The 288,358-nt window shown below is 42.6% G+C and overlaps 2 protein-coding genes and 1 pseudogene across 2 annotated transcripts; 1 reads left to right on the top strand and 2 right to left on the bottom strand.

Annotated features, from left to right (window-relative positions):
- The first annotated feature begins 24,397 nt into the window (after positions 1-24,397).
- On the top strand, positions 24,398-88,915 carry LOC124613870 (UDP-glycosyltransferase UGT5-like). The gene is made up of 6 exons (XM_047142599.1): positions 24,398-24,498; positions 50,237-50,383; positions 50,461-51,303; positions 71,145-71,364; positions 87,064-87,283; positions 87,745-88,915. The coding sequence occupies exons 3-6, from the start codon at positions 50,461-50,463 to the stop codon at positions 88,013-88,015; spliced, it is 1,554 nt and encodes a 517-aa protein (XP_046998555.1). The 5' UTR covers positions 24,398-24,498; positions 50,237-50,383; the 3' UTR covers positions 88,016-88,915.
- LOC124614162 lies at positions 61,627-61,744 on the bottom strand (annotated as a pseudogene).
- A 63,863-nt stretch (positions 88,916-152,778) lies between the features above and the next one.
- LOC124612424 (UDP-glycosyltransferase UGT5-like) lies at positions 152,779-287,941 on the bottom strand. The gene is made up of 5 exons (XM_047140629.1): positions 287,799-287,941; positions 205,194-206,006; positions 187,188-187,410; positions 158,024-158,243; positions 152,779-156,406 (listed from the first exon to the last, which is right to left on the bottom strand). The coding sequence occupies exons 2-5, from the start codon at positions 206,004-206,006 to the stop codon at positions 156,106-156,108; spliced, it is 1,557 nt and encodes a 518-aa protein (XP_046996585.1). The 5' UTR covers positions 287,799-287,941; the 3' UTR covers positions 152,779-156,105.
- Positions 287,942-288,358: the final 417 nt, after the last annotated feature.

Genomic DNA, 288,358 nt, shown 5'->3' with positions numbered 1-288,358 from the left:
CCCTTGTTAATAAGGAAACATAAAAACGTAAATCCTCTTGAAACTTAAACTCTCAAAGATGAAGATCATCTTAAAATTATAATCCTCTTGACATACAACCTCTTAATAAATTAAAGTTCTGTTAGGAGAAACCTGAGATTGCTCTTAACCACGCCAAACTTCTAGCCGGCTAAGTCCCTTCCGGAGACTAAAATGCTCTAAAAATCCTATAATACTTCTTGAAAATAAAACTCACTGTAACAGAAAATATTTTTGGGGGGGAAGCTCTTCTGTTGAAATATATATTAGGCTTCCTAAGTTAAAAACTGGCGTCTTCCAAGCTGGGAATCAGTTACCAGGTGATCTCGAGCTGTATTTATCTCCAAGCCTGTTAACTATGTCCCAATATTGTAACGTGACGTAATAGCACTAGTCTTCTAACGGATTTCGTTTTGTTTAGATGTAATAACACGCCGGCCGAAGTGGCCGTGCGGTTAAAGGCGCTGCAGTCTGGATCCGCAAGACCGCTACGGTCGCAGGTTCGAATCCTGCCTCGGGCATGGATGTTTGTGATGTCCTTAGGTTAGTTAGGTTTAACTAGTTCTAAGTTCTAGGGGACTAATGACCTCAGCAGTTGAGTCCCATAGTGCTCAGAGCCATTTGAACCACTTTGTAATAACACGTACTCAGTGAACCATAACTGTCGTTACTGGCCCTCCTGCCCAATATAAGCACATTAACCGAGGCTATCGCATTGGCTGTTGTTCTATTAAATCCACTGTCTTCAGGACACGAATGGCCTACCGGGACCATCCGACCGCCGAGTCATCCTCCGTGGAGGATGCGGATAGGAGGGGCGTGGGGTCAGCACACAGTTCTCCCGGTCGTTATGATGGTATTCTTGACCGAAGCCGCTACTATTCGGTCGAGTAGATCTTCAATTGGCACCACGCGGCTGAGTGCACCCCGAAAAATGGCAACAGCGCATGGCAGCCTGGATGGTCACCCATCCAAGTGACGACCACGCCCGACAGCGCTTAACTTCGGTATCTCACGGGAACCGGTGTAACCACTGCGACAAGGCCATTGCCTGTTGTTCTATTAACGGGTGCCAATTTCTTCTTGGCGTGGAGACGCACTCTGTCTTAAAAACTTGCAATATTACGAATACTATCAATCAATGATAAGATCAGTTACACTTGTAAAATTTTTTATTTCCTAAAAGGAAAGGACAACCCGGTTTCGGGACCTATGTTCCATCTTCAGGTGCATCTGCAAGTTTATAAATAAATAATGATGTATATCCAAATAGTTAGCATTAAGAAAGCTAAGCAGAACTCATAATAAAATTCTTAAGAAAAAACCCAATGTACGTACATCAAATGTGAGTCCATAAAAGTCGAATAACAGAGGTTAAATTAGGTTAAAATAGTGCCTCCCGGGTACATGGCATAAACTGGAGAAACCCTCAATTCCTAGGCCTAACAGAAAACCTCTCACAGAGTAGCAGCCGGCCGGTGTGGCCGTGCGGTTCTAGGCGCTTCAGTCTGGAACCGCGTGACCGCTACGGTCTCAGGTTCGAATCCTGCCTCGGGCATGGATATGTGTGATGTCCTTAGGTTAGGTCACCCATCCAAGTACTAGCCCAGCCCGACAGTGCTTAACTTAGGTGATCTGATGGGAACCGGTGTTACCACTGCAGCAAGGCCATTGGCCCTCCAGTATTACTTCAGACATTAGTCTATACCACGTCATCCTGTGGCAATTCTACGTGCTACATGATATTAGGCAGGTGTACCATTTTCTTTGATTCTTCAGTCTACTTTGAATTATATTTACTAGATGTTGGGATACACCATTCTTTTCTAAAACTTCCCATAATTTCAATCCATTAACTCTGTCAAACGCTTTCTCATAGTCAATAAAGTTTTTATACTTGGGGTGATTGTATTTGCAATGTTTTTCAGTAATTTGGCTGACTGGGAAAACACTGCCTAAACACTTCCCATACAATACCTGTTCTGTTCTTCAGTAAGACACGTTGCTGAAAATACCTTCAGTCCTTTTGTTATTTGTTTTGCATATATCTTGTAACCAGAGTTCAGAAAACGAATACCTGGACCATAATCACGTTTTCTGCGATTCCCATTTTTAAATACTTGCATAACAAATGCTGTTTGTCAATCTTATGGTATGTTGCTGTATTTCCAACAAGTATTTACGAAACCCATTAGTCTTGTGAGTAATGATTCCGAAGTATATTTAAATAATTCCACATCGATCTTGTCTTCCGCTACGAATTTTCTGTTTTTAGATGTTTAGATATTTTTAATATCAGCTTTAGCTCTTCCACGGATATAAGATCAACATGCTCGTCACTAATTGCAGTTTTCACTTCTCCTCATCACCCGTCCATAGATTTATTTTGGAAATAATCCAAACACTCATTTTCTGAAGTGGGGTTAATTTGAATTATCTCTTTCATCTTTTCATCATCCAATAGGTTTTAGTTTCTTTCCCACGTACATCATGCCCCATTTCTCTGATTGCCAGAAAATATCCATAGCTTTGTCATTTTAGTTTTCTTGTCTCTCTTTTGACCACTGCTGTGTGTCGCTGGTATTCAAATAGCCTTCTTGTAAATATTTCCGGTAGGCCTGACATCGGCTAGTTCCTTTCTTGGTTCCAGATTGGGAGTCTCTTTTTGTTTTTTATATTTTATCCTTTTCCCTAAAGCTTCACCAGCAGGTACGTATATTATTCTTAGTATTTCTTTCGCTCTTCATTAATATTCGGTTTTTCTGGTACATGTTTTAGTTCCTCGTCTAAACGTTTTCTGTGTAACCAATTAATGCTTGAATTCTGTAGAAAATGTATCATATAGACTTCTTCTGGTGTTTTTTGTTTTTTGAGTGTGCTTTTATTTTTATACAGTGAGATTCTTAGCTAGGAAATGGCAATATTAACGTCCTATCATCTGTAGACTCCGGTGTCTTCTATTAACAGGATGGGTTTGTCATTTGCAATAACCTAGAGTATTATAGATCTAGTACCCCTACCACTGCATGTAAATTTATGAATATCTTTATGGGGAGGAAAACCTATTTTTTATGTTTAAATGATTTAAGGCAGAAAAAACTATTAACTGATCTCCATTACAGTTTTTAGTATGTTCCCCATATGGCGTTCCTTTTCTATGTCCACAACTGACCGCAAATTTTCTTTCAGAAGAAAGATAGCTATCAGGGGCGCTTGGGGCTTCTTTGTGTAGTAAAATGGATTCTTTCGTCTTCTAAACCTTTTCCTGTACTAATACATACAAGTATCCATCGAAGAGTAGCAGTACATAAAGGTATATCAGAGAACCTAAACCGAAAATAATATTTCTTCACCTCTTCCCATTTCAAACCCAGAGAAGGTATTTTGCATTTTATGTAGAAGTTGACACCATCTTCCGCAACTATCAATACATTTTAATAACGACGACATATGGAAGTTTGGGTCTGGTCGTGGATCGTGCACGGATAGCCAAAGCTTTTAAGGCGACCGCTCGCCTAAAACGGGAAATCCAGGTTCGAGACCCGGTCTGGCACAAACTTTTACTATCGTCACTCCCTTAACACAGCTAATGGTTGTTCGTATTCGCAACTGCGAATAAATTTCATGTGTAGGTTCATTTGTACATTATCTAAAGAAACACTCGGCCATTCACTCTCTCAGCTTAGGATTTGGCTCAATTATCCAAAGATATTTTAAAGTTATTGAAATGTACATCTAATGTATGAAGACCTATATCAATAGTCTCATATGACGAGCAAAGAGACTTCTTCATGTACAGCGAATATTTGCTTATTCACACATTCAGAGAAGGCATTCAGTTTAGTGAATGAAATTCCACTCATTTTATGTGTGGTGCAAAAAAATAAGCATTGCGAAATAGCATGCATTAACAATTTTACTTCTAACGTCAGATGGCAGTTACATTAGGAAGATGTCAACGCCCATTTTCTAGGGACAACTTTTCATGAAAACTGCAGCACCATGAAGATGGCACGAAACAAACTTCTAATTAACATGAAGTGTACCACATGTCTGAACATACATTCTGTGTACAGTGCGAACCAGAACTCCACTAACAAACTTTCAGAAGTGGTATCATGCACGAAAACAAGAAAAAAAAGTCCAATAAAAATGGGCTCTATAATGCATACATTAACAGCTATGAGCACTTGTTCATCTTCGATACTGTGAAACACACCTCTTCTACTGCAAGCACTTCACTTCCCATATCTTGGGACGAGGTAGTATGGCCCAAAAAAAGAAAAAAAAAGTCTGGTAAACGTGGGCTCCAGAGTGCATACCTTAAAAGCTATGAGCACTTTTTCGCTATAAAAGCTTCACAAGTGCTCATACGTTTTAGAGCGCATCTTGACTAGACTTCCTTTTTTGGTTTTGGTCATACTAGCACCTCTAAAAGTTTTTCGGAGGTGCTCTGGTTCACCCCACAGAGAGAAAGATTACACTGCTGGTTTCTCATTCAGAAATCAGTCAAATATTGCTTGTTTCTGAGAAGGTCGTGTTATACCTCATGTAGGGAGAGGAGACGTCTACCAGCGTGTGTTGGTATTAAACAGTGGCGGATCGATGCCTTTCAAGACTACAATTTATCATACCGTGGTATTTCTGCTTGCGTTTGTCAGGTTCCGTCGATTTTTACGAGAATAGGGAACAAATGGCTTCAGGACGGCCATACTCAACTTTGTGCAGGATCTCAACGGCCGCACGTGACTAGCTCCTCAGAAGACAGACTTACATTGAGGTGACAAAAGTCATGGGATAGCGATATGCACATATAAAGATGGAAGTAGTATGGCGTGCACATGGAATAACAGGGCAGTGCATTGGCAGAGCTGTCGTTTGCACTCGAGTGATTCAAGTGAAAAGGTTTCCGACGTGATTATGGTCACGCAACGGGAACTGAGGGACTTTGAATGCGGAAAGGTAATCGGAGCTAGGCGCGAGGGATCTTCCATTTTGGAAATAGTTAGGGAATTTAATAGTCCGAGATCCACTTTGTCGAGAGTGTGCCGAGAATACCAAAGTTCATACATTACCTCTCACCGCGCACATGCACAATGCTGTGGCCGCAGGCCTTCACTTAACGAGCGAGAGCAACGACGTTTGCGTAGAGTTATCAGTGCTAACAGACAAGCAACACTGCTTGAAATAACCACAGAAAAAAACGTGAGACATACAACGAACGTAAAAGTTGGGACAGTGCGGCGAAATTTGACGTTAATAGAATATGGCAGTAGATGACCGACGCTAGTGCCTTTGCTAACAGTACGACATCGCCTGCACCGCCAATCCTGGGCTCGTGACCATAACGGCTGGACCCTAAACGGCTGGAAACCCCTGGTCTGGTCAAATGAGCCCCGATTTCATTTGGTAAGAGCTTATGGTAGGGTTCGAGTGTGGCGCAGACCCTACTAAGCTATGGGCCCAGGTTGTTAACAAGGCACAGTGCAAACTGGCAGTGGCAAAATAATGGTGTGGGTTGTGTTTACATGGAATGGACTCGTTCCTCTGGTCCAGGTGAACCGATCATTGACTCGAAATGGTTATATTCGGCTACTTAGAGACCATTTGCAGCATTCATGGACTACACATTCCCAAACAACGATCGAATTTTTATGGATGACAATGTGTCTTATCACCGGGCCTCAATTGTTCACGACTGATTTGAAGCACATTGTGCGACGTGAATCCCATCGAACATTTATGGGACATAATCGAGAGGTCAGTTCGTGCACAAAATCCTGCACTGGTAATACTGTCGCAATTATGGACGGCTATAGAGGCAGCATGACTCATTATTTCTGCAAGGGACTTCCAACAACTTGAGTCCACGTCATGCCGTGTTGCTGCACTACGCCGGTCAAAAGGAGATGCTACACGATTTCACGAGGTATCTCACGACCTGCGCCACGTGCCTCGATTCATAAAATGCTCTTCATTGTATCAACAGAGGTGTCCACATGGACAATGTGGTGACATCTGGAAACCATGGATTATAAACTCGGCGACGATTGTTGCGGCTTCCCTGACGCAGCATCAGAGAGCGGTACGAGCAATGACAGCACTTGACTCAGGGAGTGGCACCACCGTCGTCTTTCCAAACGAGTCTCGTTCCTGCGTACAGCTTCGCAATGGATATATCTGGGTCTAGAGGGAAATGAACGTTGTCAGATTGCGACTCAGCTCCTGGTGTGATAGCATGGTATACCACTGGAGACACAACACCATCACCTCTAGTTCACATGTCTAATAATTTGGACAGCTGCCGTTACATTTATGAGGTGTTAAGACCGGTGGTTTCTCTGACATTATCTTTCAACAAGATAGGGCACGACTGCGCGTTGCTCATGTTAGACGTAGCTCAATACAGAGGCTGTTCGACTGTTGCCCTGTCCCTTATGCTCCCCAGGCTATAGGTCTCTGGGTTGCCCAGAGACTAGCAAACCACAACGAGCTACCCACTGGGACTGGTGAGCTACGGCAGAGAGTTGAAGCATCATCTCTCATCGAAGCTCAGTTCGTCTCGGTGTCCAGCCGGGTTGTTGCTTTAGAGGCAGCATCTCTGTATACTAAATGTTACACCCTATATATACCCAAATCACCTACAAACTTAATCATGTATCCTTCCCTTTATACTGCATAAATATAGAAGTAGAACTACTGGTATTGCAATTGCAGTGGTCAGCTGCAAACGTATGGCCACTGTACAGATTTGTCATTTCGGGTGTGCCGTCTGTCGACGTTTATGACAAATTATTGGACAGCCAGGCATAGCATTACAATGAGAGCAATTGAGCAGTGTGTGGTGCTTATTCCAGTGCGACGTGAAAACTAAAGGATTTATACGTGTTACATAAAGAAGATAAAATGGATACTCAGTCTACGAGCGCCGCAATGTTGAGCACGGCATCGCAGCTGAGGTGTTCGGACTCTACCGCTGCCTTAGCTAAAATGAATGAGGACTGATGGCATGGGCGGCCGGGGTGGTCGAGCGGTTCTAGGCGCTACAGTCTGGAATCGCGCGACCGCTACGGTCGCAGGTTCGAATCCTGCCTCGGGCATGGATGTGTGTGATGCCCTCAGGTTAGTTAGGTTTAAGTAGTTCTAACTTCTAGGGGACTGATGACCTCAGAAGTTAAGTCCCATAGTGCTCAGAGCCATTTGAACCATTTGAGCCATTGATGGCATGGAGAAACGGTAAACTACTCTCGCGACAACCTGGTTGATATCCTGGGCCAGTGTGTGTCCATGAGTGTCGATCTAAATGTAAGGCATGTGCGTAGTTGGTGAACTCGAGTACATGTTTCGTTTCAAGATGGCGACTATATCTTTGACAACAACACATCTAGCTGACTCGCATGTGCCCTGTAGGAATGCCTTGAAGGACTTGTTCAGTCTTGAGTAGTACCCAAAACTCATCAGATTAGTCACCTACTGAGATCTTGTTATACAGAACTACATGTCCAGCAACTACACATATGCCATACCATCAAATCGACTCTGATGGACGCATTGCCTGACGTGCTTGATCTTAGCAGAAGATAGCTACCGAACTGTGAACAACTTATACAACTTCGTCAAGTTGATTTGCCGGTGAAAATAATGCATAAGAATACCTACACGGTTTTAGATAGCTGGTCGTACACGGTCCAGTCACAGTAAGGTGGCCAATTGTCAAAAGCCAGAGTAGCCACCTTTTGCAACGGAGACGTGCAGAAAAAGGGTCACTGAGATTCTAGAAGTTGAAAATGGCTCTGAGCACTATGGGACTTAACTTCTGAGGTCATCAGTCCCCTAGGACTTAGAATTACTTAAACCTAACTAACCTAAGGTCATCACACACACCCATGCCCGAGGCAGGATTCGAACCTGCGACCGTAGCGGTCGCGCGGTTCCAGACTGTAGCGCTTAGAACGGCTCGGCCACTCTGGCCGGCTCTACAAGTTACCAACAGCGATGTGGAGTCATGCCGACTCCAATGCCGTGGCCGGGGGGCTAGGTTTCATACTTGATGATCCACGGCGCGAACAGATTCCCGCATTTCTCGATTGGATTTAAATTCGGGGGGTGGAAAGGGTTGGTAGCAGGGGAGTATGGTAAACTCATCGTGGTGCTCTTTGAACCACTCACGTACTCTGCGAGCTATGTGGCACGTCGCATTGTCCTGCTGGTAGATGCCACTACATGTCGGGATGGACATGAATGGTTGTGATTCAGTGTGGCTTCCAGAATGACGATATTAACCAGGGAATGCCATGAAAACATCCCCCAGAGCATAACGCTCCCTCCTCCTGCCTGAACCTTCTGACGACTGTGGCAAGGCGATACACACCAAAGGCCATCTGTCTGATGAAGCATAAAACGTGATTCATCTGAAACGGTCACCATTCGCCACTCAGCGTACCACCAGTTGCTGCACTGGTGTGCAAATTCCATCCTTCGTCACCGATGAACAGCAGTCACCATGGGTGCTTGAACCCTTAGCCGAAAATCAATGATCATGCCCTTTTGGAACTCAGATAAATCACTCCATTTCCGCGTTACAACGACTGCACTGTTAACGGCGTACCCCGATAAGCTTTGCACACTCTTCAGTGATACTGCTGCCACCTGCCGCCTGTGATTGGTTGTTGCACGCTGACATCGAACATAGACGGTGCTCACATTAATGTGACTGGACCGTGTAATCCCACGATCGGACAGTGTACCTACTTCTTATGACAATTTCGGCAGCGAAATTATCAGCAAGCAGGTAATGAAGATCATAGTTTCGAGGAAACTAGTGCTTAAAGAAACAACTGTGCCTAGAAGAATGTACAGTAAGTAGAAAATTGAAGCTCTTACAATACAAACGTATTCTGATCGGAAGGAAACTTTTACAGATTATAATAGTGTTGAAGCTCGCATGATCGCATTGGACACAAATCCGAAGTAAGGCGATGTTCACGTTTTTAAATCGTTCCATAATAGAAGAAAATAAACAAAAGCCGTAGACGTGAAACGCTACCGACTGGAGACATACACGCTTCTCCCGTTCTTTGATCTTGATTAGATTAGATTAGATTAATACTAGTTCCATGGATCATGAATACGATATTTCGTAATGATGTGGAACGAGTCAAATTTTCCAATACATGACATAATTAAGTTAATTTAACAACATAATTAATATAACAACTTCTTTATTTTTTTGTTTTTTTAATTTTTTTACAATTTTTTTTCTTTTTTTTCTTAATTTATATTAAAAAATTCCTCTATGGAGTAGAAGGAGTTGTCATTCAGAAATTCTTTTAATTTCTTCTTAAATACTTGTTGGTTATCTGTCAGACTTTTGATACTATTTGGTAAGTGACCAAAGACTTTAGTGGCAGTATAATTCACCCCTTTCTGTGCCAAAGTTAGATTTAATCTTGAATAGTGAAGATCATCCTTTCTCCTGGTATTGTAGTTATGCACACTGCTATTACTTTTGAATTGGGTTTGGCTGTTAATAACACATTTCATAAGAGAGTACATGTACTGAGAAGCTACTGTGAATATCCCTAGATCCTTAAATAAATGTCTGTTGTTGTGGGAATTACTTGCCGGCGTTCCTCACAGGCATCTCAGAGTGAGTCAGCAGTTCAGAAACCAGTCTCTGATCGCCGCCAGCAGTGTTGCTGGTTAATACATCTCTAAGCCACTCAACCACCTTAACAAACAGAACGATAACACATGCTGATATAAAAAGAAGTGTGTTTGTAGCTAATCAGGTTTCGTTATATCTTGCACAATCTTTTGCCTTCATTCTATTCGATAACGTCCTCGCCTCCCACGATATTTAGACTTTTCTACTTTTATCCGGGACGCAAAATACTAACTTTTCTCGAAGTCACCACATAGATTTTGGAGGAAAAGTGAATACCGTTAGGCTACTTTGGCGTTTATGCTCGTACCCGTCATCAGGTCTGACGGCGATAAGTAAACCTTAAAAACAGAAATGTGTCACATAGTTACATAAGCTTACGACAAATTTTGCACAAAAGAGTGTTGTTAATACCAAAGTTGGCTTGTTAGGGTCATGTTCGAAATTTATGCTTTCGTAATATTACACCAAGTTCCACGTGGCAGAAAATACAAGGCTACTATAACTGATTCACTTGACAAGACAAGAAATTTTATTACTTTGTTTCCAGTGTAGATCATTAAATATGGTATAATTGTTATGGAAAAATAAGTATTCTGTCCGTCTATTACTGTAGCATTCCCTGGTGTCCCCATTCTGTTTATCTTCCTTTTATTAGTGTGGGAAGTACAGCTCAAAGATTGAACTTTGGCAGGTACTTCTTGGCACATTTATGTCCAATGTTGACTTTACTGTCAGAGAAAGAGCATGGTGCTCTCGTAGCTAGTTTGAATACTTGCAAAGTCTTCAAGATACATGTCCATAGACTTAATATCTTTATCCTACAGTTCACGAGTAGAGTACGGGAAGAAATTCCTTGCAACATGTGTCCGCCATGTCATACCCTAGTTTCATTTTGCTGCAGATCCCAAACTAAGAAGATACGTTTATGAAACTCATACTTATCACTCAAATTTTGTTTTCTGAAAACATTTACAGCGCTTAAACGAAGGCTGGTTTGGTTGCACTTTGCTACACGAAAGATTCCAGGTCAGAATTATTCCCCATAAATTCCGTTTAAAACTTCCTATTGATGTACATGAATAACAAATCCTTACAGGCTCACTTCGACTGCAAGCAATGCCGAGAATAAGAAAACTATTAGTTGTTAACCTAATAGAACACACATCTAACACGTGAATAACTCCGCAAAATTTGTATAATTTGTGTGAATGGGATAAGACCATAATCTATAGAAGATTCATGAGAGGATAACTACATGGTGATCGCGCAGCGACTGCCTAAATTTGCTAGAAGAATGAAAGAACTGTCCATGCACACAATATAAAGAGCCTCCAACTAGTTGCAAAAATACTGAGTTCTGAAATGAGGCTATCATAACACTGCACCTACAGACGCTCATTGATTCTTGTGCCCTGCTCGCCTAAGTTGCAATCTCTCGCCACGTTCAACCCTCAGATGTGTGAAGCATAGTGGATGCCACGATCGGTCGCAAACTGCCACATGTTAGCTCTGCCTCCGATCTCCAGATGCCATACCTAACTCAAGTGTTTTGTTCCGTGCCTCGACTTGAAGTTTCCACCAAGTTCCAAGCTGAAGTCTGTTCTACCACTCCTCCAACCAAAGTGTACTCTACTGTGCCTCGAACAGAATTGTCCTCCACTGTTCCTCGAACTGGAGTGCCCCTGCCGAGAAGTGAGTTCGTTCTCCACTCTGCAAATCTCTGCAATTCTCATGCGCCAATGAGATTTTTTTTTTTTTTTTTTTGCCGATAATGAGATAATCATGGCAAGTTTTCAGTTAGAGGCCACACTTCCTGTGGATGCACATTATGCGTCTTTAATGGAATGGTTTCCATCGCCTTCTCAGCAGGACTAACTAGATTTACTTACGATGGCACCCTAGGCCTGACACTTTTTGGTGTCCCCTTATTTTATTTCCCATTTCAACGTTTTCAATTTTCATACATTTTTATTACCCTACGAAGTTAAGATTCCATATTACAAAAATTATGATCAATAATGGAATTAATTAAAAGAAACATGCCATGATAGATTCTGAATTTATAGCCACCAAATGTTTAAGTTTCTCCGGTATCTTACATTTTTCGTTCAGTAGTTCGTTTCCAGTTTTGTACACCACTTAGCTCCTTCACGTCCTTCATTGTGTTAGATCAGACTACTTTTTAAAAAGAATAAGACCTAACTCGTGCAATGATGCTGATACGTGGCAGACTATTGCCAGACTGACGCATCTCATTTACCAATCACAATTTGATTTATAATCATTGCTATTTTACCATAATTCCTATCACTTCGTAAAATATTTAACGTTTTTAATGTCAGTGATTATATGAATGTGTGGTGTCCAAAAGAACAGACACCACGCGGAATCTGCAGCTACGATACGTATTATGTAACTGAAGGTGGAGGGAGGAGGAAGGAAAGGAAAGGACAGGGAAGAAACTAATGATATCAGCTACTGCGTCGATGATTTCAGCCGTAAATAGATATATTAAAAAAGGTAGGAAGATTATTCTGTTTAGCAAAAGTGACAAAAAGCAGATTTCAGAGTACTTGATGGCTCAACACGAAAGTTTTATCTCAAGTACAGATAGTGTTGAGGATCAGTGGACAAAGTTCAACACCATCGTACAATATGCGTTAGATGAGTATGTGCCATGCAAGATCGTAAGAGATGGAAAAGAGCCACCGTCGTACAACAACCGAGTTAGAAAACTGCTGCGGGAGCAAAGGGAACTTCACAGTAAACATAAGCATAGCCAAAGCCTTGCACACAAACAAAAATTACGCGAAGTGAAATGTAGTGTGAGGAGGGCTATGCGAGAGGCGTTCAATGAATTCGAAAGGTAAGTTCTGTGTACTGACTTGGCAGGAAATCCTAAGAAATTTCGGTCTTATGTCAAAGCGGTAGGTGGATCAAAACAAAATGTCCAGACACTCTGTGACCAAAATGGTACTGAAACAGAGGATGACAGACTCAAGACCGAAATACTAAATGTCTTTTTCCAAAGCTGTTTCACAGAGGAAGACTGCACTGTAATTCCTTCTCTGGATTGTCGCACAGATGACAAAATGGTAGATATCGAAATAGACGACAGAGGGATTGAGCAACAATTAAAATCGCTCAAAAGTGGAAAGGCCGCTGGACCTGATGGGATACCATTTCGATTTTACACAGAGTACGCGAAGGAACTTGCCCCCCTTCTTGCAGCGGTGTACCGTAGGTCTCTAGAAGAGCGTAGCGTTCCAAATGATTGGAAAAGGGCACCGGTCATCCCCGTTTTCAAGAAGGGACGTCGAACAGATGTGCAGAACTATAGACCTATATCTCTAACGTCGATCAGTTGTAGAATTTTGGAACACGTATTACGTTCGAGAATAATGACTTTTCTGAGACTAGAAATCTACTCTGTAGGAATCAGCATAGGTTTCGAAAAAGACGATCGTGTGAAACCCAGCTCGCGCTATTCGCCCACGAGACTCAGAGGGCCATAGACACGGGTTCCCAGGTAGATGCCGTGTTTCTTGACTTCCGCAAGAAGTTCGATACAGTTCTCCACAGTCGTTTAATGAACAAAGTAAGAGCATATGGACTATCAGACGAATTGTGTGATTGGATTGAAGAGTTCCTAGATAACAGAACGCAGTATGTCATTCTCAATGGAGAGTAGTCTTCCGAAGTAAGAGTGATTTCAGGTGTGCCGCAGGGGAGTGTCGTAGGACCGTTGCTATTCAGAATATACATAAATGACCTTGTGGATGACATCGGAAGTTCACTGAGGCTTTTTGCGGATGATGCTGTGGTATATCGAGAGGTTGTAACAATGGAAAATTGTACTGAAATGCAGGAGGATCTGCAGCGAATTGACGCATGGTGCAGGGAATGGCAATTGAATCTCAATGTAGACAAGTGTAATGTGCTGCGAATACATAGAAAGAAAGATCCCTCATCATTTAGCTACAATATAGCAGGTCAGCAACTGGAAGCAGTTAATTCCATAAATTATCTGGGAGTACGCATTAGGAGTGATTTAAAATGGAATGATCATATAAAGTTGATCGTCGGTAACGCAGATGCCAGACTGAGATTCATTGGAAGAATCCTAAGGAAATGCAATCCGAAAACAAAGGAAGTAGGTTACAGTACGCTTGTTCGCCCACTGCTTGAATACTGCTCAGCAGTGTGGGATCCGTACCAGATAGGGTTGATAGAAGAGATAGAGAAGATCCGACGGAGAGCAGCGCGCTTCGTTACAGGATCATTTAGCAATCGCGAAAGCGTTACGGAGATGATAGATAAACTCCAGTGGAAGACTACCGGAGAGACGCTCAGTAGCTCGGTACGGGCTTTTGTTGAAGTTTCGAGAACATACCTTCACCGAGGAGTCAAGCAGTATATTGCTACCTACAACGTATATCTCGCGAAGAGACCATGAGGATAAAATCAGAGAGATTAGAGCCCACACAGAGGAATACCGACAATCCTTCTTTCCACGAACAACGAGACTGGAATAGAAGGGAGAACCGATAGAGGTACTCAAGGTACCCTCCGCCGCTACACACCGTCAGGTGGCTTGCGGATTATGGATGTAGATGTAGATGTAGATGTACTTCGGGACTTTATGGGGAATCCTAGCCTAGTAAGCAAGACATCCTGGATTCGAGTCCCAGTCTGGCACACATTTTCACTCATCGTCACTGATTCCGCATAAAGTTCCGCTTCAGCTGATACCATTTAATTCCTTCCCTTTCATTTCCTTTCTGGCCCCTCCACATTCTATTACATATTATGTACCACAGCTGAAGATTCCTCGTCGTGTCCGTTCTGTTGTGGTTAAGTGGCACTGTAATTCGTTCCTCGTAAGGATGAACCTGATGTAAACAAACACAAACGCGCTGATTGGTCAGAAGCCGAAGCACGCGTACACCGCTGTTGGTACGCTCTTGGAAGTAGGTCCTACTTATGTACTAGATATCTTACTAGTAAGTTACGTAAAATGAAACTTTAAGATACTCAAATGTATTAATAGTCATCAACTTTTTACTTAATCGCGATTTAGCTACGTAGTTTTTATTTCAAAAATCGTGGACAGTCACAGCTTCTGCAGCGTTGTGCTCTGATTGCAATATGAAGTATGAAAATGGCCCCTCCACCTTCTATTACATATTATGTACCACAGCTGGAGATTCCTCGTCGTGTCCGTTCTGTTGTGGCTAAGTGGCACTGTAATTCGTTCCTCGTAAGGATGAACCTGATGTAAACAAACACAAACGCGCTGATTGGTCAGAAGCCGAAGCACGCGTACACCGCTGTTGTTACGCTCTTGGAAGTAGGTCCTACTTATGTACTAGATATCTTATTAGTAAGTTACGTAAAATGAAACTTTAAGATACTCAAATGTATTAATAGTCATCAACTTTTTACTTAATCGCGATTTAGCTACGTAGTTTTTATTTCAAAAATCGTGGACAGTCACAGCCTCTGCAGCGTTGTGCTCTGATTGCAATATGTAGTATGAAAATGGCTGAGGCTGCTTTCTATTCAGTTAGTGAAACACACGCGTGGAGCACGGTTATAAAGTGCAGAGAAATAGACTGTTCCTAATGTTTTTCATAAATTTACGGAGATAATCGACTTTGAAGTTTCCCAACGTTGTATATACTGCAGTTGATAAATGTATCCACATTGAACGTGTAGCGCAGCCGGTAATGTAACTGAATAAGAACGAAATGCGGATATTCGTGCACTAATTCAAATCTCCCTAGTATATTTTTTTTCTCGTTCAATTTGAAATACCTACATCTCGTAATTATAAAACTCATCATATTTTCTGAATAATACACGCCTTCTTGTTTCTCATTATATACTGGACACGAAATGCCCGTTTCCATTTCAAATACAAATTCTTAATTATCGGTGTTTTATGAAAGACTGTTCATAAAAGTTGTTTAAATTAAGAAAATGAAAAGCCAAATCCTCTTTATTTGGACTATGTCCATTGTTTTATATCACGAAGGTAAATAAGTATCGTAGAAACATGAAAAACAATCTTTTTCACAGCATCGAGCACATCATACAAATGCTGCATTTTTACATTTACTATTACAATATGAACCCAACAGAACGGATCTGGAGCCAAGCTGAGGGATTTGGCCCGAGAAGTAACAAGACTATTAAGCTGCCAGACGTACTGGAACTAATGCACACAGCTTTTTTACAAGTCACTGTCCAACGCTGGCAGGTTGTAGAACGGTTCGTCATAAAAGATGAAGAGAAAGTCCTGCGCCTGTGATTGGCTTCGGGGATTCTGTTGTTGACAGGCTCGTTATCAACGTAGCGGGTGACACTTCCAGAACTGAAATGTATTTCTCGGATTCGGATAAGGAAGGAGCTAAGAGATTACCAGACGTCTGACTGTAAGTAATACCGTCAGTGGCTTCAATATTTAACTATACGATGAAATCCTTCAATACTCTCTTACGTTACACACAGCTTATGCAAAACAATTACCCTGTGGTTAGGTCAGGAATTTTCATAATTTTTGTTTTTAATTACAACAGTACGTTAGCTAAAAACGATAACGTGTTGCGGTTTTCGTGTAGTCGTCTAAGAAGCGGATTGTGGGAGATTTGCAGTGTATTATTTCATTCTGGTTAAAAAATAAAAAACATTCGAAGCTGTATTGCTCCTCTTTTTACGTGTAAATTGCAGCTGGCCGCGTCACTACAGGCTAGCTGTTCAAGTTACATGCGCCGGTAATGCTGTTGTCCCAAGTCGGTGTCCGCGTAACGCACGGCACAAAACGTACACTTATTATCATACTTGGCAGTACTCGAGACAGCTTGGCTGCAGTCCCACGTGAGAATGAAATCCAACGAGGTTCCAGCAAACGCGGAAGAATATGTTGTGTCTAGACAAGACAGCCCAGACACAATGAGAGGAAGCCGAAAGGCACGCGCTAAGTTAAAGCAGGATGGCGTGAGGTCTGAAACAGGACACGTAATGAATGCTACAAAGAAAAGTACGTAGCTTCTGGAATACCTAACTTCAATCCATCCTTTTGGTACATCTGGAGATTGTGGCGATACAAGTGAGACTCTTTAGATACATGCAATGTTACTAATGGCGCCTTGCTAGGTCGCAGCCATTGACTTAGCTGAAGGCCATTCTAACTATCTGCTCTGCTAATGAGCGAGGCTTCGTCAGTGTGCATCGCTAGCTACGTCGTCCGTACAACTGGGGCGAGTGCTAGTCCGTATCTCGAGACCTGCCTTGTGGTGGCGCTCGGTCTGCGATCACACAGTGGCGACACGCGGGTCCGACATGTACTAATGGACCGCGGCCGATTTAAAACTACCACCTAGCAAGTGTGGTGTCTGGCAGTGACACCACAGAATACATAGTGCAATGTTTACATCACGTATATTCTTAAGATGAACGGATTATAGGTGGGAGCGTATTTAGGTGGTCCGCGCATTTGTTGTAAACACTTTGCCCACGTGACACAGTGGTCAACGCAACTGCTTAGTGAGCAGGAGATCCCAGGTTCAAGTCCCCGGTCTGGCACACATTTTCACTCGTCGCTGCTGATTCCGCATGAAGTCCTGATGCAAGTGATATCATTAGTACCTTTCCTTTCCTTTCTGCCCCCTCCATCTTCTATTACAGAATAAGTATCACAGCTGCACATTCCAGGTGGTATCTGTCCTTTGGGACACCAGGTATTCATGTAATCACTGACACATCAAATGTGACCTCTAACTAAATAAGTGTCATAATTATATTTTCACTGGCAAAAAATCTGGGCTACCCCCTTGTTCAGATCTCTGGGGAAGGACTGCACAGAGGGTGGTAACTATGAGAAACTGATCGAAACACCTATGAGAAGGTAATATTCTAAGAATCAGAGCGTGGAATATCAGAAGTCTGAGTGTGGTATAGGCAACTAGAGAATCTGAAAAGGGAAATGCAAAAGTTCAGTCTAGTAGAAGGTGGCCAGTGAAGTGAACTGTAAAGCAGATAATAATCTGCTCAGAAGAATGCTGGATAACATCAACAAAGGCATAAAATAGTACAGCAGCAGTACAATTCGTTATGAACAGGAAGACAGAGCAAAAAGTGAGTTACTGCGAACAGGTCAGTAGTAGAATTATTCTCATCAGAGGAGAGTAAAACGCAAACAGAGTAGTACAGGTATACATATGAGCGTCACAAGCAGAGATGAAAATATAAGTGTGTACGAGGTATTGAACGAGTATCTCAGTACCGGTATATAAACGGAGAAAAAATCTAATAATCATGAGTCTTGGAACGCTACAATAGGAGAAGAAATAGAAGACAGATTTGAGGAAAAATACGGGATAGATAACGGTAATGAAAGAGAAGAAACTATCCTTGAAACCCCCTATAAATTTCATCTAGTAATAACAAATGTATTTTTCAAAAATAACAAGAAATGAGGTGCATAATGGAAAACCTGGAAAGGCGGAAAGATACCATCTAGGTTACATCGTGGTCTTACAAAACTTCGAAATCAGATACCGGATTGTAATTTTCACCCGGAACAGATTAAGATTCAAGCAAAAGTTATTACTGATGTATAAGTAAGGTGAATTTTAAGAGAATCGCATGAAAAACTTTGGGTACTGAAGTATTGAGGAACGCTGAAGTATTGATTAATGCTGTGCGTTTGAAATTCTCTGAAGCTGTAGATAATCTGGTAATGAACACTGAAGGACCAAAGAAACTTGTGTAAGCATGCGTATTGCCGCGAGGGTTGCCGCAGGGTCTTGGGCGCCTTACCACGGTTCGCGCGGCTCCCCCCGGTCGGAGGTTCGTGTCCTCCCTCGAACATGGGTCTGTGTGTTGTCTTTAGCGTAAATTAGTTTAAGTTAGATTAAGTAGTGTGTAAGCCTAGGGACCGATAACCTCAACAGTATGGTCCAATAGGAACTTACCACAAATTTCCATATTTTTCCAAGCGTGCTTATTCAAATACAGAGATACGTAAACAGGCAGAATACGGCGCTACGGTCGGCAACGCCTATATAAGGCAACAAAGTGTCGGGCACAGTTGTTATAGCGGTTACGGCTGCTACAATGGCAGATTTAAGTGAGTTTGAACGTGGTGTTACAGTCGGCGCACGAGCGATGGAACACAGCATCTCCGAGGTAGCGATGAAGTGGGGATTTTCCTATACGACCATTTCACGAGTGTGCCATGGATACCAGGAATCCGGTAAAACATCAAATCCCAGGCATCGCTGCGGCCAGAAAAAGATCCTGCAAGAACGGGACCAACGACGACTGAAGAGAATCGTTCAGTGTGACGGAAGTGCAACACCTCCGCAAATTTCTGAAGATTTCAATGCTGAGCCATCAACAAGAGTCAGCATGCGAACCATTCAACGAAACATCATCGATATGGGCTTTCGGAGCCGAACGCCCACTCGTGTGCCCTTGATGACTGCACAACACAAAGCTTTACGCCTCGCCTGAGCCCAGCAACAACGACATTGGACTGTTGATGATTGGAAACATTTTGCCTGGCCGGACGAGTCTCGTTTCAATTGTATCGAGCGGATAGACTAGTACGGTTATGGAGACAACCTCATAAATCCATGGACCCTGCATGTCAGTAGGGGCTGTTCAAGCTGGTGGAGGCTCTGTAATGGTATGGGGCGTGTGCAGTTGGAGTGATATGGGACCACTGATGTGTCTAGATGCGACTCTGACAGGTGACACGTACGTAAGCATCCTGTCTGATCACCTGAATCCATTCATGTCCATTGTACATTCCGACAGACTTGGGCAATTCCAGCAGGACAATGCGACACCCCATAAGTCCAGAATTGCACAGAGTGGCTCCAAGAATACTCTTCTGAGTTTAAAACACTTACGCTGCCACTAAACTCCCCAGGCATGAACATTATTGAGCATATCTTGGATGTCTTGCAACGTGCTGTTCAGAAGAGATCTCCATCCTCTCGTAGTGTAACGGATTTATGGGCAGTCCTGCAGGATTCATGGTGTCAGTTCCCTCCAGCACTACTTCAGACATTACTAGAGTCCATGCCACGTTGTGTTGCGGCACTTCTGCGTGCTCGGAAAGGCGCTACACGATATTAGGCAGATGTACCAATTTCTTTGACTATTCAGTGTATATCACAGTAGGCAATTTATTTGAAGAGGAATGAATGTCCCTAAAAAGCACAGTTATAGAAATTCGGCAGACAAATATTGATATAAGGAAGGCAACTGCAAAGAAATCTTGAATTACGGAAGAAATCTGCATCTAGATACTGTAGACGGTATGTCCCATTGTACCAGTTACTAGGGTTTCTTCTCGTTCCATTCACGTATGTAACGCGGGAAGAATGAATGTTTGAATGCCTCTGCGAATGCAGTAATTTTTCTAACCTTATCTTCACGATCCCTATGTGAGCGATATAGAGGGGGTTGTAATATATTCCTAGAGTAATCATCTAAAACCTGTTCTTGAACTTTTTAATAGACTTTCTCGGGATAGTTTACGTCTGTCTTCAAGCGTCTTCCAGTTTAGTGCCTTCGGTATCACTGTGACATTCTCCCATCTTAAACAAACCGTTGACCATTCATACTGCCCTTCCCTGTATACGTTCAATACTTCCTGTTAGTCCTACCTCTTATGGGTTCCACACACTTGAGCGATATTTCAGAACCGGTCGCATGAGTGATTTGTAAGCAATCTCCTTTGTAGATTGATTGCACTTTCCTTGTATTCTACCAATAATTCTACCACCTGCTTTACCCGCGACTGAACCTATGTGATCATTCCATTTCATATCTCTAAAAAGTGTTACACCCAGACATTTGTATGAGTTGACGGATTCCAACAGTGACTCATTCGTGTTATAGTCATTCTTCATTTTGTTAAGTCCAGAATTTTACATTTCTGAACATTTAAAGCAGGTTGCTAATCCTTGCACCACCACCATCAGACTGAATACTTATGCAGCTTCTTTCAGAGAGGACTTCATTACAAATAACTTCATCATCTGCAAAAAGCCTGATTTTACTATTAATATTGTCTGCAAGGTCATTAATATACAACATGAACAGCAAGGGTCATAACACACTTCCCTAGGGCATACCTGAAGTTATTTCTACATCTACATGGATACTCTGCAAAGCACATTTAAGTGACCGGCAGAGGGTTCATCCAGCCACCTTCACAATTCTCTATTATTCCAATCTCGTATGAACACCTATATCTTTCCTTACGAGCTCTGATTTCCCTTATTTTATCGTGGTGATCGTTCCGCGCTATGTAGATCGGTGTCAACAAAATATTTTCGCATTCGGAGGAGAAAGTTGGTGATTGGAATTTCGTGAGAAGATTCCGTCGCAACGAAAAACGCCTTTCTTTTAAGGATTTCCAGCCCAAATCCCGTATCATTTCTGTGACACTCTCTCCCATATTTCGCGATAATACAAAACGTGCTGCCTTTCTTTGAACTTTTTCGATGTAATCCGTCAGTCCTACCTGGTAAGGATCCCACACCGCGCAGCAGCATTCTAAAAGAAGACGGACCAGCGTAGTGTAGGCAGTCTCCTTAGTAGGTCTGTTACATTTTCTAAGCGTCCTGCCAATAAAACGCAACCTTTGGTTAGCCTTCCTCACAACATTTTCTGTGTGTTCTTTCCGATTTAAGTTGTTCGTGATGATCACTCTCCATCCAAGATAACATACTGCGTCTTCCCTACGAGAAAGTCCTCAGCCCAGTCACAAATTTCACTTGATATCGCGTATGATCATACTTTTTGACAGTAAGCATAGGTATGGTACTGAGTCAAATGCTTTTGGAAATCAAGAAATGCGGCACCTATCCGATTGCCTTGATCGAAAGCTTTCACTATGTCATGTCAGAAAAGTGCGAGTTGTGCTTCACATGATCGATGTTTTCGAAATCAATGCTGGTTAGCATTGAGGAGGTCATTTTGTTCGAGACGCCTCATTATGTTTGAGCTCAGATTATGTTCTAAGAATCTACAACAAAACGATGTCAAGGATATTGAACGGTAGTTTTGTGGATCACTTGTATTGCCATTCTTGTAGACGGGTGTTACCTGTGCCTTTGGGCACGGTTTATTGTTCGAGGGATCTACGACAGATTGTAGTTTGAAGAGGGACTGACTCAGCTCCAAATTCAGTATAGAATCCGGCAGGCAGAGATTCCATCCGCCCCTGGAGCTTTGTTCAATTTTAACGATTTCAGCTGTTTCTTAACGCCACTGACACTAACACTTATTTCATTCATCCTTTGAGTGATACGAAGATTAAATTGTGGCAATTCTATTGGGAAACAGTTGATTTAGGAAATGACCCCTTTACAAGGCATTTATTCTGAATGTAAATTTATTGTATAAAATGCGCCACAAAGTTACGGCATCTTTTTCGGTTAATTTGAGTCGTTTCTTACGCAGATAATAAGTGTCCCTATTTCGCATATTGTAATCGCATATCTCTAATTAACAGTACGGTAGTGTTTGCTTTCGAATGCGAAACTTTTGCAAATGTATACAGCGAAGGACAGTCTGGAAGTCGTAATATTTAGTCCTCTGAATTTATTTCTGCGTGATTATGTTGGGGTCAAATTTGCAATCCTTTCTTCTAAAGACTCACTACTGCATTTGTGTAGCCTATAACGCAGCAGGACAAGTGGGGTCACACTAGGCCATTTGTTAATAGAGTGATTGTGTTTATTGTCCTAGATATCTTTCTCATTAATAATATGATAGTGCTTATTTTTGAGCAAACTTTGCTGACATGGTCCCCTTATGTCAACTGTCTATCAACGATGAGACCCAAGGATTTGTAATTCTCTCCTTTTTGAGAACTGAATTACCTAGTCCAAGGCAGATATTGTTAGTCTTTGTAGTTTGTTTGTAATTGTCTGTGTATTGTCTTATTTGCGTTTGTAAACAAGCTGTTTTCACAGAAATATTTATAAGCCTCCCTCTTTTTTGTAGTGGCACTTTATTCCAGTTCTTCTGCTGAGTCATTTTTAGCTATGAGTGTAATGTCATCCCAAAAATGATTATGTCATATCATTTACATACAAAATGAAAAGATGGGGCTCCAGCTCACTGTGTGTGGGATTGGAATGTGGGAAGTATTGAGGAGATTATTATATGGAAAAAACTGTAGGCAATCAGTGCGTGGAGGGATTGATAGGTGCGATGTGAGCCTAAGGAGATGAACAGTATGACAGCGGAGCAAAGAAAAGACTGGTTGCAGACTTCATTTGCGATTGATGAGTTGGATAAGGTAGCCTGTATTTGGGTCGGTTTCAGCGATGAGTTCATGGCCTGCAAGAGAAAGGCCACTTAAATTAGGTTGGCATTTAGGCAGTACGAAACGCAGTGGTCTAATAACTTTTGTGCTGTTAAATAGAGGGTTGCATCAGCGTTGGACTATGGTCGGTCAGAAACGTAAACGACGAAAATCCATCGATTACATCCATACTTTGTTGTAAAATCCATACTATTAGGGGATGGAGCGCGGGAAGAATGGCGATTTCACACACTGTATACCTGGTCGAGCAATAGTTACCGTAATTTTACCTTTATGATTTGTACGTGACGAAGAAGGAAATCTGTTGCGTGCTATTCAGAAAAATCGTCCTAGTATTCACATTATCCATTTAAGGAAAATATGCAAAGCCTAAATCCATGACGATCGGACGGGGATTTGAAGCCCTCTCACTGAGTCCGGTGTTTGTAATTGTATAAAAATGGTTCAAATGGCTCTGAGCACTATGGGACTTAAAATCTGAGGTCATCAGTCCCCTAGAACTTAGAACTACTTAAACCTAACTAACCTAAGGACATCACACACATCCATGCCCGAGGCAGGATTCGAACCTGCGACCTTAGCAGTCGCGCGATTCCGGACTGACGCGCCTAGAACCTCTCGGCCTGTAATCGTCTGTATATTGTCTTTTTTGCGTTTGCAAACAAGTTGTTTTCACAGAAATATTTATAAGCCTAAGTCTTTTTTGTAGCGGCTATTTATTCCAGTTCTTCCGCTGAGTCATTTTTAGCTGTGTAATCTCATCTCAAAACTGCGATGCATCGCTTGATTTACTTAAAAAGTATGTTTGAAAAGTTGTAAGCAGATTGTCTAGAGAGAAATGCGTTAACGAGTAACCTGTCACTCAGATTATCCGTTTCCACGATACAGTCGCAATACCAGTTACCTTAAACAATTCATCTCAGCATACTCCCGGTATTTGGTTTGGCCGGTAACAACTTCGAAGTAGATCACTCAGCTTCGACGTTTTCAGTGCCCTATATCTATACAAATAAGTAGTTTTATATGCCATTTGTTTCACATACGAAGCATACCGTAGTTTATCGTATCCCTTATCGAACTGAACATTGTCTCTTTGTTTAGACATGCGTTAGTGGTTTCTCAAATGAAATTTTCTGACACGCCATATAATTGCCGCCATTACATTCCACCGTAGATGTTACGATTAGACGGTCGCTTCAGAGAAAGGGCTATTCGCAGCATCACCGTTACTCAGCACATTTGCAATTTGCTTGTGCTGCACTCTCCAGCTGAGGAGACGCTGCTTTGGCCAGCTGTTGCGGTGACCTTGACCGGAGTCCGGACCCACCAAACGTCTCTTCCCCCACCACTGGCAGCCAACGCTGTGGGACGCTCGCCACAGCCGCCAGTAGTGAGTAGCAATTGTTTTCCTGGTGTATGCCGGGCGGACGCGGGATGCTCGATTTTGTAACAAGTGGTTTGTAAACAGAATTACTGTTTTATTTACTTTCGTGTCTTTGCTCACACATCACTGATGTTTTAAGACTTCCGTGGGAAACATCGAATCTTTCTTGTAGGAGATACGTGTGAAGTGATGTTCAAAATAGCACTTTGCTTCATGTTTGCTTTCGAAACGCTGGAAAGTTATCACGGACGAATCTAGACAGCAGAAAAACCATCAAGTTTCCGCCAGTTGTCAGTAACATTTTCTTACTTATTGATTTACTTTGCACGAGTTGGCCTCACATACTTGCATTTCGGCGTTTCTGCTTTCCTGTTAAGGGACTGAAAGGCGCTGCGTTGTCTATGGGACAATGAAGTGATATTTTTAGATGACAAAAAGTGCTCTATAAATCGCATGTAACGATCAGCAGCATGCAGTGGGTGAGTTGCTAAAGTAGGCGTAAAATTGTGTAGTTCGTTGGCTCCAGAGCAGCCTCAAAATTGGGCTGTCATTCAGTCAACAACTGAGTTACCGGCACTTTTAAACATTTCTTTGCAATCAGAACACCAGGAATTGTTGATAGCGACATAATATTCGTCCTAGGTGATGCAGTCAACTTTAATGATACAGAATGCATACGCTGTACGATACTGGACAACTTTGAAAATGAACTGTTGTAATTTTTAAGTGCACGATTTTGTTAAGATGTGCATGAGGATAGGTGGTTGGATTACAACAAACACATCTTCACTGTTGATAAATGTATTCCAGAGAAACAGACTCGTACACTGTACAGAATGACACTACCGCCACAAGTATTTACACACTACACAAAGATGCTTTGGAGCGAACTACACAGCTGCCCCAAAGGGCACACGCAGAAAGGAGAAACATAAGCCAGACGCCTCATTAGTTTTTGAGACAGTGGAAATGGCGCTGAATTCAAATGACAGCCACCGCATTAACTACACAGAACCACAACATGAACGGGCTCTAATGTGTGTTTATTGATTTATTTATTTCTTACACCATGGATCCAACTGTGAGAATTTCACATGGAAGTAGTGTGTGTCAATTTTTACATTGTTAATGACAAGTACTTATACACTGTTTACAAGTAAAGATTAGAAAGTTACGTAACTACTACAATGATCCGTAACACTACATGATGAAATGAGAAACCTTAGGCCTACAGATTACAAAGCATAAAACATAGTAAATTAAATATGAAAAGGTCATATAACCCAGAGGGTTAAATATAAGCAGTTAATACTAAAAGTGTTACATATGTGACAAGAATGTACAGCTTAATTTTCAATTTAAATGATAACACATATTATTTTGTTTTAAGGCAGTTTCTCACTGTGTTTCATAAACTCTTCCAAACTGTAAAATGGCATGGCTAAAAGAAATTGCTTCAGAAGCTCTTTAAATGTAGATTTGTTGGCTATTTCACATTCGATTTCTGAAGGAAGAGCATTAAATATCTTTATACCGGAGTACTGTACACGCTTCTTCACAACCTTCAAATCTTTACCTTCAGTGTGGAAATCGAGTTCCTCTTTGTGTTGTACTGATGGCATTCACTGTTGTTACCTTTGTATAAATCAGTGTTTTTACTTATGAAACACGTAAGTGAATACACCTGTTGAGAAGTAGTTGTAAGAATTCCCAGATTCCGGAATAGGCTTCTACAACTGCAGCTAGGGTCTACACCACATCACTCTTACAATACGCTTCTCAGCAATGAATATTTTCTTTCCACGAGGCTGATTTCCCCAGAAAATAATTCCATATGCCATCAAAGAATGGAAGTAACCATAGTACGATGCTTTTTTAATGCTTAAGTTTGCACTGTCAGAGATGATTCCCATTGCAAAAATCAAAGAGATGAGTCTCTTGTAAAGATCTAAAATGTGATGGGACCAGTTCACTCTACAGTCAATCTTCACACCTAGAAACTTTGTTACTTCCACTCTTTCTATGACTTGTGTGGCATATTTAACAGTCATTTCTTCCTCAGTTTTGGTAGTTGGGGTGAACTGAATATAATTAGTCTTACTAAAGGTTAGTGAAAGACCATTTGCAGTAAACCATTTCATTAAATCTATAATAATAATATTAATTTTCTCATTTATCACCATTAACCATTATGTTCGAGTCATGTGCAAAGATGGTAAAATTACACTGTATCATGGTAGAGTAAGGTAAATCATTTATAAATAACAGGACCAGTAAAGGACCAAGAATAGAGACCTATGGCACTTACAATTTATGTTTGTCCATTCTGATGAAATCATTCCACCACACAAAAATTATCTAAGACTACTTTCTCTTTCTTATCTGTCGGGTATGACTGAAACCAGTTGTTTGCTACACCACTTATTCCTAGATGGTCTGCATTCAGTAATAGTATTTGGTGGTTCACACTGTCAAAGGCTTTAGATAAATCACAAAATAACCATGTTGTCACCATTTTCTCATTTAGAGATTCCAAAACCGTATCTATAAGGCATATATTGCTTGTTCAGTTGACAGACCTTTCCAAACTGATGTTTGCTAAGAATATTGAATTTATGTAGGTGTTCTAAAATACTGGAATACATAAGTTTTTCTAGTACCTTTGTAAAAACACAGCCAGGAGAGATATTGGTCTGAAATTTGTAACATCAATTTTCTACCCTTTCTTAAAGAGAGGCTTCACAATAGCATACTACTTTAGTCTATCAGGAACAATTCCTTGTTGCAAAGAGGCATTGAAAATGTGGCACAGTATACTGCTTACAGAAGCACAACACTGTTTTAACAATTTTCTAGAAATATTGTCTACCCCACAGGAGTTCTTGGTTTTCATGGTGACAATTGTTCTATCAGTTTGTGATTCACAGAACCTTTGCAGCCTATTTGCTCAGACACTCATTGGAAGTGTTTACTAAAGATTTCAGCTATGATCTCAGAATTTTGCACAAGCTTCCCTTCGTGTTTGATTTTGAAGTTTTCTGTGGGCCTTCTTTTATTGTTCCCTGTCTCCTTGCTAACTATTTGACAGGCAGTCTTCATTTTATTATTGGAGCTATCAATTTCTTTTACATAATACAGTGCTTCTGATGTCTGAATAACTTTCTTTAGGATTTTACAATACATTTTATAATGTCTGATTAATTCTCTGTCCCTGGACCCTCTGGTTGCTCTATAAAGTTCCCTCTTACATTTACATGACACTCTAATACCCTTTGTGATCCATGGCTTCTTTAAGGATGTGGAAATATTGTTCCTAGCAAACTTTTTAGAAAAAGCCTCTTCAAAGTGGGATAGGAATTCATTTATGAATTTGTTAAACTTTATATCAACATCATCTACTCTATGCACTGAATTCCAGTCTTGATGCTGCAGCGTATGGCTAAAAATTTCCTGGGACTCTTTGTTCATAAGTCTGATTGCCTTCCAGGATGGGACTGTTTTCTTGAGAGGTCTGTAGTCAGGTAGAGTGAGGAGCTCTCTATCATGGCCTGATATGCCATTTAAGATCGGGGTGACAGTGAAGCTCTGGTATAAATTTACATCCAAAAATATACTGTTGCACTGACATCTTTCATAGCGTTGTGGTGGTCTTCAGTCCGTAGATGCAGCGCTCCACATTAGTTCATCCTGTGCATGCCTCTTCATTTTAGGTGTAACTGCAGTCAACACCAATTTGGACTTGCATACTTTATACAAGCCTTGGTCTTCTTCCACAATTTACATCTGTCACACTTACTTCCACAGTCAAACTGATAATTCCTTGATACCTTAGGATGTCTCTTATCAACTAATCCCTTGATTTAATTAAATTGTACAATAATTTTCTTTTTTCCCAGTTGGCTTCAGTACCTTCTTATTAATTATCCAACCTACCCATGTAATTTTCACCTGGCTTCTTCTGCACATGTTCACAGGAACACGCCTCTCCCAGAATCAGTACCTATATTTTATTTTCACCTGCTGTGTTTTGTACTTAACTGCAAGTGTTGAGTGTTAATTTGTGTATATTTGAGTCTGATGAAGATACCTCACTGATATCTACAACAAATCCTATAAGTACAAAAGTAAAAGTATTTAATAAATAGAATTAGTGTCTACTTACAGATGGAAGTGTGGTTTGTGGTAAGCCTACTCATGTGTAATGCAGTCTGAGGTCTAGGTTAGCTTGGAAGATGATAATTAGATTGTGAGTTGGTGGAGAGAACATGTGTAAATGCAGAAAACCTGCTTGTGGTAACAAATTGACAGCTGGTGATGCATAATGTTTACATCTACACTGCACTGAAAAATTTAAGGGGAGGGGGGGTCCAGTACGTCACTTTTACCAAACACTGGCCCTACTAGTTCTGTGAATACTTTAATTGCAAACAGACGGTGAAAAACTTGATTTTAGAAATGATTCAGCTCCAAAGTAACAACTTGGGGACCAGTCTCCCATGAGAAATAAAAGAAATTGTATTTTTTTAAAAAGAAAGGTATGTTATTCTCAATTAACAAAAGTGTTACAATGAATTGTAACAGTTCAAATTACATGTTTCTGCCAACTTTTTTTTATGGAATGGTGTGAACAAAAGATAAAAGGTAGGTATTCAATTATCCACATTCAAGTCTTGAGACACCAGATGAGGGGGGAGGATATGACCAGAAATGTTAATAATAGGGAGGACGGCATTGTGTGGTGTTCATATAGAAGAAACATTAATCGCAGTCTCAGTTTGCCCATATTCCTTTGCCATTTATTCCTACTCTCTCTTACTGTGTCCCCCCCCACCCACCCACCCCCCACTCCATCATTTTGCCTGCGTTTATGAAATTCATTTAATATTTCCAGAATAAAAATCCCTCTCCCCCATAAACAAACAATTTTTAGTTTATTTTTATGTGTATTTGTTCTAAATTTACTGTGCAACTGCGACATGAACCATGTAAGTCAGAAATTACATAAGAAGAAACCAGTAACTAGTAATCTCGTGAACCATACCAATATCTGAATCCCCGTTGTAACCATTTTGTGCTGGTGTGGGAGAGTGACAATAAGTTATTGCTATTATGCTGCTGTACATCAAAATGTCTTCCCTTCCTTTGAGCATTTGGAAGTTTTTAAGCCATCAAAAATAGGGCTTGTTTCAAAATAGGAAATGTGTTGTATTTAAGCATTACAGATCTGTGGTTTAATATCATTAGAGCAGGAGTTGATCTTGGAAACAAGCCCCATTCATTCATGTTCTGTAAATCCCATCATAAAGGAGAGTCTTCAAGGATATGGAACAAATCAAGTTATATATGTTTATGGGCTGAAGCAATCACCACAGCCTAATTCTGTAAAATATCGTAATGTAGGGGTTGGTTGTACAATGACTACTTCTGGGTGGTGCTTGTCAGGCGGTGCTCGACCCCCATCTGGGACATTTTGGGTTCATTTGATGGCGAGGGAGACACAGACATTGTAGGAGGCTGCAAAAAAAAAAAAAAAAAAATTGATGAACAAAACAATTCTTTATTGTTCAGTGTGCTGTGGACAGTTATATGGGAGCACCTTTGTCTCAGGCATTCTCTAATAAAATCAAGCAATGGAAACTCCAGGTAGAAATATCAACAATGTAGAAAAAGATAAATTGCTACTTACTGAAAAGATAGTACATTAAGTTGCGGACAGGTATAGTTAAAAGACACTTACACAAAGCTTTCAGCTACAGACTTAATCATCAAAAGAGAAACACACACAATTCATACGCACAAGCAAGCTCACATTATGCATACATAACTGCCAACTCTGACAGCTCACACCAGAATGCCAAGCTAGTAACCTCCCCCCCCCCCCCCCCCAATGTGATAGGCATAGCAAACAGCTTGGGACATACCCATTTTGCCTGGGAGGTGACATGCTGAACTGAGCATTGCTGAGAAGCTGGGGTGTTGAGAGTGTGGAGGCAGTCACAGCCCTCAGCTAGAAGCAGGCGGCCAGTGACAAGACAGCGAAGGTATCTTAACACTGTAGCTGGTGGTGTCCTAGTGGTGTGACAGCAGGTAGTGCTTTACAAGAAGATGAACCCTAGATTGTAGGCTGCAGTACTACATCATGCAGCGGCAGTTCCTCAGAAGCACAAAGCTGGGTGGTAGTCTGTTCGCATCTCAGACCAAGGGTTGGTGGCAGATAAGTCTTGTGAAGAAGGCGGCAGAGTATTGGCTGCCAAGGACATCATAGTTACTGTTATTCATACCTGGTTATTCATGAAAATTTTAAGTTTAGGAATACATGTTAGTACCAGTGTTAACAAGTACGCATGACACACTATCGCGCATGCCCTCTTGAGGCTTTAGCCAGTTCCAGTACAACATCCATTGCAGCCGTACTGAAGTCACGAAGTGGGGCCGAGGCTGTTTCCCAAATAAGTTATTGAAATATGACATGTATTACTGTATTATAGTTTTTAGTTTTTGACGCTGACCATTATGGACAAATTGTAGTTACTTTTATTGTGAAGAAGGTTGGGTTATCCCAAATCTAGGTAAACATTGCAACTGAGGCTGTTGTTAATTTAAAATTTACAGTGTAGACTCTAAGGATGTGTCCGACATGGACTGGGCACCAAAACATTCTTCACTTGGCCAGGAGCTGGTTTGGGTCATAACGAAATTCAATGGAGGCACATTTAAAAATAGAAACCAGCAGTTAATGTGACACTGCAAGAAAGTTGGCTGATAACATCTGTTGCTTTTTGTTTGTTGGTCATCCACTTAATACATCCAGCAGCCACAAGCAGTAAGCTATCTCTTATGATTTTGTTGTAGAACCTCTGATTGCCCTGTCCCTACCCTCAGGAGCCTAGCCAGTAGACACTATGTATGGGTCTTGTGATCCCAGTGTTCATTAGCAGAGAACTGGTTAACATCAACAATTCTCTGTAACTATAAGATCTATGCATGCTTCGATGCAATAGCGGACCATGGTACGTCACATGGAATGAAGACCTTGACTCCACTGCCGTGATTGTGAAGACGGTTCAAATGGGGGGGGGGGGGGGGGGGGGGAGTAGAAAAAGAAGCTCAGTCACCTTCAGGGTGTGTTAAGTGCTTGTGGGGTGGATGGTTTTTGAGGCAAGATACTCATTAGTGGCTAACCTCTGCAGAACCCACTCCACCTCAGTCATACACATCCTCAGCCCGTACACATCCTCCATGAAGTCCCAATCTCTCCCTATGTGATTTCCATATTTTTGGAGCCCTGAAGAAAGACTTTAATGTTGTAGATTTGCTTTGGATGAAGAGGTGCATGCCTGGATACAATCATGGCTCCGTAGGCAACTGCAAACATTTTTCAATGAATGCGTTGACCACCTTGTCTCACAGTGGGATAAAACAGTTGTGGTAATTACTTTTGAAATAATACACAACTTTCTTAATTTATTTTTCCATCTATCTTATTTTCATTTGACTGCTCCCTTATACTCTGTATGCAGGACAAGTACTCTGCTGTGTGGGAAAGTGCTACCTTTGTGCAGTGGACCCCTGACCTATCAAGGGAAGTCCTACATTTCTCAATGCCATAACACAGGTCCAAAAATATGCAGGTAGGACTGTGACAGAATCAATGGAGCCTTTGATTGAGATGTTCACTCAGCTCAAAAGCAAAGGATCCGATCAGTTCTGGAAACAATGCTGCAAATTTTTAGCTCTGCTTACATCACGTGCACAATGTCAGGAGGCTTCACCACTTCCGCCAGCCGCCTGTACGAACCCAAGCAACAGACATCAGTGTGCTGACATGAGCCACAACTTGCAGATGGCACCTTGAATGCTCGATAGCTACAGGCACAGTCTCCTCCAAACATCTCGGATGAGCCCTCCCCACCCCCCCTCCCTGGCTGCCAAACCGAGTGTACATTGGATATCTTTCGGGGCCGGATATTGTTCCCTAAGGGGATCATAATCCCTCCTTGTGCCTTCTCAGACCCTGCCCTACTACAGAAGGTTAATGGAGGTAGGCAAAGATAGGAGCATACGGTATAGGTTCCCAGATATGTGAATGGCTTCAAGGCTTCTTGAGTAGCAGAACCTAGCACATTATCTCAACGGTAAGTGTTCATCAGAGACAATGGTACCGTCAGCAGTACCCCAAGGAAGTGGGATAGGACCACTGCTATTTTCTCTATACATAAATGATCTGGCAGACAGGGTGAGCGAGTGAGTGCAAGATGATAGACTAAATTTCCAGTTGGTGTGATGAATGGCAGCTCGCTCTAAATGTAGAAAAATGTAAGTTGCTACAGATGAGTAGGAAAAACAAACCTGTAATATTCAAATATAGCATAAGTGGTGTGCTGCTTGACACAGTCACATTGATTAAATATATAAGCATAAGTTTCAAAGCGAAATGAAATGGAATAAGCATGTAGGCTAAGGATCGTATTAGGGAAGGCGGAAAGGTTGGCTTTGATTTGTTGGGAGAATTTTAGGAAAGTTTGGTTCATTGGTGCAACCCATTCTTGAGTACTGTTAGAGTGTTTGGGATCTTCGCCAGCTCAGATGAAAGGAAGAAACTGAAGCAATTTATCTGTGAGCTGCTATATCTTTTACTGGTAGATTTGAACAACATGCAAGTATTATGGAGATGCTTCGGGAACTCAACTGGGAATCCCTGGAGGGAAGAAGGCATTCTTTCACAGACAGCTCATTTGTGAGAAAATTTAGAGAAGTGGCATTTGAAGCTGTCTGCAGAACAGTTCTATGTTGGGACCATGTAAACAAGATAAAGGAAACTGGGGCTTGTATAGAAAGTAGTTTTTCCCTTACTCTATTTGTGGATGGAACAGGACAGGAAATGACTAGTAATGGTACAGGCTACTGTCCACCATGCACCCTACAGTGGCATGTAGAGTGTGTGTAAATGTAGATGTAGAATGCATTACCACCCACCACTTATCGTGTGGTGCCGTAGCATCCATCTCGTTGTGTATACTGGGAGGTGCCTTGTTAACAGAGCCCGTGAGCAAAACAAGAGACACTGAGGTGTCCAATGTGACATGTCAACTCTTTCTTACTGCTACAGCCAGAAGCAGGAGTCTGAAGACGGCTGTCTGTGGCAGAAAGCATCTTCAGGTGTTCACAAACTGTGACCAGTTCCTTCAAAAATGGTTCAAATGTCTCTGAGCACTATGCGACTTAACTTCTGAGGTCATCAGTCGCCTAGAACTTAGAACTAATTAAACCAAACTAACCTAAGGACATCACACACATCCATGCCCGAGGCAGGATTCGAACCTGCGACCATAGCGGTCGCTCGGCTCCAGACTGTAGCGCCTAGAACCGCACGGCCACTCTGGCCGGCACCAGTTCCTTCTGCATTACAGATAGCATGCATATGCCCTGTCCATCCTAGTACTACTAACTTAAGAATTAGTTATAAAAGCACACATAAAAAAACATGCACAGAATTTAAGAATTAACCTAAGAATACATAAAAATCACATAAAAAATTAAATATGTAAGGTGCTGTTCTGCTGGCATGTCACAGGTGGTAGCTGGAAATCATGATCAGCTATTAATTGCACAGGTGAACATCTTACGTGGAGTTATGAAATTTCAATGAAGAGCAGAAAATTCAAACAATTACGAAAAAAATATATTACTACTCACCAAAAAGATGGTAACATTGAGTTGCAGACAAGCACAATGAAAAGACAGTTACACAGCGAGCTTCTGGCCAAAGCCTTGTTCAGAAAAGAAAGGAAAATGCATACATTCACACAAGCATCACACTTCATGCACACATGAACACTATCTCCAGTATTTTCACTGTTCCTGCCTGCAACTCAATGTGTCATATTTATGGTGAGTAAAAATCTATCCTTTCCATAATAGTTTATATTCCAACCTGGACATTTTGTTTTTAAACAATTAAAATAATTGTGTTCCATATGTCAGATTGAAGAAGATCTATAAGGGATGCACACCTAGCTTTTGTGTGCCATTTGCATGTACGCTCATTAGATCAGCTGTGAGGGCAAGTTCATTAAGAGATATCTAGTTCTGGCACGAACAGCTGTATGTGTAATGTCCAGATTTTAAAAAAATATATGGAAAGCTCTGAATTGACTCAGAGAACTAAAGAGACCCATCAACCTCTGAATGTAGGTATTATCCCTGCAGCTGTAGCTCTGAATGGAAATGTTCTCAGAATTCGAATCCCCCCCTTTTTTTAGTGCCATTCATTTCTTAATTTTTTTTCCATTACTCTTGTTGTAAACCACTTCATAATTTTTCAGTGATTTTCAGGGGGGGGGGGGGGGGGGGGGGGGGGGGGGGGAGTGCAAGTGTCCCATTCTTGAATTTTAGAAAAAAGTAAAATTAAATTAATATACAAAATTTTGTATGGGCAGTTCCTACATGTTTTCATAAACGACACGTCAGAAAGGATGCTTAGGAAAAAAATTGTCAACCTACTTGTTTCCACATAAAAACTGCAGCCAATTCTCAAATTTTCACAGTTTGCTGTACGTTGCATAACATGTTTTGCAATTACCTATTGCCAATAGCATGTATACAAAGCAAAAAAAATTGCAAGAATTTATAAAATCAAGTTTAATTGCAGTACACAATATCTCAGTTCTCAGCTAGATAGTGGGTTTCAAGGCCTGGATGATTTGACATGGAATGCCCCATTAACCAAATCGGCTATTTATGCACACTCCCCAGAACAACCTAAACTTTCACGTCGTACTGTGTGTTCATTCCATTTCATATCGCTTTGCAGCGTTATACCTAGAGATTTAATTATCATAACTGTGTCTAGCAGCACACCGCCAATACTGTATATCAGCATTACAGGGTCGTTTTTCCCATAACCTACTTTTGGAGCAAGCTCTCATTTGTCACACAAAATAGAAACCCTGTCTAAATCATATAGTCTTTCATTTTTATTCGACTGCCCCTTGCAAATAACTTTGCTGTCTCTTGGCACTCTGTGGTTTAGACATTATGACTGGCAGTACTCTACAGACACTTTTACTTATCTGCTCCTACTTCTGTAAATAGCAACTGCTATTTTGGAAATGTAGTCATTGTAGAACTTAATAACTCTGCTTGTAGAAGAGATGGAACTGTTGTAGCATTGGAGTGTGCTACATAGCATAATTGTAGGAACTGTGGCAGCATGTCGACTTTTATCCCTGTTGGGCATAGGATCCCCATTTGCACCTGTATTTCACAAAATCAAAGTAATCCATGATTGACAGCTCTCTCTGTGGCGACTGGAAACACCTTTATTGAATGGATATGACACACTGTGGAAGCAGAAGATAGTCCCAGTTGCCGAGTGCCATTCGGAGGCTGCTGTTCAGAACTGAGGAGGCACATTATGGCAAATGATGTGCCTGAGTGATGGAGGCCTCTTGTGGTAAAGCTATATACTGAGGATTGAGTGTGTACACAGTAATTTTCATAGATCAAATCATATTTCAACTTACCAAATGTCCACTAAAACTATACTATTTTAAATTTTAAAAACTTTTGTCTCTTACCAAAGGATATGCTGCAATGGTTAAGTCACTGAACTCATGTTCTCTGAGAGTAGGATTCAAATCCTGTTCAGAGAGATATAGGTTTCCCATAGTTTCACTTCAGATGAAAGCTGGAATTGTCCTTTTAAAAAGACAATGTCGAAGCTGTGCTTCTGTTGAATTTCTAATGAATTCTTCATCAAAAAACTGTAAAACCCTCGCCTTTGTTCCTTTTTGAAATCTATCATCCTCCTTCTGTTTATTCTCAACTTGAATATGATTATACAATGTATGAATCTGCAGGCATGTGTAACTCAAAGTAGTTAGATACTGTTCATCTGAAGAGGAACAGCCATGTGACCTCTAGTTACCCAAGAAGAATGAGACAGCATATCTTGGTAGTGACACCTGTTTTAAGGATCTAGCCACTGCTGTAACTACTGACATAAAATAATTTCACCAGTAAATCTTATGAGTAGTAGTCTTACACAGTTTGACATTGTAGATGTTAAAAGTCTGAATCATAACAGGAGCAGTTCACTGACCTGGCTGATTATAAGACGCAAACTAATTTTAGAAACAAGAAAATACAAGAACCATTGCACCACCTAATAATGTAGTTAAATCAGCTATTAAGTAATTTTTTTATCATCATCATGATTTGGTATATACTCCTCGATATAAGCAAATCAATATCCTTGGATGCTAATTTGTTTTTACGGGCATGATTTCATAAAGCAGTTAAGTAGATGATGAGATGATGTCACTTCAGCCAGAAATTTTTCATTGGCTCAGATTTGGTCAAACAGTGTACTAACAGAGACAATGATGGGGGAACACTTTTGATACCGTACCAATATTCAAAACCAAGGAAAGGTTTGCTTATTTTGGGTACCAGGACATGTGAGAAATGGGGGAAATAATATTTCAGACACAGTAGCCAAAGATTTCTGCAGAGATACTTATACTATATCCCTACATTCTCTGATCTCATTACTGAGAAGGAAGCATTTATGAATCTGTGGGAGGAAGAGTGATTGCAGGTAATATACAACAAGCTGTAAAGTCACTCATTCGTCCATGGTACTTGTCTTGACTCAGGACATTACTTGGAATCTCACACCTACCTTTGCAGATGACAGGACTCAGTAGATTGTGGTACCTTATGTCCCTCCTCCATGGAACTCAACTTTGATTGCTGAGCAAAGATAATCAGTATTATTATTAATATGTACTATGTTTTTGGATGTGGTCCGCTCTTAGCAAAACACAATTTTGTTTTTTACCCCAAACTTGTTTCACTGCAGTTGCAGCATCATCAGTGGGCTTTTATTTTATGGCTGTATGGCTGTTAAACATAAAGAATGTTCTTTACTGTTCGTAAACATGTAAATATTGGTTTTTAAATTGTAATTACAGATTCTTGAAGAACTCATAAAATTATCTGTTCATACCTTTTAATCGCATAGTGTGGTTTTCCTGCTGTATTATGTTTTTACAGTGTCTGTTTTCTTTTACAGTTTGCCATCTGCAACCAAATACAACTTAATGTGTACAAAATATCTAAGCAAAAATTATGATGTGGAAACTATTGTGGCTGTGTCTGAAATTGATTAAATTTATGTGGAAGGTTGTATGTGTACATGTGTGTGTGTGTGTGTGTGTGTGTGTGTGTGTGTGTGTGTGTGTGTGAAGATGAGGAAAAAAGAAAATGTAAGTGAAACATAATGAAAATACACACACACACACACACACACACACACACACACACACACACACATAAACACAGGTGCGCGTGCACGCACGCAGGGGGCTCACCGTTCTTTCGTGAGTTCATGTGTGGCGCACATGGGGCCCCAAGCTATTGCAGAAAATTCTTCTTTCCCTGGCAGCATTTCCTTCACCCTGACTTCCCTCCCTATCTTTGCTCCTTTCCTGTTGTCACCACCTTCCCCTCTGTTGGTGTTCTGATTTATGTTGACCTGGCTATCCACCTGGTTTCCTGTATTGGTAGCAATTTTGTTCCTTTTGCCTATTCTTTCATCCTTTAGGTCCCCGCTTGAGGTTTGACCTCCACTTCAAAATTTCCTGTTTTTAGTGTGAGCCATATGGGAAAGAACTCCGTCTCTAGCATCTATGATGTGGATTCCTTTCCCCCCCTTCCTTCCCCTCTCCTTTCCCCACTGTAGCCCCATTCCACCCGCTAGGTCACCAGCATGTATAGCCAGTCCATGTGGTGGGGCTGTTATGTACCCATATGTCTGAGTGCCCTGACAACATGGGGATCACACTACTGATATCTGAGCTGTACACTCCCCCTGTATGCCAAGGAGTGGTTGCTTAACTTCTTGGGGCATCGGAACTCCTGGCAATGGCCGTCGTGCCAGACGACCACTGCTGGGGCTAGGTGACGCCCATGGGGAGAGCCCCTGGTCGGAATGGATGGTATCCAGGCAGATGCTTGGCACATGAAGCATATCAAACTGCAAAAATCTGGCTGTTCTCAAACAGCTGTCTCTTCAAATGGTGAAGGATCATTGAATGCTGCTTTGTATGACCTGGCAACCTTCCCTTCCCTGGCTACACCATGGGAGGAGGGCCAAGCTCGCCATCTTGTGATGAAACCCTTTCCCCCTTACCTTGTTTGTACTAGGACAGATGGGGGTACATTCCCACTGTTTTTTATTGAAAATATCAAGGATAAGTTTAGTGAAGTGGAGTCTCTTAGTAAGATGCGGTCGGGCTCCCTCTTGGTCAAAAATGCTTCTGCCACCCAATCCTCAGCTCTTTGTGCCTGTGATCATCTTGGCAACGTCCCGGCGTCTGTCACTCCCCACTGATCTATGAATATGGTCCAGGGAGCTACTTTTCATAGGGTCCTCATCCTGCAAACTGATGACGAACTCCGGCCTAATCTTGTGCAGCGTGGCATTCATTTTGTTCAACATGTGCAGAAGGGTTGCAAAGACAACCACACCAATACTGGTGCCTTTATTCTGGCTTCCCAGAGAAGGGCAAGGTTATGTGCTACAGGATACAAGTCCTTGGATCACCTATCTTATGCTGAGGCTCGTCAAAAGTATGAGAGACTCCATCCAGTGTCACTATCTTCAACTTTTGCCTCTGTTACTTCATTTCCTCCTCTTCCCTTGTCCTTATCCCAGCCCCGTCCCTCTTTCTCTCCCCCTCCCATGCAGTTCCCATGACCTCCCATCAGGGAGCCACTCCCCCGCGTCAGCCAAAGAAGTGCCCCCCTTCTTCGGCATCTGCTGGTGATCAGGTTCCCTCCCGGTACCCCTCTCCCCAGTGTCTCTCAGGCCAGAAGACTCTTCCCACCATTCATCCACGAGGCACACCATCTGTGCACCCCAAGGTCACCCCCTCTCTTTCAGTTCCAGATCTTGCAGAAGCCTGTACTCTCTCTGTGCCCTGCCCACCCCCACCTCAGAAAGAGAAGAAGAAGAAACATAAATCCCAAGACAAGGCACCCCCAGTGCTCCCGGAGGTGCCATCTCCCCCCTCATGACCTGAGTCTGATACTGGCTAGTTTCTAGCTGAAATCCAGATCTGCCAATAAAATTTAAAAGTACGACTGATAGCTGATAGCTGAAATCTATTATTTACAAGTCGCTGAGTGTAACAGCCTTCTGAATGGAAGTTAACCTGATGAGTCTCATATCTTATTTATGGATGTAACCCCACCTTTGTCGGTGATGACTACTGACTGAGTGACCTGACCTCCCCCCCTCAGCTTCTTCATGTCTACCTTGGACTCTCACCACAAATCATCCAGTTGACTTGCAACAGATGCTATCATCACCTACCCCAAATGCAACATCTTGTCCCTTCCTGTTCTGTGTTCTGTCTTGTTCTTCAAGAAACACAAAAATGGTTCAAATGGCTCTGAGCACTATGGGATGGTCATCAGTCCCCTAGAACTTAGAACTACTTAAACCTAACTAACCTAAGGACATCACACAACACCCAGTCATCACGAGGCAGAGAAACAAGAAACACATTTCTGTGATGAACACTCTCCAATATTTTGTGATTATCAGGCATTCTGTCAGAACTGTGGTGGCCCCGGGTAGCATCTGGTGGGGTCTGCACGTTGGTTTGCTCCAATGTCATTAGTAACTGGATCTCCCTATGTACCAACTTGGAAGCGATAACAGTTCGAGTGCACACAACTCCGGCAATCACCATTTCCAGTGTCCACCTCCCTCCAGGTAGGCCACTTCCTTACATTACACTGTCTACCTTAATCCTTCAACTCCTGCCCCCATTTCTCCTCCTTGGGGACTCAATGCCCACCATCCACTGTGGGGGAGTGTCACTTCAACGGGTAGGGGTATCCTAATTGACCAACATATCACGGATCTCGATTTGCCTCTCCTTAATGATGGTTCCACTACGCACTTCAGTGCTGGTCATGGCACCTTCTCTGCTATCGATTTCATGATCTCCTCCCCTACCCACGTGACTTCCCTACACTGGTCATCCCATGATGATCTTTGTGACAGTGACCACTCTCCAGTGATTCTATCATTCCCCTGCTGCCGCCAGGCAGACAGGCCCCCACATTCCACAGGGCCAATTGGCCTTTATATTCATTTGCTGTGAACTTTGACACACACAGGTTTCCTGTGAACTTTGACACCTCCCTCTTGAATTCCATTGATGTAGTTGTGAAAGGCATCTCTACCATTGTTTTTCATGCTGCTGGTACTGCTGTCCCCCTATCCACAGGACCCTCTCACCGCCAACTGATTTTATTTTTTATTTATTTACATATCAAGTTCCTTAAGACCAAATTGGGGAGCAAATCTTCAAGCTCATGGAACATGTCAGTACATGAAATTACAGCATAAAAGTAATAACAGATAAAAAGAAAAAGTTTATGAACCCAAAAGAAGTCAGTCCATAAGTTTAAGTAAAAGCAATCAACAGTACAAGGACCAGCTTACTTTTTTCAAGAAACTCAATGACAGAATAGAAAGAGTGACCCATGAGGAAACTCATCAGTTTCAATTTGAAAGTGCGTAGATTACTGCTAAGATTTTTGAATTCGAGTCATAGCTTATTGAAAATGGATGCAGCAGTATACTGCAGATCTAAATGCAGGTTTGATTTCTGCCAAGAATTAACTGAGTGAAAGCTGCTTATTCTTGGAAATAAGTTAATATTGTTAGCAAGAAATGACAGTAATATATATATTGAGAAGCCAATGTCAAAATATCCAGACTCGTGAACAGGGGTTGACAAGAGGTTCGTGGACTTACACCACTTACTGCGCGAATCACCGATTTCTGAGCCAAAAATATCCTTTTAGAATGGGAAGTGTTACCCCAGAATATAATACCATATGGCATAAGCAAATGAAAATAAGCAAAGTAGATTAATTTTTGTGTCAAACGATCACTCAGTTCAGATACCATTCGAATACTAAAAATAGCAGCATTAATTAAGTCTTTGAACACGATCCTCAACGTGGGCTTTCCATGATGGTTTACTATCTATCTGAACACCTATAAATTTTAACTGTTCAGTTTCACTAATCGTATGCCCATTCTGTGAAATTAAAATGTCAGGTTTTGTTGAATTGTTTGTTAGAAACTGTAGAAACGCAGTCTTACTGTGATTTAGCGTTAGTTTATTTTCTACAAACCATGAACATAGGTCATTAACTGCTCTATTTGAAATGCAGCCAATGTTGCATGCAACATCCTTTACTACCAAACTAGTGTTATCACCAAACAGAAAGATTTTAGAGTTACCCGTAATACTAGAGGGCGTACCATTTATACAGGGTGTTACAAAAAGGTATGGCCAAACTTTCAGGAAACATTCCTCACACACAAAGAAAATAATATGTTATGTGGACATGTGTCCGGAAACGCTTACTTTCCATGTTAGAGCTCACTTTATTACTTCTCTTCAAATCACATTAATCATGGAATGGAAACACCCAGCAACAGAATGTACCAGCATGACTTCAAACACTTCGTTACAGGAAATGTTCAAAATGTCCTCCGTTAGCGAGGATACATGCATCCACCCTCTGTCGCATGGAATCCCTGATGCGCTGGAGAATGGCGTATTGTATCACAGCCGTCCACAATACGAGCATGAAGAGTCTGCATTTGGTACCGGGGTTGTGTAGACAAGAGCTTTCAAATGCCCCCATAAATGAAAGTCAAGAGGTTTGAGGTCAGGAGAGCATGGAGGCCATGGAATTGGTCCGCCTCTACCAATCCATCGGTCGCCGAATCTGTTGTTGAGAAGCGTACGAACACTTCAACTGAAATGTGCAGGAGCTCCATCGTGCATGAACCACATGTTGTGTCGTACGTATAAAGGCACATGTTCTAGCAGCACAGGTAGATTATCCTGTGTGAAATCGTGATAACATGCTCCATTGAGTGTAGGTGGAAGAAACTAAAATGAGCTCTGACATGGAAATTAAGTGTTTCCGGACACATGTCCACATAACATCTTTTCTTTATTTGTGTCTGAGGAATGTTTCCTGAAACTTTGGCTGTACCTTTTTGTAACACCCTGTATAAATAAGGAACAGGAGTGGCCCCAACAATGATCCCTGAGGCACTCCCCACCTTGACCGTACCCCACTCAGAGACCCCACATCATAGCCATTCTCAACATTGTGAATAATGACCTTTTGCTGTCTGTTTCCACAGTAAGAGATGAACCAATTGTGAGCTACTCCCCGTATTCCATAATTGTCCAATTTTTGGAGCAATATTTTGTGATCAACACAATCAAACGCCTTAGTTAAATAAAAAAATATGCCTATAATTTGAAACCTTTTGCTTAACTCATCGAGTACCTAGCATTTTCAGTTGTTAAGCGACTTCTAAAGCCGAACAATACATTTGATAGCAAATCATGTGATATAAAATGATCGATTATCCTTACATACACAGCGTTTTCAATAACTTTAGCAAACACTGATGGCATAGAAATAGGTCTAAAATTGTCTACATCATCCCTTTCTCCCTTTTTATAAAGCAGCTTTACTACTGAGTACTTTAATCATTCAGGAAACTGACCATTATAAAGGAAAAATTATAAATATGGCTAAATACAGGGCTAACATGTGCAGCACACTACTTTAATATTCTGCTAGGCACTCCATCATAACCATGAGAGTCCTTATTCTTTGGTGATTTAATTATTAACTCAATCTCTCCCTTGTCTGTATCACAGAGGAGCATTTCAGACATCAGTCTCGGAAAGGCATTTGCCAAGAGTGTTATATTATTCCCTGTAGAAGCTAAATTTTTATTTAATTCACCAGCAATGCTCAGAAAATGATTGTTAAATACTGTACATATGTCTGATTGATCAGTAACAGAAATATTTTTACTGCAAACTGACTTTACATTGGAGACGTTGTGTTGCTGACCAGACTCTTCCTTCACAACTGACCATATGGCTTTAATTTTATCCTGTAAATTAGCTATTCTATTTGCATACCACATACTCTTTGCCTTCCTAATAACATTTTAAGCATCTTACAGTACTGTCTGTAATAGGCTACTGCAACTTGTAACTACTTCTAACATTTTAGTATAATTCCCACTTTTGTTCTATCCCACTATTCAGCCACCTGGTCTGCCCATTACTGCTAGTACCCTGTTTAGAATGTTCTAATGGAAAGCAACTCTCAAAGAGCATGAAAAATGTGTTAAGGAAAGCATTATGTTTATCATCTGTGTTATCAGCACTATAAACATCCTGCCACTCTTGTTCCTTGACAAGTTTTTAAAATACTCTCTATTTCTGCTGGATTAACTATCCTACATAGTTTGTAATTACATGTGACATTTGTTTGAGTACAAAACCCTTTTAGTGTTAAAATTTGTGCATCATGGTCTGAAAGGCCATTCATGCATCTAGTAATGAAGAGTGAATAAAAATATTGTCTATGGCTGTGCTACTGTTCCCCTGCACCCTAGTTGGAAAAACACAGTCTGCATCAGATCATATGAATTTAGGAGATCTACGAACATCCTTTTTCTTGCACCATCATACACAAAATTTATACTGAAGTCACCACATATAACTAATTTCTGGTACTTCCTACAAAGTGAATCGAGAGCCCTCTCTAGCTTGAGCAGAAATGCTCTGAAGTCAGAGTTAGGTTACCTATAAACAACAACAATTAGAAGTTTAGTTTCACTCAATTCAACTGCCCCTCCACAACATTCAAATATCTGTTCAGTGCAGTGCCATGATAGGTCTATGGACTCAAATGGAATACTGTTTTTTATGTACATAGCCACCCTCCACCCCACAAGGAAATCCTTGAAAAACAGCCAGATAAGCTGTATCCTGATGAAGGAAGCCTCTGAATTGTCAAATTATTTAAGTGGTGCTCCTTGGTGGACCAAGGATGTTGCAGTCACTGTCCAGGACTGCCGACAGATGCTGTAGCGATTTAAGCAATATCCTTCACAGACCAACCTCCTCGGTTTTAAGCGTCTCCATGTTAAGGCTCATTATCTTATTAAGTGGAGTCAAAAGGAATGCTATGAGCGCTATGCTTCCTCCCTGGGGATGCATGCCTCTTCATTGCACGTTTGGTCCAAGCTCTGTAACCGTCTACGCCGCCAGCAACAGTCAACTGTCCAGGGTCTGAACCTCCGAGGTGCTCTGTGCACTGATCCATTGCGAAGGACCTAATTGAGTTCAGAAAGGGTGGGCTAAGTACAGTTAACGGTGTCATGTTTGATGCTGTTAGAACTAGTTTATGTTGTAGCAACTGAAGTAGATAGTTCCTGTGAGTTAATATGGATAGAGGTCATTAGTCATGACAACTGGAATAAAATAATAATTCAATCCTTTTACTGACTTCCCAAATCAAATAATACAATTGTTGAAAAGTTCAATGAAAACCTAAGTCTAATTTCAAACATGTACCTGACTCATACAATTATAGTTGGTGCCGACTTCAATTTACCCTATGTTGGCAAAAATACATGTTAAAATCCGGAAGTTCGCATAAAATATCATCCGAAATTGTGCTAAATGCGTTCTCTGAAGATTATTTCGAGCAACTACTTCATGAGACCACTTGAACAGTAGACAGCTGTGAAAACACTATCCATCTCTTAACAATAAATAATTCTGAGCTAACAATGAGCATGTAAATGGATACTTGGTTTAGGGAATGCAGGCTTGTCTTAGCAAGACTGAATGCTGTAACTCCCAAATCCATCAAAAATAAACATATTCAAAAAAGCAGATAAAAATTTGCATGACACCTTCATCAGAGACAGTCTCCATTCCTTCCAAATTGTCCGCAGCTCATGGTCTAGTGGCTAGCATTGCTGCCTCGAGATCACGGGGTCCCGGGTTCGATTCTCAGCTGGGTTGGGGATTTTCTCCGCCCGGAGACTGGGTATTTGTGTTATCCCCATCATTTCATCATCATCATCATCATCATCATCATCATTATTCATGACTGTGGCTAGATTGGACTGTGTAAAAATTGGGACTTCGTATGGGCTCTGATGACCACACAGTTGGGTGCCCCACAAACCAAACATCAACTCCTTCCAAATTAACAGTGTAGGTATACACCAGATGTTGCTTGAATTCAAAGAAATAGCATCAACAGCAAATGAGAGATTTGTACCAAATAAATTAACAACTGACAGGGCTAATCATCCATGGTACACAAAACAGGAGCAGAATATTGTCACAGAAACAACAGAAAAAGCATGTCAAATTCAAATGAAACAAAACCTCCAAGATTGGCAATCTTATATGGAAGCTTTAAATTTAGTGTGAACTTCAGTATGAGATGCTTATAATAGTTTGCGCAACAAAACTTTGTCTCGAAACTTGGCAGAAAATCCAAAGAGATTCTGGTTGTGTGTTAAGTATCCTAGTGGCAAAACACAATCAGTGCCTTCTCTGCATGATAGTAATGGAAATACTATCAATGACAGTGCTGCTAAAGCAGAGTTACTAAATGTAACCTTCTGAAATTCCTTTACCAAAGAAGACAAAGTAAATATTCCAGGAGTCAAGAACAGCTGCCAACATGAGTAACTTAGATGTAGATATACTCGGAGTAGTGAAGCAACTTAAATCACTTAGAAGAGCGAAGTCTTCTGGTCCTGATTGTGTACCAGCTATTTCCTTTTATAGTATGCTGGCACAATCATATTAAAATCACTCACTTGACAAGAGATCCGTACCCAAAGACTGGAAAGTTGCACAGGTCACACAAATATTCGAGAAAGACAGTAGGAGTAATCCACTGAATTACATGCCCATATCATTAACATTGATGTGCTGCAGGATTTTGGAATATATATTGTGTTTGGAAACTACAAATTACCTCAAAAGCAACAATCTACTGACACATAGTCAACAAGGATTTGAAAACATCATTCTTGTGAAACACGAAGTGTTGGGTGCTATCGACAAAGGATTTCAAATTGATTCCTTATTTCCAAATTTCCAGAAGGCATTTGACACCATACCTCAAAAGCATTGTAATCAGATTGTTTGCTTATGGAATATCATATCAGTTATGCACCTGGATTTGTGATTTCCTGTCAGAGAGGTCACAGTAACTGATGAAAAGTTATAGAGTAAAACAGAAGTGATTTCTGGCATTTCCCAAGGTAGTGTTGTAGGGCCCCTGTTCCTTATCTGTATAAACGATTTAGGAGAAATCTGAGCAGCTGTCTTAGGTTGTTTGCAGATGATACTGTTGTTTATCATCTAGTAAAGTCATCAGAAGATCAAAACCAGTTGCAAAATGATTTAGATAAAATATCTGTGTGATGTGAAAATTGGCAACTGACCCTGAATAATGAAAAGTATGAGGTCATCCACATGAGTGCTAAAAGGAATTCATTAAACTTTGGTTATACAATAAATCAATCAAATTTAAAGGCCATAATTCAACTAAATACATAGGAAATACAATTACAAACAACTTAAATTGGAAAGAACACACAGGAAATATTGTGGAGAAGGCGAAGACTTCATTTTATTGGCAGAACACTTAGAAGGTGCAACATCTCTACTAAAGAGATTGCCTACAGTACACTTGTCTGTCCTCTTTTGCAGTACTGCTGTGCAGTATTGGATCCTTACCAGGTAAGATTAACAGAGTACATCAAGAAAGTTCAACAGGCAACATGTTTTGTATTATCAAGAAATAGGGGAGAGAGTCTCATCGACATGATACAGGATTTAGGGTGGACATAATTAAAACAAGGACGTTTCTTGTTGCAGCGGGATCTCCTCATGAAATTTCAATCACCAACTTTCCCCTCTGAATGCGAAAATATTTTGTTGCTGCCAACATACATAGGAAGAAATGATGGTTATAATAAAATAAGGGAAATCAGAGCCTACACGGAAAGATATAGGTGTTAGTTTTTTCCGCACTATGCTTGAGAGTGGAATAACAGAGAATTATTGTGAAGCTGGTTCAACGAACTTCAGAGTAGCCATGTAAATGTAAATGTAGATGAGTGGTTTAATTTCCTTGCATCACAGTTTTCCATTCTGTACAGAGTATCTCTATGGTATTTTAAAACTTCAGTGTATTACAGCACTTGAACAACATTTTTTTACTGTTTCAATAAATACTTCTTTAGTCACAAACATCATCTAATTAATTTGCCTTCTGACTCCGTCCACAACATCCCTTCCATAACATCCCTTTGTTGACTGTGGCAAAAGTATAAGTGATTCAAGACTTCAAATTGTAGATGTTGTCAAAGGCCCCACGAAAACTCGATGTGTGGCAAAAGTCCAAGATTATATCACTGGAAAATCACCCGAGTGTGTTCTACCTCAATTCCACCCATCCTTGATCAACTAGGGACACGCTTGAGATCCTCACTTTTTGTTTTATCAGGTGTGTGAAGAAAATAATCAGACTTATTTTTTATCTACCAAAGTATTTGTTTTTTTCAGACGATAATATTGGGTCCTTCGGCAGCTGTAAACCACCAGAGTCATCGTTCTCGTGTTGGCAGTAGCACTGAAAGACTTCAACTGGAAGGGCCTTTAACATGTCAGTCCCATTCTTTTGAATGATCTCCAGAGCCCCAGAATGACATATTGTAAGACACTGTTCAATTTTGGGAAAAGATAAAAGGACTCAGACCAGATGAATAGGGGTGCTGTGGAACAACAGGAATGCCTTTTGAAACCAAAACTTCTGTGATGGAAGTGGCTGTGTGGTGTAGGATATTTTCAAGATGCAGCATCCTCTTAACTGTAGTGTCTCATCTCATTCAATTAACCATTTTCCTGAGCTTTTCGATGATGATGATGATGAGGATGAGGATGTTTGGTTTTGTTGGGCACTCAACTGTGTGCTCATCAGTGCCCATACAAAGTCCCAATTTTTCGCACAGTCCAATTTCTTTACTGAGTCCAATTTAACCACTGTCACAAATGATGGTGATGGTGGTGATAATGATGTGATGAAGAGGACACCACAAATACCCAGACCCTGGATATAGAAAATCCCCAACCCAACTGGGAAACAAACCCAGGACCCCGTGATCCAGAGGCAGCAACGCAAGCCACTAGACCATGAGCTGCGGACTGAGCCTTTCAAGGACATCATTATAAAACACTTGGTTGACAGTGTCTCCTGTAGGGAAAAAGTCTTCATGCATGATACCCCTACTGTCAAAAAAGCAAGTCAGTGCTGTTTTGATGTTCAATTTGCTCATTCAAGCTTTTTTTGGTTGAAGAGATATCTCTATGTGCCATTCCTCACTTTGCCACTTTGTCTCAGGATCATACTTGAAAAATCCAGGATTCATCACCTGCGATCACACAACTGAACTAATCATAGTCATTGGAATCCTCTCAAGAAGATCAACACACACGTCTACTCGATTGTCCTTCTGCTCAGCTGTGAGGTTTTTCGGCACAGTTTTGGCCCAAGTGTTTCACATGTACAAAACTTTGGTCAAAATTCGATGAACAGTGAAAGTGTTATTAGTAAACATTGGTCTGATCTCACATAAGCATGCACATATTTGATGTTTTTGTCAGTTTCTGAAGTTGAAAATCTCCCTGAGTGAGATTCAAAATGGCTCTGAGCAGTATGGGACTTAACTTCTAAGGTCATCAGTCCCCTAGAACTTAGAACTACTTAAACCTAACTAACCTAAGGACATCACACACATCCATGCCCGAGGCAGGATTCGAACCTGCGACCGTAGCGGTCACGCTGTTCCAGACTGTGAACCGCACGGCCACTCTGGCCGGCTGAGTGAGATTCATCTTCAACCTGTTCTCAGCCTTCTAGAAATGATTTTGGCAGCAGAAAACTTGTGATCTTTATAAGGAATGTTACCCACAGGCCTGTTTCAACTCTTCAAAAGTCACACTCACAGTGTCCCCAAATTTAAAACAAAACTTGATGGCATAATGTTGCTCTAAATTCTGCTGCTCCATATTTGTACTCATAACAAAAACACAACTTCACTGATGATGGCGCTCTCAAAAATCATGTGATGGCAGTGCAGAGCTGGAACTTGGACTAAGCACCTGGAAGGGATGAACACACCAGACTACACAAGCAGAGCAACACGGTTTTGCCAGATTGCTCACAGTGTTGTCAGTCTCATTGCTTTTCTCATATAACGATGGCCATGGAGTTACTTCCCATACTGTGTTCGGTAATTAGTTTGAAACTGAGTGTAATGTTTGATCTGAATAAATCATGTAAAACATAACTCCTTTCCTTTAATGTTATGGCTGGGCTTGTGAGTCAATACCCATTGTTGCCTACACATTTAGGTTTTTCATTATTTCCATAAAGTACTTATCGTGGATGTGGGGATGGATTCAAAGGGCACAGCCGATTCCCTTCCCGATATTTTCAATATTTGAACTTGTGCTCCATCTCTAATGACATCATCAATAGTGAGGCATTTAACCATAAACATTTCTTTCTGTCCTTAAACAGCTATTACTGTTCTGTAGTCTTCATATCATCTGTAACATACACAAACAAAAACTTTTAATTTGTGAATTTCATACCCAAAAAACTATTTAAATTTGTTAGTTAGTCTGATTTCTGTGACAACATAAAATCATAAAATTCTTTTTGAGAGGTACTTTCAGCATAATGTTGATTAAATTTACTGGTTTACTCTCATATTTATTGCATATACTGTAACGGAGAGCATGTACCTGTTCTTTTAAGTAATTTAAAATGGTGTTTCTTTCAGGACTAATCATTTTATGTTATTACATTGACCTCAAGCTTAAGCTGGCACGTTTCCAATGCTGCAAGAAAAAGTAATGATTGATTAGGCACTTCAGTTTGAAAAAAAATTGAGCTCTGTGGAAGAGAAAAGGATACAATCACTGAGAAAGTAAGCAATTGATTTTAAATACAACTACCAGGTAAAATATTGTTTCATGTTTACAGTTTTTTCTTTATCTATTTCAGATGTGTGATAGATGGTCATCTCACCTTCTTGTGTTTCTTCTACTGGTAATATGGTCACCAGAGGAAGTAAAAACTGGCAGAGTACTTGTTCTACTGCCACACATTGGTAAAAGTCATTTCATGGCATTTGAACCTTACTTGCGTTACCTCACTGCAGTAGGACATGATGTTGTCGTATACAGCCACTTCCCACTGAAAGATCCACCCCCTAATTTCACAGATGTAAGTTTGCTTGGCTCTAGGCATCAGGATTATTCCACAAATGCTATTCCACCATTTTTGTCACTGTTGCCTCTGAAGGCTTATATCACTGCATTTTTCTTTGGATTGGGAGGTGTTGTCCAGTGTGCAGAAGTTCTTGGCTCTAAACCAATGCAAGAACTTATGAAATCCGATGAGAAGTTTGATCTCATTGTTACTGAGCTTTTCAACTCTGACTGTGTGCTGCCCTTTGTACACAAGTTTGGTGCTCCCCATATAGCATTAAGCTCCTGTGTCCCTATTCCAACGTCTCTTGATCGATTTGGAAATCCTGACAGTCCAGCATATATTGCAAATATGTTTCTGCCGCTTACAAATAATATGAACTTTTTTGAGAGAGTTTCAAACACTCTAATGTATTTATGGACAAAGGCAGTATTTTACATTATGTATGACATACCTTCAGAATTAGTGGCTTGGTACCATTTTGGTTTCTCCATTCCAAGGCTTAGTAGCATAGCATACAACACCAGTCTGCTGCTCATCAATACACATCCTGTTATCAATTCTCCAAGACCATATGTGCCAAGTATAATTGAAGTTGGTGGAATACACTTGCCAAAAGTCAAGAAACTTCCACAGGTGGGTATTATTGTATTTTTTAATTAATGAGAAATTTTGAATATTTCTGTGTAATAGTGTAGCAATACTTGCTAAAGTATGTATTAATCAAAGTGTGAAAATAATGGAGTTACACCAATAACAAATTTTGGAGGACTAACAGAAGTACTCATAATCAACCACCTGATGATATTTGGAAACTATAAATTTATTTCTGAACAAAAATTCAAAATGGAAATTGTTGGTGAGAATGTTGCAAGGGAAAGGAGAAATCTTATTGAAAATGGGAGGGGGGGAAGAATGGGAATATTACTAACCCAGGAGTAGCAAGCAGTGTTGTTTTATTCCTCCTTAGTACCTGCACTGTCTGTCTATGACCCTCTTTCGGGTGATGTTACAATTACGTGTACCTAATTCGTAAGAGTTATTGTCTACCAAAAACCTCAGCCTCACAAATGTTGGTCCTATACGTAGGGCTGAAATTCAATAAAGCAGAACTGGTCAAAGACCTACTCACCTTCTCCCAATCCCTATAGTGGAAACACTTTCTGACACTAACATCTCTGACCAAAACTAACCAAAATCCAATATGGAACCTTGTGTCTCCCAGTTCATTCCAATGTCCAACTGTGACTGTTCCCTATTTCTTACCTTCAATCTGACCTTATCCTTTTTTCTCAAACCCCTCCCAAAAACATATGTCTCTTTGTGAAGGAAAGAAATCACCCAGAACATTAAGGCACACCTAATTTGATCACTCTACCTGCAGGCAAGAGCTCCACCACTGTGATGACGAACCACAGTGATTACCTGACAGGAGTTGTATGCCAACTGTCTCCCTTCCAGCTTCAAATCCTTTTGCAGTAATCCCATCCCAGAAGTCCAGCGTAAGCTTCAGCACCTACTCAGATCATTAGAATTACCTCCAACCCATTACCCACAGCCTAACTTTCCGTATCAGAGACACAAACCACTTTCTCCTTTGGCCCTCTACCACGTCACCTCATTACCACTTGGGTCCATGTTTTTCACCATTGACACCACATTTCCCTTTACATCATCACCACCTATGAACCACTACCTTTACAATGTCCTATCAACTCCAAACCCACCATCTCATTCCTTACACACCTAACAAACTACACTCTTACCAATAATTGCTTCTCCTATAAGTGAGCAATATACAAACAAAACTGTACCATGGCCATGGACACCCACGTAATCATTGAAGGGCAACCTGTTTATGTGTCATCTCTCTTCCTAGCTACCCAAAATCACAACTCCATTATCTAGTGCATTTTCAATGATATGGACCCAGCTCCACAGTCTTAACATGTTATCGGCTATCCTCTTCATTTGCTCCTCCATAGTGCAACGAGTCATCTTTCTGAAAGTTGATCTCTGTTCATATCAAGTCTGCTAGTCATCAATATTACCGCCATTTTGATAGCTGCTGTCCCTTCTGGAAAAAAAATCTCTCTTCCATACATTTGGCCACTTGTGGATGGTGCATCTGCAATGATGAGCACTTAACTTGCCCAGTATGCTGAAGGTCAAGAGCTAGGTGCAATACCTATTCTACACAACCACCCATCACATTCTAATCTACATTAGTCTACATTTACATCTCTTCTACCTCTGCTAGTCATTCCTTTCCCTGTTCCACTTGCAAAAATAACTGTCTATATGCTGTAATTCCTCTACATAGCCTAATTCCTCTTATCCGTTTTTTGTGGTCCACCTCACCTGCAAGATGTACTTTGACGGTGGTAGAATAATTCTGCAGTCAGCCACAAATGCTGTTTCTCTAAACATTATCAATAGTGTTTCATAAAAAGAACATTGTCTTCCCTCCAGGATTTCCTACCTGAGTTCGGGGAGCATCTTCGTAATACTCATGTGCAGATTGAAACTACAATAGCAAATCTAGCGGCATGCCTCTAAGTTGCTTCAATGTTTTCCTTTATTCTGACATGATGGGGATCCCAAACACTCAAGCAGTACTCGGAGATGGGACTCAGAATTCTGTATGTGGTCTCCTTTATACAGGGTATTACAAAAAGGTACCGCCAAACTTTCAGGAAACATTCCTCACACACAAAGAAAGAAAATATGTTATGTGGACATGTGTCCAGAAATGCTTACTTTCCATGTTAGAGCTCATTTTATTACTTCTCTTCAAATCACATTAATCGTGGAATGGAAACACACAGCAACAGAACGTGCCAGCATGACTTCAAACACTTTGTTACAGGAAATGTTCAAAATTTCCTCCGTTAGCAAAGATACATGCATCCACCCTCTGTCGCATGGAATCCCTGATGCGCTGATGCAGCCCTGGAGAATGGCGTATTGTATCACAGCCGTCCACAATGCGAGCACGAAGAGTCTCTGCATTTGGTATCGGGGTTGCGTAGACAAGAGCTTTCAAATGCCCCCATAAATGAAAGTCAAGAGGGTTGAGGTCAGGAGAGCGTGGAGGCCATGGAATTGGTCCGCCTCTACCAATCCATCGGTCACCGAATCTGTTGTTGAGAAGCGTACGAACACTTCGACTGAAATGTGCAGGAGCTCCATCTTGCATGAACCACATGTTGTGTCGTACTTGTAAAGGCACATGTTCTAGCAGCACAGGTAGAGTATCCTGTATGAAATCATGATAACGTGCTCCATTGAGCGTAGGTGGAAGAACATGGGGGCCAATCAATAAATTACCAACAATGCCTGCCCAAACGTTCACAGAAAATCTGTGTTGATGACGTGATTGCACAATTGCGTGCTGATTCTCATCAGCCCACACATGTTGATTGTGAAAATTTGCAATTTGATCACGTTGGAATGAAGCCTCATCCATAAAGAGAACATTTGCACTGAAATGAGGATTGACACGTTGTTGGATGAACCATTCACAGATGTGTACCCGTGGAGGCCAATCAGCTGCTGATAGTGCCTGCACATGCTGTACATGGTACGGAAACAACTGGTTCTCCCATAGCACTCTCCATACAGTGACGTGGTCAACGTTACCTTGTACAGCAGCAACTTCTCTGACGCTGACATTAGGGTTATCGTCAACTGCACGAAGAATTGCCTCATCCATTGCAGGTTTCCTCGTCGTTCTAGGTCTTCCCCAGTCGCGAGTCATAGGCTGGAATGTTCCGTGCTCCCTAAGATGCCGATCAATTGCTTCAAACGTCTTCCTGTCAGGACACCTTCATTCTGGAAATCTGTCTCGATACAAACGTACCACGCCACGGCTATTGCCCCGTGCTAATCCATACATCAAATGGGCATCTGCCAACTCTGCATTTGTAAAAATTGCACTGACTGCAAAACCACGTTCGTGATGAACACTAACCTGTTGATGCTACGTACTGATGTGCTTGATGCTAGTACTGTAGAGCAATGAGTCGCATGTCAACACAAGCACTGAAGTCAACATTACCTTCCTTCAATTGGGCCAACTGGCGGTGAATCGAGGAAGTACAGTACATACTGATGAAACTAAAATTAGCTCTAACATGGAAATTAAGCGTTTCCGGACACATGTCCACATAACATATTTTCTTTATTTGTGTATGAGGAATGTTTCCTGAAAGTTTGGCTGTACCTTTTTGTAACACCCTGTAGATGAGCTACACTTTCCAAAAATTCTCCCCATTAACCAAAGTTGACCATTTACCTTCCCAACTATAGGCACAGTATTTAATCAACATGACTGTGTCAAGCAGTACACATCTAATACTGTTTTCAAACATTACAGGATTGTTTTTCCTTCTCACCTGCATTAACTTACATTTTTATTCATATAGAGTAAGCTGGCATTCATCACACCAAACAGAAATTCCATGTAATTCATTCTGTATCCTCCTACAGTCACTTAAAGACAACACTTTCCCGTACACTACAACATCATCAGCAAAAAGTCACAAGCTGCTGCTCACCATATTCTTCAGATCATTTATGTATATAACAAACACGAACAGTCTTATCACATTTCCCTGGTGCATCCTGCTGATACCTGTGTCTCAGATGGAAACTCGCCATCCTGTTGCAGTCATATTGTGTCCCATCAGGTGCCAGGCCACATGTGAAAGCAGTCCTATCAAAATCCAATTCTGCTGTAACTTTTCCACAGCCTTTTATGTGGGCATGACCGTCAGCCAACTGTGTACCAAAATGAACAGTTACTGCCTAATTGTGGCCAAGAGCAAAGTTAAAATAGTGGCAGGCTCAGAAAAAGTACTCTATATATAGGAAAAAAATTAAATTTATGCATAAAGAAATGTATGTAAATAATACAGGAGACGGGTAACAACCCACTGAATAGTAGGGGCACTGAGTTGTCAACAGTCACACAGACAAGGCTGAAAACAAGTTGCAACATAAAACTACTCAAGAAGCCTGCAACCATGGTATGACATTTGAGAGCACTTCTAACACTGTTGAATAGGTCAGTTGAAATAAACTGGTCATTTGTTGTTCCAAAAATTTATACTGACACGTTTTGGGTACAGCCCATCTTCAGAATGTGTGCCAAATGAAATGTAATGTCTTAAGCCCAAGCATAACTTACAAAAGTCCTTCAGAGTAAAGGTACTGAAAGCATTATAAAATATACAAGGTAAAATAATTATACCAAAGAAAAATTTTCCTTCATACAAAGTACAATGTGATGTATGCTTCCTCACCGTTAGTGTTCCAAAACCAAGGTATCGAAATATGCCACCAGGTGGCATTGCTGTATGGATACAGTGGCATCACTAGTGTGCACAAAAATAAATGAACAACTTGATTACACAATACTATTGAAAATTTGTAAGAAATAGGAAGAAAGACGTATATGTAAAACTAAATAAAATAATTCCAAATTGCAGTACAGTGATTCAAACTAAATACAATAATTCAAAATTATGCACACAAAAGTGCATTAAGCTTCACATAGTTCATTAGGGAGAGAAAGGATAACAGGAGAGGTGGAAAAAGGGGGTGCTGCATATTGCGGCATAACAAACCAACCACAATTCAAAAATCATGTAAAAACAAAATTATCTAAAGCAACACACTATGTACTAGATAAAATACACACCCATGTGGGCTAGTGGATAAAGAGAGACATCAGGAATGGAGAAGAAGCATCTTTATTACACAGAGTGGTGCTACTACACTGACAAAATATTTATTACATCACTGAATTAACTAGTAAACAAGGAATCCGTAAGCAGTATAATGCTTTTACAAGTAACATTAAACATTATTACATCAACAAAGTCTTTTCCATAGCACAAGGCCATTTAAACCTTGTCTTTTTCACTACGGTTTAGTTGCTTTTTAAACAAGTATGTCAGTAATTTTATGTTTATTGAATTTTAATTTGTCAGCTTCGATCATGATGGTACTTCATTTTGTTACTTTGTGGATTTTTAAGTATATGTGCTGGTGTTCAAAGAACCCATTGTTTCTACACATATTTGGACATTACATTGTAGTACTTTGTGTCTTATTCCTGTTGGATTATTGACATTGTATCCTGAACCTCTATAATCTGCATGACCTTTTGCTAACCTATTTGTAAATACTTTCAAGTTTGTATTGTGTTTTTACTTCATTGATGTAATTATGTTTAATGTTGCTTTTAAAAGCTTATACTTCTTATAGATTCCTAGCCGACTAGGTAATTCAGTGATATATTAAATATTTTGTTGGTACAGTGTCACCATTTATGTATTAAATATGCTTCTTACCTGTACCTAATGTATCCCTTTATCCACTAGCCCACTTGGGTGTGTACTTTATCTGTCATATTTTATGGGGTATAAGATACTGTGGACAGTATAACACACCATAATTTTTAAGCATTTTTAATAACATTTTTACCAGTTATATTATTAGATTGCAAAGCCAGGCAAAAAAATTCTTAGTTTATAAAACTGAACTGACTTTTAAAATCCCTGAAAATCGTTATTTGTACTATCTTCTTCTTCTTCTTCCTCCTCCTCCTCGTTGTCATCATCATTTTCCTCTTCATTTATAAGACGGTCTTCACTGCCATCGAGAGTGCTTCTTATGCCGCACTTCTTGAAAGAGTTAACAATAATGTCTTCTCTCACTCTAGACCACAACTGTTTTATCAACTGACACACTTGTTTGCTTGTAGTTCATTTTTAAAGCTCCCTTCAGTATGAATTCATGTTGGGTTTCATCCATCATCCATTTGTTCCATTTCTCTTTTATATAAACTTTAAATGGTTTATTTACTGAGACATCAAGAGTTTGCAATTGTGAAGTAAGTGCTCCCGGAATAACAACAAACTCTGTACTTCCCAGTCTCAATTTCTCTTTCACAGAAATTTTCAAATGACTACTAGATTTATCTAGCACAAGAAGAGAACTCTTCTTCAATAAAGCACCTGTCCTTCTCTCCCGCCCTCTGTTAATCCCTAATTTTATACCAGCCTTGCCATCCAACTCTTGTCATGTACGTGAACAACAATACGTGGCAGTATTTCGGATGATTTTGGCATTGTTTTGTGCTTGAAAATTATCATTGGATTAAGTTTAGTACCATCAGCACAATGTGAAATGGCAACATTTTAGTGTATTTTTTCATGTCCACTTGCTTTTATACGTACAGTTTTAGTGTGTTTCATGGCAATAGCTCTGTTAGCCAGAAAATCAAATGTCAGAAGAGTTTTGTCCGTAGTCACTGTTTGGCTTAGTTCCACACTGGTTTTCTTTCAGTGTTGAATAATAAAATGATGGAAAAAGAATATTTTGTCTTTATGTGCTTATGGCATTTTCTGAGATATCTTGGTTTTGGTTTGCATGTTAAGTCCATGATGCTTCATAAACCTGTAGCACCAACCAACTCCACCCTTGATAACGTCTGTTAAGTTCCACTGTAATGCTAATGAGGGTGTATTTGAATCATTTTTGTATTAATTCCAATGACTTTTGATGAATGTGCTACTACTTTCAATTTATAGGTCACATCATATGAATACCTTTTATTTTTCTATTATGAAACTAACTGTCAACAAAAATATTGTACTATTACTGATAATACAAATCACTTAAAATTCAAGTTCATGGCACTGTATACTGCAGTGATGCATCATACGGTAGACAGTGTTCTCAGTGTGTGATGGTGGGATGGGAGGGAGACAGTGTTAGCAAGCTTGTGAATGCGCGCAATTCATGTTCTCTGCATTGGTGCGCTGCCGCTGCCAGTTGAATCCAGTGTTGCCTGATAGAGAGAGGTTTTCCATGTCATCGGATATGTGGCAATTTTTAAGACTGGTGGGAATTTTAGATCAATCACTGGACATTTTTATATCAATTTCAATAAGATGCACCTTAATTTTGGAGGAATTTTTTCAAAGAAAAAAGTGTGTCTTATAGTCTGTAAAATATGGTAGTACTTTTGATGGTTTTGTTGCTTTACATTATTTCAAGCAACCTATTTAGCAGTAAGCCGAAGTGGCAAGAGACTGAAAACTTTGTCAGCTTTGAGACAAATCCTTTCTTGACCAAAGGTACATGTACACTCATGCTTATAAATTAAGGATAATTGCAGAATATGGTGCCACACAATGTGGTGCTACAGAAAACTGGTGCTAATAGCATGAGGACTTAGGGAACACACATGACACAGATCTGTAAGTCCACGGTATTGGTGATAAGTTGAGAAAACCGTCCCAAAACACATGTGCTATGAAACGCCACTGTTTCCTGCGCATGTACCCTGACATCAATAGGTGATATGATCACCATGCATACATACACAGGCTGCACAACGGGTTGACATACTCTGGATCAGGTGGTCAAGCAGCTGCTGTGGTATAGCTTCCCATTCTTGCACTAGTGCCTGTCGGGGCTCCTGAAGTGTCGTAGGGGTTTGAAGACGTGCAGCGATACGTCGACCAAGAGCATCCCAGACGTGCTCGATGGGGTTTAGGTCTGGAGACCAGGCAGGCCACTCCATTTGCCTGATATCTTCTGTTTCAAGGTACTCCTCCAGGATGGCAGCTCGGTGGGGTCATGTGTTATCATCCATCAGGAGGAAGGTGGGACCCACTGCACCCCTGAAAAGGCAGTTGTAGTGGTGACCTGTTACAGTTCCTCTGTCATAGACATGCAGGGGTGTAGGTGCACCAATCATAATGCCACCCCACACCATCAGACCACAACCTCCATACAGGTCTCTTTCAAGGACATTAAGGAGCTACTGTCTGGTTCCTGGTTCACGCCAGATGAAAGCCCGATGAGAATCACTGTTCAAACTATACCTGAACTTGTCCGTGAACATAACCTGGGACCACTGTTCCAATGACCATGTACTGTGTTCTTGACACCAGGCTTTACAGGCTCTCCTGTGACCAGGGGCCAGTGGAATACACATTGCAGGTCTCCAGGCGAATAAACTGTGTCTGTTCAGTCATCTGTAGACTGTGTGTCTGGAGACAACTGTTCGAGTGGCTGCAGTAAGGTCCCGAGCAAGGCTACCTGCAGTACTCCGTGACCATCTGCGGGCACTGATGGTGAGATATTGGTCTTCTTGTGGTGTTGTACACTGTGGACATCCCGTACTATAGCACCTGGACACATTTCCTGTCTGCTGGAATAATTGCCATAATCATGAGATCACACTTTGTGACACACGGAGGGCCTGTGCTACGACCTGCTGTGTTTGACCAGCCTCCAGTCGCTCTAGTATTCTACCCCTCATAACGTCATCAATATGTGTTCTTTGAGCCATTTTCAACACACAGTCACCATTAGCATGTCTGAAAACATCTGCACACTTACTCGCTGAACTGTACTCTGACATGCACCAACACACCTCTACACATGTGGACTGCTGCTAGTGCCACCATGCAACAACCGCAGGTCAAATGCACTGTGTGGTCATACCTCAAGGTGATTTAAAGCTGCAAACCGCCCACCAGAGCATTGTTTCACCATGTATCATCATTATCCTTGATTTATGAGCATGAGTGTAAATCAGTGGACAAGCACAAGCACAAGCACATGCACACACACATGCATGCACACGCGCGCGCGTGCACGTGCACACACACACACACACACACACACACACACACACACCCGTACAGCTACACTGTGCCAGCTCACTGCACAATGCCAGGGTACCTTTTCAATAGATAGGCTGGAGGGAGGGGGTTAAATGGGTGGGGAGGGGATGAAGTGGGGAGTAGGAGGAAGAAGTGGGGGAGGGTATCTGATGGCTCTGAATGAGGTAACAAGTATACAAGGAGGGAGAGGCAGCAGGTGTGTGGGATAGGAACATGATACAGAGTCACCTGAATCTGTTAGTTCATGCAGCACTTGTTGATGGTGATGTAAGTGAGTGGATTAGCAGGGAGTGACAGAATAGAGGAATGGGAGGTGGTGGTGAAGAGGGGCTGAGTGCAGGAGGTTATTGGAGATTGAGCCCAGGAGGATTCAGGAATGAAAGATGAGTTCGAAGATGTTTCAAAAAAGCTGTTGCTGGGGAAAAGGGTCCAGATAGTGCAGGCTGTGAATCAGCTTGTGAAACTGAGTATGTTACGCTCAGCCGTGTGTTCCATCCACGGGTTGGTCAATTCTTCTTCTGGCTACAGGTACTGTGGCCATTCATTTTGGTGGACAGTTGATTGGTGGTTATACCCACATAAAATCCTGTGCAGAAATTGCAGCAGGGTCGGTATATGGTGTGACTATTTTCACGGGTGGCCCTGCCTTTGTTGAGATAGGATAAGCCTGTCACTGGACAAGAGTAGGTTCTGCTGGCTGGTGAATTGGACAGGTCTTGCATCTGTAGCTTCCTCAGGGATACAACCCATGTTGCAGGACGTTGGGAGTGGATGCAGCATGGGGTTGGACTAGGATATTTTGTAGGTTATGTGGTTAGCAGAATACCTCTTTAGGTAAGATGGGAAAGATTGCAGGGAGGATGTCCCTCATTGCTTGTTATGATGGTAGATGGCTGAAGCCCTGGCAAAGAATATAGTTCAGTTGTCTCAGTCCAGGATTATATTGGATGATGAGGAAGTTATTCCTTTGCAGCTGATTGTTGGAGGCAGTGGGAGGATTAGGGCATTTGAGGAAATGGCATGGGAAATCTGTTTGTGGACGAGGTAGCACTCTGTCTTAAGGCTATAAGTGGCCCATCAGGACCATCCGACCACCGTGTCATCCTCAGTTGAGGATGCAGATAGGAGGGGTGTGTGGTCAGCACACAGCTCTCCCGGTCGTTATGATGGTCTTCTTTGACCGGAGCCACTACTATTCAGTCGAGTAGCTCCTCAGTTGGCATCATGAGGCTGAGTGCACCCCGAAAAATGGCAACAGCACATGGCGGCCTGGATGGTCGCCCATCCAAGTGCTGGCCATGCCTGACAGCGCTTAACTTCGGTGATCTGATGGGAACCGGTGTATCCACTGTGGCAAGGCTGTTGCCTGTTTGTGGACTAGGTTTGGGGAATAGTTCCTGTCTGTAAAAGCCTTAATGACACCTTCAGCATATTGGACAAGTATGGTCACACCATATTGGAGAAGGGTGGCCACATTATTTGAGAGTGATTTTTGTGGTGTGCAAAGGATGACAACTGTCAGATTGCAGTTACTGTTGATGGTTAGTGGGCTTGATGTGGATATAAATGTGGATGGATCCATCAGAGAGCTGGAAGTCAATGTCCAGGAAAAGGGTACATTGGACTGAGGAGGACCAGGTGAAGCAAGTGGGTGAGAAAGAATTGAGGCATTGGAGAAATGAGGCTAGAGCGTCTAGACCCTGCATCTGGATCATGAACCTGAACCAGGCGAGGGACTTGGGATTTATGAAGGCTATGAAGACTTCCTGTAGGTGACTTGTTAACAGATTAGCATGGGAGGATACCCAAGACTGTGCTGCGGACTGTAACCCCTGCACTCACACCATCTTCGCCGCAGTTTCCCTTTCCTCTATTATGTTGCTCCCTCCAAATTCACTCCCTCACAACACTGCACATCGCTGCACAAACTAACTGGTTTTTGTGGGAGTGTGTCACATTCATGTACTATTCACCTTCCGCCTGTCCCTCCCACATTCCTATCTCATACACCTGCTGCCTCCCTCCATGCCATCATCCATCATTACCCAACCCTCCCTCTCCACTCTCCACTTTTTTTCTCTTCTCACACACTCCACACAACACAACCCCTCACCCGCATTCTACCTGCCGAACTGCAGCCTGGATTCGTGTAATCAGCAGGGTGTCAGGGAGAGAACATAAGCTTTCCAAATGTGATTCAGTACAAGAATGCTGAATATTTGATGGGTATATTCAATAATTGATGAAGTGGTACTGAAGTGAATTGGGCAGAAAAAAATGTGTGGTACAATTTGAGTAAAAGACAGGACTGCTAAGCCACATCAAGAGACACCAAGAATTAGTCAATTAGTTAATAGTGGGAAAGGAGGAGGGGAGTGGAGGTTGTAAACAGAGATCAGACTAGAATGGTGTGCTTCATCAAAGCGGCCTTCAGGCTGGACACGATAGCTGCTGCTGCTGCCAGTAGTACTATTTACTTATTTGTCTGTTTATTTGCTATTTTCTTTTAGCCTGTTACCTAGATACAAGAACAGACCAAATGTTGCACAGGAATTAGAATGTATGAAAATAAAATATTTTAATATAACTTCAGATGAGTTAATATACCTAAGCATTGTGATGTTTAAGGAAAAAAATTAGTAAAATATCTATTTAAAAACAATATATAAATAATTTTAAAAACCTATAACTACCCTTTGTGAATCTGGCAGACGGACACATGTTCATCCAGAATCCAGAAGACACATGATGTTGGTCTACTGTACTATGCTATATATTGCTACATCACAAATTTTGTAATTTCAGACTAGACTATACTACAAAGCACTACATTACACTGCTGTACTGGCATCAGAATGAAACCAGATTTCCTCATAGTCTGAATAGTTAGCCCCTGCAGCACTGAGGCACAACTCAGCATTCATAGGGACTGTGCTGCAAGTGTCAGCCGAGATGAAGAGATTTTCAAGATGGCTGTCAGGGTCCCAGGAATTCCATCCTAGTCATTACTGAGGCTCATCTCCAGAAGGTTGTTGTAGGTGGATGTTCTGTTATGGTGTCTCTCTTTGCCATGATGTGTGGCCTCTTCTTGGTTCACTCTTGCCCATGTTGGTTTGCAGTTTACAAGCTGATACTTTAGCTGTCAGCAAGTTCAGATTGTGCCAAAACTCCCCATTTATATGTTGTGGGCTCTTGTATTGCCAAACATGTTCTTTTCCTGGTCTGTAATAGCTTGTCTAATGACGTGATCCACGTACTGATTGCTCCACATTCTGTGGTGTATTTTTTCAGTAAGTAGCTGAGATATAGACCGTCTCCCAACAGGTATAGCTCCCTTGTTTGCAAGGAATTATGACATTCTTGATCTTTCTTTTACATTAGAAAGCAAATGTCAGGTTCACGTCCCTGTTCTGCCCTGTCCCAGATTTCTTGCCACTCTTTGTCAATCACCCCTTCATTTCCTTGAATCCAATATCTCCTTTAATTTACCATATTTTCCCTTCACTTGAGCCAGTATTTGCATCTTCCTTCCTTACTGCTGGCCCTGTGGTAGTAAGCCTAGTATTATCAGCAATGCCCCAGTAGGTGTTCTACATGCACCCATTAGGTGCAAGAGTAGACTTCTCACTGCTCACAGAAGAGGTTCTGCTGTCTTTATCTTTCTGGCTCTGTATTATCTTACCATTCTTTGGTAGGTGAAGGTAATTTGAAAAGAAATAAGTGTTCAGTGAGTTGATTTATTGTTCCAAAACACATAGGATTACTCTCCTGGCAAATTCTGTCTCATGTACTCAACTATTCACTATTCAAGATCATAATTAGATGTGAATAAGCCACAGTTTATCCCTTTCAGTAAATAAATTTAAGTTTACTTGCCTTTCAAAAGAAATATTGTTTTTGCACCACACTCAGTCAGCAGGGTTTGCTATGAACATCTGAATTCAAGTTAAAGTTCACTAATTATTTTATTATTATTATTGGAGCTTCATAAGTTTTGCACTGTGCCTTCTGCACTTGACAGTAAATCATAAAGCAACTTGTGGGTTTTAGTGTTGTAGGACTGCTGAATCCAATGATGCACACTATAACACATGTAATAAGCACTATTTTACTACTCAGAAGCACACGTATACAGTTATATACATTCTTGATTCTCTGTGCATGTGTGTACACTTTCGCGCGTAACCACAGACTACCACAAAGAGCTTGCCAAAACAAAGATATTACATGCAACTTGGTCGATAGTCACCACATTACCCCCCCCCCCCTCCTCCCCCCTAGAGTGTGGAGCAAAAAACATAAATATTGGGGCATACATCTAAAGGAAACACCCGGGGGGGGGGGGAGTGTTTAAACTGAAACCATACCTTACATTACATTACATTAGTAACTGAAGTCTTCGAGCCAGCAAGGGGGCCGGATGGTCCTGTCTGACTGGCTGAATCCTCGTACAGCAGTCGAGGGATCCGAGGAGGGGACGATAGGTTTTGAGGAGCCGGGGTAGTGGACCTGAATACTTGTTGCAGTACATAGTACTTTTACCATTGATGGATCAGTACCAAGAGGCAATGAGACAGACTGGAGAAGATGAATTTGGGTTAAGTTGTCATTGGGGGCGCTGGCTCGTTCGTAGAAGATACACACATTATCCAGCTGCATAACAAAAAAACACTTTAGAGCTGCAAATAAAATGTGTGTTCACATTCACTACCACTTCCATATACGGGCTGACAGAATCTTCACATGAGTTGTCATCGGCAACATCCCACGTTCTGGGGCTGGCCCCTGATATGCCACTGAATCCTAACAGGGGAGTGGCAGGGGGCTGCCTTTAGGAGTTGGAGTCGTCACATGCATCACTCTGTATGGGAATGTCACATGCACCTGTAGCACTGCCACATGACTGGAAATGGGTAATGTCACAAGTTTGGGAATGGGCGTCACTTATCCGCGGACTGTCGGTAGATGCCTCGTACAAGGCGGGTGTATCAGGGGGTTGGGGCTGACTGGGTGGGGTATCGGGCGGTTCTCCCAGAGACCACACCAGTTTGAGGTGGCAGACAGATACCGTTTGAGGTGTGCCGTTAATGAGCACTTCGAACATGTTGGTATGCTGCGGGGCCAAGTATGGAGGTCTGAGTGCTGGTCGGACGGTGTCATCGCACACCATGACGGGAGTGCACGACACCAAGTCCTTATGCAGAAGTACGGGAGGGAGCAAGTGCGGTCGAGGAGGAGGCACACAAATGTTAGTGATTAGCTCCTTGACATGCCCGACAAATGTCGAGTCGCAGATTTCATCTGGAGGAAGTGAAGGCTCGACTAGATCTGCTGGGAGTGTGAGGGGTTCTCCGTATAGTACTTATGCCAGGGATGCGCCAAGATCATCTTTGTATGCGGTCCAAACGCCTAACATTACCCATGGTAAGGCGTCGGCCGACTCACTTCCGTGGCACATCAGGGAAGCTTTAAGCATTCGGTGCCAGCGTTCAACAAGCCCATTGCTCTGGGAGTGGTATGCTGTAGTCCTAAATCGTTTCACCCCACAGAGTTCACAAAGCTGTCGGAAGAGGGCGGACTCGAACTGGTGACCCTGGTCAGTGGTGATAGAAGCTGGGCAGCCGAAGTGCGAGATCCACATTAATAAAAGGGCTCAGGCCATTGCATCGGCTGTGACAGTAGTGAGAAGAATTACCTCTATCCAGCGGGTAAACCTGTCAACGGCAGAGAGTATGTAACGGAAGAGGCCCAAGGGGGGTAAGGGCCCAATGATATCAATGTGTATGTGCTGGAATCCTCTTTTTGCCACATCGAACGTACCCATGGGGGGCCATGCATGACGTCCTACTTCTTACTTTTGCGCGCTGAGAAGCCACACATGCTCACACCCAACTGTGACATTGTTTTATCACCCCGGGCCAAATGAAATGTTCAGATACCAGATGTGTGGTTGTGTGAATGCCAGGGTGTGCCAAGTCTTGGATACTATTAATAATGTCCCAGCAGAGAGGTGTAGGAATCACCAGATGTATGCGTGCTGTTGAAATGTCACACCAGATGGGCGATGAAAAACCAGGCAGTGTCTATCACTCTAGTTTGAGTCCTGTTTTAACATCTCAGCGCAATGCAGCGAGTTCAGTATCCTCTGTCTGCAATTTAGGGAGTTCACTGAGGTCCAGTTGTCAAGATAAAACCGACACACGAGATAGAAAATCAGCAATGATATTGTCTGTCCCTCTGACGTAACGTATGTCATTCATAAACTGTCATATGAGGTCCATATGCCAAAAATGTCAATGGTTCATGGTCGGTAAATACCACGAGATGGCGACCTTTGATATAGTCTTGGAAATATTTGATAGCAGCGTAAATAGCAAACAGTCCCTGGTCAAAGGTTGCCCATTTACGTTGGGAAGCGGACAGTTTGTGGGAGAAAAATCTGAGCAGCTGTACAACACAACACATGGGTTGCTGAAGTACGGCCCCCACTGCTGTATCACTCGCGTCTGTAGTAAGTGAGATGGGAGCATCAGGAATGAGGTGAGCAAACTTAATGGCCGTCTGTAAGGCTGACTTTAGGTTATCAAATGCACGACGCATATCTGGAGTCCATGTGACTGCCCGAGACCCTGAAGTGTTTTTTCCTGTGAGAGCACCCATCAGTGGGGCTTGTATGTCGGCAGCGAGGGGGATGTGTTTGCGGTAGTAGTTTACCGTTCCAAGGAAGTGGTGGAGGCCCTGAAAATTTTTGGGCAATGGCACCGTACTAATGGCCTTGACCCATTTGGGTATGGGGCGGATGCCGTCGGCAGAAACCCCGTGGCCCGGAAAAGTGACACTAGCGCGGCGGAGTTGTGACTTAGCATTGTTCACTGCGACACGATTTGCTTTTAATAGTTGGAACACTGTATTTAAATGGAGTTCATGTTGCTCGAGGGAGGAAGAAAAAATTAATAAGTTGTCCAGGTAGGCATATGCAAAGTCAAGTTTTCCAACTAATGAGTCGATGAACCGTTACCACGTCTGTGCAGCATTTTTAAGGCATAATGGCATAAACAAATACTCGAACAACCTGAACGGGGTGGTGATAGCGGATCTTTCAACATCCTCTGATGCCATTGGCAGTTGGTAGTACACCTTGTGACAGTCCATTACACTGAAAATTTGTGCCCCATGCAGTTGGGAAGCAAAGTCTTGAATACTTGGTATGGGATAATTATGTAGAATTGTTCTGGTGTTAAGCGCCCGATAGTCACCACAGAGGCGAAAAGTGCCTTCTTTCTTGGGCACCAAATGAATGGGTGATGAGCAACTTCTAGAAGAAGGGCAAATAGTTTTACTATCTAAAAGTTCCTGAATAATATCTTTGACGTGTTTGAGTTTTTCCGGGTTTAAACGCCTAGCCTTTGCACGTAGGGTGGGCCTTCCGTGGTATTGATTCTGTGGACAGTACCGTTGCTGATCGCGAACACTGATGGGGATGATGGAACCACACCTGATGGACTATGACTAACCTGTAAAGCACACGCTTGTGTGTCCCAGACTGGCAGGCTCAGTAGCAGTGGCCATGATCCGCTGGTAGTCCTTGTTGTAGAGCTCGGTGGGGTACTTAGTAGTGTATCAGGCACAGCTTCTGTCCAGCAGTAAAAATGTCGCACAGTGTCAGGGACAGGTGCGAGGAAGCGGTGCCCGGGGTGGGGAGCGTGGCTGTGTGTGACAGCTGGGCGACCTGCTTACGAGTGTCTGTGAGCTTGGCTTGCATGGCAGTGATGCATAAATGGAGGGCTTCATTGCTGTCCCGAAGTTCGTCATTGTGTGATCCAAGAGAGAGCACTGCAACAGCGGTTTCAGCTAGCTCACACAATAGAGTGGCACACTCAGATTAGAGGGAAGAGGTGCCTGAACCGGTGGTACGGTCTATCGAGTTAAAGGTTAGTGTACCTTGTTGTAGGTTTGGTGACAGTGTGTAGGCTAAGAGAATATCTACCCCAAGCACAGGTTCATCCACCTCCACGATAACAAGAGTCCACTGTAAGGGGGTATTAATGTCCTGCAGTTTAAGACTTAAATTAGTTATTCTGTGAGATTGGATCAGGGACTTATTGGCAGCTTGAAGCGGGGGCAAGGCTGACGCTCGAATTTAATACCTGCGGACAAAGGTATCACACTAAACTCGGCCCCTGTATCGACTAGAAATGAAAGGCAAGCCACTGGGTCTTTCATGTACAAGTGTCCTTGCGCGTGAGGTGGCGGCCCGCAGCGCCTGAATTGGGTTGCATTATTAGTTTGGGAATGAGCATGGAGAACGACATTTCTTAGCCGTGTCACCAAAGCTGGAATGGAAATAACACCAACTTGGACAGTACGTGGTGTCATCCGTTGTGCTGGCTGAGGTCAAAGTGGCAGTGGAGGGGTTCTTGTTTGTAGGTTTCTCCGACGGTGTCGTTGCAATAGTGCTGGTAGGAGAGGAGTTACGGTGGTGGCTGCCAGGTGGCGTTGGGCCTGCTCACATGTGCGGAGCAAGTTGTGCGCACTCTGTAGGGCCGTCTTGGGGCGGGGGGGTAGGGGGGGGGGGGGGGGGGGGGGTATGTGGGCGGGCAGAATGTTGTAAACCTGGTCTGCGATATTCAGTCTGGCGTCTAGTGGGATTGAAGTCACATGGAGAAGTTGAATTTGAACTTCCGGAGGAAGTTTGAGCAACCAGATGGACCAAAGCGTAATGTCTGGCATGTGATGTGTGTCTATCATGGCGTGGAGATGGCGCCAGACCTGCAACGAGGATCTGGAACCCAGCGACTTTTGACTGATGAGGGGGATAGCTTCCTCTGTCGATGTGGATAGTCTCTCAAGGATGGTGCGTCGGGCGAACGCATATTTGTCTGTCATGGGGGACGAAGCCACAGTATCGCAGATCAGGTCAGTTCATCATGGAGGTGACATAGTAAGTAAAGGAACTTCGAATTGTAATAGGCAACGCCGTGTTGCTGCAAGACGTGGTCAACCAGGGCAAACCATGTGTGTGGGTGGTCCTCGCGAAGGGGTTGTAGTTTTGGCCAACAGATGGGGAAGCCTTGACATAACTGTTTATCAGAAACTGTCACTCCCTGTCCATAGTTCTGCAGCATAATTGGCTCGGGTGCAGTAGCGGTGCACCAGCTTCCACACTGTCAGTGACACGCAGCATGGTAGGTGTGGCTGCCTCGACCTTGGTCGAGAAATCAACGAATTGGGCGTTTGACGGAGTAGTGCCAACAGGCATAGAATGGACCAGTGTGGTAGAGTCGACTGTAGTCGACCGATGTGCGGAGAACGACAGAGTACAGTTTCCAAGTCCCTCCCCTACAGGTGTATTAAAACTGTTAAAATCACCTAATGTTTGTGGAACACACACAGTAGACGTGGCAGGAACAGCATGTGCCATTGGAAACACTTGTAAAGCAGACGCTGGTAGTGTGGGAGGGGGGGGGGGGGGGGGGGGGCTAGAGGTGGCTGGTGCAAAATCTGGAGTTCCAGGATAAACAAGAAATTTCCCATCTTGAGTGTCCGGTTTGATTTGTACCGCCACTGATTCAGGTGGAAAGATCACACTGGCACTTGGGAAACCCGTAAACATAGTCACTGGGGTTTGAGTACATTGTGTCGGCCGTTGTTGTGCACTCGGAACACATGGGAAGTTCATATTCATTGTGAAACGTTTGCATTCAAAGTTTTGTGCACGAAAAACGTTCTGTTGGTAAGGAACACTGCTACACAACTGCTGACTCATGTACGGTAACAGAAAGTTATTGTTCGTACCTGATGCCAGCACACATGGCTGTGGCAATGTAGAAGCACTGTCCTGTTGAGTACAGCTAGTCAGTGTGTTCGGGAACTGCATCAAACTATTGCAAACATGAGATAGATAATTGGAAAACCATACCAAAGCGTCCGTTGGAAGACTCAGTTGGCATGTGTATGGTGTAGCGGGTGGCAAGCGATCCATTGTGTACCGCTCGATGGTACGAGAGTTCGTTGTAGCACTCATGAACAAAATTCAGGGTCACCAGTATGGGTTTTAGTGTTGTAGGACAGCCGAATTCAATATGCACACTATACCACATGTAATAAACACTATTTGATTACTCGGAAGCATACATGTACAGTTATATACATTCTTGATTCTCTCTGCACATGTGTACACTTTCACGCGCGGCCACAGACTACCACAATGAGCTTGCCAAAACAAAGATATTACACACGACTTGATCGATAGTCGCCACAAACTAAATAATAGATGAGTAATGAAACTTAACCACAATTTGTACTCACATGATTGAAATGTTTCCTTACAGCTCGTGCATGACTTGATTGCCTAGTACCTATCTCCAACTTTCATGTGCGGATCATGCATCATCAATACTTTTCAACAGTGTCCGTCATCAGAAGAGCCACATCATATTACAGGAAGTTACAAGAGTCAGTTCCTTCCAGTAAGAGTTGCATCAGCACAAATAGCACCAGGGGCTGAGATATTGTATCCTTACACACTGCTGTAACCACATACCTCATTCAGCAGATTTCTAAATGTTCATATTTACACCAGTTGTGCTATTGTTTGCAGCAAAGATTTTGCCCTGAATGAAAAAATGAAAGATGGAAATTGTGATACCTCACAGTAAAGCATCACAAACATTGCATAATGCTATATCTTGTTCGCTCCTTTTCTATTCACGTAATGTATAAAGCTAATACTTCCAGAACTTTTGTTAAAAATTCTCTTAATTTCAGGACATAGCAAAGTTCATGGATGAAGCAGAACATGGTGTTGTGTATGTTAGCTTTGGTTCACTACTGAAAATAGATGCTTTGCCAGATGAAAAACGTGATGCAATGGTCCACGCATTTGCACGTCTCAAACAGCGTGTACTTTGGCGATGGTCATCTGAACTGTATGAACGTCCAGCAAATCTGATGACAAAATCTTGGATACCTCAGTTTGATGTACTCAGTAAGTTTTCAATTGGAAATAATATTCTTCAGTTAATATGTTATTTATTTATATTAAATACAAATTTGAATAGCAGTTACTTACCAATCAAAGAAACAAAGTTAGAGCAGCAGCTTACAGAAATTTGGAGTTTTCAAAATCTAGCATCTCTTCATCGTGAGATGAATGGAAAAGAAGAAACATGCAGGAATTCACAATATTCTGTTATGTGTTTCTCTTATAAAGTTATCAGTACATAGAGTTGATTCTTTTCTTTGCTATTCCTGTAACTTCCGGCACAGATTATTCAGAGTACAAAACCTCGAACCACATTATGTAATTGGCTTTTGATTATAGTGATCTTTCTTCAGTGGTGATATAATGAAGACTTTCTATATTTATGTAACCCTTGTGGACATTGGACCTTGCCAAGGTGGGTTGGCTTGCAGGCCTCACCAGATAGCTGTACTTAGGTGCAACCAGAACAGAGGGATACCTGTGGAAAGACCAGACTAACCTACCGTTTCTGAAGAGGGCAGCAGCCTTTTTAGTAGTTTTAGAAGTAATAACATGGATGACTGGTTGATCTGGCCTTGTAACATTAGGCAACATGGCCTTGATGTGCCATTACTGTGAATGGCTGAAAGCAACAGGAAAATACAACCGTCATTTTCCTTGAGGGTATGGCGCTCTACTCTATGGTTAAATGATGATGGAACCCTCGTTGATAAAATATTCTGAAGGTAAAATAGTCCCCCATCAGGATCTCCAGCTGGTGACCATCTTACAGGGAAACATCACCAACTTGACCTCATATTTTAAGTAGAGCAAAACCATACTTGCAAGATATCAGTCCCAGCAATTAACTCCATGTGAAAACTAGGGCCATAATTCTGAGGGTACACAGTTATGAGCATTGGAAGTACAGTTTTTAAACTTTTGCACCCACTGGTTGTTTGGCTCGCTCCACACCATTGCTGCCGATGAATGCCCACGAGAGAAGTACTGTACAGTGAAGTGACAGCCAGTTCCATCCTATTTGCACAATGTTGAAGGCAAGGGAAGGGAGGTGGTCAGTGAACGCATTTACATGTTTTGAAATCATATTTGAGAATATCTCATTCTACATGACAAATAGTAAGTAATATGAGTACGTAATATGTCAGCCTATGCACAAATAATGTAAAATTATTTTAATGATATTCTTATGTGGATATTTTGCAGCTATATATACATCTCAGAATCAAAATTAATAAGCTTAAGCACTGAAGAAATATTGCAAAATTAAGTTAATGATTTAAACAATGGAATATTCAGGTTGGAATATCAACAATATTATGAAAATGGCAGATTGCTACTCACCATAAAGATTATGTGTTGAGCTGCAGACAGTCATGTTGAAAAGACTGCTACATGTTAGCTTTTGGCCAAAGCCCTCTTCAGAAAAGAGAAATGCTCAGACATTCATACGAGCGAGCACACCTCATACACATATGACCACTACCTCTGTCCACTTTGGTCACACTGGAACAAAAACACATTGAACGGGAACCAAAATCCAGGGTGGAGTGGGGAAGGGGGAGGGATAGCAGGGTACAGGTGAGAGAAGAGGAATCAGCACCACCCAGTGGAGCATGCAGTGTCTAGAGGTGGCAGGACATAAATATATCGGTCACAATAAGCCTTATATGATTTGATGTCACATCAGTGTATACGTGCATTCCAATTGATGAAACAATTGTCATCATCACACGAAGACTGAAACAAGAGGAGGCATATCAGATGCACACATTGATGAAATAGTAGCTATGCTGAGGAGCATAAAAGCACAAAACTACTTTGTGTTCGACAGAGAACTAGAAGAACAAGATCTTCAGATACATAATAAAACCAAACAAATACAAAGATGTAAACTGGTGCCGTTATTTCATTGACATAGTATATGCTTTATTGGTGAACCACATACACACACAAGCAGCTACACAAGAAATAAACAATTTACACCCAAAAATTTATCTCACATTAGAAACAGAAAAAGGCAACTACTAAATTTTCTAGATCTTAACATACAAAAGTTAAACAACACTCGAGACTTCACAATATTCAGGAAACCAACAACCACCAGCATCACTATTCACAATCAAACCACCCATTGGCCCACAAGCACACAAGCTTCATATTCATGCTCCACAGAGTAAACAGAACACCCATAAGCAAACAGAACTACACACAGAAACTAAACACAATAAAACAAATAGCATTGGAAAATGGTTATGATACTCATATAAAAGAGATAGTAAACCAACAAATATGTAGACGGAGAAGGAATGAGCAGTCCACGTGCACACTAGACCTTACGCAATGCAGAACACAACAGGCAGACAATGAGCATGTGTGGCACACAAGACCAACACCACACCTAGGAAACTAAATGGCACTTACTGACCTACAATAATAGGCAACATATTAAGAAAACAGAGACTTCGCATAGGGTACAAAAGTGAAATGAAATGATCGTTTGGCATTGTTGGTCGGGAGGCCCCATGCGGGGAAGTTCGGCCGCCGTATTGCAAGTTCTTTTTAGTTGATGCCACTTTGGCAACTTTGCGCGTCAATAATGATGAAATGATGATGATGAACACACAACATCCAGTCATCACGTTGTAGAGAAAATCCCTAACCCCGCCAGGAATTGAACCTGGGACCTCGTCCGCAGGAAGCGAGAACACAACCCCAAGACAAGGAGCCGTGGACTCGCATAGGGTACAGAACAGACAGCACAATATAGAAAATGATCTGAACACTGGAAACATCCACAGATTCAACTGATCAGGCACATATAAACTGACCAGACAGTATACATAGGACAAACAAGCAGGAACTTTAAAACAAGATATTTAGGACACCTCAGAGCTCTAAAAAGTAACAGCTCCCACAGCAGATCTGCTGACCACCTAATATAACACATCCATCACCCCAACTGCAGTAGAAACAGATTTAAAAGTACTAAAATACATCCATGGCCTCTACCATAAACTAACAATAGAGGAAAGCTTCTGCATACAGAAGGCAGTAGCAGAAGGAAACAGGTTATAAATGAGTACACTACAATATACAAAGGCACACTATTTAACACAGCAAAGGAACTTTACAAAAAGACAGCACAGGAAGTTTAAAACACATACACACAAACACAGAGAGAGAGGGAGGGAGGGGGGGGGGGGGGGGAGGCGGGTAAATAGAATTCAAATTCGGTGCCATGAAATAGGGCACACATTAAAAACATTTACACTATGTTTTGGTGAAGTGAAAAGCACTCATTACAAACAAATTCTGCAAAATATGTGCAGAGTTTGTTTGTGCTTCTCAGTAACTCATGCAAATGCAAAAGAAAAAGGATCTGCCAAAGCAAAATGTAACTAATAGCAGATACAAGCGTGAAATATCCTGGCACAACAAAATTACATTGTAAGATTAACTCTCAAACCAAATTCACATTACCATCATTTGGTCACAGGTAACACGCTACCAGTACATGATAGTATGCTAAGTATACACGCACAAGTACATAAGCACTATGTAAATGAACATATAATGTAAAATTAAGGTAATAACAAAAAATTACAAAAATTATTCTTTAGGCCCTATTTTTGCAGATCAGTTATCAGTTAAAATATGTTCACATTTCACAAATTTTGATAAAGAAAATCTGTTGATAATGGCACAGAGATGTTGAACCATGTTTAGGTCACATGGGGTTTTGTGTAACAGGCGGACTTCATATCCAATAATTTTGACTGTGAACACAGTAAATTCAAGAGCATCAGGACCAAATAATGAATATTTATTTTTTCATTATTTGTCAGTCAACAGTAAATATTGTATTGTTGTTGTCCAAAAGCACATGATAATTTTATATGAAACCATTACAAGAAAATGGAAGATACAAATATGTACACAAAATAATATATAAATACAATGCATAAAAGAACAGACACATACAATACATAGGTGATAAGTATATAGTAATACAAATTTATACACAGATATGCTTCTGTTATTAAAAATTATGGTCAGTTCTTCAGTTCTACTCCACCACAATATTATTGCACTTGGCCTCCTGTCACTGATATCAGAAACAAGTAGTGTTTTACAGTAAACAAGTACAGTGGTGACTAAGGAAAACCATTGCAGTGTGAATGATTTCAAGACAGTTGTCCAAATACTATCAAGTAGTTCATTGTGTCCTCATGAAATATCATGACAAAAGCTCACAGTAACCTGACGGAAGTGCCCTCATTCCCAGGTTCAATAATACTGTGGTAGACTAATACTGAGCCAGCAAGTCCTTTTGTACAACAGTGGAGCAGTAAAGGTTTTATATCATCCAACAGCTGTCTGTTAGATATGTAAATATAATGAAAATGTTTTGGGGAAGAGACAGTATTTTGAGTTTTTATTTAATGTAAACATTAACAGAAAAATGTTACCAAACAGTGTAGTTACTCACTGATTAAAAACATTATTCAAGTAATTTTTTTAAAAGCTTCTACTTTAAATATATTTTCATCTTGCAACTTTCTGACATACACTGGAAATAAGTATGAAAGCCAGCATTTAACTGAAATCTTCTTGGTGGGCCCTGATATATGAAACATTTCAGTATATGTATAGTGAAGGTATTGTTAGTACAGGGTGCAAAAAAAAAGAACCATTCAATTTTTAAAAAATAATAACTATCATGTTATTTGAGATATGGGCATGAGCAATTTACTGTTGGAAAGAGCAAACTCTCGAGTTTTACATGGCATCTCAAAAAGAATCATCTAATTTTGAAAAATCGTAACTTTATTTTATTTGAGATAAGGTATATTGTCCATTTTTCTTTGCTGTGAACACTGTTACAGGGAGCACATATCTCAGTATGCTTGAGAACTTTCTTTTCCCACAGTTGGAGACTGATTCAAACGACTTCATTTACCAATAGAATGGGGCACTGCCATACTGACATCTGGGAGTGGGGAAATTTTTAAATCAAGGGATTACTGAATGATGGTTTGGTCGCACTGGACCAAATGATTCAACCTTACATTACTGCCCTCCAAGGGCACCAAACCTGACCATATGTGATTATTTCTTGTGAGGGTAAAAGACTATTTATGTGTCAACAACAATGTGTGAACTGGGACATGGCATAACAGCAGCTGTAGAGAATGTAACTCAAGAATGCTCGCTGCAGTGTGTGAACAGTCTGAATACCACATTGACATATGCCGTGCATCTAAAGGGGGGAATATTAAACAGCTATGAAAAGTTTTGAAAAAAGCTTTTTGAGTTTTCTGTCATCAAAAAACAAAATTCACTGTATATGTTTATTAGTTTCAGAAATATAGACGTGCCAAATTGGATGATTCTTCTGATACACCCTGTATTTTACATTTTCAGAATATGGGTTTTCAGTATGTCTGTCAGAGATTGTGAATTATTATTCTGACAGCTCTCTTCTGTAACAAAAAAATTGTTTTAGGTGGCAAGTGGTTGAACCACGGAACATTATTCCATATGTTACAATAGAAGTATGCTGTCCTGGAACCGTCTGATGTACAAATGTTGGTGATAATGCTAAGAGCAAAACAGATTGAATTGAGTTTCTGCACAAGTTTTATTACATGGTCATTAAAATTTAAGATTTCATCGACATGAATCCCAAGCAACTTATGCAATGCTGATTGCTGTTTTATCCGTGTCGCCGCTTTTGACATGTTGACTACCATGTAACCACCAGCGGACACAACAGAGATTTACACGTGATGCAATGCATCTACCAGTGACCACATGCTCCACTCTCCTTAGAATGGTGCCATCTAAATATATAGTCAAAGAACAGACACCATTGATGACCTGCAGCCGTCCATAATGAAATTAGAATTATATATTAATACCATCAGCTGCTGACGGGCGTTCATACATATCAACAGGGACAGGTGAAAATGTGTGCCCCGACCAGGACTCAAACCCGGGATCTCCTGCTTACATGGCAGACACTTTATCCATCTGAGCCACCAAGGGCACAGAGGATAGTGCGACTGCAGGGACTATCTCACGCACGCCTCCTGCGAGACCCACGTTCTCACCTTATATGTCCACACACTACATTCGTAGTGTCCCTACCCAACACACTCATTACTCGTGGAAGACATTCTTACCAAGTCCCATAAGAGTTTGGGTAATATGTGTGCATCTGCATGGAAGAAGAAGGCCATGGCCAGTATTGCCAGAACTATATATTTATATAATAGAGGGAAACATTCCACGTGGGAAAAATTATATATAAAAACAAAGATGAGGTGACTTACCGAACGAAAGCACTGGCAGGTCGATAGACACACAAACAAACACAAACATACACACAAAATTCAAGCTTTCGTAACAAACTGTTGCCTCATCAGGAAAGAGGGAAGGAGAGGGGAAGACGAAAGGAAGTGGGTTTTAAGGGAGAGGGTAAGGAGTCATTCCAATCCCGGGAGCGGAAAGACTTACTTTAGGGGGAAAAAAGGACAGGTATACACTCGCACTCACGCACATATCCATCCACACATACAGACACAAGCAGACATATTTAAAAGACCAGGGCGAAGGCATGTTTGCGGAGGGAATGTAAATAAAACTTAAAGGGGTCGTTGTGGGGGTGTTGTGAGGGTGACATGGTATTAGAAGGTGGAAAGTGTAACATGAGGTGAAATGAAAATGAAAATAAAAATATATGGGGAGAGATAAAGGTGAACCGGAAAGTAACTGGAGATCTGGAATGAAAAAAGGCGAAAAGGTGTTGGTTACAGCTGGGCTATGTTGGACTTGGGTTGATAGACAACGATGTGCATAAAGGTTAGGTGGTTGTGTTGCCGCCAAAACACGTTAAAGGACGGAGAAATTCGGGAAACTTTCGAAAAAACTGCGTGTAGTATATTAAAAGGAGTGGTATTGTGGTGGCAGATTATGAAAATGAGGCTAACAATTGTCTGACGAAGAAATAATGACGTTAAAACCTGTGGGAAGCGGCTAAAAATCATAAGTGATGTGGGAAAAACGGAAATGGAAATAAAGCGAAAGTTATTAGAACTGGCCGAAATGGTTGTTTAAAAGGTGAAAGGAGCTGTTTGTGAACTAGAAACGGTGGATATTATAGCGGCGGTAGTGCTGAAAGCGGCAAAAAAATTTTTTTGGTTATGGTTTGGAAGTGGGTTACGTATTATTTAGTATATATAGGCAGGATAAAATAGTATAGCAGATTACGGTAAAAAGGGGAAGGTGAATACAAAGTGAAACTACTGGCAAAAACAGAAAGAGGAAAATAAGACGACAGAAAAGATTTCGAAATGCAACAGTGACAATAACAAACGTAATTGTTGGATTCAAATTAATGACATCAATATAATAGAGGGAAACATTCCACGTGGGAAAAATTATATATAAAAACAAAGATGAGGTGACTTACCGAACGAAAGCGCTGGCAGGTCGATAGACGCACAAACAAACACAAACATACACACAAAATTCAAGCTTTCGCAACAAACTGTTGCCTCATCAGGAAAGAGGGAAGGAGAGGGGAAGACGAAAGGAAGTGGGTTTTAAGGGAGAGGGTAAGGAGTCATTCCAATCCCGGGAGCGGAAAGACTTACCTTAGGGGGAAAAAAGGACAGGTATACACCCGCACTCACGCACATATCCATCCACACATACAGACACAAGCAGACATATTGGCCTCTTAGGAATTCACACACACTTGAACATTTTTGTGTGACTACCAGCAGGCACAGGGTGATGGCATGAACCTCTGCTGGTGGCCTTGCGGCAGTCAATGTGTTCAGCAATGGCTTCACTTGTGATGTCTTCAACCTTCTACGAAACTCTCCTTCACTAAAAGACCAGGTGGCTATGTATGCTAAGGGCCTTGTAATTACATGGAGCAGCCTTGATTATAAACCTACTGGTACCTCATCTACCCCTGCCAACATTTTATGTCTCAAGGATTTCTTTTTAATCTCTTTTAATGCTTCTTGTTTGTCTGTTGAATCTACCTTCACACTACAAACAGCTTTTGAGGGTTCTCTGATTTTTCTTGAATTGTGAATTTCAAGCTGAATAAAGTGGTTCCATTAATAGAATAACTGTTTATACAATTTGGCAAATTTTATTTTTTAATATTAATATTCTCTACATTTTTGAGAATGATAACCTGGTTCGCATATGTTCTCTGTTTGTCCTCACAGTTCCTCAAATAGCATTTGCTTTGTTTTCAAACTGCCATATGGAGCTATCATTAGCCAGAAATTTGCCTTAGCAATTATTTTTCAATATACCCTCTTCTTGTTCTTAACACCCATACATATTATAAAGAAAAAATGTGCTAAACAAGTAACGTTCAGCCAAAAGCCCTTCATGTTAATTCGACAACACACACGCGCACACCCATGCCTGCCCCTGCATGCACGCGCGCGCACACACACATGACCACTGTCTCAGGCTGGCAAGGCCAGACTTCTTGTCTGTGACTCAACATCTTCATTACAAGGTGAGTACCAACCTATCGTTTTCATAATAGTGTCATTATTCCATGCTGCATTTTCCATTGTTTGATACATATTATAAAAATTAATTCCGCAGACAGTATCCACATATGCAGTTAAATGTGCCTACAAAATTATCTCATGGTACCACACATGGTTCAAGAGATATCATAAACACTGAGATGCATGAAAAAATGCCACATCTAGTTTGGAGTTTACTACTAACAAGGGAACCTCCCCATCGCACCCCCCTCAGATTTACTTATAAGTTAGCACAGTGGATAAGCCTTGAAAAACTGAACTCTGATCAATCGAGAAAACAGGAAGAAGTTGTATGGAACTATGAAAAAAATAAGCAAAATATACAAACTGAGTAGTCCATGCGCAAGATAGGTAACATCAAGGATAGTGTGAGCTCAGGAGCATTGTGGTCTCGTGGTTAGCGTGAGCAGCTGCAGAACAAGAGGTCGTTGGTTCAAGTCTTCCCTCGAGTGAAAATTTTATTTTTTTATTTTCAGACAATTATCTAAGTTCAGGCACTCACACACAATCAACTTCGCTCTCCAAAATTCCAAGACATGTTCAGATTTGCTTGGGCATATGCAGGATTTGATGGTCTACACACGGAAAAATTTGAAAACGTTAAAATCAAATGTTTTGACAGAGCACAGTGAAAACTGTGCGACTGTGAAACTGTTGCATTCATTTGTTGCAGTTTATGTGACAAACTCTTATGTTTTCATCACTTTTTTGGGAGTGGTTATCACATCCACAAGAAAATCTAAATCGGGCAAGGTAGCGAATCTTTTTACCCATTCGCCAAGTGTACAAGTTAGGTGGGTCGACAACATATTCCTGTCATGTGACGCACATACTGTCACCAGTGTCGTATGGAATATAACAGACTTGTTTTCCTGTGGAGGAATCAGTTGACCTATGACCTTGCAATCAAATGTTTTTGGTTCCCATTGGAGAGGCACGTCCTTTCGTCTACTAATCGCACGGTTTTGCGGTGCAGTCGCAAAACACAGACACTAAACTTATTATAGTGAACAGAGACATTAATGAACGAACGGACAGACCATAACTTTGCGAAAATAAAGAATGAAAATTTCACTCGACGGAAGACTTGAACCAACGACCTTTCGTTCCGGAACTGCTGACGCTAACCACGGGACCACGGCGCTCCTGAGCTTACACTCTCCTTGATGTTGCCTACCTTGCATGGACTACTCAGTTTGTATATTTTGCTTATTTTTTTCATAGTTCCACACAACTTCTTCCTGTTTTCTAGGTTGATCTGTGTTCAGTTTTTCAAGGCGTATCCACTGTGCCAACTAATAAGTAAATCTGAGCGGGGTGCGATGGGGAGGTTCCCTTGTAAGACACTCCTACAGTCAAGCCACCTTGAGGCAATACGAGTCAACTTGGAGAAATCACTGACACCTGGCAGCACTTTTGACAGCTTTCAACTGCAAAGTACAAATGGCTATAGGTGAAAAAAATAACCATCTATACATCTATGAAGAGATGTTGCCATAGAAACGTTTACAAAATTGCGTTGTTGACACACAAAGCATATTGTATGTGCATACAATGCAAAAGTCCATACAAATACCGGTTTGTTTCCATATGAGGTGGTGTACGGGCAAAAAGTGCCATCACCATTTGATTTAGTGAAGCTACTACATACAGAAACAGTCTGACATTTATATGCCAGAGAGATATTATTTTTGAATATGTAGGTCAGATAATACTATCTGACAAACACAGTTCTTTTTTTAAGAGTTCTACAACTGTTTTTTTTTTAATGCCAGATGTGATAGAGGGACTTGCCTGTGCATTACCATAGGGTCTGATTCTTGACAGCTTCTTTGGAAAGCACATCTCAAAAAACTGAAGAGAAGGAATTATATGCGTCATCTGTATTAGTTTTGGGCTGCATTTCTGACCAATACTCAATGCTTTGATATTTACAAAGTTTGCACAGTTTTTTTGTAGAAGAATTTCTTGTATACATGAAGTGTGCTTTTCTTTCTTTCAATGCCACTGAAGGAATGTTGAGGACAAGATCATTGTGCCCTGATAACCCTAAAACAAAATTGGTTATCTCTGTAGGACCTACATTTTAAAAAAAATATTACATGTAAGACAGTATTATTTGTTACCTTCTTAGGGTCAAAAAAGTTAGGAAATAGGTTAAAACTACATCAGAGATTTAAGAATGGGTCTTTCAGCCTACTTTTGTTCATAAAGTTTGTACTGAAATCCCCTAACACAATATAGTGGCTCTTGCAGTAAATACAATTTTAAGTTTTGTTTCTAACTGATTAATAACTATTTTTGTATCTTCAGTGGGTGATCCGTATACTGCTGTAAGACTACGATTATGACTGCACAGCTGCTGCTTCAAAATGCTTTTCTGCATTCAGTGATTCAGCTTCACACCTTCTTTTAAAACTGATACCTAATTTGGTAAAAATACATGCACCTCCATTTTTGGGATTCTTTTTACAGTATTAACTTGCTAACTTAAATGGGTAGATGTTAATGCTGTTTAGTTCAAAATTTCTACAAAAGTCCTTCATAATGCACATGCAGTCAATAATTGTATCATTCATTGTTACCTCAAGTTCCAATGATTTCTTTCCAAGACATGGAATGCTTAGGTGTAAAATCTACAGGTAACTAGGATGCAGACTGGTTATAGTTGTATTTACTTTATGCAGTATCCTGTTCTGTACTGTGTCCTGGCAAGGTCCCAAAAATCCCTGAGAAGCACAAGTCTTCTGCACCTCATGGAGCATTCACTGGGTTATGCTGAGTTGCTGTTGTATCTAAGAACAATAAATTGCAGTACTTTAGGGTCTGAAGGCAGATGAGTGGAGTTGCAACAGTAATTTAATAAGATCAAATAGGATTCAATAAGTTTATCAGAAGGGTACTGAAAAAATTGAAGACCGAGTAGAATTTAAATCAGGACATACGTTTTACTGCTGAGAGAGTGGGGAGGAAATTTAGGTGTAGACTTGATTATAAACAAGAAAATATTGTTACTGAAGGAAACTCAGATGCAATTTAAGAATAATCAAAATTACTTACATCCCTTGGAAATCATTCAAGTCTTTAACTGGTGTGGTTAAACTGTTGAAGTCTTTCTCTAGGTTCACAAATGCTAGGGTATTGTGATTTTAGTTCAGTCTGCCTTCTGTTATTAAATGCCATTTCAGATTTGCCTCTGTAGTACCTTTACCTTTTCTGACATCAAACTGATCACTTCCACTGTTTAACAAAATAAAGTAAACAATATACACTGACGAGCCAAAACATTATGACCACTGCCCATCGTGACAATGGATGCCGCCTGGTAGCATTACAAGCACATGATGCGATCACAAAAGTATGTAAATAGAACAAACGGACGAGTGATCATCATAGTGAAGATTGGGCTGCAAATGGGGAAATCCATTGAGATACACGACTTCGATAAAGGGCAGATTATTATTACGCAGAGCCTGTAAACAAGTATCTCAAAAACAGTGAAACTGGTCGAATGTTCACCCGCTACTGATGTGAGCATCTATGGAAAGAGGTTGGTCAACGAAACTACCGTTCGGCAGTAAACGGTTGGACATTCACGACTCTTCATAGAACATGTGGTTCGGAAGCATGTCTGCTCAGTAAACTAGGGTAGCTGGTAATATGTGGCTTCTCTACCAAAAGAGCACAATGCTGGTGCATGCACAGGTATTCCGGAGCACACTGTTCATCATACATTGTTGAACATGGAGCTCCACAGCACCACCCCTACATTTTCTTCTGTTGACCCAATGACATCATCAATCACAATTTCAGTGGGCACAGTACCATCAGGATTCAATTGTTGATCAATGGAATATGTTGGCTCGTCAGGTGAATCACATTTTTGCTGCATTAGGTCGATCTGTCATCGAGGTGAATGGTGGCTCAAAACATGCAGCACACCACTGCCACAAACGCAAGCTGGTGGGAGCAGTATTATGCTACGTGAGACATTCTCCTATACTTGCATGGGACCTGTGGTAGTAATTGAAGACAGGCTGACAGCTGTGAACTGCCGTCATCACTCCATGCTTGATGTATCCCGCGATTGCGATGTCATTTTGCAGTAGTATAACTGTCTGTGTCTCAGAGCCAAAACTGTGCTACAGTAGTATGTGGAGCATTATTGTGAACTCACATTGATAGCTGAGCAACCAATTTCACCTGATGTAGATCCTATGGAACCGATCTGGGTCGCTAGGAGGTGCCATTACCGCATATGCAAATCAGCGGTTCATTATTTATGTGAATTACGTGACCTGTGCATAGACATGTAATGCCACATACCTCCACAAATCTACCAAGAAATTGTGATATGCAGAATGTGTGACATATTTCATTCCAGACTGACAAACAAGCGTAAAGCAGTTGGTCATACTGTTTTGGCCCATCAGTGTAATTTATCATCACTTGCAGGAAGACAGTTTTCTCCCCCGCTCAAACCAGGGATCATAAAAATATATGGTCTAACTCCTGCAAGCCAGGAAATTCCGTAGTTACTTCCGTTACGGTTTCATGGGCACCTACCTGCAATTGGTAATGCACTTGTAACCATATGACTTGCTTTCTTATATAAACAGCATCTCATTTTTGAACATAACCCTCTCTTCCATTGCCATCAAGAGCACACACAGTAAGTAGTACAGTGCAGTGCTCCTTATTATTGCCATTTTTGTTCCTCCTCCATCCCATCGCCAAGACACTACCAGTTGCAGTCGCAAAATTAGAGGGCTTATAGTGTGCACAGAACATATAGGATGCAGATTCTCAGCAGAGAAATACATATGAGGGTTTTTGATCATTGTCATGCTACTTTTAATTCACCTCGCTTTCAAATGGGGATCAGCAATTACAGTTATAAGGATTTTTTTAGATTTCTGTGGTATATAAAGGGTGATTATAATTCAAGTTCTGGTTTCCAAATGCTGTAAAAAAAAGAATCACTCTCAGAATGACGTCAAATTTGGACAGAATGTTATGAAAGATGGGAGAAACATTGATGATGATCATGATGATGAGGTCCCATACATTGAGAAGCATAGGGGATGATGCCGACTAGGCAAAGTCCTAGCAGAGGTGGTTTGCCATTGCCTTCCTCTGACCGTAATGTGGATGAATGATGATGATGAAGACGACACAGCAACACCCTGTCATCTTGAGGCAGGGAAAATCCCTGACCCCGCCGGGAATCGAACCCGGGCATGGGAAGCGAGTCAATATGACCGTTGCACGTTAAACCAACTGTACTATGCAATGTGCACTGGCGTACAAGTTCGGTAGTCAACAGTTGTGGCACTGTTACTTTGGTAAGCCCATCCACAACAGCAAGGTTATACCAGATTGGATGAGAAAAATTGGTTTTTAATTGTCCAAAGGCCACAAACGCCATGAAAACCAACAATGAAATCAGTTTTTAGTTGTGATGAGACTGGCACAAGATATGTTCTGCCCGAAGTTGAAATCGAGAAACAGCCTATTCGACAACAGGTCAGTGTCTTAGGGATAATGTTCAGAAAGTATTGCACAATGCACATCTGCAATTGAGTTGCATTTATAATCAGAGCACCAAACATAATATCTTTCAGATAATCCCACAGCCAGAAGTCACACGGGCAAAGATCATGTGATTTGGATGGCCAGGCTGTAGCGAAATGACAGCTGTTAATTCTACCATTTCCAAAATGCCTTTGCTGCTTCACAGGCATGCAATGTGCAGAGGAGCACCATCTTGCATAAAAAGGATCCTATCCACACATTCATGCTGCTGAAGGGTTGGAATGATGTTGGTGCACAAAAAACTCACAGCATTTACCAGTGAGGGTATATTACCCATTCTCCTCGAAAAAGTATGGCCCTACCATAAACGATACTGTCAACCCACACCACATTGTTACCTCTGCAAAATGAAGCATCAACCCACACCACACAGTTACCTCTGCAAAAAGAAGCAGTACTGGCTGATATGCGAGTGGATTTTCCATTGCCCATAGGCTGCAGTTCTCTGTATTGACATGTCCTTGGAGATGGAAACAGCCTTCGTCTGTCCACAGAGCATTCCATGGGCAGTCATTGTCCACTTCCATGCAAGCAAGAAATGCTAGGGCAAATATTTGTCTTATTGGCAGGTGACCATGAAACAACTCCTGAGCATTGGTGACTTTATATGGACAATAATCCAGGATCTTTTCTGCACTTTACTTGCAGGTACGTTCAGAGTTCAGGCAATTCCCCCTGTACTGCATATTTGCACCCCACTACCACCATCACCACTTTTTGTTAAATTTTCCCTGCCAATGGGTATTCAAAAGAACCTTTTTTTTTTTTAATTTCATAATCATTTTCTCCAGGCTGTTGGCAGACATCAGACCAATGCCTTTTTTTCACGTCATTGGGGGTCCAGAATGTCTGCAGAGTTAGTGGCACACAGTCATGGTTCTTGTAAAAGAGCTTAATTGGCAACAGACAATTTTGCATATTCTGCTACTTATGGTGCCATCTAGAGGTAGAGTTTTTGTTAGATTTTTTTTTTTTTTTTTCCCCCGTAACATTTCCATAATATGTTGTTAAAATTTAATGCCATTCTGAGCAGTAGTTCTTTTTTTTATGGCATTTTGAGACTGGAACTTTGATTATAATCATCCTGCACTTCATTGTAGGCTGCCCTGGCTGCCATTTCAAGATAATTCACATATTGCTGTGACAGTCTTGAAGAAGTGTCTTAGTCACATATCTTCAGGTGAATTTTATCAAGTTTTGTTAAACTTTTATGCAATTTTAACTATGGGTGTACGGAATGAATAATTTTGAAAGATCATCAGTATTATACAGCACATGGGGATTATGCTGATCACATGCCTTCAGAACCAACTTCACATTCAGTCTCTATGTTTAGGTTAGTGTGTTTCCATTTGCCATCAAACAATAGTTTGAGATAGAGATATTTATCTTCCCATTTCATAACTGCATGAACTCTCCCTCCCTCCCTCCCCATTCTCAATTTTATTCCTCTGCTATTTCTGTGCATCTACATAGTTTAATAAAACTGTTTTTTCTGTAATTTATGTCCTTACAGATCACCCCAATGTAAAAGCGTTTGTGACACACAGTGGATTATTGGGCACAATTGAAGCCGTACATAATGCTGTTCCTGTGGTGACTATACCTTTCTTTGGAGATCAGGATCACAATGCTAAGAATATTGTTCGACAAGGGATAGGTATTCAGCTAAGCTATAGAAATTTAACAATGGAAAACCTGTTGAGTGCTTTGAACCAAGTAATTTACAATATAAGGTATGTAGTTCACAACATTTTTTGTAAAAATTTTAAACCTGAATAGTTTGCAAAACAAGCTTGGCAGACTAGTGTGTATGTAATCTGGCATAATGGAAGACATGTAAGACATGTAAGTGCCCTATTCTTGTCACAGTAAAATGTTTCACAACATCACTCCCCATAGTTAACTACTATAAATTTAAGGAAAATTGTTACTTCTAGTTAAGGGCTATTTCTAACATATTTTTCAATCTGTTATTTGCCAGATGTAGTAACCATATAGTGTTTCTCATTGTGTCAAAAGTTGATGGACCAAGTGTTAAACTGTTTTTTTTTTTTTTTTTGTCAGATAAAGATCTAGAACTGTAAGCAGCTTCTGATATTTTAAAAATGAATCATTTATTTTTTCCATGCAAAATTATTGCTTGTGACAATTTGACTGAAACACAAAAAATTCCTATTTTAACATATTGTTTCAGTTATAAGGAGAATGCGATACAGACATCTAAGATATTTCGTGATCGTCCTAAGTCTCCAATGGAAACTGCAGTTTACTGGACAGAATATGTTCTTCGACATGGAGGTGCACCACATTTACAGTCAGCAGCTAAAGAACTCAATATATTTCAGTACCTTCTCTTGGATGTAGTGGCTGTTCTGTTGATTTTTAGTATCATTGTTTTAGTAGTCCTTGGCTATTGTTTTAAAATTCTGCTTTCCGTATTACGTCCCAAACAGAAACTTTTATGATATATGGACTGGTATGAAAGCAGGAACTCACTGACGTGGAGGGCAGTGGAGGGTAATGAAACAGTATTCTGTATGTCAGTAGTTAAGTTTGCAAAGTTTATGAACTACACAGAATGTAATAACAATTTTTGCATTTCTGCATCAGAAGTCATGTAGTTTACCAGTGACGTGAACATTTTGTTGTTACTACTTATTGTGAAATGCTTCTCAAAATAGAGGTTCAGAAATGAAGAATTTTCTTGAGGATGGTATAGTTATAATGATCTCAAAAATTAGCAAGTGTATTACAGATGGTTAAAGCTTCTCAGTTGCTGCTTCTGGTCCATCAATTTCCATGGACAACAAACAGCATTCTCGTTTAGTAGCAGCTTGTTCATTCATGTTTTATTAAACTGAGATGATGAATCTGTGTATATTATTGAGGTTGGTGATTTTAGTAATTACTATATTTATTGTGTAGTATAATTTTGTCAGACATGATGCCAAATATGTTGTTATATGACGCAGTTTTTAATTGTACACTGTTTTATTCAGTACCAACTAAAGCTAATACTACAATGATGATCAGTGTTATTGTTTTACTTATAAAAGCTTCCAAGTGTTACTGTTACTCAAACTGTAAATCTCCAGTCTGTTAGATCAGGAGGAAACTTAATAGCATCTCACTAATGGTTCTATGTAATAACACATATGCAGTTTTTGTTTTTGTTCTTTTTCTTTACATTAGATCTTATGTGAAATATTCAAACTATGCAGTGTATTACAGCTGAGAGTTCAAACAAGAACAATAGAAACCTTTGTTTAATTGATTTATTCCTACTGTCTATGGAAACTAAGCAAATCACAATACAAACCTCCTCAACAATTCATTGTTAGAATTATGGATTCGATGAAAATAAATCTGGGCATTACTTTTTCAATGATACCATTGCAATAGTTGTTTATGATCCACACTTAAAAAAGTTGTGGTAATATTTTCCATTTTGTGTGGTAAATGGACAAAAATATGTCAAACAGCAACATGCTCAACAAAATACCCCCACCCTGAGCATAGGAGGGGGCAGGGAATTACAGTTCCCTTGTGAGCATTTGATTGTTGAATATGCATTGTTGGATGTTTTTAGCACAGAAAAGCACAATACCGTTAACTTAAGTATCATTGACATACACTGTAGACATGTCATGGACATCACTGAAGTACCTGGCCTTTGCTGATGACCTGTCTATATTAACAAACAACAAAAATGAAGCTGAACTACTGATAGATATACTACAGTACATTAAATCTCCTGTAAAACTGAACTCCAAATTTCCTATTTAAAAAAAAAAACTCAGTATATGGACACCAAATCAAGTGGAAAACTTCCACTGAAAACATTGTCTCACAGGTCACTTACTTCAGGTACTTAAGACAAACCATCCAACACAGGGATGAACACAACCTCAAACACAGAAAGAATATTTAAACTGAAAAGATGTACAAATTGACTTGGAATCACTGGCACAAATGGACAGTGTCTTGTAATGTAAGACTTTGGCGCAACAACAAAGTTGTTTTACCAGAAGGCTTGTATGCAGCAGAAACCGCAGTTATTACAGGGATGACCAAAAGTCATAACAGAAAGAAATAAGAGCGAAAAATTCATAGAAAAATGTACGGCACTCTTCTCCAAGATGAAACTTGGGTAAGATGATCTACATAGGAAATCTGTGAACACACGAACATCATCTCAGATAAATTTAGGAAAAGACACCTACAAGTCTATGGATACCTATTGGAGATGGATGAAAACAGACTCCCAAACCAAATGTTTAACATCATTCATGCAAGCAAATTAAAGACCAGTTGGATGAAAGAAACACAAGAAGTCCTGCAACAACTAAAAATTTCAGAAGAAGAAATTGAGGACAGATAACAGATCAGTATAACCCTTGGCCACGAAACTAGTTGGACAAAGCTGTTGAACTGTTGCCATATAACTTCCATCACAATTAGTTCTGTCTTATTATAATCCATTTTGAGATCTACTTACAAATTTGCTCTAATAAGTTATTTCACTCATTGTTATATTTATCTGTATCAGAAGGAAGCAGTGTAACATCACATGTAAAATGGAGGTGGCTCAGATATGTTCTAGTAACAAATATTGATTCATCATTTTTCAAACAATGGAAAAGTCAGGATGGAATAATGACAATATTATGAAAATGATAAATTGTTACTTATCAAGTAGAGGAGATATTGAGTTGCAGACAGGCACAACAAAAAGACTGCTATATATTTAACAAGAAGGCCTTTGACCAAACACTTAAACGTGTAGCAGTCTTTTTGTTGTGTCTGTCTGCAGAGTGAGTAGCAATCTATCCTTTTCATAACATAATCATTCATCATTTTTTCTAGTTTAAGGATCTGAAAACTTCCTCTGGGAGTGCTGAGATTTTTTTAAACGATATGAAATCTCCTCGCCTGCTTCCTCTTTAAATTTTGAATTTCTCATTACCTTGATTAAGTGTAATGGGATCTACACCACTGAAATATTCTTCTTTATGCTACCACAGTTGGATACCTGCCATGTTTCTCAAGGAATGTTATTGCAGATTTTGTTGAAAATATCTTAAAGATTTCTGAAAATGTATAACAGTAATGGAAACGTCTGGATGAAACAATGTGTAAAATAAAGGAAAGGCAACTATTCAGCTACAGCATACTAATGTGTGGAGCATGGAAACACATAGCAGAAAATTGAATATTGTTTCATAGAAGTATGAAAATGTATGGATCCCAGGAAAAGTGGTCATTCATACTCTTTGCTTTGTTCTGTAATTTTATTTATGGCTTGCAGAACGTCATTTGTGCTGAATCTACTCCTGAACCAAACCTGGTATCTTCGATTGATTAAAATCATTTTTTTTCTATGTAGTTGGTGATAATTTTGGTGAATATCATCTATATAACAGAGAAGAGGCTGAGAAATCTATAGTTCTTTCCTCTTTCTTCCCATATTTTTTGGAAAAAAATACTTGTAGAATTGTTCCAGTTTTAGGAAATTTTCCTGCTCTATAGACATTCTGTAAAGAAACTGCAAGTTCCTTTATACATCTCCATCTGTACTCTTCAAACCACCATGAAGTGCATGACAGGATACGTCCCATGGTACCAGATATTAGGGCTTTTGCCTGTCCCACTCTTGTGTGGGGCACAGGAAAAATGATCCTACATACCTGTGCACACTGTAATTAGTCTAATCTTGTTTTTGCACTCCCTATGGGAGTGATATGTGGGAGCTGGAATATATTCCTAGATTCATCACTTAAAGTTGGTTCTAGAAATTTTCTAAGTAGTATTTCATGGGAAGGTTTGTGTCTATTTTCAGTCATCTGCCAGTTCAGTTCTTTCAGCATATTTGTGAAACACTCCCACAGGGCAAACCATACTACGATCATTCATACTGCCATCATTTGTATCTGATCAGTACCTGCTGTCAGTCCTATTTGATACAGGTCCCAACTCTTATAGAATGGCTCGCATGAGTGTTTTGTTTGTAAACTGATTGCACGTCCCTAGTATTCTGCCAATGGAAAGCCTTATGCCGCCAGCTTTACCTACAACTGAGCCTATATGGTTGTTCCATTTCATATCATTAAATGGTTATACCCAGGAACCTGTATGAGGTGACCTATTACAACTGGAGCTCACTGATATTATAGTCATAGGATGCTATGTCTTTATTCACCATATAGCAGAGATACTGAGTTACAGATGGTACAACAAAAAAGACTGTCAAACAAAGCTTTTGGCCCAACAGGCTTTCATCAGAATTAGGCAACATACACTCACACAAACACAACCCACACACACACATGACTACAGCCTATGGCTGCCAAGGCCAGATAAATGCATTGGTAGCCGGAGACTGTGACCATGTGTGCATGAGTTGCATTTGTGTGTGTGTGTGTGTGTGTGTGTGTGTGTGTGTGTGTGTGTGTGTGTGTGTGTGTGTTTTTTGCCTAAGTCTGGTGATGGCCTTTTTGGCTGAAATCTTTGTTTGACAGTCATTTCATTGTGCCTAAGTGTGACTCAACGTCTCCACAATGTGGCGAGCAGCCTTTTCATAATATTCTTCTTGTTCCATCCTGGATTTTCCGTTGTTTGATACTATGTTTTCCCCATTTTTGAAGTGCATAATTTTACTTTTCTGTACATTTAAAGCAAGTTGCCAATCCTTTCACCACTTTGACATCTTATCAAGATCTAACTAAATATTTGTGCAGCTTCTTGCAGACAGTTGCATTATAGATCGCTGTATCATCTGCAGAACTTCAGAGGTTTTTATTAATATTGTCCACAAGGTCATTAATATATAGTACGAACCACCAAGTCCCAACAAACTTCCCTGGGGCACACCCAAAGTTATTTCTACCCTTGTCGATGACTTCCGGCTAAGACAACATGCTTTGTCTTTCCTACCAAAAAATCCTCAATGCAGTCCTTTTGTATTACTTTCCTCCAGCTTTAAAGACTGATACTGAAACACAATTATCTGCAAGCTCTTTCAAGAAGTATTCTGTTAAGTCTATCTATGTATATCCGAATCCCGCTCCAGCTACTGCCGGGCCTGGGTGCTGATGAGTCCTCTCCATTTGGCTTGGTCCTCCCACCACTTTTCTTCCTCCACTTGCTGCCAGGTCACACCTCTCCTTTCAACAGATATTCTCACTCCCATTTTCCACCGTGTTCTTGGGTGCCCTTTAGGTCTTTTCCCATCCATCTTTAGTTCTTCCATAATTTTGGGGAGTCTCTGCCCATGCATCCTCTTAACATGCCCATACCATCTTAATCTCTTTCTTTCAATTTCTTCTCTCATACTTTCTTGTTTGAGGTCCTTTCTAATCTCTACATTCCTTACTCTGTCCATTCTTGTTTTTCCCTTAACTGCTCTGAGAAATTTCATTTCCTCTGCTTGCAGTCTGCTCCAGTCCCTTTCTGTCATTGTCCATGTTTCTCCACCATAGGTGACAATAGGGATGTAATAATTCTGATACATAAGGAGTTTTGCTCTTTCTGAAACTTCATTATTCCAAATCAGATGTTTTATTGTTTGGTAGAAATTGCCTCCCTTCTGTAACCTCCTATTAATTTTGTTAGTTATTCTTCCATCCCTAGATATTTCACTCCCTAAATAAGTGAAACTTTCTACCACTTTGAGGGGTTCTCCATTCAAGGTAATATTTCCGTTGATTCCTTTCTCTCTTCCAAATACCATTACTTCACTCTTATCTTTATTTATTTTTAATCCATACCTTTTCATTATTTCCTTCCACACATCCTTTTCTATCTTTTCACTTATTCGATTCAGTAAAATTCTTTCAAAAATCTTGGCTGTATGACTCATGAGGGTTATTCCTCTGTAGTTTTTACAAAGTCTTTTATTGCCTTTCTTGAAGATGGGAACAATGTCTCCTGTTCTCCAGTCATCAGGTGTTTTACTATTTCTCCACACGCTTGATAGTACTCTATATAGCCACTGCATTCCCACTGGACCTGCTGCTCTTATCATGTCCACTGATACTTCATCAGGTCCTGGGGCTTTCCCCCCATTCATCTTCTTCACGGCTTTTTCCATTTCTTCCCGTGTTATTTGTCCTAATTCTGCTTCCCAACTTCTCTCAATTTCTCCATTATTTGTTGTTTCCTCATGTACCTGCTCCTCAGCATTTAACAGCTTCTTAAAATGTTTTTTCCAGAGATGTTTTATATTCCCTGGATCTTCAATAATGGTACCGTCCTCTGTTTCCATCGTTACTGGTACTTCAGAAGCCTTCCATTTATTTTTCATCATTTTATAGATTTTCTTATTGCTCTTCACATCTTCTTCAAGTTTTTTTGTAAACTCTTCCCATGCCTTTTTCTTTGCTGTTTCCACTATTTCTTTGCACTTCTTCTTTTCCTCTATATATCTTTTATGGTCTTCGTCATTTTTAGTTTACCACCATTTTCACCATGCTCCATTTTTTCTTCTAACTGCTTGGATTGCGGTATCATCCCACCAACTTGTCTGTCTTATTTTTTCCTTTCCAGATGTTCTGCCACATACTTTTTGTGCTGCTTTGACTAAAGTGTCTTTGAATAAACTCCATTCTTTTTCTACATCGTAGAAAACTTCTTTTGGAAATTTTTGTGTTATTAATTCTCTGTACTTCTCAGCACATTCACTCTCCTTCAATTTCCGATCCCGTATCCTCATCACTTTCTTCTGTTTTCTATTTTTCACACACTGATTCATTTTCCATTGTCCCACCAGTAATCTATGGTCTCCATCTGCACTCACACTTGGAATTACTTTCACATTTGTTACTTTCTCTCCCCATTCCCTATCTACTAGAATATAATCAATTACTCTCTTCGTTCTTCCATCCCAACTGTATCTGGTGATAACATGACTTTCTCTCTTCATAAACCAGCTGTTTGCTATTTTCATTTCATTCCTCTGGCACAAATCCAGGAGTCTTTCCACTTCTTCAATTCTGCCTCTATATCCAAAACATCCCAATACTTGCTCAAATCCCTTTCTGTCTTTGCCTACCTGTGCATTAAAATCTCCCATCACTATATTAGCACTCTCTATATGGTTTTCTAACACATTTTCAAAGTCCATCTTCTCTTCTTCGCTACATCCCACTTGAGGTGCATAAATCTGGGTTACTTTTAGTGTTTCTTTTTGGAATCTCAGGTTTAAGATTATGATCCTGTCTGATATACAGGGTGATTCAAAAAGAATACCACAACTTTAAAAATGTGTATTTAATGAAAGAAACAAAATATAACCTTCTGTTATACATCATTACAAAGAGTATTTAAAAAGGTTTTTTTCACTCAAAAACAAGTTCAGAGATGTTCAATATGGCACCCTCCAGACACACGAGCAATATCAACCCGATACTCCAACTCGTTCCACACTCTCTGTAGCATATCAGGCGTAACAGTTTGGATAGCTGCTGTTATTTCTCGTTTCAAATCATCAATAGTGGCTGGGAGAGGTGGCCGAAACGCCATATCCTTAACATACCCCCATAAGAAAAAATCGCAGGGGGTAAGATCAGGGCTTCTTGGAGGCCAGTGATGAAGTGCTCTGTCACGGGCTGCCTGGCGGCCGATCCATCGCCTCGGGTAGTTGACGTTCAGGTAGTTACGGACAGATAAGTGCCAATGTGGTGGCGCTCCATCCTGCGGAAATATGAATTGTTGTGCTTCTTGTTCGAGCTGAGGGAACAGCCAATTCTCTAACATCTCCAGATACTGTAGTCCAGTTACAGTAGCACCTTCGAAGAAAAAGGGACCAAAAACTTTATTGGCTGAAATGGCGAACAAACGTACAACTAAATGAAACTTTATAGCTCCCTTAATTTGCCGACAGATAGTGATTAGCTCTGCCTTTTGTCGTTGCAGAGTTTTAAATTCCTAAAGTTGTGGTATTCTTTTTGAATCACCCTGTATATCTCACATTTTCAATACAGCTTTGTACATTCTTATTCACCATCACCGCCACGCCATTTCTTCCAGACCTGTTATTCCCACTCCAGTACAGTTTTCCTCCTCCTCTCAAATTCTTCTCACCTTTTCCCTTCCACTTTGTTTCACTTAATCCCAATATATCTAACTTCTTCTCTGTTAGTACATCTGTCATTTCTTCCATTTTTCCATTGAGGGTTAGTATATTAAGGGTGCCAATATTTAGGTTATTTTTTAGTCCAGTTGGTTTCATCTTCTTGTACTGATGAATATCATCAGGTCTCCCATCATTTGCACCAGTACTTGAAGAAGCAGTGGGGTCAAATCCTGAGTGGTTCGTTCCGAGGCTCGTCTGTGTTTTGAAAGCAATATATGAAGACTTTCCTACTGGCTTGCTAGGCCTAACGCAAGGAAGGATTTTCTGTTGGGGTTGTCTCCCTTAGCCTTTGGAGTTTCTCCTCCACCACAAGGCAGTGGTTCCCTTCTCATTTAATCCTCAGAAAGGAGGGTTGCCTCATCTGCCAGCTACGCCGTTCCGAAGTCTTCCTTCTCCGCCGTCGCTGCCATTAAGGTCTTCACCCGTAACCCTGGGCATGGGTTCCATGTTATACCCCACGGGATTAGGTCCCTGCCTGAACTCAGCCATCCTAGCACTCCGGCCTACTGAAGTGTAGGATGCCCACCCCCGCGACGTGGACGCGCCAGACAGGAATTACCCCAGTGGAGGAATAGGGAAGGGCACCCTACCTCCCTGGAGCCAGGTTAATGATTGTGTATGGTGCCACAATCAAAGGGCATTCTGTTAAGTATGAGGCAATATTCAGTTCCAGGTTACTTACTAAATTCATGAAAGTAGTGGGACAAGTTAAATGGCTCTGTAATCAGAGATGATTTCCTTATGTCAGTTTTTGTAAATTTGTATCCCTATTGCATTTGTAAGTCTGTTGGAAAGTGTCCCTTAAATTGTTGACTACAATCAGAATAACAAAGTGACTGATCTGGTTGTAGGCCTGCTACTGTAGCGGCAACAAGAAAATGTGAATGGTAACACGTTCTGTCCCGTTCACCACTGGTAAATTGGTTTGGTACACCGGCTAGTGATTAAATGGTCATTTGTAGACTGTGCTTGCTGCTGGTAAGGTAACTGTTGTGATTTTTTCGTTTTTCCTGTGAATCACCTTACGTTTATGCTGTAGAATGTCTGAAACTTGCAGAGAAAGTGTGCAGGAAAGTATGAATAGTACATCTCTACTCCCTCTAACAAAGGCAACTGAAAGAACTACAGACTCACAAAAATGTGTCATCGAAACTGGCAAGAAAAAGGTAATACTGTGCACAAGGGGCTGGTTCACTTAAGATAAGGACTCTAAGTAAAAAGAGGAAGACAGTACTAGAACATATTTTAACAAGATACTGTTTAAATCATTTTCTTGAAAGAAAAATGCCTAAGGAAAGGGCAAAAAAAGTATATGGCAATAGTATGAAAGAAATAACATTCAACCTTAAAAAGACTGTGTTACTGTGAGGCAGAATTGTTGACGGTTGTCAGTGCCCTCAGTTTCAGATACACAAAATTAAAGAACATACAATTATATCAAAAAGAAGTGACATTGTTGTGTGGCATTGTTGATTCTTGAGAGACATTTTTGAGATACAGTTTGAAGGTACTGTTTGGCTGGATGGAACCTCTCTAAGGGCCAGTCATTCTGTTGGAAAAGACTGGACGGACAACAATATATATGTAAGTATTGCTGCAAGAGTGCAAATTTGCACAGGGAGGAGGGGGGGGGGGGGTGGGGAGGCATTGGGCGAGACCTGTGGATATAGAATATTTTTAATATTTTGGAAGATGAATGATGACTTCCAAGTACCCACAAAAAGTTCTAATTCCAACCCTTTTAAAAACCTGCATAATACTGACATTTAAATCATTTTCTTGAAAGAGAAATGTCTGAGGAAAGGGCACAAGAATTATTTTCTTACACACTGGAACTTTCTCTGGTTTTGTACCAAACTGTCTCCTTGTTTACAGATTGAGGAAAACAAGCAACTACCACAAGTATTTTCTTAAGTGGTTCAAGAACCAACAGCGGGTAAACTTAAATCAGCCATGGTTCATTGTTCTTGATAATACTCCGTAACATTCAGTTGTGGCGCCGATGAGGTCGACACCAACATCGATCTGAGTATCGTCTTTGAACTAAGCTACGCATTATCTTTGAGATGTTCCGCCATGTCAGTTCTTTGTGAGCCTTTGATGTGTTTAGGTGAATAAACAAACTACTGTTAAATTGGTGTTGTTTGGTGTAACCAGCCCGAACATCCACCTCACTGGTGACCCCAAGTTGTAACGTCTTCTGTTTTTGCCGTTTTACTGTGTCCGCGACTTCCACATTGGTTATTTTCACGTGTATTACATCGACACAGCATTCAAACAATGACTTTGGCCCAGCGCCTAACACCGGATTTTGTGATCAACATGCATCGTGTTGTGGACAATGTACACCCACCAGGACTGCAACATGATGCCTCTGACTCGATGATTCCGCCGATTTCGCTGGATGTTTTCGAGCCTGCAATAATAAGTGAGGTTAGCAGTGCGCATGACTCCGGCTATCAGACACCTATGTTCCCACCACATGTGCCCTCCCTCATCGACGGTGCAGTTACCTCTTACGGATCTTCGTGCAGTGCGGGACCAATGCTGATTTCTGCAAATGATTCATTGGAAAACCTACCACCGCCAGGACAATGATTTGCCATGCTGCAATCTGTGCAGTACCACGCGGATACCTGACACGTGGCCGGAACTGCTTCGTTCACAGGTCTACCTCCTCAGCATCCGACCACGCCCGCACCTGCCTCGGTTCAGCATCAGCACATGCCTTCCTGCTTCGATATCTCGGCCTGCAACAGGAACAGTAACTTGTTAACTGTGCCTGACCTCCATCTCCGTCCCACTGCTACACCTCAGTGTTTTGTGCCATGACATTCACCTTATTCGCACACCGTTTTGAGTGGAGTGACTATGAACAGTGAACATTCACACATTCTGTCCCATGTTCCACATCATTTTCCACACTGTGCTTCTGCACAGCCCGCACCTCCACAGCCTCCCTGCAACACAGGTGGCCCCAGCTCTGATCATACATCAAGCTTTCCGTGGACTAACACGCTTTTTCAAACTTTGAACTTTTTCTCATCTGTCGCCCCCGCGCCGGCTCCAGTCGAGCTTCTGCTACTTGGCACATCTTGGTGCCTCATCCGTCTCGATCTACCGCAACACGTCAATCCAAACACACTCGCAACGTGTTGAGCTTCCGCAACCGCAATCGACACATTACGGTGTCTCACCCACATCGGCCTTCCGCGTTGCAATGAATCGCACTTAACCGCAATGTGTCACTATCACGCTGCCACCCAACAAGCCGTCGTCACTACATACCCTGGAGGCACACTCTCCAGGAATACTACAGCAACAACAGCTCGTTTCAGGCAGTGCCCCGACGAACTCAACTCAACCTGTTCTTCCGAACATTCTACAACGCTTACCGACGCTGCCACGAATTAATCCCGACAAGGCAACTACCTGGTTCAAAATTGTGGACGAAGTGTTTGACCATTACAAACTCGAAGAGTCAACCAGATTTATGTGCCTCATCACCCACCTGTGCGACCAGGAGGACTTGATTGCTCACCTGGTCGACACCCCGGACTCAGCTACCGGGTGGTACACTCTAGCCAGACAGTTCTACATCGGCTTGCACACTCAACTGACGCAGCAATACGGCAAGTGCTCCATGTCAAGCTAATAGGCAATGACAAACTTTCCCAGCTCTGGAGATGGCTACGTGCCCTGGTCAGTGACGATCTACTCTCTGACACAGCTCTCCTAGCCATCTGGTCAGATAAACTATCTCCTCACATCCGCTTTGCTCTGACCCAGAGGTCTCCCAACCCTGTTGAGCAACAAATGACAATTTCTGACAAGCTGCATGATGCATCAGTGCTCTATTTCGCCAGCCACTGCCTACCTGGCAAGTATCAGATTCAGGCTCATCGTCCTGCAACCGGATGTGGCCGTGGCTGCACTGTACTGACTGTTCCGCACGCTCTGGGAAGCAGTAAACAAGCAGCTGGGACGTCACCGGCTGCCCACGGTCACGCCTTCTCCTGCAACCGAACCTGCTGTGGCCACCGAGCCTCGGCCACCACCTCTGGCAGCGAACTACCCATACTGTTACTTCCACACACGGTTTGGTGAGGCGGCATGGAACTGCAGACCACCCTGCTGCTTCCCAAACACCAATCGCAGGCCTCCTGCGTACAACATGACAGGCAGCCCCCAGTGCTCCATTCTGTCCGGACGCGACCGGATAATTGCAGACTACTTTATATTAAAGACATTTCGTCAGGATACTTTTTCCTAGTGGACACAGGTGCCGATGTTTCGCTGCTGCCTATGTCCTTAGTGTCGCTGAACATCCGCCCTCATCAAACTTCATTGCAAGCCGTGAATTCAACTAAACTACAATGCTCGGGTTCAGCTTCCCACGTCGTCTCACTCTCCACAAACTGCAAACTCGAGTGGACTTTTTTAGTGTGCGAAATTGACAAACCTATACTAGGGATTGACTCCTTACGACACCCTAAACTTTCACCAAACCTAGCGCGAAACACCGTGTTTCATCAACCATCCAAGACTCACCTTCCCTGTGCTCCATCAAGCAAACCCCCCCCCCCCCCCTCACGTGACACATCGGTCCGGGCTCATCTCATCCGTACATGCTTGTTTCTGTCGACGACGTTACAAGAAACAACGCACAAATGTATTGTCGAGCTTGAAAACGTCGCTCGCCAACGCAAGGAAAACTTTGAGCTCTCCCTCTGGCTCCATGAAACTCAGATCCAGCTCTCTGATGCAGCAAAAGAATTACAGACTCTACAGCAAGGACAAAGCAAGGCCAGTAAGTGCACCGAATCTGCTTGCAGTCCCAGCAATCGAGCCTCCGTGTGTTTACCTCCTACTACCCCTCGCAACTGTGCTATCAAGACTGCCATAACATGTACTGACAGCTCCGCAGGACCACACCCTCCTAACATGGCAGCGTTTGACCCTCGGTCGGACATGAGTGCGCATGCCCGATGAGCATCACGTGTCCCCGAACCAACGGCTCCAACCCTGCCCCTCACGGACAGCGCCTCAAACTATACAACTTCAGCTCCTGCATGCCACTGTGCGACCGCCACTGACAACACAAACAATGCACTCGCGCCAAGTGTTTCGCCCGCGACCGTGGTGCCACAGGCCGCGCCCTCGGACAATGGACTCACTAATGGTTCACGAGCTCTTCCGAGCTCACCTGCCCACAGTGCCACTGTTTCGGGCCAGCGGCCATCTTGTCGCGTTGACTCCTGGGACACTTTGCCGCCTCGGCTCCTGTCAGATCCGCCGAGTGGCTCCGATCACCACGGCCACGCCTCGCCCGCCACACATTGTAAACAAACCGCCTCCCGTGCCGCCGGCAACATTTCCGTTGTCACCAACGGCACGGTTCACAAGCTTCGCCTCATGCCAGGTCCCCCAATTGCCAGCAAACCACATAGACTTCGTCCCGAGCGACTCACCGACCTTAAAAATCAGATTTCTCAACTACTAAGCTCCGGCATCATTGAACCCTCTGCCAGTAGCTGGCCCACGCCCATACATATGACACCCAAGAAAGCAGATCCTGGTGCATGTGCGGGGACTACCGTCGTCTAAATGCATGAACAATTATGGACACTACCCCATACCCAACATTGGCTACTTTACCAGTTACCTCGCAGGTGTGACCACGTTCTCTGTCATTGATTGCAAACGGGCCTACCACCAGATCCGCATGGCACCTCAAGACACTGAGAAGACAGCAACCACCACCCCGATCGGGTTATTTCAGTTTCTATTCATGCCCTTCGGTCTGAAAAACGCAACCCAGACCTGGCAATGCTTCATCAACGAACTGCTATTCAAACTAAAATTCTGCTTTGCATATCTTGATGGTCGTGTTTATCTCCTCCGTCGAGGACAACATTCGACATGTGCAAACTGTTATGAACACACTCGCGGCAGCACGCATTGAGACCAACCAGGACAAATTGCAACAAATATCAACCCGATGTCACTTTTCTTGGTTTTCGGGTCTCTGCCGACGGCATTTCACCGCCCCCTGAGAAAGTACAAACAATAATAAACCTACCCAGACCTTCGTCATTCAAAGAACTCTGTTGTTTTCTGAGGACAGTTAATTATTATCATCGACATCTACATCAGGCTGCGGAGATTCAGGCTCCACTGACGGACGCCTTGGCAGGCACCAAAACTTCTGGATCTTGGCCCGTTCTGTGGACACCTGCTATGACTGACTCTTTCACTGCCCTCAAAAATCTTCTTGCTGAGGCCTGCACTATTGCTCATCCTTATCCCAATGCGCAGCTTTTCATTACCACAGATGCAAGTGACACTGCCATCGGCGCTGTCCTTGGCCAGACAATCGATGGCCAAACTTCGCCTCTGCAGTTCTTCTCGCGCAAGCTCATCAATGCACAACAGAAATATTCCGCATTTGACAGGGAGTTTCTCGCGGTCTACGAAGCAATCAAGCATTTCAGATTGACGTTGAGGGACGCCCTTTCTATGTTTTAATTGACCACAAACCCCTGGCGGCGGCCATTACAAACCCGCCAGCTGACCCACCTCCTCGCCGCTTCAGGTACATGGAATTTGTGTCTCAGTTCACCACTGATGTCAGACACATAAAGGGTGCTGACAATATAGTTGCTGATTTCCTTTCACGAGTCGACGCCGTACATTCGCTGTTAGACCTCTCTGAACTGCCTAACCTCCAACCCACTGATGAAGACACAAAACCTGATTTCAGACTCTACCTCTTCCCTACACTTCGTCCGCACCACCTTCCCTGGCATTTCTGGTGAGATCTGGTGCGACGACAGTACAAGCACGGTACGCCCCCTCATCCCAACCACACTCCGTTGAGCTGTCTTCAACGCATTGCATAGTTTGGCCCACACCAGTGTTCGTGCGTCTGCCAGCCTTGTAGCGGAGCACTTTCTGTGGAGAAATGTCAACAAGGACTGCCAGCAATGGGCACAGTCCTGTGTAGCGTGCCATCGCTGCAAAGTACACAAGCACACTTCAACCCACTTTGGCGCCTTTTTGATCCCTCCTGGGCGTTTCCAGCATATTCATACTGACATTGTCGGCCCTCTCTTCCCTTCTAACAGCTTTCGTTATGTTCTCTCGTCTATCGAGCGAACAACTCTCTGGGTCGAGGCTGTCCCACTCCCCAATGTAGAAACTGTTGCTCGAGCTTTCGTCGAGTCATCAGTATAGTGTTTCGGACGTCCTCAAAGGCACAATAGTGGAGTTCATATACGGCCAGAACATTGTTCTCCCTGGCGAACTCGTGTGCTCTACTGCTTCTCTCCCTCAGTCTGACTTACCTTCCTTCGTGGACTGCGTCAGACGCCACTTCATCAAACTCTATATCCCTCTGCCCACCAGCCATTCCTGCCGTAAGGTTCACGTCCTGAAATCTCTGGACAATTGCAAGTACATCATGCTCTGAGTTGAAACTGACCGTGCTCCCCTCCAACCTCCATATACTGGCCCGGCCCTCAGCCAACACCTATGACATCCAGATGAAACATTCAGCTGTCACAGTCTCTTTCAACAGCCTTAAGCTGCTCATGTCGAGCCTTCTTCTACCCTCCTCCAGGCAATGACCACGCCACTCACTGCCATAGCTCATGATGCTCCGACCACTCCTTCCATGTCGGACTTACACAATTGATCGAGTGATTCCCAGCTCCAATCATTGAGCTCTCCTCCGACCTCGCCCTCTACTCTGGTCTCACGCACTCCGTCGTATGACCACATGCTCCCCACGTCGAGCTTACCTACGATCAAGCCCTCGCTGCCGGGTCGTTCGCCGGTCCCTTCGACCTCTCCACCACTGCCTGCCTTGCCCTGACAACATTTCTCATGCCACCCCACCCCCATCTTGAAAGTGCCCTCGCTCAAGGTGTTTGTGCCTGTCCCCCTGGACATAATCCACAACACCTCAATAATACTCCTCGATGATACACTCTTCATCGTGTATTTCTCTTCATCCAGTTTTCATGACACAACCTCCACCATTCCCTACCACCTGGTGAAATGTGTTCCCCTCCCGCCTGATGTTGACCTGGACATGCTTCATGTGTTCGCCATGCCCACCAGAGACATCATCATCATCGTCGCTCTGTTCCACCCGCAAACCACTGGCCTACCTGTCGCCGCACGACCAGTACGCCTAGTACGACGCCCGGCTCGCGTCAACGGCTTCCAGGTTCGGTGGCCGAACCTTCCTTCGCGACATTTCACACAGTTCACCGACGATGCTGTCAAACTGACCATGGTCCAGCTCCCGTGGACCACCCCTGCCGATGCCTTAGCCACCTCCCCAGCCTCTCAAGAGTACTCTGTACTGCAGTGACACGGGAGGGGGGGGGGGGGGGGGGGGGGGGTGCTATGTGGCACCGATGAAGTTGACAGCAACATCGATCTGAGTATCGTCTTTGAACTAAGCTAAGCATTATTTTTTAACTGTTCCGCCATGTCAGTTCTTTGTGAGCCTTTGATGTGTTTAGGTGAATAAACGAACTACTGTTAAATTGGTGTTGTTTGGTGTAACCAACCCGAACATTCACCTCACAGTTATCAGAGATAAAACTCCGACACAGGCAACGAAAAAGCAGACACTGTTGAATGGTTAAAATATAAGATTGTGCAAGTTCATGTTGATTTGTGTAAGGACTAGTTCGTGGAACTTATGAAACAAAGTAACCCACAGTTTCAACAGTATGTGATTGAGGAGGCAGCAAAAGAAAACTGTCTTAGGATTATAGGCTTCCCATATACTACTGCCATTTTAACACCATCAAAGTAATTTGCGTGCATATCAAGTATTATGTGGCAACAACTAATACTGTGGCAGAAATCAAAAAAATATTAGAGGAAGCAGTAGCTGATGCCAGAGAATTGGAATAATGTTGTCAGAGAGAAATGTTGTTTTAATAGTGTGCTAAAGTGAAGTGAGTGTATAAAACAGTATAAAAGATAAAATTGCATCCATAAGCAGTTCGGGTAACTCTTCCATGGACCATAGTACAGATATTGACAGTATCGGGAAAGGAAATGAGCTTGAACTAAGTCGCTGTAAGTTGTTGCTTGAGTGTTTGCAGATGTGGTTCATGATTTGAACTTCAGGTGAATGTCTTCTTCTGCACTTTCACAACAGTTCTCATATTTGTATTTAGAAGTACCCTTCTGCACAAGTGCCATACTACATGCATACTACAGTGACTGTTAAGTAGTTAAACAGCTTGTTAGTTGTTGTATTCATATGGATGATTCAGATTCATTGGAGGATCCCTTTCACACCAAATATGTCACTTAAATGTGAATCACACTGTTTCTTGTAGAAGACAGCGTAAGTCCACTTCCTTTTGTTGAGATATTCAGGTACTAATCAACTCAATAGTGCTAATTAATAGAGTGATCTGAAGGTAGTACATAAGTGTGCAATTTTTGCTTTCACTACTATTCTGCCCACATACCCAGTTTGATGGCCGAAGACTTCAGGTATAAGAAGTTAACCCCATTCTTCCAAAAGGCCTTGTCAAATAGGGTGGATGAGTGGACTAAGGTTGGGGATTCTCTCTGACCTTGGGAAAGGAATGTGTCCCTAAAAGGGGGAAGAATCAACAATGATCAATGGCATGAGGATGCAGAATGCAATGGAACCACTGCTTTAAAAACACATAACGTGTGCCCACAGGACATGTGGCTTCTAACTGAAAAAGTGTCATGATGATCTCTCCATTGGTAAAAGATTCCAGATTAGTCCCCCGTTTGGCTCTCTGGGAGGGGCTGCCAAGAGGGAGGTGACCATGAGGAAAAACTGGAATAATGACCAATGGGATAACATTCTACAGGGCGGAACTTGGAATGTCAGAAGTTTGAATGTAGCAGGAAGGCTAGAAAATTTGAAAAGGGAATGCATAGGCTTGATACAGATATAGTAGGGGGTCAGTGGAGTGAAATGGATAGAAGATAAAGATCGGTTCATGGGTGTCACACTGGATAATGTTCTGGAAGCTGTACAATATTCCAACGAGACAGTTGCTCATCATCTTCAGGTGATTACTGATGTGTTGCTGCAGTGGCTCGATAGTATATATGCTGACTCACTGGGAAAGTGTAGGCACGAGAAGTTGGGGCTGTAACATTGTCGCAGATGAATCATAGAGTATGGCGATATCTGGTGCTTCCTGCTAGAGAAATGGACCACAGTCTTTGCAAGTGTGGCGCGTGAAAAGTGTGGCCGCAAATCGTGGCCAAGCACGCATGCAGAGTGTTCACACCCAGTTTAAGTGTATGGTCTCTGATTCTCCATCTATGTTGACTCGGATTCATTCATAGGCATTGCTGAGTTGAACTCCCATGTCTTCATTAATCAGGTTGTTACTTACACATATTTTGAGTGCTTCTTTAATGCTGTGGTCCAAGTACATGAAAGCAGCTGAAAGGATCTTCGTCTCTCCATAATTCATGCTGTGTTCTGTGTCAAGACAGTGTTCAGCAATAGCAGACTTTTCTAGCTAACCCAATCTGGTGTGATGCCTATGTTCAATGCTTCTATCCTTAACAGTGTGACACGTTGGGTCACTTCATTATTTCCCACACAGGTGCAGGATTTTATATATCCCTGGTCTCCCCAGACTGATATTTTCTTTAATGGGACCCAGCATAGTTTGCAATCTTGCTGGAGAGTGGAAGACACATTTTATTTGATGTTTCTTGAACAACCTGCCAATCTTGAAGAACACACCCCCAACATAAGGTAGAAATCCATCCTCATGGACTTCCCCATTTCTTCTAATTGTTCTTGAGCTTTAGTGCATGTAAGTTGAAATGCATTACAGATCTGATATATCAGATTGTGTGTTTTGTCAAACACTGACTGAAGATGGCTAAGCCCTGTTGATAAGCTCCATGCACCTAAAGTAACACTAACCCTATGATCAGGAGTCCGTAATACGCCATTCCATTGGGATGGGTTATGGCAGCTCAAAGCTTGTAGATACAGGTCAGTGAGAGTTGGTTTACGAAACACACTGTGACCCAAGGAAACATCTTCTTTTCTGCAGACCAAGATGTGTAAGAACGGATGGTCTACATTTTTTCTCCACTTACATGGTGAAGCAAATGCTTGGGTGGAAGGAGTTAAGGTGTTCCAGAAATGCAGGAACCATTACTGCTCCATAAGACCAAACTACAAGCATTTAGGTTTCAACACAGCTGACTGAAGTGCTTTTCCCTCAGTCTTACATAATATGGTTAGCTGCTATGGCAGACAAAGGGTTACCCATAGCAACACTGACAATTTGCTCAAAATATTACTCATTGAATAAGTAGTAAGTCGAGATAAGCACATGTTGGAACAGATATAAGATGTCCTCTTCCAATTTTCTTCCTATAAGATGTAATGAATCCACCAGAAGTACTCATGTGAACAAAGAGACTACATAAAAAGTTACTAATATTTCAGCTGGTTTGAGATGCAAAGTCTTCAGTCATTGTACAAAATCGCCTGAGTTTTGAATGTCATGTTCACATTTTCCTACCACAGGGTTCAGAAGAGAAAACAGGTATTTTGCTAGATAATATATTGGGGCTCCAGTATTGATCTCGGTGGGGCAAAGCAGAACCCCTTCCTTATGGAAATTGTGCAGCTCATAAAGTCATGGTGCTAGTGGTGCTTACACTCTTAAGTTCTTTTTAAGATGTTCAGGAAACTGACTGGATTTGAGGATTGCAGATGTATTCTGTTGTACCATATCAGATGGATCCTTCTGGACATGATGATATGCTGAGTCCTGCAGTAAATCGATCATCTTGCCAAAGTAAGATGTTGCAGGCAAAAGAACAGTAGGATTTCCCTTGTCAGCAGGTAAAATTACTATTTCCGTGCCTTATCTTAAAGATCGAAGGGCTTCCATTTGAGGTGATTGTTCGGGTTGGTTACACAAAACAACACCCATTTAGCAGTAGTTCATTTATTCACATAAACACATTCAAGGCTCACAAAGAACTGAACATGGTGGTACAGCCCAAAGACAATCTCAGAGTCCAAAGACGATGCTCAGAGTCCAAAGACGAACGCATATCGATGCTGGTGTCAACCTCATGGGTGCCACAAGGCGTCGACTCGTGAAAGGAAATCAGCAACTACATTGTCAGCACCCTTTATGTGTCTGACATCGGTGGTGAACTGAGACACAAAATCCATGTACCTGAAGCAGCGAGGAGGCGGGTCAGCTGGCGGGTTTGTAATGATCGCTGCCAGGGGTTTGTGGTCTGGTAACACATAGAAAGGTCGCCCCTCTACATCAGTCTTAAAATGCCTGATCACTTCGTAGACCGTGAGCAACTCCCTGTCAAACGCAGAATATTTCCATTGTGCATTGGTGAGCTTGCGCGAGAAGAACTGCCGAGGCGAAGTTTGGCCGTTGATTGTCTGGCTAAGGACAGCGCCAATGGCAGTATCGCTCGAATCCGTGGTGATGAAAAGCTGCGCATTGGGATGAGAATGCTCGATGGTGTAGGTCTCAGCAAGATGATTTTTGAGGGCAGTGAAAGAGTCAGTCATAGCAGGGGTCCATGGAATGGGCTGAGATCCAGAAGTGTTGGTGTCTGCCAAGGCATCCATCAGCGGAGCCTGAATCACCACAGCCTGAGGTAGATGTCGACAATAATAACTGACAGTCCCCAGAAAGTGCCGGAGCTCTTTGAATGACGAACGTCTGGGTAGGTTAAGTATTGTTTATACTTTCTCAGGGGACGGTGAAATGCCGTCGGCAGAGACTCGAAAACCAAGAAAAGTGACAGCGGGTTGATGTAGCTGCAATTTGTCCTGGTTGGTTACGATACCTGCTGCTGCAAGAGTGTTCATAACAGTTTGCACATGTTGAATGTTGTCCTAGATGGACGAGCTGAACACAAGAATGTCGTCAAGATATGCAAAGCAGAATTTTTGTTCGAATAGCACTTCATTGATGAAGCGTTGCCAGGTCTGGGTTGTGTTTTTCAGACAGGGGGCATGAATCGGAACTGAAATAACCCGATCGGGGTGGTGACTGCTGTCTTCTCGATGTCTTCAGGGGCCATGGGGATCTGGTGGTAGGCCCGTTTGCAATCAGTGACAGAGAACGTGGTCACACTCTGGGATGATGATGGCATTAAAACAGAGGATGACATGCGTAAAGCTGAAATACTAAACACCTTTTTCCAAAGCTGTTTCACAGAGGAAGACCGCACTGCAGTTCCTTCTCTAAATCCTCGCACAAACGAATAAATGGCTGACATCGAAATAAGTGTCCAAGGAATAGAAAAGCAACTATCACACTGGACCTGATGGGATACCAATTCGATTCTACACAGAGTACGCAATAGAACTTGCCTCCCTTCTAAGAGCCGTGTACCGCAAGTCACTAGAGGAACAGAAGGTTCCAAATAATTGGAAAAGAGCACAGGTAGTCCCAGTGTTGAAGAAGGGTCATCGAGCAGATGCGCAAAACTATAGACCTATATCTCTGACATCGATCTGTTGTAGAAATTTAGAACATGTTTTTTGCTCGCGTATCATGTCATTTCTGGAAAGGCAGAATCTTCACCGTATGAATCAACATGGATTCCGGAAACAGCGATCGTGAGACACCCAACTCTCCTTATTTGTTCATGAGACCCAGAAAATATTAGATACAGGCTCCCAGGTAGATGCCATTTTCCTTGACTTCCGGAAGGCGTTCGATGCAGTTCTGCACTGTTGCCTGATAAACAAAGTAAGAGCCTACAGAATATTAGACCAGCTGTGTGGCTGGATTGAAGAGTTTTTAGCAAACAGAACACAGCATGTTGTTCTCAATGGAGAGACGTCTACAGATGTTAAAGTAACCTCTGTCGTGCCACAGGGAAGTGTTATGGGACCATTGCTTTTCACAATATATGTAAATGACCTAGTAGATAGTGTCGGAAGTTCCATGCGGCTTTTCGCAGATTATGCTGTAGTATACGGAGAAGTTGGAGCATTAGAAAATTGTAGCGAAATGCAGGAAGATATGCAGTGGATAAGCACTTGGTGCAGGGAGTGGAAACTGACCCTTAACGTAGACAAATGTAATGTATTGCGAATTCATAGAAAGAAGGATCCTTTATTGTTTGATTATATGATAGCGGAACAAACACTAGTAGCAGTTACTTCTGTAAAATATCTGGGAGTATGCATGCAGAACGATTTGAAATGGAGGCTCGATTGCTGGGACTGCAAGCAGATTTGGTGCACTTACTGACCTTGCTTTGTCCTTGCTGTAGTGTCTGTAATTCTTTTGCTGCATCGGAGAGCTGGATCTGAGTTTCATGGAGCCAGAGTGAGAGCTCAAAGTTTTCCCTGCGTTGGCGAGCGACGTTTTCGAGGCATTTGTGCGTTGTTTCTTGTAACGTCGTCGACAGAAACGAGCATGTACAGATGAGATGAGCCCGGACCGATGTGTCACAGGGGAGGTTTGCTCGACGGAGCACAGGGGAAGTGAGTATTGGATGGATGATGAAACACGGAGAGTGAGACGATATGGGAAGTTGAACCCAAGCATTGTAGTTTAGTTGAATTCATGGCTTGCAATGAAGTATGATGAGGGCGGATGTTTGATGACGCTAAGGATGTAGGGAGCAGCGAAACATCGGCACCTGTGTCCACTAGGAAAAGGTATCCCAACGAAATGTCTTTAATGTAAAGTAGTCTGCAATTATCTGGTCATTCCCGATCAGAATGGAGCACTGGGGGGTGCCTGTCATGTGCGCAGGAGGCCTGCGATTGGCGTTTGAGAAGCAACAGGGTGGTCTACAGTTCTGTGCCGCCTCACCAAACTGTGTGTGGAAGTAACAGTACGGGTGATGCGGTTGCATTTCCTGCAGAAAGTTCGTTGCCAGTGGCAGCGGCCGAGGCTCAGTGGCCGCAACAGGTTCGGTTGCAGGAGGGGGCGTGACCGTGGGTAGAGCCGGTGGCGTCTAAGTTGCTCGCTTACGGCTTCCTGGAGCGAGTGGAATGATCAGCACAGTACGGCCCCAGTCGCGTCCGGCCGCAGTGCAATGAGACTGAACTGCAAACTTGTCAGGTAGGCAGTGGCTGGCGAAATAGAGCAGTGATGCATCATGTAGCTTATCAGCAATTGTCACTCTTTGCTCGACAGGTTCAGAAGAACTTTGAGCCTAAGCAAAGCAGATGTGAGGAGATAGTTTATCTGACCAGATGGCGAGGAGAGCTGTGTCAGAGAATAGATCGGCGTTGACCAGGGCACGTAGCCGTCTCCAGAGCTGGGGAGGTTTGTCGTTGCCTAGTTGCTCAACGTGGAGCACTTGCCGTATTGCTGCCTTAGTGGAGTGTGCAAGCCGACATAGCACTGTCTTTTTGGCTAGAGTGTACCAGGTAGCTGAGTCCGGGGTGTCGACCAGGTCAGCAATCAAGTCCTCCTGGTCGTGTAGGTGGGTGATGAGGCACAGAATCCTGGTTGACTCGTCGAGTTTGTAATGGTCGAACACTTTGTCCACAATTTTGAACCAGGTTGTTGCTCTGTTGGGATTAAATGGCGGCAGCATCGGTAAGCGTTGTAGAAAGTTCGGAAGAACAGGTTGAGTTGAGTTCGTCGGGGCACTGCCCTAATCGAGCTGTTGTTGCTGTAGTATTCCAGGAGAGTGTGCCTCCAGAGGATGTGCCAACGACGGCTGTTCAGATGGCAGCGTGAAGGTGACACATTGTGGTTGAGCGCGATCTGTTGCGACATGGAAGACTGATGCGGGTGAGACACCGTAATGTGTCGATTGCGGATGCAGAAGCTCAACACGTTGCGGGTGTGTTCGCATTGATGCGTCGCGGAAGATCGACGTGGATGAGGCACCAAGATGTGCCGAGAATGGTAGTGGAAGCTCGACTGGAGCCGGTGCGGGGGCGACAGGTGAGAAAAAGTTCAGAGTTTGAGAACGCGTGGTAGTCTGCATAAAGCTTGATGTATGATCAGAGCCGGGGCCACCTGTGTTGCAGGGGGGCTGTGGAGGTGCAGGCTGTGCAGAAGCACAGTGTGGAAAATGATGTGGAACGTGGGACGGAATGTGTCAATGTTCACTGTTCATAGTCACTCCACTCAAAACGGTGTGCGGATAGGGTGAATGTCTTGGCACAAAACACTGAGGCATAACAGTGGGACGGAGGTGGAGGTCAGGCACAGATAACAAGTTATTGTTCCTGTTGCAGGCCGAGGTACTGAAGTAGGAAGGCATGTGCAGATGCTGAATCGTTGCAGGCACAGGCATGGTCGGATGCTGAGGAGGTAGACCTGTGAATGAAGCAGTTCTGGCCATTGTCAGGTACCCGCGTGGTACTGCACAGATTGCGGTGTGGCAATTCGTTGTCCTGGCGGAGGTTGGTTGCCCGATGAAGCATTTGCAGAAATCGGCATTGGTCACGCACTGCACAAAGATCCCTAAGAGGTAACTGCACAGTCAATGAGGGAAGGCACATGTGGTGGGAACAAAGGCTTTGTATAGCCAGATTCATGTGCACTGCTAACCTCACTTATTATTGCAGGCTCGAAAACATCCAGCGAAATCGGCGGAATCATCGAGTGAGAGGCATCATGTTGCAGTCCTGGCGGGTGTACATCGCCCACAACACAATGCATGTCTATCACAAAATACGGCGTTTGGCGCTGGGTTGAAGTCATTGTTCGAATGCTGTGTCAATGTAATACACGTGAAAATAACCGACACGGAGGTCGCGGACACAGTAAAACGGCAAAAATGGAAGACGTTACTACTCGGGGTCACCAGTGAGGTGATTGTTCAGCTTGGTTACACCAAACAACACCCATTTAGTAGTAGTTCAGTTATTCACCTAAACATATGCAAAGCTCACAAAGAACTGAACTTGGCTGAACTGCCCAAAGACAATCTCAGAGTCCAAAGACAATGCTCAGAGTCCAAAGACGAATGCATATCGATGTTATTGTTAACCTCATCGGTGCCACACCCTCCTTCATTGTTGATATTCTGCTTGGGTGCAGGCATCCTGGTTATGGTCCTCCAAGCCTCTCACCTTATTTCTTCAGCAGTCTCAATCAGAAGTTTCAAGAAACCTTGGTCAACATCACCAATAAAATACTTGATAGGCAAAGTCTTTGAAGTGGGTGCAAAATTTAGTCCCTTTTCCAACAGTGACATCCCAACATCACTCAATTGTTTGTCTGGGAAATTAAACACAATATGTCTACATGGTTGATGTTCTTGTGAATATTTCTGCTCAGACGAATGTAGGTTAATATCAACAGTAGCAGAAAGTGGTATAGCAGAATTAAAATTTGTTATGAAATAGGAAGTAAGGTAGACAGTGAACTACTGTGTACAGTTCAGTGACAGGTTTGTACTCATCAGATATGAGAGCAAACCACCACCGACTATGATACTTTAGGTGTACATGCCAAAGTTGCAAGCAGCAGAGACCGAGCAAGGTGGCGCACTGGACTCGCATTCGGGAGGACAACGGTTCAATCCCGCCTCCGGCCATCCTGATTTAGGTTTTCCGTGATTTCCCTAAATCGCTTCAGGCAAATGCCGGGATGGTTCCTTTGAAAGGGCACGGCCGATTTCCTTCCCCATCCTTTCCTCACCCGAGCTTGCGCTCTGTCTCTAATGACCTCGTTGTCGACGGGACGTTAAACAGTAATCTCCTCCTCCTCCTCCAAGCAGCAGAAGAAGAGATTTTAACAGACCTCTTCCTAAAATTTCCACAGTCTATAAGTTGTCCTACTCCTTTGTCCATATTGTGACTTCAGGAACTACAGGAGATTCAAATTTATAGTCCGAGGTCGTTAACAAGTACAAACAGTCTGGCACTTAACTCATATCGATGGCTCCATTGTTGTCTTCGTGAAGTCTAGAGATGATTCCACTGTGAAGTTCCCGCAGTTTTCTTTGTGTTCCGATGAGACTAACTGGTTTGTAGGACTGTGTGGTATTTTGATTTTTAGAGAGGAAGTGTTACATTAGTTTTGTACATCACTATTTTATTCATTTATTCACATTTAACACTTCTACACTAATTTGAAATAAGACATTGTTTTCCACCACATCTGTATCACCACCTCCTCCAACCCACGCTCCAGATCAAAAGACTGCCAACCACCTCTTCCAAAGATCCACCTCCTTCCCACATGACCAAAGATAACAGTCTCTTAGTTATTAAACTCGCAGTCAAAGGCTATATTTACATAAAACATTACACGTAATGCAATTACAGACATGATTTTACATTCTGTTATAATACCCCCCCCCCCCTCCCCCCCTCTTCCCCCCCCCCCCCCCCCCCCCCCCCCCCCACACACACACAAGTCATGCATGCCATGCATGGGATTGTGTGTCACTACGGAATAAAATATATCTAATACACACATCATAATAAAATTTCCAGTTCCGAAAGTTAGTAATAAAATTGGTTTCCCAAGTGATCTTAGTTATATATATATACTCTCTGTAATATACAATTTGAAGGTTACATTGGCTGTATTGAATAATAAGTGTAATGGACTTACAGCTAACAACAAAATATGACACCTTATATTTGATTGATCATGGTAGCTGCAGAGCCATGTTAAGATGGGTACATAATTATATAGTATATGTATAAACTGAAGTTTACTTCAATACTGACTTAATGCATCTTAGTTAAACTCACTCTTCTGATAGCAGAAAACATTGTCAGCAGTTTCTTTAGAATATATTAAGTGAACTGTGGAATGAAGGCATCTCTCACAACCTTTTAATGTAAGTGTTTCAGTAAAATACCTTATGGCATGGCTTGTGCCAAAACAACCATTAAATCTAAAGAAATCATTATTCTAAAATAAACAGTTTCTTTTAACCACATACATAAAATAGACATAGTTCAAAATGATGCAATACTTATACACAATGTTAAATGGTTGTCTCTTAGGGAAAATGCATGTATACGTGATGAATGTATTCACATGGTGAATCCAGTGCAAATTCAATTATTCGTGATCAGCACTGTATTTTCAGAGTCAGACTGGTTTACATATTTATGATTTAATGTTTCGTTTATAATAAGGTAGCTGAGATGTTCCCTATATGATTGGGTCTCTATCATTGCAATATCCTCACAGTGTACATCTATGTCAGCTTTATAGGTCAAATTATGACAAACTCTACACTTACATTGTGTACGATTGTTAGTATTTATACCTTAACTTTACATCATTATTAAACAGTGTTTCATTTTGATTTACTGTCCTGTGCTCAAACAGTATACTGCCATGAATAGAAATTATTTCAAATTGTGTAACGGAGCATGGGATAAATTCCTAACAGCTCTTCATTCACTTTAACATTTAATTATCTAAACTATTACAAAATATTTTCCCACAATATAAACCTCAAAATTAGTATCACAAACCCTCAATCCATAACAAGAGTTTCAAATGTAACACATCAACAACCGTCTCCATAATGCTCTAAACCTCAATACATTCTTAATTCACATAATTAAATTTCATGACTACCCACCATATTTGTAACACACTACAATATGCCTCGTCTTTCAAAGCACACTCTCATAATCTGACAAGTACCTCCAGTTTGCTTTATCCATTAAATAATGTTCCATCTGACATAGCTTACAAATGACAAGGTTTTGTCTTCTTACACACAATCATTATTCATATCTTATTACTTTCAAAGTGTGCACATCATTAACTTTGGTTGCTCTTAAGAGACATTACTATGAAACAGTAGAATGGTTCATAGTCTGACACACTGGTCTCATACCAAATTTAATGAATGGGTATATTAGAGAAAGAAGAGAAATTAGTACAAACATAATTCACATTAACACAAAATCTACTTCAAACTTTTAGCTAACATAGTACCACACTTTGACAGGAAGTTTTCCTTGAATGATAAAACAATAAAGTGATATAGTTGGGCCAGTCAACTAGTTCTTTACGAGCAGCATTTTACTTATTAATGACTATTTTATGGGTCATGTTTGTAGAGTTTTAACTCTGTAACATTGCGCAGTCCAAATAACTTCTTGGATTTTGGGTAGATTAGCCTATAGGCATTAGGGTGCGGGTTTTCCTTGATTTCAAAGGGGCCTATATAGATGTCAAAAATTTTTTTTATTTCTGAAGTCATCAATTTAGATTTTTCCTGTGTTTTTACTAAAACTAGATCTCTTGTCCTGAACTGTACTCCTTTATTTCTTGCATCATGTCTCCGTTTTCTTACCTCTCCTTGTCTTTTCATAGTGTTCCTAACAGCTGTCTCCCTTTCCTGGGGTGTCATAGTTTGACAAGGTGGGAAATCAATATTCTCAGAAATCAAATTTGCAGGTCGTCTATTAAACATTACTTCATAAGGTGAAAAACCAGTGGATGAATGCTGTAGGCTGTTCATTATATCCTCGAAGTCAGTAACATTTTCAATACAATTAACATGATTTTTACTACAATATTTTCTGCAAAGCCTTCCAATTTCCCTCATGTACCTTTCTGCTGGGTTACTTGATGGGTGGCAGACCGAAATCAAAATATGTGTTATTCCTGTATCTTCAATAAAATTTTTCCATAATTTAGATGTAAACTTTGACCCATTATCAGACGTGATGGCTTGGGTTATACCAACATTTGTGAAATAATGATTCGTCAGCTTGATGATAATTTGTTTACTGGTTGCTCTCTTTAATGGATACAATTTTATAAATTTAGAGAAATCATCAACTATAACGAAGATGTAACTGTACCCTCCTCTTCATTTTGGTAGTAGTCCATATAAATCGATAGCTGTCAATTCAAGGTTTTTATTTGGTAAAATGTTTTGCATCAATCCTTTAGATGTTTGGTTACTCACCTTTACTCTCTGACAATGATCACAGGTTTAAAGTTTTTTCTTCACTCTCCTACTGATATTATAGAAGTATACATTTTCCTGTATCTTCTGTATACATTTTGTTGCTCCGCAGTGTCCGAAGCTTTCATGTATGTAACTGATTACCGTAACGTGTCAATAATTGCTCATGTCAGCATAGTTTCCAATTGTCTAAGTCTGGTCTAGGTCTCCTAAACAAAATCCCTTTTTGTACTTTATAATACTGATATACCTTTTCTCCTCCCTTTTTCCCTATATAACTTTTAACCAACTTCCAATTTTCACCATGATTTTGGTTTCTACGAATATCATTACAGATTTTTAGTATTCCAGCTTCATATTTTACACCCTTTTATTACATAAGTTTGAACTCTTTCTCCTCTTTTCCATAAGTATTTTCAACATCTGCACCTACTGGTAGTCTGAAAAGGGCATCTGCAATGACATTATGTTTACCCTGAATAAATTTGATCTCATAGTCAAACTGCTGAAGGAATAAAACCCACCATGTTATATGGTCATGACAGAGTCTGCACACCTGAATGTAAGATAGAGCTTTATGGTCAGAGAAGACAATTACCTTGTGCCGTAACAGATAATTTTTGAACTTATTGAATGCCCAGTGGATGGCAAGTAGTTCCTTCTCTGTGACTGTATATGATTTTTCATACTTTTGTAAAACACAGCTAGCAAAAGCGATAGAATGGTGTTCTAATTTTCCTTCTACTTGTATGTTTTGAAACAAGTGTGCTCCTAAACCCGTCTCATTACTATCTGTCATTATACAGACTGGTAACGACATAACAGGTCTATACAACATCTGACTTTGGGACAGTTGTTGTTTTCAGAATGAGATTTTCACTCTGCAGCGGAGTGTGCGCTGATATGAAACTTCCTGGCAGATTAAAACTGTGTGCCCGACCGAGACTCGAACTTGGGACCTTTGCCTTTCGCGGGCAAGTGCTCTACCATCTGAGCTACCGAAGCACGACTCACGCCCGGTACTCACAGCTTTACTTCTGCCAGTACCTCGTCTCCTACCTTCCAAACTTTACAGGAGCTCTCCTGCGAACCTTGCAGAACTAGCACTCCTGAAAGAAAGGATATTGCGGAGACATGGCTTAGCCACAGCCTGGGGAATGTTTCCAGAATGAGATTTTCACTCTGCAGCGGAGTGTGTGCTGATATGAAACTTCCTGGCAGAGTCGTGCTTCGGTAGCTCAGATGGTAGAGCACTTGCCCGCGAAAGGCAAAGGTCCCGAGTTCGAGTCTCGGTCGGGCACACAGTTTTAATCTGCCAGGAAGTTTCATATCAGCGCACACTCCGCTGCAGAGTGAAAATCTCATTCTGGAAACATTCCCCAGGCTGTGGCTAAGCCATGTCTCCGCAATATCCTTTCTTTCAGGAGTGCTAGTTCTGCAAGGTTCGCAGGAGAGCTTCTGTAAAGTTTGGAAGGTAGGAAACGAGGTACTGGCAGAAGTAAAGCTGTGAGTACTGGGCGTGAGTCGTGCTTCGGTAGCTCAGATGGTAGAGCACTTGCCCGCGAAAGGCAAAGGTCCCGAGTTCGAGTCTCGGTCGGGCACACAGTTTTAATCTCCCAGGAAGTTTCATATCAGCACACACTCTGCTGCAGAGTGAAAATCTCATTCTGGAAACATTCCCCAGGCTGTGGCTAAGCCATGTCTCCGCAATATCCTTTCTTTCAAGAGTGCTAGTTCTGCAAGGTTCGCAGGAGAGCTCCTGTAAAGTTTGGAAGGTAGGAGACGAGGTACTGGCAGAAGTAAAGCTGTGAGTACCGGGCGTGAGTCGTGCTTCGATAGCTCAGATGGTAGAGCACTTGCCCGCGAAAGGCAAAGGTCCCAAGTTTGAGTCTCGGTCGGGCACACAGTTTTAATCTGCCAGGAAGTTTCAGTTGTTGTTTTATTTCCACGAATGCATCCTGACATTCTCAAAATGGTTCAAATGGCTCTGAGCACTATGGGACTTATCTGCTGAGGTCATCAGTCCCCTAGAACTTAGAACTACTTAAACCTAACTAACCTAAGGACATCACACACATCCATGCCCGAGGCAGGATTCAAACCTGCGACCGTAGCAGTCGCACGGTTCCGGACTATAGCGCCTAGAACCGCATGGCCACCGCGGCTGGCCCTGACATTCTCGTGTCCAATCCCAAACAGTATTCTTTTTTAGTAGGTTACATAAGCAGTTGGCATTTAAAGCTTGGGTACTAAGAAATTTTCTATAGAATCCAGTGAGACCAAAAACGGACTTGAGTTGTTTTTTGTTCTTGGGAGTAGGGAAGTTTACAATGGCCTCAAGTTTATCCTTGTCAGGTAATATTCCCTTTCTGAAATATTATGCCCCAAAAATTTCAGTTCATTAACTCCAAAACAACATTTTTCCAATTTTACAGTCATTCCTTCTTCCCTCAATTTTCAACAGACTTGTCTCAGAAGGTTTAGATGATCTTCCCAGGTTTTTCCAGTTACAAGAATGTCATCCACATATACTATTAATTTTGAAGACAATTCATCACCTAATACAAAATCCAATGCTCTGATAAATTCAGCCACAGATACATTCAATCCAATAGGGACAACACAATATTGGTAACTTTTGCTGCCATACAAAAAGGCAGTATACTTCCTAGAATCAAGTTCAAGTGGTATTTGGTGAAAACCAGATGTGAAGTCTAGGCTACTCATAAATTTTCAATTGTCAAATTTATGCAGAAGTTCATCCATATTGTCAGGATGGTCATTTTCTCTAATCAAAAACTTATTAAGGTGCCTAGAATCAAGTACAAGTCTAACCCCACCATTTCTCTTAGACACAACTACTAATGGGTTGTTGTATGCACTTCTACTTCTTTCTATAATCCCCCAAGTTTCCATTTTTTGGGTTTCCCTTTCTGCATCTTTTTTCCTGGAGAATGGAATGCCATATGGTTTTAGGAATAAAGGATGATGATGTCTGAGTTGAAGTCTGCATTGATAGTCTTTTACCTTCCCTGGTCTCTCACTAAATGTATCCTGAAATCCCCATAACACTTCTCTTAACTGATTTTTCTGACTTTCACTTAGATTTACAGCTTCCTTCAATTTGACTTTGACTAATTCTTCGAAATTTTGTTTATTTATAAGATCAAAGGATGTGTTACCACTTATGGCTTGGTTATCTACCTCACTTGCAACATCTTTGATATAGTTACAAGACTTACTACAGCTATGGATGAACATTTCTGTTTTCAGAATACTATTTTTCTCAGGTTCAGTAATTATAACACTCTTATCTTACCAAGAGAAGCTCCCACCCACTTTTAAGACCCAATCCATGCCTAAAATGATACTTTCTTCCAACCTAGGGACCACAAGGCAACCCTGCTCAAATTCCACATTTTCAATTTCAAATGTTAACAGTACTTGACTCTTAACTACCTTACTTTGCTTACCAGTGGCACCTCTGATTTTTACCCCTACAACTGGCATTTCTACAAAGTTCTTACCATCCCTAATTTTATCTCTAAATTTTTATGATATTGCACATATGGGGCTTCCTGTATCAATAAGACAATTTCCTTCCCACTGATTTACTCTTATTTTAATGTATGGACAGCCTTATTCCTTTTCATCTGCCTTCCCCTCAGGAACTTCATATAATAAATCTTTTTCAATTTCTTTATAATTTCCATCCCTTTCAGTCTTCATCAAGTTTACCTGAGTTTCAGATTCTAAGTTACTAGTATCAAGTTTACACTTTGGCCGCACACAAAATAACTCACTACTGTTTATGTACCTTTCACTCTGACTCTTTCTTTTACTCTCCCACCAGCTTGGGCATAAAATTCTACTAATTATACCTAGATGATGCCAAAACACTTTGCTACTACAACTCTCATTATACTGGTTCCACAGAATTTCTAAAAATTGGCTTCCTTTACTTTCAATAATAGCACGCAAATCTAATTCTTTCACAATATTTTCACTTTTGTTATCACCACTTTGATTAACCATGAACTGATCAGGACAGACATGTAACAATTGATTTTCAGCTGTCACTTCACTATTCTTATCATATTCCTTTGCTTTGTCACCACAACTATCATCAAGTTTCAACACTTCATTATTTATTTCAATAAAAACATTGTACTCACCTTCTAGTTTGTTTACCATACTTTTCACATCAATAATACTAACATCATCACTATTATGGTATACTTTACTAGCAGTTTCATCTATTTCTCTCTGTTTCTCACTTTCTATGGTTGATTCTTTTTCCTGTAGCTTAGGTTTATCATCAGCTGACTCACTATTACCTTCTTGTGTGAACAACCCCCCCCCCCCCCCCAATTTCTGAACTAAAACATTTATTACTCTCTTCATTATTAGCTTGCTCTCCCCTTTTTGCCCAGCTGTAAAAATCACTTAACATCTCCTCATCCAGAATTGAATCAGAACTTTGATCTCTCCTATGTTTATTTTGTGGTGGTCTACTGTGCCATATAGCATCCCAAAATTTTTTATCAAAACTTATATAATTCACTCGATAGTCCTGGTTTTTAACCTGTTTGTTAATGGTACAGTTATTTACGCTATTTGGTTTTGTGTGAAAGTTAGTGGTCCTATTATGTTTAAATCTGTTCGCCCCAAAGCTGTGGACACTCATTGAGGCAGTTTGGAGTTTTCCGGATGGCTACCTCTATTGTCACTCCACCAATTTGTATTAATTCTGTTGTCACCTTCCCATCTGTTGTTCCTAGTGACACCATTGTTTTCCCAGTTTCTCCCTCTCCCATTACCATTGTACTCTCTTGTTCTATCATATTGGTGTTCATTCCAAAAATCTCTATCGTCCCTTCTAGGGTTCTCCCATGGTAATCAGAATTCCACCTCCCTCTGTAATGGTTTCCATTACTAAACTGTTGCACATTTCTCTCCATTGCCCTGTCTAATTTGTCTATATATTTTAGAAACTGGTCTAAACACTCGTCAGGTCCATGCACTAATTCCTACTGTATTCTTTCAGGTACCCTTCTTTTAAGGGCATCCATTTGCGCCATTTCATCAAAGGGTTTATCTAGATGCACCAGTTTCCTAAGTTGATTTCTGCAAAAGTCTTTCATTGAATGGTTTCTGCCCCTGAAACTAGGCCCATTTAAAAATTCACTTTTTATCCTACCCTGTTCAGTCTCAGACCAAAACTTATTTAAGAAACTCTTCTTAAAATCATCAAACGTTTCCCACTCATCAAAATGTTGGTTTGCCCAAGACAAAGCTTCTCCCTCAAGAAATTTTTTGACAAATTTAATCTTTAGATTATCAGACATACCAGGAACAAGATTGTCAGAGCAGTGTTGTAAGAAGTCTACAGGGTGTAAATTACCACAAGGAAAACTTTTTACAGGTGAATTACTCCACACACTTCCACCATTTGTACATAAATTTCTAGACACAAAATTATCTTGTATTTCAGTGAATCTCTTGTCTATTACACTTAAATTACATCTCACAGACTCTTGTATCTTATTTAATTCAGCATCTAAGGAATTAACTTTTGATTCTGTATCTAGACTTCATTTGTCTACCCTCTCCTCCACAGTTCTTTGAGCTGAAGTTAACCTTTCAATCTCTTTCCCTTGACTTGAGCTAACTGTGGCCAATTTATTTTCTAAGCTCACAAACTTATTTTCTATAGCCTCAATTTTGGAGTTCACGCCCTTCAAACTTTCTCCTAACTGAAGTTTTAAATTTGAGATCTCTTCTTTCAGTACATCACCGTTGCTTTTCATTTTTGCTTCCAGCGATTCACTAGTTAAGTTTAATTTCGCTTCTAGCGATTCACTGGATGCATTTATTTTTGATTCTAGGAATTCACTATTTGAATTCATTGCCATTGTTAATTCGGACTGCATTTGTCCCATTCTGGGAAAGAGTAACCTTACCCAGTCCTCTTGATCCGGTTTTCTTTCAGTTTGTGAGTCATCTGGATCGTCACTTACACCACACACGTTTGAGTCTAACATTTCTCCCACTTCGTTTTTAATTTCTTCTGATAGCGTCATTATGACACCACATGTTTGGACAGTCTTGACAAAAAGTTTAAAACAAAGAAGAATTGTACTTATCTTTTCAAACCACAAGGTCGATCACAGGTCCACCTCTCCAATAAGCCATCACTTTGTTGGATCTCACACTACTTTTTTGGGTCCAGGAAACATGTACAATGTTATTCATGTTTTACAAATTATAAAGTTTATACTGTCCTGCAAACAAAGCACAATTAGTCTCATCACACTTAACTGTAATATTCTGGATGAGCCCCCAAGTTTAACAGACCTCTTCCTAAAATTTCCACTGCGAAGTTCCCGCAGTTTTCTTTGTGTTTGGATGAGACTAACTGGTTTGTAGGACAGTGTGGTATTTTGATTTTTAGAGAGGAAGCGTTACATTAGTTTTGCACATCACTATTTTATTCATTTATTCACATTTAACACTTCTACACTAATATGAAATAAGACATTGTTTTCCACCACATCTGTATCACCATGCTCCAGATCAAAAGACCGCCAACCACCTCTCCCAAAGATCCACCTCCTTCCCACATGGCCAAAGATACCAGTCTCTTAGTTGTTAAACTCACAGTCAAAGGCTATATTTACATAAAACATTACACGTAAAGAAATTACAGACTTATAGGATTTTACGTTCTGTTATAAGATGGAGAAAATATATGAGGATATTGAAAGGGTAATTCAGTATGCTAAGCGATATGAAAACCTAATAATCTGGGCAATTTGAATGCAGCTGTAGGGGAAGGAATAGAAAAAAGGGTTATGGAAGAAAATGGGCTTGGCAATAGGAATGAGAGAGGAGATAGACTGCGTTCTGCAATAAATTTGTATGGTTGTAGTGAATACCCTGTTCAAGAATCACAATAGGATGAGGTATATTTTGAAATGACTCAGAGACATGGGAAAATTGCAGCTGGATTACATCATGGTCTGGCAGAGGTTTTGAAATCAGATATGGATTATAAGGCATAAAAAGGTGCAGATATAAACTCAGACCACAATTTAGTAATGATGAAGAGTAGACTGAAGTCCAAGAGAATTATCTGGAGGAATCAATATGGAAGGAAGAGGGATACTGAGGAACTGATGAATGAGGAGATGCATTTGAAGAGTGCTAAGGATGTGGATAATGTGGTAAGCTATAGTAGGCAGTTCAGTTGAACAATTGTGGACATCTCTTAAAAAGGCAATCACAGATGTTGGACAGACAAACATATGTAGAAGGAACAAAGCTGTGAATAAACTGTGGGTAAAGATGAAATAATTCAATTTATCAACAAAAGGAGGATATACAAAAATGTTTGGCGAAAGACAGGAATACAGCTATATAAATTCCTTAGGAATGAAATAAATAGGGACTGCAGAGCAGTGAAGGAGAAATGGCTGCAGGAAAGGTGTGAAGAATTCGAAATGAAAACGACTGCTGAGAGGACTGACTCAGCATATAGAAAATTCAAAACTTCCTGTGGTGAAATTGAAATCGAGGGTGGTAACTTTAAAATTACAATCAGAATTACACAGTTAAACACATAATGGAGAGCAGATAGGTAGAAATAGTACACTGAAGACCTCTTTGAGGGTCTGATGACTTGATGAAAGAGGAAACTGGACTCAATATGGGTAATGTAGGGGATCCAGTATTACAGAATTTAATAGAGCACTAGAAGATTTGAGATCAAATAAAGCAGAAGGGATTGACAATATTTCCTCAGAATTTCAAAAATCACTGTGGGATTTGGCAACAAAACGACGATACACGTTAGTCTGTACAATATTTGAGACACAGTATGCCATCAGATGTTCGGAAAAATGTCATCCACACAATTCTGAAGCTAGCAAGAGCAGATAAGTGCAGCAACTATCACACAATTGGATTAAAAGCCCTTGCATCCAAGCTTCTGAAAACAATAATATACCGAAGAAGGGAAAAGAAAATTCAGGATAAGTTTGATGACGATCAGTTTGGCATCAGGACAGATATAGGTACCAGAAGGCAGTTCTCACATTGAGCTTGATAACACAAGCATGGCTGAAGAGAAATAAAAACATGCTCATACAATTTGGTGACCTACAGAAGGCATTTGACAATGTAAAATGAGTCAAGTTGTTCAAAATTTTGGAAAAACAGGAATAAGCTATAGAGAAAGATGGGTAATATACAATATGCACAAGAACCAAGAGGAAACAATAAGTTTGGAAGACCAAGAATGAAGTGCTCGGATAAAAAATGATGTAAGACAGGGTGCAGTCTTTTGCCCCTACTGTTCAATCTATACATCAATGAAGCATTGAGAGAAAAAGAGCCAGCCGGTGTGGCCGAGTGGTTCTAGGTGCTTCAGTCTGGAACCACACGACCGCTACGGTTGCTGGTTCGAATCCTGCCTCGGGCATGGATGTGTGTGATGTCCTTAGGTTCATTAGGTTTAAGTAGTTCTAAGTTCTAGGGGACTGATGACCTCAGATGTTAAGTCCCATAGTGCTCAGAGCCATTTGAGAAAGGTTCAAGAGTGAGACTAAAATTCATGGTGAAAGAACATCAAAGATAAGATTTGTTAGTAACATTGCTATGCTCAGTGAAAGTGATGAAGAATTGCAGTATCTTTTGGATGGAATGAACAGTCCAATGAATACAGAATATAGACTGAGAGTAAACCAGAAAAGACAAAAGTAATGAGATGTAGTAAAAATGAGGATAGTGAGAAACTTAACATCAAAATTGGTGGTCACAACGTTAAGGAATTCTGTTACCATGGAAGCAAAATAACCTATGACAGACAAAGCAAGGAAGACATGAAAGGTAAAGAGGGCATTCCAAGAGAAGTCTACTGGCATCAAACACAAGTCTTAATTTGGGGAAGAGATTTCTGAGAATGCAGATCTGGAGCACAGCATTGTATGGTAGTGAATCATGGGCAGTGGGAGAAATGGAACAGAAGGGAGTCAAATCATTTGAGATGACTTTACATTGTCAAATGCTTTTTGTAGGTCACCAGATCCTAAGCGCATGTCTTCATTTCCCTTCGGTCTTGCTGCTGTTATCAAGCTCTACATGAGAACTGCCTCTCTGGTGCCTTTATCTTTCCTAATGCCAAACTCATTGTCATCTAACTTATCCTGAATTTTCTTTTCCCTTCTTCTGTATATTATTGTTGTCAGAAGCTTGGATGCACGGGCTTTTAAGCTGATTTTGCTACAGAAGAATACTGAAACTTAGATGGACAGATTAAATAAATAATGAGGAATTTCTGTACAGAATTCGTGAAGAATGGAACATATGGAAAACATTGATATGAAGAAGGGACAGATTAATAGGACATGTGTTACATCATTAGGCAATAACCTCAATGGTTCTAAAAAGAGCTGTAGAGGATAAAACTGTAGGAAAAGACAGAGATTGGAATATCTATAGGGTGCTAGTGCTACTCTAAGATGAAGAGGGTAGGGCAGGAGAGGAATTCGTGTTGGGCCACATCAAACCAGTCAGAAGACCGAATACTCAATAAATAAATAAATCTTCGGCAATATATGGTAGACTGCTACTCACCATACAGTGGAGATATTGAGTCACAGATATGCACAACAAAAAGACTGTCAAACAAGTAAGCTTTCAGCAAAAAAGTTCTTCATCGGCATTTCACACACACACACACACACACACACACACACACACACACACACACACACACACACACATGTGTACACACTCGCGCTTACACATACACACACTGTGATCATGTGTGTGTAACTTGTATTTGTCTCATTACCATTAAAGCCTTTTTGGCCAAAAGTTTACTTGCTTGACAGACTTTTTGCTGTTCCTATCTGCGACTCAACATCTCCGCTATATGGTGAGTAGCAGTCCATTGTTTTCATAATATTGCCATTATTCCAACCTGGATCTTCCACTGTGTAAATAAATCTTCTTTGTCAATCATTTTGTCATTCTGCTCAAGGTACAATACCAGTGTGGCTCAGTATTGCTATTACGAAGGTGAGAATGCCGCCACAATGTCCTAGTACATCCTTAGGCCACTCCCAAACCCAACCCCTTGCGACAAAGATCATATCCCTGTGGAAGAGACAGGTGCAAAACCTGCCCAATCCACCTACCCAGCACTTCCTATTCCAGTCCTGTCACAGGTTTATCCTATCCCATCAGGAGCTGGGCCACCTATAAAAGCAGCCATGCCATTTACCAGTTCTGCTGCAGTCATTGCACAGATTTTTATCTCGGTACGATTACCAACCAACTGTCTGCAGGATGAATGGCCACTGCCAAACTGCGCCCAAGAGCAAAGTAGACCACTCTATGGCACAACGTGCAGCTGAACATAACACACTCGATTTCAATGGCTGCTTCACTACCCAGCCATCTGGATCCTTCCCTGAACTGCACAGATGGGAGTTACCCTTACAACACATTTACCGTTTCCATAATTATCCTGGCCTCAACCTATAGTAATATACTGTCCCTGCACCCTCCATTCAACACTTTCCACCCCCTCTCTCCTATCTCCATCTCCCCATTCTCATCTCTCACCTTGTTTATTTGTAGCCCACTGCCAATGCATCCACCCATCTTTCCCCACGCTCTTTCTTTTTTGTTCTTTTTTCCCCATCTCTCCACTCCACAACCTCCTGACACTGTGCCTGTTGGCAGTCTAGTCCCTGTGCACCCCACCAGACAGCATTTGTCTCTCTCCCCATCCGTACACCACTACTCTTCCCCTTCCCCAGCCCCCCCTCACATGTCCCATGTGATAGTTGCACTCTGGCACATACTGTAGTTGGCAGCTTTATGTGAATGTCTTTTAATTGTGCCTGTCTGCAACTTGACATGTCTTCTTTGTGGTAAGTAGCAATGTGTCTTTTCCTACACTGTTGATATTGTCACATAGAAGAAGGTGTCACATAGAAGAAGGTTTTTTCAGTACTTGCACATACAAGAGTGCAGAACGAACTGCCTTCGGCCAGAACACATACAGTATATATACAGTAACAGAACATTCCAGTACAATGATTCTTGCCATTTGTGGATACTTTTAGAATGTACTCGAACCGAATACAGAAATTAAAATTGTACAGTCCAGGTGAGTATTGAGCTCATGACCCTCCACGCAACAGTTTACTAACACAACCACTACATCACGGTGCTACTCATCTTCTCTGCGACATTGCTCCCTCCCTAAGTGTTATGTCCTCTTAGTTCAGGAACGACTCGTGATGACTGATTCTCACCCTGGCGGTGATCTTCTTAGAACTTCTTTTGCCGATATGCTCTTCATCACCTTTCTGCCTGTTGCCTGTCGCTGGAGCTTCAAATTTACCCTGGGTTGCAGGATCCTTATAGGGCTTCATTCGATGGACGTGGACCGTACCTCTGAGTTTTCGTCATCTTGTGTCTAGGTCGAAATCTTCAACTTCGTAAGTAACATCAGACAATTGTTTTACAACCTTATAAGGTCCAAAGTATCGCCTGAGGAGCTTCTCAGAGAGCCCAACCTTCTGAACAGGAGTGAAAATCCAGACGAGGTCACCAGGGTGGTAGACAACAGGGTGGTGCCTCGCGTCATACCTTCGGCGATTGTTTTCTTGAGCATGCAGTGTGTGGAGTTGAGCTAACTGCCGAGCTTCCTGTACTCTGGTTAACACCTGGCTGATGTAGTCATTGTCCACGTCATCAGGATGTAACGGAAACACAGTGTCCATCGTCATAGTCACCTCACACCCATGCACCAGGAAAAATGGCGTAAATCCTGTGGGGTCTTGTTTGGCGTTGTTGTAGGCAAACGTCATGAAAGATAGCACCTCATACCAGTTGCTCTGCTCAACATTGACAAACATTGATAGTATGTCAGCCAAGGTCTTATTAAGGCATTCAGTAAGCCCGTTAGTTTGCAGATGGTAGGCAGTCGTCAAGTGATAATTAATGTTGCGCCGACAGTTTATCTCTGTCACAAGATTTGTTTGAAAAACTTTCCCTTGATCTGTAACTAACAACCTTGGGGCACCGTGTTTTAATACAATGTCTTCCACAATAAATTTGGCTACTGCGAATGCTTCGGCTGTTTTCACAGCTTTTGTAAAGGCATAGCATGTCAGATAATCAGTGCAAACAATAATCCATCTACTGCTACTAGCAGATGTTGGAAATCGTCCAAGGAGGTCAATCCCAACATGCTGGAAAGGCGTTTTGGCTGGTGGAATTGGTATGAGTTGGCCAGGTGGTTTCTGAGGAACTGCCTTTCTCCTCTGGCACTCTTAACAGCGCGACACATAGTGACGGACACTCCTAAATAAACCTGGTCAGGAAACTCTCTTGCGAACCCTATCATATGTCTTAATAAATCCTAAATGTCCTGCATCAGGTGTGTCATGAAATTTCTGTAGAACATCTAAGCGCATGTGTTTAGGAATCACTGGTACCCACCTTTTTCCAAACAGATCAAAGTTTTTCTTGCAAAGTAATGCATTAACTACCTTAATTGTCCTTTCACGTCCTCTAACCGATTTAAGGCAAGTATAAGTTGAGATATCTTGGCATCCTTCTTATGCTCAGCAGAGAGATCCTGCAGTGCAGCAAGACAGTCACTATCTTCATCAATGTCTTGATGGTCTTGCACAGGGTTTCTTGAGAGACAGTTGGCATCTTGGTATTTTCCTCCACTTTTGAACACTATGGTAATGTCATACTCTTGAAGACGTAGTGCTCACCTGGTGAATAGTCCTGTTTGATCCTTAAGACCTGTCAACCAACAAAGTGAATGATGGTCTGTAACAACTGTGAATGGCGTTCCGTAGATATATTGTCGAAATTTGCACGTGACCCAGATCACAGCAAGACATTCTCTTTCTGTAGTTGAGTAGTTTCTCTTGGCTTTTGTAAGTGTCCTAGAAGCATAGGCTATACTCTTCTCTTTCCCACCTCAAATCTGCACCAGAACAGCACTAATCCCATATCCACTGGCATCCACATGTAATTCTGTAGATGCTCCCTCCTCATACAGACCAAGTACAGGGTCAGTCATCAGAGCTTTTCGCAGCACATCGAAAGAATCTTGTTGAGCATCACTTCAGATAGATTTAGCATTGGCTTTTAACAACTCTTGGAGTGACGTGACTTTGATACATAAGTCTTTGATAAAACAACGGTAATAAGAACATAATCTGAGGAAGCTTCTCACATCTCTAATACTTTTAGGAATAGGAAATTCCGTTATAGATCTCACCTTTTCTGGGTCTGGCCGCACACCTTTGTTTGACACAAGGTGTCCAAGTATTTTGATTTCTTTTGCTCCAAAGAGACACTTTCTTGGATTAAGTTCCAGTCTGGCTTGTTAGAGACACTTAAGAACGGCGTTAGTCTTTTTGTATGTGCATCAGATGTATCTGAGAATACTACAATGTCATCTAAGTAACAAAGACACATTTTCCACTTCAGGTGCCTTAGAAGATTATACATCTTCCGTTCAAAAGTTGCTGCTGCATTACACAAACTAAACGGCATTACCTTAAACTCATATAGGCCCTCAGGGGTGATGAACGCAGTTTTCTCATGATCAGCCTCATCTACTTCAATCTGCCAGTATCCCGAGTACATGTCCGTGGTTGAGAAAAACGTAGCTCCTTTCAGACAATCTAGCGTATTGTCAGTTTGTGGAAGAGAGTAAACATCCTTTTTAGTTATCTTATTAAGCTTCCTTCAATCAACACAGAAGTCCCAACTGCCATCCTTCTTCCTGACGAGGACCACTGGTGATGACTGTGGGCTCTGCAAAGGCTGAATGATGTCATTCTTCATCATTTTCTCTACCTCATTGCGAATTATTCGACATTCCCTTGCTGACACATGGTATGCCCTCTGGCTTATTGGTTAATGGTCTCCAGTGCTAATCCGGTGCTTCACCGTCAATTTGTCTAATTTGCTCTTCACCTGTGACATGGGAGGTTTCTATGATGCTCAGCTGTTCTTCAATTAACAGCTCAGCGTTTGCTATGCACATGCGTCTTGGAAGGATCTGCGGTTCTCAGCGACAGTTAATTATCCACAATTCCTCGAATCTGTTCTTAAACAAGAGGACAGAGGCTGGGATGACCATGTTATTCTTCAGTGGTATGCTTCTCTTACATTCCACTACAAGATCCATGGGTTGATGCATGGCATGACAAGTGACAGTTATCTTTCTAGTGCTGACTGCAGGAATGATCATTTCATCCAGCACACATAGTCTCCACACACTCGGATGCGCATCTTCCTGTCCACATTATCTCATCTTGTCTAGCATAATCTTCAAGCGACCATAATCTATAATTGCCTGAGAATCTTTCACAAAGTTCCATCCGAGAATGACTTCATGACTACACTCTTGTAAGACAATGAATTCTAACGGCTGTGTCTGGTGACCTACGTTGTCCTGCACCCACATCTTCTTGTTCATCTTCGCCGTCCTGGAGTTGGTGTCAGCTAAGATCAGTCTTCTGGTACGGGCATCATCAAATGTCCGCTGCCTTTCTCAACAATAGTGCACCACATGTCCCAGTCATCCACAGTGAAAACATACTGCTTTGTTAGCCTGGGTCCTCCAGATGTCAGTCTTCCTTGGTGCCCAAACAGGTTCCTCATGTGGCATTGTAGGAATGTAACTCCACCTGGGTCTCGTTTTTTTCACTGTTTTAAAGGGAAATGAAGGACAAGAGATTGAGTTCAATGTCTGTTCCACTTCCTCCCTTATGACCTCTTGAAGCATCTCAGTTTTTTGCTCATCGTGCAATCCACGTACCTTCTAAAATTCCTCTCTCACTATCTGATGAAGAACACTTGTGAGATCAGTAGCTTCCTCGATCACAGACATCAATATGATGGTGGGAAGCCCTTAAAACTTCTTGCATGTAATTTTTTTTTTTTTGTTTTTTTTTTTTTTTTTTTTTTTTTTTTATGCATTGTCTCAATATACTGGCACCATTTTATGAAGTTGCCTGCTGTCGAAACCTCCCTCAGGAGTAGGGCTTGATACATGTCCTCAGCAACCCCCTTCATGAGATGTGCAACCTTATCTTCCTCCTTCATTTTACGAACCACTATTTTACACAGCTCCAAGACGTATTGAATGTAGGATGCTGTAGTTTCTCCTTTACGCTGTGCCCTGCTCTTTAATTTATCTTCAGCCTTGCACTTCTTTCAGTCTGTGTCACTGAAATACTTGCGCAGTTCCACCTGGAATGCTTCCCAGCTTGTGAACTTCTCCTCGTTGTTCTCATACCACCACTTGGCAGTGTCCTCCAAGTAGAAAAATATGTTAGCCAAACACACGGTGTCATCCCATTTGTTAAATTTGGCTATAAGCTCATATACCTTCAGCCCTTTGTTTGGATCTTGGCCATCATCACCAGAGAACCTGGAAGGATGTCTCATGTGGTGGCACGCAGTTGTTGTCATCATAATATCCTCCTCTTCTTATGTCTCCGAAAGACTGCGATATGTTGAATATTGCTCGAACTCGGGTTTCTCGCCACGTAAACGGCAGCTCTGTCATGGCCTGATGGGAGCCAGTGTGTCGTTGATGGTAATGTGCGCTATCACAATTTACAATACCCGGCGTCTCCACCAAAATAATGTCACATAGAAGAAGGTGTAGCCAAATGAATGACTGAACACTAACTTCACTTAACGAAGGTTTATTCAGCACTTGCAATACAAGAGCACGGAGCGAACTAACTCTGGCCAGAACGCATACAGTATATATACAGCAACAGAACATTCCTGTACAATGATTCTTGCCATTTGTGGATACTTGTAGAATGTGCTAGAACCGAATATAGAAATTAAAATTGTACAGACCAGGTGAGTTTTGAACTCACGACCCTCAATGCAACTGTTTTTGGCTGCCTATAGAATCATTCATGTACGCACCTTTTTGCCCAAAGCAAATTGACGGCTATCCCTGTCTTCCTTCAGGACTCCAAAAATATGGAAAGTGCATGGGGAGAGATTGAGACTGTATGGAGGATGTGTGAGGATGTTCCAGTGAAACTTCATCAAGATAATTGAAAAACGTTGACAACATGTGTGCTCAATCTCTCCCCATGCAATTTCCATATTTTTGGAGCCCTGAGGAAAGTTTTTCATGGCCGTGAATTTGCTTTGACAAAGAGGTACACACCTGGGTACAATTGTGGTCCACAGGCAACTGAAAACATTTTTCCATTGACTGACCCTTGTACAAATCTCAACAAATGGCCATTTCTCTGGACTTCCTTTTTGGCTACAGTGCTGGAAGAGGTCTACTGAACAGAATCCCGACCTGTTATAAGACTTGGGTTTGAAATGCTAACGTGGAGACAAAACAGCAGCTAGTGGTGAGGGATCTTACTGCATTGCCCAACAGAGCAAAGAAAACATGCCGAACACTGTCAAGCAGGAACGTTACAGCTACTATTTTTTGCAACTCTTAAAGTAAAGGAAACATGTTGTGGATTTTTTGGAATGTGGAAGGACAATCACTTCTGAAGCCTACTGTGAGACTTTAAGAAAACTTTGAAGAATATTCAACATATAGTCTCTTGAAACTTCCTGGCAGGTTAAAACTGTGAGCCGGACCGAGACTTGAACTCAGGACCTTTGCCTTTCGCAGGCAAGTGCTCTACCAACTGAGCTACCCAAGCACGACTCACGCCCCATCCTCACAGCTTTACTTCTGCCAGTACCTCGTCTCCTTTCTTTCAGGAGAACTAGTTTTGCAAGGTTCGCAGGAGAGCTTTTGTAAAGTTTGGAAGGTAGGAGATGAGGTACTGGCAGAAGTAAAGCTGTGAGGACAGGGCGTGAGTCGTGCTTGGGTAGCTCAGTTGGTAGAGCACTTGCCCGCAAAAGGCAAAGTTCCCCGAGTTCGAGTCTCGGTCTGGCACACAGTTTTAATCTGCCAGGAAGTTTCATATCAGCGCGCACTCTGCTGCAGAGTGAAAATCTCATTATGTAGTCTCTTGATTAACATTTTCATACTTTTGTATTAGAAAGCTCAACCATATGTTGTTCAGAAATCAAGAATTACTGCATCAATTCAAACATGACAGTTCTGAAGATTCATGCTATGATTTGCCTCCAGGTATTTCCACCTCATCATTCGCATGAAAAAGTGTCTTAGCTCCCAGCAAAGTCACCAGAAATTAATTTCAGTCATAGGATACCTGCAGTCTCAGTTGGCAGAATTTTGTGCAGTGTGACTTTGTCCTATTAAGACAGATATAAATGTTTAAATTTGAATGATGTTTTATTAGGGATGTTATACAGAAATGTAGTTTAAGATATTTATTACACATTTGCTTCAATTATTCCATTATTTAATTTATAACCTAATAGAGGCTACTTTCTTGACAGCCTTCATGTGATTCAACTCCAGCTGTGTCTTTTAGCAGGGCACAATTAATCAAGAAGTTTACCCCTTACGCTTCTAAAGGATTTTATTTTAATGTCACCATGTGAAACACGTAATTTACAATCAAAACAGCATGTCAGACTATTTAAGTATGAAGTAGTGCATACAGTGTTACATTTCTCACCATGTTTACTTATGTCACTTATGTATGACCACTTTGCGAATTTGTGTCCACATACAGTCACAAAAGCCACAATACACTGGTGTGAAAGGCTTATGGACAAAAGTAACTTTCATGTGATGTGTCACTGTCTAGTAACATAGCCCAATGAAATTTGGACCACACATTCAATGAACTACTACAGTATAGTACAGAAGGTAACAGAATGAAAGAACAGTGGGACGAACAGAAATGACACTTTTATTTGAAGGCAATAATTTCGCTAAAGGTATGTTCCCTGGACATGACAAAAAGGGGGGGGGAGGTTTAGATACTTAATAGTATGTATGATTGCCACACACAGCAGAGCATGCTCTGCAACATGCTCCCACGCTGGCCACAAGACTGGTAAGGAGTTCTTATAAGTAGGACATTCCATTCGTCCAGCAGTGCAGTTGACAACTATTCAGTGGTCCTTAGTGCACGTTGGCATGCTGCAATATGTGTCCCAATGCATCCCACATGTGCTTCATGGGATTGACAGGCAGATCAGTTCAGTTTGCCGAAAACAATCTGGTTCCAAGAGCTGCCCCACTTGCGCAATTCAAAGCAGTTAGGCATTGTCATCCATAAAAATAAAATCAGGGCCAAATGCACCTCTGACAGACACACAAAGAGAAGGAGCACAGTGTCACAATAACAGCCAGTGACTGTACTGTGTGCTAAGATTTGGAAGTCAGTATACCCAATCAATGTTATGCCTCCCCACACCACAGCATCAGCAGCACCAAAATGATTATGTCTCACAATGTTCTGTATTCATTATGTACCCACACAAGGTGAGAGCTGGGAACACGTAACACAATGAGGAACTTAGTCAAACATGATTGTTTCGGTAGTCCAGATGTTATGGTCTGGGGAGGTATGCTGTACTGACCTCCATGTCTTCAAACACTGTACCCTCACAGGTCAGTCTTTTATGACACTATATGCCTTTCTTATATACGTTTTATCAGAGGTGCATTTGGCTTCAATTTCATTTTTGTGATTGACAGTATGCAACCACATAAAACTGCACAAGTAGAGGAGCTCTTGGAACAAAAGAACATTTGGCAAATAGACTGGTGTGCCCATTTACCTGGCTTAAATCCTGTCTAGGATGTGTAGGATTCATTGGGAAAATATCCTGCAATATGTCCACACACATGGCCATTTAAGAGTTGTCAACCTCATTGATGGAGGAATGAAATGCCCTGCCACAAGAACACCTTACCAACCTTATGGCCAGCATGGGAGCACATGGCAGAGCATGAATTGCCATGCCTGGTGATCACACAGCCTATTAAGAACAATGTTATACATTTTGTAATGCCCAGGGGACCATCATAAATGACAGTGATGGCAGTGTAATTATTGTGTTTGAAAGAAAGTATTATTTCAGTTCATCTTATTGCATATTTGTTTCAGTTATTTTCTGTACTATACTGTAGCAGTTCTTTTTATGTGAGATCCAAATTTGATAAAGCAATGTTACTTAGCATGACACATGGTGTGAAAGTTAGTTTCATCCTTAAGTTTTGCGCACCAGTTTATATAATAGCATATCAGCTAATTTAGTTTTATTCATGTTCCTATGCATTTGGGGTCAAAATTATGTAGATTACCGAGGATCTTAAAACGGGTCCATTGAGGTAAGGGAATAACAGTCAGAAATCAATATTTAGTTTTTATTGACATAAAAAACTTAAACTTGATAGCAACAGCTTAAGTATTAATGAATACTCCAGTTACTAATATGTTCTTTATTTTAGCTTATGACCGGCTTTTATGTTTCACCTATTTTGAAAGACACTAGAAAACAATTTAAATGAAAAAGCCAAAATAGGTTTTGGAATAAAATCTAGAATATATTTGCAACTACAGTGGCTCTTCATTAACGAGGAATACAGCTGGAGAGCTCTCTCTAAACATGGAGAAAATAACTAAAGTTCTTAACAGCTGTTCAAAGTGACAATCTCTAGTCTCACTGCATGAATTACAATGCACACAATTTTGCTGCACTTTCTCAAGTATTCATGTTGTCTGTTTATCAAATGATGAGTATACTGTATCTGTAGTTCAGGTCCTCATGAATAACAGTGTACCATAGGGTTGTAACCATATCCTGTCATGGACAACAACAGGTACTGCCTCCAACAACTGTCACATGTTGAATTTTTACGAAGAACAGAGCACATCTAATATGTGCTTTAACCTTCTTGTTACATTGTAGAGACTCATCTTCTATATCGAACTTTTTAAAGCTGAAGAGGATGTTCCGGACAGCTCGGGTGCATTGGATTTATGATTGTACAGAAAGAGCACTACTCCGAGAAAGGGTACATTACACAAGATGAGAAATGGATTCTGTTGACTGTAAGTTACTGAAACTGCATTTATTCCTTGCTGGTAAGGTACAGATAGATCTGTGGAATAAAATAGATTACCTTACATTTACATCTATGGAAGCTATGATGGAAACGACTACGAGTAGACGTAAGAAAAAGTTACAAACTAATGTAGCAGCTACAAGCAATACGGTGATGTCTGATACTGTTGTTAACAATTTGGAGAGAGAGTGTTATCTCAAGACTAGATTTTCGTCCTTGCAAAAGGAGGAAACTATGCTGTAACACCTAACAGAATACCAGTTGAAGACATTATAGTGAATATAAAAGTAGGTATATGAAATCTCCCCAAGGAATCTGCAAATGTGATTTGAATCAAAACCACTATGGTCTTATGCCACATTAAACCTTTGGAAAGTAATTTAACAAAAGGCGAGAGGAAGGCTCTCAGAGATTTAAATGCAGATGAAAAGATAGTAGTTCTTCCTGCTGATAAAGGGAATGTTACTGTTGTTATGAATACAGAGGATTATCGAAGCGAAATTCTGAACCTTTTAACCTCAGGACAGTACAAAAAACTTACAAAGGACCCTACAGCCAGCATACTGAGAAAAATAAATTGTCTAAGTCATCTACCTCTACCCAAAAAGGAGATAAAAGAGCTTAGTTGAAGAGTGAAGTTATGTGTCCTAAGACTCTATGGTGTACTCAAAATTCATAAAATAGATTTTCCTTTGAGACCAATAGTTAGTGCCATCAATTTCCCCACAAACAAAATAGCAAGATATCTAGCAACTCGTTTACAACCATATATTGGGAAAACTGACTAATATATAAAAGACTGGCGTCATTTTATTGAGAAACTTGAAGGACTAATTCTGGCTCCTGAATATATTCTTGTAAGTTTTGACATAGCGTCATTATTCACTATGATTCCAGTTAACGAAGTTATGATTTTCATAATGGATATTTTTCCAGGAGATTTGACTGCTCTTTTTAGACATTGCTGTACATCGAGTCAGTTCCAGTGGGACGATGAATTTTATGAGCAACTTGACAGAGTGGCAATGGGTAGCCATTAGGTCCTGTGATCACTAATTTCTATGTGGAGAAATTCGAACAATCAGCTCTGGACAAAGCAAATAAGAAACCATCTCACTGATATCAGTTTGTAGATGACACATTTGTGGTTTGGCGCCATGGTAGAAAGGCTTTGAACGAATTCTTTGATCATCTAAATAAAATTAATCCAAAAATCCAGTTCACCATGGAAATGGAAAATGATAACAAAATATCTTTCTTGGATGTTTTAGTTATGGGAAGATCCGATGGAAGTTTGGAACATAAAGTTTTTTGGAAAGTAACACATACCGACAGATATTTGCATAAAAACTCCAATCACCATCCACAACAAAAGAGAGCTGTCAATAAAAGTCTTGTTGATAGAGCCGAGCGGATATGCACATCATAACACCTGGACACTGAAATAGAACATTGGAAGCAAGCCTTAGAGAAAAATGGCTACTCAGGATAAGAGGTAAAGAGAATTTTATGACCAAGGAACTGAAGACTGAAGAACAAGGATGAACCACGACCATGGAAAAATACAGTTTCTCTCCCTTTTATTAAAAAAGTAACGGATCAGATCGGTAAGATGTTACAGACACATGACATCAGACCGGTCCTTAGACCAACAAAGAAAATAAGTCAAATACTCCAATCTGTGAAGATAAACATCCTCCTCTGTCAACATGTAGTGTATACAAAATTCCGTGTATATATGGTAAAGTTTATATTGGAACTACCAAGAGGAGTGTAAATACATGGCTAAAAGAGTGCAAAAGTCTCTGCCAACTACGAAAAATAGAGAAATCAGCAGTAGCAGAGCATGGTCTTCAGTCAAGGAAACCACAAAGTGAAGTTTTCTGAAACAAAATTTTATCTACAACATCAAATTATTATCCATGACTATGTAGAGAAGCCATTGAAATTTATAAGCATCAGGATAATTTTAATAGAAAAGAGGAGGCAATGAAACTTAGCATCTTATGGAAAGTAGCTCTGCAGAATTGCTAGACAGTTTTACCTTTGACAAGATGACAATTTACAGTTAAGTTTTATCTTTGACAAGGATTATCTCTGCTTATCCCATGTTACTTCGACCATGCCCCCTTTCCTACAGTATATATGTTGCTCTTTGGATGTCCGACCAGTCAGTCAGCAAGACACAGCGGAGGAGTGCCTCTGAAGATGTGCAGCACAGTCCTGCATGAAACATCAGGAATGGAAGAGTTTCTTGGACCACAACCTCACATCCCGAAAGGTTTACCAGCAGTTATCTCATCCAGTCGTGAAAGCCTTCATTCTATGATCAGTAAGGATAATGTTTGTGAGATATTCCACCTGGTCATCACAAATGTGGAAATCGTGTTCTTTGAAGGTCGCCTGGGAGGAGTAAAGCTGCCAGTCAACTTTAGTAAGCTGCCATTTGGAAGTGCACACAGGTGGGGTAGGAGTCAGCAAATGGATACTACATAGGAGATGATAGATCAAATATGTGTCAGAGAAAAGGTACCACTCAAGATGATGGGCAAGCTGGGCAGTGCAGAAGGATAGGTCCAAATGGGAATAGGTGTGTGAGGAGTCGGAAAGGAATGTGGGTGCTGCAGTGTTAAGGCAGAAGAGGCTGAGTAGATTAAGATGATCAGCCAAGAGGGCACCTCTGACAGGTTCTGGTAGAACCCTAAAGGGGATGATGTGCATTAAAGTCACTGAGTAGCAGAAATGGGGTAGGTAGCTGCCCAATAAGCAGAAGGAAGTCTGCCATGGTGACATCAAATGATGGAGGGACATAAACAGTACAGAGGAAAAAGTCAGATGAGGAAGGAAAAGGCGAACTACAACAGCTTGAAGATGGGTAGTCAGGGAGATGGGTTGACTATGAACATCATCCCATACGAGCAGCATGACACCCCCATGAGATGGAATGCTGACCTCAGGGGGAAGGGCAAAACAAACTGGGAAGAAATATGAAAGCTCAAAGTGGTTGTGAGAATGCAGTTTTGTACAAGAGGATGTTGTGATGCTAAATGCAGCCATAAATCCTCTCTGTGGGAGTGGAGGTCGCGAAGGTTCCATTGGAGGAGAGTCATGACGAGGAAGAGATGAAGGGGTTTCACCTCGGCAGCTGTTGAGTGTTAGTCTGTGAAGAGTTGCTGCTACAGGGCACTGAAGCAGGAGAATTCTGCTCCATGGGGTCCACAGAAGCATTGATTTGCTTGTGCTGTTGGTCTGTGGAGTCCAACACAGAAAAACGGTTGGTGGTGTGCATAAGGGACACGGAGGCTGGTTGGGCTAAGGTATCATTTGCCAACACCATCAAAGAGGATCTTCGAGTTGGCAAAGGAGACAAACATTTACCTTTGGTGGACTTCATCGAGCCCTTCCAGTTAGCAGAGGAAGACTCGGGTGTTGTTTGGCTGGAGGGACGTAGGAAGTTTTCATGGAGGCACTTTTTCTGTCCTTTCCGGCCTACCGCTTGTGTAACTGGTGGTTTTGCCCATTGAGGCGAGAGTTCGATGGCTTGTTTCACAGCTGGACAGGGGGACAGTGATGCGACCCTGACACTGGACGATTTCACAACCTCAGAGCTGAATTTGAGGTTGTGTGTCTGCGTGGAGCAAGGGGGTAACAAAAACAGAACTATAGGTGCCAGATGTGAGAACGCAGGGTTTGCCAATAACTTGTGAGCGACTGAGAAAGGCACTTTTTCCTCTACCTGGATCTCTTTGACAGCCCACTCATCAAGATACATGGGAAAATCCCGAGAGCAGGCAGTGTGGCTGCCATTGCAGGTGATACAGAAGGGAGGAGGAGGTGGACAGTTGCCCTCATGTGCATCCCTACCACAGGTTACACAGTTGGTTGGGTGTCAACAAGATGTTCTAGTGTGGTTGAAACAATGACACTGGTATCAGTGCAGCAGTTTGACTGTGATAATTTCGTAGACTGCTTTGATCTTGGACGGAAGCACACACTATCAGAAGTGAGAAAAAGAGTTCTGGTGGACACTACGGAGGAATCTACCTTTTTCATCACCCGATGGTCAGCAATGACACCCTGATCAGAGAGGTAAGATTGGATTTTGGTGTCAGTCAGACCATTGAACGCCAAGTGTAAATAATGCCATGGGAAGAATTCAAAGTTCTATGGGCCTCAACACGAACAGGGTAACCACGGAGGAGCGAGGCAGCAAGCAGTTGTTGTGCTTGAGAATCAGCAGTAGTCTCCAAAACCAAAGGGACATTCCATAAAAGAGCAGGTTTTCACAGGGCCAGCAATTGCATCAATACCTTTGTATACAATAAATGGGCTTATCGTTGTGAAGGACTGACCGCCTTCAGTACGTGAGACCACAAGGAACTGTGGTGTAGTAAGGAAGGTCTTTGAATTGTTAGTCTCATTCCGTTTATGTTTTGTAGACATGGATTGTGAAGATGTTTGACTCATTGCGAGAAAATCCCCATCATTGCCAGCAGTTCTGATGGCACTCTCCTTTCAAGTGGTGGCCCCCTTCAGAAGGAGGCGTACACCCACCTTAGGTGATTGTTCACATCTCAGGTCACACCTCCTGAGCACCTGACAGAGGGACCAATCGGCAATTTGGGAAGGTTGCAGCTCAGGCAATCACCCATCTTTGGGCCTGGCCTGTACCAGGGATAATGTGCGAACCCTATCTGTTGACCTGAGGCTGGAAATTGTGTGTTACTTAGTCACCCGTTACATGTCAGATGTGTGGGCCGGCTTTCAGGAGTGCACACAGAGGAAAAAAAAGAGGAATCTCAAATGCCAAAGTGGAGGAACGATAGGAGAAGGGGGGGGGGGGGGGGGGGACAGTGGTGAGACTTATTCTGTCAGTGACAGACAGTGCGGAACATTCCCAATAACACTGCAGACAGGTTCCCCAACAGAGGGGGAAAAGAATAGCAAGTGGACAGACATGCAGCATGGAAGGGAAAAGATGCTGCTAAGGCTGGGGCTCCGAGGTAACCAAACATGAACCCGCCAAAGAGTGGCGAGGCCCCCCCCCCCCCTTCCCCCATACAGAAACATGACATCAGACTAGCCTTTAGACCAACAAAGAAAATAAGTCAAATACTCCAATCTGTGAAGATAAACGCTCTCCTCTGTAGACATGTAGTATATACAAAACTTCGTGTACGTGTGGTAAAGTTTATATTAGAACTACCAAGAGGAGTGTAAATACATGGAAAAAGAGCACAAAAGTCTTTGCTGACTAGGAAAAATAGAGAAATCACTTGTAGCAGAGAATGCTACAGGAAACCATGAAGTGAAGTTTTCTGAAACAAAATTTTACCTACGTCAAATTATTATCCATGACTATATAGAGAAGCCATTGAAATTTATAAGCATCAGGATAATTTTAATAGAAAAGAGGAGGCAATGAAACTTAGCAACTTATGGAAAGTAGCTCTGCAGAATCGCTAGACATTTTTATCTTTGACAAGAATTATCTCTACTTATCCCGGGTTACTTTGACCATGCCCCACTTCCTACAGTATATACGTCGCTCTTTGGATGTCTGACCAGTCAGTCAGCAAGACTCAGTGGAGGAGCGCCCCTGAAGATGCCCAGCACAGTCCTGGATGAAACACCAGGAACGAAAGAGTTTCATGGACCACGACCTCACTTCCTGAAAGGCTTACCAGCAGCTATTATCCTTACTGCTGCAGAACATTCCATTCCTTGCAGTTCCTCTTTACGATGACACTTCTCAGTTCCTTGGTGGACTGTGTCCTGCCATGACGCAATTCACAAATGGAGACATGATCTCCACATTTTTAACCGTTGTCCCATGATGGCAAACTGCATTTATTATAAACACATGCGTGCAAAATGTCATCGTGTTCTTCAGGAAAGCAAAAAAAGCTAGCTGAATTTCATTCACTAGTTCTTTTAACAGTTCCACCCCTTCCTCTGTTGTGTGGACCAACTTCCAATGGCTCTCTGGGACCTAGAACCTTTCACTTATTTCTGCTGTGAAAGTAGCAGTCGATGTTATCGTGGACCCTATTCCTATCTCCAACACCTCGGGTCACCATTTTGGGGAAATTTCGAACTCTTTCCACTATCAATCTGCCTTCCTCCATCAGAAATGAGTGGAGAAGGCTCAGGCGATACCCTTCTCTTCTGAGCTTCTCAGACTCATGAATCAGACAATATTTCAGTTGATGTGATAAATGGCAGCTAGCCCTAAATGTGGAAAAATATAAGTTCGTGCAGATGAGTAGGAAAGTCAAACTTCTAATGTTCGGATACAGTATTATTAGTGTCCTGCCTGACAAAGTCAAGTCATTTAAATATTTGGAGGTAATGTTGCACAGCGATATGAGGTGGAACGAGCATCTGAGAACTGTTGTAGGGAAGGCGAATGGTTGACTTCAGTTTATTGGGAAAATTTCAGGAGTGGTTCATCTGTGAAGAAGACTGTAGCTTGCTAGTGCAACCTATTCTTGAGTGTTTTGTATCTGTAACAGGTCAGATTTAAGGAAGACATCAAAGCAATTTAGAGACAGGCTGCTAGATTTGTTACCAGTAGATTCGAATAACATGTAAGTGTTACAGAGATGCTTCGGTAATTCATATGGGAAGCCCTCAATGGAAGGCAATGTTCTTTTTGAGAAACACTATTGAGAAAATTTAGAGAATTGGAATTTGAAGCTGACTGCCTAATGATTCTACTATGGCCAACATACATTGTACGTAAGGATCACAAAGACAAGATACGAGAAATTAGGGCTCATATGGAGGCATACAGACAGTCGTTTTCCCTTCACTCTATCTGCAAGTGGAAAAGGAAAGGAAATGAGAAGTAGTGGTACAAGGTACCCTCCACCTTACAGTGTAAGGTGGCTTGCAGAGTATTGATGTAGATGTAGACATAGATGTAGAGGAATGTCGAGTTCTCCCCTCTCTGAATTACCAACATTGAGACTATATCAATTTGTGGGTCATAATTTAAGAGATTAACTAACAGGACCAGATTTTCTGCCACTTGTCTGAATGGAGCACATTACCTGGTGTTCATTTGAGAAGTGTTGCCGCAGTTGTTGGAGACACTACCTGTTGTTGTCCATGACAGGATATGGTTACAACCCTATGGTACACTGTTATTCATGAGAACTTGAACAACAGATACAGTATACTCATCATTTGATAGCCATAGAGTGGCAAAAGCTTGAACATTATTTTGTTCTTGCTAAACTGTAATTATGTGCAAAACAACACTGTGTACAGTGCTGTAGTAGCCCTCATGTAGTTACTGCTGTGTAATGTCATTTCATTTATCTGTTTCAAAATGAATAATGAAGCCAATTTTGAACTACAACTTGGAGAAGAGATTTTCTTGAGATATTTAGCATTTGTCACGTATATGTCCCACTTCTATCATCAGTGATGTACAAGATAAAGCACAACATGTGCATGTAGTGGGAGGACTGTGTGAGTAACCTGTAACCTCCACCACATTAATGCTACTAATTGAGAAAAGTAACTATTGGCAACTTATATAATTAGTATTAGAGTCTTACAAAGTTGTAATAGTAATTATCTTTTGAAAATAATCTTGTTTCATTACTGAAACAGAATCAAATCATTTAGTTTTTATTTCTCAAGGGGAAATTACCCCCAGGTTGGAAACCACAGCTCTAGTGGGACAATTTACAACTGAGAATGTCCCATAACTATTTAAGTACATATTTAAGTAGGCCTATCTGACTTCATTGTATTGACATTTAAATCCACACAAATAATTATTTTCATTTTTGGACAAGATATGTTTGCTAGTGTCTAGTTTACTGTTGCGGATAAAATATCTATACCACCACTCCATTACTGGCGAATCAGTACACTTAGAATACAATAATTCTTTTCTTTTTTTCTCTCTCTCTTTTTTTTTTTTTTTTTTTTTTTTTTTACACACGTGCTATGTTCTCTTACTTCATCAGCTGATAGTTCAAAATGTTTACCAACATTTAATGCAGTAAGGTCATTAACATCATGTCTGACAGACAAAATACCTCTTTGCACATAAACACCTGACCCCTCTCCACAATCTTTCATGGAGACTCTACAGCACATCAAGCAAGTTCATATAAGGTTAAAAACAAATACAAAATTTCATTTCCTTTGCACCAGTGTTCAGTAGCACACACAGTCGAGCCATCCAGTTCTTCAGATTGACTTTTTGTTGCTGAACTTTGGTTTTCATGAATTAAATTTGTGGAAAATGTTAAACATTTCCTTTGTGGTGGCCTCTCCTTCCTTGTGCTTGAAATAAAAAAGATTGTTCGTTTGGGATGGAGGCCCTTCATCTGCCTGCTACACTACACATTTCATTTGCTGCTGTTCTGTGCTTCTAGTGGTGTTGGTCCTGTGTCATCTGTTGCTGCTACTGTTATTATTGTATTTTTCTGTAGCTGAGGTGTCTTCATATTCTATTACTTCTGCAGATGTTTTGTCAGTAGGGAAGGGTTTTCCAGGACTTTGGCCCCCTTGGTTATGCAAGATACTTTGTGGTCTCCTTTGCTGTTGGCAATGCAGATGTGTCATTTCTTATTTCTAGGAAGGGGGGGGGGGGGGGGGGGGGGGGGGGAACCTTGTCACAAACATATTGATCCTTTGGCTGGGTAGTGATTTGTTCCATTTATTTAGAAGATTCCCATGATTTGTAAAGTGCTTTATTTCCATATCATCTAAGGAGAGAGAAACAGCATTTAAAACTGACTTCTAGATCTTTTTGTAAGTTCTGTTGGCTTTGTGGAGCTTCTTGTTTACACAATAAGATTCAGTTAGACCACCCTTGTGTAGTATACGTACCACAACCATTTTCTGAGAGTCTAATGTTCATAATGTGTCTCTTAATACTCTGGTAGCTACTTTGAGTTCATTTACTAGTTTCATGTTCCATGGATCCTCTAGCATGTTAGGCCTGAATCATAATGATGTGGAACAAGTATTTTTACATTCATGGATTACCATCACAATACATTCCTTTTGTGACACACAGTTACTGTTTTAAACCAAATGAGGACATTACAGTGTCTCAATCTGTAACTGCAGAGATTAGTTTTCATTGTCCAAAGAGTGAAGCTGAAAATATTGTGTTTGATGATGAAATGGAAGAAGGAAAAAATTGAAACAGTTGGAAAATGAAAAACTCAGTGAAAATAAAGATAAAGACTTATTTTATATTCTTATCAGTAGCACCAGCAGCATTAATCAATTTGCTTCAGTTTGTGATACATGTGCAAAACCGATTGATGAACTAAAACAACTGAGCTGTGCATGGCTTGTGTTCATGCCGTTTATTGCTTGACATTTTGTCTTTGTGTTACGGCTGTCCCGTTTTTTATTCAATTTACTAGCACTACTAAGTTGCTGGCTTTCCTGCGCATGAGTGGCAGTAGCAGCGCTTATCGATAAGAGCACTGTCGTACCATCTTTGGGTGACCGCTAGGATTTCCAGGTCATCGTGTGTCGGGAGTTCAGTCGGGATGGAGCAGCAGTGAGGTCTGGACAGCCATGACTCACCCGACTGTTGCCAACACACGACTTGAGGGGGACGACCTTGGTTGGTCATTCGGTTGGTCGCCTCATCGGACGACGTGTATTTAGTCACCAACCGCTTATGGGTTCTCCGTGTTTCGACTTGTGATTCGTCCTTGTTCCACAGTCATTGGTTTTAGTACTGTTTGAGTTGTTCGAGGAATTGTTTTCGTGGAACTGTGTGTAGCTTGTGTGATTTTGACTGAGCAGCTATTTCAATGCTGTCTGTGTGCTGCATGTAGCTGGTCGGTTGGGACAGAGCAGTGAGGACGTCCCCGCAGCGCGAGGTCACGCTGGGACCGCTGGCGGCACGCATGTGCAGTTGGATAGTGAGGCACTAGCTGTGAGAGCTACAAAGTTCATTGCCCACTGAACCTGGACACTGAAGTTGAGTGATCAGTTAACCTGTTATGAAACCTCAACTGCTGTGACATCTCTTCGTTCGTTGCCAATTGTTGCTTCCTGGGCCGTTCCGGCTAGCAGCAATGTATGGTGTGTTGGAGTCGGCGAAATTTTGCAGCCATCTTCCTATACAGTCTTTAACTATTAATTGGTTGTTACTTATCCTTGAAGTGCACCAGCTGTATTTTTTTGTCTTGTGGCTGTTAATGCCCCAGTTACCTTCCCTGGTCGTTAGCATAGTTTTCTGGCAGTGTGTTTTTCCTCACAGTGTTGATGCTGTCTGCCACAGTGGGAAGTTCAACAGCCTTTTAGTTGTTCGTTTATATTTTTTCTTAAGAGTGGTTATTGTGCCTTGGCTGTTCTTAGACACCAATTTGGAAGACGTAGTTGCTGCTGGTATCTTCGTCTTTGGCTCATTTTTCATTGTCGTACCGTTGGACGGGTGGAAGGGAATAGATTAGGTTGTTGGTCGGTCCTTAAGCTGTCCCTGGGTCGGGTTGTCATCTGATTATTTAACCTTACTCTTGGCTGCCTGTCTCACCCCACCTTATGTTAGAGCTACCTCCTCTGGCTAACCCGCTGAACACTTCTGAGCACTATTGTTCTGCTGGTTTTAGATTGTGATTTTCTGATGTATTTTCGGATAGTCTGATGTATTGCACTAGGCCTTCAGCCATCTATTAATTTACTTTGTTTTAATTTTAAATGAGGCCTTCAGTTGACAAATTAAAGATTTGAAGATTGATTTGTTTAATAATTAAAATTATGAAAGTTTTTTCTATCTGGAATTCTTGCTATCCAGGACCTAAGCCTGGAGTTGTTCAATGTCTTGTGTGTGGCCTTCAGACAAGTACTTACGAGACCCTTTTCTTTTTTTTTTAAATAAGGCATGTATTCTTTAAAGCAATTTTCTTATAACTTGTGTTCAGGCCTTCAGCCATTCTCGTTTTTGTTGTGGTTTTGGGCCTTCAGCCCAGGAGGTATCGCAAGTTTTCTTAACTAGGCCTTCAGCCGTATTGTTTTAATTTGATCCTTTTAAGGCAATGTGTAATTAATTGTGCGTTTTGTGCAACTAACAGTAACTGATTATGGCCCCTTCCACAACCATAACCTGATCCGCTCTACCCTGCGAAGCCAGACGTCAACAACCTCTATTAAGGCATTTCCCTTTTTGCTTTCATGGAGACAGGAAAAGAAATTTCCAGCCACATGGTACAAAATTCATCCATGGCTGGAATATAGTGTCATAAATGATGCCCCATTGTAGAGGTACAGGGTGCCCTTCGCCACACACCGTACGGCGGCTTGTAGAGTATCTGTGTAGCTGTAGATTGTGTTTTCCTTCTGAATTTTCTGTCCACAAATATGAGGCACAAAAAGTGAACTGCTTATGATAGTGCTCCTTGAATGGATAAAAATTCCCTTTTTTTCCTCAAATAAGATTTGAGGATTGCCAGAATAGTACCTCCAATTCCATACAGAGTGAACTTGTTTAGAAGGAACTTTTTTTTTAAAAAAAAAAAAAAAAAAAAAAAAAAAAAAAAAAAAAAAAAAAAAAAAAAAAAATAAATTATGCAGTCAAACGCTTTACTAATGTCACAAAATGTGAGTGTTAGTCTTGTTCTTAAAACTTTTCCTTGTCCTATTCTCCAGATTCAGTGCTGCTATTGCTGTAGATTTGCCTTTCTGGAAACTATTGTCAATCTGTAATGAGTTCATTAACTTAAAAGTAATTTGGGATTGTTTTTTTTGTAACGGTCTCAATGATTCTAGTGGGGACTGGAATTATTGAGATTGGTTTGAAGCTTCCCACTACTCAGGGCCACCCCTTTTATAACTTGTGTTGCCCTTGGAAGTTTCAGAAAAGTATGGAAACACCCCAGCAAGTAGACACTTATCACAGTTAATGGTTCAGTGATTTCATAGATAGTTTTTGAGATGACATTAGTGGACATCCCGTATACACTCTGACCATCATCAGAAGGATTTTAAGATTTTAAGATGATTATTATTATTTCTTTACCTTCTGATTGCACATTATTTTGTTCCAGTATTTGTTGTACTTCTTGTTTGATGTTTTCTAATTCTGACTGGGGTATCCTGTTATTTTTTATTATTACACGGATCTGATCAGCTAGTCATCGTTCTGTTAAAAATTTTAATTCTGGGTATCTGGTAATAAATATTGTGTATACTTGTGATCTGTATCCAGTTGTGTTGGTTCCTAGGTTTGTTGCTTGGTAATAACAGAACATGAGGTGTCGATTAACTTCATCTGACCATCTCATCCTATGTCTTTGTTTTCCTTCTAGGGTGGTTGCAGGAAGCATATCCTGCAAACCACCTCTATTTGGATTTAAATCATTTTCCAGTTGGCTAGCAGTGTCGTTACCATTGTGGGCGGGCATAGGGTTCACTTTCGGGTAATTGAACAAGTGTCAATTAGATTTCTGTAGTTGTATATATAAGTTTGGATGTAGCTGTATTGCATTGATGTACTGGTGGATATTGTGTGGTATGACTCCTGTAGTTGATAGTATAATTGGTATAATGTCAACTTTATCCTGATGCCACATGTCCTTGACTTCCTCAGCCAGTTGGATGTATTTTTCAATTTTTTCTCCCGTTTTCTTTTGTATATTTGTTGTATTGGGTATGGATATTTCGATTAGTTGTGTTAATTTCTTCTTTTTATTGGTGAGTATGATGTCAGGTTTGTTATGTGGTGTTGTTTTATCTGTTATAATGGTTCTGTTCCAGTATAATTTGCATTCATCATTCTCCAGTACATTTTGTGGTGCATTCAAGCTGTTGATGTATTATTTTTGCTACATTGCCATGTCTTCTGGGGTATTCTGTATTTGCTAGTATTGTACATCCACTTGTGATGTGATCTACTGTTTCTATTTGTTGTTTGCAAAGTCTGCATTTATCTGTTGTGGTATTGGGATCTTTAATAATATGCTTGCTGTAATATCTGGTGTTATTGTTTGATCTTGTTATTATTATTATTATTATTATTATTATTATTATTAGTCCAATTCATCATGGTGCATCCTTTGGCATTTTATCTGCAGGGTCTGTATTCAGGTCTGAGACTGCACTTAGAGTTTTCCACAATACCAAGAAAATAGTTGTTAAAGCCGTTTGCACTATGCAAGCTTAATGAAGAGAAGAGGCTGCCTTGCTCAGGTTGTGAACTTTTCTTATGGCTTCTTCTACATCCTTTTTGTAAAGTGTTTTTGCATGCAAATATTTACTACTAAACAATTTCTCTGAGTTGGATACTGTTGCTACTCTGAATAACTGTACAGTGCATTTTAATTTTTTCAGTTCAACATGTTTTTCCCTTCCCACATTTTGCCTTTGTTTTGATAGTCTGAAGGAACTCTTTGAATGTGTCAGTTGCTGCCATTTTCTGTAATCCAGGCTGCCACTCTGCAGCAGACAGTGCTTCCTGAAAAGTGCTCGGTGTTTTCTTACTCATGATCCTTTTTGTAAGTACATAATTAGAATGCCAGGAAACAGCTGGTTGATTAGTAACTCTTCCTATATACAATATTATGAAATGGAAAGTTGCCACTCACCATATAGCGAAGATGCTGAGTTGCAGATAGGTACAACAAAAAGATTGTCACAAATAAACCTTTCATCAAAAATTGACAAAAAACACACACACACACACACACACACACACAAAATTCTCACACACTTGAGTCTCTGGCCACTCATTTCTCTTGGCAATCCGGCCTCTACTATAGGAGACCTGTGTGTGTGTGTGTGTGTGTGTGTGTGTGTGTGTGTGTGTGTGTGTGTGTGTGTGTGTGTGTGTGTGTGTGTAATGTAAAGGAGACTTCCGAAGCCTAATGTGTGACATTAAGAAAACTTTGTAGAACCATGTGAAATGCCATCTTATCATTAAGAGTGTCATGTTTTTGTATCAAAGCTCAACCACACACTACCTGGCAAATACAAGAATTGTTGCATCAGTTCAAACAAGACAGTATTAAGCATTTACCCTACAGTCCAGGCTTGCCCCCAAGTATTTCCACCTTGACATGCATATGGGACACTGTCTCATGCAGTTTGTCTCCAATAACAAATTTCATGATGCTGTCATAGTATAGCTACAATCTCAGGTGTCAGAAGTTTTTTTGTAGTGTAAATTTATCAACTATTCAGGGAGACCAAAATATTTAAATCCGAATGATGATTTTTTCCGAAGTAATACAAAATAGTAGTTTAAGATTTTCACAATACATTTTTTTAATTATTCCAGTTTTTTCCTTTAAGGCTACTTTCTCGTTAGTGTCCATATGTTTCATCTATGTCTTTTAGTATGAGCACAACTAATTTAAAAATTTACCCCTTACACTTCTGAGGAATTTCTTTTCATGTCACTAAGTGAATAACATAATTTAAAACCAAAACAGCTCATCAGACCATTTGGGTGTGAAGTACAAGTAACACATGCAATGCAATGTAACATCAGTCACCATGTTTACTTATGTCATTAATGCTCCACAAATTTGTTGTTGACAAAGGATTTCAAATTGACTCCATAATTCTACATTTCCAGAAGGCTTTCGACACTGTACCTCACTAGCAACTTGTAATCAAATTGTGTGCTTATGGAATATCATCTCAGTTACGCAAAGGATTTCTGATTTCATGTCATTGAGGTCACAGTGTGTAATAACTGATGGGAAGTCATTAAAAAAAAGCAGAAGTGATTTCTGGCATTCCCCAAGGTAGTGTTATAGGCCCTCTGCTGTTCCTTATCTATATAAATGATTTAGGAGACATTCTGAGCAGCTGTTTTAGGTTCTTTGCAGATGATGCTGTCATTCTTCGTATAATAATGTCATCAGAAGATCAAAACCCATTGCAAAATGATTTAGATAATATATCTGTTTGATGCAAAAAATTGGCAATTGACCCTGAATAATGGAAAGTGTGAGGCCATCCACATGAATGTAAAAAGGAACCCGTTAAACTTGTTTCACAATAAATCAGTAAAATCTTAAGGTTGTAAATTCAACTAAATATCTAGGAACTATGATTACAAACAACTTCAATTGGAAAGAACACAGAAAATGTCATGGGGAAGGCAAATGAAAGAGTGCATTTTATTGGCAAAAAACTTACAAAATGCAACAGATCCACACAAGAGACTGTCTACACTACACTTCTCTGTCCTCTGAGTACTGCTGTGCAATGTGGGATCTTTACCAGATAGGATTAACTGAGTATATTGAGAAAGTTCAAAGAGGGCAACACATTTCTTATTATTGTAAAGTAGGGTAGAGTGTGTCATGGACATGATACAGGATTTGGCGTGGACATCTCATTAAAACAATGGTGTTTCTCAGTGTCGCAGGATTTTCTCAGAAAATTTTAATCACCAACTTTCTCCTCCAAATGTGAAAATATTTTGTTACCACCAACCTACATAAGGAGTAATGATCATCATTATAAAGTAAGGGAAATCAGGGCTCACTCAGAAAGATATACTTCGTCTTTTTTCTGGGCACTGTTTTGAGAGTGATAGCTGGTTCGATGAATGCCCTGTGAGGCACTTAAATGCGAATTTCAGAGTAGTCCTGTAGATGGAGATGCTCCTGCAGTGTTCTTGATGGGAAGTGTTTGATCACCCACAATACAACCTGTAAGTGGCTCCCTCTGAGTTTCAGCTATGCTCATATTAACTACTGGCCATGATGACAGTACTTTGGCGCACACACACACACACACACACACACACACACACACACACACACACACACACACACACAGTGAGCTGTAGACCAGTGTAGAGAACTGGTGAAAAGCACATGTGACTGCCTTCTATGACACTGGTACTGGAAAGTTTGAACAATGTTATGCCAAATGTCTAAGTCAAAGCAGTTACTATTTAGAGAAATAGCTGGAAGGTGAAGCAAACTGTTGCAAATAAAATGCTTTTGATTTTCACAGTGGTTTCAATTTCACGACCATCAGACCTCACTTTCCGAATAGCCTCCACATATGTACAAGTTCTGGTTGTGTTCTGCTCCTAAATATATAAGCAGGTATGTAAATCACACACACAATGGAATTCATTAGTGTTTTCTATATCTATAAATTCAGAAATTAAGTACTGAAAAACAAGAATCAGAAAAATGTATTTTTTTACTTGAAACACTGTAAGAAAAGTTACACCACAATTTAAAAATATCATTTCAGTGAAGTAGGAACATGAAAACTACATGAAGCACATTGTTATTTTGTACAATATGTTCGCATATATCACAGCAGCATTACATTAATTCAAAAGTCTGTAGTAATCTCCTAAGTCTTCGTCTCTTTGGATTTCAAAAAAGAAAATAGTGTTGTTTTGAAACAATTTAGAAAATTAATAAAATTATATATGGTTAATGTATTTTTTATACAGTGTGTATAAGAAGAAAATTATACATCTGGCAGTGCATGCATTATTTCTATAGTTCTCTGCAAGGTAACTCATAAAAGTGCTGAAATGCATGGGCTTTTATTGTATTGCTTAACCCGCAATACATCCTAACTATTTTACATCAGTACAACAGATGAAAACTTTTTCCTTTAGGCTCATTTGACTAAAAATATCAAATTATCACAGACACTCTTAATTGTAACACCTCTTTCAAGTAATATTTTCTATGATTTTGGGCTCTTAATTCAGCATATTTACTGACATTTTGCAATGTAGCAGTTAATGATGCCATTCTGTTTTTCTTTTTCCTTCCTTCTCCTCCTGATGACTATAAAAGTCATGTTAAATTTTTTAAATACTGCATAAGTGTTGGTTTTCTATCTTCATGTGTGTTGTCTTCTAGTGAATCATCATTGCATTTCAGCCTCCTCCATCCTTATGATCTGTGCTACATATAAATTTTCTTTTTATATCTCTGGGAATAGACTAAATTCACTGTGCATGATTGTTGCATAATGGTTACACCACATGCTTTCAGTGGATCACTGATTTTTGTTTATAAATGTTTCCATTAGGTGGCAGCATCAGCAGAAAAAAAGCTGCTTACTGCAGTGTCAGAATGTCTTTGAGAAATGAAGGTCATTATTGTTCACGTTTAGTAATTTTGGGCCTGAATGTGTTCTGCATGTGCTCTAATATAGTAATAAAACCTATACCATTGAATAAATGCAGGAGGGAAGTTCTGGCAAAAGAACGTAAATAATTTAGGAGTAAAGGAGACTGCTCACAGAATAACAAAAGCATTGATTTTCTGGCAGGTGCACACAAAAGAGAAAGAAAACCTGATGGATCTCTGAACTCTGAACAGATGCTTTCTGGTGAAACACACACACACACACACACACACACACACACACACACACACACACAAGGAATGTGGGAGGGAAAGGTGGCAAGTGCACAGGCTGGCCATGTGCTGTAGCTGCTGGTGAGCAGCACATGATGGAGGTGACATGGAGACTTGAATTGGGAGGTTCTGATAGGGGAAATGAAGGGGAAAATGGAGAGTGAAATGTATGGGGACTATGGGTTAATGGAGAAAGAGGCCAGGAGGTTTACTGGAGCAAACAATGTGTTGCAAGAATAACTCCCAGCCATGTGATTGAGAAAACCTGGTGGTGGCCAATTGGATCCTTCCCTTAATCACCAGCTTTTCTGAAGTATGCATATGGTAGTTATCCTTGGGACACATCATGCAGTCCAGTAACCCTTCTGGGCTCAATCACTGTTACCCTACTGTATCCACATTCTCCATCCAACAGCTTCCCATTCATTCCTCCAACCACCTTCTCCCAATTCATGTCTCCGAATCACCAACATGAATGCTCCCCACCAGCCCTGGCAACTGTGCATCACATGCCTAGTCCTTGGATCTGCCACCTCTCCCTCCTACATTCCTTGCCACAAAACCAGCTGCCTCTCTCCAAGCCACTACTTACCAATCCCCAACTCCTTTTCCTGCCTGCTGCCAACCCCTCTTGTCTACTGCCTCTCCCTCCCTCCATGCTTCCAAAAGCTAACAAGGTTTCTCTCTCTTTTGATTGTGCCTGTCGATGACTCAACACTTCTATTTGGAGATTGGTCTCCTTTACTCTTCAACTACACTGTTGAATAAGTGACTGTTTATTGCAGCACAATACAGTGATATATTTTTTCATTGTAGCATTGGGACTACATTTGACAATGACCTCTACCTTCACACTACTGTGGCATTGTTCTCATCCTCTGTAAGTGTTTAATATTGGGTTCTCTGAGTATGCACTGATCATCAATGTAAACTTTTCATTCACAAAATGTAAGCTCAGCACTGAGGAGGATAAGGCAGCTGAAGATATCTGTACTTCATATTTTCAGAAATCTCAGTGTAATTTGAAGAAAACATATGTTGATGATAATATTATCCTTGAATGTTTATTGACTGGTTTCAGTGTTCAAGGTACATGGAGCAGTTCAGTGCAAATGATGTCCTAATTTATTGTGAATATGAGCAAATATGTAATTTCAAACTACTGTATATTGCAGTTGACTCTCCACTGGTAATAAAAAAGTATTAATAGAATGTTAACTAACTCCATTTAGTTCATCATCTTGTGAATTTATCAATGCCATACCATCATTTTGGTGCTACTTTAGTATACATTTCTGGCTTTGTCCAGACTCAATCTTTCACTCTACAGTGGAGTGTGCACTGTTCTGAAACTTTCTTGCTGATTAAAACTGTGTGCCAGACCAGGTCTGTAACCCAAAACCATTTCTTCTGCATGCAATGTTTTTACCGAGTTATCCAGGCAAGAGACACAATATATCCTTCTGGCTACATTCTTATCATGACTGATGTAGTCTCAGACTTTTATCATGAGATATAGTTATGCAAGATTTATGAATGTAGTATAGAAAGGATTATCATCATGTTTTGGTGAATTGGTAGATGGTTTCACAATCATTCATGTTCTCAGCATCTGACAGTACAAATTTTCAGGAGTTACACCAACGGCATTTTCTAAAATGGATCTCTTAATAAAATATAATGCTTTTTCCAATGAAGTGCAGAGTTGTAGTGAAGTCCACAAAATTGATTAATCTGCATATAGGCTGTGGTTCAAACCATTTTTTTTTTTTGGAGGAAAATTCAAGGGAGCCAAACAGTCTCCAAAATACACTGCATATGGCCACCTACAGGGTATCTTATAATTCATGTATGCTGGGAAACTAAACGTATCACAGGACTAGATGCCAAGGTTATTTAAGACTGCTGACCATTTGGTGGTTGAAGGCTTGGTCATAGCATCAGCTAAAATAAAATGACATGGTTAGGGGCCAATTTGTCACTCTGCAGAGATGTCTCTGATAGTAATTCTGAAAAGTGGTTGGTAAACATGGTCAAAATAAAACTGATAAACTGTAGTGTGTGCGTGTAAGTGTCATTACATCAATGATCACCACCAAAACTGTAGATCTACTGATCTTTCTTCTTTTTACCTTTTGTTTTGCTTTCTGTCTGTGGTTTTTGAAAACTGTGCCTAACAATGCATGTACAAAATACAAGTATAACAAGAGACAGAACAGTACCAAGTAGCAAAAGTGCTGTTACATCAAGCAATAGGTACTGGTAACGGGGCAGATCAACTGCAGCTGAACGCAGGTAGGGTGCACCGTTGTGCCGTATGACATATTCCGACCAGAACACTGCAGTATCCAGAGGTGTCATTGGTGTATCTTTAAATGCCCGAGACAGTTTCATTGCCCGCTCTTTATATCTGTGGAAAGAGAACGAATCTCATGTAAAATACTGTAACAGGTACTTCGTATAATACAACAAATATTTGAATGATTAATGGAAAATCTCATATAAAGATGTGAAACAAATACTAACAAAGAGATAGAGGGGCTGACCAGTACTTACCTCAGCTCAGTACAGCCAATAGATAGAACGTAAATTTTCGGTTCTGTTTTTTGTATATCTATCAGCTGTACTGAGCTGAGGTAAGTACTGGCCAGCCCCTCTATCTCTTTGTTAGTATTTGTTACACAACAAATATTTGAAATAATATAATCTTATGCTGTTTGAGACTTTCCCTGACGTATTAACTTGTTTAGTAGTTCATGGGCATCACATCAGATAATGTTAGATTATGTTGTCAAAGCCGCACAATATTTCAAAGGCAGCTGTTGGTCATCATCAGGTGCTTAGTAACAAATAGCTGGCTTGCTAGAAAGGTGCAGGCACCAAGATGCGGGGTGGGAGCTGTATCATCATTGGACACAAATCATTGAGGATGTCAACATCCATAGCCCCCTGGCAGAGAAACGGGCCATAGTTTTCTCATTTGCAATGTGGAAAAAATGGGGCTGCAAGTTGCAGACCCAGCGTGCAAGTACGCAGTGTGTTGGCACTTCGCTTAAGTGTCCTGGCTTTGATTCACTGTCTGTTCAGCCATTGGTTTCTCTCATCTGTGGCCGACAAGTGCCTTAGTTATCACCAAGGCTGGTTCCCAAGCTTTGTTAAGTTGGAATCCCATGTGTCTGTTCATCACATCATTAGTTATATGTATTGTGACCACTTCTTTAGTAATGGACTCCCAGTATGCAGAGGCAGACACAGGATCTTTGTCTCTCCATAGTTCATGCTATGTCCCACATCAAGACAGTATTCAGCAACAGCAGATTTTTCTGGCTGATCTAATCTGGTGTGATGTGTGTGTTCACTACAGCTATCTTTAACAGTGTGACACGTCTAGCCAATATATGATTTCCCACATTGGCATAGGATTGTATTTATTCCTGGTCTCCTTAAACCTAGGTTGTCTATTACAGAACCTTGCAAGGTTTCCACTAGCACTGGGGAGCAGAAGACACTCTGTTTCTTGAATAGCTTGCTGGGCTTAAAGGATACACCACAAACACAGGTAGCAAAAACATCCTTTTGAGTTCTCCATCCATGTGAGGTCTGTGGCTCATTTCTCCAGCAGAGGGCTCTAGGTATCATCTACAATTCATCTACAATGGTATTATAGCCCCACACTTGGTGCTTGCACTTTTCGAGTGAAACACTAGATGTATTGGTGAGCCACAACAGCAGCACATTAGTAATCACTTGTAGGTGGCAAGCAGCTATCTCTCATTGAAATATTGTGCAGCTTTAACAACATTATCTGACATTTTCATGTAATTTAGTCTGCAGTAATAAAATGTATCTTAACTACACAAACTGGAGGGAAAATGTACAGAATAGTTACGATTCTTCTTCTCAAGAGGAAAGTTGATATATACTAAATTTGTGGTATTAACATAAATTACAAAATTATGCTTAAACAATTAACAGAAAAAAGGATGTTAAACAGTAATACTGAGAGCATTTAATTGTTTATACACACCCATGGTCATTCAACAGAGTTTTCAGGGCTGTCAGCAGTGATTCCTTTGTAATGTTTTGGTAGGGCACTACCACACTCACTCCTCGTTTCACACAGGCTGCAACATTATTTGGCTGATCTCCAAATAGAGGCATTGCTAGCATGGGAACACCATTGTATATAGCTTCCATAGTACCCATCAAGCCTCCATGTGTCATAAATACTCTTACATTTGGATGACCTACAGACCAAAATGGAAATTCAAATGATACTTAGTCATCAGTTTAAGTCTCATACACACACACACACACACACACACACACACACACACACACACACACACAGTGCACCATATGCAAAAGTTAGGAAAATGAATTTAAAGTGCTTTATGCATAATAATAAATTTTCAGCACTTCGAAGTTGCAACTTTCTGCAGACATATCAAATTTTTTTCCTTGACTAAAATATGGATAGTAACACATACTCTGCTCTGCATATTCAGTTTTCTTGCAGTTCTTCAGATGATAAAAGTTGAATTAAGACAATCGAGACAACAGTAGGATGGCAAATCCTCGCTGTGTGCACGTGCGCGTTCACACTTTAAGTACAAGGTTTTCTCTGTATAAGCACACAAGCCTCTAATCACATGCATAGAGCCTCCACTGCTGTATGTCTTTTCTATATAACAGTATACAAAAAGCAATAATGATGATAAAAAGAACTTCACTGCTTGGTGTTTCAAAGCAAATAATAATTTCATGCGCCACTAGGTGATATGGATCACAGTGGAGCAGGAGACCAACGTTATTCTATAAAAGAACTGCCCAATTTCAAAAATTTGTGATAGATGGCACTGTAATAGTCACAAATATATGGCTCACAATTTTAGATGAACAGTTGGAAACAGGTAGGTTTTTAAATTAAAATACAGAACGTAGGTACATTTGAGCATTTTATTTCAGTTGTTCCAATGTGATACGTGTACCTTTGTGAACTTATTTCCGAAACCGCATGCTGTTTGAGTGTGATTACCTGTAAATACCACATTAATGCAATAAATACTCGAAATGATGTCCGTCAACCTCAATGCATTTGGCAATACGTGTGACAACATTCCTCTCAACAGCGAGTAGTTCGCCTTCCGTAATGTTCGCACATGCACTGACGATGCGCCGACGCATGTTGTCAGGCATTCCCGGTGGATCACCATAGCAACTATCCTTGAACTTTCCCCACAGAAAGAAATCTGGAGACATCAGATCCAGTGAACGTGCAGGCCATGGTATGGTGCTTCGACGACCAATCCACCTGTCATGAAATATGCTATTCAATACCGCTTCAACCACACTTGAGCTATGTGCCGGACGTCCATCATGTTTGAAGTACATCGCCATTCTGTCATGCAGTGAAACATCTTGTAGTAACATCAGTAGAACATTACGTAGGAAATCAGCACAGACTGCACCATTTAGATTGCCATCGATAAAATGGGAGCCAATTATCCTTCCTCCCATAATGCCGCACCATACATTAACCCGCCAAGGTTGCTGATATTCCACTTATCGCAGCCATCATGGATTTTCCGTTGCCCAATACTGCATATTGCGCCAGTTTACATTACCGCTGTTGGTGAATGATGCTTCGTCGCTAAATAGAATGAGTGCAAAAAATCTGTCATCATCCCCTAATTTCTCTTGTGCCCAGTGGCAGAACTGTACACGACATTCAAAGTCGTTGCCATGCAATTCCTGGTGCATATAAATATGGTACAGGTGCAATCTGTGCTTATGTAGCATTCTTAACACCGACGTTTTTGAGATTCCCGATTCTCGTGCAATTAGGTCTGCTACTGATGTGTGGATTAGCCGCGACAGCAGCTAAAACACCTACTTGGGCATAATCATTTGTTGCAGGTCATGGTTGACATTTCACGTGTGGCTGAACACTTCCTATTTCCTTAAATAAAGTAACTATCCAGTGAACAGTCCGGACACTTTGATGATGTCGTCCAGGATATCGAGCAGCATACACAGCATATGCCCGTTGGGCATTTTGATCACAATAGCCATACATCAACACTATATCAACCTTTTCTGCAATTGGTAAACAGTCCATTTTAACACGGATAATGGATCACGAAACAAATACCGTCCGCACTGGCGGAATGTTGGGTGATACAATGTACTTATACATTTGTGACTATTACAGTGTCGTCTATCACAAAGCGAAAAAAGTGGTCCAACTAAAACATTCATATTTCTTTATGTACTTCATGAATGTGTAATAAAAATGGGGTTCCTATTTTTAAAAAAAACGCAGTTTATATCCGTTTGACCTACGGCAGCACCATCTAGCGGGCTAACCACAACACCATCTGGTTTCCCCCTTCAAGCTAGATGAGCTTTGTTCTCTGTAGCTTTTTCATTTGATGCTTATTTCGTGAGATATTTGGCCCGGTCACTATTAATGGACCACCCAGTACATGATTTCCAATTCATTTTTGGTTCTTTTAACTTTCTTTACTATTGCTGCTTTGTACACTTATACTCCATGTTTTTCAATGTTCCCATAATTCATCTATTTCATTGTAGCTCCCTTTTGCCTTTAACTTGTGCATGGATTTCTTTACTTCATATTTCTAACTGTTTTCTATATATCAACCAAAATAACCAGGTTTTGAGAACATAATGTAATTGGATAGATAAAAAAATCTATTCACCAAGCAGCAGCAGGAGGAAATATATACAGAGGTACGGAAATATGCAAGCTTTCAGAGCCAGTGGGTCATCCTCTTAACAGAAAATATGAAGAGGAAGGAAGAGTGGTGAAGGAAAGAGATTGGTGAGGTTTAGGAAATTGGGAGCATTCAGGAAAGCTGCACAAAAGCCCAGATCAGGGGAGACCTACCGGATGGGATGAGAAGGAAGACTGATTATTTAGGACTGCTTCACATGAGATTTAAAAACCTGAGAGCTTAAACGTGAAAGATGTGGTGATAAACAAGACAGATTACTGACAAAACATTGTGCACAGTTTAATAAGGTCAGAATGCTAAGTAAATTGTATGTGGTAGATATGGGGGTGTGGGGAAAAATAGATAAAATAAAAGATATAGAAAACTAAAGTGATGTGAAGGAAGGAATAGATACTCTGAAGAAATGCTGAGACTGAAGGAAAACTAAGGTTCCACATTCTGTTTCTTGAAACCTGATTGCAACTGGGAGTTACCCCCCAAAGGCCTAACACTGAAAGTCCTTATTTCTGGATGTAATCCTACTCTACACCACTTCCTTTTATAGTTTCCATACAGCCATCTGTACCACTTAACCATCTAATGTGACCTACATGCCTCTTCTGTCATTTCAACTCCGCCAGACTACTATCCTCCTACAAAATCCAGCAGTTATCTGCCCCTTATATTTCCTTGGGTGGTATCAAACCCCAGCTGAACTTCAGATTGCAACAATAGGCTAGACTTGACCTCAAAAAGCTATCCTACCTTCTCCTAACTACCTCAACAGTGTTGTTTCCCTTCCCATATCTCTCCAGCTCTCTAGAACAACCACACCAACAACCACCACTCCTGTCCTACAAGTCGAGCTTAACCAACCTTCTCATAATCAAAAGAACCAGTCATGACAGTGCAGTGTTCTCAGCCACTCATCTAAGGCACTGTCCCATTTCGAATTTCTGTATTATCTAAGGGTCTCACATTCATCCCTAAACTTCAATGTAACCATGCTTCTTTGGTGAAGGACCTACTTTCCCTCACATGTAATGTCAACTGGAAATATCACTTTTCAAACCCAATCCCAAAACATTTTGAGCAGTAAACCTGATATTGAACCCTGCCTTGAACAGTGCTGACCACAATCCTGACTTTATCCACCACCGCTACCTTACAATCCTTCCAGGAATTCCTACCATTTAGCACTACTTCACAGCCCTTCATCAGGTCCCTGCAAAATGACCGTAACAAGTCCTCTGCAGAACTCTAGGCTCTTCATTCCCTAAAAACTGACTCCCTCATTATCTTCCTGGTTGACAAGGGATCTACCACTGTGGTACTTGACTGGTGGGAGTGTGTAAGCGAGGATCTGTGCCAGCAGCCTGACATCTCTACATTCAATATCTGCCATCATGATCCCATTCCTACAATACAAACTGACCTAGAGTCTCTCCTTAAGATCTCGGGCACCTCACAAGAATGTACACCTCAATCCATAGAAAGTCTTATCACACTCAAATCACAAACCCCTACCTTTTACCTTCTTCCTAAGATCCACAAACTGAATCATCCTGGCCGTCCCAAAGTTGCTGGCTTCAAAGCACCCACTGAATGTATATCTGCTGTACTTGACCAACACCTGCAACCTATTGTATAAAGACTTCCCTCTTATGTTAAAGACACCAGCCAATTTTTAGATCATCCACAATGTGCACCACTCCCACCACACACCTTGCTTATCACCACTGATGCAACCTCCATTTGTACCAGCATCCCAAATTGTATGTAGTATGTTTGCTGCTGAACATTTCTTCAATCAGCACCCACCTGATTCCAACCCTATAATGTCCATTAATCAACATTATGCTTACCAACAACTACTTCACCTTCGAAGGGCAGACATACAAACAGTTCATGCGTGTGGCCACGGGAACCAGAATGGCTCCTTCCTAAGCCACCCTTTTCCTTAGTCACTGGGAGGGGGGCTTTCCTGGGATCTATAAGCCTTTAGCCTCTAGTTTGGCTTAGATACATTCTTGACATCTTTGCCATATGGACTCATGGTGAGGCTGATCTGTTGAAATTCTTAGAATCTCTAAATACATTCTCCCAAATAAATTTCATATGGTCCTATTCTAAATCCTCTGCACTTTCCTTTATGTTGACCTCATCCTCACCGAGGGTAAGCTACATACTTTGCACATTAAACCTGTTAAGAACAGTACTTACATTTTGACAGTTGCCATCTTTCCCATTTCAAATTTTCCCTCCCTAACAACCTTGGCATTTGAGGCAAACATATTTGCTCAGATGCAGACTACAGCAGAACAGCATCATTCTCACCTCAGCCTTCACTGGATGTAATTACCCCACCAGCCTAGTTCAAAAGCAGATTTCCTTGGCCATTGTGTCCAATCATGATAGTGAAGATCCCTCCAAAAATAACTTAGGAGTACACCACTTGTTACTCAGTATTATGTATTAATCAGCTTCTTAAAATCATGTCCTGCAATGAGGTCCATCTGTGACATTTTGCCCACCACAACTAGAATAGTTTCTCGTCACCCTCCCAATTTCTACGATATCCTTGTCAGTCCCTACACTCCTCCTGCACCCAGTTCCCTACTCTATGGCTCCTACCTTGTGAAATGACACATTGTGTACCAGCTTTTATGTAAACTCTTGTTATGATGGACATAGCCAGAGGGTTTATACTGACAAGACATTATCCTGTTGCAGAACATGCTCTACAACATGATCCAGATCCAATGACTTAACAAAAAATGGAATCGGTGGGTTCAGGAGGGTAATACGGAACACCATGCTGGGTCCCAACGGCCTCTTATCACTAGCAGTCGAGATGACAGGCATCTTATCTGCATGACTAACGGGTCGTGCAGCCACGCCTCGATCCCTGAGTCAACAGATGGGGACTTCTGCAAGACAAGAACCATCTGCACGAACAGTTCGATGAAGTTTGCAGCAGCATGGACTATCAGCTCGGTAACCATGGCTATGGTTACCTTTGACGCTGCATCACAGACAGGAGCACCTGCAATAGTGTACTCAACGATGAAACTGGGTGCATGGATGGCAAAACGTCATTTTTTTGGATGAATCCATGTTCTGATCATGATGGTCGCATTCGTGTTTGGTGACATCATGCCAAATGCACATTGGAAGTGTGTATTCATCATCGCCATACTGGCGTATCACCCGGCATGATGGTATGGGATGCCATTGGTTACACATCTCGGTCACCTCTTGTTCGCATTGACAGCACTTTGAACAGTGGAGGTTACATTTTAGATGTGTTATGACCTGTGGCTCTACCCTTCATTTGATCCCTGCAAAACCCTACATTTCAGCAGGATAATGCACAACTGGATGTTGCATGTCCTGTATGGGCCTTTCTGGATACAGAAAATGTTCAACTGCTGCTCTGGCCAGCACATTCTCAGATCTCTTACCAATTGAAAACGTCTGGTCAATGGTGGCCAAGCAACTGGCTCGTCACAATACACCAGTCACTACTCTTGATGAACTGTGGTATCGTGTTGAAGCTGCATGGGCAGCTGTACCTGTACACATCATCGAAGCTCTTTTTGGCTCAATGTCCAGGCATATCAAGGCTGTTATTATGGCCAGAGGTGGTCGGTCTGGGTACTGATTTCTCAGGATCTATGAACCCAAATTACGTGAAAATGAAATCACATGTGAGTTCTAGTATAATATATTTGTCCAATGAATACCCATTTATCATCTGCATTTCTTCTTGGTGTAGCAATGTTAATGGCCAGTAGTGTAACTTGTTCCATCTGTGATGCCATTCACATGGATGAGACACTGTGCCATCCTGTGATATAGCCGTCCATGTTGCATTCACCTGGTTCAAAATTTCATCTGTGGTGTTTGGCATTGGGTCACAATGCTGCAACTGTCGCTTCACTACATTCCACACATTTTAGTTCAGTGAGAAGTCTTGTCATCTGGCAGGGCAGGAAAAAAAGACTGACATCTTGTGACATCAAGAAGGCATGTCTTGACATTAAGAAGGCACATCTTCATGCAGCAACATGTTGTCGTGCATTGTCTTGCTGAAAAATGGCATCTGGGGTGTTGTGTGGGAAGGGTATGGCTGTGAGTCGCAGGATGTCATTCACATATGTCACACTGGTCACAGTGCCTTGGACACACACCAATGGTTATTTGTGGTTGTACCCAATAGCACTCCACACCATAAGGCCTTGAGTTGCTGCTGTATGCCCTGTGCGAATACAGCCACTAATGACACTCCCCCCGTCTGTGCCAAACCAAAGTAAGGCCATCATTTTTAAACAAACACAATGTGGATTCTTCCAAAAACACCATCTGGTGCCATTCCTGTTTCCAGTGACTGCTCCATACGCTACTGCCATCTGGCATGCTTCTGCATGTTCGTCAAAGGTAGGCGGAGTAGTGGACGATGCACACATAACCCATGCCATAATAAATGGCATGGACTGTCACCACTGATAATGTACAATGTGTTACACAGTTCTGCAGCTGTGCCAGAGCCAAGGAGAGTGCAGATCTGTTCTGCAATGTCATTCAGAAGAGGTGTCAATCTTTTCCGGTGGAGGGGGTTTAGAAACCCGACCCATCTTGTCACAATCTATGGCCCACTGTGAACCATTCTGTACACTCCTGTCGCACTACCAAAACACTTCATCCCACAAGAGCAGCGGTTTCCCAGATGGCTGCATCACATTATCTCATGCCAATAATGCGCCCTCTTTCAAACTAACTGATTTGACTGTGCAGTTCATGCATACATCTACAAGACATCCTGCACATCTGCTCAAGTCACACTGATCCATTACTTTTGATTTTAGAGTGGCAACGAGAGCTGCAGGCACATTTTACTGGTAGATGTTGTTGTGCCATCATATTGATGTTGACCTTGAACCCACAGGCTAACATGGTTCAAATGCTGATCGTTTCTGCAGAACATAGTAATGTACATATACTGTGCTTGTCTGTGGCTCAGCGACCATCTTCACATTGAGTTGATACCTATCCTCACATGAGTGGACTTCCACAATGGGCCAAAATCACGGGCCATTTCTGTGGCAATCTCTAATGGATCAAGCCTGCTGATGTAAAGACCGTAGTTTCCCAGCCTGCCCACCTGAAGTCCATAGTTCCCACTAACATGCGGGCCCTGCCTGTCAGAGCTAGTCTCACTGATCTGCCCACAGGCTGTGTGTGTGTGTGTGTGTGTGAGGCTGTGTGTGTGTGTGTGTGTGTGTGTGTGTGTGTGTGGTGTGTGTGTGTGTGTGTGTGTGTGTGTGTGTGTGTGTGTGTGTGTGTGTGGTTTAAGGGCGCTCAACTACTGAGGTCATTAGCACCCAGTCACAGTTATTAGAGCACATGGAATCTAGTAAAACTCAAGGGGAGGGGGGACACCAGAAAGGCTTGACAAAGATGCAGATAAAAGAAGTAAAAAAGTTAGATGTCGTCGGACAAGCCAGTCAAAGATATAAAACGCAGAACACGAGCAGCTGCTCGAGCGTCATCAGCTAAAATATCCGGTAAAGTAGATGGCAGGGACAGGACAACACGAGATTGACTAAAACGGGGACACGACAATAAAACATGGCGCACTGTTAACGCCTGACCACAACGGCACTGCGGGGCTGGGTCACTGGAGAGCAGGTATCGGTGGCTAAACCGGCAATGCCCAATCCGCAACCTGGTCAGAAGGACCTCTTCTCGCCGAGATGGTCGGGAGGAGGATGTCCAAGCAGTTGGGAGCGGTTTTACTGCCCGGAGCTTGTTTCCTTGGAGGGATGACCAAGCATCCCACAACAACAACAACACAAGCCTCTTACAAACATCCCCACGAACGTCAGATGACGGGACACAATGGGAGGCTGGCCGAGGCAGGAGAACTGCAGCCTTGGCTGCAGCATCCGCAGCCTCATTCCCAGGCACTCCTACATGTCCGGGAACCCACAGAAAGCTGACAGGAGAAGCATTAGCAGCGAAAGAATGGAGGTACTGCTGGATCCGTTGAACCAAGGGATGGACCGGATAGGGAGCTCCAAGGCTCTGAAGAGCCCTGAGTGAGTCAGAGCAGAGTACATACGATGAATGGCGGTGGCGGCGGGCATACTGAACGGCCTGATGGAGAGCAAAAAGCTCGGCCGTAAGGCTGAAACATTGGTCGAGGAGACGGTATTTAAAGGTGGCGGCCCCAACAACAAAGGCACAGCCGACACCATCGTCAGTTTTGGAGCCATCGGTGTAAATAATGGTGTGACCGGCAAGTCGAGCACGAAGTTCGACAAACCGTGAGCAATACACTGCAGCCGGAGTACCCTCCTTCGGGAGTGAGCTGAGGTCGAGATAAAGCCGGAGCCTGGAGCCAAGGTGGTGTCGGGCTCTCACCCTCTCTGAAGGTGGTAGGGAGGGCAAAATCCAATTGTCGAAGCAGGCGACGGAAGCGGACTCCGGGAAGGGGGGGGGCAGCAGGGCAGACACATACAACCCGTACTGACAGTCGAGAGAATCGGCGAAGAAGGACTGGTAAGAGGGGTGGTCGGGCATAGACAACAGCCGGCAGGCATACCGACACAGCAGTACGTCGCACCGGTGGGTCAATGGTAATTCGGCAGCTTCAGCATAAAGACTCTCGACAGGACTAGTGTAGAAGGCTCCGGTCGCAAGACGTAACCCCCGATGGTGGATGGAGTTGAGACGGCGTAAGAGGGATTGCCGAGCAGACGAGAAGATGAAGTTCCCATAATCCAGCTTCGATCGGACTATGGACCGATACAAGCGAAGCAGGACAGTGCGATCCGCTCCCCAAGATGAACCACTAAGAACTCTGAGGACATTAAGGGAACATGTACAACGGGCCACCAAATAAGAGACATGCGGAGCCCAACAAAGTTTCCTGTCCAATGTGAGCCCTAGAAACTTAGTTGTTTCCAAGAATGGGAGAACAACGGGACCGAGATGTAAGGATGGCGGAAGGAACGCTTTATATCGCCAAAAGTTGATACAAACCGTCTTCTCTTCAGAGAACCAGAAGCCATTTGCCACGCTCCATGAGTAGAGGCTGTCTAGACAACGCTGAAGGCAGCGTTCCGGGAGGCATGTTCTCTGGGCACTGCAGTAGATCGCGAAGTCATCGACAAAGAGAGAGCCTGAGACATTAGGTGCAATGCAATCCATAATTGGATTGATCGCAATGGCAAAAAGGGCTACGCTCAAGACGGAGCCCTGAGGCACTCCGTTCTCCTGGAGGAAGACGTCTGACAATACGGAACCCACACATACCCTAAACTTTCGATCCGTTAAAAAGGAATCAATAAAAAGGGGCAGGCGACCACGTAGGCCCCACCTGTGCATAGTGCAGAGGATACCTCCTCTCCAACAGGTATCATAAGCCTTCTCCAAATCGAAGAACACGGCTACCATTTGGCGCCTTCGCAAAAAGTTGTTCATGATGAATGTCGACAAGGTCACAAGGTGGTCAACAGCGGAGCGGCAGCGGCAGCGATGAAAGCCACATTGGACATTGGTAAGTAGCCATCGAGATTCAAGAATCCAAACTAACCGAGCATGAACCATGCGCTCCATCACCTTACAGACACAGCTTGTAAGAGAAATGGGGCAGTAACTAGAAGCAAGGTGTCTATCCTTCCCGGTTTTGGGTATAGGAACAACGACGGCGTCACGCCAACGCATGGGGACCTGACCTTCGGTCCAGACGCGATTGTAGGTACGAAGAAGGAAGCTTTTGCCCACCGGAGAAAGGTGTGCCAGCATCTGAACGTGAATGGCATCTGGCCCCGGAGCAAGGACCGGGACAGTGCAAGCGCACGTTCAAGTTCCCGCCTAGTAAAGGGGGCATTATAAGTTTCCAGATTCAGCGAGTGGAAGGAAGGTCGCCGAGCCTCTTCTGCCTCTTTCCTGGGAAGGAAGGCAGGGTGGTAATGGGCGGAGCTTGAAACCTCCGTGAAAAACCGGCTGAAGGCGTTGGAGACAGCCACAGGATCAACGAGGACCTCATTACCTGAGGTCAGGCCAGGTACCAAGGAGTAGGCCTTAATGCCCGACAGCTGGCGCAGGCCACCCCATACGACAGAAGAGGGAGTAAAACTGTTAAAGGAGCTGGTGAAAGAGGCCCAACAAGCTTTTTTGCTGTCTTTGATAACTCTACGGCATTGCGCTCTGAATCGTTTGTATCCAATACAATTCGCTAACGTAGGATGGCGGCGAAAGGTGCGTAAAGCACGTCGTCGAGCACGGATAGCATCTCTACAAGCCTCGTTCCACCAGGGGACGGAAACGCGACGTGAAGAAGAGGTAGTGCGAGGAATGGAACGTTCGGCAGCATTGATGATAACAGCCGTGAGGTATTCGACCTGACTGTCACAACTGAGAAAATCGTGGTCCGAAAAGGTCGCCAGGGAGGAGTAAAGTCCCCAGTCAGCTTTTGGCATGTTCCAGCGTGAAGGACGTGGGGATGGGGTGTTGTGCAGGAGACGAACGACACAGGGGAAGTGGTCGCTCGAATAGGTGTCAGAAAGGACATACCACTCGAACCGACGGGCAAGAGTGGTAGAACAGATCGAGAGGTCCAAGTGGGAGTAGGTATGAGTAGAGTCCGAGAGGAAAGTCGGGGCGCCAGTACTGAGGCAGACAAGATTGAGATGGTTGAAGACATCCGCCAAGAGTGAGCCTCTTTGACAGGATGCAGGAGAGCCCCAAAGGGGATGATGGGCATTGAAGTCACCAAACAATAAAAACGGCAGGGGAAGCTGAACAATCAGGTGCATCATGTCAGCCCGACTAACAGCAGATGACGGTGGAGTGTAGATGGTACAAACTGAAAAAGTAAAAGCAGAAAGAGTAATACGGACAGCTATTGCTTGGAGTGGGGTGGTCAAGGGGATGGGATGGTAATAGACATCGTCCCGAACGAGCAACATGACCCCACCATGAGCTGGGATACCGTCCACAGGGGTGAGGTCATACTGCTCCGAGGTATAGTGGGGAAAGGCAATACGGTCAGTCGGGCGCAACTTGGTTTCCTGGAGACCAAGGACGAGCGGACAGTGCAGGCGGAGGAGCAATTTTAATTCCTCCTGATTAGATCGAATACCTCTTATGTTCCAATGTAACAAGGCCATCGCTAGTCAAAAAAGAGGGGGAACGAGACGGGGGAAGAGCTGGTCACCTCAACCGCCGCGGAGGGCCAGGTTCGAGGGAATAACGCTACAACCGGCAGGAGGCGGATCCTGTTCCATCGAGTCATTGCCAGCTGCGGCCGCTGTCCCTGGTTGTGTACGAGGGGCAGCATCATTTGCCGACAAGAGGCCAGCTGAGCGCCTGGCAGCAGAGCGTCCCGGCGAAACTGAGGACGGCTGGGAGCAGCGACTCACGGATGGAGCGTCAGACGAACCGCGCCGGGGTGGAGAGGAGGATAGAGAGTTCTTCTTGGAGGCCTTTTTGGAAGTCCAAGGAGGCACAGGGATGGTGGGCTAGACCCGAAGAAGGTCCTCACGCGCGGGGTACGTTTTGGAACGCCGGACCTCGGAAGCTGGGGTCCGGAACGTTTCCCCGATGGACGCCTGAGAAGGAGGAGGAGGAGGAGGAGGAGGAGGAGGAGGAAGGGTGGCCCCTGGGGCAGAGGGGGCGGGGGCCATGGGGGAGGATTTGGAATGGAGGGATTTGGGAGGCGGAGGCAGAGACCCCGGATGGGGGGAGGAGGCAGAGGGGGGACAGGATAGGGGTGAGGATAACGCGGAAGGAGTGGACACAACTGAGGCAAATGAAGTGGTCAACGGCACGGGATGGAGGTGGTCATACTTCTTCCTGACCTCAGAATAAGAGAGACGATCCAAGGTTTTGAGTTCTTGTATCTTCTTCTCCTTCTGATATGCGGGGCAGTCTGAGGATCTAGGCGAGTGGATGCCAGGACAATTAACGCACCAAGGTGGTGGGGTGCATGTACGTTCGTCACGAAGAAGATGTCCACAATCGCCACAAAGGGCCTCAGCCTCACACCGTGACGACATGTGCCCAAAGTGCAAACACCGAAAACAGCGCATAGGAGGTGGGACGTAAGGTCGCATGTTACACCGGTAGCTCATCACCTTTACCTTCTCCGGGAGAACGTCCCCCTCGAAGGCGAGGATGAAGGCCCCGGTGTCGATGCGACGGTCTTCGGGGCCGCGCTGGACTCGCCGGACGAAATGCACGCCTCGGCGCTCCAGGTTGGCCCTGAGCTCCTCATCAGATTGCAGCAGGAGGTCCTGATGAAAAACAACCCCCTGCGTCCTATTTAGTGCCAGATGCGGGACAATGGACACTGGGATGTCCCCTAGGCGGTCGCACGCCTGGAGTGCCGCCGACTGTGTGGCGGAGGTGGTCTTTATAAGAACGGACCCTGAACGCATCTTACTGAGAGCCTCGATTTCCCCGAAGATGTCCTCAATGTGCTGAACAAAGAACATGGGCTTGGAGGTGGCGAACGTCCCCCCATCGGTTCGAGAACAGACCAGAGAGAGAGAGAGAGAGAGAGAGAGAGAGAGAGAGAGAGAGAGAGAGAGAGAGAGAGAGAGAGAGAGAGAGTGAGTGTGTGTGTGTGTGTGTGTGTGTGTGTGTGTGTGTGTGTGTGTGTGTGTGTGTGTGTGTGGGGGGGGGGGGGGGGGGGGGGGGGGGGGGGGGCAGATTTTCGTGATTTATCCATGGGCCCAGGACTGCGGTGCTCCTAGGCAGGCCAGAGGCCATGGATGATGGATTTCAGATTTCAGGAATTTCGAATGTCTCACTGCAAGTGCATTGTTACAGTGTAGCATTTAATAGACATTTTATTTATTATAATACATTTTGGCACTTCAAACGGTAGTTTATACATTAAAAAGTATGGATAATAACATAGAAGAAAACTGTGGCAGTCGCTGGCAGTTTGTACAATGTCTACTCGTGTATTTCTTGAAAGAAATAGATTAATTGATGTAACATAGTGGGTAATAACCAGCAATAATGAACACTCTAGAACCAACATTTTATTGGCGGTCACCTATTTTTTCTGAGGTTATTTCTGAAAGCAGTGAAGGTATTTTAAATCTGTCTTGTGACTCCAACAAAATGCATATTTTTGTCACCAAATGTGTTTCGCTTTGTTGAAATAAAATAACATCAGTGGTCTTAAGCAAACACATATACCATTTGGCTTGCTTTCTCCATATAAAAACAGTTCTTTGCTAAAGATGTTGATGTTAGTGGTGAAGATTTTTGCTCACACATTTAGGAATTCAGAAGTCCTTACTTTTTTTGTCAACTTATGTCTTTACTTACCCTTGAGATCTCAAAATTTGTCACAGAAAAATGCTAAAACTTGTCTGGAAATCAGGGAAATATCAAGGAATTTCATGTGGGGAAACTTGTGGCAACCCTGGGAGAACTGCTGAATTGATTTTCTCTACTTTTTATTTGGGATGTTCAAGTTGTAGTTGATGCAGTTGGACATTGTTCTTGACTGTACTTTAGACCACAGTCATTGTAACAGAAATGCAAATAAAACTCATTGGCCTTACTGGATATTTCTGTTTCCAGGTCATACCATGGCAGCTGGTGACATTGTGTCTTTGGATGAGGAACTTCCTCAGTGCCAGCTAGCTCAAGAAACACATTGGCTGAGCAAACTTATTCTGCCTGTCACTAGTCTAATGGAGAATTTGCAACATAATGTAATACATTTGGCAAATATTTAACCATCTTTTTGCTTCCAATAGGAACTGCAGCTTACTTCACCATTTACGTTGGGAATTCTCCATCTTAGCCATCACTGATACAATAAGGGAGCACTGTCTGAAGCAGTAGTATGCCAGCTCAGTTTTAAAGTGTTTGCCCATCGAACAGAAGCCTGCAGTAGTTTTTGGTTCTAATCTTAATGGAAACAAGATTGATTCTGTACCCTGTAGATGAAAAGGTGAAAAACTTGCTGAATTGCACACTTTTATATATGATTTTTTTTCTTCTGTTGATTGTATTGACTTAATGATTGGTTTTGTATGTATCTACCCCTGTTGCCACATTTGCACACTTCCATGGTAGTCCTGTAATGCTACTTTAGTGTGACTGGACTAAACACAGACACAGACTTTTGTGAAGCCAGTAGTGAGTGTTATCTTGCTAATATGTGAGAATTTAGGACACCTTGATTTAAGAAAGGCATTTTTGTAACATTATCGTAAGTTTTAATTCCATTTGTATTAGTACAGTGCATACTAAATAGCATTTTTTCGTTAGTTTATTGAACACAGCAGATAAACTTATGAGATGAATTAAGCAGCAACAATACGGTCTCCCACAGCATTTAGATCGTTGGTTTGGGGGCGGACCAAACTGCTAGGTCATCAATCTCTTGTTCCAATTAAAATAACTCCACAAGGATTGGAGTAAAACCGTCAAGACATACAAAACAACTGTAAGAAAGGAGAAAACCACAAGAATGACAGAAGGGCAAACAAACACTAAAATGGACATAATCGGACAATAAAACCGCAGAGAGATCGATACAAGAGCAGATTACCAAGGATGGCTGACCATGAGAATAAAAAGGAGCCAGCCACTTTCCAACACATTAAAACCTCCACCCTAAAAGCACTAGAGTGCAGAGGGACAATGGACATGTGCTAAAACAGATCAAATTATAAAACCCACCCTCACAAATAAAATGTAAAACTAAAGCTGCTGTTGAGGCATTGTCACCCAACACCGAAGGTAGGGTGCTGGGAAAGTTAGAAGTCCGCTTCAGAGCAGGTAAAAGTGAGCAGTCCAGCAAGAGGTGCACAACCGTCATTTGTGAGCCACACCAATACTGAGGTGGGTCCCTACGATGTAGCGTATGGCCAATGCGGAACCAGCAGAGGATAACTTTATTCCTTGTGAGATGACCACAAGGAAGACTTCCACACATTTGTAGTCTCCTTAATGACATGCAGTTTGTTGTGCATACTGTTATGCATTCCACCTCCCAAAGCTGAAAAACCATGCAGCACAAAACAGAGCACAGGTCAGTTTCCGAGATGCCCATCTCCGGAAGCGGTTTCCACATAGCCTGTTGGCAATTTCATTGCCTGGGATTCAAAAGAGTCATGCGATCCACACAAACAACACTGAATGATGGGACCATTCCAGGGCAGAGATGGACTCTTGAATGGATGCCACCAAAGGATTTCGAGGGTAGCACTGGTCGATAATTTTACACTGCTTTAGTAGTCAGTACGCAGTAGAAATGACTCACCAGGGCATGAGCGGATGTGCACAAGAGCATGAAATATGGTCACCGGCTCTCCTGTGAAAATGCTGCAGTGATCTGGGAAGGAGTGCTGTTCAATATGTCCTCCAAGAACATACACAAAGCCTATGTGACAATCAGCCATTGAGCCATCTGTGTAAACCACTTCATGACCCCAGTACATGTTGAGAATCGAGAGGAAGTGATAGTGAAGAGCTGCAGGGTTAATGGAGTCCTTAGGGTGATGCAAAATCTCCAGAAGGATCTGTGGCTTAGGTGTACACCATGGAGGTGTACATGAGTGGGCCTTGAGGAGAGGAGGTAATGGGAAGGACTCCAGTTCAGAAAGAAGGGACCAGATGCAAACCACAATCTTGAGACAGTGAAGGCTTCCCAGTCTGCCTTGTTTAAAGCCCATCTGGGTAGACATCCATGGGCATGATGCCAGGGTAGTAATAGAAAGATGGAGAAGTGGTCACAACCACACAGGTTGTCATGTGCTCTCCAATGGGTAGATGGGAGAAGGCCAGGACTGCACACCTAGAGATCAATGGCCATGTGCCACACTGAAATGTGTGGGGGTAGCCACACTGAAATGTGTGGAGGCACCTGTATTTTAGAGGCAGAGGTTGAGTTGAGACAGTAAATTTACAACCTCCATACCTTGGCCAGTAAGCATGACACCATCCCACAAGGTGTTACATGCATTAAAATCTCCCAAAAGTAGTAGAGGTTTAGGGAGCTGATCAATCAGTGCAGCCAATATGTTCAGGGCTACTGAGCGATTTAGAGGAAGATATTCATTGCAGACAGTTGTTCCTGTGTCGTCCTTATCCTGACAGCCATTGCTTCAGGAGGGCATTGAAGAGGCACAGGTTCACTACATACTGACTTCAGATCATAGACGCAAACTCATCTGACACTGTATTATAGTTGCTACGGTTCCTGTAATATCCACTGTAGCCACAGGGGACAGGGGTTCGCATTGCCGGGAACAAGGTTTCCTGGAGGGCAATGCAGAAGACAGATGTAAAGCTTAACAGCTGCCATAGCTCAGCTAGGTGGTGGAAAAACTGTCGCAATTTCACTGGAGGATGACGAGATAGTGAGACTGGGAAGGCATGAAACACTCAATGAGGCAGTCTATGCCTCAGGGTCACCTGCTGCCACCAGATGAGAACCTGTGCAATCAATATCTAATGTGTCCGAGGGTCCAGCGAGATCTAGGTCCTCCGTGGATGCCAGAATCTCCACTTCTTCATCAGCCACAGAGCTTATAGGTAGTGGTGGTGTGGGTGCCATTGCAGTGCCTTGGTTCTTGTGGGTCTCTTTTTAGGTTTCTCTTGCTACTCCTTAGGTTTGCCCAGTTGGGAGGACTTCACTGATTCAGTCTCAGGGCCGTGAAGCTCTACAACCAGCTACCTGCAGCTGCTTCAGCCACTGGCAGGTGTCGGCTTCGCCTCTGGTAGGAACCTGGGAAGGGAGTGTCCCAAGGGATCCCTTCCTGGCGAGAGGAACTGAAGAAGACTTACACTCCTCTGGCTGGGAAGTGGGGACTGATGTCCCTGATTAATTTTTTTTTTCCTTCTTTGGGGGGGGGGGGGGGGTTGCTCCTGAAGTGGGTTGTGCAGGAGCAACAGAGAGGGAAGTGTCCCCCCACAATCAAGGGAGCAGATTGAGTCTGACGGCTCAGAGCCAAGTGTACATGGTAGAACCGTAGTCATAGCGGCGGCATAGGTTGACATCATATGCACAGGATGCAGCCTCTCATATTTTCTCTTAGATTCAGTAGGTCAGTTGGTCCAGGGTCTTGTATTCCATAATTTTTCTTTCTTTCTGGAGAATCCTGCAGTCTGGCAAGCAAGGCGAATAGTGCTCTCTGCAGTTGACCCAGATCGGAGGCAGGGCACAGGGAGTATTTGTATGTGAAGGACATCCATAATCCTGGCAGGTGACACTGTAAGTGCAGCAGGAAGACATTTGTCTGAACTTCCAGCACTTAAAGCACTGCATCAGGGGAGGGATATATGGCTTGACATCACAGTGGTAGACCATCCATCACCTTGACCTTCTTGGGTAATGTGTCACCCTAGAAAGCCAAGATGAAGGCACCAATGGCGACCTGATTATCCCTCAGACCCCAGTGGATGTGCCGGATGAAACGGACACCTCGCTACTCTAAATTGGTGCGCAGCTCATCGTCAGACTGCAAAAGAAGATCCCTGTGAAATATCATACCCTGGACCATATTTAAGCTCTTATGGAACATGATTGAAACAGAAATATCCCCAGCTTGTCACAGATGAGTAGTGCCCATGACTGGGCAGAGGATGGTGTCTTTATCAAGACCGACCCTGACCGAATTTTGGACAAGCCCTCCACTTCCCCAACCTTGTCCTCTAAATGCTCCACAAAAAAATGGAGGTTTCATTGACAAAGATTCCCAACAACTCTCGTACATACGAGGTACCAGTGTGAACAAGCTTTGCTGCCATCCTTAGCCTGTCATTCCTCCCATGGCCAAGGGGTGGGGAATGATTTGGGGTCATATTTCTTAGCATTGAAGTTAAACCTTGATTGTTTAGAGACTGCTGGTGTGTCACCACCAGCAAGAGATGATGTACTAAGCTTCGAGGTGTGTCATCCACCCTGATGCCACCCACTCTGACCAGGGGCCCTCTCCATGGACACCACCCAGCCACAGCAAAAGCCACCTTCCCGGATGGCCACTGCTGGGAGTCCCGATGCCCCAGGGGGATGGGCACCTACTCCTTGGCGTACGTGGGGAGTTAATGGTGCAGGCATCAGCAGTGCAATCCCTGTGAGGTCAGGGGGGCTGCAAGCAACAGGATACATGGCAGCCCCACCACGATGGACTGCCTACTGTGCTGGATATCCGGTACAAAACAGTCCATTAGCAATGTCAGCACAGAAAACGATAACGCACAGTGGATGGAGGAAAATGCACCCAGGAGGCTGACCCTGCCCAACAGCTGGAGAATGGGCAGAAGTGCAGATCCAAATCAGTGAAGGATGTGAGAGGTCTCAGTACATGATGGACATGATGCACCATGTAAGGTGCCCTTCTCAAATTGGAAGAATGGAGATCAAAACCTACACGGACCATCACATAAAGGCCAAAGCATGTGAGACTCCTTTTAGTCGCCTCTTATGACAGGCAGGAATACCTTGGGCCTATTCTAACCCCTGGACCCAGAGGGATCATCATTTAGAACTGACATTTCCCTGATAGTTTTCTTGACTTCATGCTTGTAGACAATATATTGGTGGCACTTCATCTCCTTGGATGTTGTGTTGTTTCAACAGACAGTAATGCTGGGCAGTTCAGTGTAATGAAGAGACAAGGGGTCTCTCAAATTCTGTCACTGACTGTACCAACAGCCTTTCTGTGGTAGCTTCTCTTGACTTGATGAGTACAACATTGGTGCATAGTTTTGTAGTCTTTAAGAGAAATAATGTTGTAGGAGCTAAGAACAACTATATCACAAAATTCAAGAAATTAACAAAATGTGTCCAAATTATTTGAGAGCATTTGTTTTATATAAAAGATAATACTTTATCTTTTTGGGAGTAAGTGATTTTAGATCAGTCAAATATCTCACAAAATTTCAAACACAATCAGGTCTAAATTGAGTTGCCAAAGAAAAAGTTTTGTCTGTATGCATAAAATTATTCACAGAAGTGGCAGACAGAATGGGAAACCAGACAACAGAAAAAAATCATTAAGATGAAACTGAGTATGAGAAAATAAATGCTTAATGAGCAGCTCAAAGTTCGCTCTGTAAGTAAAATTACAACTACACCGGGAAAAACAAGTTCCACCATTCACTGTAATGTTTAAATTCTGCATGAATGAATTTATTACAATTTGGTTTAATATGTATAATAGTCCGAAAGAGATAAGTAGGTACAAGGTAGCTCGACCTTACAGTTGACAGAAGAAGCATACAATATGGTTTTACAATGGAAATTATGGTTTGTTTCCCCCCAGTATTCAAGGAAAACAGAACTCATAAAATTGCTGGCCTGCAGTTATGGAACTACATAATCCAGATGACTGAATGCACTACACTTTGCCTTTGTGTAATTAAAATTTAATTTGAGAAAAATGACCATTTTCTAATTTAACATTTTTTAATTTAGCCAAATAATACCATCATTACTGAAAATGATTTTGCATTTGGAGGAAAGGTGACAATTATGAAAGAATTTGCTAATATGAGACAGCTAGATTCTGATTAAATTAAGTGCTCAGCTTTGTTAGGAAGTATCAGAACTTAGTCCTCCCAGTACCTGAGGCACAGAGCATGACAATAAAACATTGTCAAGAATCCTTTATTTTGGAAGTGTTAATTTCAAGTTTGAGTGTATGTGCTTGTGGGGCAATAATATTTGAAGTCGAGTAGCTGTTTCATCTATATTAATAGATTACTTTCTTTGCAAAATTCTCTTTCATTCATTCTAATTGTCCTTCAAACCAAGCAGCATTACTATGAGGCTAGGTTTCAAACACTGATGGCCGATTCCTGATTTTTGATACCATGGGTATCCTAATATGTGACAGTATTGCATATTGGGACACACTATCTCGTATACCTTCAGCCTGTCACACTAGTAGCTCATACTTTTACTAAATGGTTTGACAATTTTATGAATTTTTAGAAGCCATCTGATAATGATCTTGATGTGCTAATACTTTTTAGGCATAGGACACAAAGCAAGAGAAAACCACATCCACATCACCTCCATGTCCACATCATTACTCCATTCAGCAAACAAAATGCAGCCTCTTGGGTGGAATTCTTGGTCCCCTTTAAAATGGGTCATCTCCAAGAAATGGAAACCTTGTGAATAAATAACCTAGGCAATCTCATTTTTAATTACAAGGTTATTTGGAGTGGTCTACTTGAGAGCAAGAAAAATAAAAAATGCTATAAATTTCCTTTTCCCCAATAACAGGGGTATACTTAAGAGGCAATGACTATTCAGTACCCCAGGAGTTTGACCTACAAGATGCAAACAACTGAGTAAATATGAGGCCAAAAGATATCCAGCCAGGTACAAAAATCAGCAAGTCACATGAAGAGCCATCAGCTATAGTAAATTAGCACAGTCAATCTGTTGAGTAGTTATTATATTCTCCATGAAGTATGTGGAATGCTATCCTTGGCCTCCTAAAGAATTTTGAATTGAAAAAGGGCTTTTGCATACCCTGACTGCATTTCTTTTGCACAATAAACACAGAAAATGTTAGAGAGGCACTAAGCACAACAACATAATTACTTTATGGTTTACCTGTTCTTATATTGGTCAATATTTAGTGTTTTCTCTGATGTTCCCATATTAGGACACCCATTATTTCCATTCGAATTAGCTTGTTTCTACTTTTTTCATATTTACATGTATTAAATAGTAGTAATCCATACATATTACGAGAGTGCACATGTGTGTGCATGTGGGGGGGGGGGGGGGGGACAGGCATTATGTTTAATACATTTATTATTAACTACTGAGACACCCCTACAAGTGAGTCAACTCAAGAAAATCTGACACCTGGCTGCACTTTTGACAGCTTTTAACTGTTAAGTGTAAATGGTTGCACAAAATCAAAGCTTTCTATTAGCTATGGAGAGGTGATACTATAGAGATGTTTGCAAAAATTGTATTGTAGACACACGAAGCACCTGCACCAAGTGTACAGAAATTGACTGGGATCACGTTTCCTTATTTGTATGCTGTACTTACACATTTGTACATTATGCCTATTTCTTTGTATGAATTCTTAGTTTCAGAAGTGTTTTCATGAGCTCATGGAAATTTAATTTCTTCAGTACTTCACTACAAATGGAGTTCACTTTTTATTTTTGTGTCTAATAGAAAATTGGCAAAGAAATATTTGGGCAATGCTGGGTTTGTCAGCTAGTTCAATAAAAAAAAAAAAATGAAAAGTACAATGATTCCACAGATTTCCACTAACAAACACACAATTATGACAAAGACGAGTAATGCAAGACAAGGAAAGTTTCGCATCAGGTATGAGGCTAGAATGATATCCACCCACCATTAGCATAAATTGCCTGCCTCATTGAATGTGGCATGCAGGTGGTGACATGTCTCATCATCAAACACACTTCCATGTTTCCAACACCAGATCCCACAGTTGGTCAGGTGAGCAAGAGGATGGTTCAAAAAATGGTTCAAATGGCTCTGAGCACTATGGGACTTAACTTCTGAGGTTATCAGTCCCCTAGAACTTAGAACTACTTAAACCTAACTAACCTAATTACATCACACGCATCCATGCTCGAGGCAGGATTTGAACCTGTGACCGTAGCGGTTGCACGGTTCCGGGTTGTAGCACCTAGAACCGCTTGGCCACCCCGGCCAGCCATGGGGATGGTGTCAGCCAGTCTAAGTTCATGTGACTTCATTTTGGCCCACAAATTTTTGGTAGGATTCAAGTCTGGCACTCAAACAGGCTAGTCAATCAGATCAATGTCAGTTTGTTATGAAAACTATTGCTGAATGAGTCGACCAATATGAACTGATGAGTGGTCTTGCTGGAACTGGACAACTCCAATGAAATGGTAAAACTCTCAAGTTTGCACCATTGTATGTTTCATGATGTGCACATACTGATCTGCAGTGATATGATCATAAATTCGATGAAGTATCCGTGCCCCATCTGATGACACCCCCTAATTGTCAACAAAACGGGAGCTGGAGATATCCATTGGGAGACAGGCCTCTATAGGGTTAATGTCAAAAGCAAGGAGGATGACACTCAGGACGGAACACTGAGGCACACCATTTTCCTGGATAAAAGTGTCTGACAAGGCAGAACCCACACACACCTTGAAAAACTCTGTCTTGTAAAAATGCCCAAAGGAAAGAGGCAAGGCACTCACAGAAGCCCCATGTGTAAAAAGTATGGATGATACCAGTTCTCCAGCAGGTGTCATAGGCCTTCTCCATGTCGAAAAACCTGGCCCCCATCTGGGATTTCCACAGAAAACCGTTCATGACATGGGTGGACGAAGTAGCAAGACGGTCAACTGCAGAACGCCATGCTCTAAATGAACACTGTGCGTTAATTAATAAATTGTGAGACTCAAGCCACCACACCAGATAGGCATAATAAATCATACATTCCATCACCTTGCAAATGTTGCTGGTAAGAGAGATGAGGCAGTAGCAAGAAGAAAGGTTTTTGTCCTTACTGGGCTTAGGTATGGGTATGATAGTGGCTTCACACCATCATCCGGTAAATGTGCCCTCTGTCCAGATACGCTTGTTTGTGTTAAGCAGAAAGTGCTTGACTGCAAGAGAAAGGTGGTGGAATATCTGAATGTGGATGGCGTCTGGCCCTGGGGGCGGAGGATCGGGATGAACAGACAGCATGATCTAGCTCCTCATAGTAAAAGCAGCATTGTAGCACTCACAATTCAAAGAAGCGAAGGGTATGAACCGAGCCTCCTCCACTTGTTTCCAATGGAGGAAGGCAGGGTGATAATGGGAAGAGCTAGAAACTTCCACAAAATGGAAGCCCAAGGTGTTGGTGATAGCAATAGGGTCCACAATGATATCGTCAGCTACTGTCAGGCCGTAAATTGGGGAATGAATCTTGGTCCCAGAGAGCCGTTGGATGTTGGCCCACACAACAGAGGAAGGTGTGAAACTGTTAAAAGAAGTAGTGAATGAAATCCAGCTAGCTCTTTTGCTATCCAGAAGAATGCGACGAGACTTTGCAAGCATTTGTTTATAATGAATGCAGTTTTCCATTGTAGAGTGTTGGTTAAAAACATGGAGAGCATGTGTCCTTGCACGAACTGCATCGTGCCATGCCTCAGTCCACCAAGGGACTGGGACACGACATGGTAATGATTAAGTGTGAGAAATGGAATGTTCTGCAGCAGTAAGGATAACTTCGGTGTGGCAGTCCACTTGGTCATCACATGTGGAGAAATCTTGTTCTGCGTAGGTCACCAGGGAGGAGTAAAGCTGCCAGTCAGCCCTCGTAAGCTGCCATTTGGGCATGCACGCTGATGGGGTAGTAGTCAGCAAATGGAGAGCATACAGGAAATGGTCACTCGAGTAGGTGTGAGAAAGAACGGACTACTGAAGACAAAGGGCAAGCTGAGCAGTGCAAAATGTAAGTCAAAATGGGAATAGGTATGCGAGGAGTTAGAAAGGAAAGTGGGTGCTCCAGTGTTAAGGCAGAAAAGTTGGTTAAGATGGTCAGCCAAGAGGGCACCTCTCTGACAGGTCCTCAGAGAACCCCCAAAGAGGATGATGTGCATTAAAGTCACCCAGTAGCAAACATGGGGGAGGTAGCTGCCCAGTAAGCTGAAGGCAGCAATGACACTGGTAGCAGCACATCAGATTCAGAATGTACGGCTGGACTGTGTTAACTGCATAGCCTGCTTTGAGCTTGGACGGAAGCACCACTATCAAATGTGAGGAAGAGAGTGAGGGTGGGTACTAAATACACAATGGATGGCAATGACACCCTGATCAGAGGGGTAAGATTGAATTTTAGCCTGGGTTAGACTGTCTAGCAGCTTCTTGTAAATTACACCATGGGAAAAATTCAAAGTTCTATGGGCCTTGACACGAACAGGGTAACTGTGGAGAAACGAAGCAGCAAGCAGTAGTTGTGCTTGAGCATCAGAAGCCGTCTCCAAGAGCGAAGTGCCATTCCATAATCGAGAGCAGGATTTCACAGGGCCAGCAATTGCATCAACACCTTTGTTAATAATAAACAGATTTACTGTGGCGAAGGACTGACGGTCTTCAGTATGCGAGACCATGAGGAACCGTGGTGCAGTGGGAAGGTTCTTTGAATCATTAGCCTCATTACATTTACATTTTGTACACAGTGAGAACATGATTACCTCATCGTGAGGAATTCCCCACGATTGCCAGGATCTACGATGGTGTGCTCCTCCCAACTGGGGGCCCCCTGCACAAGGGGGTGCACCCGCCTTAGGTGATTGTTCACACCTCAGGTCACACCTCCGGAACACCTGACAGAGGGACCAATCAGCAATTGGGGAAGGTTGCAACTCAGGCAGTCACCCCTCCATGGGTCTGGTCTGTACCAGGGGGTACGTGCGAACCCTACCTGTCGACCCGGGCTGGGAATTACGAATTACCCAGTCACCTGTTATGCATCAGACAAGTGGGCCGGCCATCGGGAGCACACATGGAGGAAAAATAAAAAGGAGGATCCTAAAATGCTGAAGCAGAGGAACGAAAGGAAAAGGCGAAACCCAACGAAAGCAAAAGGGGAGACCCAAATAAAGCAAAAGGGGAGACCCAAATAAAGCAAAAGGGGAGACCCAAATAAAGCAAAAGGGGAGACCCAAATAAAGCAAAAGGGGAGACCCAAATAAAGCAAAAGGGGAGACCCAAATAAAGCAAAAGGGGAGACCCAAATAAAGCAAAAGGGGAGACCCAAATAAAGCAAAAGGGGAGACCCAAATAAAGCAAAAGGGGAGACCCAAATAAAGCAAAAGGGGAGACCCAAAGAAAGCAAAAGGGGAGACCCAAAGAAAGCAAAAGGGGAGACCCAAAGAAAGCAAAAGGGGAGACCCAAAGAAAGCAAAAGGGGAGACCCAAAGAAAGCAAAAGGGGAGACCCAAAGAAAGCAAAAGGGGAGACCCAAAGAAAGCAAAAGGGGAGACCCAAAGAAAGCAAAAGGGGAGACCCAAAGAAAGCAAAAGGGGAGACCCAAAGAAAGCAAAAGGGGAGACCCAAAGAAAGCAAAAGGGGAGACCCAAAGAAAGCAAAAGGGGAGACCCAAAGAAAGCAAAAGGGGAGACCCAAAGAAAGCAAAAGGGGAGACCCAAAGAAAGCAAAAGGGGAGACCCAAAGAAAGCAAAAGGGGAGACCCAAAGAAAGCAAAAGGGGAGACCCAAAGAAAGCAAAAGGGGAGACCCAAAGAAAGCAAAAGGGGAGACCCAAAGAAAGGAAAAGGGGAGACCCAAAGAAAGGAAAAGGGGAGACCCAAAGAAAGGAAAAGGGGAGACCCAAAGAAAGGAAAAGGGGAGACCCAAAGAAAGGAAAAGGGGAGACCCAAAGAAAGGAAAAGGGGAGACCCAAAGAAAGGAAAAGGGGAGACCCAAAGAAAGGAAAAGGGGAGACCCAAAGAAAGGAAAAGGGGAGACCCAAAGAAAGGAAAAGGGGAGACCCAAAGAAAGGAAAAGGGGAGACCCAAAGAAAGGAAAAGGGGAGACCCAAAGAAAGGAAAAGGGGAGACCCAAAGAAAGGAAAAGGGGAGACCCAAAGAAAGGAAAAGGGGAGACCCAAAGAAAGGAAAAGGGGAGACCCAAAGAAAGGAAAAGGGGAGACCCAAAGAAAGGAAAAGGGGAGACCCAAAGAAAGGAAAAGGGGAGACCCAAAGAAAGGAAAAGGGGAGACCCAAAGAAAGGAAAAGGGGAGACCCAAAGAAAGGAAAAGGGGAGACCCAAAGAAAGGAAAAGGGGAGACCCAAAGAAAGGAAAAGGGGAGACCCAAAGAAAGGAAAAGGGGAGACCCAAAGAAAGGAAAAGGGGAGACCCAAAGAAAGGAAAAGGGGAGACCCAAAGAAAGGAAAAGGGGAGACCCAAAGAAAGGAAAAGGGGAGACCCAAAGAAAGGAAAAGGGGAGACCCAAAGAAAGGAAAAGGGGAGACCCAAAGAAAGGAAAAGGGGAGACCCAAAGAAAGGAAAAGGGGAGACCCAAAGAAAGGAAAAGGGGAGACCCAAAGAAAGGAAAAGGGGAGACCCAAAGAAAGGAAAAGGGGAGACCCAAAGAAAGGAAAAGGGGAGACCCAAAGAAAGGAAAAGGGGAGACCCAAAGAAAGGAAAAGGGGAGACCCAAAGAAAGGAAAAGGGGAGACCCAAAGAAAGGAAAAGGGGAGACCCAAAGAAAGGAAAAGGGGAGACCCAAAGAAAGGAAAAGGGGAGACCCAAAGAAAGGAAAAGGGGAGACCCAAAGAAAGGAAAAGGGGAGACCCAAAGAAAGGAAAAGGGGAGACCCAAAGAAAGGAAAAGGGGAGACCCAAAGAAAGGAAAAGGGGAGACCCAAAGAAAGGAAAAGGGGAGACCCAAAGAAAGGAAAAGGGGAAAACAAAGAAAGGAAAAGGGGAAAACAAAGAAAGGAAAAGGGGAAAACAAAGAAAGGAAAAGGGGAAAACAAAGAATGGAAAAGGGGAAAACAAAGAATGGAAAAGGGGAAAACAAAGAATGGAAAAGGGGAAAACAAAGAATGGAAAAGGGGAAAACAAAGAATGGAAAAGGGGAAAACAAAGAATGGAAAAGGGGAAAACAAAGAATGGAAAAGGGGAAAACAAAGAATGGAAAAGGGGAAAACAAAGAATGGAAAAGGGGAAAACAAAGAATGGAAAAGGTAAAAAAAGAAAGGAAAAGGAAGTGAAAAACGAAGGTGAGTCTGTTCATATGTCAGTGACAGAATGCAGAACATTCCCAATAATACCAGAGAGATGTTCCCCAAGGGAGGGGAAAAGAATAGCAAGAGGATAGACCGGCAGCACGGAATGAAAAAATGCTACGAAGGGTGGGGGCCCGTGTTAGCCAAGCATGAACCTGCCGAAGTGTGCTGAGCCCCCTGGGGGGATGGGCTCTAATGCCAGCACTCCATAAGCAGTTGCTGGTGGTTTGCAAGCATTCATTCATTCATTCATTCAGGAAATTGGTCTCATTCTTTAGTTTGACAGTGTTTAGAAACATACATTCCACAAAGGTGTCAACTAACATACTGTCTTTCTGAGATGATACCATCCCTAAGCGCAAAACTCAAAGCTGTCCAGTTGCCTCTGTCCTGCACCACTGTTTCTCGGCACAGCAAGGTTGAAAGCTGCACCTGGCTGCTGTTTCACATGCACTGCAACCATCACACTGGATGAGTGCCAGGGCACTGTCTGTCTTGGTCCACATAAGCTGAGAAATTCTGGTAGTAAATGGCTGTTTGTCATACACCTGGCTGTGACATAGGGTTTTATCATGTTTAGTGTACCTCAGCTATATTAACGAAGTGAGGTGGCGCAATGGATAGCACATAGGACAATGAGAGTTCAAATTCACATCCGACTATCCTGACTTAGGTTTTCTGTTGTTTCCCAAAATTGCCCCAGGCAAATGCCAGTATGGTTCCTTTGAAATGGGCATGGCCAGTTTCCTTCCCCAATCTTGAACCATTCCAAGCTTGTGCTGCTTCTCTAATGCTCAAATGCTGCCATGCCACTACCATGTAACTAAACATACTTGCTCTTCTTTGTGTATTCAAGGGAAAAGCATCTCTGCCTCTTAAACAAATGAAAGTAAGTATTACAATTTTATATATAAAATAATATGTGGCAGTTACATGCAGTCACAAAGGATCCAAAAGGTCTATCAGGAAAATTGGTAGAATAAGAAGGAAACAAAGACACTGCTGAAAGTGTGTGTTGCAGTACCACTTGTGTGAACTGTACACTACTGAAAGTATCTGAACTTATTGAGATATGTAAACAGTTTTGTTTTGTCGACTGCATACCACCACCTGGAGTTGGTTATCCAGTGTTCCAATAGATTTTTGCTGTGAAGGTATGGCTTAGTACAGGTCGTCTTGGTTGACCAGCTGCTATGAAGTGCAACTACTCTTAATAGTAACTGCCATGAAAGACTGAAGTGATATCTTGTTTTCAGAAATTTATTCCAACATGACAATGCACACAGTGTTATGGTATTTACTGTTCAATGGATTATCCTTCCTCTCTGGCCTACCTGCTTACCCAGGATATCATCAACTAAGAAAGTGTTACAGGTTCATTAGTTCATTCCATAGTTAACACAGTTGAAGTTTGAATTCTATTAGAAACTATCAAGATTGTAATTTGAAAGCCACATATTTAATTTCTCTGTTTCAATATGCTGGGAGCTTCAGGAAGTAATTTTTTTAATTGTGTAATGCTGTTCCATTGTTCTGTACCTAAAATCATTAAGTAATATGTGAACTGAATTTTATTTGTATTTGATTCAGAGAGAGAGAGAGAGAGAGAGAGAGAGAGAGAGAGAGAGAGAGAGAGAGAGAGAGACATGAAACATTATTATTCAATAACCTACTCCATTGTAGTGGAAACAAGTACTTACTGAGAATGTCAAATTGCGGCAGCCAACTGCGGATCATTACATTGGGGGGCTTTCCCGGCAAATCCTCTGCTTCCCATTTCCATATAACATGTTGTGGCAGTTCTGCAAAAGCATCCAAAATAGCTTTTCTTTTGCTTTCAGGGAATGTCTCAGAACGAACAGTTGATCCATATGTAAAATAGATGACACCATGCTTTGCTTCAATAATGAATCGCTCTATGTCCTGGAACAACAATTGGATGCAAATATTCAGAGACAGTTCATAGAAGCAGAAACAATTTAGTTTGCAATTCTTGGCAAAAATATTTCACAGAAGAAAATACTTTTATTGCAATGTAGACATAGATGAAGTAGTGCCAAAAAGATTACTTACGATTTCAACAACAATCAAAATTAAAAATTACATTTTCATTGGTTAAAATGGAGAATAGATCCATACTAAATGGCACATAGCTAGTTTATTATCAAGATGTGTTATACTGAAGTATATGATGTTGTTGTCATTAATTTAAAGACTGGTTAGATACAGCTTCCACACAACTCTATCCTGTGCAGGCCTCCATCTCCAAATAACTACTGCAACCTACATCCATTTGAACCATAAATTTCTTATTTCCCCAGTTTGACTCATTTCAAATGCTTATATTCCTTTCTTGTCTGACTTTATCATCCATATTTCACTTCTGTACATGGCTACTCTACAGACAATCACCTTCAGAAAATACTCCTTAACACTTAAAATTTCCTATGCTTCCAAAAATGCCAACCTATATTTTATAACCAGTCTGCATTTTATAACCTCTCTACTCATCAGGTGTTTTGCAGACAAAATAGAAAACCTTATCTGCTACATTTAGTATCATTTGCTAATCAAATTCCCTCATCATCTCCTGATTTAATTCAACTACATTTCATTCCACATTTTTTACTTATGTTGATGATCACCTTACAATTTATTTTCAAGATATTCATTCTATCCAACTGCTCTTCCAGTTTCCTTGCTGTTTCTGACAGCAAACAACAATGTTTTTATTTAGTCTCCCTGATCTTTTTGATTTCTTCTCCAAATTTTTCTTTTGTATCTTTTACTTCTTGCTCAATGTATGGATTGATCATCATAAGGGGTAGGCTACAACCCTACTCACTCCCTTGTAAACTACTGCTACCATTTCATGGCTTTCAGCTCATAAAAGCAGTGTTTCCTGTACAAGCTCTATATAACCTTTCACTACTTATAATTTATCCTTGCCATCTTCAGAATTTGAAACAGTGTATCCAATCAACATTGTAAGAATATTAATCTACAGGTGCTATAAATATAGGCTTTAACCTATCCTCTAAGAATAAGTCATAGGGTCAATATGCCTCTTTTATTGATAAATTTCTATGGAACCCACACTGATCTTCTGTGAGGCTGGCTTCAACCAGTTTTCCCAATCTGTAAATGTGTGTCAGCATTTTGCAGCCATTACTTATCAAACAGACAGCTCAGTAATATTCACATTTGTCAGCACCTGCTTTCCTTGGTATTTTAATTATTACATTCTTCCTTAAGTCTGGGGGTATTCATCCTGTCTCATAGCTTGCACACCAGGTGGAACCATTTTGTCATGGTTGGCTCTCCTGAGAATTTGAAATTATATGAAATGAAATCCTTGATTTGATAGAAAAGTGACCACTTTCAGTGTGCATTGGTGTGTGCACTATCCCAAAAGATCCCTGTCACTACTGGTGTCAGAGGGGATACCTTTCTTAGATTAAAGTCAAGAATCATGTGTCCTGTTGTCACAGGAGTTAAACAAGGGAAGATCCAAACAATGTTGAAGGAATAAAAATGCTGAAGGAAGCACAGGAAAGTAAGGTTAGCTTATTTCATCAGAATATTAGAAGACTGAGTAATAAGATAGAACTTTTTGTCCATCTGGAAAATGTAGAGAGCTCTGAAAAGATAGACATCCTGTGCCTATTTGACACCACATAATCACAGGGTTAGAGAATTTGCTCAATGTAGAACTAATATTGGGCAAATGAGGAGCTGTTACATACTTTAAGACAAAATACAAGTTCATAGAATTGAAACAAGTAGACTTTGTAGTGATCTGCCTACAAAAGCTTGTGCTTGGGAATTAAAACTGAAAAATTGTTCATTTTAATAGTAACAATATTATGAAAAGGAAAGTTGCTGCTCACCATACAGCAGAGATGCTCAATCACAGATAGGCACAACAAAAAGATTGTCACAAATGAAGCTTTCGGTCAGTAAAAATAGGCCAAAAGTTTTATTTGTGACCATATATGTAAGCAAGCTTGCATCTTATGTACAACAAAGAGAATTAGCCCTTTTGCCAATGAAACTAGTAATGTACAATCCATGCATGCATATAGCAACAGAAAGAATGAGTAGCAATGTTCTTATAAATATTATTGAATTGTTTTCTGTAAATTCTCATTTTCAAGAAGACAACATATTCAGTTCTGAACATCTAGAGGTACTACCTAAGCAGTAAGTGTAACACCAAGAAGAAATAACAAACAAGGTGAAAACATTAATATATTTAGGTGCAATATTGATGAAATGTTTAATTGGGAAAAAATTTTTGAACACTCAAAATAAGCCAGTTCCTCATCTTGGGAAACAAGTGGAAGTCACTTCATGCAAGATTGGGGCTGTAGGATGGATGAGGGAGGGTAGGTAGGTAGTGTTTAACGTCCCGTCGACAACGAGGTCATTAGAGACGGAGCGCAAGCTCGGGTTAGCGAAGGATTGGGAAGGAAATCGGCCGTGCCCTTTCAAAGGGATGGATGAGGGAAAATCTCACATTTGAATGAATTAAGGAATACTTTAGTGCAGTTTGCCATTTGAGGTCTGGCATTGTCATGCAAAAACAAAATTTTAAATGTCTGCTTTCCTTGGCGTTTGTTTTCAACTGCTCTTCTAAGGCTGTACAAAGTTCAACAGTACTGGGCAGAATTTTTGGTTTCTCCACGTTTGAGAAAATCAATAAGAAGCACACCTTGCCTATCCCAAAACACTGTCACCATCAACTTCCTTGCTGACAAGGTTTGCAAACATTTTCTTGGTTTTTGTGGGGACCATGTGTGCCCCCACTCCATGGACTGTAATTTTGTCTTGCAATTGGTGTGTTTCACCCAAGTCTCATCACTGGTTATGATTCGTTCCATTAATCCCGCTGTTCTTTATGTTGCTCTGTAAGCATCTTGGGCACCCATCATGCACAAAATTTGCAGTAGCCTAGCTTTTGAGCTACAATTTTGAACAACAAAGTCCGCGAAATTTGTGGAAAAGAAAGCAGAAGCTCCATTATTGTGAAGTAACGGTTTTCAAGAATTGTTTCATCAACTTTAGTGACAAGACCATCAGTCACAATGCTTGGGCGTCCACTCTTCATCATGAACATTGGTTTGGCCGTTTTTAAACCAAATGTACCATTTACAGATGGAACATTCACCCATTACATTGTTTCTGTACACTTCACGGTTCATGATTAAATTTCTCTAGGTTATAGTTTTATTGCCAACAAAAACTTTATCACAGACTGCAACTCGCAACTGGCAGGGTTTTAAATCACAGCACACATTTCAAATTTGAATATTGGAAACACCAGACACACAGAGATATTCCTGCTGTCACGGATGGATGCCAACTGAGCTGCTGAGCATTCACATACCAAAATATATGTGACGGTGCATACCTAGCAGCATCAGACAAAAATGTTCCCTACTTTCTGAATAGCCCTCATACTTCTCCTTTGAAGGCATTACCTACAAAGAAATCCGGGGTACCTCCACCTCACAGATGGCTACATCAGTACCTCCATCCATTTCACCAGCAATGCCTCCACAATGACAGCTACCACCCATTCCATACCAAGAAGTCCCTTCCATACAGCCTAGCCACCCACACTCATCGCATTTTCAGTGACAGGCGGTCCCTGACAAAATATACCAAGGTTCTCACTGAAGTCTTCACACATTGTAATTATCTTCCCAATCTTGTACAAAAACAAATCTCCCATACCTTATCTTTCCAGTCTGCCACCATGTCCCAAAGTCCCACCATCCAGTCACAGACTTCATTCCTCTTGTGTCTCAGTACCACCCAGGACTGGAGCAACCCAATTATGTTATCTGCCAGGGTTTTGACTAACTCTTATCGTGTCCTGAAATGAGAAACGTCCTGCCCATTATCCTTTCCACCACTCCCACAGTGGTGTTTCACTGGCCATTGAACCTACACAACATGCTTATCCATCCCTACACAACCACTGCTCCCAGCCTCTTACCTCACAGCTCATACCTCTGTAATAGACCTCGATGCAAAACCTGTCCCATACATCCTCCCACCACCACTACCTACTCCAGTCCGGTCAAAAGCATTACCTATCCCATCAGAGGCAGGGCTACTTGTGAAACCAGTTATGTTATCTACAAACTGTTTGTCAGCATGGAAGGCCACCGACAAACTGTGGCCAAGAAACAAGTGGACCATCCTGTTGCTCAGCATGGTGCCAAACATAACATTCTTCATTTCAATGACAGCTCCACAGCCTGTGCCTTATGGATCCTTTCTACCAACACCAGCTTTTCTGAATTGTGCAGGTGGGAACCTTTCTTGCAATATATCCTACATTCCTGTAACCCTTCTGGCCTCAACCTTTGTCACTCATTGTCCTCACCCATCCAGACCCTTCCCTGTTCCCATTCCAGCACTATTATGCAGCCCTCATTCCACCATCTCACCCAGTTTTTTTACTTTTCTTTTCCACTCCCTCCCGCATATCTCCCCTGCCCACTGTCTAACCTCCTGACTGCACATAGCTGCCCTACCCTCTCTCCACCCTGTCCCTGCATGCTCCCCAGCAGCACTTCACTGCCTGCTACCCCTACCCTACTATCCCTCCCCCTCCCCGCCCCAGCATCCTCCTTACCCCCACCTAGTCACCACTCCCATCATTCTTGGTGCAGGTGTTCGCAGTGTGGCTTCAGTTGCCTGAGACTGCAGTAATGTGTGTACCAGTTACGTCTGCGCATGCATGTGCATGTCCTATTTTTGAAGAAGGCATTACTGACCGATAACTTTATTTGTGACAGTCTTTTTGTTGTTCCTATTGGCAACTCAGCATCTTTGCTAAATGGTGATGAGCAATTTTCCATTTCATAATATTGTATGTGAACTGTATGTATTTGTTAGCTCGGGTAAAATTGAAGCATCTGAATGAATATGTTACAGAAAGATTAAAGAAAATGCAGTGTATAAAATAATTGCAAAATCAAGAGGCCTTGACAAAATATACCAGAAAAAAAATCACTCCAAAAACCCTTGTGAAAAGAAGAGTCAGGGAGTCAGGTTGATAACTACACTATGCGATCAAAAGTATCCAAACACCCTCAAAAACGTATGTTTTTCACATCAGGTGCATTGTGCTTTTGTTTTTCTTTGGTTTGGTTTTAGGGTGCAAAACTGCTATGGTCATTAGCGCCCAGTCTGTGACTAATGAAAAAGTAAAAAACGAAAATGGGAAACCAGCACCAATGGGAACGAAACTCAAAAAATTGGAGAAACTAAAAGCAGAAGGGAAGCTTAAAAAACCACTACAGAAAGGGGTTGGTTGTCCCCAGAGAGCTTCAAATGTCTGACGTCATCTCACTGGCACTAATAAACTCGAGAACGCGATCGGCCGAGCGCGTGTCATCTGCTAAAATGGACGATATTTCAGGCGACAGCTGTAGATGGGCACATAACGGAGTAAAATAGGAGCACTCAAGTAAAAGGTGTCTTACCGTCCACAGCTGAGAGCAGTGGGGACAGAGTGGGGGAGGATCGCCGCTTAAAAGATGTCAATGGCTAAAAAGACAGTGCCCTATCCAGAGTCTAGTTAAAATTACCTCCTCCCGATGACGCGTTCGGGAGGAAGAGGTCCAACCACACGGAAGAGCTTTCACGTCCCGCAATTTATTATGGGGAAGTGACGACCAATGTGGATGCCATAAAAGAAGAACACGACGACATAAAACACTCCGTAGATCGGCGAAGGGAATCGTGCGAATAGCTGGCCGAAGAAGAGAGACTGCAGCCTTGGCCGCTATATCGGCCGCCTCATTTCCACAGATACCGACGTGTCCTGGGATCCAGAGGAACGCCACCGAGATGCCCTCAAGTGGAGCAAGTGGAGGCAGTCCTGAATCCGATGGACCAGAGGGTGGACAGAGTAAAGAGCTTGGAGGCTGAGGAGAGAGCTGAGAGAATCTGAACAGATAACATACTGTATCCGCTGATGGCGACAGATGTATTGGAGAACAGCGTAAAGCTCCACAGTATAAACCGAACACTGGTCGGGAAGTCTAAATCAATGTGGGGTGTCGCCAACAATATAGGCACTCCCAACACCAAACGATGTTTTTCAGCCGTCAGTGTAAATAAATGTGGCTTCCTTCATTTGTGCACATAGAGCAGCAAATGCCCGACGATAAACAAGTGAAGGGGTAGCATCCTTGGGAAACTGACAAAGGTCATGGAGCAGGCACGTCCGGGGACGGAGCCAAGGCGGCACTGTACCCCAAGTTGTCAAGAAAGTTTTAGGAAAGCGGAAGGAAAGAGAATGGAGCAGTTGACGGAAGTGGACTCCCGGTGGTAGCAGGGAGGAAGGGCGGCCTGCATTCCCTAAACCAAAGGAGGCATCGAAAAAATGTCGTGGGCCGGATTATCAGGCATGGAAGACAACCAGAAGGACAGCTCGCCGACTGGACAGCGGAGGTTCAGCAGTCTCAGCATAAAGGCTTTCCACAGGGCTGGTATAAAAAGCTCCAGACACTAAACGTAACCCACGATGGTGGATAGAGTCGAGACGCAGAAGAATAGACGACCGAGTAGAGGAGTAAACTATGCTTCCATAGTCCAATTTCGAGCGCACTAAGGCGCGATAGAGGCGGAGAAGGACCACTTGGTTTGCTCCCCAGGAGGTACCATTCAGGACACGGAGGGTGTTGAGGGATTGCAGACAGCGAGCCGAAAGATAGGAAACGCGGGAGGACCAGCACAGTTTTCTGTCAAACATAAGACCCAAGAATTTAGCGACGTCCGAAAACGGAAGGTTGACAGGTCCTAGATGTAAGGAAGGTGGAAGAAACTCCGTACGACGCCAAAAATTAACACAAACGGTCTTACTGGGAGAAAAGTGGAAGCCTGTTTCGATGCTCCAAGAGTGGAGGCGATTGAGACAGCCTTGAAGACGTCGTTCAAGAGGGCTGGTCCGTTGAGAGTTGTAGTAGATCGCAAAATCGTCCACAAAGAGGGAGAAGACAATCCATGATTGGATTTTTGGCAATGGCAAACAGTACAACACACAGCACGGAGCCCTGGGGTACCCTGTTTTCTTGGGAGAAAGTACGGGAGAGAGTAGTGTTCACCCGCACTTTAAATATGTGCTCAGCCATAAATTCGCGAAGAAAAAGGGGCAGCTGGCCTCGAAAGCCCCAAGAGAACAGTGTGCGGAGGATGCCTGTCCTCCAACAGGTATCGTGTGCTCTCTCCAGACCAAAAAAATATTGCTTCCGTTTGGCGTTTCCAGAGAAAATTGTTCGTGATATAAGTGGAGAGAGCAACAAGATGGTCAACTGCAGAACGATGCTATCGGAAGCCGCATTGGTCAGGTGTTAGACTGCGGGACTCCAGCCACCAAGCTAAACGGCAATTCAACATACGCTCCAAAACCTTACATACACTACTCGTGAGAGAAATGGGGCGATAGCTAGAGGGGAGATGTTTGTCCTTTCCAGGTTTCGGAACAGGAACGACGATAGCTTCCCGCCATCATCTGGGAAAAGTACTGTCGGTCCAAATTCGATTACAAAGGCGAAGGAGGTAACGCAGACTATGGTATGATAAATGCAGCAACATTTGGATGTGGATACCATCCGGTCCTGGGGCGGAGGAGCGAGAAGAAGTGAGTGCATGTTGGAGTTCCCGCATAGAGAAAACAGTATTTTAGCTTTCGCGATTTTGAGAGGAGAAAGCAAGAGGTCGCACTTCCGCTGCACGTTTCTTCAGGAGAAACGCTGGCGGGTAATTTGAAGAGCTCGAAATCTCAGCAAAGTGTTGACCCAATGAGTTAGAAATTGCGACAGGGTCCACTAATGTATCATGTGCGACAGTGAGCCCAGAGACCAGGGAGAAACTAGGCGCGCCTGATAACCGTCGAATCCGACTCCAAACTTCCAAGGAGGGATTGAAGGTTTTAAATGAGCCAGTAAAGAAGTCCCAGCTTGCCTTCTTGCTATCGCAGATGACGCAACGACACCGCCCACGGAACTGCTTATAGCAGATACAGTTGGCGAATGTAGGATGGTGTCTGAAAACGCGAAGAATCATGAGTCCTCCATGTGCTGGACTGCCTTCAACAGAGGGGAGATCAAATCGGACTGAATGAAAATGGGGGAAGACAAAGCGGTCGTGGGGGACACAGCTTTGTTTCCTGAAGAACAAAGGTGACCGGCGAGTAGGATCGTAAGAGGATCGTCAATTCATCCCGACTGGCTCGAATGCCGCGGATATTCCAATGGATAATGGACATAGGGTGGACAGAAAACGGAAGAATGTGACCAAGGTTGCCGTCAACTCAACGACTGCTCAGAGCTTGCGACCGACAGCGTGGAACGGCACTCAGTCGAAGGCAGAAGATCCTGATCCATAGGTTGTTCAGGAGCAGCTCCTGCCACCAGCGATCGGCCGCCAGCAGTGCGCCTCGGCGACACAGAGGACGGCCGAGGGCGGCTACCACCAGGTGGTGCTGTAGATGAGACGCCGTGGCGGAGAAGGAGAGGAACTGGCTTTCTTACTAGCCTTCTTGGAAACATGATGTTTAGATGAAGGAGGAACCGATGGTTGTGAAGTTGGGGCACGTAAAAAATCTTCACAAGTATGCTCTTTTTTGGAAGTCCGGGTGTCTGACTTTTGGGCTCGAGATTTAGCAGAATCCGATGAAGGGTGAGCCATAGAGTGAGCAGGCAAGACTGGGGAGGTTGAACGGACGATCTTTGCGCTGGCCGATCTGACGACCGTGTCGCTAAATTTGAGATCACAAGGCTGCGTGGCCGCCTCCTTTGTTGGCCGAGGAGAGGCAAAGACAGTCCTGCATTTTCGTGTCTGACGCACAGTGGGCTTTCGACTGGCGAATAATTTTCGAGCAGCAAAGGTCAACACCTTTTCCTTCACTCTGATTTGCTCAATGAGCTTTTCATCTTTAAAAATGGGGCAATCGCGAGAGGAAGCAGCGTGGTCACCCATACAGTTGATGCAAAGAGGAGATGGAGGTGGACAAGCACCCTCATGGGAATCCTTGCCACATGTAACACATTTGGCCGGGTTGGAACAGGACTGGCTGGTATGAATGAACCGCTGGCACCGATAGCAACGCGTAGGGTTTGGGACGTAGGGGCGAACGGAAATTCTCATAGCTCACTTTTATTTTTGATGGGAGTTTAACTCTGTCAAATGTCAAGAAGACAGTACAGGTTCGAACGATGTATGTGTCAATCATTTTCATGACTCGATGAACAGCCGTTACGCCCTGCTCAGACAGGTAGTGTTGAATTTCCTCGTCTGACATTCTGTCGAGGGCGCGGGTATAAACGACTCCACGTGAGGAATTTAAAGTGCGGTGCACTTCCACCCGGACAGGGAAGGTGTGGAGCAGTGAAGTACGCAGCAATTTTTGTGCCTGGAGGGCACTGACTGTTTCTAATAACAAGGTGCCATTTCGTAATCTGGAACAAGACTTTACAGGACCTGCAATTGCGTCTACACCTTTCTGAATAATGAAAGGGTTGACCGTGGAGAAGTTGTGACCTTCATCAGATGGAGAAACAACAAGAAACTGTGGCAACGATGGAAGAACTGTCTGTGGCTGAGACTCAGTGAACTTACGCTTGGGAGCAGACATAGTGGAAGATGAGGAAACCATTGCGGAAGAATCCCTCATGATTACCGGCATCTCCGATGGCGAGCTCCTCCCTTGTGGGGGCCCTTTCTGAGGGCACTCCCGCCTTAGGTGATTGTTCACACCTCAGGTCACACCACCTGAGAAACGGATGGAGGGACCAATCGGCACTTTCGGAAGGTATCAGCTCGGGTAATCACCCCTCCCTGGGCCTTGCCGTTACCAGAGGGTACGTACGTATCCTACCTGTCTACTCGGGGTGGGGAATTACGTGTTACCCCGTCACCGGCTACGCATGAAAATGCGTGGGTCAGCCTTCAGACATGCACAGGGAGGAAGAAAGAGAAAAACAAAGAAAGGGAAAGGAAAGAAGAGAGGTCTCAAACGCTGCAACGGAGAAAAGGGTAAAGAGAAGAGGTAAGGAAAAGAGAAGGACAAAGGAAGGATGAAGACATGCAAGCAGAGAAGGCAAAGAATGCGTTACATTTACGAGCGTCCGTCTCCGGACGTAGGCACAAACCATACTCCCAGAGAGGGAGAAAGGGAAGGAAAGAGGCGGAGGTGGGGGGGGGGGGGGGCCGAAGATGGGGGATGGGGAAGGATGCGGAAAGGGAAGGTATGCTGCGCAGAAAGTAAGGAGGCCTACATTAGCTCGGGGTCCCGTGCTCGCTATGCACGTATCCACAAAAAGAGTTGTGGACCCCCTTGCGGGGGTGGGGGGGGGGGGGGGGGCGGGGTGTGCAGGGGTGCATTGTGCTGCCAGGTACTCCATAACAACAACCTCAGTAGTCAGACATTGTGAGAGCAGAATGGGGTGTCCTGCGGAACTCTGACTTCGAACATGGTCAGGTGACTGTGTGTCACTTGTGTCATACATCTGTATGTGATATTTCCACACCCCTAAACATCCCTATGTCCCCTATCTCCATTGTGATAGGGAAGTGGAAATGCTAAGGGACACATGCAGCACAAAAGCATACAGGCCAGCCTTGTCTGTTGACTGACAGATACTGCCCACAGTTGAAGAGGGTCATCTATCCAGACAATCACACAGGAATTCTGAACTACATCAGGCTTCACTGCAAGTACTATGACAGGTAGGCAGGAGCTGGTAAATGCCAAACAATGCCTCACTTGGTGCAAGGAGTGTTAACATTGGATGATTGAACAGTGGAAAAACGTCAAATGGAATGACAAATCACAGTACACAATATGGTGATCTTATGGCAGGGTGTGGATATGGCGAATGCCCAGTGAATGTCATCTGCCAGTGTATATAGTGCCAACAATTAAATTCAGAGGCGGTGGTGTTATGGTGTGGTGTGGTGGTTTTTTCTTTTACATGGAGGGGGCTTGCACCTGCCATCGTTTTGCATGGCACTATTACAACACAGGCATACACTGATGTTTAAGCATCATCTTGCTTCCCACTGTTTAAGAGCAATTCGGGGATGGCGATTTCATCTTTCAACATGATCGAGCACCTGGTTCATAATGCATGGCCTGTGGCAGAGTAGTTGCATGATAATAACATCCCTGTAATGAACTTTCCTGCACAGAGTTCTGTCCTGAATCCTATGGGACATCTTTGGGATGTTTTGGAACTTCGACTTCGTGCCAGGTCTCACCATTCAACATCATTACCTCTCCTCAGTGCAGCACCCCATGAAGAATTGGCTGCCATTCCCCAAAGAATCTTCCAGCACCTGACTGAATGTATGCCTGTGAGAGTGGAAGCTTTGATCAATGCTAAGGGTGGGCCAATAGCATATTGAATTGCAGCATTACCGATGGAGGGAGCCACGAACTTTTAAGTCATTTTCTGCCAGGTGTTCAGATACTTTAGATCACATAGTGTATGTGCCAATGGAGTTAAATATGGGCTGAAAGATGCTACAGTGGGGAAGTATTTTGAAGAATTTGGTCGGCAATGATTTGAGATTATCTATGATAATGTGTCCCATAAATAAATGGGGATCTCTCTAATATACTCACTACAACTGAACTTATAAGATCTGAATCCATTGGAATGTGCCTGAATTTAGTAAATTTCTAAGTTCCTAGCCTACCATCCAGAGTCACTCAGTTTGATTGTCCCCAGATACTAATTGTATTCAAGACTGGATCACACCAATAACATAAATTTAATCTCTTCTATCCATCCACAAACTATGATGAATATTCATATTAACCAGCTTACTGCACACTTCCATTAATTATTTTGCATTTTACTTCATTCTGTAGTGAAATTTCATCATTTTGTTACACTTCTGATCACAATAACTTAGTTTATGAAAACAAACACCTGGCTTCCTTCCTCTCCTTGAGCACAAAGTTATGTTGTTCTGACCTCTAAGTTAGTTGCCCTTGGCTACACCAAATGAATCCTTCCCGTTTCTTCCTAAATTTGCAGTAACTGATGAGTACATGGTACAGGGAATTATGGTTCTATTCAAACTGTCTGAAAATTAGTTCTGGAATTGAATTCCAAACTTTTAATGCTATTTTCAGAAACAAATCAAATTTTATAGTACATTTGAATTACATTCTCTCATAAAACTAAAATTTCATCTTATAATACAAATCAACTGTATTTTAGACTATTCCAAAGCTTCTTATGCCCCATGTCAAAACCTTGCTGTTTTGTTGTTCATTTTATAATCTCTGTATGACGCCCTCAGTACTATCTGAATGAGACTTCTGAAAAGTAATTTGAACAAAACAGGAACATAAATGACCTTTAGGGACTGCCCAAGTGTTATCCATTTTGATTTTGCCTTTGCAAAATTATGAGCAGGCACGCCATGTAATTTAATACTGTAGTTGTTGCCATTAACACTGCTCATAGAACATTCATGCTTAATGCAACTCTAGAAACACAGAATGTAACTAAGGATACATCCCACAGTATTGCACCCATAAAGTGCATACCACATTTTAAACTAGTGGTGATTAATAAATATCATTAATTTTTCAACGTAAAATTTTTGTTCAAATCTTAGTACTTAATGTTACACTCAGAATATGATGAACATTTCTTTGGTAAAATCGCTGTACTAAATGACTGAGGTAGATGTTGCAGTACTTAATGAATTGATGTAGCCAGTCGGTCACTTGTATGGCATATATTTCTACATCTAAGTACTACCCTGCAACGCACACCTGAGCATTTGCAGAGGGTTTATCTAAACACTTTCACTTTCAGACTGTTCATCTACTGTTCCATGCTCTAATAAAATGTGGGAACAGCTGACACTTCAGTTTGCCATGTGAGCTCCAATTTCTCTTCTTTTATTACGATAATCATTTTTTCCCTATATTGGTGGTAGCCTGTGAAATATTTTCACATTTGGAGGAGAAAGCTGGTGATTAAAATTTCATAAAAGATCTTCCCACAGCAAAAAGAACCTTTGTTTCAATCATTGCTACCCCAACTTGCTTATCAATCAATGAGGCACACTGCCGGTTTCTGAAATACAAAATAAGCTGACTTCTTTGAACTTTTTCAATGTCCCAATCCTACCTGGTGAGGATCCCATTCCATGCAGCAATACTTCAGAAGAGGAAGGATGAATGTAATGTAGGCATTCTCTTTAGTAGATTTGACGCATCTTCTAAGACTTCTGCAAGTAAAACACGATCTTTAGTTTGATTTCCCCATAGAATTTTCTTTGTGATCATTTCAATTTAAGCTGTCAGTGAGTGTAATCTCTAGGTTTTTAAATGAACTGACAGTCATTAAATTTGTGAGATTTATGATGTAACATAAATTTAGCAATTCCTTTTAGTATTCTTGTGTATGACCTCAAACTTTATTGTTTAATGTCAGTTGCCACTTTTCATACTGTACAGATATCTTGTGTAACTGGTTTTACAAATGGTTTTGATCTTCTGGTTAGTTTACTAGACAGTTTATGATAACATCCTCTGCAAACTGTCTAAGAGAGCTTTCCTTGGGAAACGCCATATATCATTTCTGTTTCAATCTATTTCACATCAGTTACTATGAACTGTGCCTTTGTGATTTGAAATCATGAACCCAGTTGCACAACTGAGACAGCACTGTGGGTAAGCAGTATGAGTAGAAGCTGCTTGTTAGCAAAGATGCTGAAAGCCTTTTTTAAATCTATAGATATAGAAGCAACTTGAGAGCTGATGTCTCATTACTTCATGTGAAGAAATCAGCAAGTTGTGTTTCAGAAGAATATTTTCTGAATCCATGCTGGCTACGAGTCAATAGATCATTTACATTGAGGCAATTAATAATATTCAAACGAAGAAAAGTTCCAAATCCTACAGCAAATTGATAATGATGTGTGTCTGTAATTCAGTGGATTAATTCTGTTTCCTTTCTCATATATTGGTATGAACAGTTCAACTTTCCAGCCCTTAGGTATGGATCTTTTGTCAAGTGGTTGTATCCGACTGCTAAATACAGCACTATTAAATCAACATACTCCAAAAGGAACCTAACTGGTATACAAGACTTCCCTTTATCAAGTGATTTGAGCTGCTTTGCTAGACTGAGGGTATCTACTCATACTGGCAGTTGTTATAGATTTGAATTCTGGAATATTTGCTGCATCATCTTTGATGAAGTAATTTTAGAAAACTTTAGTAACTCAGTTTTAGTGGTACTGCCACCAGTAACATTACCACTGCTATCAATCAGTGAAGCTATTGGCAGTGTATCGCTACTTGTGTACTTTACATACCACCAGAATCTTAGAATTTTCTGCTGAACGTGCTAGCCATTTCCTGGGCTGCTATTGGCACACATTGCTGGCTGCCCATATGCTGTGGGGCTGTGTTGACATCACCTGCCTCAACAAGGCTGCCTGCTGCTTCCAGCACTGCAGTTAACTGATACCAGTGCCTCAGCAGTTCATGGCTGGGCACTGGTTGACTTTGCTGTATAGAATGCACTGTCAGTAACAGCTGTTTAACTTCTGCTTTCATGGTCCCCAAAGACCTGGCATTACCCATTTCATGAAGTCATCCTTATTGAACACCTTGATGGCCAGGCAGTGGTCCTGCAATCTTAGGGTGGCTACATAGCAGTCTGCAACCCTTATCAATACACTTAGGAATACATCAAGCAAATTTCTTTTGTTTTTTTTAAAACAGAAATAGTGGTCCTCAGTCTCACTACAATGACCTTGTGGTCCCTAATGCCAGAATCTGCAAGATGCTCCCTATTTGTTCAGACTACTTGTTGCTAAGAGGTCAACTAAGTTATCAACTTGTTACATGATGTGTGGGTCCTGAACTAATTGCTCAAAATAATTTTCAGAGAAAGCATTTATCACGAGTTTGGACAATGTTTTATGCCTACCCCTGGATTTGAACATTTATTGTTATGAACATGTCAAGGGTAGACTGAAGTTACCAGCAACAACAAATTGTATGATTGGGGTACATTTTCTAAATGAGACTCAAATTTTCCTTTAACTTTTCAACAATTACATCATTTGAATCATGTTGTCAGAAAATGGAATAAACTTTTAATTTATTCTGGTTGTCAAGTATAACCTCAACCCATATTCACAACTACTGTCTGCTTCAGTTTTACTACAAGTTTACTGCTTCTAACTGATACAAACCTGCCCACCACCAACAGGATAATGTATCCTAGTAAACACCCTTAGGTTCTTGGTAAAATGTTTGGCTGTACCTGTCTCTGGTTTTAGCCAGCTTAGAGTACCTATAACACTGAGTTTCAGTGACATGCACCATGAACAAGTTGCCACAGATCTGGTAGATAATAGAAATTGAACTTGTGTTCTACTCAGGGAACTACTGCTCTGATACTGTGAGTACAGCAGCACTCTGCACAGACAATTTAGAGAAATATGATAATCTATGTCAGAGCAATTAGTGACCATTTAATAATTTAAACAGCTGCTTAATAAATTGGCTTTAACATTCCTTGAATTAGGAAGCAGCACCATTGCACTAAGAGTTCATGACATTCTTTCATAAGCAATGGAGTTTTCTTTAAGTTTTTAATCATATAACAACATAACAATAATGTCTTGGAGACAGTTAGGAATATCATACTGTCATGAATAAACACAGTATTACAATCAGAAAGAAGGAAGTACAGGTAATTAGCTACAGACTGGTTGAAGATGTCTGACAACTCAATGAGCTTTGGTTGACCACACAAAAAACATCTGGCAAGGAGGTGCAACCTGGGAAGCAAGAACTAGCAACAGCCACAGAGCCCACACACAGTGATCACTACTATGCCAAATGTGGTTTGCTTTATCAGTCAGCAATTTTTCTGTTCATATTCTATATGGATTTTGCCATCGCTGAAGCATTTTACTCATTCCACTACACCATTGTATTTAAACTTACCACAACAGACAAAGTATAGTGATTATATGACTGTAATGGTGCATCAGAACCCATACAAAGTAAACTGACCCAGACGAGTACCAAGCTAAATTAATCAATGCTAATCATATTTTCCCAAGAAACAAAAAATACAGTATAGGAGGTGGTTTTCTCCCAAATTCACCATTCAAAAAATTTGGGGTGGTTGTACATTTGCAGGTTAAAGTGTTATTGCCGAGGTCAGCATTTTCACATCATGTAATAGATTACTACAGTGGTCAACATACATTTACTGATGTAGCTTTGGCTTGAGAGGTCACATGCAAATTTATTTTGAGGAATTCTGAAGGTTTGGAGGGGAACCAGTGACACCAGCTTGGCTGAGAAATAGGACGAATGTGAGGGAGGGAAGGGGGCATAGAAATATTGGTGAGCAGACAGCGAATTTCATTACCCTGCCAACCATGAGAATGTATTTGTGTACTTTGATTTTTATTAACGTTTATACCATGTTTAAACATCAGTTTGCCTGAATCCATTTACAGATGGAATGGAATTGACTTTAAAATTGGTTAAAAACTTAACAGTAGTATAATTTCTGCAAGAGAGACTAAAAGTCTACGTAGGAGCAAATTGTGTACTTACCTGTTTCGTGCAGCAGTGTTGTCAGTGCTCACTATGAACAATGACAAAAACAAACAGTGTGTCAGCTGCTGGTTCTATGCAGTTAATGAGAGAGCAGTCAGAAGATGACACGTTTGGAAACAAGAGACTAAGGAATGTTGTCAAATTATCCAGCCAGTGTAGATGCAAAATTTATTATATATTCAGGAAAAACAGCTATCTTAGATCCTACCACAATCAAAATGTTAAAAATTACAATGTATTCAGAAGAAACAGCCCAAGATTTGTAAGAACTAAGATTATAAATTTCATTGCTGCTCATAACAGAAATATATTGCCTCTCCACTCACCTCTTATTCATTAGGTAAAGTATTATCCCATATGTTGCTACCAGAGATGACAAAAAGCAAAATAGCAAGTGGGGATAAAAATAAAGATAAGCCACCTGTTTATTTTATTTCTCCTTGTATTATCAAGATGCGGATAGTAAATGTCTTAAGTTTTGAACAAGTAAAATGTTAACTTTTATAGGCAGATTCTTTGTTTCAATACGCAGTTCATAGTTTTGATTAGTCAGAATATGTTAAAAATAAAATTTTCGGGAAATGTCATATTCAGTGTCATCTTGTACTCAGCTAAACACAGTATCTGGTGCAACGTCAAGTGTGTGTGTGTGTGTGTGTGTGTGTGTGTGTGTATGTATGTTAAGACTATATCATCAGCAGCAAGGAAGGGATAAGCTCAGGGTTATTTTACTTAGGATCAATTACATTAGTGTTCTTTCAGATGTGGCTGATTATTTTTGAATACTGAGACTCATATGTTTCTGTATGTACCCTTACGAACCATTTGTTAGTGAAAGAAAATGTTTATCTGATATATAACTGCACTGTCTTTTCTGAAATATCATTGAGAAAATGCTGCTGTGTCATCAAATTTGTGCTACAAAAAACATTAACTTTATTATACAATTAGCATTGAAGACTACAAATGTTCTACAGAAAAAAGCCACTCTGCTCATTAAGTTTGTTGTTTTTATAATAAACTAGATTACTAGTAATCAGAAGAACATAACACTACTAACCTTTGGCAATTTCTTGGCCGGTCGGATATGTATCCCTCCAACTTCAATGATAGCTGGTACCTGAGGCCTAGGAAGGTTAAGGACAGGACTTGTGTTGATAATAAGGAGGCTAGTATTTTTTGCAATTTCATGCAAAGGTGGAAGTGATTCCCCAAAGTATTTAGTAGCTATTGCATGTGTAGGTTGTTCCATGTATCTGTAATAGTACCACTTCTGCAGTTCAGAGTATACTGTATTCTTGAAACGCTCAGGGAGGTCCATCTGATCACTGTGGGGCAGAAAATGGCTTGGTATGTAAGAAGGGTTATCTGGATTTCCAAAACGGTCACCAAGCCAAGGCATAGGTATATGTGAGCAGAGAGCAATGTGTGGTGCCTGAAATTTGTAAACGAATGGTAACATGCAATCTGTATTAAATGCTTCTGTGAAAATTAAATCAAAATTCTCCTTTGAGTTTATAAGCTTTTGTACTGGTGGAAATGCTAAAACGTTTTCACAGTTTGTTATTGCCATTTCTTTCAGCTTGAAAACTGTTGAAAAACCTGAGCCAAATGAATCTTCTAATTTAATTGCATCAACTACTGTTGGAACAGACCCAACCAGACTGATGTCTATGTAGTTTGGTATTGGTGTTTTCTGTGGGAAATGACTGTACACAATAACTTCATGTCCTCTAAATGCAAGTCCTTTCATTAATGCTTCAAACATGATGAAATGACTTTTGCCAGGGTAAGGGAACAAACCCAGGATACGTGCAGAATTTGTGCCATCAATGGACACTGCTAACAATACAAGCAGCGACAGTATCTGCATCTGAAATAAATGAGAGATCCATCTAGTTTAGAATTTTTTCAGTTGATGTCGATACACTCAAAATTATTACTCTAAAAATAAAATTTTCATATCTTACTGAAGTAAGATAAAAGGTTTATACTGAAAAATTATACAAGCTTAATAACGTTAAAATGTTTACTTAAAAGATTATCGAACACTAAGCATCTGTTTCAAGTAAGTATTTGTTTCGAAGATTTATGACAGAACAGGGTTAAATAAGAAAGAAAACCAAGAAATGCTATCAAAAAATTGACAAACAATCCAGTTTCAACAGTTAAATTAGAATTTTCTGCAATACCTGGACATCTTTATTTCTCATTAGTAGAAATAGAAATTAATGAGGCCACCAAAAGACCAAAATGAAACAAACCATGTGGTGAAGATTAACACAGCAGAATTATTGAAAGGGTCAGAGCCAAAGGTTACAAGAGATGTAACTTGATTTCTGATAAATTTGGTAACAGATAAGATTCTGAACAGAGCTGTGGAAACTTCATACAAACAGCTGGGAGGATATCACTGCAATATTCATGCATGAACAGATTTGTGAGTTAAAATTAATAATTTAACAATGAAAATAATTTGACAATATAATGTAATTGGATGGATAAAAACTTAATGTGTGGAGGCAGAAAACACGCATAAAAGAAGGTTTACTTATGCAAGCTTTTGGAGCAAGGGGCTCCTCCCAACAGAAGGGGAAGGAGGAGGGGCAAAGGGAAATGACTGTATAACTTTAGGAAAAGTGGTAGATTTCAGAAAAGTCACCCAGAACTGCGGGTCAGGGGAGGCTTACTGGACAGGATGAGAAGAAAAGACTTCTGCTGGCAGAAGGAGCCACTAGCTCTGAAAGTGAAGCTTCTTTTATGTGCTTTTTCTTCCTGCTTGGTGAGTAAAATTAATAGTTTACCACAGAATGTTAACCAGAAAACTGACAAAAGTATCATTTACTACTTTCAAAAAAGTATTTGGTTCTAGGGGGAGAAAGACGATAGATCATATCTTCAAAGAAATGTCGGTAAGTTTAGAGGCCATCTGCATGGGGAGGGAGGGGAGGGGAGGGGCCAGATGAAGGAACTCGAGGTATTACATCCATCCCCTAACCAACAATTTCATAGTGCTTCCACTGAAAGTGAACCTGAACCAGTGAAACATGCTTCACCTGTTGAGAAACCTGCTGTGCCTTGTGTCAAGGGAAGATGAACACAAAACAGTTGGGGTATGGTAATCATCAGCAGTTCAAAAGTATGGCGAATAATGGTACAACTCAGAGAAATAGCAGCATGAGGTCACATTATGCATTCTGTGTGTTACTCTGGAGGCCTTATTCCACTCACTGAAGGTGTTCTGGCACCCACTCAGGGAACAAGGTACAGCCAACTGCAAATTGTGATACACTTCGCAATGAACAAAGATTGTCATCAGAGGCCATATCATGCCAGTGACTGCCAGAAAAGGTCGAGACGACAAACGTTGCTCACCGAGTTTCAACAAAGCTCACAATCTGCAGCACTCTTCCCAAAAATAATTGGGGTGTTCTGGTTCTGAGCCATGTAGAAGGCTTGAACCAGAGACTTCAAAGGTTCTGTGTTGAGCTTTGCTGTGGCTTCCTGGACTTGCACCATAGTGTTGAGAATTTTAGGGTCCCCCCCTAAATGTGTTAAGGATGAAGTGCCTACACATCAGAAGTAGCAATGGGGAAGAAATATTGATATACCTAAACATAAAATTTTTTTCATTATAGTGTCAATATATGTTGCCAATATCTAGATAATCAATGTATCAATTAACTGATATCGAGTATCAAAAGAGATATTTTTTATTACCTGTCATTTCTTGATTCATAGACTATGCAGTTCGTATCTGCAGATTCCTTGCTACTGACAATCTTTGCAATCTAACTGTAAATGTCGTACAAATGGCTTAATTTAATTTCATATTCAGTACTGCAAATGAGCACCAGATTTCAACATGAAAGTATCTGTAATGCATATTATGAAAGTTTATTACTTTCATGTGTCCTTTTTACCATTGCAAATAATGGAAACAAGGTGCAAGATGAACTAGTTTGGTGGCAGCACTGTATGAAAATGGTGGAAATTCCACTCCCTGCTCCCAAATATAAGGCAGAATGTGTGCTCTCCTTATTCCCCGAGTGCATCGATCAATGAAAGATAGATGCACGATAAAAGTGACGTACATCCAACACAAAAGTCACACACATTACTGCATTGGTATTTAATGGAAAATGGTTTCTTGTTGTCTGAAATGTGAACGTCACACATCAGAAGTGTTTCACTCCTGAGACACCTCTTGCATACGAATGGGCCTAAAATATTGATATATTAAAATGCTAGTATCTTTGTCTCAATAATGTCAATGTGTCCTTTAAATATCTGTATTTTTAAAATTTGCCCCTCCCTAGTCAGAGGCTGCTACCTACATAGCTAACTGTGTGTAGAGTACACACAAGGTTTTTCCTTTCTTTATAAAGCTTAGATGAGTCTCCATTCATTGTACATAAAGGTAGCAGGAGGAGAGATCAAAGTATCAGTGTAAGGCTCAAATTATCCCCACAGATGAAACAATTAAAATTCCAAAGATCAACTGCTAAAGCAAATTTCAGAAAGTCCCAGAGTTTGAAGCAGCCCTATAAAGCAGTGGAGCTCATATACATTATATTAGGTACTGAAAACTGGCTAAAATCAGAAACTGACAATAGAAATTTGTAGGGTAAATCTAAGTGTACACCCACATTGAATGGATAGGCTAGTGGAAAAATGGAGGTTGTGCATGTGCCACAACAGACAAGAAACTAATAAACCAAGATAGAATCTAGAGAAACCACAGATCTGCAAATGAACATTGTACAGCTTTGTGAGTTATTTTCTTACATCTACCAAAGGTATGATTGATTTGTGCTTCTGTGTTAAGTCAGTGGGATGAAATGCCCAAATTGGTGGCATATGCCCTTTAAACTCACTCATTTCTCTTTATTGTGTTATTATGGTGGGAATAAAAAATCTGTCATGTTGAGACACTGTGTACGCAAATAGGTATCATCAGATAAATAGCCTGACGTTACAGGAGGAATTGTGGCCTCATGTCTTACATTTTGTAATTAGTAAATAAAACCATACAGATATTAAATATATGGTCCAGAAAGTTTTAATGTTAAAGAGTAATACATAAGCACAGTTTTTACTTTTTTTTTGTTAAGAAAATAGGAAATGAAAAACTTACTTGTTAAACACGGTGTTCAAAGACAATTGTGTGTGTGTTTCAAAAAATTCATTAAGTTTTTGTATAGTTACCATATCAACTACTTAAAAATTCTGAGTTATTCTGTTAACATTGCAGTAATTAAGTACAGAGAAACTATTAGCATGGGTCAAATGGAACCAGTATAAAAATGAAGGCAATGTACATGCCTTTATTAGCCAAAGGAAGAGCACAACCAGCAATAGAAGAGTGGCAAGTAGGAAGTACAACAACCAACTGATTCAGCAGGCAAAGGAGAGATTTCAAAGGAACATCTCTAGATGCTAATACAAGGGCCTCAAACAATAAACAACCCCTTTTTTGTATCCTACTTTACATCTACAATGAGCAGATGGATCACTGTGTGTCAGTGACAGTGATGGCACAAAAACTCTAGATGACTACTTCTAGAAGCTTTTAAATGCTATTGCACCTACTCAGCGACTCCTCATTAGGGAACCCAGCAACTGAACATCAAGCACATCCCTCCTCCCACATAGGACAAAGTCAAAGAAGTTGTAAATCTCAGACACAAAGCATCTAAGGGAAGATATTATAGTGACAGAAATGCTGAAATTAGTCAGAGAAAACACACACAACCATATAAATACAATACATATGGGCTACTGAGAAACTCAGATGACTGAACCTCAGCTGTTACCCACCCACTTAAAAAAAAAAAGACCCCAGTAACTACAGAGGAACACCACTCCTTGCAGTCACATATTACATATTTTCCAAGATCCTTCAAAGACACATTGGGGAAAAGCTGGACAATGAGATAGGGGAGTTTCACTTAACATCTTCAAAACAAAACCCAGAATTGGTTGACATAAAAGATTTCTTTTTATACACTAAGAATTCAGAAACTGTGCAAATAATGATTTTGCTAGGAAGAGTTTCCAAATACCACTACCAGTCACAGAACTTGTTCGCAACTAAATTATTTATTTAGCAACATGTCTCTACGATTATACCTCATCATCAGGCTAAATTAAAATTACAAAAACATTTAACACATGTTTATACAGATATTAAAGTTTCTTTAACTGACTGATATCATCCTGTGGAGAAGAGGAGGATAACCTAGTAAGAGGTGATTTCACTTTGTGTATTTATGATCTGTTCACATGAAAATTTTATAGAACGATCACTCACTCTGTTCTTATGACATAGCAGTTTTCTTGTGATGTGTTGAGGCATTATTATTTCCATGGTTCTTTACAGACTTCACAGCATTGTGTATTGTGCTTTAGAAGTACCATTGTGAAGTTTGTGTATGGTGAAGAAGTCCAAAAGAACCATGGAAGTAACTATGCTTCAACACGTCACAAGAAAACTGCTGTGTCACTAGAACAGGGTGATCATTTTATGAAATTTTCATTTGAGCAGATCAGTATGCAAAGTGATATTGCCTCTTACTAGGTCATCCACCCCCCCCCCTCCCCATATCTTGAGTACTTTTTAGTAGGGAGGACACAGCATGTTATCTGGGATGGAGAGTCATCATCAGATGCAGAAGTAACTTCAGGTGTACCACTGGGAAGTGTTTTGGGATCCTTGCTGTTCATGTTGCATATTAAGGAACTTGCAGACAATATTAATAGTATAATCAGGCTTTTTTGCAGACAATGAAGCTACCTACAATGAAGCTACCTACAATGAAGCTACCTACAATGAAGCTACCTACAATGAAGCTACCTACAATGAAGCTACCTACAATGAAGCTACCTACAATGAAGCTACCTACAATGAAGCTACCTACAATGAAGCTACCTACAATGAAGCTACCTACAATGAAGCTACCTACAATGAAGCTACCTACAATGAAGCTACCTACAATGAAGCTACCTACAATGAAGCTACCTACAATGAAGCTACCTACAATGAAGCTACCTACAATGAAGCTACCTACAATGAAGCTACCTACAATGAAGCTACCTACAATGAAGCACTATCTGAGAGAAGCTGCATAAACATTCAGTCAGATCTTGATAAGATTTCAACATGTGCAGAAATTGACAACTTGCTCTAAATGTTCAGAAACAGAATTTTGCACTTCACAAAACGAAAAAACGTAGTATCGTGTGACTGTAATACAAATGAGTCACTACTGGAATCTGCCAACTAATACAAATACCTGTGTGGAACACTTTGTAGGGATATGATATCGAATGATCACATACGATCAGTCGTGGGTAAAGCAGGTAGCAGACTTCGGTTTATTGGTAAGACACTGGGGAAGTGCAATTGGTCTACAAGAGGGACTACTTACAAATCACTCTTGTGACCAGTTCTAGAATATTGCTCGAATGTGTGGAACCGTGCCAGATAGTCCTAAAGGATAGTGAACGTATACAAAGGAGGTCTGTACAAATTGTCACATGTTTGTTTAATTCATGTGACACGACGGTCATTTGAAGAGAGAAATTTGATTGCGGGTTGCGCTTAAAGTGTGCGCACATGGTGACCGGTGAGACTAGCTCAGCCAAACAGCGGGCGAGAGCGAGAAGGAAGACTGCAGTGAGCGAGTGATCAGCGGCAGATCGCTCCACATAGAGGAGGAGGAGGAGGAGGAGGAGGAGGAGGAGGAGGAGGAGGAGAAGGAGGAGAAGATTTGTGTTTAACGTTCCGTCGACAACGAGGTCATTAGAGACGGAGCGCAAGCTCGGGTGAGGGAAGGATGGGGAAGGAAATCGGCCGTGCCCTTTCAAAGGAAGCATCCCGGCATTTGCCTGAAGTGATTTAGGGAAATCACGGAAAACCTAAATCAGGATGGCCAGAGACGGGATTGAACCGTCGTCCTCCTGAATGCAAGTCCAGTGTGCTAACCACTGCGCCACCTCGCTCGGTGTCTCCACATAGACCTGTCAGTTTCGAACGGCTGGCAGTTAAGTGACATCACGAGCAGTTTTCCCGTTCCAGCACATGCTTTAAGACAATACTTCATCCAGTCCGGAGCTCCTGGTCTTGTGCCTATCGTTGCTACCTCGATCACGGAGTCCTGGCTTCGATTCCCAGCCGGGTTGGAGATTTTCTCTGCCTGGGGACTGGGTGTGTGTTGTCATTCCTCCACTACCACCACCACCACCACCACCACCAGTGACAGTGGCTCGACTGGACTTTGTAAAAATTGGACTGAGTAAAAATTGGGACTTTGTACGGGCGCTGATGACTGCGCGGTTGAGTGCCCCCACAAACCATACATCATTATCATCCATGTTTGTGTTAATTATACGCAAACGCAAATTAGTACTACAAAGTACGATATGGCAAATGAAAGAGGAGTTTCAGACAAACGAGCCGGGACACCGATACGATTAATATTTTTCACTGATAAAATACCAATTTTATTAATTTCTTGTTAATAATTAAAAGAAATCATACGAGACACATACACGAACATCAAGGTAGTGTATGACAAAGGGTGTTGTTACACACATTTCAACACGATTAGTATGTGATATTTGTAATTATTCTGATATGTTGTCGTTTATTAATATTTTTTGCTTGTTTTGCCCATATTGGTTTAATCTTTGTATCTACGTAAATTCTGATCAGTCCATCAGAGAGAGTGCTTCAAATCAGTACGGAAAGTGGTGCCTTATAAAGAACTTTGATGCTATTTAGTGGCACAAATGGGCAAACACTATTTTCGCACTCTGCACAGATTTGCAAAACATTGAAACATTAATTCGGGGCAAACTACTGCAGCTACAAATTTGTGTAAAGTAAGTTTTTGATAAGAAGTTGAGAGCGCACATAATGGTGCAAACAGAATTAAGATTGCACTTCTATGTAAAGAGTTATGCGAATAAGTGGTGATCACTGAAAAGAAGTTACGTGACGTAGCTTCGGGAATTTCGGATCGATGGTATTTAAGCGGGGCTGACAAAGCTCCAGGACAGAGTCCTGCGCGCCTTTGCCGACGCCGGACCTGCATTGTTCGTGCGCGCAACCGGAAGATAGGATATTTTCGGTGTGGAACACAACAACGACTCTTGTTCCATTCCGCCGACCGTCGCAGGTGGGAGTGTGACATACTGAAGGAACTCAACTGACAGGCTCTTTTAGACAAACTATCCCGAGAATTCTATTGAAGTTTCAGGAACTGGTTTTAAATGATTCTCTAGGGATATACAACAACTCCCTACGTATCGCTCACATAGGGACACTGAGGATAAGATTAGAATACTTACTGCACGCACAGAGCCACTCAATCATTCTTCTCGTGCTCCATACGTGAATGGTGCTGGAAGAAACCCTAGTAACTTGTACAATGGGATGTACCCTTTGCCACGCACCTCACGATGGTTTGGAGAATACAGATGTAGATGTAGACTCGCAACAGAAGGTCTACCACTCCTCTCTTGATCATGAATATTTGTTCCACCAGTTTAAAAAAATCTGACCCTTTGCCTCATAATACCTTCACTTATAACGTTAGGACCGTATAAAAGTACACAACTGACGATAAATGTCTGCTGCTAAAACCTTTTTTTATTACAGCGCTGGTGTTTTGAGGTTTTAACAAGCCAATATGCGAAAGACCGAGATTCGTACAGTACTCCCACAGCTGGAAGTTTACTGAATCAGAGAACGTGCAGATGTGACTATTACGGCGCTTCGCACGCAAATAGTAGTGCCACACTATTACGGTGGTTACTTTCCGAACCGCCCTCTACACCGAAATATGCACAAAATATTAACCATTTCTTCTTTTCTGACAGGCAGCTCAATAAACCACCTAGATTTCTCATGAAGAACTGAATGTTTCCTAGAGGAAGTCTGTAGAATGTTGCAGTTATCAGAAAAGTATTCCGCAGTAACAGCTGCACTGTACTATGGTTTCCTGTATTATTCACTAGTAAGAGACAGTACTAGATGATTAGGGATTCCACTTTATATCACAAACATCCTGGATGCAGCAACAGCTTCATCTACCTCAACTGTTCCCCGTATAGGCCCATAGCCTCGAGTAGTTTTCGGGTTCAACGAATTTTTTTGTGAAAGCAGGTTTATTTTATTCAGGATTCCAATACACCATATTATTCCCTCTTTTGGCTACAAAACCCTATTTTTCATCATAATCTCCGTTCAACACGACGTCATTACGCCACGTTACTCCAAGGGCCTGTACGCCACGTGGTACCACTAACGATCGACGTCGGAGTCAATGTATTGCTGCATCAATAACCTCTCCATCATCCACATATGCTTCCCCCCGAGTGCATCCTTCGTTGGGTGAAACAGATGGAAGCCTGAGGGTGCGAGATACGGCCTTTAGGGTGGATGAGGGAGAACAGTCCAACGGAGTTTTGTGGACGCTCTCGGGTGCGGAGACTTGTGAGACCTTGCGTTGATGGGAGATCGACAGGTTTGCGTGGCCTTGTTGAGACGATGACAGACGCCTCGACCAGACTCGCCGTACTTTTGTTCACTACCAGGTCTCTGTAGACATTCTGCATATCCTATGAGTATCTGCGATGCTCTGGTTACCCGCCAAAAGAAACTCAATGACAGCTCTGTGCTTTGGAAGCACCTCTGTTACAGACGCTATTTGGAAGGCTACATACAGCGCCACCACTCGTCGGAACTTAGACTATAGGGCTACAGCGGTAATGTTTTATGTTCCATAACAAGTTCCTCATTTTTTCAACCGAAACTGCCCGAGAAAAAAATGTGTTGCATGACTTACTGAACGAGCCTTGTAGAGTTCCCTGACATTGGACGTGTCAACTCATCAACCCAACCAATCATTTCCATGCTTCAGGCAATCAAAGGTGGTGTACTTGCGTCGGTGCTAGGCTGTGTGTACCAAGAGATTTGAAGAAGTGGTTACTGCGTCTCATAGTGGCGGTAACACTTTCGGGTGGTATGTCTGATCGATGACTGCTCTTGTCCAGCATTCAGTTGGTAAGTGACTTAAGTATTGTTTGTCCATTAGATGTTATAGTCTAAAACAATTAATTCGATCCCTTTCAACGATTTACTATCGCCCATGACAGCTGACTGTCGCAGCGGCGATCTGCCCTAATTCACGATACTTGCAGTATACTTTTTACGTGTTTGCACGCTCGTAGGAAGTCCACAGTCTAAACAGCCTTGAAGACGGATTGTCCACTACATCGGGTACACAGTATATGGCTGCAGTCTAATGAGCTGGTGTGATGTAATGTCCACCCTGTGGCAGCTGACAATGTCCCAGTCATGTGACAATGAATTATTCGATTCGTATGGCGACGGGAGTGCTCTCTCAGCAACACAGCAGCAAACACTGTTCCTCATGATTGTATACTGCATAATGGCAAGTACTTGAGTATTGTCCGACTGTGAAAACTGATATCCATGCCGGAGGGACAGCCACGAAAGAGGTAACAGCAGCACACACTCCGATATTCTAACTTTAAGGTTATCAGGTATTAGAGTGCAACAGTTCAACGACAACAGGCTCACTCCCGATCACTGTCACTGTCACTGTCACAATCTATACAACCTCTGAATTAACTACAAGACTTTTCGAGTCTACTCTTTCGTAAGGATCTAATGTTCTGCTGGCAGGTTTTGTCACTAACGCACAATCATTTGGTTAATTTGGCATCTTTTACAACAGAATAGCCTTGTCAGGATAACTGTTTCCTGCGAGTTTCTTTGTTGAGTCTGAAGTCTAGTTTTGGTGACAGCAGCTGTGAACATTAGTTTCTTCTTAGATGTTTCATATTATTACAGCAGTTTCTGTAGAACAGGGTATATTTGTGAGTCATCAATGGATTAATTAGAGCAGCCACTTCGTTTCGTTTTCTTTGGGCTAGATATTCTTATCTCTCATCCTAAGTATCATGCTCCTCCTTCCCTTTTTGCACACAATAAAAAAAACCATGGAGTCATTCTCGACGGAGTAGGATCTCAGGACAAGGATGGGAAGGATATCAGGTTTGAAGTCCTGGTTTGGCAAAAATTTTCAGTCATCAATGCATATTTATTATAATGCAGTTTCAGCATATCTGAACAATTTGCACCGACACTCAGTGCATCTACACTGATTTCATCCCCATCGATTCATTTGTCTCAATTCAGTGCTGATAATTTTTTTGGTAGGACATGTTCTGAAGCATCAAGGGAACACCAATTTAGTATTGGAGGGCAGCGTTGAGTGTAAAAATCTTAGAGGGAGATCAAGAGATGAATACACTAAGCAGATTCAGAAGGATGTAGGTTGCAGTAGAGATTTCAAGATGATGAAGCTTGCACAGGACAGTAGCATGGAGAGCTGCATCAAACCAGTCTCTCGACTGAAGACCACAACAACAGGAACAATTTTGTATATGTCTTCTGTGGCTGGGTAAGCCACGATACTACGCAGACTCCGTTCCTCAAGTGACCATATTCTCATGTGGTTTTGGCGGAGGAAAGGTGCTTCTGCTTATTGCACATGATCGGTATCAGTAAGTCATATTTGTGAAACCATGTTGGCGCTAGAATATAATAGGCTAGTCATGACGAAAGGCGAAAGGGATAAGGTAGGAAAGAGGCTATTCGTGGGCTAGCCGGCTTGTCAATGATTGGCGACAGCCAGTGCTTGGTTTCTCGTGGGCATGTTTACTTCCTCGGGTGTGCGGAAATACACTGACAGTCCCTCCATAGCTGTTTGTTTAGTCTGTCGCGTCCATACGCAGTGAGGCTTCTGCACCGCGATCGCTCGCGGGTCTTTGGACGGGGGTAGCTGGCAGCCAGGGCTGCTTAATAATTTCAATCGCGTCTCGAATTATGCCTTGGCGCGTCCACGAATCTCGCCTGCTCACGGGCTTCCAGGAACAAGACAGACTGTCTACAGCCATGATGGTGTTGCGCTATCGCCGATTTATTGTGCTGTACTAATCGCACATAGCGTTCATGTCGTCGTTCTCGTGTCCTAACTTGTCTATCTCCCCTCTGTAGACATTTCCACATTCACAACATAGTTAATAAATTCCTGTAGTATTTAGACTGTTCATTGCTTCCTTGGTTGAACCTATCAGCTGTCGATTCAGTGGCAACTCCGAAAAATCGGTTTGAAATTTCGTCGGTGGGGGAACTTTGCCTAGCCGTTCACGAACGCCCTTCACAGACGGTGAGTGTACTAACAGAAGCTTTTCTTCCTTGCCTTCTTTTCGGGTTTTATTACGACTGGCCTTCGTCACCTTTCTTATACATAACTGTTGGCGCGAAACGTATGGTGTAGATCGCTCAATTCTTCTTTGGTGTTGTTAGGGTCACGTATTCTGTATGCACGGGCACGCAGAGTGTGCAGAACCGCATACTTAAACGCCCTGCGGAAGAATTCACAGTTCACTCACGAAACCGACAAAAACGATGCGTTACCATTTTTAGACGTGGGGGCATATAGAACTGCGGTGGTACACAGGGACACAAAACGTACCGGAATACAACGCTCACAAATTGGTACCTGCAGGCGGAAATTCACCGTCACCCAGGTAAGAAGTGCTCAGTTTCCGCACACGCTGACTGCCTGTGCGTACCGATTAAATAACACTAACAACATCAAAGAAGCATTGAGGGAGCTGCATCACACGTTTCGCTCTATTGGTTATGACTACAGCCTTATAAGAAAGGCGACCAAGGCCAACCAAAACGGAACAAGACAAGAAGACAATTAAGAGAAACTTCAGTTAGTGCACTTACCATATGTGAAGGGCGTCAGTAAACGGTTAGGCAACGTCTTACATAGACGAGGGTTCACGCCGATTTTCCGCATTAGCCGGATGCAATGAACCAACTAAATACAATAGAAATATATTAATTACGTTGTGAGGGCGGAGCTGTCTACAGAGGTGAGGCAAGGAGACCTGTTAACACACGAGTAGCAGAGCGCGAACACTATGTGCGGTTAGCACAACAGAAGAAACCGGCGACAGCGGAACACCACAGTGAGCGTGGACAGTGCTCTTTGAAGCTCGTGTGCTGGCGAAAGAGTCGTGGATGCGCAAAGGCAAAATTCGAGATGCGATTGAAATTAAGCAGTAGAGAGGACGGCTACAAACTTCCGGCGTCCTGCTCCCGGCTATCACTGTCCAAAGGGCCGCGAGCGTTCGAGAAGCTCAAGGCTCACCGGGCGACAGCCTAAACAAACAGCTGTAAAAGGACTCTGTATTTTCTCGCCCACCAGGAAGAAAACATGCCCACGAGAAACCAAACGCTGATTTGCAAACTGTCGCCAATCACTGACGAGCCGGCTAGTCCAAGAATAGCTTCTTTGCTACCCTCTCTCTTTCGCCTTAATTAGCCTATTATATTCTAGGGCCAATACACTTTCACAAATATGACATTAACACCGATCGTCTTCAATAAACAGAGGGCTTTTCTTGCTCCAAAACCAGCCTAGCACTGAAGAAGGCCGTTGTAATGTGATCGAAACATGGGTTTTACAGCTTACAATTAAAGCATTTTATATAATTACGCGGGTGAGCACCCAGAAGAATTTTAATCATGACACTGACCACGGAAGCCTACGTACCCATATCAACAGGCAGCAGTGTACGGAAATCTCAAGTGCGAACATCAGTGAAAATGAAAGTATGATTCGTGCTCAGATAGCCTAACGCAACAAGCAGGAAACATAGGTTTGAGTCACAATATGGCACAATGTTTAACTGTCACTACATATTGGGAATATCTATCTCCTAAGGTAGTTCAGTCGCCTCTTGATACTGTCGTATTATTCCCATCAGTAGTAAACAATTATGTTAACAGGAACCCGCTAAGCAAGGTGGCGCCATGGAACTCGCTGGACTTCCGTTCACGAGGAGCGAGGTCTCCCGGCCACCCACATTTAGGTGTTGCTTATTTCCCTAAATCACTTAAGGCAAATGCAGAGACTGACCCTTTCAAAAGGGTATGGCTGATTTCCCTCTTTACCCTTGTTCTATTCCACTGACCTCATCGTCGACAGAATGTTCAACCGAGTGCTTAATTTCTAAAATTTTAGGTGGCGGAACGCATCTCTTCCACCATACAAAAGACCCAAGCTCAACCCATGAAAATCACAAGTTTCGATTTTTGAAAACTTGTTACGAAAGTTAGGAAATTTTTTTTTTTACAAAATACTATTCTGAAATCCACGTTTTTAAAAAATAATTTATTTTATCAGAACAATAAAACAACAAGATTTAACATAAATAACACGTGCTACGCTCTGTCCCCGTCGGGGTGTCACTTTGCTCCCTAGTTCTGTTCCATCATATCGGCTCAAGTCGGCAGCCTTCATGACTATGACGACATGTCTCCAACTTCAGAACGAAGTTCAACTTATCTTGCGTATACTGTCTACACACACACACACACACACACACACACACACACACACACACACACACACACACAGTACCTTGCCCCATGCTCCTGGCAATCGCATCACGTTGGTCAGCCAAGTCATGTCCAGTGGTGCCGGTGCAGCAGTGAATTACAGTTACTTTGCGATTTAACATGTGTGCTATTTTGAAGGTCCAGTGTCAACCTGTTCCAGTGCGAAAAAACAAATCCTTGAGATGAGCCGGAACGCCATTGCGGCACTTCCGGGTTGAAATTAAGCCCTGCATCAACCCCAATCTTCCTTCCCTTCTCCCTTTAATACTAACCAGTCACCCGTGTCCGCAAATCCATTTTCCGCCATTACTTTTCTGCGTGCAGTGTGCATCACTTTGAACTGGAACATTGCTATACCTACTCACGTAAGATAAAGCTGTCTGAACACACTACTTCGCTATGTCTGATGTTACTGGAGGTAGTTTTCCTTTGCCTTCCTCCAGACTTTGCGCTGACTCACCCAGTAAGTTATAAAACTACCTACCAGTCAACGTTGACTCCAAAGCAAGGTGCACATACTGGTACACAAATCATTGCCACAGGTGAAAGGATAAAAGATAGCGCAGAGTTAGGATCAAACTCTGGCTCTTTGGATTTGTAGTTCGACACCTAGCCAATGTGACAGCACATAGTCACGTACCTCGCTATATCCCATTATGGCCAAGACAACAGTTGATTTTGGCGAGTAATCCTCTTTGCCATGCATGTCCCAATGCTCTAGGCCTACTCGTATGTTTGTTGATGTAATCTGGTATGATTATTGTGGAAATGGATTCAATAAACTCACGTTGCTCCAGTCTAGCGTGTGCAGGCAGGCCTTATTGTTTGAGTTACAACTTAACATACAGCCGGACCGAATCGATCATAAAGGCGAAATAGGTAGCTGCCTAGAACGCCCAGATGACGGGGAGAGGAAAGGCTGGCTGTTTAGATAGGGAGAGGGAGGGGAGTTTTAAGGATGATATATTTTGTGCGTAAATAAAGAAAATTGGAACACACACTTTTACGTCCGTTTAGCTTAACTGTGCCGGCTGATAGTGTAGTATAGGAGGTCCCTAAAACTATGGTCACATTCATACATACGGCGGAAGATGCTGAATGGCATATTTAGAGACAAGGGATATTCTCAGGAATGAATATTTCAGGCATTAAGATGTCTCTAACAATGCATGTGAGATTCGCATTGGTTTACTGCTTATCTTCCATTACAAACAACAACTAGCTGCACTGACTTTGGTAGCACCACTCTGAACAACAATACATAATATTCTGTGTTGTATCCATGTTGGAGTTAATCATTGTTTACAGTTCTTGATTAGTTGAAGAACTGACAGACGATACCTGTGAGATTCAGCAAAAAGCGACGCGTTTCATCATGGCATAGTACGGTCGCCACGAGAGCGTGTTTGCGGAAATGTTCAACAATTTATATTGACAGATGCTACAAGACAGGCGTACGTTCGAAGAAGAGTCTTAACTTATTTCCTTCCAAGCATGTCTCGTGAAATGACTACGGCAGATAACTTTTCGAGGTTCACGGCAGTTTTTCTTCGGCACACCTTTCACGAATAGAGTGGATAATGAGGAGAGGGGGGGGAGGGAGGGAGGGGAATGTCATTGGCACTGCCATACAAAATACGGTTCCTTGCAATGTACGAAAGTGGATGCAGCCAGCCAGATTACGTGCCGCTAGCAGGTATGTAATTTTGGCCCTTAAGGTTTGAGCAAAGTCCCAGATGATCCTACGGCCTTGACAGTACTGTGAAAGCTGCACCTCGCCCCTCTTCCTCTTTCCCTGTAAACCCAACTTTCTGCAGTTTTTCTGTCTAAATATAGAATTTTTTTCACAATTTTGTAAATGGGTTTAATAAAAATGAAGCATTACTGAAAAGTATTAGTGATATGGACCATATAGATGAAAAACATTGCACTCAACAAATTAAATGTATTTATGTAGTAAGTAAATTATAAATAGCATATACTTCCTAAAAACCGCAAGTAAAACAATCTATATCATTGTTCATGGCAGTTACTGTACACAGGATTTAATACGATGTACAATAAAATACAGATTTTATTTGCTCGTCATGAATTATCAGCCCTCCGTCTTCAGGCCACAAGTGGCCCATCGGGACCATCCGACCGCCGTGTCATCCTCAGCTGAGGATGCGAATAGGAGGGGCGTGTGGTCAGCACGCAGTTCTCCCGGTCGTTATGATTTTCTTGGACCGGAGCTGCTACTATTCGGTCGAGTTGCTCCTCAGTTGGCATCACGAAGCTGAGTGCACCCCGAAAAAATGGCAACAGCGCATTGCAGCCCAGATGGTCACCCATCCAAGTGCCGGTCACGCCCGACATCGCGTAACTTCGGTGATCTGACGGGAACCGGTTTATCCACTGCGGTAAGGCTGTTGCCAATTATGAGAAGTGCATAAAATTTTTAATTATAATTTAAAGAATAAAATACTGAAAAATTTTTAGCAAACGGAAAACAGCATGTCATTCTCAACGGAGAAAAATCTTTAGGCGTAGAAGTCACCAGGCGTACACCAATGTGATTCTTGAGCAGGGTATTCGCTATTACTAGCTGAACCTTGTTACAGAACTCAGTCTTTCTCCTCTCTCATTCCTTGTCCCAAGTCCATATTCTCCTGTAACCTTATCTTCTACTCCTTCCCCTACAACTGCATTCCAGTTCCCCATGACTATTAGATTTGCATTTCCCTTTACATACTGTATTACCCCTTCAATATCCTCATATTTTATCTCTTCGTCTTCCGCTGGCGACGTCGGCATGAATACCTGAACTATCGTTGTCGGTGTTGGTTTGCTTTCGATTCTGATAAGAACGACCCTGTCACTGAGCGATTCACACCTTCCTATTCATAACGAATCCTACTCCCGTTGCACCATTTCCTGCTGCTGTTGATATTATCCTATACTCATCTGACCAGAAATCTTTGTCTTCTTTCCACTTCACTTCACTGACCCCTACTATATCTAGATTGATACTTTGCATTTCCCTTTTCAGATTTTCTAGTTTCCCTACCACATTCAAGCTTCTGATATTCCTCGCCCCGACTCTTAGAACGTTATCCTTCCGTTGATTATTCAATCTTTTTCTCATGGTAACCTCTACCTTGGCAATCCCCTCCCGGAGATCCGAATGGAGCACTATTCCGGAATTTTTTGCCAGTGGAGAGATCATCATGATACTTCAATTACAGGCCACATGTCCTGTGGATACATGTTATGTGTCTTTGTGCAGTGGTTTCCATTGCCTTCTGCATCATCAAGCCGTTGTTCTTTGCTGATTCTTCCATCTTTAGGGGCAATTTCCCACCCCTAGGACAAGAGAGTGCCCTGAACTTGTGTCCGCTCCTCCGCCCTCTTTGACAAGGCCATTGGCAGAGTGACTTCTTATGCCGGAAGTCTTCGGCTGCCAATGCTAATTATTAATCAAAATTTAAGCAGCGTCGGGATTCGAACCTGGAACTGAAGATGTTTTGATTATGAATGGTAGACGCTACATAGACGGATGCAAAAAAAGAAATGTAATGGTAATAGTATAATGGTTAGAGCATAGATAAATCACAAGGCTGGCCAGCTATCAGTCGCTTTGCGCCTTTTTTATTCATTTCCTTTTCGATGCTCTCGACATTGCACTTTCTAGGCCTTTTGAATTCCTTCCGACGCGAAATTTCCCGGACTTGCGTTATCTACAATTTCGAAAATATTTACGAATCATACGGGAAGACCATTTTCCTTTTTGTCATTTGCAATTTAATACAGATTTCGAATTATATTCCAGCGAATAATTTCATTGACTCTCTTTGGGTCCTGGTAGTGTTTCGCAAGCTCTTCACAATGAACCCTGAATTAATGTGCTGGCCAAACGCGTTTCCAGCCTACACAAACTTTAGAAGTTAGACTAAGTTAACGTAAGTCATGGGATACCTCCTGGTATCTTGTCGGGCCTCCTTTTACCCGGCGTAGTGCAGCATCTCGACGTCTTTGATAGTCCCCTGCAGAAATACTGAGCCATGCTACCGTCTATAGCAGTCCACAATTACGAAAGTGTTGTCGGTGCAGGATTTTGTGCACGAACTGACCTCTCGACTATGTCCCGTAACTGTTCGATAGGATTCATGTCTGGCGATATGGGTGGCCAAATCATTCGCTCCAGCTGTCCAGAATGGTCTTTAAACCAATCGTGGCCAGGTGACATGTAGCAGTGTCATCCATGGTAGGTCCATCGTCGTTTTGGAACATGTAGTCCATGAATAACTGCATATGGTCTCGAAGTAGCCGAACAATCATTGGCAGTCAATGATCGGTTCATCTGAACCAGAGAACCCAGTCCATTCTATGTAAACTCAACCCACACCATTATGGAGCTACCACCAGCTTGCACAGTGCCTTGTTCCCATGGCTTATTGGGGTCTGCGCGACACTCTAATCCTATGAACTCTTAGCACCTGGAATCTGAAGTCATCTGACCAGGCCAAAGCTTTCCACTTTTCTAGCGCCCAACCGATATGGTCACGAGCCCAAGAGAGGCACTGCGGGCGATGTACACGTTCGTCATAGGTCGCACATTGATTTCTGCGGTTATTTCATGCACTGTTTATCTGTTAGCACAGACAACTAAGCCACTGCTCTATGTCGTTAAGTGAAGGCCGTCGACCACTGCGTAATCCGTGATGAGAGAGAGTGCCTGAAATTTGATATTCTCGGCACACTTGCAATATTTAATTCCATAACAATTTCCGAAATGGAATATAGCACGCGTCTAGATGCAACTACCATTCTGCGTTTAAAGAATGTTAATCCCCGTCGTGCGGAAGTTATCACGTAGGAAATCTTTTCATGTGAATCTAGCTACCCCGTGACTTGTCACCTCAGTATAAATCGTAAGAATCACGCGCATCGCCTGCAGTGGTACGATGACGTCACAGGCAAAACAAATATTGCGCAAGAAATACGTGAAGACATGATCCTTTATAGGCTCAACAACTTTTTATGCATTATTAGTCTCAGTTATTAGCTAAGTAAATCAGACGGTGTTCTTTCACGCAAAAAAGTTCAGTCGACGATCGAATAGACGTTTTCGCGTCTAAAAAGCCTGTACTCCCATTTAGCCGTTAGCACCAAACCTGAAACGTCCGAGAGGATTGCTTAAACAGAGCGATGTGTATAATAGCGAGCGCTACGAGATTGTCGACACGAGTCGCTCCACAATGAGTCGGCGAGCCGCGGCCTGAGAACAGCTGGCCGCGCCGGCTCAGTGCTCGTGGATCTGCCAGCGGCGGAAGCGGCCGCCTCGGCAGACTTCTCCCCCTCCCCGCCCACCGATAGTTTTTTTTCTGACGTCTTTTTGCTGTGGCTGCCTTGTGGGCGTCCGCCGCGCTCTGGCTTCCCTCGCGCTCGACCGCTCCCGTCACAGCTGCGGATCGCTGGTGCCGGTCGCACACGGCATACCGTGCCAGTTGTCCACAGACGTACAACACTAGACTGGCAATACCGTATACAGTATCAATGGTGCCACTGAAGCCAGCAGTTTAGAACTGCAATATGACGGCGAGCGAAAAGAACGTATAAACAGCTATTTATTTACTTATATAACACTCGTCAGAAATCCGAATAAACATACAATTACGTTATCTTTAGAGTTTTCACATGATGGTCAATGCATGCGTTGTCTTTCGCTGTAATTTTTCGTACATCATACGGAAGATACGAGGAAAGAAACATCTCTCAATGCAACCGTAACTAGGAACATCTTGGGTATTTTTTATTTTGTACTGTATGTATGCCTAAATAATTACATTACAGTTTGTCATACCCGAAATACCGGCTGTGTTTAAGTAGTTATGTATAGTTTAAGGGGTCTAATAGTCTAGTATTAAGAGACGTAGTTTAATGAGATGATTTTAGTCAGTTTTGATCAACTTCAGCTTTTCTTGGAATAGTTCCTATAAGTAGAACGCGCTATTTGTCGTTGATAATACGGGTCTTTATTCATTTGAGTGTTCTTACGAAAACTCGTCTGATTTAAACTTGTATATACGTATTAGTAGTAGTAGTAGTAGTAGTAGTGGTGGTGGTGGTGGTGGTGGTGGTGGTGGTGGTGGTAGTAGTAGCAGCAGCAGCTTTATTCATCCGTAGATTTCTTTTTACAAGGATATAGGACATGTTAAAGTATCTACAAATTTAGATCAATTTAAAATAAGCTAATTCGTATAGACATATTTACAGACTTCTAGTTAGAGACAATCATTAGATTTTCTCCTGGTATACAATACTTTTCTTACAAATAACTTATAATGTAATGACACACACACACACACACACACACACACACACACACACACACACACACACACACAATAAATGGTGGGCCATTTTCTGTACCGCAACTTCCCATTTGCTATCCTGAAAAATGAGGTCAGCATCCCGCCATAATGAGTGAGATGTTGAGCTGAATTTGATGCTCTTCTCGTAACACGATTCTGCATTGTTTGTGTTAAACTCAACTAGCACGCAAATATTTGCTCAACTGCAGAAATTCTTTAAAACACCTAGTAAAGCTTACAACGGCATTTCGTTTCAGAAAATGGTGATACTACCACACAAAAACTTTGACACCGCCATCTTTCCTCACCAAACATCAAGCTTCAGTAAAAGCTACGTCTTTGCCAGTCTAGTAATGTATGTCTGTGCAGGTGCTACACCACCTAACATAGACGTGTCGTGCATTTTCACTTCCACAGTGGAAATCTCAATGGAGGATCATGATTTTTCCGTGAATTCCAATTACAAAGCAGGTAGACGCTGACAGGTGTGCGTATTACTGAACCAACAGTTTGATATGTCACGGTTGCAAAATACTGACGTATGATTTAAAGAATGGAAAATTTGTAGTAGCCCATCTCGGGGCAGATCTGTTTGATTTCCAAAAAAGTGTAGAAACACGCAGGGTAATGCCGATCCTACGACTTACAAGATAGGTTAAAGAAAGGCAAACCTACGTTAAGAGACTTCTTCTGATAACATTGACTGGAATACGCTCTCTGAAATACTGATGGCAGCAGGGATAAAAAATAAAAGGCGAAAGGTTATCTTCAGTATTTACAGGAATCAGACTGCACTAATAATAGTCGAAGTCGTGAAAAGAAGGCAGTGGTGAGACTGGTTGTATCGTATCCTCGATGCTATTTAATCTATCTACACACTGATCACATTAAAGGAACCAAGGAGAAAAATGGAAAGCGAACTAAACTTTGGGGAGACGAAATAAAGACTGTGACGCTTGCCGATCACACTGTAATGCGCCACGTAAGGCAAAAGGATTTAAGACAGTTTCGCAGAACGGAAATTGCCTGGCGACGAAGTTATAAGATGCACATCGGCAAAAGTAATACGAAGGAACCCATAACGGAATGTCGTCTAATTCATGTTGGCTGGAGGAATTAAGCTTGGAAATGAGACACAGAATGGTAGACGAGTTTTGCTGTTCTAGTAGCATGATTACTGACGATGGCGGAACTCAATAAATCGTGAATTTGGTAATAGATGGAGGTGAGGGGGAGGGGGCAGAGTAAAACCAAGAGCAAATGTCAGTTACAACAAGTAGTTCAAGTGGGTGTGAGTTAGATCAGGAGACTTGTACGGGATAGGATAACTACATAAAGCCAGTCTTTCGACTGAAGACATCAGTAAAGAATCCATTTAGCTTTGCGGAAAGCAAACTGTCACATCGTCTTAAGTAATGAGTCTTTACAAGTTGATTGCCAGATAGGGCGGTTTTATGCAAAACTATGAATTAGCCATATTTCTTGCTTCAATTATTGACTGAGCATCAGGAACGTTCGCGTTACGCTAACTTCTCTCTGTCAATTAAGATCTGTTTGTTTTCGAATTACATACAGAATAATGATTTTTCTTTTAAATCCGTTAAGTGACCCGGTGAAAGAAGAATGATTTTTCAGAGAATCTAAATCGTTTTTGATATTTTCTATAAACTACGAAAGGAACTAGAACGATCGGGGCTAGTGATATTGTACTATTTCAACAGTATAATTACAAACTCTAGCGCCACCGGATTATTTTTGACATTTGACACAATATCACACATCATTCGCCAGGGTAACCTGCGTCCATCTGATGGCCAGGTGATTTCCTTTCGATTGGTTTGAAAGCTTCGTGAGGCTTTATTGCTTCTGCAAATCTCTGCATGCAATACTCCGCAGTCTCTCACACATATTCCAGTTAAGCATTTGTTGATGTGACCATTTACCATGGTAGCTACTAAAATTTATTCATCTCTTAAATACACTAACGAAAACTGAAAATTTTACACCTCTATTACCTTCACCGAACGCTATCAAACTAATACTCCATGTCTATGGGATATGTTTATTAGACACTCATCTACGCCAGCTTATTTTCGGTACTGAAAAGAAAGCTATTCCTCCACATATTGATGGGAGTACATGATGGATTTAGTTATATCTAACGTTAGGGGAACTTTTCATGAGGAGTACACAATCAATCATGACTAAAGAACACTTTGTTTCCGTCAGTGTATACGGAATTGCCCTCTGAATCCTCCTCAACACAAAAGTATGTAAGGTAAAGTTGTCTTCAATGCCAAGTTTGGTTTGACCACCTCAGTCGTTTACTATGTTTGGTCCTATTGGATGTGGTAGAGATTTGCCTCCCTCAGATCTTTGACTGAATTGAGTTTTAAGTAGATACACAGTTTAATCTGGTCGCCGAACTAGGGTACCACTTGGTTGTTTTCACATTAACAAATCATTACCAGAGGTGAAAGAAGCGACAACTTTCAGAAAACATCCTAGGACTGACTTAATCTAATCTCTAACTTTTTAGATTTTTAGTCTGTCACTTATTCACTGCGTCATTAAGGCACACTGCCAAAGCCGCAACCGAAATAAAAATATTAAAAGTAGGTACACTACCCTCATCCTGGTGTATTTGGAAACCTTGTATCATGTGACCATATTTGTCGTCATATTCCGTCAATTACGTTCTGTGGTAGTACGTAGGTTATATGCAGTTTACAGTATTTCAACGACTAGACGCCAACAACATCTGCTACATTTCTGTGGCAAATCTTACATCATTAGGATAGTCCATTACTTCATTTGTTTTTTCATGCCTTACCACATATCCATATGTTGTAAAATAGCTACACCAGCTCATAAATTGAACTCTGGCGCACAAGAAGACATTACATGGTACAGAGAGACTAATAGTTCCAAAGCTTCTTGATTTCAAAAGGAATTTTCTTCTGCGCAGGATTAATGTGACCTTACAGTTTATATGTGCACTGTCTCTCTTGGGCACCACACTAAAAGTTATCTTTAACTTCTGTTAATCTTGCAGTCAGTTGAAGGCGAAAAACCTGTAACAGATGTTAACAGCTGCTGCGCAAAATAACCACGCAAACAAATCTAACTGCTTGTTGCTTAGCTTCAGTTAATCTATTTTTATCTGTAAACCCTTATTTCTGTCGTTAAGCGCCTGTAACTGTCTTTTCGTAGATACGATGTTTCAAAAGTTTATATTTCATTAATTAGTTATAAAAGCTACTTTTCTAAAAAAAAAACATTGACTTTGAACTTTGTGCGTGCAACAACAGTCACTTCGTTCTCATCGGATATCAATATGCGTCCCGTAGAAAGCGATTTTGTTTCAGTAAAATACTAACAAACTGGGTAACTGTCAGACGCACGGAGCGTTACGGAAACTGCAACACGGGGAAAGATTGATGGTTAACTGGATACCGTTAATTACATAATGGATATAGAAAGAGGCAAGCTATCTTATTTCATCCTCTCCATCACCTCTAAATTCACACCGAGCGCAGCGGTTAGCACACTGGACTCTCATTCGGGAGGACGACGGTTCAAATACACATTCGCCCATCCAGATTTAGGTTTTCCGTCATTTCCCTAAATCGCTTCAGCCAATGCCGGGTGGTTCCTTTGAAACGGCACAGCTGATTTCCTTCCCCAACATTTAAGCAATCCGAGAAACTACTCCGTCTCTAATGACTTCGATGACGACGGGACGTTAAACCCTTTTCTCCTACCTTTCCTTCTTACATTTACGATACGAGAGCTATATGAAGAGAAACTTAAGAAGTGAAACTTAACATCCCATTTGCAGTGTTTCCTATTTCCAGTCCACTTTCAGGGGACCATGTACGCGATCGCAGATATTAACAGTAGACTTCTTAAAATTTTCATCCACATAATCGCCAATTTTCAACATCAAACACAGAATACTGCTATTGTTCTCGTTACCCATAATGGTCAACTACAGCAGTAAATGAGCGCTACATTGTGCAACATACAAGAAGGGACCCACATAAAACAGCAGGTACAGTCACAACCATATTTAACAGGACTACAGGTCACGCAATCTCACCCTCTATAGTGGCACGGCGACTGCGGGGGCGTTGTCGCTTTGCCAAACGACCAATACGTCGTGCTCCTTTGACATCAGCGGCACCGTCTGAAATGGTGACAAGAGCGTAGGGGTTAGGCCAACGAGGAGTGGGGTCGCGTGCTCTTCCGGATGAGAGCGGAATCAGCGTGAATAATGATTGTGGATGCACTCTCACACGGCGAGAGGTAGGAACACACGATACTACCAGTCACAAACTTCGTCAACTATTGTATTATTTATTTAGTGACATGTTTCGAGGGTTAAACCTCATCTTCATGCTAAATGACATTACAAAAACAACTTCACAATAGTCTTTTTCGTAAATGCTGTGGTCATACTGCGGGAAAAGATAAAACTTAGTCCAGTTTCCAAAGTGACATCGCCTCTTACTGATATTTGCACGAAAATGTCGTGTAACTGTCACTCTGTTCTGACGTGGCAGTCTCGTTGTGATGTGTTGCGGTGTATCCATTTCCGTGGCTCTCTTTGTCACTGATCACAAGTTGTCACTAACATAGCAGTAACTTGAAAACCAGCTGTATTTCAACCGCCATCTTGTCCACTGCTCTACAGAACTGTTTGTGATCGTGTTCCCAAGTTACTGCTATGTTAGTGACAACTTGCGAACAGTGACCGAGAGAGCCACGGAAATGGATACACTACAACACATCACATCGGGACTGCCATACCAGAATAAAAAAGTGAGTGACCGTTACAATATTTTCGTGCAAACATCAGTCCAGCTTCACAGCATTTACAAAAGGACTATGTAATATCAGTTTGACCTTACTGTAAAGTTTTTTTTGCAATGCCATTTAGCCTGAAGATGAGGTTTAAACCTCGAAACATGTCGCTAAATAAATAATACAACAGTTGACAAAGTTTGTGACTGGCAGCGGTAATTTAAAAAAACCTTTACATATTTCTTGAGACAGTCACGGTCGAAAAATAGTCGAAACGGCTTCAAATTCTAATTGATCTTGCCTGGTCAACGCTATACTGACACTGCTCTCCTCCCTCACGTGCTCGTTTTCAGAGGTGCATTCGCTATTGACTTCATTTTTATGGATGGCAATGGGAAACTGCATCGAACAGCGAAGGTGGAGCAGACCTTCGGAAGAGAGAATATTCGGCGAATAATATTGGAACAGCGTTATAAGGGTTGTCTATCGAAATTCGCACCAGAGAAGATCTTATCAACCGAGATTGCGGCTACAATCCCAGCAAGGCTTGGGACCCGGCTTTTTTTTGTTTTTTTTGTTTTGGTTTTAGGGGGCAAAACTGCTAAGGTCATTAGCGCCCAGTCTGTGACTTAGAAAACGGTAAAAAACTAAAATGGAAGGCAGCAGCAATGGGAACGAAACTCAAATTTGAGAAACTAAAAGAAGAAGGAAAGCTTAAAAATCCACTACAGAAAAGGGTTGGTTGTCCCCAAAAAGAGCTTCAAATGACTGACGTCATCTCACTGGCACTAATAAACTCGAGAACGCGATCGGCCGAGCGCGTGTCATCTGCTAAAATGGACGATAAATCAGGCGACAGCTGTAGACGGGCGCGTAACGGAGTAAAATAGGGGCACTCAATTAAAAGGTGTCTTACCGTCCACAGTTGACAGAGTGTGGGAGGATCGCAGCTTAAAAGATGTCGATGGCTAAAAAGACAGTGCCCTATCCGGAGTCTAGTTAAAATTACCTCCTCCCGACGACGCGTTCGGGAGGAAGAGGTCCAAGCACAAGGAAGAGCTTTCACGTTCCGCAATTTATTATGGGGAAGTGTCGACCAATGTGCGTGCCATAAAAGAACAACACGACGACATAAAACGCTCCGTATATCGGCGAAGGGAGTCGATCGAATAGCTGGCCAAAGAAGAGAGACTGCAGCCTTGGCCGCTATATCGGCCGCCTCATTGCCACAGATACCGACGTGTCCTGGGAGCCTGAGGAACGCCACAGAGACGCCCCCCAAATGGAGCAAGCGCAGGCAGTCCTGAATCTGGTGGACCAGAGGGTGGACAGGATAGAGAGCTTGGAGACTGAGGAGAGAGCTGAGAGAATCTGAACAGATAACATACTGTATCCGCTGATGGCGGCGGATGTAGTGGACAGCCTGGAGAACAGCGTAAAGATCCGCAGTATAAACCGAAAACTGGTCGGGAAGCCGAAATCGATTTGGGGTGTCGCTAACAATATAGGCACTCCCTACACATAACGATGTTTTCGAGCCATCAGTGTAAATAAATGTGGCTTACTTCATTTGTGCGCATAGAGCAGCAAATGCCCGACGATAAACAAGTGAAGGGGTACCATCCTTGGGAAATTGACAAAGGTCACGGAGCAGGCAGATCCGGGGACGGAGCCAAGGCGGTGCTGTACCCCAAGTTGTCAAGGTGGTTTTAGGAAAGCGGAAGGAAAGACAATGGAGCAGTTGACGGAAGCTGACTCCCGTTGGTAGTAGGGAGGAAGGGCGGCCTGCATACCCTACATCCAAGGAGGCGTCGAAAATATGTCATGGGCCGGATTAGCAGGCATGGAAGACAGATGGCTAGCATAACGACTAAGAAGGACAGCTCGCCGATTGGACAGCGGAGGTTCAGCAGTCTCAGCATAAAGCCTTTCCACAGGGCTGGTGTAAAAAGCTCCAGACACTAAACGGAATCCACGGTGGTGGACAGAGTCGAGATGACGAAGAATAGACGCCCGAGCAGAGGAGTAAACTATGCTTCCATAGTCCAATTTCGAGCGCACTAAGGCGCTCGAGAGGCGGAGAAGGACCACTCGGTCCCCTCCCCAGGATGTACCATTCAGGACACAGAGTATTGCGGGATCGCAGACAACGAGCTGAAAGATAGGAAACGTGGGAGGACCAGCACAGTTTTCTGTCAAACATAAGACCCAAGAATTGAGCGACGTCCGAAAACGGAAGGTTGACAGGTCCTAGATGTAAGGAGGGTGGAAGAAACTCTTTACGTCGCCAAAAATTAACACAAACGGTCTTACTGGGAGAAAAACGGAAGCCGGTTTCTATGCTCCAAGAGTGGAGACATCCTTGAAGACGTCGTTCAAGTAGGCTGGTCCCTTGTGAGCTGTAGTAGATCGCAAAATCGTCCACAAAGAGGGAGCCGGAGACATGAGGAAGAAGACAATCCATAATCGGATTTATGGCAATGGCAAACAGTGCAACACTCAACACGGAGCCCTGGGGTACCCCGTTTTCTTGGGAGAAAGTACGGGAGAGAGTGGTGTTCACCCGCACTCTAAATGTGCGCTCCGCCATAAATTCGTGAAGAGAAAGGGGCAGCCGACCTCGAAAGCCCCAAGAGAACAGCGTGCGGAGGATGCCTGTCCTCTAAGAAGTATCGTATGCTCTCTCCAGATCAAAAAATATCGCTACTGTTTGGTGTTTCCGGAGAAAATTGTTCATAATATAAGTGGAGAGAGCAACAAGATGGTCAACTGCAGAACGATGCTTTCGGAAACCGCATTGCGCAGGTGTTAAAAGACTGCGGGACTCCAGCCAGCAAGCTAAACGGCAATTCACCATACGCTTCAAAACCTTACATACACTCCTCGTGAGAGAAATGGGGCGATAGCTAGAGGGGAGATGTTTGTCCTTTCCAGGTTTCGGAACAGGAACGACGATAGCTTCCCGCCATCGTCTGGGAGAAGTACTGTCGGTCCAAATTCGATTATAAAGGCGAAGGAGTTAATGCAGACTATGGTATGATAAATGCAGCAACATTTGGATGTGGATACCATCCGGTCCTGGGGCGGAGGAGCGAGAAGAAGAGAGTGTAAGTTGGAGTTCCCGCATGGAGAAAACAGTATTGTAGCTTTCGCGATTTTGAGAAGAGAAAGCAACAGGTCGCACTTCCGCTGCACGTTTCTTCGGGAGAAACGCTGGTGGGTAATTTGAAGAGCTCGAAACCTCAGCGAAGTGTTGACCCAATGAGTCAGAAATTGCGACGGGGTCAACTAATGTATCATGCGCGACAGTGAGCCCAGAGGCCGGGCACAAACTAGGCGCGCCTGATAACCGTCGAATCAGACTCCAAACTTCCGAGGAGGGAGTGAAGGTGTTAAATGTGCTAGTAAACAATTTCCAGTTTTCCTTCTCGCTATCGCGGATGACGCGACGGCACCGCGCTCGGAACTGCTTATAGTGAATACAGTTGTCCAAAGTAGGATGGTGGCGGAAAACGCGAAGAGCACGTCGCCGCTCGCTTATTGCGTCACGGCATGCCGCATTCCACCAAGGAACTGGGGGGCGCCGGGGAAATGCGGAGGTGCGTGGTATTGAACGTTCCGCAGCTGTAAGAATAACGTCTGTAATATGAGTGACCTCATCGTCGCCGCTAGGAAAGTGACGGTCATCGAATGTCGCTAGAGACGAGAAAGTGTCAATCGGCTTCGCCAAACTTCCAGCGTCGCGGGCGCATATATAGCTGTTGAGGCTGCAATCGAAGGACACATGGAAAGTGGTCACTCGAGTGTGTATCAGCAAGGGAGAACCATTCGAAGCGCCGAGCTAGCGGAACAGTACCGACCGAAAGGTCCAAATGAGAGAAATTTGTCGTGGAGGCAGACAAAAATGTAGGGTCCCCAGTGTTGAGGCAAACTAGATCCGCTTGGTGGAAGACGTCTAGCAATGGAGAGCCACGCGGACAAGCATGTGGAGATTCCCAAAGCGGGTGGTGGGCATTAAAGTCCCCAACCAGCAAATAGGGGGGTGGAAGCTGACCAAGAACATGAAGGAGATCAGCTCGTGCCATTGGTGTGGATGATGGAATGTATACAGTACAAAGAGAAAAGGTATATCCAGAAAGGGAAAGACGGACAGTGACAGCTTGGAAGGAAGTGTTTAAGGGGATCAGGTGATAATGGAGAGTATCATGGAGAAGAATCATGAGTCCTCCATGTGCTGGAGTGCCTTCAACAGATGGGAGGTCTAATCAGACGATCTAATCGGACGGACTGAAAATGGGGGAGAACAAAGCGGTCGTGGGGACGCAGCTTTGTTTTCTGAAGACAGAAGATGACCGGCGAGTAGGATCGTAAGAGGATCGTCAATTCATCCCGATTGGCTCGAATGCTGCGGATATTCCAATGGATAATGGACATAGGGTGGACAGAAAATGGAAGAATGTGACCAAGGTTGCCGTCAACTCAACGACTGCTCAGAGCTTGCGACCGACAGCGTGGAACGGCACTCAGCCGAAGGCAGAAGATCCTGATCCATAGGTTGTTCAGGAGCAGCTCCTGCCACCAGCGATCGGCCGGTTGATCGGCCGTCAGCAGTGCGCCTCGGCGACACACAAGACGGCCGAGGGCGGTTACCGCCAGGTGGTGCTGTAGATGAGACACGCCATGGCGGAGAAGGAGAGGAACTGGGTTTCTTATTAGCCTTCTTCGAAACATGATATTTAGATGAAGGAGGAACCGATGGTTGTGAAGTTGGGGTACGTAAAAAATCTTCAAAAGTATGCTCTTTTCTCTAAGTCTTGGTGTCTGACTTTTGGGCTCGAGATTTAGCAGAATCCGATGAAGGGTGAGACAGAGTGAGCAGGCAAGACTGGGGAGGTTGAACGGGCGATCTTTGCGCTGGCCGATCTGACGACCGTGTCGCTAAAGGTGAGATCACAAGTCTGCGTGGCCGCCTCCTTTGTTGGCCAAGGAGAGGCAAGGACAGTGCTGTGTTTTCCTGTCTGAGGCACGGTGGGCTGTCGACTGGCGAATAATTTTCGAGCAGCGAAGGTCAACACCTTTTCCTTCACTCTGATTTCATGAATGAGCTTTTCGTCTTTAAAAATGGGGCAATCTGAAGAGGAAGCGGCGTGGTCACCCATACAGTTGATGCAACGAGGGGATGGAGGTGGACAAGCATCCTCATGGGAATCCTTACCACACTTAATACATTTGGCTGGATTGGAACAGGACTGGCTGGTGTGATTGAACCACTGACACCGATAGCAACGCGTAGGGGTTTGGGATGTAAGGGCAAACGGAAATTATCTCATAGCCTGCTTTGATTTTCGATGGGAGTTGAACTTCGTCAAATGTCAAGAAGACAGTACGGGCTGGAATGATGTTCGTGTCAACCCTTTTCAGACTATGAACAGCCGTTACGCCCTGGTCAGACAGGTAGTGTCGAATTTCCTCGTCAGACAATCCGTCGAGGGAGCGTGTATAAATGACTCTACGTGATGAATTTAAAGTACGGTGTGGTTCCACCTGGACAGGGAAGGTGTGGAGCAGTGAAGTACGCAGCAATTTTTGTGCCTGGAGGGCACTGACTGTTTCTAACAACAAGGTGCCATTTCGTAATCTGGAACAAGACTTTACAGGACCTGCAATTGCGTAGACACCTTTCTGAATAATGAAAGGGTTGACCGTGGGGGAAGTCGCGACCTTCGTCAGACCAAGAAACAACAAGGAACTGTGGCAACGATGGAAGGACTGTCTGTGGCTGAGACTCATTGAAGTTACGCTTGTGAGCTGACATAGTAGAAAATGAGAAAACCATTGCGAAAGCATCCCCCCCATGATTACCGGCGTCTCCAATGGCGCGCTCGTTCCTTGTGGGGGCCCTCTCTGAGGGCACTCCTGCCTTAGGTGCTTGTTCACACCTCCCGACAAACGGACGGAGGGACCAATCGGCACTTTCGGAAGGTATCAGCTCGGGTAATTACCCCTCCCTGGGCCTGGCCGTTACCAGGGGGTACGTACGTGTCCTACCTGTCTACCCGGGGCGGGGAATTACGCGTTACCTCGTCACCGGCTACGCATGGAAATGCGTGGGTCGGCCTTCAGACACGCACAGGGAGGAAAAAAGAGAAAGGGAAAGGAAAGAAGAGAGGTCTCAAACGCCGCAGCGGAGAAAAGGGCAAAGAGAAGAGGTAAGGAAAAGAGAAGAATAAGGTAAGGACGAAGACTTGCAAGCGGAGAAAGCAAAGAATTTGTTACAGTTTTGAGCTTCCGTCTCTGGACGGAGGCACAAAACATACTCCCAGAGGGGGAGAAAGGGAAGGAAAGAGGTGGTGGTGAGGGGGGGGGGGGGCGAAGATGGGGGATGGGGAAGGATGCGGATAGGGAAGCTATGCAGCCCGGAAAGGAAGGAAGGCCACATTAGCTCGGGGTCCCGTGCTCGCTATGCACGTATCCACAAAAGAGTTGTGGACCCCCTGGGAGGGAGGGGGGGGGGGGGGAGAGACCCGGCATTGAATGTAATTAAGAAGACTGCCAGCAAGAAGTACGAACTGGTGACCTGGGCGGACGTAGCAAGCACATCGACGACAGATTCCGACGCCCACGTCTTCGCGACCGCCGGCGCTCGGACGCGGAGATAGCGGCCTGCGGGGAGAGGGGATTTAAGTCGGCCGCCCGCCCTCAGGAGCTATTGTTTTAATGTCAATTTTTATTATTGAAGGCGTAGCCGCATGGCTCGAACTATTTTCAAACTATGCAATCCTAGATGCCCCAATATATTCTGCAGCGGCGCCTCAGGAGTTCAGTTCGTCAGCGCACCTGACGATGGCGACATGTCTGATCGCCGAAATATTGTGCGCGTTGGACACTATGAACCGGCAGTATACCCGTGGACTGTTCGAGCAACAAATACGCCGGAAGAAACTGAAGAATCACATACACACACTATTAAGAATCATGAACCGATTTGTAATGTCCAGCGCACCATCAGAAATTGCAGTGACTTTAGTGTAATTATTGTCTTTGAATGAAAATGTTATTTCTGTTTGTCTCGCTGTGCATGTCTTTCATTTATCTTCTTTACTATAATGTAGCAATTCTTTCTGTACATGGCCGAAGTTCCATAAAGTTAAGTTACTTGGCAGTGACGTGCTAATGTTACTTACGTCCTTGAGTTTTGCACAACGGGGTCTAATCGAATATGAACTAAACAAAACAATGTAGGCACGAAGTTTCCCAGCAGGTGATAGCAATCCCAATGACTGAAGCGTTCAGGACGTCTCAAACAGCGCTGGCGGTACAGGCTACGCATTGCAACCCTCTAACACTAGCAACATGGACCCGCTCCCGTCCACCAGTATCGCAAAGGATGGCACCAAGCGACGGACCAACGGCGCAAATAAGGACACCATACTTAGCACTTTATTTAAGCAGTCTCTGTACTGGCTTGTTTTACAATTCGTACATCAGTAGGCAGTAATGTTGCTGTTCTAGTTAACTGTATGCGCAGCAGTAGCATTGTGCAAGATACAGGTAGTACACAGGGTGTACCACAATTCTGCAACAATCTTCTAGAGACGGCGGGGCACATCATAACGAGCCGGCCGCTGTGGCCGAGCGGTTCTAGGCTTTTCAATCTGGAACCGCGCGATCGCGCCTCGGGCATGGATGTATGTGATGACCTTAGGTTAATTAGGTTTAAGTAGTTCTGAGTTCTAGTGGACTGATGCCCTCAGATGTTAAGTCCTATAGTGCTCAGAGCCATTTGAACCATTTTGATCATCATAACGGTTGAGTGACATGTAGCAGCCCATGGGAGCAAACGTCAGGAGTAAGTAGTAGCAGAGATCGAAGATTGAGAAAGAAATACGAGAATGATTGATTTGAAACATTTTTTTGGAGGTAATGAGTACACATGATGTACGACATTAATACAGCTGTAATGCTACAAAAGGTGCTCAAAGTTTGCACTATCAGTCGACATGCATGTCCGACACCGACGGAGCATTGACTACCGGACACGCTCTAACACACCTAGAGTTTCTTTGATTTTAGCTGTTGCGCCGACGATTCTTGCGACAAGGTGCCTTTCAGACTCCACAAGATCGCGGTAAGTGAGATTTCATGGCTCCCCACAGAAAGAAGTCAAGGCTCGATAAACCCGATGAACATGGTGGCCAAGGAACTGGTCCATCGCGCCCAATCCGTCTATGTAGCAGATGTTCAAATGCCTACGATCGTCCAGTCAAAACTAAACAATCCTCTAATATATCGCGTCTGCGCAGTAGCTATAATCAAAGAAACTGCCAGTGTCCGAGTGTGTGTGGCAGTCAATACTCCGGCGATATCAGGCAAGCATGACATTTGATGTTGCAGATTTCTAGCATCTATTGTGATCTTAGATGCTGTATTCATGTAGTACACCATGTCTACTCACTATGTCCAATACATGTTTCAAATGAGTCACTCCCTTGTTATCTTTCCGATCTTCGACCTCCGCTACCACTTCCCATTAACATTTGCGGCCATGGGTTGCCATGCAGTTATCAGTCCTTCCCTAGAAGTTAGTCGCAACGTTTCTGGGCCACACTGTAGAATGGTGTAACATATAATGCTACAGTAGGAATAGCGTCCAGTTTTCAAGAGACAAATTTGATTTCTGTTTTGTTGCGTGATGCTTAGTGCTAATACTGACAGTTTAGACAACCTATGGCAGCATGTGAGTAAGTTTTAAACACCACCTCGAAGAAAAGTCGCGCTATTAATTTTTTTGTCTGTCGCACATATCTATAGTCCAGGCTCACTCTGAAATTCATGCGTGATAGTACCGTAGCACGGCGCTAGAGAAGACAACGGCGCAGCCATGTAATAAAACGGAATAGCAGGCAGTAATTGGTTCCATGCATTTGAAGGGGAACAATGCGCACACGCAGCCAGCGTGGTTAAAGAAGTGCGACTGACAAAAGACGAAATGAAAGACCATCACTATGTGAAGAACTGGGAAGCGCAACAAATGCCGAGGCCATGGTGCTCGTAAATGTGTATCAGAACTAATGCGACAGTGGAACATCAGCTAGGGATCAGTTTCCATCTTGCACAACACTCTGAACGTGACGAAGATCGCCACCCACTGGGTTCCACGATTGCCTACAGTGATTGATAAAGCCCATCAAACTGAGGCGGGAGTGGAAATTCTGCCGCTTTGTAAGGCCACTCAAATGATTTTTTTATCCGCGTAATCACCAGGGAGGCTTGCCGGGCTTATCATTATGACCCCGAGGCAAAGGAGCAAAGCAGGCAGTGGAAACACGGAGTAACCACCGCTGAAAAAGGCGCATACTCAAGCATCGGAAAGCTTTTTCTTTTTTTTTTTTTTTTTTTTTTTTTTTTTTTTGAGGGGCGGGGGGGGAGGGGAGGGGAGGGGACTGCCATGGTGTGTTTCTGACATATTAAAATTGTAAAGGCAAAACTTCACGGGAACATACCAGCCAAATCTTCCGACAATGTTACGGGAGGACGTGAAGAAGCAACGTCGCAGGAAGCTGTCCAAGAGGATGATTTAGCTCCGCCGGTCGCGGTGGCCGAGCGGATCTAGGCGATTCAATCCGGAACCGCGCTGCTGCTACGGTCGCTGGTTCGAATCCTGCCTCGGGCATGGATGTGTGTGACGTCCTTAGGTTAGTTAGGTTTAAGTAGTTCTAAGTTCTAGGGGACTGATGACCTCAGATGTTAAGTCCCATAGTACTCAGAGCCATTTGAACCATTTTTTTTATTTATTTTGCTCCGCAACAACGCCCCAGCTTATTCTTCACAGTACATGGTCAATACGACATCAGGCTGTCAATTTTTGCTTCGTGTGTGTGTGTGTGTGTGTGTGTGTGTGTGTGTGTGGTGTGGGTGTGTGTGTGTGTGTGTGTGTGTGTGTGTGTGTGTGTGTGTGTGTGTGATGAGCAAACCTACAGAATTACATTCACTCGTTTATAACCCCCATTCGCGGTGTCACCCCCTCCCCCCACCAACATTGTCCCATATCCCTTGTAAATAATCCACTCCAGTTCGTAAAGGAACAATGATGTACATAATTACAATAATAGAAGGAAAAATGACAATCATTATGCCACGTTAAGGTTGTCTTTAGCACAGAAACGAGTACACAACGTAGCGACTTAAGTTTCTGATAACTTGCCCGGTAATATAAACGTCTCAGAGACAACAATGTAAATTGGAAAACAAACTGAAAAAGTTTCTCCTTGACATCTCTGTAAAAGAATGTTTATTATTATAGTGTGTAAGAGGTGGTGTACAGGAATGATTAACTCACAGCTGTAGATTTAATAATAAATAAAACAAATATTCACCATTTTTACAAATTTGCAACGTGAATATGAAATGACTCGTTCCATATCACTACGATTCATCGTACAAATGGTTCGTTGAACGTGATACTAACAGACATTACTTAAAACCGCCAAAATGTGCTAAAACTGTGATAAAAACATAAGCAGTGCAAGAGAAGAGCCAAAATAACTACACATGACATGTGACTGGCTGAGCACTTACAAGAAACATGGATGAACCAGCCACCCTGATAACACATTACAAACTTCTTCCTAAAATTTTAGGAAATAAGTGACAGTTCACAGAACATTAAAAGTCTTACCACATTCGTATGACTGTCAAAATAGAGAGCGCACCTGTCGGCAAATGAGCTGCCGTCCTCTGATTTGAAAATAAGATACCGTCCACAGGCACCACACATTGGAGGGTCCTCTGACTGTAGAAGCCATGCGTCATAGGGATGCGTCCTGTGCCAAGAAGAGTGAGAAGTACCTCATCCGCCTGCGTGGCAGGAAGGAGGCACGCCACGGGCAGCTTATTGTCTGTTACTTCCAGCCATTCTTCTTCCCATCGGCGCATGATTGTACCTCAGCACCGAGGTAATTAGCATGTAGGGGGATGGCACACTATCTGATCACTGCAACATGCCTCCTAGGCTGCAACGTCACACGTTTCGTTCCACGTACCACTCACGCGTCCACGCACACCACCTTCCCCCGAATTTGTAAGTGAAGGTGGGTGTTGCGGTCATTCTAGACTACTTTATCTGCTGGGTACTAACGTTGTAGAGAGTTAAGGGCACACAGGGTGTAGGAAGAGACGAGAAATTTAGCACTTGCAACTCATCTGCTCCAGTACTCGCAAGATCGCGTATAATTCCGCATTAAAGACTGTCAGATGTGGATCCCAAACGGCCTTGTTGCTCTTGGACGATTGCAGAGAAAGGGCGTTCAATAACTGGACCAGCAAAGTATGGTATGCCGTTGAAACGGGAGCAGCGAGGAACTTACGTGCCTGACACACCATGAGGAGTTTCCACCACATTGTGGGCGGCGGTTACCCAGCTTAACACAGATTTGTATGGGGTTGGTCCTGTAAGCGCCCACAAGGTCTCAATGAAAATGGGAGATGGCCACGAAAGCCTCATAGGTAAAGCTGCCGTGTTTCCAAGTAGTGTCATACACTTTACTGATGTCAAAAAATGCATTTATGCAGTGCTGTTAATGCAGGAAAGGCTGCTGGATAACCACCTCTAGCTAGGTCATACCGCCGACAGTGTATCAACATCTGATGATTCCACACTGAGAATGGCAAAGGAATTGCCTCGTCTCTAACATTCCGACTAGACGACAGTCAACCATTCGTTTAAAGGTCTTTCCTACACAGCTTGTTACGGCGACATCTTAACTAATGGGACACTTTTGACCCTTTCTGGGTTTAAAGAGAGAGCTATCAAAACTGTCTTCCTCCACGTGTTGGGAAATTGGGCTTTCTATCATATCGACTTAAAAGAGGACTTCCTTTGACGCCGTTTGCAAGTTCCGCATAATGCCGAATCGGATATTACGATTCTCAGACAGTGGTAAATCCAGCCCCCGTATGGAAAGTGAGCACTTGAAGGACTCCTAAATGTTGGATCTGAAGTCCAACTCACCCCTTTCCATGATGGCACAGTAACGACGGAATCTGAATATTGGCTAGCAATGGCAGTAATCATCACTGAATGCTCTGCCATTGTTTAGGCGATGTCTTCAGGCGTTGTTTGGCGACACCCACTGCTTCAGCACTGTTGCTATAGATAACTACATTTATCAGAAATATTCATGGTGCTTTCCCATTCTTTTGTAGAACAAGTGGATTGATTATGCGTCGAGCTTTGGCTTTTGCTAATCTAAAAGCTGCAAGACTTTCTCCCGTTGGGAGGCACTTAAACCACCGCAGAGCAACACACCTGACCATGACTGCTGAGCGGCACTCATCAGTCCGCTAAAGTACAAGTTGCCTCCTAAGATGGCCTGAGGAATGTAGGATGGGCGAGTCAGCACCATGGTGATGCATTCGTGTAATGTGGTCCACTCATTCCTGGATGCTGCCTTGGTGTTGAAACACAACCAGCTAACTGAACAGCCTCCAGTTGGTTCTGCTGATCACCCATTTTGGCGGCATCCTTTCTAGTATTCCATCTGGTACGTGAATTCTGAATGGGAAGTGGTCAGTGAAATAAGATTCGTCAGTAATTCATCACTGAGCCATAAATGCGAGGATCGTGGAACAGAACGAGAGTTTCGCTGGCTGAGGATGACCCAATAGCAGCATTGAAATCAGTAGGATTGCACATGTTTAGGATCCACAGGTAATGAGCCATCATGAGGCCTCAAACTCGAGTCCTGGGGCAAGTAATGTGGGAGCCCTATAATACATCATGGTTATTGAAGTTTCGCAGTAGGACAAAAAGTTGGAGAAGTTTTAGAAGATCTATGAGCGCCTCAGTATCTACCGCTCCCTGAGATGATAAATATGGAGAGCAGATGGGAATTTGTTGACCCACATGAACTAACAGCAACTGCCTACAGGTCAGTAACAAGGGATAGAGCGGAGAATGGTATGTGTTACTGACAAACACAGTGAACCCTCTCTTGGCTGTTTCCTCTTTCAGGTCATCCTTGTGATGGAGAGTACAGCCCTACAGCACAAGAGCACCACTAGCTTAAAATATGTCTTGTAAACACAAGCACAGGGGGAAACTCGTGTACTAGGAGTTTCACTTTCTCCATGTGCATCCTCAACCCATGGATTTACCACTAGTATGGGAGCCATTCATCAGGAAGGTGGTACTTTCACCTTATCTCTCTGCCAGGGTGGGGAGCCTGCAACAGGTGGAGACTCAGTCTTGGGGCGACTTTATATTCAATTGGATCTGAAGACAAATCTTGAGAAGCATCAGATAGATTGACATCGACAGACTGTTTACTACCTGTGTGTCTGTGTTAGGAGCTTCTGTTGTTTTTTCTGGAAAGGCTTTTTTTTGGTGGGGTTTAAGGGCGCTCAACTACTGAGGTCATTAGCGCCCAGTCACTGTTGTTAGAGCACATGGAATCTAGTAAAACTCAAGGGGATGGGGGGGGGGGGGGGGGACACCAGAAGGACCTGACAAAGATGCAGATAAAATAAGTAAAAAGGTTAGATGTCTTTGGACAAGCCAGTCAATGTTATAAAACGCAGAATACGAGCAGCTGCTCGAGCGTCATCAGCTAAAACATCTTGTAAAGTAGATGGCAGGGACAGGACAACACGAAATTGACTAAAACGGGGACACGACAATAAAACATGGCGCACTGTTAATGGCTGACCACAAGGGCACTGCGGGGCTGGGTCACCAGAGAGCAGGTAGCGGTGGCTAAACCGGCAATGCCCAATCCGCAACCTGGTCAGAAGGACCTCCTCTCGCCGAGATGGTCGGGAGGAGGTTGTCCAAGCAGTTGGGAGCGGTTTTACTGCCCGGAGCTTGTTTCCTTGGAGGGATGACCAAGCATCCCACCACAACGACACAAGCCTCTTACATACATCCCCACGAACGTCAGATGACGGGACACAATGGGAGGCTGGCCGAGGCAGGAGGACTGCAGCCTTGGCTGCAGCATCCGCAGCCTCATTCCCAGGCACTCCTACATGTCCAGGAACCCACAGAAAGCTGACAGGAGAACCATTATCAGCGAAAGAATGGAGGGACTGCTGCATCTGTTGAACCAATGGATGGACCGGATAGGGAGCTCCAAGCCTCTGAAGAGCACTGAGTGAGTCAGAGCAGAGTACATACGATGAATGGCGGTGGCGGCGGGCATACTGAACGGCCTGATGGAGAGCAAAAAGCTCGGCCGTAAAGCTCGAACACTGGTCGAGGAGCTGGTATTTAAAGGTGGCGGCCCCGACGACAAAGGCACAGCCAACACCATCGTCAGTTTTGGAGCCATCGGTGTAAATAAAGGTGTGACCGGCAAGTCGAGCACGAAGTTCGACAAACCGTGAGCAACACACTGCAGCCGGAGTACCCTCCTTCAGGAGTGAGCTGAGGTCGAAATAAATATGAACCGGAGCCTGGAGCCAAGGTGGTGTCGGGCTCTCACCCTCTCTGAAGGTGGTAGGGAGGGCAAAATCCAATTGTCGAAGCAGGCGACGGAAGCGGACTCCGGGGGGCAGCAGGGCAGACACATACAACCCGTACTGATGGTCGAGAGAATCGGCGAAGAAGGACTGGTAAGAGGGGTGGTCGGGCATAGACAACAGCCGGCAGGCATACCGACACAGCAGTACGTCGCGCCGGTAGGTCAATGGTAATTCGGCAGCTTCAGCATAAAGACTCTCGATGGGACTAGTGTAGAAGGCTACGGTCGCAAGACGTATTCCCCGATGGTGGATGGAGTTGAGCTGGCGTAAGAGGGATGGCTGAGCGGACGAGTAGACGAAGCTCCCATAATCCAGCTTCGATCGGACTGTGGACCGACACAAGCGAAGCAGGACAGTGCGATCCGCTCCCCAAGATGAACAGCTAAGAACTCTGAGGACATTAAGGGAACGTGTACTACGGGCCGCCAAATAAGAGACATGTGGAGACCAACACAGTTTCCTGTCCAACGTGAGCCCTAGAAACTTAGTTGTTTCCACGAATGGGAGAACAACGGGACCGAGATGTAAGGATGGCGGAAGGAACGCTTTATATCGCCAAAAGTTGATACAAACCGTCTTCTCTTCAGAGAACCGGAAGCCATTTGCCACGCTCCACGAGTATAGGCTGTCTAGACAACGCTGAAGGCAGCGCTCCAGGAGGCATGTTCTCTGGGCACTGCAGTAGATCGCAAAGTCATCGACAAAGAGAGAGACTGAGACATTAGGTGGAATAAATCCATATTTGGATTGATCACGATGGCAAAAAGGGCTACGCTTAAGACCGAGCCCTGAGGCACTCCGTTCTCCTGGAGGAAGACGTCTGACAATACGGAACCCACACATACCCTAAACTTTCGATCCGTTAAAAAGGAATCAATAAAAATGGGCAGGCGACCGCGTAGGCCCCACCTGTGCACAGTGCGGAGGATACCTCTTCTCCAACAGGTATCATAAGCCTTCTCCAAGTCGAAGAACACGGCTACCATTTGGCGCCTTCGCAAAAAGTTGTTCATGATGAATGTCGACAAGGTCACAAGGTGGTCAACAGCGGAGCGGCGGCGACGAAAGCCGCATTGGACATTAGTAAGTAGCCGTCGAGATTCAAGAATCCAGACTAACCGAGCATTAACCATGCGCTCCATCACCTTACAGACACAGCTTGTAAGAGAAATGGGGCGGTAACTAGAAGGAAGGTGTCTATCCTTCCCAGGTTTGGGTATAGGAACAACGACGGCGTCACGCCAACGCTTGGGGACCTGACCTTCGGTCCAGACGCGATTGTAGGTACGAAGAAGGAAGCTTTTGCCCGCCGGAGAAAGGTGTGCTAGCATCTGAACGTGAATGGCATCTGGCCCCAGAGCAGAGGACCGGGACAGTGCAAGCGCACGTTCGAGTTCCCGCATAGTAAAGGGGGCATTATAAGTTTCCAGATTCAGCGAGTGGAAGGAAAGTCGCCGAGTCTCTTCTGCCTCTTTCCTGGGAAGGAAGGCAGGGTGGTAATGGGCGGAGCTTGAAACCTCCGCGAAAAAGCGGCCAAAGGCGTTGGAGACAGCCACAGGATCAACGAGGACCTCATTACCTGAGGTCAGGCCAGGTACCGAGGAGTGGGCCTTAATGCCCGACAGCCGGCGCAGGCCACCCCAAACGACAGAAGAGGGAGTAAAACTGTTAAAGGAGCTAGTGAAAGAGGCCCAACAAGCTTTTTTGCTGTCTTTGATGACTCGACGGCATTGCGCTCGGAGTCGTTTGTATTCAATACAACTCGCCAACGTAGGATGGCGGCGAAAGGTGCGTAAAGCACGTCGTCGAGCACGGATAGCGTCCCTACAAGCCTCTTTCCACCAGGGGACGGAAACGCGACGTGAAGAAGAGGTAGTACGAGGAATGGAACGTTCGGCAGCATTGATGATAACAGCCGTGAGGTATTCGACCTGACTGTCACAACTGAGAAAATCGTGGTCCGGAAAGGTCGCCAGGGAGGAGTAAAGTCCCCAGTCAGCTTTCGGCATGTTCCAGCGTGAAGGACGTGGGGATGGGATGTTGTGCAGGAGACGAACGACACAGGGGAAGTGGTCGCTTGAATAGGTGTCAGAAAGGACATACCACTCGAACCGATGGGCAAGAGTGGTAGAACAGATCGAGAGGTCCAAGTGGGAGTAGGTATGAGTAGAGTCCGAGAGGAAAGTCGGGGCGCCGGTATTGAGGCAGACAAGATTGAGATGGTTGAAGACATCCGCCAAGAGTGAGCCTCTTTGACAGGATGCAGGAGAGCCCCAAAGGGGATGATGGGCATTGAAGTCGCCAAACAATAAAAACGGCGGGGGAAGCTGAACGATCAGGTGCATCATGTCAGCCCGACTAACAGCAGATGACGGTGGAGTGTAGATGGTACAAACTGAAAAGTAAAAGCAGAAAGAGTAATACGGGCAGCTATTGCTTGGAGTGGGGTGGTCAATGGGATGGGATGGTAATAGACATCGTCCCAAACGAGCAACATGACCCCGCCATGAGCTGGGATACCGTCCACAGGGGTGAGGTCATACTGCTCCGAGGTATAGTGGGGAAAGGCAATACGGTCAGTCGGGCGCAACTTGGTTTCCTGGAGATCAAGGACGAGCGGACAGTGCAGGTGGAGGAGCAGTTGTAATTCCCCCCGATTAGATCGAATACCTCATATTTTCCAATGTAACAAGGCCATCGCTAGTCAAAAAAGAGGGGGAACGAGACGGGGGAAGAGCTGGTCACCTCGACGGCCGCGGAGGGCGAGGTTTCGAGGGAACATCGCTACAACCGGCGGGAGGCGGATCCGGTTCCATCGAGTCGTCGCCAGCTGCGGCCGCTGTCCCAGGTTGTGTAGGAGAGGCAGCATCATTTGCCAACGAGACACCAGCTGAGAGCCTGGCAGCAGAGCGTCCCGGCGAAACTGAGGACGGCCGGGAGCAGCGACTCACGGATGGAGCGTCAGACGAAACGCGCCGGGGTGGAGAAGGGGATAGAGACTTCTTCTTGGAGGCCTTCTTGGAAGGCCAAGGAGGCACAGGGATGGTGGGCTTGACCCGAAGAAGGTCCTCACGCACGGGGCCCGTTTTCGAACGCCGGACCTCGGAAGCTGGGGTCCGGAACGTTTCCCCGATGGATGCCTGAGAAGAGGATCGCTTCTAAGGTGGCGGGGGGAGAGGAGGAGGAGGAGGAAGGGTGGCCCCTGGGGCAGAGGGGGCGGGGGCCACGGGGGAGGAGGATTTGGAAGGGAGGGATTTGGGAGGCGGAGGCAGAGCCCCCTGATGGGCGGAGGAGGCGGAGGGGGGACGGGATAGGGGTGAGGATACCGCGGAAGGAGTGGACACAACTGAGGCAAACGAAGTGGTCAACGGCACGGGATGGAGGCGGTCATACTTCTTCCTGGCCTCAGAATAAGAGAGCCGATCCGAAGTTTTGAGTTCTTGTATCTTCTGATATGCGGGGCAGTCTGAGGATCTAGGCGAGTGGATGCCAGGACAATTAATGCACCGAGGTGGTGGGGTGCATGTATGTTCCTCACGAAGAGGACATCCACAATCGCTACAAAAGGGCTCAGCCTCACACCGTGACATGTGCCCAAAGTGCAAACACCGAAAACAGCGCATAGGAGGCGGGACGTAAGGTCGCACGTCGCACCGGTAGCACATCACCTTTACCTTCTCCGGGAGAAAATCCCCCTCGAAGGCGAGGATAAAGGCCCCAGTGTCGATGCGACGGTCTTTGGGGCCGCGCTGGACTCGCCGGACGAAATGCACGCCTCGGCGCTCCAGGTTGGCCCTGAGCTCCTCATCAGATTGTAGCAGGATGTCACGATGAAAAATAACCCCCTGCGTCCTATTTAGTGCCAGATGCGGGACAATGGACACTGGGATGTCCCCTAGGCGGTCGCACGCCTGGAGCGCCACCGACTGTGTGGCGGAGGTGGTCTTGATAAGGATGGACCCTGAACGCATCTTGCTGAGAGCCTCGATTTCCCCGAAGATGTCCTCAATGTGCTGAACAAAGAACATGGGCTTGGAGGTGGCGAACGTCCCCCCATCAGTCCGATAACAGACCAAATAGCGGGGAAAGTACTGCGCCCCAAGCCGGCGGGCCTGTCCCTCCTCCCAGGGAGTGGCCAAGGGGGAAAGGGCAGGAGAACCAGAACTAGAAACGGTACCTTTTCTTTTGAAAGACTCGGCTGCAGAGCGACCTGATACGTGTTGACGTTTCATCTGCGAAACGTCTGCCCCGATACCACCCACTCCAACCAGGGGCTCTCCCCACGGGCGCCACCCAGCCTCAGCAAGGGCCACCTGGCAGGATGACCATTCCCGGGAGTCCTGATGCCCCAAGGAGACGGGCATCTACTCCTTGGCCGACGTGGGGAGGGTGCAGCTCAGGTATCGGCAGTACGATCCCTGTGTTGTCAGGGGGCTACAACCTAGAGGGTACATGACGACCCCACCACAACGGGCTGGCTACCGTGCTGGATTTCTGGTGCCATGGAAAGTCCATCATGATCGCTGGTGCAGATGGGGACGCACTATGGGCGTAACTTGTACAACCCATCAGGCGTTTAGGCCCAATTTGAGGAATAGTGGGTATGGTTACAACGCCGGTACAATGCTGAGTGCCAAGGTCTTAGTGCACTTAGGACCAGTGGTACACCACGTAAGGTGTCCTTCCCCAAAAGGCTCGTACTTGTGTAGAATTTTGAAAAATGGAGGTCAAACCCCAAGGGGGACCATCACATGGAAGGCCGAAACGGTTGAAACTCCTTTTAGTGGCCTCGTACGACAAGCAGGAATACCTCGGGCCTATTCTTACCCCGGACCCGCAGGGGGACTGGAAAGGCTTTGTAGGAACGACTGCAGTAGTGGTGGTGGCAGCACCGGCACTGTTCCTTTGAGAGTGCCAGAAACTCCTTAATGTTGCCAGCCATGGTTTCTACTGAAGTTCTGGAGGGAGCTATGGGCTTCCAACGTACCAGCACATTTACAAGTACACTGACAAATGCAGGTAGTAGTGCTGACACTAGTAATCTCCGTTTGTGTAATGACATCGGCTTTCAGAATAGGCCTTACAAGAGCTGTAATCAAAGAAGTAGTGAATACAGACGCTGCATGGCCTTACAGATCTTTTGGTGTCGACATATAGCATACACGTGTTTTCAGCTCCTGTATCTTCCTTTCGTCATGCTAGATGCCGCAGTCCCTACTCCAGACATGGTGACCTCCAGACCAATTAACACACTTCGGAGGAGATTAACAACCGACTTCTTCATGGGAACCCTTACCACTTTTTCCAGAAGTGGTTTCTCCCTACAACTGAGGGTAGAGGCCCAAAGGCCGACATTTAAAACAGAGCATTGGGTTAGGGATATAATGCCACACATAAGTAATGAAAACCTGGCTTAACATGCTATAGATGTAATGTGCTATTGAAAGTAAGGGTAAACTAATCTGATGAGACCAGATCACTATACACCCTTTTCATTACATTGTGCACATCAACGATGCCTTCTTGGACCCGCTCAGTTTCTGCTACTCTTAGGGAATTCCTGACAGATCTCTGCATGACAAAACTTTTGCTGAATTTCAAGATGATATGTGGCTCTGGTTCGATGGCATATCCCCGAGGCATTAGCTTTCGTTGCTAATTCTGAACCGGAAGTTTTGGGTAACAGTGTCCCACGGCTGTTCCGCCTCAACAGCCATTCGTCTCATCGGCGTGCAGCACACCTTAAAGATTGACAGTTTTGACCAAGCTCGCGATCCAGGTGGTTGAGCTAAAATCCTGATTCCCTATGACGATGTTCCACCACTGCGTCGCGTGTTGTTTAAGTATGCCCAGAATTTATGGATATAGAGGACTAGTGTCACTTACCACTACATCTCAGAAAACCTGATTTCACCAAACAAAAACCTGAGTTCACCAAACCTGTAACCAGCAAACTAATGTTGAGCTCCCTCTGGTGCTCGCCACTTAGCCCAACTCGGGACGGCTCGTGTGGCTTACCAAACACCACAAACGCTGCGAGCAGCAACCCTAATCTCCTCTCTCTCTCTCTCTCTCTCTCTCTCTCTCTCTCTCTCTCTCTCTCTCTCTCTCTCTCTCTCTCTCTCTCTCTCTCCCCCCTCCCCCCATCCATGTTCTCCTGTCCTATCACCAATAGACTTTTCTCTGAAGGATAAACAATGGTGAGAGAAATTTTTCCAGAATGATAAAGTGATTTTCGAGGTGGAACGTTTCCCCAACAACCAAATGACAGACTTCGACAAACTACATCTCTGCGAATTCATCCATTAACGATTATTCTTTCATGAGCATTTGCCATGGTACAAGACCTCTTTCTCTTCGTAACTTTACATCTTCCAGTGCTAAAGACATCAGATCCTATAAAGACTCCAAGCAGTAACAATCTCAAACAAGCGCAGCCAGTCCTACTGTCCAAAATAGCGTAGTCACAAATATATTATCTCAGACTATCATAAGAACTTTGTGCTATCGTTTGACGCTTCCAATGAGGCATTGGGGTGTCTATTAAGGCAGGTGCTAGATGGTGAATAGTATCCTATGACTTACGCTTCATGGTAACTGCATGAAGTGGAAAGGAACTATTCCACGGTAGAAAAGGAATGCTCAGCTTAATACAGTAAGTGGAATAACATAATATCGATGCTATTTGTATGGGAAGAAATTCAAGGTGGAAACCGATCATGCAGCTATAAAATGACTATTAGGGTTGAAAGACCCTTCTAGCACGCGCAGATGTAGTCATTGAAACTGTTATGAAGTTGAGCATAAGTGAAGCAAGAAGCACAAACTGGGATAGTTTCAGCAGGAAGGTAAGAGTACTGCAAGTATTGGGTGATGACGTAGCAGAGCGACAGACAGCTCTGCTGATGCAGACTGCAAGCTGTATATAATGCAGATGCATTTCAACATGTCTGACCATCTGTTATGTAAATCAACTTAGTGGGGCCATGTCTGGTAGTACCAGAGCAGTTCAAAGAGGCAGTGTTAAAGGAAACATGATCACATGCTATTTGGGGATGGAGGTCATAGGGCAACGAACCACTGGGTAGCGGAACGATATAGTGGGAAACGAGGAAGGAAGATTTAGACCAATACATGAAGGATTGTCTGCAGTATGCAGAGTGACCAGACACGAACCATGTGCAAGCAGCGTCGCTAAGGTTACCAGATGCGACTAAACCTTGGAATAGGAATGGATACTCCAGGACTTCAATAGGAAACCATTTTGTTTAAACGAATACTGACAACTTCTCACGGTACATGAGAATGATCACCATTCTGAATCAGCAAGACAGTATGGTGGCAGACCAAGGGACAAATTTCATGTCGCATTTGATGAAATAATGTCATTGTCTACAGGTTCGGAAATTAAGTAACAATCCGCTGCACCCTGCACTAACGGTAGAACAGAGCATATAAACCGCACTATTAGTAGAATGTTGAGTTGCTACGTAAACTCTCACATCAATTATTGGGATACGTACTAGTCAGTTGCCTTAGAGGCCTACGATTCGAATGTTCACATCAGTACTGGGCTATCCCCTTATGAGGTGGTGTATGTGGGACGATGCCTTCATTGTTTGGTACGGTCAGACCAAAAATCAGCAAGGACGGAGAGTCAGTTCGGAATTTCGCCAAGGAACTAAGTAGCATAGAGATTTGAGCAGGGACACTCCAAGATCCTGGAACGCCAGGAGTTAGTAGCAAATTGCACAGGGAAATTATTGCAGTATAGGATAGGGCAATAGTAGATGTTATACCCACTAAGTAAAACCAAATAACTGTTACAAGGAACCAGGGACGATGCCAAGCAATGGAGACGACATTACCAGTAAATGTCAAGCTGCAGTTGCAACTAGAATGACGATAGTTCACGTGGGATGCCTATGACTATTTCATTGCCGCAAGTATCGGCATCCAGAGCTAAGAGATGGTGAAATGAAGGGAGGAAAAAAAAAAAAAAAAAAAAAAAAAAACCTATGACACAGAAGTGGTCCAGGGCGAGGAGCTATTTCTGGGCAGGGTTAGATTGAGGCAGTGGGTTGTGGCGTGGGTGCAGGTCGTTGGTAGCTTAGGAAAACACTATCACAAAGGCTTCTCGAGATTCATGCTGCTCTACTGGTAGTGCGGAGGCCACGACCCCTCATAGCGTACGGCGTGGATGACTTCTTGTGTGCTGTGGTGGGCAGGCCAGGATGGCGGGCGTGACGTCCATGGCTGCAGGCCTGCTCAATGGCATGGTCCCCAGTTACGTGCGGCGTGGCTTCTTATAAAAAGTGCTAGTACTGTAGAAGATTGCCGGAATTATTATAGGGGCGATAGCCTCTGGAAGTAGAACCCACCCCTAAAAGCAGTGGCGTGTGGCGCCAGAACGCCCGGACCTGCAAAGGAGGCCAAGCAGCTGTACAGCCTTTGTCTCAAACTGCTGTTCCTCCCTCTTCATCATCCCCCCCCTCCCCCCACAAAGTCGGAATCTGGGTTGCTGTTGAAGCGAAGCTGGAGGCGGACCGACAGAAAGGCACCAAGCCGAGGAAGGACTTAGTACTGAAGGTTGGTCCGGCAGTGGTGGAGGCTAAATCTTTAGGTAGCTGCTTGCTGATCCATAATGCTGTGGCATCAGGAGTAGGCCTCTCGTCATACCAGGTGCTGCTGCACTGCAAATACCTAGCTGCTAGAACTGACGGGTATTTATAATTGTTAGAAGCCTACCTGTTGTGCCAATATACTACTTCCAGCCACGAACGGTGGAAATAAATCCGTGGCTCGATGGTGTAGAAACCACTCTGCCTGTCTTTCGACTGCAGCGGTCCTCAGCTGGTTCGCCTCACAATGCATACGCAAGACCACCTACAATAAATTTTAGGTGGTCTTGGCATACACAACCCTACTAAGACACCCAACTAAGATACATCGACGCTCATGCTGAATTCGCAAAAAAGCCCTAACACAATTCTTCATCTTCAAATTCAAATAAAGACTTCACGTGTCGTCACGTACCTCTCACAACAAAATGGAAAATTCCGACCTAACCGAGATACGAATCGTCTACAATGGAGTGGCTTTCAAGCTTCACTTCATTCACCAATTGTTTTGGCGTTGTACCGATACGCGGTACAAAATATTAAATCGTGCGACTACAGCTCTGACACAAAGCAAAGTAAAATTAAAATTGTAAAGCTCTGAAAATGTGCGTGTAATTAACTGTCAGAACGGTAATTTGTAACGAAACGAAATGATAATCAAGCAAAAGACACTAAGGTAACTATAGAATCAATGTAGTAATGTAATAGTTCTTTTACTCGCTGGCGCAAGAAACCATAAAGACAAGCGTTATTACTCACTATGTTCTAGCCTTGAAGATAACGCACGCTACGGCGGCCACTTCGCATTGTAAGTGGTGAATTTCAAATAACATATTGTAATTTATGCTTATCGTGCATATTTCTTTCATGGTGTAGTAAACTTCCTGCAGGAGTAAGAATAAGGTTTATTTTCAAGATTTTCATTACACTGGATAAACAACAAGAACGGCCGAACAATCGACCATGCTTGGCAGACATCTTGCATAGGAATAATTTCATTGCGTTCCGTAATCAAAGGACACTAAAAGACTTGCATCATAATTAGTAAAGAAAAGAAACTGAATACATTAATTTATTTCGTATTAAAGTAAAAACTAAGAAGCTCTGAAAATGTGCGTGTAATTAACTGTCAGAACGGTAATTTGTAACGAAACGAAATGATAATCAAGCAAAAAGGTTCCTCAAGATAAATTTCGCTACGGTAAAGATATCCTGCAGCGATTTTTAATGTGAAAACACTAAATACAATCCCTGAAATTACGTTTATTTTTGGCACCATGAACGCTCCCCGTAGCCATCAGTTTCAACAAATTCTAAAAGCATCTCGCGCAATCCTATACTAACAAGGCGGTGAGTCGCGTGCTGTTAAATAAGAGCTCAGAGAATTATTTTACGAAAGTATAGATTCCTGTCCCCCACTTCATGATTTTTCTTGTGCCCTCTCCGCAAAATAAGTGCTCTATTCACCCTCTTGCCGGGCGTAAATATCAAAGTTAGCCGATAAGTTTTCTTACACTTTTCGTCACAATCGTTTAGTATACCTTAAGTAGACTTTAGTAGACTTGAGCCTGTGTGCGGACCTGGGCGGTAGCGTTACAGCGTTAAATCACCAAACACGAGAAACCAATCCTGAACTACAATGCACCATAGCCACTATTGCTACATCACCCAAAGTTCTAGATTCCCACACAAAATCAATCACTTCGCGCTTTTCACCCCACAAAGTGAAATCCAAATTCACAGATCGGCGTAAATATCTTTCAAACAAGACGATACCAATCTCACGGAATTATTCTAAACTACTGTAGCGTTTGACTCAAACACTCCCGAGTCTAACCCCGATTCGGACCGATGTTAGACCGGCTACCAACGAAAATTATCTGAATTTCTCACGGGACAAAACTAGAACCATTAACGATGAACAAACTTACCACGCTAATTCTCCCTTTTAACAATAGTTGGATTTTCTTTGAGGCTGCCTGAGTCTTGTGCCGTAGACGTTATCTTTGCCGCAAGCTGCACCTCTGCAGTCGTCCGTACGTAGTAAACTCGCTGACTGGATTCTGCTGCTCAGATATTTTCAGACCACAATCTACACATTGTACAAAACTAAATGGACACCCTCCAAACAGCTAATTAAATCCTTGTTTCTTTTCACAACAAAATTTTGTTAAGATGAGGAGACACCTTCTAGCACTGCCGATTTAACGCAACACAGATTTTGGCGCATTACAGCTTGTAATGTACTGCAGAGATGCCTGTCTCTAAATGTGGGAAGGGCACGTAGAACACCACCTTCAACAGGTACGAGTGTACAGTAAACATTAACCTGTACGTACTGAACTATTTCTTGTTAAGGATGAAATTCGAGCCCAGTTAGACTGGGAGTTAATCGAAAATTTTACATTTCAAATACATGTATACTAACTAGAACAATACCAGTACTTGATACACATTCGCAATTCGTTTGCAGACACGTTTATTGGAACGATTTTGCTTCCGTTATCTATTTTCACCCTAATAATGTTCGCTACTGGTTATGATGCACCCTGTATACAAATTTTGCTCTTGGGCGTCTGTGGCGCTCCTCTCGAATTGGCCTCCAACCGGCCTGTTCGTTGGGCCTTAAACCGGAGCCTGGGTACACATGCACATCCTGGAGCTCAGTTACCAGCGTAATCTACTGCTGTCGGTAGGCTGAAACTAGAGCTCTGCATTCTGTGAAACATCCTCGCTCCAAAGCAGTATAAGACCGAGACACTGGTGAAATACAGAAACTTCCTTCTCTTTATGGTACATTCCTTCGAGCGCTGAATAGGTCGTGACAACTGAACATTTGTGCCAGACCGGGAAGCGAACCCAGGTTTCCTGATTTCCGCGAGCAGTCACTTATAGCATGAGGCCACCTGACCACATCTACAGTCCTAATACAAATTTTCGTTACCATTATGTCTCCTACTATTATTTCTCAACAAACAGTTCTTTTCCATTCTGGAATAGAACCGCCAGAGAAACGGACATGAAGGTAGTGGCTGAACTTGCCTAATTGAATTAAATTCACTAACACTGAAAGAGTGGAATCTATGAGGATTAATTTGTATAAAATGCAATGACAGGAAATGAAATCAGTATAGTTTCGGAAAATAACTGGAAGAAACCTGACAATGGAAGACTATTTCATACCTGTAGACATCTTCACATAGCGTAGCAGTACAGCACTACCCGCACACCGATAATGTTACTGCCGCCCGGTGTGCCCGAGCAGTTCTAGGTGCTACAGTCTGGAACCGCGCGACCACTACGGTCGCAGGTTCGAATCCTGCCTCGGGCATGGATGTGTGTGATGTCCTTAGGTTAGTTAGGTTTAATTGGTTTTAAGTTCTATGGGACTGATGACCTTAGACGTTAAGTCCCATAGTGCTCAGAGCCATTTTTGATAATGTTACTCCTGCGAAAAGAATTTAAAATAGCCGTAGCTGTGTGTAGAGGCTAAGGTATAGGACTGAATTTCGTTTCTCAAAAGATGAGTATTGAAAGGAAGCAGCAGCAGACCAAACGGGATTCGAACCAAAATTCTATTGGTTGTAGAGTAAACTGCAGTTAAGTAAGTGGAAACCGTCGCTAATCTAAGTAGGCAAATTTGTATGGAGTGCTTGCACTGATCTTAAAGAAAGTGAGCTGTTGGTATTTACTTTATTTGATACAGAAATTGTGTTTTGCAAATGGAATAAGAGACAACATACTTTAGCTAAGAATGCACCTGTGGTTTGACGTGAACAACACAGAAGTAATACTAAACGTTTTGACAATAACTGGCTCTCAGTAACACTATCTGTATATTGAAGTAGGAAAGCTAATGGCCATTACATGCAATAGATTACCGAAAGTGAGTTATGAATTACCGATGGTGGAGCACTATTAACTTTGACACGAGGTTTCCTTATCACCGTAATTATTGGGAAATACTGTTATTGAAACGGTTTCCAGTACTTATTATAGCACAAATGTTATAAGAATGATAGTTGCACTTCATTAGTACAGCAACTATAAAATGGAATGCGAAGCTGGCTAACAATTAGCATGGGAAGGGGGTGGGGTGATGAGTAGGAACTATTTTCTTAATAACTAAGATAAAGTTTGACTAGTTTTGTTACAACACAATATGAAAAACACCTGTAAACACAAAGAATACAAATATTATTACAAACCTGTACAGTAACTTTCCTTGTGCTGACCCTTTCAATTTACTACCCAGTAGCTACTCTGAATAATCAGAGTTGTGTGCAAATAACTTTAATAATATAATGAGATTTCAACAAGAATGACATCCAAATAAAATACTTAAGATCTTTCCTTTGTAATTATGCTTTGGTAAAACTAACTATCTCACGAAGAACATGGGTACTTCAGAACCAAGAATTACTAAATGTTAAAGAACTATTACTCCGTAAAAGTTACTCAATTTTATTAAAGAAAGCAACTACTTTTTAGTGCAATAAAATAGGATACTCGGAAACAATGCAGCACTTGAGAAAGGACTCTACCTGGGGAAATGACTAAGGATTAAACATGACGTCTCAACAAAGTGTAATGAAAATACGGCTATTTTTTGGATAAGAAACCAAATAACTGGTCCATGCAATTACACAGTACTCAACCGATTACTTGAGACGAAGGTGGCGATCTCTTGTTGCTACTAAAATGGAGCCAGAAGTATTCATGGCCCTTGCTGTATAACAGAATCTTGAAAATTCTCTTCTTAGCGCTGGTTTTTGTAGTTCAGAGCAGATCAATGTGTCATGAACAATGAACCAAAATTCTTCCACATCCGAAGAAATGTTCACTAATCTTGCTGCTGTTCTTGCCTTATTCAGCACACAAGGTGCTAACATTTTGCATGCTAGCCACTGACCGTGTGTGCTACGAAAGAGTGCTTGCTGTCCTATCACCAAATTCACTTATTCCATTCTCGCCAAACCAGTTTCGTTGTGGAGAGACTTTCCTCCAAGTTTTACGTCATTACAATTTTACGTGCCCTATGCATGAACCAGATCTTCAAGAATAGTTTTAACATTCCAAAACTTTTACAGAACATCGCTTTTGAAATGACATAGATCAATTATAGTAAATTATTAACAAAACGTTTACATAGACGTATCGAAGAACATGTTGATTCAGAGGTCACATTAGCGTAAGCAGACAAACAAGCTGTACGAGAAAGGGAGGTGATGTCGATATTAGCGTTACATTGGTTAAGGCGGCTGTTCACGAAAAGTTATTTACGGTCTACTCCTGGGGTGCCGCAAATTTTAAGTTTTCACCACATATTCACTACATTTTAAGCTCGGCATTTCCGCCCAGTTAGCACTGATACCCAATTTACGTCACTGCATCTCCGCCGATTTCATCACCATTGATACATTCATACCATTTCAGTGTACGTAATTTGTAACAATCTCGCGCGTTGATCGCGTACCGAGCGCTGTCAGTCTCGACCGCTCCTGCGTTCGATATCGTTTCGCCCAGAGGTGCTTACCTTTTGGATAGATCAAGAACGTAATCTGTAACAGCGTATTAAAAATATTTCAAAGAATTATGTAGTTTGTAAACATATTACATGACCATGTAAATCAAGACTGTACTCAGGACGTGGGCTACATGGGAGGGAGGGGGTGAAGGCGTGAAACTCTAGTTTTGCAGTAAATTGTCAGCTTTCGCGACACTAAGCACTAGGCACAAGAGCAGGATTTTAGAAGGCATCACAGGTGTCAATTTTGAAAAAGAGATGCATTGGTTGGGAACGTAATAAGTGACGCAACAAAAACTTTGAGGCTGTGCTGTGCTCTACATGTGAAATCATTTCCAGTTATAAATCAACTACATCAGGAATAGACGGTACTAGGAAAGCAACTGTGGGAACACCTAAGTCAGCAGAAAGTACGATGGTTGGCATAATTATTAATATCTGGAGTAGTTCAGTAACCTTCAAACGTTTGCAATATCTGAATTTGAGATCTACTCGTATGAGCACGTCAACATAGGTGCAATGAACGAAAAATTGACCTTTGCATAATATATAACACGATCATTCCGAAAGTCATGGCAACTAATGTATACCTTACGATAAAGCGACAACGTGATAAGGTGTGTTGAGCCGCTAAGACAGTTTGCATCTGAATGATAACATAAAATTGGGTTCCAGTACAGGAGGTCGCGGCAGAGGATGAAATGAAATACACGCATTGGAACTATGAGTAAATTTATTGTGCACAGGTACAAATGTAATAGTCAATCAAAATCAACTACTGTCCTTCAAAGTAGTCTCCCTGTGGGTCCACACAGCGTTACCAAAGATAGGGAAGGCTTTGAATGCCATAAAAGTGCCATCAATGTGTGCCAGATGTCACCGAAAAGCCGTGAGGACATCCACCCTATTTGCAAAGCGCCTCCCGCACAATGGTTTCCTCGGTTGTGGAATGAGATCAAAGTCGCATGGATTAGGGTCTGGGGGGTAGGGTTGGCGCGGGAGGATATCCCACCACAACGTTGTACACAATTCTCTGTGACATCTGCTGTGTGGGCTATACCGTTGTCATGCAGTATGATCGCATTATCCAGCAGTGACAAATGTTTTCGCAGTCACCAACAGCTACTCCTAGTTCCGCATGGTACTGAGTAGCAGTTCTGCCAGTGAGAAAGGTAATTTTCGCTAATACTCGCTGTTCCACTCTCCTTACATCCATCTTGTAACACGCCAAGCCCACACAATGTTTCAGGCTCTGAAACTGAACTATCCTCGCTTGCGGTAGCTATGTGTCGGTTGCTTTCGATACTGTTTGCCGCAGGCATTCGAACGTATACTGCGATTACAGCAACGCCACGTGTTTGCACGATGTTCTATAGTTGCCATGACTGACGGAATGACCCTCGCAGAAGACATCTCGCTAATATGAAACTTCCTGGCAGATGGTAGAGCACTTGCCCGCGAAAGGCAAAGGTCCCGAGTTTGGGCCTCGGTCTGACATACAATTTTAATCTGCCAGGAAGTTTCATATCAGCGCACACTCCGCTGCAAAGTGAAAATCTCATTCTGGGAACTCAGACTTTGTTGAGGATTCCATGATACTGGATCTCCACAAATAAAGAACGTGAGTTCAGCTAATATCTCAAGCTGCGTGAGAGGTGGGAGTAAGAGTGTGGGGGTACAAATCATGTATTTTCCCTAATTACTGTATAAACCCCTGTTACATGTTGCTGAAGGATTTCCGAGGATAGTGTCTTTGTTGGCGACACCCCCCCTCCTCCCCCCACACACACAATTACGTAACTAATCCTGTCTGCTGAAAATATGTGGTTGCTTCAAAACCAATTTGTGGTTACGCCTACTGTGGAGAGCTTTGCGTGACTGCTGATCATACACGCCACAGTCTCTCCGTGGGACAATTGAAGTCAGAAAAGCACTGTTGTGACTGCAACATCATACTTACACAGATAAGCTCCTCGTAGTGTGGCAGAATATTACGCATTGTGTCATAAAGCTAATACCTACGTCAAATTCCAGCAGACCGCAATGAATTTCTTAAAATTCTGGAATAAGCTCCACGATTGGTATATCAGTTATGAAACTTGCAGCTAAATATTAACGAAGGTGGTGAAGCCGTTGAGATAGGATAAAAAAAGATGCTGTACAGATACTTTAACAAATACGTCACGGAATTCTTGCCGCGTCAGTTTTGAGTACCTAAAGGCCTACTGAAAAACAGGGGGTGGACAAAAATATGGGACAACGCGAGAAATACATTCTTGAACGTAAATGCAGATGCTACTCAAGACTGCTGGTCGCTATGTTTTATTTGAAAACTAAGGGCACCTGTGAAATGTTCTCAATACTTTGGAAATGTCAGTCAGCTTTGAGTACATTATGTTAGAGCTAAATGAGTGAACGAGGGCGTATTTTTTGGTTCCCTTATGGTGGGTGCTTCCGTAACCAAGGTAAGCAAAGTGTTTGGTGTTTCAAGAAGAACTGTATCGAACATTTACACCGCATACAGGAAAAGCGGGAGAACGTCATCCGCTAAGACACAACGCCGACGGAGGTTTATGTTGAGTGATCGTGACAGACGGCCATCGAAGAGGATTTTGACTAAAACTAGTACGGCAGCTGCAAAAGCTACTGATGGACTGAACGTCGCACTCGCGATTCTTGCCAGTACAAAAACACGAAGTGAGGTCCGTAAGCGAGGAACTGCAGGGCGAGCTGGAATTCCAAAACCAATCAGTGATGCAAAAGCCTGTAAAAGGAAAAGGTGGTGCCGAAGCCGTAAAACGTAGACTGTGAAACAATGGAAGAAAATAATTTGGCGGATGAGTCTTATTTCACATTTTTTCCAACTTATGGCGGAGTTTACATCTCAAGAATGAAATACCGTATGGCGAGGATTCGGAGGCGATCTGAGCAGCCGTGGGCCCCATGGTTACTCTGCAAGCTCGCATTACTGCCAAAGATTGAAAGACCATTTTGACTGATCAGGTCCAGCCCACTGAGGAAATCGACAGCTCGTTAGTGGCACATCTGACCGGCAAGAACTTCGTGAAGTATTTATTAATGACTGTCACCGTGAAAAGCTCTGCATAGTACTGATTGGCCCTCAAACTGCTTGCACGTAACCTCTAATAGTGCACTCACTGTTACTCGTTGCATCCCTGCAGTGTCTTAACCGAAGTATCATAGCCGTGAATGTACCATATACTAATAATATATCTATACCGCGAGCTACTACAAGCTGGTTGCTCAAGGTACATGTCTTGGAAACAGAACATTGCTTTCCCAACCAGATGGTCGGAATTGTTCTAGGAATATATATAAGTTCAGCGAACTACGTAACAAAGTTCGCTGAACCGTCGTTGAGGAGACACTGTTGGTAGCCATTGGTTCATCTGACCGGTCAGTCGCTCAAGCTTTCAAGTCTGTACAAACGTCCGCAGCCACCGCTCACCCCTGTCGTATGTAGGGCTTATTTCAATAGTGGTACGAGTCAATTTTTGTTCATTCTGCGATACAGAGTTAAATGAGCGCTGAAAAATCTGCACTTGAAAAAAAAAATGGTTCAAATGGCTCTGAGAACTATGGGACTTAACAGTTGAGGTCACCAGTCACTTAGAACTACTTAAACCTAACTAACCTAAGGACGTCACACACATCCATGCCTGAGGTAGGATTCAAACCTGCGACCGTAGCGGTCGCACGGTTCCAGACTGAAGAGCCTAGAGCTACTCGTCCACACCAGTCGGCGCTCTGCAGTTGCGATACCAGAAATACTCAAGTGTATGTACTTTAATATATCTGGTATCTCAACTGCAGATTTTTCAGCGCTTATTTAACTTCCGTACTCTGTATCTCAGAATGAACAAAAATGGACTTTTACCACTATTGAAAAGCCCTTCATATGGCCTCCGCATCGGTTTTTGATAGTCCCATTTTGCCATACACAGGATACTTTTACAGCAGTGGTACGAAAAAAGGTCACGAACATAGCCTTTTTGGAAATGCCAGTGATCATGCCCGCTTGCCCGTCACATAAATCTCTCAATTTCAGCACTGTTTTCTGCTTCCCCCCGATTATACAGGGTGTTACAAAAAGGTACGGCCAAACTTTCAGGAAACATTCCTTACACACAAAGAAAGAAAATATGTTATGTGGACATGTGTCTGGAAACACTTACTTTCCATGTTAGAGTTCATTTTATTACTTCTCTTCAAATCACATTAATCATGGAATGGAAACACACAGCAACAGAACTTACCAGCGTGACTTCAAACACTTTGTCACAGGAAATGATCAAAATGTCCTCCGTTAGAGAGGATACATGCATCCACCCTCCGTCGCATGGAATCCCTGATGCGCTGATGCAGCCCTGGAGAATGGCGTATTGTATCACAGCCGTCCACAATACGAGCACGAAGAGAGTCTACCTTTGGTACCAGGGTTGCGTAGACAAGAGCTTTCAAATGCCCCCATAAATGAAAGTCAAGAGGGTTGAGGTCAGGAGAGCGTGGAGGCCATGGAATTGGTACGCCTCTACCAATCCATCGGTCACCGAATCTGTTGTTGAGAAGCGTACGAACACTTCGACTGAAATGTGCACGAGCTCCATCGTCCATGAACCTCATGTTGTGTCGTACTTGTAAAGGCACATGTTCTAGCAGCACAGGTAGAGTATACCGTATGAAATGATAACGTGCTCCATTGAGCGTATGTGGAAGAACATGGGGCCCAATCAAGACATCAACAATGCCAGCCCAAACGTTCACAGAAAATCTGTGTTGACGACGTGATTGCACAATTGCGTTCGGATTCTCGTCAGCCCACACATGATTGTGAAAATTTACAATTTGATCACGTTGGAACGAAGCCTCATCCGTAAAGAGAACATTCGCACTGAAACGAGGATTGACATTGTTGGATGAACCATTCGCAGAAGTGTATCCGTGGAGGCCAGTCAGCTGCTGATTGTGCCTGCATACGCTGTACATGGTACGGAAACAACTGGTTCTCCCGTAGCACTCTCCATACAGTGACGTGGTCAACGTTACCTTGTATAGCAGCAACTTCTCTGACGCTAACATTAGGGTTATAGTCAACTGCACGAAGAATTGCCTCGTCTATTGCAGGTATCCTCGTCCTTCTAGGTCTTCCCCAGTCGCGAGTCATAGGCTGGAATGTTCCGTGCTCCCTAAGACGCCGATCAATTGCTTCGAACGTCTTCCTGTCGGGACACCTTCGTTCTGGAAATCTGTTTCGATACAAACTTACTGCGCCCCGTGCTAATCCATACATCAAATGGGAATCTGCCAACTCCGCATTTGTACACATTGCACTGGCTGCAAAACCACGTTCGTGATGAACACTAACCTGTTGATGTTACGTACTGATGTGCTTGATGCTAGTACTGTAGATCAATGAGTTGCATGTCAACCCAAGCACCGAAGTCAACATTACCTTCCCTCAATTGGGCCAACTGGCGGTGAATCGAGGAAGTATAGTACATACTGACGAAACTAAAATGAGCTCTAACACGGAAATTAAGCGTTTCCGGACACCTGTCCACGTAACATCTTTTCTTTATTTGTGTGGGAGGAATGTTTCCTGAAAGTTTGGCCGTACCTTTTTGTAACACCCTGTATAGCCTCCACTGCTGCTGCCGCCACCCGCCGTCTGAATGGTTGTAGTACGCTCACGTCTAACAAAGGCAGTGATCACAATGTGACTGGACTGCCTCAATCGAAATAGCCGGACGTGCATTTCAGTCGTCGTCGTTGTGAATGCGAGTGTAGCGTAAGGAGAGCAATTACAGAAGCGTTCAATGATTTTGAAAGTAAGACGTTGCCAACCGACCTGAGAAATAACCTTAAGAGATTTTGGTCGTATGTAAAATCAGTAAGTAGGTCAAAATAATTTATTCATTCTCTCAGCTATCACACCGGTGCAGAAATGGAAGATAAAGATAAGACCGAAATACTGAATTCGGTCTTCCGAAGTTGTTTCACCGTTTAAGATCGTTACACTGTCCTTCCTTTCAATCGTCGTACGAACGTCAAAACGGCAGATATTGAGATAACCAATCGCGGAATTGAAAAGCAGCTACAATCGCTTAGTAGTGGAAAGGTGTCAGGACCAGATGAAATGCCTATAGGATTCTATCAAGATTATGCGGAAGAACTTGCTTCCCTTCTAGCAGTAATTTATCTAAGATCGCTTGAGCAACGAAGGGTACCGAACGACTGGAAAAAAGCGCAGGTCATTCCCGTTTTTAATAAAGGCCGCGAGAGAGATCCACACAGTTATAGACCCAAGAGGTACGACAAAGTAATGAGACTGATGTGAAAAAATGTTGCTTACCGTCTTAGTCAAGTTTAGTGTTGTCTCCTTCAAAGTAGTTACCTTCTGATTGCACACACTTTTTCCAGCGCTTCTGCCATTGATGGTAACATTTCTGGAACTCATCTCCTTTACTATCCTCCAAGATCCTCGTCACAGCTTTTTGGACATCTTGTGTTTGAAAACTGTGTTCCTTGACCGCCGTTTTGACTCTTGGAAATAGAAAAAAGTCGCTTGGAGCGATATATGATGAATGAAGTGGCTGTGGTAGTACTGAAATTTGTATTGAGGTGAAAAATTGCTGTATGTAGAATTATGGAACATGTCTTATGCCCAAGAATTATGTTTTTGGAAAATGAACATCTCTATAAAAATCAACATGGATTCCGCAAACAGAGATCCTGCAAAACTCAGCTCTCCCTGTTCCTCCAAGAGATCTGCAGCAGAGTGGACAACAGCGCTCAGGTTGATGCCGTGTTCCTTTATTCCAGTAAGACATTTGACACCGTTCCGCATTGCCGTTTAACGAAAAAAATACGAGCTTACGGAGTATCTGAGCAGACCTGCGATTGGATTCAAGACTTTCTTGGAGATAGAACTCAACACGTCGTTCTTAACATAACTATACCGACAGATGTAAAGGTAATACCCGGAGTACCACGGGGATGTGTGATAGGACCGTCGCTTTTTATAGTATATATAAATGATGTAATACAAAGCGTCGGATGCTCTTTAAGGCTATTCGCAGATGATGCTGTTGTCCACACCAAAGTAGCAACGCCAGAAGATAGTAAGACTTTGCAGAACGACCTGCAAAGAACTGACGAATGGTGCAGCCTCTGGCAGTTAACCCTGAACGTAAGTAAATGTAACATATTGCGCATACTTAGGAAAAGGAATCCACTACTGTACAGCTACTCTACTGATGAGAAACAGCTGGAGACAGCGACTGCCGTAAAATATCTAAGTAACTATCCATAGCTACCTTAAGTGGAATGACCACATAAAATAGACAGTGGGAAAAGCAGACACCAGACTCAGATTCATCGAAAGAATCGTAAGGAAATGTAACACATTCACAAAAGACGTGGCTTATAAGGCGCTTATTCGCCCGATTCTTGAGTATTGTTCATCTACCTGGGATCCCTATCGGGTAGGACTCAAAGGAGATATGGAAGATCCAACTAAGAGCGCCGCGTTTCGTCACGGGATCGTTTTCCTGGCGAGAGAGCGTTACGGAGATGCTAAACAAACTCCACTGGCAGACGTTACAAGAGAGGCGTTTTGCATCACAGATTTACTATTGAAATATCGGGACAGCACTTTTCAGGAGAAATCTGACAACGTCTTACTATCCAGTACCACGAACCGTATGTCTCCCTCCACAACTCCCCACTTCCAAAAATTATGTAGAGGGGTCAAATCAACCCTGTTGCCAATGAGATGGCCAAGAATATCGCTTATTTAAAAAAGCGGGGGAACGAGTTTAGAAACTTCCCACTCTTGGTGAACAAAACACAACAGGTGAGAGGTTGTTACTGGGATGGAACAGTGTCCCATCGATTAGTCTGCTACTTCGCTCTGTGAGATAACGGGCGAGGTGTGGCGCCCTGAAAATATTCTGAGTTCGGAATTGGCGTGACCTCGGCTGATCGGAGGCCGCGTGGTGCCGGACATGGCCAGAACAAGAGGGGTAGCCCCAGCGCGTGGTCCAGGCCAACCGCGTGGCTGTGAATCCCATGATGAGACGCTGTCTAGGACTCTTGTGTGTCGAAGGAGATGCGTATGCCGTGAGTGAGTGCCAAAGATGGCGGAATTTGTGAAACCGTCATACCAGACATTTCACAGCTCATGTAAAAATTAATAATAGCCAGAGGAATCATGATACCTTAAAAAGAAACATGTACATTACCATTATTTGCACGAAGATTTTAATAGTGTAATCAAATTTTCAATATATTTATTAGTTTAAAGTTTAGTATCTAACTGTAAATTATACAAGTAACACTAAGCAAAGAATTTCCAAAATCTAAACGGTTCATCCGATTTTGTCGATCGACATGCCTTTAGAAAGCTATTTTGGTATGAATTACAGGCATGTAACTTTAATAGTACATGAGCTATTGGAGGTCAAAGTGGCCGATTACTATTAATCACGTCACGCCCTAAGTACTCCACAATTTACACGAAAAAACGGCAGCAGCGTGCTTATAAATATATTTATTCGTCTACGTCTTTGTTTATATCCGATATACACTATTCATGAAGAAATTTGTCAAATATTTACTGTGTTTTAAAAAGCACAGAGACATCAGGCTATTGGCCTACTTTTGGTTCCTATTTCTTTGATATATGTTTATTTGTTTATGTATTTAGTAATTTGTGTTAGAGTGTTTATGGCCCAGCTATAGGAATATTTATTTAATTTCAAGTTATTTAAATGTATATCCAGTATTTCGTATGTGTTTCAATATGTTTGTGAGTATGCGTTGGCTTTGAGAAATGGCGGGAGCACTCTAGCCAATCACAGCACACGTTAATGGGGAGACTGTATGGAAGTGGGGGAGGAGCATCGGGTGGCAAAGGACACGGAGGGGGTGGGGGTGCTGGACGGGGAGGGGCGACAGACGGGTCGTAGAAAAGAGAGTGGAGCAATTTTGCATATGGTCGCGGGAGATGGAAATATTTCGTAGTGTCGTCTTGTGAACTTTTGCACTTTTGAGATTTCCGTGGCTTCTGCAGTGAAGGCGCAGTATGTATTTAGAGGTGAGTATCTCGGGAGCTATGTTGTTCCTAACTAATTAAATCAAGTGGGAATCTATTGTTCCCCTATTATTCAGCTTAGATTTTATTTAGTTGCTGGACCAATAAGTGTTTTGCAGTAATAAACGGCATTCTTAAAGGTACTTCTGCTATCGTTATCATTTAAAGTCGTTAAAATAGTACTTGGATATTTTATTCAATTGCAATCTTTCATTTGTAAATTTCTATGTTACATTCAAAATTCGCAGTTGCCGAGTGATGGGAACCTTCGACCATTCGATTCATGGGTGTATTCCTGTATATTGTGGACTCAGCAGTATTTGGCTTGTAATGCGGCAACTACGTATCCCAGCCCATAGACAACGAAACCAGACAAAACTTTTAATACTTCAACTCAGAGTCTGAGGGTACGTAGTTGAGGGTAACATTTCATTTTATTTTATTTTTCGAAAGCTCGCAGCGCCAAGCCAGGTGGGAGGCGGCTAAATTCGACTGGCTACGTAAAATTTTTGGAGGTGAAGCAACAGACCTTCCCACACTGGTCGTGTGGTATCTCATCCTTACATGGTTGAACACAAGCAAAAATGTAATTCAGTTATTTTCTGGGGATGGTAACAGTGGCACAGCGCCTTCCGCTCAGGGCTGGGAGACAAAGTCTCTGCCGCCAAAACCACAGCCTTACTCCTGTAGACACTGCTCAGCTCCCAGGCGACCTTCACCCTTCCTAATGATTTTCACTGACTACTTCCTGCCAACAAAGACGACCCAGAGACCATACCAGGATGTAAGCTTCCCTTCTAGCAAATATGACTACTACATCCGAAATAAAATTAACGATGAAATCGCGGCCAAATGAATCAATAGTGTGTAGCGATATACGGCAGTAGAGTCAAAATGTGAAGGATAAAATGACCTCGACATTGCGTAACTCTGATAAAGTCAGCAAGACACACTAAGACAAAAAGGAGTTGTGCGAGTTACTCAAATACCGATATTCATGTAGGTATCGAAGGCATATGAAAAATGGTACACTTTGACGAACAATGGATGAATGTGTGACGCTGCAGCGCAGTTTCACCGTGCAGCTGGCAAGGACAGTAAACAGGAGACATGTCGACACCATGCGAATTTGATTCTGTGTATTAAATTGGACAGTAACTACGTCTCGCAGACACGCACATTAACGACATGCGTAGATATGAGTATTTAAATAGAGGACATGTAGTTGTGCTCAAAGAAATCGGTTGGAGTAATCGGCGAATAACTCGACATTTGAATAGGAACGATGCCAGTATGGAACAATGTTGGCAGGTATGGGTGAAAGTCAAGAAGAAAGCGGTGGATCTAGAGGGGCGAAGAACGTGAGGAACGAGCAATCGTCAGAGGCACTCGGAGCGCCAGATTCATCATTATCATCGATCCGACGTGCAACTGGTGCTTCAGTGACCACAAGGACCGTTGATAAGCAGCTGACAAAAAGTGGACTGAGCTCATGGTGCCCCTTGCACCGACTACCATTGACCTCTGCACACCAACAAGCCCATTTGCAGTGGTGTCAGGCACATCCGCCTGGAATGTCATTGTCTGGAGAATAATTATCTTCAGTGATGAATCCTGCTTCGAACTGCGCCCCGATGACCAGCTAAGACGTTTCTGGAAATGCCCCGAGAGCCATGGGATGCAAACCCGTCGCCCACCATATGGCCGTCAGCCAGGTGCGATGATCTGGGGAGCCATTTCATTTCACAGCATGGTCCCTTACAACGCAACGTACGTCATTATTCAACGCTCCGCTTCGTTGCCCTTCATGGGAAGTCATCCTGGGCTTACATTTCAGCAGGATAATTCCTGCTTGTCTTCATGCTTGCCAGACTAACTTGGCCTGCAAGGTCGTTAGATATCTCTGCAGTTGAGAATGTTTGGAGAATTATGGGCAGGGCCCTCCAACTGGCTCTGGATTTTGAAAATCTCACGCACCAGCTGGACAGAATAATGCACGTTATCCCTCAGGACGACAACTCAGTCAACGCCAAGCCGAATAACTGGTTGTTTAAAGGGCAGAGGTTAAACAACGCTTTACTGGCTCCCTCAATTTGTGAAGCTGCTCCTCTTGATTATATTATCCAATTTTCTGAAGGTGTCATTTGATTTGTCTCTACATGTACATGGCATCTAACGATTTCCGTACCATAGGGATAATTGCTTCGTGATGTGTCGTTTTGTCAGAGTATATTTCGAAACCGGTGAGGGTTAACTTCGCAGTCAGAGGCACAGATTAAATTTTATACGTGAGTGTAGCACATATCCACTCTTTCCAGTAAATGATCAGGGTATACGAAGTGCATATACATACCACACCCCAAGTCAGAGTTAGGAAGTGCTTATGTTACATTCCCAACCACATAGTTGTGCTCATCCTTTTGCTTCTGTGGACACCCTACTAACCCTACCAAATGAAATCGGGACTCATCTACCTAGGCCACGGTTTTCCAGTCATCTAGGGTCCATCCAACATAGTTACGAACCCTGGAGAGACGCTGCAGGCAATGTCGCCCTATTAGCAACGACATTCGCGTCGGCTGTCTGCTGTCACAGCCATCTGGCGCTAAATTTCGCCACACTTTTCTAATGGATACGTTCGCCGTACATTCCAGTTCGATTTCTGCGGTTCTTTCACGCGGTTCTTTCTTGCCTGTCTGTCAGCACTGACAACTATACAAACGCCGCTGTTCGGTCGTCAAGTAAGACTATCGGGTACTGTGTCGTCCGTGGTGAGACGTAATGCTTGATAGGTGGTATTCTCGACACTCTTGAAACTTTGAATCTTGGAATATTGAATTCCCAAGCGATTTCGAAATGGAATGTGCCACGTGTCTAGCTCTAACATTTCGTGTTCAAAGTCTTAATTCCCGTCCACAATCACGTTGATAACCTTTTCTCATGAACCGCCTGAGTACAAATGACTGCTCCGCCAATGCATTGCCCTTTTATACCTCGTGAACGCGATATATCACCATATATATAAGTGCGCATCGTTATCCCATGACTTGTCACCTCAGTGTAAACTGTATGAGTACTGATTGGTGGAACTGAAGTCGAACTGATCCTTCTCAATGTTCTAATGAAGCCAAAAAGTGAGATTGTGTGTGTTTCTACGTGTTACTTGGCGAACACAATCCATTTCCAGGGAAGTTTTACTTCACTGAGCGAGGTTAGGTGTTTCTCTTCTACGAGCAATGTGCGTCGATTTCCCTTTACCAGAGAACTTTCCGATTTACTATCATACATTAATTACTTAAAGCAGCACGACTGGTTGAATTCCGCATCGCCTGCCACGATCTTCCTTTCCTTCAAAAGCTTAATGAATCACAATAGCGATGTGATTTACGAAGCTGCTGAGACAGTCCAGGAAAAGCTGCTCAGCTTGAAGGACAGACTGTCGCTAAGAGTACTATTCGGCAATCAGGGATGGACAGTTCTGACACTGTCCAAATCCAGTTTTTGCAACAATGAATTAGCAAGAACAAAATTTTATAGAATGACTAATAGAAAGATGATCTGAACTTTAGGGATCGCTTCCCAATTTGGATTCGTCTACTTTACGAAGCTTTGGTCTTACGTAAAATCAGTAATCGGTTTGAAATCCTCTGTTCATTCACTCAGTGACCATTCTGGTACCGAAGCGGAAAACACAGAAGGCGAAATACTGGGTTCGCCCTTCTGAAATTGTTTCACCGTGGAAGGACGTAACACAGTCTGGAAGTTGGTTTCAATCCTTGTACGAATGTCGAAATGGCAGATATTAAGAAAACCAATCGTGGAATATAAAAGTAATCCAATCATTTATCAGTGAAAAGGCAGTAGTATCAGATTAGATACCTTTAAGATTATGCGCAAGAATTCGCTCCCCTTCTAGCAGAAGTTTATCGTATGTCGCTGGAGCAACGAAGGATACCTAGCGACTGGAAAAAGGCGGAGGTCAATCCCGTTTTCAAGAAGGGTCGTGGGACAGATGCACATAATTATATACCTTTATCAGTGACGGCAATATTTTAGAATTGTCGGATATGTTTCATGCTCAAGAATTATATCGGTTTTGGAGAACGAAAATCACTTCTATAAAGATCAACATGAATTCCACAAACAGATCTTGCGAAACTCAGCTCGCTCCTTTACTTCATGAAAGGAGGAGAAATATTTTCACGAAATTTCACTCACCATCTTTCTCTCTCTACATAGACATGATCATAACAAAATAAGAGAAATCAGAGCTCATACAGAAAGATTTAAGTGTTAATTTTTCCCACGCTCTGTTAGAGTGTAGAACTGTAGAGAAACAGTCTGAAGATGGTTGACAGAACCTTCTTCCAGCCACTTTAGTGAGAATTGCAGAGTAGGCGAGGAGCTGTAGAAGATGTAGACATATTAACTCCAAGAGTATCCTGAGGTTGAAGAGGGATCCTGAACAGAATGACCTACTCCAAGCCAACCAGAAAGGATTTCGAAAGGTCCTGTCATTTGAAACAAATCCTAAACGCCATGGCAAAAGGTGATCAGGTAGGTGCAGTATTTCTGAATCTGTGAAAGCAAAAAAATGGTTCAAATGGCCCTGAACACTATGGGACTTAACTTCTGAGGTCATCAGTCCTCCTCTCCCCCCCCCCCCCCCCCTTCACCGCTGTAAAAGCATTTGCCTAAGTATTACGTCAAAGCTTGCTAACTACAGTACGATCATTTGGGAACGAAACCAAATGTGAGACTGGACTGGATTTCTTGGTAGGGAGGACACAACAAGTTATCTTTGATGGAGTCATCGACAGATGAAGTGTGTTGGAAACATTGCCACTCGTTTCGTAAATAAAAAGGCTCTTTTCCAATTTATTTTAGTTGTTCCAGACGCGTTTCGCCTTTGACTAAGGCATATTCAGTCGAATGTAGAAGATAGTTTTGATATGCGCTATTTGCAGATCACGAAACAGTTCATATGTTTTTTTTTTTTACGTAAGTGAGTGATTACTTACAGTTATTCCAGTTTTTGGCTGGCGTCTGCATTTGCTCTCATCCGCGCACATGCTGGAGGTCTTACTATAACTTCACTTACGAAACAAGCAAATTTTTACATTACGAACCTTTTTCTGCACAATTCTCATATTCTTTGTGCCAATTGATGTAGTGCACTATTATTCTTCTGTCACCAGCTGTACAGTTTACCGAAATTGTGATTTAAGGTATTGAGTTGTAGAAAGTTGGATATGAATGTAATGGTTATCAGAGAGTGATTCCAGGTTTTGGTGTTTAGATGATTTGAGTTTTTGTTTAAATGTTTTGTGGAGGGGTTAATGGACGAGTGAGGGGGAAGGGGTTGGGCGGTATTATCACGATGATCATCTGTTGGAGTGGTGGTCTATTATTTCATCTATTCATGTGGACAGTGACTTGTTTATTCTGTATATTCTATCATGCAACAGAGTTTTCTGTTTTGGTTTTTGTATGTGGTAATTTTCTGCCAGCCTTAGAAGGTGTCTTATTGTTTATTTTTATGTCTTCTTTAGAGGCTGGTCTGTGACTGTTTTCTTAGGTGTTCTGCATATGTGGAATGGTTTGTCCCATACTTCCAGGCTCACATGTGTTCTATGTATCTGACATCAAACATTCTGGCTATTTGTCCTACGTATCTGCCATTAGAAGTGTTGCACTGCAATTTATACATACCTGCTTTTAACCAGTGTTTCGTAATGAAATAACAGTTCGACCTCCAGCATGTGAAAAGACAAGAGGAATCGCAGATACCAGCCAGAAGCTCGAATAAGTAAGTAATCACTTATTTACGTAAAAAAATAAGACTTATAATCTACGAATATTGCATATCAAAACAAAACTATCATTCTAGATTCGACTGAAGATGCCTTAAAGGCCGAAACGCGTCGAACAAATAAAAGTATAAAACAAACTGCAGTAAGAAAAAACCTTTTTTATTTACGGAACGAATGAGCAGCAAGGTTTCCAGCAGTTTCCTGGGCACACCCGAAGTTACTTCTACATCTGTCGACGCCTCGTCATCAAAGATAACTTGCGTCCTTCCTACTAAGAAACCCTCAACCCAGTCACAAAGTTGGTTTCATAAGCAAGCTTTGATGTTATACTGAGGCAAATGCTTTTTGGGAGTCACGAAATATTGCATCTGATTGCTTTTTACCATCGGTTTTAGGATTTCGTGAGAAAAACGAGAGTTGTTTCACATGGCAGAGGTTTTTTTTAAATCCTTCCTGGCTGGCACGGAGTAGGTCATTCTGTTCGAGATCTCTCTGAGCTCGGGATATTCTTAAGAGTCCTTGTATAGTTCTATTTACAAAACGAATATTTTTATGCTTGCTGCGGATGATGGACGCACAAACTTGTTTGCAATTCATTTGACCTTGCAAACAAGGTTAATAGTAGCCTCAGACGTTTTGCAGATGTAGTTATCTAAAATTATCTGATAGTAGCTGCACAGATATTCAGTCCGATCTTAGTAAAATTTCGAAATGGTTCAGAGATTGGCAACTTGCTTTAAATGTTCAGAAATACAAAACTGCGCACTTCGGAACACTTAAATACCTAGTACCCTGTGGCTAAAATATCAATGAGTCACAAGCGGAATCAGTGAACTCATAGCAAAACATTTCTCCAACTGTGGGAACATGAAATAGATCGGACAGACTCGATCCTAGGTAAACAATCGGTAGGCTTCAGTTCGGTGGTAAGATATTGGGATAATGCAATCAGTTTGCAAAAGAGACTGCTTGCAAAACATTCGTGGAGTCTAACGTAGAATATTTTTCCAGCGCGTGGCGCCCGCACACTTAATACTACAATAAGAAAGGAGGGACAGATGGTCACAGGTTTGTTTGCCCCCGGAAGTGCGACATGGAGGTGCCGAAAAATCTGAACTGGTAGGCGCTTCAACAAAGGCGCCCCTATCCCGCAAAGATTCAAGAACCAGTACTGCGTGAGGAGTCTAATAATACGAATTTCAACCCCCTATATATCACTCACGCAGGAACCGTAAAGACAAGGTTACACTAATTACAGCGCACACAGAGGCAGTTAAGTAATCATTATTCCCTCGTTCAATCCGCTAATGGAAAGGTGCTATGCCGCAAAAAGTGCTGCAGTGAATAGTATCCTCTATCGTGCAGTTTAGTGATTTGCAGAATATACAGGTAGATCACTCGGTTTCAGTGGCTTAGGTTGTGCCGGTTAAAAAAGTTTTATTTTTCAATATTTCGCAAAATTCTATCGAAGGACGCGCTTTTGGACAGAAGCATTGAATGACAGGTGTTTCAACATGTAGCCCGGAGGATACGCGCGAGTCGCGACCACACGTAATACAACCAAGGCTTTGCCACACGACCTTGCGGGTAGGCAACCCGTGGTAAGTCTGGCATGCGGTTCCGCGGAGGGGCGACGACCTAGCCGCTCCAGTCAGCTGCAGTACAGTCGGAGGAACAAAGCTATAAAGCTCTCCCAAGGCGACTGCTGCAGGTACAACAGTGAAGTCTTACGAATGTTCCACCCCGCGGCTGACCTTTATCGCTAAAGGGCATAAACTGCTTCCGAGGGGATTCGCATGTTGACCTAATATTTTACTTTGGTTGGTTGTCATCACTCAAGTAACGAGTCTTGAGAACAGTATCAACAAAGAGGGTTGATTCTTATCAGAACTTATTTAATCTGCTTATAGGTTACAAGGTAAACCCGACTCCAATAACATTTCGGAGCTTGTTCAGGGATATTTTCTGAATGTTATGGTAATAGGGACTCGCTGTCTGCACTCGGTAGTTACAGAGTAATTGCGTTTCTTTGGTTTCTTACCCCCCCTTTATATTTGTATTGAACTGATAGTACCAACACAGTAGTGGTATTATAGTGTGTGGAACCCATAAGGCATCTTATATTGAAATAGGCATGTAGTCCACATCGTAGCAGCAGCAGTAATAGTAGTTTTTCAGTTCGGAGAATGGTTTGTCCAGCTATCCATGCTAATCTATCCTGCACAAGACTTCATATCTGCACAACTACTGAATTCTACAACCATTTGAAACCGTTGGTAGTGAAGCCTTGATCTCAGTGCCTGCCCTCCACAATTTCCTACATTTCTCATTGTCTCAGGATGTGTCCTTAACCGATTCCTTCCTTTAATCAAGTTGTTTTATAAATTTCTTTCCTCCCCGATTCGATTCAGAACTTCCACATTAGGTATCCAATACATCCATTTAATATATCATTATCCTGTTGCAGCACATCTCAATGTCTTCCATTTTCTTTTAGTCTCAGCTGTTTATCATTGACGTCTCTCCCGTACAAGGTCCACACTCAAGACAAATAACATTCAAAAAGGGCTTAATTTTAGATATGATGTTAAATTTAACTTTCAGAAATGCTTTTCTTGCTATTGCGAATACTCCTATCAATTCCACTTCAGGCAGTCATTTTTCTGATAAATAACAACGCTTCTACTCCTATTAGCTTTGTTTCGCTTACAACCTCTTTTCAAGACGCTATCCATTCCGTTCAACTGCTCTTAAGTCCATCGTAATCTGACAATTACGATGTCAGCGCTAGACTTCGAAAATTTTATTTCTTTTCCCTGAATTTTAATTCCTTTTCCAAACTCCTCTTTTCTTTTGATTTACTTGACTGCTCGGTCAATCAACAGACTGAAAATAGTGGAGATAGGCTACAGCCCTGTCCCACTCCCTTCTCAATCACTGGCTCTCATGCCTCGATCCGTGTAACTGCAGTGTGCTTTCTATATAACTTAAAAACAAGTTGCTCTCCCTGTATTTTGCCCCTACTACTTTCAGAATTTCAGTGAATATATTTCAATAAATTCAGTTAAAAGATTTCTCTAAATTTATAAGGGAAAATCAAAATGCAGTCCAGAATCTGTGTGCTAATCAGTGTGAAGATACCACTTTGGTAAAATACCGTGAAGAAGTCCGGAACTGCCAGCTGCATTTCCTCGTTAGACAGGAATCATCGACCCTTCAACACCTCTTTTTAAGGGACCGAAGGTGTAATAATCGCATGGGGAGAGATCAACTACCGGGCGGGTGCTCGACTGTATCCCACTTGAGTTGGGATAACTTCTGCGTTACAAATGCAATATGGGAACGTGCGTTACCATGAAGCAGCAGCACCCTTTGTCACAGCTTTCTCGGCCGTGTCGCGTTAACTGCATACACAATATTCACTCTCCGAAGGACGTCTGGCGGTATTCGTCCTTCGGCAGCCAAGGAAAGAACAGCACGTTGGTCCTGTTTAGATGCATTTGGTTATAACGTCACCATAGTTCACGTTTCTGCATTTACCGCATGCATGTTAGAAAGACACGAATTCCATACGAATACCCTGCCTACATGACGATGCTTTTTTATCCGGATCGGAGTCGCGCTACGTTGCTTATGCTCTGCAGAAACGCCCTCAAACGGGAACTTTTTGATCACCCCTTATACAGATGCTATGAACACAAATTGTCTTTCTCCAGGCAATCTTCTGAAGTAAATCAAAGTGTGAATACTGCCGCCAATGTTCGTACATTTCTCCAGAACCCAAATCTTCCCCGAGATCTGCTTTACCAGTTTTTCCGTTCTTCTGTAAATAATTTGCGACATTATTTTGCAACCATGACTTATTAAACTGATGGTTCGTTAATATTCACACCTATTAGCTCCTGCCTTAGAATTTGAGTTGTTGCAGTCTCTTTGAAGTCATGCCGACGAATTCTGATTACAGGCACTGTACGCCTGTACCAGTGTTCCAACGATGCTTCAGTGTTTCGAGAGGATACTGCACCACCCATCACTAACACGCGGATTAGGTGTGTAATGTCTTGCCGACTTTGCATATCGTGGTCCCCTCCGTAGTTATGTCAAGTGACAATTATTTTCGACCATTTTCTTCTCGAATTATTACTGGAACAGAATTACTAGCAGACATGGTTTCAGTTTTACCACACGACAGATCACACTCATAACCAGCCATCAGTGCCCATTCAAACCTTTAACTTTGTAATATAGCTTTCTTTGTCGCTGATGGGATGTACTAAAATCCCACACCATTTGTTTTGAAATGTCCTTTTGCGGACCACTTCTACTACCCTTCTTGTAAACGGGTGTGACTGTTTTAGAATCTCAGACAAGATTCTGAGCTCAAATGAAATGACGTTCCTCTAACAGTTATTTCCTCCGTGTCAACCAGCATTGATTCCCATAAAGTATAAGGGACGACATTTGTGACCAGATAGAGGATTTCTTGGTAGGAGTACATAAGATGTTATCTTGGATGAAAAGTCAGACAGAAACTATGATCTTGAGATGTACAATAGGGAGGTGTATTGAGACCCTAGCTGTTCATCTTTTATGTCAGAGTCTTTTTAGACGACACCAATAACCTCTCGCTTTTTGCAGATGAAAGTACTATCTGGAATAGGCTGCATAAATATTCAGACAGACGTTGATAAAGTTTGAGTTGTGGGAGGTCGGTAGCTTTATTTAAATGTTTAGAAATATAAAACTGAACACTTCTAAAAGTGCAAAAACATACCTACAAGTGCAATACCATTGACTCAAAAACAATCAGTTAAGATTGAATTTTGTAGCGGTATGAACTGATCTGGTCACATGGGCTCAGTTGTAGGTAAGCAGATGGTGGACGGGTTTGGTCCATTTACAGGTTACTGAAAAATGCACTCAGTTTATAAAATTCTCGAGTAACTCATCCTAGAACATTATCGCAGTGTCTGGGACCCATATCTAATAGGACTAACAGGTGAAATCGTACTAAAGAACGAAGGGCAGGACGAATGGTCAGAGGTGTGATCAACGGGAGATGATGTAAACCCTGAACTGGCGTAAGCTTGAAGAAAGAATCATCCCACGAAGCCTGAACAAAGGTTTCAAAAATCAGTATTTAGTGAGAAATCTAGGAATACACTACACACTACGTACTGCTGCCGTAGGTATCGCGAATATAATATTTTAATATTCGTAATTAGAGAGCGGGAGAGGTATTTACTTAGTCAATCTCCTGTGTTCCATACGCAGACAAAGGGAGAAACCCTATTTCGTCGTACAGTGGGACGTCTCTTCCACGCACTTCAGTGATTTGCACAGTGTAAATATAGTTACCACCACCCTTCTAGGTTCCCCAACTCTTAAAAATGTAGTCTTTTCTGTACAAGTTGGAGACAACCTTTCACTCCCTGTATTTTTTTTCCCTTTGACTTCAGGATTTCGAAGTGTGTTTTCTAACCAACACTTTCAAACTTTTTTCTAAATCTGCAGATATTTGTGTGGCATGCAGTGTTATATTGAATGTGAAGAATTCATCTGGGTTTAAACCCATGAATCTGAATTTGTGAGGCCAACACTATCCATTGCTCTACCAGCGCTGGTAAGACTAGTAAAAATCACAGCCCAGTCATTAATGTGACAACCTGTCAAAAGCCTGAATACTCACCTTATGCAGCAGGAAGAAAGTCATTGAGATTCTGGAAGGCACCAACAGGGATGTGGGGCCATGTCAACTTCAGCGCCATGGCCTGCTGGGCTAGGTTTGTCTATCGAGCATCCATGACACGTAAAGTACTATCGAAGTGGTCCCTCAGATTCTCTATTGGGTTTATGTGGGGAGTTTGGTGGCAAGGGGAGTACATTCCTCTTCAATCCACGCATGTATTCTGAAGTGTGAGACACGTTGGCACTGACCTACTGGTAGATGCCATAGCGATGAGGAGAAACGAATTGGATGTGAGGGTGGACATATGTACATCCTCGCGCAGATCCTGTGTGCCTTTCGGAATGATGAGATCACCCAGGGAAAACATCACGAGGATTATAACGCTCCCTCCTCCGACCTCGCCCTTCGAACGATTGTTGCAGGGTGTTTGCTTTCAGACATTTCAAGCCGAACGAGCCAATGGCCATCTGGCCGATGGTCCATAAAACGTGATTCATCTGAAAAGATCCCCTGTAGCCACTCAGTGGAGGTCCAGTTGCGGTACTGGATGCCTTCGCCTTCGGCCTTCGGCGCCGACGAACAGCAGTCATGCGTGCACGAATCAGGCGCCTGCTGCGGAGGTTCATATGTAGCAACTGAACAGTCGTCTAAGAGACACTATTGGTAGCCCCTTGGCTCACCTGAGCGGGCAGTTGCTAAACAGTTGCACGTCAGTTCTCCCGCACACGTCTCCGCAGTCTTCCCCTCCTGTCATCTGTGGCCTGTAGTGCGCCACAGTTGCCCCGGCACCGGTTTTGAATAGCGCCATATTGTCATGCGTGATATACACTACTTGCCATTAAAATTGCTACACCAAGAAGAAATGCAGATGATAAACGGAAATTCATTGGATAAATATGTTATACTAGAACTGACATGTTATTACATTTTCACGCAATTTTAGTGCATGGATCCTGAGAAATCAGTACCCAGAACAACCACCTCTGGCCGTAATAACGGCCTTGATACGCCTGGGCATTGAGTCAAACAGAGCTTGGATGGCGTGTACAGGTACAGCTGCCCATGCAGCTTCAACACGATACCGCAGTTCATCTAGAGTAGTGACTGGCGTATTGTGACGAGCCAGTTGCTCGGCCACCATTGACCGGACGTTTTCAGTTGTTGAGAGATCTGGAGAATGTTCTGGCCAGGGCAACAGTCGAACATTTTCTGTATCCAGAAACGCCCGTACAGGACCTGCAACATGCGGTCGTGCATTATCCTGCTGAAATGTAGGGTTTCGCAGGGATCGAATGAACGGTAGAGCCACGGGTCGTAACGCATCTGAAATGTAACGTCCACTGTTCAAAGTGCCGTCAATGCGAACAAGAGGTGACCGAGACGTGTAACCAATGGCACCCCATTCCATCACGCCGGGTGATACGTCAGAATGGCGATGAACGAATACACACTTCAAATGTGCGTTCACTCCGATGTCGCCAAACACGGATGCGACCATCACGATGCTGTAAACAGAACCTGGATTCATCCGAAAAAATGACGTTTTGCCATTGTGCACCCAGGTTCGTCGTTGAGTACACCATCGCAGGCGCTCCTGTCTGCGATGCAGCATCAAGGATAACCGCAGCCGTGGACTCCGAGCTGATAGTCCATGCTGCTGCAAACGTCGTCGAACTGTTCGTGCAGATGGTTGTTGTCTTGCAAACGTCCCCATCTGTTGACTCAGGGATCGGGACGTGGCTGCACGATCCGTTTCAGCCATGCGGATGAGATGCCTGTCATCTCGACTGCTAGTGATACGAGGCCGTTGATCCATCGCGGCGTTCCGTATTACCCTCCTGAACTCACCAATTCCATATTCTGCTAATAGTCATTGGATCTCGACCAACGCGAGCAGCAATGTCGCAATACTATAAACCGCCATCGCGATAGGCTACAATCCGACCTTTATCAAAGTCGGAAACCTGAAGGTACGCATTTCTCCTCCTTACACGAGGCATCACAACCACGTTTCACCAGGCAACGCCGGTCAACTGTTGTTTATGAGAAATCGGCTGGAAATTTTCCTCGTGTCAGCACGTTGTAGGTGTCGCCACCGGCGCCAACCTTGTGCGAATTCTCTGAAAAGCTTATTTGCTTATCACAGCATCTTCTTCCTGTCGGTTAAATTTCGTTTCTGTAGCACGTCATCTTCGTGGTGTAGCAATTTTAATGCCCAGTAGTGTACTTTAACCACGGCGGCACGCGGACAGCCTCCAGACTTAGCCGTTTTGGGAATGCTTCCTCCGTTGGCCCTAAACCCAATGATGATGCCTTTTGGTCTCATAAATCTACGATAACGACTTCACTGTATTCTGGGTCCCTCAATACGCTGTATATACCCTCTGGCCTCCATTGCTAGTGCTGTCGCCTATCGTCTGTGAGTGGTTATTGTGTGTTGACGACGAACATGGACGGTGGTCACAATGTGGCTGGACCGCACAGGAACTAATAATCCATTATACAACCTGAACAACTTCTAGATATGAATTAAAGAAAACAGAAGTGAGAAGCTAGAGTCAGTTCATTTAACTCGTTACAACTCATATCTACATGGTATTTTCGTATTCTATTGAAAGCTCCGCTCTAACTAGCAGTAATTTAAGCTTATCGAGTTTAGTGTGCTCTTTCAGTCAATTCAAGACAGAAACTGTTGATATTTCCAACACTATTTTCTCATCGAGAGAGAATTCTAAACACTTTCCTGCCAGATGAGTAAAGTCCCATGTAATACGAGACTCAAACAGCATGGAGTGGAGTTTATGCCTGCTCTCTTCCTGTCGGAACGTCTGCGTACCTTTGCTGTAGCACAGGAAACCCTTTGGCGCTGACGGTTCAATATTTCTGCTCACAGCGGACAGAAAACTGCTGCGTTGTTCATTACGTAATGAGTTTAAGGGCCCTTCTATTTGGAAACACATTGTGTTTTGATGTTTATAATCTTCTTTCGTTTTGTTTCGGTTAATATAAACTGATACTACTAATCTGAAAAGTAAATAACCGGATCAGGTATAATATATTCTGACGAGGCTGGTAAGTCCTCACTTGTTTTGTTCATAAACTGAAATGAGTATATCTAAATACTCTAATCTTTTTTTAGTTTCTTTTAGTATATTCTCTCCAAATATTAAATCCGTACAGTTTTCCACAGTTTGGACACGAAACGGTTAATCATCTAAGTTCGAAAAGCTTCTCTATGCACCAGCAAGTGATGTGGACACAGTCAAATGCTAAGGCGGAAGAAGGCAAATCACGAAACCCAATGTCGATTTTACAATACCTATTCAGGAGTGGAATTTTTTGTGCAGCGTCTTTTTACTCATTAAAAGCTGCAGCTATCAATTTTATTTAAAAGACTGAAGAAAGAAAGAATATCTTTGTAACATTTGTAGATTTAGGAAAAAAGCTTTTGACAATCTTGACTAGAATATTCCCTTTGACATTTTGAAATTAGAAGGGTTAATATACTGGGGGCAAAAGTTTACCTATAACTTGAGTAGAAGCGTCTAGGAGCATGAGAGTGAGGCAACAGTTAAGAAGGGAGCGAGACAAAAGATGTTTTCCACTTGCAGCAAACGATGAAGAAAACCAAGGAAATCGGTACGTAATTGTCGTGGAACTGCTGTAAGACATTTTCAGTTTGCTATCCACCGTTTTCTGCCTCGAGGGGAAATCGATAAACAGCATGTTCCACAACAGATCTGAGTGTATCAGGGGTCACGTTCAGGACGTTTTGTGTAACATTAGCCTTCAATTCGGCTACGTTTGTAATCGGAGCACTGAAGACAGTATCTTTAAGATAACCCGACAGCCAGAAGTCGCACGGATGAAGATCAGGTGATCCGGACGGCCAGGCTGAAGGGACATGACGGCAGGTAATTCTAGTGTTTCCACAATGCCTCTACAGCAGCTGCTTCACTGGCTGTGCAATGTGCGAAGGAAAGCTACCTTGCTTCAAAATGATCCTGTCCACACTTCCACGCAGCTCAACGATTGGAACGACGTCGGTGGGAAGAAGACCCACAGCCTTTACCAGTGACGGTACAAGTAACAGGACTCGCAGGATCAATCTCCTCTATAAAATTACGATAAAAGATGTCTTCCACCCGCATCACAAAGTTATCTTCGCAGAAAGTAGCGATGCCGGTTAAAATGCGAGCTGATTTTCCGTTGCCCATATTCTGCAATTCTGTGTAGACATGTCCTTTGAGATCGAGATGGTCTCATCTGTCCACAGAATGTTTCATAGCCATTCATTGACCACTTCCATGCGAGCAAAAATTCTAGAGCAAACGAGTCTTACTGGCAGGTAAGCACCTCCTGAACACAGGTAATCTTGCGTGGGTAGCAACGCAGTATGTTTAGTACGTACAATTTTATGCGCCATGTTCACAGACAATTCACCGCGCGCTGTGTGTTCGCAGTCCACCGTTCAAACCCTCCTGCAAACAAGTGGCCTCGTCTTCGACATACATCGAATCAACTTCTTCCCTCTCTGCCAAACCGCGTTTCAAAGGAACTTACCTTTCAAATGTCGTAATCATTTTCTCCGGACCCTCCGCAGAACAATAAAAAGTGTGACGTCGTCCACATGAGAATAAAGAATCCGTTAAGTTTGGTTACATGATAAATAATACAAAATTTAAACGTTGTCGAGTCAGTTACAATTACAGTTACGAACAGCTTAAATTGGAAACATCACTTACAATGTGTTGTGGGGAAAACGAACCAAAGACTGCGTTTTATTGGCAGCACACGTACGAGATGCAGCAAGTCTTCTACAGAGAATGCCTAAATTAGGCTTGTCCGCTCTCTTCTGGAGTATAGCTACGCGGTATATGTTTTACCATATAGAATTGACGGAGCACACCGAAGAAGTTAAAGGACAGCTCGTTTTGTATTATCGCGAAATAACAGTGTCACGGATATGATACGGGAGCCGGGATGACAATTATTAAAACAAAGGCGTTTTCGTTGCGACGAGATCATTCCACAAAATTTCTATCACCAACTCTTCCTCCGAATGCGAAAATATTTTGTTGACTCAGAGCTACATAGGGAGTAATGACTATCGTAATAAAATATGAGGAAGCAGAACTTACACGGAAATATTTAGGCTTTCATTTTTCCCACGTGCTATTAAAGTGGGGCGATCGATAAAGAGTGGTGCAGTACACCCTCTGCTATGCATCTGGATGTGAATTGCAGAGCAGTGATGTAGATATAAGTATTAAATTAACCTTTGTAGAGAGGATCCAAGGAAGGGCATGCGCCTTGTCACAAATTATATCAGTGAACACAGGAACGTCACAGTGATGCTCTCCGAACTCTAGTGACAGGCCTTACAACAAAGGTGTTGTAAAAATCAAGTGTCCTACAGTCTTCATGAAGATGAATGGCTGGCATTTCTAAGGAAACAGGTTCAAATCCTGCCTCGGGCATGGATGCGTGTGATGTTCTTAGGTTAGTTAGGTTTAAGTAGTTCTAAGTCTAGGGGACTGATGACCTCAGAGCCATTTGAACTATTTTGAAATAAATTACACGTAAGTACAGAACTTTTAACACAAAACTGAACACGTCCTAAATCCCACAGCATATAGTATTACGTATTTTATTATTGCGCGTCTTCAGTTCGACCGCGGGAGGTGGGCCTGTAGCCCCGGTACTCCTGCGTCAAAAATAAAAACAAATAGCCCTGTACATAGTGTGTCGTCCATCAAAGGTGCATTGCGTCGCAGAGACGTTTACCGTTAAAATTTTGAGAACGTGCGTTTCAAAGCACAAGAAACAGTTTCTTACACAACCTCTCAGAAAATGACGAAGATGTTAGAAGTCAATTCTCGCTCATGTGGAAATTTACTGACGGTCGTTCTTCCCGCGCGCCAATCGCGAATGGACCATGATAATGAAGAGCTGATAGCGGTACCGAAATATCCTCCGCTACTAACCATTTATAGAATATAAATTTAGATGTCTCCATTTTATGCTTTTTTTTTTTTTTTTTTTTTTTTTAACAAGTTATGACGGCAGGATTCACATCAGCGATAGGTTTCCAGGCTTTAATTACACGCCACTACTAAAAGCGTACCGTATATTGATAGAACAAGTCTAATGCAACTTACAAATAATATTCAAATTACAACTTACCATAGTCCTATCTTTTTCTTTTTTCCAGTGGCGGAAATTACACTCTCTGCCAACGACATCGAAAAACTGCTCTTTAGAGCCTGTACAACAAGACGGCGAAAATACAATTTTAAGCGCCGCTGTACACCATTTAAGTACTACATATACTTATTAGCGAAACTGTGGCGATGTACAGGCGTTAGTTGCAAAAAGTCACCAATCAGCAAAGATTCCCTACCCCGCTCAACAATAATAAACACCAAGTTTCCACGTCTCATCGACGAGATAGTGACGGAGCACAGGCGCTGGTCAGCGAAGAAAACTGTCCATATCCTTCACCTGGCATTCCTTTTAACGAGATTTTGGGAAACAAAACCCATGACCACATTATTGAAACTACTTCACTTTCGTGGGAAGAGATTTATCAACGAATTCCAACATAAGTTGGAAAGGAAAAGCTTTTCAGATAGACGCTGTTTATTGTGATTACGGTAGTTTTCTTTTATCATTGTAATGAAAAGTTACTTCTTTGCATCTGATTTGTTACCTACTTATTCCTTGTCAGTTGCCACGGGAGTCTTCGTAATAATAAGACAACTACATCGCATAGAATATTGCATGTCATAGGAGAAAATTAACGACAAGAACTGAAGTTCTGTAAACCACAAGGAAAAAATCCAGGGCTAGAACTAAGCCTCCAACAATCCTTCACTCTGTCAACAACGCAGAAAACCATATTTCTCTAACTGAACTACCAATTACTAAATAATAAAAGAATACCACAATCCCTCCTCTTCGCCAACAGAAAAAAATGAAGTTTTGTACAACTGCATATAGGATACTGTATATGACAGTTACATCCATAGTTCGTAATCTGCACAGATAACATAGCTTCTTTACATCCAGTCCTATTACTTCTTCCTCACATTGCCGCTAAACTTGAAAACTCTGCCACCTGTGTCACCCAATTGCCCTTTCGCTGTTGCTCTGCATTGCCTGTACCAATTAATCTAAATACCTGCAGACTTTGTACTTAAATCTCTCGTTTTACTTTAATTTACAGGGAGAGCACGTCACTCTCATCTCTTCAATTTTGTGAGACGTTTCTTAGCCGTTTTCTAAGAGAAGATCTTTTGACACTGCGCGAGTCCATACTCCTTACAGTGACACCATTTTACAACCAACTGAAGTTACAAATTCCAACAGTCTTATCACTTTTGCTAAATACGTATAGGCCCTATGTATCTCACTGGAGCTGTTACTCGTTCGTTCATACAACTTAAACTATTTTAATTCTACCATTAATGAAGCGACGTGATAGTTTTAAGTATATGAAACGCATAAATGGAAAGAAATATACTGTACAACATTTTTACAAATATAAAGTTAACATCGCTGTAGATTTTATCACACAGCTCCGAGTACGGTAACACGAAAACACACTGCCGGCCGCCTGAATGTTTCTTACGTCACAATAAACTGTTCAGTACGACATTGTTTTTATAAAATTACTTGGTTATCAAATGTAACGCCTACCTTTAAAGCTTCGTTCTGTGTTGGTTCGGGAAACTATACAAATCCAATTCTATACAATGCACATACATCCACAGCCTCGCTGTCCGCGCCTCCCGCTGAGTACTGACGTTCTCGCTGTCAAAGCAGGCAGCGGTTAATCGGAGAAGATACAACCCCTGGAGCATTCATTCCACGCTCCTCATGCCGTTGCATGTAGAATCTCTGACCTAGGTCTGCAGACTGCAGAGTACAGATGTGGTAATACAGGCATGCGTGATTGAATTGACTGGGCTAATCTCAACGACACATTTTCCTTTCGCCCCTCAGAGCTATTAATCTTAAGATAAATGTAATGTTTCAATGCTTGTGAAGTCAGTAAAGACTCGGAATTTTTTCTGGACCCTTGAGCGCTTAAAGCTGTCGTACATTCTGGGCGCTGTTAACGATAACAGCTAGCTCTAAACTGTGTGAATACAAAGCGTGGTGAGGTAATTTACTACCGCGAGTACTTTGTTGTCGACGCGCATGTTGAACTGACAACTTCGTGGCCACAATTTCTCACAGAAACCGAGCGTTAGAAC

This window comes from Schistocerca americana, chromosome 4, assembly GCF_021461395.2.
Source record: "Schistocerca americana isolate TAMUIC-IGC-003095 chromosome 4, iqSchAmer2.1, whole genome shotgun sequence".
In the NCBI taxonomy this organism is placed as follows: domain Eukaryota; kingdom Metazoa; phylum Arthropoda; class Insecta; order Orthoptera; family Acrididae; genus Schistocerca; species Schistocerca americana.
Note: the sequence above shows the minus strand (reverse complement) of the source record. Positions and strands in the feature narration are given on the sequence as shown.

Excerpts from the sequence above, each read along its gene's own strand:
- LOC124613870 (XM_047142599.1), top strand. The coding sequence starts at position 50,461 with ATGTGTGATAGATGGTCATCTCACCTTCTTGTGTTTCTTCTACTGGTA. Across the intron at positions 51,304-71,144 it reads AAGTCAAGAAACTTCCACAG|GACATAGCAAAGTTCATGGA; the intron begins GTGGGTATTATT and ends TCTTAATTTCAG. Across the intron at positions 87,284-87,744 it reads CAAGTAATTTACAATATAAG|TTATAAGGAGAATGCGATAC; the intron begins GTATGTAGTTCA and ends ATATTGTTTCAG.
- LOC124612424 (XM_047140629.1), bottom strand. The coding sequence starts at position 206,006 with ATGCAGATACTGTCGCTGCTTGTATTGTTAGCAGTGTCCATTGATGGC. Across the intron at positions 158,244-187,187 it reads GCCGCAATTTGACATTCTCA|GTCATCCAAATGTAAGAGTA; the intron begins GTAAGTACTTGT and ends TTTGGTCTGTAG. Across the intron at positions 156,407-158,023 it reads ACTCTGTTGAATGACCATGG|ATATAAAGAGCGGGCAATGA; the intron begins GTGTGTATAAAC and ends CTCTTTCCACAG.